At 39.5% G+C, this 215,417-nt stretch overlaps 2 protein-coding genes, 1 non-coding gene and 2 pseudogenes across 18 annotated transcripts; 2 read left to right on the top strand and 3 right to left on the bottom strand.

Moving 5' to 3' along the window:
- Positions 1 to 14,477: 14,477 nt before the first annotated feature.
- Positions 14,478 to 15,101, bottom strand: LOC103289382 (60S ribosomal protein L12-like; annotated as a pseudogene).
- A 5,600-nt stretch (positions 15,102 to 20,701) lies between these two features.
- On the bottom strand, positions 20,702 to 157,365 carry TRIP12 (thyroid hormone receptor interactor 12). 16 transcript variants are annotated; one of them, XM_054722829.1, is made up of 43 exons: positions 156,339 to 156,466; positions 117,618 to 117,764; positions 104,875 to 104,997; positions 103,210 to 103,865; positions 103,063 to 103,122; positions 83,607 to 83,712; positions 79,314 to 79,450; positions 74,728 to 74,811; positions 73,392 to 73,487; positions 67,190 to 67,338; positions 64,631 to 64,666; positions 64,425 to 64,520; positions 63,248 to 63,340; positions 62,803 to 62,964; positions 61,132 to 61,200; positions 60,867 to 61,032; positions 57,996 to 58,113; positions 57,722 to 57,881; positions 55,760 to 55,913; positions 54,482 to 54,710; positions 54,036 to 54,154; positions 51,896 to 52,103; positions 49,600 to 49,700; positions 48,496 to 48,667; positions 46,167 to 46,308; positions 45,126 to 45,317; positions 43,448 to 43,599; positions 41,545 to 41,717; positions 41,094 to 41,167; positions 40,813 to 41,012; positions 40,075 to 40,202; positions 38,260 to 38,411; positions 37,471 to 37,613; positions 36,024 to 36,180; positions 34,077 to 34,175; positions 30,922 to 31,036; positions 30,490 to 30,644; positions 29,404 to 29,568; positions 25,627 to 25,791; positions 24,346 to 24,459; positions 22,407 to 22,501; positions 21,930 to 22,033; positions 20,702 to 21,243 (listed from the first exon to the last, which is right to left on the bottom strand). In XM_054722829.1, exons 2-43 carry the CDS (start codon positions 117,713 to 117,715, stop codon positions 21,047 to 21,049), a joined length of 6,114 nt encoding a protein of 2,037 aa, XP_054578804.1. In that variant the 5' UTR covers positions 117,716 to 117,764; positions 156,339 to 156,466; the 3' UTR covers positions 20,702 to 21,046. The 16 variants fall into 16 exon arrangements, with proteins under 16 accessions (XP_054578804.1, XP_028006614.1, XP_054578801.1 ...); XM_028150813.2 differs by having other exon boundaries at positions 41,545 to 41,702; positions 57,725 to 57,881; positions 156,339 to 156,465; XM_054722826.1 differs by lacking the exon at positions 156,339 to 156,466 and adding an exon at positions 157,348 to 157,365 and having other exon boundaries at positions 103,063 to 103,865.
- LOC114232881 (U6 spliceosomal RNA) lies at positions 108,837 to 108,943 on the top strand. Its single transcript, XR_003618993.2, has one exon. It is a non-coding gene; the product is annotated as a U6 spliceosomal RNA (small nuclear RNA).
- On the top strand, positions 156,090 to 210,674 carry FBXO36 (F-box protein 36). The gene is made up of 6 exons (XM_008145072.3): positions 156,090 to 156,282; positions 156,952 to 157,068; positions 194,072 to 194,180; positions 202,911 to 203,083; positions 207,675 to 207,830; positions 207,919 to 210,674. Exons 2-6 carry the CDS (start codon positions 156,973 to 156,975, stop codon positions 207,946 to 207,948), a joined length of 564 nt encoding a protein of 187 aa, XP_008143294.2. The 5' UTR covers positions 156,090 to 156,282; positions 156,952 to 156,972; the 3' UTR covers positions 207,949 to 210,674.
- LOC129150782 (uncharacterized protein FAM241A-like) lies at positions 183,420 to 194,017 on the bottom strand (annotated as a pseudogene).
- Positions 210,675 to 215,417: the final 4,743 nt, after the last annotated feature.

Genomic DNA, 215,417 nt, shown 5'->3' with positions numbered 1-215,417 from the left:
CTCTAGTTAATATATAATAACCATGTGAGGTTTATTCCCAAAATAAAAGTATGATTAAATGTCAGAAAAGCTATTCGCCTATATTAATAGGTTTAGGAAGAAAAATCCTATGATCTTCTTTATAAATGCTGAAAAGGCATTTGATAAAATTAAATATGCATTCTTGATAAAATTCTCAATAAAATGAGAAAAGGTAGTATTTCCTTATTATCATATAATATACTCATCTCAGCCCAAAAGTCAGCATCATACTTAGGGAAGGATTACCAGAAGCAATCTCATTAGAATTGAAAATAAGACAGTGATGCACATCATTATCATTAATGTTGTTCTTGAGGTATTAGTCCAAGCAAGTATTTAAAAGGAAATTAATAGACATAAAATTGGAAAGGAACTAAAGTTTATATATGCAGATAATATGATTCCATACCTAGAAAACCCAACTAGAATTATATTGCAAACAATAAGAGAATTCCATCTATCTGGGTATGAAATAAATACACAGAATCAAAAAACTTCATATCTATAAACAGCAAGCAGATAATATATATGGACATGAGGAATACTTATTTATATTAGGAACAAAAAGAGAAAGCCTAGTAATAAATAATGTGAAATAGCTACTGAGGAAAACATTAAAATATTACTGACAAACACAAAATAAACTTGAACAAATAGAAAGGCATAACATGACCTTGGAGAGGAAGACTTAACATCATAAAATAGAAATGTCCTTATACTAATCCATAAATTTAACACAATAAATAAATTTACCAATAAGATTTCAGACAATGAGATTAGACAAGTTGATTCTAAACTTCATATAGAAAAATAAACAACCTAGGACCGTGGTCGGCAAACTGCGGCTCGCGAGCCACATGCGGCTCTTTGGCCCCTTGAGTGTGGCTCTTCCACAAAATACCATGGCCTGGGCGAGTCTATTTTGAAGAATTGGCATTAGAAGAAGTTTAAGTTTAAAAAATTTGGCTCTCAAAAGAAATTTCAATCGTTGTATTGTTGATATTTGGCTCTGTTGACTAATGAGTTTGCTGACCACTGACCTAGGAGAATCAGGGAACTTTGAAACAAGAAGGCAATGAGGTGGGACTAACTCTATGAGATATTAAAACCTAAGACAAAACTATAATAATTGCAACATTAAATGAACAGACAAATCTATGGAACAGACTAGGGAGTCTAGAGAAAGAACTAAATATCTGTGAAAATTTAGTACATGCTGAGAGCTGGATGAATTGCTCAATACATTGAAACAACTGCATCACCACCACATGAAAAAAAAAATGTGTAGAATCCATCCCTTACAACTTACACCTAAATAAACTCCAAATGGACCAAATGCAACCCAAAAAAAGAAGCCATAAAAGCACAGCAAGAAACCAATGCAGAATATTTTTACAATCTTAGAGTGTGGCACATGTTCATAAGCCACTGAAAAAAGATCAAAACATTTGTCAGCATAACATTCCAAAATTTCACATGGCAAAAATCACCATATGCAAAGTGAAAACACTGAGATAAACATTTGCAACTTTCATCAAAATCAAAGGACTAATTTCTATGTTTAAAGCAGCACTTCCCCAGAAAGCATTCTACAGGACACTGGATCCTTTGGATATTAGCAGACTGGCTGGATAAATACTCACAAGTGATAATTTTTATTCTTCACAGCAGGTATGTGCATTTATATATTTTTTAAATATATAGTATTATTGATTTCAGAGAGGAAGAGAGAGGGAGAGAGAGATAGAAACATCAATAATGAGAGAGAATCATTGATTGGCTGCCTCCTGCACGCCCCACACTGGAGATGGAGCCCACAACCTGGGCGTGTGCCCTGACCGGGAATTGAACTGTGACCTCCTGGTTCATGGGTCAATGCTCAACCACTGAGGCACACCAGCCTGGCTGTGCATTTATAATTTTAATAGCTATTGTCAGGTTGACCTTTTTAGAGATTCTACCAATTCACATTCCCACCAGGAATGTGTAGGACTCCCTGTTTTCCTTCTCATCATAAGGTTTTACTAAACTTTTTATCTTTGAAAATGTAATAGGTGGGAAAGATAGCTCAATGTAGTTTACTTTTTCTTTCTTTTTTTTTTTTTTTAATGGGCACAATGATGTTCTACCCAATCCTCAGTGTAGTTTTCAAGTATATGTCTCATCTAGAGTTAAAGTGAGCAGCTTTTCATGTACTTTGGAGACATTGGTATTTTATTTGTTTTGTTAATCCTCCCCAGAGGATTTTTTTTCCCATTGCTTTTCAGAGGGAGTAGAAGGGTGGGAAAGAGGGAGAGAAACATGATTGGTTGCCTACCTCACTCACCCAGACTATGGACGAGGAGCTAACTCGAAAACAAGGTATGTGCTCTTGATCGGAAATCGAACCCATGACCCTCCAGTGCACAGGCCGGTGCTCGAACCACTTAGCAACACTGGCCAGGGCTGTATTTTCTCTCTGTGTACTCACTGTTCCAGAACCAAAACCATCCACTTTCATACCCCCCACCTATGCACACAGCCTGCGGTCTACAGCCTAGACTCCACATTAACATGACTTTACTATTCCTCTGTCTTCCCTCGCATCGCAGGCTGCTTTTACCCAGGCGAATATTCACTATTATTCATTATTCATTACAGAAACTTCCCAAAGGACCCATCAACTCTTCAATAAAAACCACCAAGTGTTTACGCCCTACAACCCTTTGCCTCAAAATACTCACCTTGCTGCTCCCACCAATCCGAATCCTGGCAGACCGCGATTCTTACCCAAACCTCATCAAGACCCTGCATTCGAAGGTCTACCTTCAACTAAATGGATTCCCAGCAGACTCCAACTTCGCCTTCCCCTTCTGAGACCTTCTAGGCTCTGTGAGCAATAAACTCAGTCTTAGAGGAGCCACTGCCTGGGTTTCTATTGTTAATAGTTTCTTTCTTATTGATTTGTAGGAGCTGGTTCATGCAACTGAGATAAAACTGACCAGCTGCAGGAACATGAGCAAGAAGGAGCTAGAAAAAAGCAGGGTGGAGGGCCATGAAAGGGAGCTTAGATATTTTTTCCCCAGTGGGGAAGCAAGGGAATGATTCCAGTTGAATTCACAGTATGAGATAATCACTGTGGCTCACTGTGGATGCATGGGCTTCAGAGGGTAGAGGAGGAGAGTGATGACAGGCGGTTTGATCCAGGGTGGTGGGGCCGGAGGTGGAGAGAAGGGGTCAAATTTGGGATGTATCTGGGGCGGGGGTAGGAGCAACAACAGATACACTGTTCCTGGGGTATGATGGAGAGAGAGGAGTCAAAGAGGACCCTAGATTTGGGTCCTGAACAAATGGATAAATGGAGTTGCCATCCCCTGCAATGCTGAGGAAAGGAAGGGAGGGCAAGAGGGGTAGGGGGAAGGGCGTGGGTGTGGTGGAGGGAGAGAAGTGGTTACTTCAGTGGGGGGAGAGGGGTGGGTTTACAGGCAGGGGTGAGCAAAATAAGGGACCAGAGTGATTCAATAGAGCCGGGAGTTGCTGCTACAGAGTAACTTATATTTTAAACTCCGTTTATAAAGCGGTTTGTTAGCTACTTCCAATTATTTTATCAGTACAAATAAATTTGACACCCAAATTGTTATTTTCAACCCACAAAAGCCTTTTATGTTATGTGGTACATGTCGTACATTCCTATCACACATTTCCAAAAATAGTGCCACTGAAGAAATCCAGAAAATATTAGGCTTAACTGCTCTCCAAATAAAATCAGCAACTCAGAAAACAGTTGGTGCATATTCCATTTTTGCTGACCAGCCGCCAAAGAAAGCAGCTTTTTTTTTTTTAATGAAATCTAATTAAATCGCTAGGAAAAGCAAAAGACTTGGTACCAGGCAGAAGTTTTCCCCTGTAGGTACTGGGCTGCCGCATCACTCTGTCTTGTGATGAACTGAGGCATTGGGTCCGCGTCACCAGCAAAGGTCATCACAGCACCGTGTGACCTTCTGTGCGCCAAAGGGCAACATGCAGTCGGAGCATCCTTCAAAGAACAGGCTACGACAACTAAAGGACGTTCGTGTCCCTGAGCCAACCAACTGCAATCGTTTATCTCACCATTAAGCCAATTTATTTAGATGCAGATGGCACAGACTGATTAAAGACTACGCAGTAGCCAATATTCCATTGGCTGCTGAGATGGGAATTGATAGACACAAGCCAGACAACATTCATATACTCCCGACAGCTCATCAGGGGAACTGTGCCCAGCCATTTTTCTGATTGTACCAATTAGCCCAGGTGAGCCCGCCCCCTCTTCCACTGCAAACTGCTTAAATTGTGAATTTCATGTCTTTGACTACACTGCACTATAAAGCCGTCAGGATTTTAGATCATTGTCCTGGTTATCAACTATGGTGAATTTTAGAAATCAAAGATTTATGGGTGCTCACCACAGAATCCAGGGATCACAGGATATTTTTCCATTTCAGGAAGAAGAATAGATTTTTTTGATGCTGACTCATATTTACATTCTGGGAATAAGTCCCAAAGGACCATCGATGAAGCCAAACGCTTCAGAACTGTGTGGTCTGAGCGGGGCTTGGGGTAGTGGCAGTGTGGTCAGAGGAGACGTGAGTGGCCCACCAGCTGCAGAGCCTGGAGCTACAGGTGAGCCAACAGGCAGCATCCGAAGACAGACAATCCGACGAGAGAGTCAGCACAAAGGAGCTGGGCAAGAGGCAGAGTCCAGGTGCAGGGGATGGGAGGGAACCAGGGACACCAGTGGAAACAAGACACAGCCAGGTCTATCACACTTCCGAACATTCTACTAATGCACAGCGTTCGCATTCTCTCTAGCAGAGCCACACATGGATAAGGCAAACGGGGCTCTGGCCCAGCATGGGGCCTTTGCTGGGCAGGAAATTTTTTCTTTAAATGTACTTTTTTTCATATATTTTTATCAATTCATAAAAGAAGGGAGAGGGAGAGAGAGATAGAAACATCAATGATGATAGAGAATCACGGTTCGGCTACCTCGGACCCACAACCCGGGCATGTGCCCTTGAACAGAATCGAACCCGGGACCCTTCAGTCCGCAGGCCGACACTCTATCCACTGAGCCAAACTGGCTAGGGCTAAATGTAATTTTTTTTCTAAATGTAATTTTTAATAACACAACATAATGTGCGTGATGGACATTCCAAAAGAATGAGTTCTCCTTGAGGGTTGGGTACAGAGAAAATTCACTTCTAAATGCTCAGCTTTATCACAAAGAGATTAGCAACAAGTTCACCACAGGAGTCCTGAACTGATGGAAACCAGGATCTGATAACTTTTAGTAAGTACAACCAATAACATTTATTCACTAAAAATGAAAATTCCAATGGTAAGGCACAGTGTTGCAAAACTAGAGGAAGATTTAATAAAGAGGATATTCAAAGGGCCAATGAATACATGAAAAGATGTTCATCAGGGTAATTAAAATTAAAACTGAAATATTACACATCTACTAAAATGGCTAAAATTGAAAAGACTGACAATGAAAAGGTAGCAAAGACTCAGAGCAGTGGGGACTTGCAGACACTGCTGGTGGAGTATAAATTGCTACAACCACTTTGGACAATTCTGGTGCTATCTCCCGAAGTCAAACATAACATACCCTAGGAGTTGGCAATTTCACTCCAAGGTTTTACGCTCACGTAAGAAAAATGTGGGTCAAAAGCACCAACAGAGATGAACTAAGATGTTCTTAGCAGCACTATTGGTAACACCTCCAAAATGGAAACAGCCCAGATGTTTGCCAACAGGTGAACAGATGAACCAATTATGGTGATGGCATACACTGAAGTATGATACCTCAATAAAAACGAACAAATTACAATTCTGTGCAACAACATGGTTGAATGTCACCAAATACTGAAAAACAATTAATGGCTAATGTTATAAGGCAGAACAAGGGGTATCTCTGAGGGAAAAGAGGAGGAGGAGGCAATACCAGCACTCTGGGATGCTTGGTGATGCTCCATTTAAAAAACAAACAAACATTTTTTAATTGATTTCAGAGAGAGGAATGGAGAGGGAGAGAAATATCAATGATGAGAGTGAATCATCCATCGGCTGCCTCCCGCACGTCCCACACTGGGGATTGAGCCCACAACCTGGGCATATGCCATGACTGGGAATCGAACCCATGACCTCCTGGTTCAAACCACTGAGCACGCTGGCCATGTTGGGCTTTCTTTTTTTTAATCTAATTTTTACATGGATCATGGTTACATGGGTGTATGAAAATTCATGGAGCTACTCCCCCTTATGATTTCTACACTTCGCTATATGTTTCTTTTACTCCAATAATAGTTTTTAAGTTTTTTTAAAAAGGAGGCAATTCATAAAAGGTGACTTCAGAAGCTTGTAGGGAAGTCCCAGTGACCAGTGACCCCCCCCCCCCCACACACACACACACCTACACCCAATGCTTCCCTCTTTGTTGAGCAGAGTCTTCAAAACCAACCAGTAGATTCATTTCTCTGACCTGTTTTTATAGGCAGCATTCACTAATTCACAAATGATGGAGGGCCTGTTGTGGGCCAGGCACTGTGGGGAATGCAAAGATGAATGAGACAGGCTTGTGAATTCTCTGGGAGTTCAGAGCCTAGGGAAGCAGAACTGCTTGCTAATCCCATACCTGACTGAACACTCTAATCACATCTTCTCATCTAACTCACATCTTCTCATTTCCTTCTCTCAGAAACTCAGTCTATAGGTAGTGGAGGGCTCATCATCAAGCCCAATTCCTATGAACTGTGGAGCAGAGGTCTGCCCTGTGCACCAGGCCTGGCAAGGTATCATGTTACCATGGTAACTCCTGCTAATACACAGCAGGCATCACTAATCAATCACAACCCCTCCACCCCCCCCCCCCACCACCACCACCATAGCACCTTTGACCATTCTAATAAGACCAGGACAAGCCCATGGGGTGCCATTTATCCATTTATCTGCTATTCTTTTTAAAATATATATATATTTTTATTGACTTCAGAGAGGAAGGGCGAGGGATAGAGAGAAACATTGATGAGAGAGGACCATTGATGGGCTGCCTCCTGCATGCCCCCTACTGGGGATCGAGCCTGCAACCCAGGCTTGTGCCCTTGGCTGGAATCAAACCTGGGACCTTTCAGTCCACAGGCCACTGCTCTATCCACTGAGCCAAACCAGCTAGGGCTATCTGCTATTTTTTAGTCTATAGCAGATCCCTTTGGCCATTGTCCCTCTTCAACTGGGAAGAGTTGAAGGCTGTTACTAGTCATTTACCTCTGGCTGTGAATGAAGTTGAGGCTAAACTTGGAGACATGCACACAGCCAAAAGCATGCAATCAATGCAGATCTAGGGCATTAAGGAAAAATGGTTAAGCCCTACAGGAAACTTGCTTATAGCACTATTTTGCCTCAAGTAGAACTAGCCTTGGTGATAAAAGGTAAGCTGATAAATTAAGCCTCCTGGAAATTAGGGGCACTGGAAGAGACCCTGAGATCCCAGTGGCATTTCAGTTCACAAAATGTGCTTCCAACTCAACTCCTGGTCTCAGCAGAACTCCTCAAATGAGAGGATTTATCAGCACACTTTATTGGTGCCCAACCATCCTTCCTCCATTATTGGTGACAGTGACCCGACCCCACCTGTGTGTAATCTGTCCTTGTCTGGGCAAGTGGCTGCTTCCTTCCTCCAATGAGTCAAACAATTGCTCTGCTCCCAGAAAGAAAGGCCACGCTGGGGGCAGTTGCTAAATCAGAACACTTGGTCCATCGTTATCGGTAAAGAGGAAAGATGTCTCAGGTCAGTGTGGGACTCGGTAATTCTTTTGTTTCATTGTTATATAAAAGGGAAAAATACTTTTGAAAAATAATAAATTTTAAAAGCTTCAAGCTCTTACTACTTCACTTTAAGTGTGGTTTGCTATGTTTTGCAGGCTTCTAATTCACTCATAGAATTACAGAATTTCTAGCCAGAAGTACCTTAGGCTAGCAATTCAACATTGTTTTCACTGACACTAAAACTAAAGCAGAAAGAGGGACCCACCCAGAGAGACACACGACCTGGAAGACCAGCTTCATGCCTTCCAATCTTCAATCCAGGAGCAGCCCTGTCTATCTCCTGTCTATCTCCTGGCTTCTCCTGTGATTTTCTAACCATGAATAAAGACACATGTGCATGTACATGAATACACACACACACACACACAATCACCCATCATCCTTGACCCACAGGGAGGAACTTTTCAGGAAATTAGGGAAATAGAAGAGCTCTCTCTTTAGTGCCTCCATCGTTCTTGGCCCTCTGCTCTCTCACTAACCCCCATCACCACTATGATCAAGTTCTCATTCAGAGTTAAGAAAAGAAGTAATTTGATGAATTCCACCTATCTCTCTGATGGTTATGTGTATTTCTAGAAAGAAGTCAGGTAGGGTTATTTACACACACACACACACACACACACACACACACACATTTACACACACACACACTTACCCACCCACACACTTACACACACAAGTCTATTACCAAATTCCTGTAGAAACATTTCTGAAATGGTGGAGGAAGGACCTCTGAAAATCTACACCTTCACAAAACAAGTGAGAACACTGACTGCATACCTGTGGCACCTGAGGAACACCCGTTCAAAAAAACCTGCTGAATCTCGGTGAGAACACTGAGCTCTGTGCTTGAGCTTGCCTTAGTCCCCCCGGCTCCACAGGAGCCTTGAAAACAACAGGCCCCAAATATGGGAATTGTGAAAGTCATCAGCCTAGCAGCCCCTTGAGGGAGAAAAATGGGTCTGGAGCTCCCCCAAAGCCTATCCCCAAAGCACTGTCACTATGTGACCTGTTGGGCAGAATACCCAAAACTCTCTTCTTAAGTTTATTATTATACTAGTGGCCAGTGCACAAAATTCATGCACTGGGCGGGGGTCCCCCAGCCTGGCCTGTGCCCTGTCACAGTGCAGGAGCCCCGCGATCAATCCCCCCAAGGAAGTAGGCCCCGCCCACCCATCTGGGGCTCCTCGATGGATTGCCCCAAAGAGGTAGGCCGGAGCTGCGTACCCCCAGGCCTGGCCGCGTGCCACGCACAGCCAGCGTCAAGCCCAGCCCCGCCCACCTGCGTGTGCCCACTGTGCATGCAACCATCTTGTGACAGCATGAGGGCATCACAGCTGAGGACCACCTAGGCTTTTATTAGTAAGATAACCTTACTCAGTGCTCACTCCATTTAAACAACCCTCTTCCTAGAGCATTTGTAAACAAACAAACAATACATGCCAATTATTTGAAATTGCAGCTACCTGAGGTAGTAAAACAACTTGGGGCTGACCAAAAAACTTAAAAGCAAAAGCTGGGGAATGAGGTATCTACAGGAGGCTTGGAAAAGCTCTGACATATTCCTGGGAAGCAAGAAGACAGCGTACATTTGCAGGGCTGTGTACATGCCCAGGGAAGACCTGAAAAGGCCCTATCTTTCATTTCTGGCTGACTTTGAAGCTCTGCACAAGCCAAAAGCGAAGGCTAAGGCAGAGTTGTAAACCACCTGCCAACACACACACACACACACACACACACACACACACACACACACACACACACACACGGTCCCCCAGCAAAGACTCAGGCATTTACTGCTTCATGCATTTAAAGAAATCAATGTCTAATCATTAGCTGTCCATCAGACTAGTGAAGCAGAGACCAGTGGACACATGATTAAAAAATACAGACTGTACAAAATTAGCCCCCCCAAATCACTATATGAACAACAATAAACCCTGGGAGGGGAAATATGATTTCCAGAATTGCTGCATTCTATTATAAAAGACGAGAGGCCCAGCACATACAGTCCCTAGGCCTGGCCTGCAATCAGGGACATCTTCCCCGGCTGCCCACAGCCGGCCTCGCCCTCAGCTGCCACCCCCCCCCCCCCCCCCGGTTCCCCGTTTGCCATCAGGTGATCGGAGCCTGACAGCCAGGGAAAGGTACCAAGAGGTGATCAGTGTGCCTCATAGTGACTGGTCGAACGGTTGTTCTGGTTGTTCTGCTGTTGGGGTCAATTTGCATATGATCCTTTTATTATATAGGATACCCAATTTCCACCAGAAACATTATAAGATAGGCAAAGAAACAAACGTGTGTTTTATACACAGTGGGGGAAGTAGCCAAGAGGAACCTAGACAAAGATTTCTTTTGGACTTACTAAACAAAGATTTTTAAAAGAGCTCTAATAAACAGGTTCAAAGAATTAAAAGAAACTATCAAAAGTTAAAGGTATGATAAGAATGTTTCAACAACTAGAGGTTATCAGTAATGTGATATTAAATAATGAAGATCTCCTTTGAATAACTTAGCCTTCCACCTTAGGAAACTGGAAAAGAGCAGTCTAAATGCAAAGCTAGCAGAAGGAAGGAAATAGTAAAGCTTAGAATGGAAACAATAGTCGCTGTGTGTTATCTCTGGGAAAGTGAGCCCCTGAGAGGAGACAGCCTTCTTCACAGGCAACGTGAAAGGGTGTTGATAGCATGTTTCTGAGCCAAGAGTTTGAGGTGTTTGGTTTCTACAGAGTATCATTGTTGCAAAGGGCCTTGGGCAAGTGATGGGACAGACAGGTAATATGAGATAAACACCGACTGTCATTTCCTGTTCCCAGAGGCAAGGTCCAGACTCCAAGTTTTGACAGTTATAAGAGGGTTAAACCTCAAATTGTCCTGCCTGTGTCCTCCCCCCAAATCCCCAGTCACTTTCACCTCTGGTCACTATAAGAGACACTTTCCCATCCTTTGCAAAACCGTCCACAAGTGGCTGGATCAGCAGCGACAAGGAGAGAAAAGACCCTCGACAGAGAGAGCTCTGGACCTGCAGTGACCGTAGCAAAGGTTGAGAAGGATCCCAGGAACACATGGCAAGAAGGGAGAGGCATGTGGCTGGCAGTCTCCAGTCCTGAATACTAAGTGTGGAGCCCATTCTCCACACGCAGTCCCTGGGAGCGTGACCCCAAAACCTCTGAACCAAGAGAACACAAGTATTTGTATGACTCACTGCCCAAGGGAATGGACAGATGGAAACATCAAGCTGAAACAGACTGAGAGGTAACATCTATCACACGCTCAATATTAATTAAAACGATGACATGGCAGCTAAGAAAGTGAATACAATCTCAGGCTCCATGGACGTAAGTAAACTGTCTGCAATGAGAGAGCAACTCCCTGTGGTCTGACAGCCGGAGGGCACAGAACTCATTGCCCCAGTCTAAGCACCACCATGTGAAGAGGGCACACAAACAGATGACAAGATGTCAGGTACTTGAGGGAGACTGAGCAGCACTGGCATTGTCAAAGGAATAGGGTGGGATGGTCACTGGGAATTTAAGAAAAATGTAGGAAGTGTAGCTAGAGAAGAAAAATATTGGCACGGGGAAGTCAGAAGTAGAAATGAGATTGTATTCCAAATATTTTAAGAGCTACCATGTGGAAAGAGGAGTAGATGCTATTTAGGATGATTGATTACAAAAGGGTATACTAGAATGAGAGTCACCAGGGGAGTGGAGGCAGATTTCAACTCCACACCAAGATGAGCTTTTCTGCCTAGAAATGTCCTCTTCCTTTTGGCATAATTTAGTCTCAACATTAATTAAAAGCCACTTAGATAAGAAGCCAATATTTTCTATTTCCTTGGATAGTAGCTTCAAAAAGATTTCTGTGAAATTACTGATAATAATCTCAGGGAGAAATGGGAGAATAGAAAAAAAAATTCCCTAGGATGAGTCATATTCTACAAACCACCCATTTTTCAATGATTTAAAAAAAAGAGCAAAGACTTCTAATAAGTGTTTTTGTGACTAGATTCAAAGTCAGATGTGGAAATTAAACATAAATTCTTTTCCAGCAAAAGAAAATGGGGAGAAACTTTTAGTAATTTGAGCTTCCAAAGGATGGATTGAGAAACAGGAGGGTCCATGGGTGAAGAGCAGGATCCTGGCAGAGGACCCTGGAAAAGAGATTTTTGGGTTGAATGGGAGGGGCGAGGGATAACTCTAATGCCCTCTAACCTGAACTTTTCAGGTGTCCAGGGAGGAAAGCAAGCCCAGGCTGGGCTCAGAGTCTTGGCTCAGCCACTTACCAGCCACACTATCAGGTCCCTGAACTTTCTTGACTTCTTTCTCCACCTGAAACATGAGAAAGCTGGACCAGGTGATTGCTAAGAACTTTGCTAGCTCTGGACAGTAGGCTTCAGACAGAGTTCGAGATAGAGGCCTATTCCATACACTTTCTGCATTCGTTTATCAATTAAACTTGATTCCCGAGACAACTGCTGTACTAGCAATCATAGGAATATTTTTTAAGCGAGCAAATAAACCAGGATAAAATAAAATTTTGTATGAAAACTCTTACACACAAATTCAAAATTGATGTCACCAAAAAGGGAGTAAGACCCAGTCATCCAGTTAATGGCACCAACCTAAAACTACAAAGGTAAACCAAACCCTTTAATTGAACAACTTTTTAAAAAAGCTATATGTGCTTCACAGCAATTTTCATCACCTGCACAAGAAGAAAAGAAATGCCTCTGAATAATTAAGTATGCTGTTAAAATATTAAATACCTCCTACAGGCAGTGACGTGATCTATTTATCTGGTGTCAGTCTCTCTCCTGGTACCACCTGCATCTATTCATGCTCCACAAACACAAGGTCAACGACCTTTTAACAGAGGAGGATCACAGGTTGCATCTTCCTCTCACCTGCCTGGCTGCTGCCGGGATCTAGGTAGAAGTAGGCAGTGGATGGTTAGGAGACAAATTGACAAAGCTGGAGGCCTCCTGATTCCAATTCTGCAAGGACCTGAACAAAGTGATCGGAGAAGTGGCTCTGCCCTCTATTTTTTTTCTATTTAAGTTCAAAACATTTATTTTCCTTTTATAAGTTTTGCTTCTCTCTCTCTCTCTCTCCCTCCCTCTCCCTCTCCCCCCCCCCTCTCCCCCTTTCCCTCTCTCCCTCTCTCTTAGAGAGAAAACAGAGGAAACATCGATCAGTTGCCTCCCACAAGTGCCCGAAAATGTTTGTGCCCTGACTGGTAATTGAACCCACCACCTTTTGCTGCTCAGGTTGAAGCTCCAATCAACTGAGCCACCTGGCCAGGGCTTACAAGTTTCAATGAACCCTTAAGTCAGGCTATTTCCCTTTTTACTGGTAGGAAAAAATAATGTATTCAGTTTAAAACTCAAGAGATATAAAAAATATTAAGGTCAATGGCTCTGATGAATTTGGCAACACTTCAGTACCATTCAGGTAGTAGGGCCTGTCACTCTGTGATTTTGTGGCTGTGAATTTATTTTTCTCCTTATTGTTTTATATACACACATGCATATGCATACACACACGCACACACACAAAGTACCCGATACATACGGTTGCCTTTTCACCTCAGGATGCCTGATGCCACTTACTAGCTCAGGGACATGTCAAATCACCTTAAGTCTCCTAACCTCTTATATATAAAACAGGGATAGCCCTAACTGGTTTGGCTCAGTGGCTAGAGTGTTGGCCTGCGGACTGAAGGGTCCCAGGTTCAATTCCAGTCAAGGGCATGTACCTTGGTTGCAGGCACATCCCCAGTAGGAGGTGTGCAGGAGGCAGCTGATCGATGTTTCTCTCTCATCAATGTTTCTAACTCTCTATCCTTCTCCCTTCCTCTCTGTAAAAAATCAATAAAAAATATGTTCAAAAATAAATAAAACAGGGATAAAAATACACTGGCTAAATAAGTAATGTGTACTTATTTATCTCTTCTTATCTTGTGCCTGCCTGTTCATAAGTTCTATAAAGTTGTGATTTGTTATTAACTACAATGACTGGCTGAGTATAAAATCTGAATGCTTTCCAAAGCTGCAAACATGAACACTCAGCCAGGGGACAACACTGTAATATTTCAAAGTATGAGGAGGCATTCTGCATTGTCACCATCACTAGAGGAAGCTATTGCCATCAGAGCCAGGAGCCAGGAAAGCCCTGTGCTCTACAACAGCCAGGAACAATGCGCCAATCAAAATGCCCATATGCCTTTGTCAAGAAATACTGGAAGACATTTTGAAGAATCACACCCAAGACTGTAAAAATATTAATATTAAAACATATCCCTAGGACAGTGGTCGGCAAACTCATTAGTCAACAGAGCCAAATATCAACAGGACAACGATTGAAATTTCTCGTGAGAGCCAAATTTTTTAACTTAAACTTCTTCTAACGCCACTTCTTCAAAACAGACTCACCCAGGCCGTGGTATTTTGTGGAAGAGCCACACTCAAGGGGCCAAAGAGCCGCATGTGGCTCGTGAGCCGCAGTTTGCCAACCACGGCCCTAGGATGACAAATGCAGAGAATAAGAGTCATGACTAGCTGGGAAATGGCCAGGGCTCTTCCTGCTCCACGACCTTTTTTCTTGGTTGTCAATAATTTTTAATGGAAACATTTTCCTTTGTAGTTCTTGAACTTGCCGGACATTCCACTGCACCACTGCTGATATCATCTGTGATGTTGCAAGGGTGGCGGCCATCAACATTGCAACGCACAGACTGGGCAGTCTCCAGGATCTCTTTAATGGTTCCAGAGAGCTCTCTAGCTAACGATCGGTGCCTCATCTGTCCGGCAATGCTGACAATCTCATCAAAAGTGGTATTTCCACTTAATGTTTAATGTGTTGTTTTTTTTTGCTTCTTTCTGTCTCTTGGAAGGCTCTTTGAAGGGCTTTGATGATCAGGGCAGAGGCAAGAAGGCACCACCTCGGTCTGTGTTTGTCTGTTCTGAATGGTCAGTTTCATGTAATCCTCAGACCCTTCCAATCACTGGTTGCTTTGGCGATGTCATCACCAACCTTTTTCGGAGTCAGGCCCAGGGGGGCAACTGGGGCTCAGGGCAGACGTGGCACCCACTTCCCCACCAGTGCACCGCAGGTATACAACTTTGATTTTGTTGGGGTTGAACTTCAGCGGCATGGTGGAGTCGGCTGGTGTCAGATGAACCCGGATTGGGGACAACCAAAGAAAGGTGCACCTGAGCCTCCTGCAGGTCGAAAGCTGAAAACACCACATGTATTGACAGGGCTCTGCCCAAGTTCTCACCACGCCTGGATTCTGAGAGCTGGATACTCTGTTTCACTATAGTGACTGATCAGGACACACTTTGGGAATAGAACAGAACTGAATGGATGATAGGGTCTAACAGAGGCCCCAACCCCTCACTGAGAAGGGAACACCAAATGGAGCACATGGGGCTTTCCTCCCATCACTTTGTTTTAGACAATCATTTCAAACAACTTGCTTCTTTATGGCAACCACCCATGTAACAACCAGCCAATGCAAATAGACCTGTCCCTTAAGCAATCTCAAAAATACATTTTTATTGACTTCTAGAAAGGAAGGGAGAGGGAGGGATAGAAACGTCAATGATGAGATTCATTGATTGGGTGCCTCCTGCACCCCCTGCTGGGGATCCAGCCAACCTGGGGCATGTGCCCTGACTGGGAATCGAACTGTGACCTCCTGGTTTTTAGGTCAATGTTCAACCACTGTGCCACACCAGTAGGGCAATAATGCAAATTCTAGTAAATGCATCTTAGTCACATAGTGGACATTAAAAATCTCTCCCTGAAACCTGAATTGCCAGAATGCCATCACCCACGAGTGCTTGGGCCATGAAGCCACAACAGAGTATTTGAGATACAAACACCTTAGCTGTCTATCAAGGTTGCCCAACTCCTAAGGCCAATTCTTGGAGAACAAAATATGCATTTGGGGTTTCTGGGGGCTGCCTGCTCACTTGGGAGTTCCTTGAATAGGTAGGATGGCATCATTTCAGGGCGGGAACACAGGCCAGATGACACTGAGGTTACTAATCTGGCCGAGGACAAGAGACAGGAGTTTGTAGGTGCCACAGTAAGCATGTGAGTTACGATAGCTATAATTAAATGGCTACATATTCTCCTACCAAATGCAGTCTCAAGGGACACTGCTTTCTACTGGAATACTGGCCAGCAACTGCCACTAACATGTAAATTTCTGTATACCCCATTCACATGCCAGTATCGATTCATATCATTGTACCAACCAAAAATGAGCTTTTCAGCTCCCACACAAATTGGCAACATTGCAAGGATGACAACTTTTATGTACATGCCTATCTTGTATGGGCTTGGCTTTAGCAGTCCCTTTCATCTGTGACTTAAAGTCACTTTACAGACCAAGAGAAAAGTATGCTTTTATCCTTAGGCAGTTATACCAAGACAATATATAAGAATGTATGTGTGGCCCCAGCTGGTGTGACTTGATTGGTTGGGTGTCTTCCTGTGCAACAGGAGGTTGCCAGTACGATTTTCCTCAGGGCACATGCCGGGACTGTGGGCTTGATCCCCAAAAGGGGGTGTGCAGGAGGCAACTGATCGATCAATGTTGTGCTCTCACATTGATGTTTCTCTCTACCCCTTCCTCTAAAAATCAACAAATTATTCTTTATTTTAGAACATGTATGTATGCATGCATATACATGTATGGTGGGTATCTGTATACATATATGTGTATATTTCATTTGTTCTCTTAAAAAGAGTAACTCCATGCCCCAAAATAAACACCCCTAAATTTAATAACCACTCAAAAAAAAAAAAATTCACCTCCCTTGCTTTCCTAAGTTAATTCCACTCTGTTCCAGTGAAACAGACTGCTCTGGAGCAGCCGGTCATGAAAGCTAAGGCTCTACTACCTCTGCACATTGACAGGCATCTCCCAACCCCAAAGGCACCACTTCCCGGGACTATCTTACACCCAAGTATAAACCTCTCCACTAACAAGCAAGCGTTAGGGTCACCTCTCTGAATATATTTGTCTCCTACAACCTTTTCCATAATCTGCCTCCAAAAAATAAGGTTACTGGCACTTACCAAAACAGGAAGCTTTCCAAAAGCCACCCATGCAAGCATACCACTACTCAGAACCCTCTAGTTGTGCATGATTTAATAAAACTGACCATATAGGATAACGCTGTTTATTAAAAATATATCCAGGGAGAAGGAAGTCAGTGCATTTATGCAATTTTACATACACATCTGTAGTTTGAGGTTCCATTATTCCAACAGTTCATATAAATCACTGTTTCAGATCAGAGAGAAAAAAATGCTTTACACAGGAGATTAGCAATTGGTTATAGGTTTGGTCATGAGTAGGCTTGTTGTAAAAATAAAACCACCTCTTCCAGTATTAAAGAATGTTTCCTTTATGCAGGAAAGTCTTTAGAGTTAAGAACTTTTCCTTGCACCAGAATTTACTTCAAGTTCTTAGAAAACAGTCAACCCTCCATTTTCTAGAAATATAAATGCTATATTCTGTCTGGGATCTTTTTCTTTTGAGGTAACAAAGGAAGCATTTTCAGTGATCTGACACTAGTTACCCTTGAGCTGGCATGCCAGCTCCTGCCGTGGCAGACCTAAGACCCATATAAGAGCATTTCTCAGAGTTAGAAATACAGCATATGACATTTCCAAACAACATTCTTATTACAGTAGGGAAAAACGGGTCATAAAATCCAGACCAAGATAAATGGATGCAAAGTTTGATCATCTTTGCTAAAGGGGAATGGACACTAGCATCCAGAATACCCTCAAAGGGCGTGGTTTCTGAATGCACTAACATGTCTTTCCCCTGTAAGTCTCCTTTCTTAACTTTTTTTTTTCTTGGAATATCAGCAACATCGCCATTTCCTGAGTTTGTACTCACTGACAAAAATCGGGAGCACAGAGCACAGCCTCAAAACCTGATGAAGCAGAGGGAAGACAAACCTTCAATTCGCTGGCGAGAATCCTTCCTGTGGAAAACCAAGACTTGAACCTAATTTCCTAGATGCAGAAGTTGGGGCTTCGTCACTCAGCCTTAGGGACTTTATGCACAGGTGGCCCTAGGGAAGTTCAGGCTGTTCACAGCCTTCTGGAGTTCCATACTGAAGTGTTGTCCAATGCAGAGAAGAGGGACTTTGGGTACTACCTTCTTTATAAACTGTGAAGGTGAGAGGAAGTTTACCAATATAAACACAGGACACCAGAGCTGAGGAACAGGAAGAGAGAAATCTGTACCCTTATGCGTGGCTGTGTTTAAGGTTTCTGCTGAATTAGGCTAAGGCAGTGGTGGGCAAACTCATCAGTCAACAGAGCCAAATATCAACAGTACGATTAAAATTTCTTTTGAGAGCCGAAAACCGACTTCTGCGCATGGGCCACGAAGTTTCAATTGCACTGTACGTGTGCGGCCGCACGTGGTATTTTGTGGAAGAGCCATACTCAAGGGGCCAAAGAGCCACATGTGGCTCTTGAGCCACAGTTTGCCGACCACTGGGCTAAGGTATCTACAACTTTCTCCATGTCTGTCCCCAATTAGACTACCTAGACCTTACAATTCCCTTTGGGGAGGGAGGAGGGGGGATGGAATTACATGTAACTCCCTCTCCCTTCCTTCTTAAAAAGAAAGTTCCAATAAAAATATACAAAGCAGATTAAACCAGTCACTGTCGAACACACCACGACATACTTGGTGTTAGCTGCCCAACATCTGACTGACTTCATCTCAGCAAAATTAAAGGACAACAGAATATTAGGTCACTATCCAACTGTTTACGTGTATAAAGGATATCTAAAAATTAGTGCTTGTTGATAGGATTACTAAGCAAATAAATTTAAGGCATAACTGGAGTAATAGCAAATGAAACAATACATTTTCCCTACGATGCAATATTAAGGTCTCTGCCAAGGGAGATTGCTTTACAATGGGGAAGTCTTCCTGCTCCTAATTAACCAAGGGCTGCTGAGGAAAGTGTAGGGTAAAGACTGAGTGTTTAAACAGATAATTACCAACTCTTATTAAACACTCAAGCTCCAGAATTGGATTCAAAAACCATCATAGGTACTCATTAGACGGTGAATCAATGAGGGCAAATCTGTCAGGGCCACAACATGAATAAAATGTCAAATACAGATATTTTAATAGGAGACATTACTTTGTTTATACACAGGTCTAAATTTTAACAGAACCCTGATTAAAAAAAAGAACAAAATGCTATGTTCACATAAAAATCTTTGTGCTTAGTTTGTAAAAAGTATCAGAACAGTCGAAAACAAATCGGTTCTTTCGTTAACCTAGCTCTGCTTGATTAAACGGCTTAGTTCCTCTGCTGTATCAGAACTGCAGAAATGCCACCCCTTCCTCCATGTCAAGGTACAGCTGCTCTCACCTGTCAGAGCCTCTGCAGGGACCAGGGAGATAGGCCCCTGAGCAGCTCTTACAGCTCCTCACACTTCACAGAGGTCACTGCTCGAGTTTAGTGTGAAGGATGCGCCACGTGGGGATGAGCACCCACTGGGGGATGCGCCACATAAGGCCATTTAAGTGGAAAACGACAGTCATCAAAATAAAACAAGCCACTCAGTTTCTTTTCAGTGGTAAGATGGGGAACAAAGGGGTTTCTATATCAATTAAATAAAACTTTGGAACAGTCAGTAAAACAAAAGAAAATTGATTTCTCAAAGTTCAATTAGAAAAAAAAAAGACCTCATCTCTCATTTAAAAAAAATTCGAATTATGGAAATTCTCTCAAATTTATGCAACAGGCTTAATTTTAAACCTTAGGAAGAAGGAGTCTCCTCCCATTTTCTCTCCACATTTTACGTTCTTCAAGCTGCTATTATAAAATCTTTGAAAAGCAAAATCAGCCATGACGCGGAATCATGGAGATGTAACAATTTACTTCATAGAAATACATCTACACAAGTTATGCATACAGCACAGAACTATAAACAAAAAGGTGAAGCAAACATTATTTATTTTCAGGTAGAAACATTAGCCTGATGGATTATTGCAGATTTGAGAAATCAGCACATAGAACTACTGGACAGAGCATTGCTTACAGGTGCTTTTATCTGTGTGGAGACAAAGGCTGAACTGTTTGTCCCAAGTTATCGCTGGGAGGAGGGGGTGAGGAAAGTGGAAGAAAGACAGACTATGAACAAAAACTTAAAACAAAAACATGGAAGAAAAAAATTATTTTACTCCAACAGGGAAATAAAATTTGTTTTCTTTGAAACTTTACACCAATTCAAAATGCTCTGGCCATAGACTAATACATACTGGATGGCCCAAGCTGTACACTTTGTAACCTACACAAGAGAAATGAATGAATGAGCTTTCCTTGCCTCTGCTCCAGGGGCTGTGGCTGCTGGAATCACCATGTAAACATTCCTAGTGTGTCACTGGTAGAAAGCCAGCAAGTAATACCCTACAACTATATTAAAACTAAGCTCTAAGAAAAGTCCATCCAGTTACAAAGGCTGAATTATACTGACAGTATAGGTCAAGTTTTGACTTTTAAATTTTATCTTAAGGGAACATGAAACAACAAAAGCCCATGGCTAATGAAAAATGTAACAATTGAGTGTCATATACAAAAAAACTGTGTGAACTGCACAGACAATGCATGAATGGGGAGAGAAAATTAGACGGAAGTGAAAACCACACAGAGCTAACCTACTAAACTATCTGTCAAATAAGCGTGAGCTTTAATGTCTGTACTTATGTACAAGAGTTATCTTTGGAGGAAACAATACTGCAGACTTAGCTAGATGGATACACACAGCCCAGAATTAAACTGCACAGCGACATTTATTGTTTCAGCCTGGAAAAACATCCCCTTTTTCAAATTTCACACAGCAAAGCAAGTTAAAAACTTCACTCATCAAATAAATGATAATTTAAACAAGAACTTGCTAAAGAAACCTCATCACAACAATGGTTTAGGGCCTGATCACTTTAAGTCCATGGGGCCATTAATGAATATCAACCAAGTGTCTCTTTTATCATCTGCAAGCCGTTTTTCCTACAACAAGAAGGAGTAACATGTTTCCTTGACTCAGGTGATACATTTAGAAAAGAAATCATGATTTGTTTTCTTTTGCTGTAACAGGCAGACACTGCATTTCTCGGTGTAATCAGGAAAGATGGAATGACTGCTGCCCTTCTCTTGCTGCTATTAACAGTTTTTCCCGCATTATCTCAAGGCTTGAATAGTCCGGCAACTTAAGATAGTTCACACAAGTCATTACGGAGGGCAAGAAGTCATCTGGATTTTCTGTCGATTCGAATGTCTTCCGAACAATTGTCAAGGGTGGGTTCAAACTCCGGAAGCCTAATTTAGAGGGAAGGAAGAGAGACCAGGGACTCATTAAGTGTACAGGATGCCAACAGCCAGCTCAGAGAACACTTTCTTAGCCATGAGAGGAGTCAGGCTGGAATGACAGCCATACCTTGTTTATGCTACGACTATCAGAAAACATTACCACACACACGACTATCAGAAAACATTACCACACACTATTTCTTCCTTGGCAATTAAATGTACACATTCAATATACATTTAGTGCATGGAACCTGACATCTGCTTTATTTACTATAAAAAGTCATAGTATAACACAAAGGCAAATAGTTCCTTATATCTTCTAACTTTTAAAACAGAGTACCAACTCATACCTATGAGTATATTAGGACTCATCTTTGAACATTCACACTTTAGAATACCTTCTCACCTGATAATGTACAAATGTCAAAAGCAGCATTATAGTGTATAGTAATCCTACTTCAATGTGTTTAAGATAAATCTCTATGCGTTTTCCTGCCAGTTATATCTGTTAATGAATTACCCAACAAACCAAAATTGAGAAAAATTACCATACTGGAATAACTACGAGGCACTGTAAATCAAATAAATAAAGAATATCCTGCTTTTTCACACACACACACACACACACACACACACACACACACACACACACAGTTATAGCTAGACTCAATGTCAGGCATCAACAGTGTACCCACCTCCAACAGGCAATCTCGGGCTACCTGTCACAAACTGGAGAAATAACCTCTGTTGCTCATTATCAAAACTACTGAGAATCTCAAACAAAAACTTCACAGCCCGACTGTAACAGAAATAAATAATATTATTTCATCATATTAAAATACAGATTTGTATCCCAACACATTGCCAACTCTCACAATTAGCTAGAGACTGTCAAATTTAAGTATGACTACATATGAATTCACATTACAATGAACCCTGAAATCAAATTTGCTTCTATTGTTATAGCTAGAATTCAAGTGGAATGTTACCGTTATAACTAAGATTTGTGTGGGATTGTTCAGATATCCCTGTTTCACTATAAATATCAGAAAACCTCCTTTAATATGTAGACAAATTATATAATACCCCCTTTTATTGTTTACAATATATACATACACAGACTACCAAATTCTAAGCTATAAATTGAACCCCTGGCAGACCCCAGCGCTCACCTGTCATGAGTGTAACCGTGATCTGGCCTGCAGCATTCCATCAGTATTTTTGTATCCCAAGTGTCTGCTTTACTGCCACACAGGAGTTGATCCAGCTGTGCATTTAAATAAGGGTAATGAATTACTCAAGATAATAGCTGTATAAAGGATTGAAGTGCATACCATATATTGTTTCGTAGTATGCCAAAAAGGTCTGAATGTAGTAAGGAAGAGTATCATTTTCATACCAAAGACTTCTGTTAGGACCTCTTTAGATACTGTGCTCTTCTAATGCATTTACACATTCAATTTCCCCTTCTGTTGCACAATAAGAGGAATTCTGCCCATTTGTCGGACTTAGTTCTAGAGAAGCCTTTAATTTCAAACAAAACATCTGAAACAAACCCTTGATTTAAGTTTTCCTAACACTTATTGGTTCTTTAGAAGCTTTAACTTGATAACATACTTCTAACCAAGGAGATTTTTACAAATCTTTTCGTTTGGAATCACAAGGGTACTCAATAAGGGAAGCCAAGAGATAGACTACTGAGCTGGAGAGCAGTGGGAGAAGTTAAAATGAGACAGAGCAAATTGGTAGTTTTTATATTTTGTAAAGAGAGGCACACCTATGCCATACAGTTGTTTAGGTCTATATGGGGACCCACCTATCCATTACAGAATGATTGTTAGAAAGCAAAATATGCCTTTGTGTCCTTGGAAAAATCTAACATCAGTTTCAAATCAGAGCATCTTTTCTCTTGTTTAACTGCCCCTTTGCAGAATGACTATATACTTTTGAGAAAATCCAATTTAGAACATATGAAATTTAGTATCGACGACGTGTCACTCACTGTCAGGTACTTTGGGTATCCTGTTCAGTGTGACAGAGGTTATCTCAATTTTATAGACAAGGCAGTCAGATCAGGTACAACTACTTGGATTGGTCACAGCTAGGCAGTGAGGACCAGGATTCAATTAGAGCAACACTTGCTGTTTTCAATTCCAGGTGACATTTAGAGCCTTAACCCTTTGCACTCGCTTGCTTTTTTCTCGATTCCTTTATTCTAATGCTAACCGTGTCGAGTCACACTCGACATCCGAGTGCAAAAGGTTAAAGTGCTAGGGAAGCCACATACTTCAATAGTTACCAAACCCAAATGTACATAAAAATAATAAATGAGATTAAAATGCTGTTATTAAAAGATTTCCAGATTCAGCCAGCAATGAATGTGTATTCTAAAGCTAGTATTGAAAAAAAAATAAAATAAAAAGGTTTTCAAAGTGGGGAAACCTAACACCTTCTAGACTGGTTCTATGACATTTCATGTAGTTTCTTGAGATTCATGTTGCATTTTAAGATGGCTAGAAAAACTATGCATAAAGTCATATTTTCCATTCTCAAAAGTATTCTCTGAATTTGGCAATTAATAAATTTATAACACTTCCTTAAAATTTCAAGGACTAACTTGAATCTTGAAACCAAGTCTCATCTAATCCAGGAAGTTTAGTCAATAAAAAACAACTACAAATAAAGACAGTGTGCCCTCCTCAGTGTCAGTTTCATTACTCTGGACCCATGGCTCTCCCTGCTAACCGCAGTAGTACAGACACCTAAGTCCCATGCCCCACCAACCATCCAGGTCTCAGTTGACAACAATACTATGCTTACTCAATCACACATGGACACCACCACTCCCTTATATTTAATATTTATATTACATTGAATACTTATATAGTTCATATGTGTTATTTATACAGTATAAACTGTTATATTTGATATTTAATGTTTTTCCTTGCTCAGGAAATGGCCTTATCTTTCTCAAAGATCCACTCCTTGCTCCCAACCTTCTTTTTGTTTCCAACAGTGGAGTCTTTGACTAAATAGCACAGAAATACCCCACTAAGATAATTAAGGCACAGAACTAGAAATGAACATTTCTTTTAGATATAAGCTACTCACTTCTTCTGGGTAGAAGTACTGAAGATGACTGAGTGGGAAGACTGATTCAAATCCATCTCTGAATGAATCAAACTGCCTGGAAACGCCTTCATTTAGTGCCCAGAATATAACCAGCTACAAAAGAGAAAAATATTTTACAAACTGACAAAATTTCAAATTTTTTCCCATGACAAAGTACAGTGAAACATTACTCAAAATAAATTAAAAAAAGGACAAGTAACAATTACTGCTGTTTTAAATGTGAAATTTTTAGTTTTATATCCTGTTAAGTTCTTAGAACCCAACCCTTTGCTAAGTATGTGCACTTAGCAAAAGGCACACTCTAGAAAAGCAGTCACATAAAATTGAAGGGTAACAAAAAGCATCTGTAATTGGCCCAAACATTATCTAGTCATCAATCACTTTGACTAACCTATTTGGAAATAGATAAAAATAAAAACATTACTATAAATTATTTTCAGAGAACCTTAATCTGGATGTTAATGCTTCATTTAATAGTAAACTGAAAGAAAAGCAGCAGGTTAATAGTATCTAAGGTTCTCTACTATCATTTGTTCCTCTCTCTCTCAAACTGATGAAGAAACCAGAGCTAAAATTTTCAGAGGTTCTATCTAAAATCCTACAGTTAAGTTAGTGGAAGAGTTGGGTCTAGGTGGAGGGTAATATTTCATCTTGAACACAATGCTCTTTCCATTCAATGTCTGGAAAAAACCAAAAGAAACTTTTCAAAAAGTAGCAATAAAGACCTACATGCGTTGTAATTTAAAATGTAATTTGTATTCAATATAAAATTATTTTTCCTTAATTCAGCGTATATAGGTAAGGACCATGAATTGGTAATTTGAAAAGCCTCATCAAACCCACAAATGTGTGAGCGAGTGAGAGTGTGTGTGTGTGTGAAAGAGGCAATTCTTATCTGGCTTGATAGCAATTTAGTCACAAGGGATGACTCCTTTTCGGTGATTTCTTCTCAAACTGTGACAAAATGTGATCTTCTCAGATAGTATTTAAGCTTAAGAATAGCAAATTCAAGATTGTATAAGGCATTGTGAAATATCCAATATGTCCTCTCATAGAACAAACAAAGCTAAGGCTGAAAAAGTCAACTTCATGCAGTGATCCCACAGGTCAAAGGTCTCAAACCAGTCCGTGCAGGCAGCTGGCTGGTACCTCATGCTTTAGTGGACTGGTCCCTTCCCTCACCTTCAGAGCAGTAGCCATAGGCAAAGCTCTGCATCACCACAGATGGTCTTCACCCCAAAGGACGCTGCTATTACATACCCTTAGATACTCTTCTAGATTATAGATAGTGACTGGTATATCCTTTCCTCCTTTCTTCAGTTCGATGTTGGGAAACCCTGGCAGAGTGAAATCCAATCCCAGATCTTCAACTGAACAGCCATTCATAGTCAAGGTTTCTAATGCATATCGTAGACTCTCTTTGGTCTAAACAAAAGGGGAGGGGTTGTCAAGTACAGTCATTCACTCAATTATGTTTATAAAATACATGCTAACACATTTTATGGGTTCTTTTAGCTCTTAGACTATTTTTTCTTGTCATGATCTATACATGACCAAGTCACCGAGATCACAAAGAAAATAATCTTAAACACTTCAGATTCCAACTGTTTTTATATGAGAAACAAGATCTCGAGTGTTCCTTCATAATGAGATGTTTGCTATCAATTTAACCATATTCAAATCAGATTTCTCAAAAAGGCCAAGATACTATGCATAATGGTCTACTTAAGAGTGTGGAAACTTTTCATAAATTCTTGGCAAATCTTAATGAATTCAATATATGTATATAGCCAATACTGAGTAATACAATATAGTTAGGAAAATATAAACTCAAGTAAGTACAAACAATGTACTATCTAGTAATAAAAATATTTTTTCTCTGCAAAGTCCAAGTCTAGAGAATATCCTGTAGATTCTTAATCAGGACTAGAATAACAAATACATATTCATATAATAGCACTACAGTGAAAAAAGATTCCAACAAAAAAATCAAGTCACACTCTATAAACAAATATTAAAAGCAGATTGTATTATTCACTTTTTAAAAAAGTGCTTAAGATTAAGATTATATGGTTATGTTTTATAAAAATATAAATTTTTTTTTTTTTAATTAAGCATGAAAGACTAAAAGGCAAAACCACAAATTCTATCTGAAAATGAAGGTATCCATTACAGGAGAAAGAAGGCAAATGGGTTTCTGGATTGGAGATGCCTCCAAGTGCAGAAAATCAGTCATTTTAAACAGACTGATTATTAAATCATTTTTTAAGTCACTTGACACTGTGAGCTCCAAATCAAGCAGCCTGGGCTTGAATTCCAGCTCTCACATTCTGGGTATGTGAACTTGGGCAGCACGTTACTCAACCTATCTGCCTTGGGTTTCTCATGTGTAAAACTGGGATAACAGAAATACCTAAGTCTCAGAGGGTTGTTGTGGATTAAATAAATTAACGTTTGTAAGGCACCTGGAACATGCCATAATTTTACTTTATTTCCTTGCTCCTATCCCTGGGCCATTACTTACCTAAAAGATAATCGATCCTAAATAAGACTATAATAGTTTAAAACTTACAAAGTTGGTAAGCGTAAACCTAAGTGGTTCTAAAAATCTGAAAACAGATATTGTATGGAAAACATAGACTTGGCAAAGATCTGGCTATTTCCCTTAATAAGCTTATTCTCCAAAATCACCAACTACCAATTAATATGGGAGCTAAGATGAATTTCCTTACAAATCATGCTCCCTGACACAAAGGCATTCTAAAACCCCCACCTGCCTACTATAAGTTCCTCTCCATTTTATTAAGAGACTAGAAGCCTGGTGCACGAAATTCGTGCACGGCAGGGGGTTGTCCCTCAGCCCAGCCTGTATCCTCTCCAATCTGGGACTCCTGGAGGGCAGTCGGACATCCCTCTCACAATCCAGGACTGCTGTCTCCCAACTGCTTGCCTGCCTGCCTTCCTGATTGCCCCTAACCGCTTCTGCCTGCCAGCCTGATCACCCCCTAACCACTCCGCTGCCAGCCTGGTTGATGCTTAACTGCTCCCCTGCCAACCTATTTGCCCCCAACTTCCCTCCTCTGCCAGCCTGATCACAGAGGAAAGCTTAGCTTCCTCTGTTACCTGGGAAACCTTGCTCTCTGTGGCTGTAGCCATCTTGGATTGGGGTTAATTTGCATACTCACCCTGATTGGCTGGTGGGCGTGGCTCATGTAGCAGAGTGATGATTAATTTGCATATTACCATTTTATTAGAGAGGACTAGAGGCCCGGTGCACGAAATTCGTGCACGGAGGGGGGGTTGTCCCTCAGCCCAGCCTATACCCTCTCCAATATGGGATCCCTCTCACAATCCAGGACTGCTGGCTCCCAACTGCTTGCCTGCCTGCCTTCCTGATTGCCCCTAACCGTTTCTGCCTGCCAGCCTGATCACCCCTAACCACTCTGCTGCCAGCCTGTTTGCCCCCAACTTCCCTCCTCTGCCAGCCTGGTTACCCCTAACTGCCCTCTCCTGCAGGGCTGATCACCTCCAACTGCCCTCCCTTGCAGGCCTGGTCCTTCTCAACTGCCCTCCCTTGCAGGCCGGGTGCCTCCCAACTGCCCTCTCCTGCTGGCCATCTTGTGTCCACATGGGGGCAGGATCTTTGACCACATGGGGGCAGCTATACTGTGTGTTGCTGTGATGATCAATCTGCATATTACTCTTTTATTAGATAGGATAGAGGCCTGGTACAGGGGTGGGGGCCAGCTGGTTTGCCCTGAAGTGTGTCCCTGATCAGGGTGGGGTTCCCTTGGGGCATGGGGCGGCCTGAGTGAGGGGCCTGTGGTGGTTTGCAGGCTGGCCACGCCCCCTGGCAATGCAAGCAGAAGCCCTGGTATCTGGAATTTATTTTCCTTCTACAATTGAAACTTTGTAGCCTGGAGCAGAGCCAAGCCTGGGGCTCCCTCCGAGGCCTGCAGCCATTTGTGTTGGGGTTAAAATTGAAACTTTGTTGCCTTAAGCGGGTGGGCCCGGCCAGGGTGTGTGGAAAGCTTTGCTTCCCCTGTTGCCGGTGGCAACCCTGGCCTGCTCTCTCAAGCTCCATTCTGCCGCCATTTGTTTGAATTTGTTTACCTTCTATAATTGAAACTTTGTAGCTTGAGTGGAGGCTTAGGCCTGGCCAGGGCAGGCAGAAAGCTTGGCTTCCTCTGTTACCTAAGAAACCTTGCTCTCTGTGGCTGTAGCCATCTTGGTTTGGGTTAATTTGCATACTCGCTCTGATTGGATGGTGGGCGTGGCAGAGGTATGGTCAATTTGCATATTTGTCTATTATTAGATAGGATATGACAGTTTTCACTCTACAGAATCTCTTCTCTATTCTTAATGGGAGTTGATTTACCTGCCCAATATAAGTTATCCGAGTCTCTGCCATTTTAAAAAAAAAATACAACTTTGCCTTCTTCTAATGTCAGATACAGAACCACTACTAATCTCAGACTGAGTGAAATGACATTTTAGTAAAAAATATAAATGATATAAAACTCAAGATTACCCATGAATTCTAACAGAAACTTTAACATGTGTTAGCAAAAAATAGTGCACAGCCACTATGATCTTTAAAGATATCATCCTGAAATCTCTTTAGAAACAAATGGACTGTTCCTAAATTTAGCCACATTTCAGGAAAAAACACAAAAAACAACAAAAATCAATCTGTCCTAAGAACAGTTTTATTGATTCAAATGCTTACTAAAAGAATTCAGTCTGACATAATATCTGCCCAGATACACAACACCCATATAAAATTTAACAAATAAGAGCCTTTTATTTCAGTTAAGAGTGTATTGTATTTGCAAATTAAGCCTTTTACTCATCAACTGCTATTATTAAAGGCCATTTTACTCACTATAAAATCACATTTCAGTTGCGATAAAAAAAATTAAAGTCTTCTAAAATAACATTAATAACTGTGTCAAATACAAACTACTTAACGAAGACCTCATCTTTCTACAATAAGAAACTGATCCATTTGGAGGTTTCCTCATCTTGTAAGCCTACCTGGGATTTATCTTGTTCAAGTCTTTTCTTCTGTCTGACAACGTCTTCTAGGTGATACACTGATCTGGCTACCACTGGGTCAATGTCAAACAAATCGTGTGACGTCAGTGAAGTTTCTTGCCGTAGCATCCACTTATAAAAGGGTAAGCCAAGGGGAAGGTCCACCTGAAAGGGAATATGCAAAATATTTTAACAGTCACAGCTTTTAGAATTGTCTCAATTCTATAACTGACACGTCAAAAGGTCATTTAAATAGGTCAAATAATCCTCAGGGGAAAACCGTATTAAGGACTATTTCGCTCATTATATGAAACAGTCCCCATTTAAATTCAATCTGGGGCCCTGATATTATGAAATTTTAAAAATACTTAAGTACTCCATTTAAACAATGACCCTAATAAGATAATTTTTCAATGATGGACATATAGTCTCCATAAGGGCTCAACATCAAGCGATGTTTAGAGGAAAGAGTTAAAAGAACCAACTGATTATTAAAAGAAAATAAAATGGAACTTCTATAATAACTGGTGAACAGACCATTCTTCAGTTACAGTGAAATTGTAAGCTTGTGAATTTGACATCAGATGAAAATGTCTTCTCCATACAGAGAAAAGTATCTTATAAAATGTGAGAAGAGGAAATGGAGGAAAGTCTAGAAATATTCAAAACTCTGTGAATACTGATTTTCTTGGATTATCGTCATTCTAGCTCTCTAATGGCAAATTATTGTAAGTTTAATTACATACTTATGCTTTCCTACTGAACTAAAACTATGATATCAAATACTTGAGAAATATATCATTAAAACCATGCCTGATTCTAAGCCTCTGCTCCTAACAGAACATGGACCACAGACTGGCATTTATTTGGGCATCACCTAGGAGCTGGTATGAGAATGTAGAATCTTGGGCCTCAACCTTGAACTACTGAATCAGAATTGGCTTTTGTAACAAAATCCCCAAGTAATTCATATGCACATTAAAGTTTGTATAGCACTGTTTTCAAATACAGCATTAAGCACATGGGATTAGGCACTTTCATATAACACAGGCACACAGAAATTTATAGAAAAGCAAATAAACTTACCAATCTGAAATCCATGATAGCCTTGGCCATTAATTTTCCTAAGAAGCGAAACTTCATCTTAACCTTTGCAATATGAGCTGGCTTTGCTGTCCTACCAAAGGGAAGTGCAAACAGGCCCTGGAGGTTTTGAATATACTTGGTCCCTTCTTGGCTTCCTGTAAATGAGCAAGTGACCAAACTTTACATGCTCTCTCCCAAAACAGGACAAAACAAAAACTGGTAATCAGAACATTTAAGAAAGTCAATATTCACAAAATAAGATTAATTAAGTCCTCTAGAGCTGGAAGGGCCTCCCTTAATGGGTAAATAAGAAAAAGGCAAATTAAGTCAGAGAGCATGGTCCTCTGTTACAAGTTAAATATATTTAATGAATTGTAAGGACCCTTTACCTGATCTGAATAACACAAATTGACAGACTCAGATTAATATTACCTTTTGGATTACTAAGAGTAACTTCTTCACCTCTCCAAAGACCCAAGTCAGCTCTCTGTAGTTCCTGAGATACAAGTGCATAAAACTCCAGTGTAGGCCCAAGACCTGTACCAACCTACAGAAGAATAAAAGTAGAACAATTTCAAATTTTAGAATTTGCACTGCCCCTTTTTTTAACCTGTAAACCTCTTGGCAATGTGGATACTAACAGGCAATATCTATCAGGATGCAGTAGAGATTATTTCTCCAGCTGTCCTGACTTTATTTCTTTAGTCTTGATCATCTAGAATAAGAGCTAGCAACCCTTTCTAATTTCCTACTCCTATATATGGCCGCAACTTAGCCTCAGAGAGTACATTAGTGCTTGTTAAGCCTATGGTGCACTGGGATGTTCTGAGAGCTGTTTAACATGCACATGTGGGGGGTGGGCATGTCCTGAAGACTCTGATTTAATGGGTGGTCATTTCAAGCCTGGGCATTGGTATCTTGAAACAAGCTCCTAAGAACCTATATGGTCTGAGCTTACCCTCACGGACTAAGGCATGGTCTGCATATGGCTGTCTCCCATTCTCTCTTTGGTGAATGGTAACTCTGAAACCAGCTCAAATGTCACCTCCTCAGGAAAAGCCTCCTTATCTGCCCAGTTACTTTGCTCCTTTCCTTAGGACTTACATTTCAGCTACTAAGTACTTATCATATTACACTGTCAGCATTTCATTATATGCCTGTATATCCCACCCAAGGGTAACTTTAACCAGTTAACTGCCACGATGTTTTGATTAAAAAAGGTCCGCTGCTTGCGTCTATAGATGCTTATGGTGTACAAATGGTTAATTCACCTCTGTATCCGCTACAGTGCCCGAGCACACACTAGCCTTGAACAGAGGTTTGTTAAATAAACACAAATAAGGGGAGGTCTGATTCCATACCAGCACACACTGGGCTAACTTACCCTCAGGGAGTACACCAGTGCTTTTCAAGCCCATGGTGCACTGAGATCTCCTGAGAGCTGTTTAACATGCACATGGGGGTAGGCGCATGCTGAAGACACTGATTTAGTAGGTGGGTCTTGTTTTGATCCTGGACACTGGTATCTTAAGAGATAATTGTACAGCCAGCTGTGAATGAAAACGCCTCCTTCATGAGATACGTGAGCCTGAGGCAATGGTCAGCCTAGATGTTCCTTCATGTTCTATCAAGGTCCTACCAGCTCAGACAATAAGCTAGATATGCAACTAAGAACAAGTTAATACCAAAGTCTATAGGCTAAATCTAACCACTGTCCTGTCAAGAAGGCTGTATTTCATGTGTACAGTATTTGCAACTAATGGGCACTATTTTACCACAAGAGGCCCAGTGCACAAAATTCGTACATGGGTAGGGTCCCTAGGCCTGGCTGGCAATCAGGGCTGACCTGTGGGGTGACTGGCGTGGCGATCAGGGGCCCCTGCAGGCACCCGCTTTGCCTGGCCTTGCACTGCCCGCCCCACCTCCCTCTGCCACCGCCGGTCAGGGCCTGCTCCTGCATTGAGCGTCTGCCCCCCTGGTGGTCAGTGTGCGTTATAGTGACTGGTAGTTCTGCCACTTGGTCGATTTGCATATTAGGCTTTTATTATATAGAATTATCACAGTTACTTTTAAAAAGTATCCATACTAGCTTAAAAGATTAGGTACAGTCCACCAAAGGTTTAACTCAACTTTCCAAACAGTGATCTGTTGGAACCTGGTGACGTGTTCCTAATCCATCCCATCCCTTTGTTAGTTTTCCATAGCAGTGAAGGGCATCAGTATTCAGCCCACACTCCAACCCAAACCTGGGAGCCATCTGTGGCTCTTCTCAGTCTTACTCTCCACATTGCAACCAATCATTAAACACTAAGCCTGCCCCACCTTCACAACATATTCTAAACTATTATCACCAGTATCTCTTGTCTGGTCTCTGCACCAGCATTCTTGGCATCTCACAGCCTATCCTCACAGTGCTAAGAGAGAGCCTTAGAAAACATAGTTTTGTATCATTCTTCCACACCCTCTGAGGCTTCCCGTCTCACTCAAAGCAAAAGCTCAGGTTAAAAAAACTGCCCACATGTCCTATGATCCCTTCTCCCACCCTGCAGCCACAGTCATTTGCCACCAAAGGAACGTTGCCTCAGGGCTTTTGCATGTCTGTTCTTTTGCTAGAGAAATTCTTCTGCTCAAATGTCACCTTAGAACACCCTGTCCCCTCCCCATCATGCTCCATCTTCCTATTTTCCTTTCTTTTTCTTCATCTCATAGCCGTTAATATGTGTGTGTGTGTGTGTGTGTGTGTGTGTGTGTGTGTGTATGGACGCCCCCAAACTAAAAGAAAAGCCCCATGACGGTAGGGACTTTGTACATTTTGTTCTCCACTGGGCCTTGGAGGAAAGGAAAGAGGGGAAAGAGGGAGAGAAATGAATAAAACTGCAGTAATACCTGATACCCACAAGATGGTGCTTTAAAGTCAGTTCTTTCTCCCTTTAGCATACTACTCCTATGCTAAGTAGAAATCACAGATCAAAACAGTTTATTTCCTTCATCCAAATACTGTTATTTCCATAGGCAAAACAGACCACTTAAAACATTAAATGACATGAAACATTCAAATGTACATCAACTGGTGATGAAACATACTATGAATGGTCTACTACTATTACTCAGCAATAAAAGGAAACAATAGCATGGCTGACTCTCAAAAGCCTTATACTAAGTGAGAAAAGAGTAACAAAAATGGTTACACGCTGTATAATTTCATATATTATGATACTGTAAAAAAGGACAAAACTACAGGGGCAGAAAACAGATCAAAGGCTGCCAGGGACAGGGGATGGAGAGCAGGCAAAGACTGTAAAGCAGTCTAAGAGAATGTTTTGTGGTGGTGGTTGGATTTTTTTTTCTTTATCATGATGTGGTAGTGATTACAGACTGTTTACTTGTCAACTCTTACAACTGTACATCCTAAAAGTGTACATTTATTATTCACAAGTAATATCTTAGTAAATCAGTTTTTTAAAAAAATTTCCAGATGTCAGATAATTCCCAATTGTCTTTTAGAATTTCACAGGACCAAGAAACTCTAATGACACCTTATCAAGGACACAAATCATGCTCAAAACTGTCTCAACTCAAAAGCTCACCTCATTTTCATACTGAATTTCTAACATGGCCCGTGAGCTGCCAAGATCCTGCATCACAGACTCGGCTTGTTTCAGCAGCTCTTCTCTGTTCACAGTACGCTACAAAATAAAGTACAAAAGTGAAAAAAATAAGCACACATTACACTTTAATAAATAGGTGCTGTTTCTTGAAGTGCAAAAAAATTAACTCCAATTGCTAAAAAAATTTTTTTTTTGCAAAGCATCCCTCAGAAAAGGTTAAGAAGTAGCTGCATTACTATGAACATCGACAGCATTCCTGGCATACATACATGAAGTTAGATGTAAGTGTAATTTTTATCTTGAGGCCATGGCAAGTTCAGGAAATTCAAGTTGGAAAAGGATCTCTGAAACACTGCCAAACATCAAAGCAATTCAGGGCTGCAGTAACTTAACATATCCCTGGGTGCACTTATAGGCAGATGATGAATGAATAGGAATGGAAGTGATAGGTGAGCTGGAAACCCTACTACTGGTTCTGACCTGAAGAGATCTAACAAACTCTACTGCAAACATTTACTAATGAGATTCATGAGGACCAGGAAGGTCTTGGCAGATCTCCAAAATCTACCAGCACAATCCTAATGACACATATCAAGATATGAGTAGCGAGTGTTAAAAGGCAGTGTATTAGCATAAGTGTAGGACTGGGTCTCAGATGCAAATGGCTTAGAGCTGTGTGTTTTAGGGCTATGAGTATGGAGCTGGATTAGAAGCACAGGAAGATAAAGTCAGCAACACAGGGGGCTAACTGGTCTATGGACATGAAATGTATCAAGGATTTTGTTTCAGTCTCTTCTAATTGGAGTAATGTGCTAAGGGAATAAAGTAGAGCTGATTAATTCTACCTACTGAGTAAGGGATCAATCCTATATAATAAAAGGCCAATATGCAAACTGACTGAATGGCGGAATGACAGGTCACTATGATGTGCACTGACCACCAGGGGGCAGACGTTCACGGAGGAGCCGTCCCCGGTGGTCAGTGTGCTCCCACAGGGGGAGTGCTGCTCAGCCATAAGCCGGGGGCTCTTGGCTGGCGAGCGCAGCAGTGGTGGTGGCAGAAGCCTCTCCCGCCTTTGCGGCAATGCTAAGGATGTTGGACTACTGGCTTAGTCTGAGGGCTCCCGGACTGCGAGAGGGCGCAGGCTTGGGCTGAGAAACCCCCTCCCCCCGAGTGCACAAATTGCGTGCACCAGGCCTCTAGTTATAAAAATAAAAGCCTAATATGATAAGTGTCTGACCATTTAACCAGTCGCTATGACGTGCACTGATGGGGGTTGGGGGGAGGGCACACGCTCCGACAAGTAGGTTAGCTTGCTGCAGGAGTCCAGCTGATCAGGACTGGGCAAGACGGGCTTGACATGCCCTGCAGCCCTCCCATGGTCTCTCCCTGGCCCGAATTGATGGTGCACTAGTGGGGTCCCTCAGCCTGGCCTGTACCCTCTCGCAATCTGGGACCCTTCAGGGGATGTCGGAGAGCTGGTTTCAACCCGATCCCTGCAGGCCAGGCCGAGGATCCCACCGGTGCACAAATCCATGCACCAGGCCTCCAGTCAATTATAAAAGGGGGGCTAATTTGAGTTCCTAATTTAGAAAGGAAGAAAGACTCATTAAGAAAAGACAAGATATTTCCTTGGCACAAGGGTTATGAAGACTAAAAGATAAAAGAATTATAGAAATTATTTCAGAAACTGAGAAAAAGAACTCTAACTGGAGAATGAAAAAGAATCATAGATAGCACAGTTCCAAGAGACTTACAGGAAAATATGGCTAAACGATGATTATAAAAGATAAGCAAAGAGATGACTGTGACAAAGGCAGCCCTCTAAACCAATAGGCATAATTAGATGTACCGTATTTCTAATTTTCCCATTATTTTGAAAAGCTCAGTTTGATTTATCTTTAAAAATTTGGGGGACAAACTTACCTTTTTTCTATCCAATCTAGGTGCAACTCTGCTATCTTGAGAATCAGACTGGTTGATTTCTGGGTTGGTATCAAGTAATCTTTGCATTGCTCGGTCCCGATCAAATGCAGTCACATAAAAAAGCATTTGCCGGGTATCAAAAGGGAAGAAAAATGGGCTGTAAAAAGATGCGATATAAATTTATTATCTGAATTAGAATCAGAAACCATAAAAAATCCCTGTATTAGAAAGAAGTTTTAATATGATACAGAATAATTGTAAATATGACCAATAAAAATGGTCTAAGTAAACTAATTTTGAAGAATTTCCTTAGTTCTTTGAAATTTGTTGTGATCACATAATAATGCATTAAGTAGCCTTTCACTGTGAAATCTGAAATTCAACCATTAAAATTCTATGTCTGAAATCAAGTCTATTCAAGATTGTCTATAATATACCCAAAGACCTTTAGGAAGTATAACATGACTAGTGAAAGCTCAATTTTAAAATCTGATCACCACTTCACAAGGTTAATAACCTACTCCCCAGTGGTTGGCAAACCGCGGCTCGCGAGCCACACGCGGCTCTTTGGCCCCTTGTGTGGCTCTTCCACAAAATACCAAGTGCGGGCACGCACGTACAGTGCGATTGAAGCTTCGTGGCCCATGTGCAGAAGTCGGTTGTCGGCTCTCAAAAGAAATTTCAATCGTTGTACTGTTGATATTTGGCTCTGTTGACTAATGAGTTTGCCGACCACTGACCTACCCCATTCCACATATACACAAATACTGGCTTTACTAGTTCATGATTTTCTTCTTAGCTTTGGCATTTCTAAGTCACTCAAAGATGCAAAAGGCAGCTGCAGTAACAGAGGTTCTACTGCCTCCTGATGTATGATTTTGATAGCTCCTGACACAGAGCTACCAGAGCACTTCCTGTGATGACCTGAATGTTCAGTATTTGTTTCTGTCCAATACAGGTAGCCATGTGAGAATGTGGCTAGTGTGGCTAAAAACACTAATTTCTAATTTTATTTAATTTTAGTTAATCTAGATGTAAATAGCCACATGTGGTTAGTGGCTATTTACATCTAGATTAACTAAAATGCAGTTCTATAGTTTCTAAGAATATAGGTGTGGGCCCAAGCAGGATCAGAGAATCACTCAATTCCACCTTTGGAATCCGATTTTATTGTGCAGAGGATTTTTATCTCTTCAGTCAAATATCCTTGTGTACTTTCCTATTTCATATAGGCAGACATATACAATCAAGTAGACCTAGTACTAGTCCCAGCTTGCCTAGTCTGTCTAGATGCTAAAGCCACACTAGTAAGCAAGCTGTGATCAAATATGACAATGTTACTAAACACATTAAACAGGTTTACTAAACACTGTTTCTGTAACAAAATATAAAGACCAACACAATGATAACACTCCCAAGACCACTATTATAGAAGTGGTAGTCTTACCAGGTTTTTCCTAGTTCAGTAAGCCATGTTGGGATGTTTCCTGTCATGATTACTAGAGGATCTTGAAGCTGCCTGTTTGCTTTTGCTGTCAACTTACTGTTATTAAATTCACCAGTTGGAATAATCTCCTTGCACATTGCATTCTGCAAAATGTTTAAGAAAAAAGTCAATATGTAGTAAAACAGGACTATATTCACTATCTCTTCCTTTATCCCCAAATATGTATACAAAGTGCCCAGATTTCACTTGTTTCCAAAACACAATATACAGCTTCTCATTGTTGTTTCCTAACACAAATGGAGACTTTCTATAATGCATAGCTGAAACACCTCAACCCCCACATGCTATGAGTACTGGCTCAATCACTGATGTGGGAATTAATGCTTTATGCAAGGCCAACTCCTTCATTCTTCCCTACACTATATAAATATCAAAGGCCGCTTTCAACTTTCACCCAACTCTTTACTTAATATACATCTTAACTAAGATAAATGAACTTTGGTTTAAATGTACATAAAGAATTTTAACTATAATAAAAGTATGTTCAATTTTATGCTGTAGCTTAATTTAATAAATTTACAAGTCTGCCAAGAGAAGAAATCTAAAAACTAGGCCAGGAAATAAAAGGGGAGAAGTTCCCACTGATGAGTACATTGTACTTCACTGGGCCAGGATCATTTAGCTGAGTCACTGTTTCTAGTACAACAGGAAATTCATAAATCACTAGACAGAAACTATGAGATAACACGTAATGAATAACACATCATGGAAAACTTCAATAATACTCACATCATACAAGTAATACCAGTATCGACTGATGGCATGTAAAACTCTTAAAAGAAGAATCACATCTAATGATGGATCTTCAAAAGTTATATTTTCAGGTGGTGTAGGTATGAGGTAAACTTCTAAAGGATTTGATACTGATGGGCACACTCCATCTAGGGGGCAAAAGATCAAAGTTAAGTGTTATAGTTAGAAAGGCCAAGCCAATGGAGCCAGTGTCATCTTATCATGCCTAAAATAGTACTTGTAGGTTGTTAAGATTTAACGCTTGGATCTTATTGGTAGAGCATTGATAAGCTTGAACTTTTTTAAAAAATCTTATACATAAGTCATCCAGGTTTATGAAATTTACACTTTCCTTCCCATACCCAAATAAACATCATAAAGAAGAAAAACTAACTCGTTTGCATTTCTTTATACCAGAAATAATAATTAACGATAAAACAGCCAGAGAGGAGTAAAGACAAAATGTTTGAATTTAAATTCACTGTTATAGACACTGCCTGTATATTTCAGATTTGGTTATTTAATCCAAGGCTTAGGACAGGGTAGACTTTGATAGATTCCAAGCAGGAGTTGTGATTTCTCTGTTCTTAAATCTCACCAAGTAGCATGAAAATAAAAATAAATAAGTGAGGGATTGACACTGTTGCCATTTGCTTTAACTGAGCAAAAGAATTAAGAATCACAACACTATCATTGCATAAAAAAGGCAATCTTTATCACCATAAACAAAGAAACAAACATTTAAAAACAAAGACCTTTTTAAAAAGAACTTGGCTTTATGAAAAAAATAATTCCTACAATGCCCTTATTTATGTAAACCAGGAAAATTTCATCAACTGACACCAGTATTTGGAAATTCCTGATAAAGGGAGTCCCCATGGAATGAGAATGTGGACAAATGCTAAAGCATCCTATCTAATAAAAGAGTAATATACAAATTGACCGTCGCTCCAAGACACAAGATGGATGCCCCCATGTGGACACAAGATGGCTGCCACAAGATGGCTGGCAGGGGAGGGCAGTTAGGGGCAATCGGCCAGCAGTGGAGCAGTTAGGCGTCTATCAGGCTGGCAGGGGAGTGGTTAGGGGGTAATCAGGCTGGCAGGCAAGTGAGCGGTTGGGAGCCAGCAGTCCTGGATTGTGAGAGAGATGTCCGACTGCAGTGGGACATCCCTCAAGGGGTCCCAGATTGGAGAGGGTGCAGGCTGGGCTGAGGGACACACACACTCCCGTGCACGAATTTCGTGCACTGGGCCTCTAGTTACTATCATATAAAAGAGAGGGGAAGGAAACCAGCAAAATTAAATAAGAAAATACTGTAAAGGAAAAGAAGTCATTTGGGAGATGCTATGACATATTACACTCTATTGGCCATTATAATACCTGGCAAAATTTTTTATTCCTTTCTACATTAGTGGATTATACTATCATAATGAATGCCAATAAAAATTAAGGGCCCATCTGCCAATTATCAGTCTCTTCTTTAGTTAATGTGTTGTTACTGAATTTGTTCTAGCCTTCATGCAAACATGAGTTCTTCATGGAAAGAATATTTTGGAAAATATTTTTGGAAAAGTTTTTCCCAATTTTCTTACCAAATTTAATTTTGCAGATATTTACGTTTTCATGTTCTAGACTTTAAAGTCAAGGGTTCAATTAAAAGCCATCAAATGTTGGCAGTAACTTCATTTTTTTTTCTAAGTTATACTCAAAGATTTTACTACTACTGGATACAAATAAATTACTCCTTTAAAACCATGAAGACAGGAAGATACTGACCTATGGCAGTTTTCCCTTCATATTGCAACTTACCATGCCATAACTCATCGTGCTTTTTTGCATTTCTAGGGGAAGTTTTTGTTGGAGCTGTTTGGGCTCTTCCTCTTTTACCACCAACACAATCTTTATTACTTTCTTCATCCTCCCTCACGGGTTTGTACCTAAAGGGATGGGTATAGTTAAACCAAAAGCAGATATTAAAACTGCAAATTATTCCACAAGGCCAAAGTGCAAGCCACAGATACTAGAGTTACCAGAGAACTCTGTGAGATCTACCTTCTCTCTCTCCCTACTTACAGATTCAGAAAATTACCAATGGCACTGCTTCATAGAACACCAGCTTAGGAGTTCTGAGAAGAATAGCTCTCTTTAAATGTAAGTAGCAGACATTCACAAACAAGACAAAGTTGCATCTAATGTTTCTCAAGATTCAGAGATGCCCCAATTCTTAATAGCTAAAGGAACATCATCTTACAAAAATATGTTTTTTTTATTTAAATACCGGAAATAAATCTAGAAAAGTAGATATATAAACTATAATTATATCCAAGAATACATTTTGTATCTAGTTGACTTAATGAGGAAGATAAATATACACACTCATGCACCCACATGCACTCACACACAAGATATTTGAAGTGGCTTTTAATGATGAAATGTAGGATTTAGGGTCCCCTCTCCTTATGAAAGTCAGCCATCAATTCCAAAATACACGAATAGTGTCGAAGTAGGTAAAAACAAACAAACATACAAAATCATTTTGAGATTTACCATATTGTATGAGTCTTCGTCCAAATACCAGCTCTTCCTAGAGGATTGCTCTCATCATCAGTGGATTCCCTTTCATCTTCAGCCTGTATACTGAACTGCCGTACTGCCTGATACACAGTCATGTTATACGGTAGCAAATGTTCTCCAATGTAAAATTGTAGCCTGTGTCTTACATTTCCTGAATTTAAGAACTGAGCAGCCTGAATGAAGCAAAACAAAATCTATTTAACCTATAGGCCCTGAACATTATACATGACAACATGGTGGGAATAGTACCTTACCAGAGATTCATCTATTTCCTCATCAGAGCCATCATCATCACTGTCTTCATCGTCTTCTCTTACTCTTCCATAACCTAAAAACCCGAGAAGGTTGTTAAACTCCTAGCAAATTTTACATGACAAAGAAAAGCCTGTATTTATGTTTAAGCTAAGATAGTCTTAGAAAAACACTTTCATCTACAAAGCAGAAAGATCTAAGAAAAGTGTCAAATACAAAATGTCATTTCTACTATATTCCAACAAGAAAAATTAACTTATCACTCAAGTGAAGCAGTCAAACTCTACTACGCTGAACACATTTCTACATACTACACATAAAATAAATGATGGGAACACAGTTCTTGATGCTAGGTTTTAATAGAAAAAGCAATAAGAAGGGAAATAATTTATAAACTCCTTAATTTTATCCCAAATGTACATATAAACACACAACATACATTATGAAGAGTACCTCTAACTACAAGGTATCTCTCAATCGCTTGTACCAAAGCCAGGGGGTCAATCTTGACAGGTCCACCCTTCCACTGCTTCACATTTGCACAGTCTGGATGTCTCTGTAACTGGCATTTTAACTGGTGTGTGTTGAAAAATTTTAAAGCCTGTGATCCTCTGTTAAGAGAAAAACTCAAGATAATTTGTGAAAAAAAGTTATTCTATTATTTTCAAAATCAACAAAATTAATTCAAATAAAAGCAAGATAATACAAACTCTGCATTTTCTTAAGGCACAAAGTAAACACTTACCAGCAATTCAAGTAATTTATTATAAAATGACAAATAAAATAATGTCCACTATAAAATCACTTTTAAAACTTTACTGTTTCCCTAACTGGTTTGGCTCAGTGGATAGAGCATCGGCCTGCAGACTGAAAGGTCCCAGGTTCAATTCTGGTCAAGGGCATGTACCTTGGTTGCGGGCACATCCCCAGTAGGGGGTGTGCAGGAGGCAGCTGATCGACGTCTCTCTCACTGATGTTTCTAACTCTCTATCCCTCTCCCTTCCTCTCTGTAAAAAATTAATAAAATATATTTTTAAAAAACTTTACTGTTGGCACACAAACTTATGTTAGTTTCAGGTGTACAAACTTTGCTATATTCTTTTGAATGAAGTGGTTCAATAGCTACACCAGTCTAAATCTGCTCATTTCAGTAAAGGGCTGGCAGGATAAGATGACAGACAAGCTTAAAATATGGTTATCTACGAGGTTTCATAAATCATGTAAATAGCAGTTATGGGAAAGAATATTCTAGTATATTGATATATACATATGTACATACTTATTTATACAAATTTGGGTAAAAATGAAAAGCTTCATGGTTTTCTCAGCATATTGGAAAATGTCCCCTCATTTTACAAAATACTCCAATATAGCATAATGATCAAAACTGATTATCAGCCCTAGCCAGTTTGGCTTAGTGGATGGAGTGTGTGTCGGTCCGTGGAATGAAGGGTCCCGGGTTTGATTCTCGTCAGGGGCACGTGCCTGGGTTGTGGGTTCAATCCCCAGTGGGGGTCGAACGGGAGGCAGCCAATCCATGATTCTCTCTCATCATGGATGTTTCTATTTCTCTCCCTCTCCCTTCCTCTCTGAAATCAATAAAAAGTAAATAAATAAAAACCTGAATATTATACTCTACATTAAATTTCAAGGTAGAAAAAAAAACCTAGTTCACATTGATCAATTAATCTACTCAAGATGCATAGTTTTAATTCAATCAAAATTTTGAATGTTTTAAAAATACACTAGATTGTGTATTTTAAGGATTAAAAAAAAAAAACAACTAACTTATTTACCAGGCTTCTAGTTATAATATTCTAGGAAGCTTATAACTTCATATAAAAAAACAATTAACTCCTACAATAAATTCTTTCTACAGCATCTCATTGAGTCCTATAAAACTACTGTGTTATTGAAAACACAAGTTTTATTTAAAACAGCAAAACTTCAAAATAAACACTTACTTGTTAAAACCCACCACAATACAAAGTTATAAACACTTACAACACATATAAAAATCACACTACTGCACAGAAACGAAAATGTTTTATTTTCCATATCCACAAAATTCTTGAAGAAAAGCATTATAAAGTATGTCAATTTACGGAAAACAGATTGCAAATTGCCAATAGTGACTGGGTTATATATTTTTAAACCACTATGTTTAAGAAACAGTGTGATTTTAAAGATAAACAGTATTTTATTTACTTTTTAAGACTATTCAATTTATTCAGTAATGATAGCTAAATGTTCTTTAGGCAGATGAAGATGTTACCAGACCTCTTGCCACTTTACCTCAACAAGATTAATTTAGCACTGTCAAAGGAAAAGGGCACACTCAGGCAATGATCCTTACCTGCCTCCTGTCCCATTCCCACTGGGAAAGTCATGCACTTTGACTGGAAACTGTTCCATCTGGCTGAGGCAGTTGTTCATTTTGTGTACTAATGCCAGCAAAGGTGCATTACCAACTGGTTCTACTCTTCCAATGGGCTCTTCTCCAGGAAGCTAAAGTTACAAATCAACCAACAGGTTAAACAAGGCCTCTTGAACAGGGAACACTCCTCAACAAGAAACTTTAATAGGCAGTTTTACAAAAGGAAACCATTCATCTATTTTCTTTTATTGTTTCATTTGGTGGCAAAATCTGACTCAGACATAGTTTTTAGTAGAAGTATTGATGCTTTGCCACAAAAATATTTACTGCATCTGGAGTGATATTTAGAACCTACTGGGGACATCAAGTAATATATGGTTCATGTACTATATTGTAGAACTCTTGAAACCCAGAAAGCCCCAAGGAATTTCAGAAAAGAGATGACACTTGCATAAAATATTAAGTATGGGAGAAAAGTACATCCAATATTGCTACACATCTTATGCCTCTCTAATAAATAACTGTGCTTCAGGTAGTCCCACAAGTTAAAATAATATAAGCAATGCTCAAATCCCCACAAACTGGAAAGGCATAGGGTAAAGGAGTTTCGCTTACACACAGAAGAGCTATCCTTGGCTCTACTACACAGATGAGCCAGAGAAACTTCCTTAGAAATGCCTTGTCTTAAGCAGTTGTAAACTAGTTTCCAAGAATAGTTATTCTCTAGCTCTCAGCTACTGAGAGTAAAGAAAGGGGAGCTACTCTGAATTCTGACCTTATAATCCACATTGTAAATATGACTAAGCACTTTTGAATGGAATTTTTTAATACAGATGGTCCCCAACCTAAGACAGTTTGACAATTTTTCAACTTTACAATGGTGCGAGATTGACAAGAATTCAGTAGAAACTGTACTTTGAATTCTGATCTTTTTCCAGGGTAGTGACATGTGGTATGATACGCTTTCATGATGCTGGTCAATCATAGTGAGCTGCAGCTGCAGTCAGGCGCATGATCACGAGGATCAATAACTGATCCTCTACAATATACTGTGTTGCCAGTGTTTTGGGGATATTGCATTCTAAGCATGGTTAAGGTAGGCTAGGCTGAAGTATGACATTCGGGCAGGGTTGAAACTATGATGTATTAAATAAATTTTTGACTTAAGATATTTGCAACTTATAATGGGTTAATTGGAATGTGACCTCCATCCTAAGTAAAGAAGCATCTGCTATGTTTTACATACAAAGTGGAAATATGTATGTCTACCTTATGGTTATAGCTACACTATGTCTACTGTAGCTAGCTAGATCATCTATTTATCTCAAACTCCAATAAGTTTGGAAACAAATATTGAGAATAAAATGCATTCACACAGGAGAGCTACAGTTAATGGGTTGTCCTACAGAAAAACCAAAGACTCAAGATACACTGACCATGGAAACTTTGGCACTGGCTTCATTAAACCACCATTGTTGTTTTACTGCTTACTTCATATATAAAAGACCAAGGAATCCAACTGTGTACAAGCAAACTAGGAACTTTACCTGAATATCTTGACCAAAATCTACTAGAAATTACTACTGGGATGAAAAGATACATAAGTGAACAGTCATTCTTATAATAAGATTCACACAAACATTGTTAGATAACTTACTGGGGAAGAAAAAAACACATGAAGAAATCTCTTTAATCTGATCTCTCTGGTCACAGCATCCTTTTCACTTTTAGATGTTAAATATAGCAACAGCTGCTTCACAAATCCACTATGTTGGATTTCAAACGATGAAACATCTGACTCTGAGACTATGCTACGGATCTCTACAAGGCACTCAGCTCCACCATCCACCTGAAAGAGTTAGAAACAATATTTCTATATTAATTTCAATAGCCCTTACTGAATGCATAATTTACATTCCCCAATGAAACTGAATGCATTCTTAATACCATAACAAAAAAGGAAGGGGCCTGGTGCACTCTTGGTAGATCCTTGGAAAACATGCTATTACACTCACATTCACAAAAGGTTAAATATTTCAAAACAAAAAACTAGGATTCATACTACCATAAAAAGAAAAACCTTCACAATTCAAAAACAACAATAATAACAAAAGAGGATGAGAAGTCAAATTAATGAATAAAGAGCTATAATATAATGAAAAAATAAAAGAATACAAGGTAGGGCTTTAAACTAATACATTTAAAATATGAATAAAATGGTCAATTTCTTGAAAAACATGTACTACTCAAATTGTTCAAAGTACATTAAAAAAAGTGAAAAGATAAAGAATGAGATGAAATATAAAAGGTTAATAAACCTGAACCCTCTCCAACTACTATTAGAGAACCCAGGTGGAGGGGTTAAGGAGTGTCCTATCAACTCAAATACCTGTAAATTAAAGAGGTCTTAGAGATGTGTTTGAGAAATATTTCTAAAGTTTCTTCATTTGTCAATAAAGATGGAAAATCACAAAAAAAGTCAAAGATGAGATTTCTAGTACATTTAATGATGAAATAAGCATAAAAGCAAGAGATAAGTTAAAGAATGTCAATGCTACTAGCACATACCTGGCTAAAAAGTCTATCTATAAAGATTAAATCCGCGGAAAGCTAGAGTTAAAAACAAGAAAAAAACAGCAAGACAGAGAGTGCTGGAAGACACTGAAAAGGGGGCAATAGGATGCACTGGATACAATACCTGGAGGTTGAGTTGTTCAGTTGCAGCACAAAGTCTCTGAAGGACATTCAGTGCAGGGTTGCTACCATCCATGTTTTCAGAACTGAAATAACGCTCAACAAATTTGTGTGCCTGCTCCTTAATCCAACCTTTAATTTTCTCTCTGCAAGAAGGAAAAGGGGATATAGCTCAGTGTACACAGAAAGAATTTCGATTATAACTTCTGATCAAAGGCAAATAACTGCCACATATAAAACCTTTTTTGGCCCATGGTTTAGACTAATAAATTCAGACTTCACATTAACCAAATTAAGTTTCACTTTGAAAATGGCCTAAGATGTACTTAGAGAAATGCCCACATGCATGAAGAGCAAACAAAATTCTACTAGTAACTTCTAGGGACTCTACAAGGTAGCAGTTTCCTAGGCATTCTGCTGAAAGCGATTTTGCATGACTACTTTCTAAGGTACAGACATATCTGCACTCTCCTTTACTTGTGTTCTCTGGAGAGCTGAAGTAGAGAACTATAGACCAGAAACAAGTACCTGGTTAGGTACATGATTAACTATAACAACTGATACCTTGCTGTCTAAATTACAAATTCAAATGGCTTCAGAAATATATTTGCTCTATTATTTTTACTAACTGAAACTCTGAAAAACAACTACTACCAACCAAACAAACCAATCAACCAAACAAAAAGAGCCTGTTTGTTTTCCAATGACATTTCACATTTTTAAATTTCTTACTTGGAGAAAAAGTAATCCTTTGTTGGTACGCTACATCCAGAGCCAACAAAATAAAACAATTTTCAAGGATTTTAAAGACATAATTTTTAAAAGCCATAAACTGGTATAAACAGGTTAGCTGGTAGTTTTCTAAGTTCCTAAAAAACCCTCTACTCTAAAATCCTTAAGTTCCATTGTAAAGGGAAGAGGTGGGGTGTCATAAAAATACATGTTTGCACACTCCCTCAAAAAAGTCAATTTTCCAGTACCTCGAACAAAACTGAGAAACAGATTCCTTGGGGAACATAATTTGGTTTTGAACATACATGACTCCCAGCAGCTAGATCAAAGACAAGTATCACATGAGCTCACTTATATGTGGAATCTAATGAACAAAATAAACTAAAAAAATAGATCCAGAAACACGGAAGCATGCAACAGACTGAGGATCCTCAGAAGGAAGGGGTGTGTGTGTGGCGGGGGAAGGGGGAGAGAGAAGAGATCAACCAAATAACTTATATGTCTGGTGCATGAATTCATGCAGAACTGGGGACCTCGGCCTTCGGGGATAGGGCTGAAACCAGCTCTCCGACATCCCCCGAGGGCTCAGGGATTGCGAGAGGGCTCAGGCCAGGCCGAGGGATCCCACTGCTGCCCGATCGGGGCTGGGGAGGGATAACAGGAGGGCTCCAGGGCATGTCCGGCCTGTCTCGCCCAGTCCCGATTCGCAGACCCCAGCAGCAAGCTAACCTACCAGTTGGAGTGCCTGCCCTCTGGTAGTCAGTGCATGTCACAGCGACTGGTCAAACAGTTGAACGAACAGTCAGACACTTAGCATATTAAGCTTTTATTTGATAGGATTAGAGGCCCGGTGCATGAAATTAGTGCACTGGGGGGGAGGGGGTGTCCCTCAGCCCGGCCTGTGCCCTCTCACAGTCCGGAAGCCCTTGGGGGATGTCCGACTGATGGCTTAGGCCCACTCCCCACTGCCGAAGAGGCGGGTCAGACACCCTTACCGCTGCCAAAGAGGCGGGAGGCCCCAGCCATTGCTGCTGCGCTCACCAGCCATGAGCCCGGCTTCTGGCTGAGTGGCACACCCCCCATGGGAGCGCACTGACCACCAGGGGGCAGCTCCTGCATTGAGCGTCTGCCACCTGGTAGTCAGTGCATGTCAAAGCGATGGTCATTCTGCCGTTTAGTCGATTTGCATATTAGCCTTTTATTATATAGGATAGGCATAACCCATGGACACAGACAATAGTAGGGTGAAGGCCTGGGGAGGGGATGAGAGTGGGAGAGGGAGTCAATGGGGAAAAAGAAAGGAATATCTGTAACACTTTAAACAATAAAGATAAAATTTTAAAAATAGGAAAAAATAAAAGTATTAAAAATCCATTTGATCTAGTGTTGTTTAGGATTGCTGTTTCCTTGTTGATTTTTTTGTCTAGAAGATCTTTAAAATGTAACACTGGAACTCAAGACAAAGCCAGGCACAGGACTTAAAAACGGAGAAAATACTATATTCTTGAACTATGCCACTTCTGAGTCCAAGTTTCATCTCCATACAATAAATGTGCTGTTTTTCTAATCAAAGAATAGAATATAGATCTTCCCCACTTCACCTATTATTGGATATGGTGTCCTTTGAAGCAGCCCTGGCAAGACCACTGACTCCTGCAGTCCGTGCTGGTTCAATGTTGCTGTTGGACTGTGCACTTAACCTTCCCCATGTTTTTGGGTTCAAGCTTGCCAGGAAAGAAGATTTAGGTGACTGAGTAGTGGTGGGGCTTTTAGCTATGAAAAGAAGAGAGAATGATAGTTAAATCATTTTACAATAACTGATAAAAACCAACTGAATTTTTCCCTAACCGGTTTGGCTCAGGGGATAGAGCATCGGCCTGCAGACTCAAGGGTCCCAGGTTCGGTTCCAGTGAGGGGCATGTGCCTTGGCTGCGGGCACATCCCCAGTAGGAGGTGTGCAGGAGGCAGCTGATTGATGTTTCTCTCTCATCCTATGTTTCTAACTCTCTATCCCTCTCCCTTCTTCTCTGTAGAGAATCAATGAAGTATATTAAAAACAAAACAAACAAATAAAAAACCAACTGAATTTTAAGATTCCCATTCTTTAATTTTTCAATATTTTTTTATTTTAGAGGGAGGGAGAGAGGGGGAGGAAAAGAGAGAGAGGGAGGGAGAGCAATTGAATTTATTGTTCCACTTATTTATGCATTCATTGGTTGATTCTTAAATGTGCCCTGACAGATATCAAACCCACAATCTTGGTGTTTTGGGACTACATTCTAACCAACTCACCTACCCAGCCAGAGCAAGATGCTCATTCTTAATAGATTAGCCAAAAGAACTAAGAGAACTAGGTATTCAGGAGACTTCAAAACTATCAGCAGTTTTTTGTTTTGTGTTTTTTTAAAATATATGTTTACTGATTTGAGAGAGAAAGGGAGAGGAAGAGAGAAAGAAACATCAATGATGAGAGAGAATCATTGATCGGCTGCTTCCTGCACACCCCCTACTGGGGATCGAGTCCACAATCTGGGCATGTGCCATGATTGGGAATCGAACTGTGACCTCCTGGTTGATAGAGGTCAACACTCAAAAACTGAACCACACTGGCTGGGCTATCAGCAGTTTTAATAGGATATTTAAACTATATCTTTAACTACTATCATTTCCCTTTTACCTACCCATAGTTTAATCAAAGGAATTACCTTGATTGTCTACTTTGTCATCATCTCTTGGAGGTGAATACTTTGGCCTTCTTGGCCCTCGTTTTGGCAGTCGTTTTCTCTTTAGAACATCACTTAATCGACTATCACATGAAAAAACATGGGATAAGTTTAGCAATTACCATGATTTATTATCATCAGTCATTGAAAAGCAAGCTAAAATGGCAGAAATAGGGAGTTAATAAATATTGCCATAACAGGGTATCTTCCATTTATGATTATTTAATGCTGACTCTGCGCCTGGTCATGTTCTAGGGGTACACAACACAGAAAATAATTAGTTCAGAAAATAGCTAGCTGTTTAACTATATAAACTATTCAAAATAAAACCAAATAGAATACCTAATTCTGTGTTAAAATGTAGTGCATATAGAAAAGTACATAAAACAAGTATACAATGCAAAGAGCCAACATTAAAAAGAACTACGTAATCATAAACAAAAAAGAGTATGTTAAATCTGAGTATAATAATTCTTCCCTAACCTAAATGACAAGTATACAACTCTATTAATATTATAAAAATACTTTTCAATATTACCCAAAAAATTTCATGGTATGCAATGGCAAAAACATTCTAAATCAATGTATTTACAAATAGTTTAGTAATTTAAAAAATAACCACACAAAGTTACCTAAATAAGGCTAGCAAGTGATAGTACAAATAAATCTGTTTTGAATTAGAATGTATTAAACAGAATATACATAGCATTTGTGTGTTATTTTCACTATTCTTAACAACACTAGAAATAGTTTGAAATATCTCTTGGAATAACTAAGTTACATGCAACAGAAAAGATGAAAAAATATTCTGGTTCAGTTGGGTCTGTGATTCAAATAAAATTGGAAAAATTGAAAAAATTCTTCCAACATCTGCCATTGAAACATTAGTCCATAGTTTTCAACATTAGTCCATTGAAAACTAAACAGGACAAGTAAACTTTCAAAGAATAAACTTAATATGATTGAACAATTCCCCCTTTACAAATTGACATGAACTTTACATTTAAAACTATATTAGAAGGAAATGGCACCACTTAAAACTCTGAAAGAATTTTAAGAGTCTTTTCTCTTTCTTTAGAATTATCAACTGTTAGAACCAATAATAATCAAGTCTAATTCCTTAATTCAAATGGCTCAGAAATACTGTATTTGTCTGAAATTTATCACATTTCACCATGTACCTATGATATCTCAGGCGCTACGCCTGTGCTATAGAGTAAAACCCTGCATAACTTAAGGTTTAAATCAGCAGCTACAGGGAGAGAGTGGAGCTGGGGAGGAAGTAGGGAGGCAGGCAAGGATGTGAGGGGAAATGGAAGACAATTCCAACTTGAGAACAGGGAAGCGGGAGGGCCCCAGTATTCTCCAGATGCAATCTCCTTAAATTGGGCCCATAACATGGGTGCCACCCAAGCTCAGGGGCTTCCTAAAGTGACAGCAATTGTGCCAGAGGTCCCAATCTGTGCCCCCAAGTCCCAGATTTGCCAAAATTCATATTTAAACTAAAGTAGACAACTGCCACCAGGTGGCGCCAAAAGCAGCTGGAATCCTGAATGGGCTAGTTTATCACACTGGACAATGTTACCTTGCATTTTACAAGATTAAATTTTTAGAGCCCACTTGCTATATATTTTAGCAAGATCTACTTTTCATCGTAAAAAGGAGCATTACAGGAGGAAAAAGGAGCATTACACCATGAATACATCCTGAATTTCAGAATTGAGTTTGGTTCATCATGTACCACTCATACAGCAATAATAAATTTCTAACATCAAAGAAACAAAAACATTTTTAGACTGTGATTCATTTCAACACAACAAAATTAAAACCAATACGAGGATCTGGTAATGTCCTTAATAACACAGTACAAAAAAGGATCTAAAAACAGATAAAGAGGGAAAAACAGAGAATTTTCTTTATGTATGCTGTATGTAATACAGTAAATAATTCAAGATTATTGAATCAGAAATGAGGGCTCAATCCTACATCTGTAAAATAAGTATGTGACACTGTCATTTAATTTCTCTGAGTCTTAGTTCCCTTCTATATCAATGGAAATGGACCACGTATCTCTTGTGGTTCCCAAACAGGACTCAATATACAGCATTTGCAACAAATGTTCATTTTTCTTCTCATTCCCATTAAACATCTAACAAAATACAAATGAAAAAATATAGTGTGCATTCTCTCTAACAAATTATTCCCTGTGTGAGTCTCAGTCACCAGGGCAGAGTTAAAAGGCAAAGAGCACAGAAGTCACAACACGACTCCAACTTACCCTTGAGGGCTCAGATCTAAAGAATCATCTCTGCTGTGCTGCAAGCTGGGGGATCCCAAGTCAGCCACCGCGTTAGTGGCAGCCGTGGCTGTTCCACTGTTGACTGATGTTGTGGACCCCAAGGATCCTGACCCATTCGTACATGCCTTTGGTGGACTTGTCAGCAAAGACTCTGATTCTGCTAAGTGTTTTACTTGATGCATTACACCTACATAGTAATAGGGATTAAAACAAGTGAGTTTTCATCAAGATCGCATCCCTGCCATTACTAAACCCATTAATGCTAACACTGATTTATAGGGAATGAATAAAAAGTACCTGGCAAATGGGTAGGGGGGTCTAGGTGCCAGGATTTACAACTTGACTCCATTTAGAAAAGTAGTAGGCAAATTCAAAATTAAAGAAAAATATTTGTATTTAATGTCTTCTAATATTCAAAACCCGACCACAGGAAATTTAATAGGGTCACAAGTAAAGTCCCACTAGAAATTTAAAATAAGTAATAATCAATTAGAGAAACAAAGTGCACCTGTGGGGCTAGATCAGAAAGGGAGTAAAGAACTACAATCATTAGTTAAATTCAAATGCTACAATGAGAGAAACTCTCAGTAACACTGCTGCCAAAAGTAGAACACCAGCTATGGAAAGGTGAAGATTTTCACACACCCTTGGAAGTGTATAGGAAAGCTAAACAGTAACTTATATGGCAAGGGTTATATCCAGGCTAGGATCATGGGAAGATGTACATAGGGGATGGTCCAAGAACCACCAAAATTTTATGCAATGGTGTGTGTCTGAATGCATGTGAGTGCATGTTCCCATATTCACATTTTTCTGCGGAAAGAGTCCAGAGCTTTCCATCAGATTCTTAAAAAAAAAAATGTCCAAATTAATTTAAACTTCACGCATTCATTTCACAAATACTTGTGGCAGTCATATGCTAGACTCTGTGCTGGGTACTAAAGATATAGTATGGCACTTACTGACCAGTGGGAAAGACATAATTTGCAAGACATTACAAATAAAGAATAATGGGCTTAGAGGAAAAATATGGTGCTGTTGGAACACAAAGTAGGGGGATCTTACAGATATAAAGCAAGATCTTCATAAATAAGTGATATATAAGTGAAACCTCAAAGAATGGTGGACTTAGCCAGATGCAAAGCACTAGAAACAATCAAGATTCCCCAATAAACATGATGTATATGCTACTGGGGGAAGAAAAATCAATATAATGGCATAATTGATCATATCAAAGTAAAACAAAAATCACCCTGAAAAAAAAGAGTCTGATTCTGATATACTTCCAAATCAACTGAAAAGCAAACAACAACAAAAACATAGAAAACCAAAAACACAGTACAGATTGCAAAATACAGGATAACCTAAGGCTAAAAACAAAAACACATACCAAATGTTTATGTGAGCATAGAAAACATCAATTTGTATATATACCTGATTTGTTAACTATAGACATATCTCTGGAAAGTGAAGCGAGTCTACCTTCTATTTCATGTTAATATGTGGTGTTGGACTTTTTTGAAAACCTATCTTTATTTGAACAGAACTAAGTGGTGAAAACCTCTTCTGATTCAACACTATCACACTAGCATGTCTACTGCATTCTCAAGATGTGAATTAATATTAATCCAGCATAAGAAAAGGTGCTCAAAAAATGGGAAATAGATCATATGCTGCAAGAACCAGTATTGTTGGTAAGATAGAAGACAAAGCTAAAGATTACTTGAGGGGAAAATACCATTATTTTCTGTACCCTCACATAACACCAAAGTATCCTAAAAGACCAAAAAAGCCATCAAGAGATTTCTGTTGATGACAAAGAACTTCTTTGAATAACTTGCTAGGTTTTAAAAGGATAAAACCTGAATGAGTGACACAGCTTCATCTATGAGGTCTTCAAAAAGAAAATGGAAAAGTATCATGTCTCCTGGGCTGATTTCAACATTCAAATTCCTTTAAATTAGAGGACTGGACTAATTGCATTTGGAAGATTCCAATTGGAATATTGCCTTAAAATATTCCAGTAACTATACAATGAAGTATAAAATAACCCCTTTATAACTGTTCTGATCTGCTAAAATACTATTCAGACTAAAAAATTAATCATAAATGACATTACCTTCTCTTCTGAAGTAAACACTAAAAATATCAGGTAACTTCTGCATTAAGATTTCTGCCATCTGAAGGGCTCCAACTACTATCTTCAGGTCTTGACTTGATAGCATGGAAGCAATGTGGCTAAAAAAAAAAAAAAAAAAAAAAAAGAACGCATTTGTACATAAAACATGTCTGAATTTGGCAAGTATTTTTGGTCATACTACTTTAAATTGGGGACCAAAATATTTTAATTAGGAAACCAGCCTACTAAAACAAAAACTTTTCTTAAAAGCTCAATTTTTGTTATTATAGTGTGTAATAATATTAAAGTGTGTGTAATATAAAACAAAGGGCTCAAGATACTGCAAATACACATTTTTTTCTATATTACATATGCTTTAAAGATTTCAGAAATTACTTGCAGAAACTTCAATTTCTAAAATGTTTTCACTATTTTCATGAACACACCTTGAAACAGCATGATTTTTTAGGACGTCCTTTAGAAGTTCAGCATCAGCAAAATAAATTATCCTAAGAATTGCTCTAAGGCACTTATGTCTGACCGCAGGTCCTGCTGAGGAACTATACACTTCATAAAGAACACCAAATAACGTCTTAATAAAAGACTTAGCCAGTTCCGGATCCTCTTTCATAAGCTGTGCTCGAGCATCATCTTTCTTTAACTCTGAATATCCACCTGTTATAAAAAATGTTCAATCCTAGTTAGAGATTTCAGAAACAAACAATATTTAAAGCATTCAAGCCTATGTAACTATTTGAAATGCTAAAACATTTCTAATTATAAAACAAATCAACCTATCTAATGTCATGAACTGGGGTCTAGAAAGATACCAAAGGGATCATGAAGACAAAATTTAGCCAGCTAGAAAAATTATTCACCCTTCTGGCCAGCTGAAGAGAACAAGGCACCTATGCCTGTTATTTAACTAAGTATGTTCAACAAAATACTGTGATTATTTCAGCATAAAATAACTAAACCACCGAGGAGAAATAAATAGTGAAGATTTAGTTAGAAGATACAGAAAAACAAGATAATCTGTCACTTTGCTTAGAGGGAATAAGGTGTAGATAAAAGCTAACTGATGAAAAGTAAGCTCAAGATCAGGGGTTGGCAAAGAATGGTCCAAAGACCCAATCTTGCACATCACCTATTTTTGTAAATAAAATTTTACTAGAACACAAACATGTAGATTTGCTAATATAACTCTATATGCTGTTTTAGAGCTACAATAGCAGTGTTGAGTACAGGGACTATATAGTCTGCAAAGTTTAAAGTATTTACTATTTGGACATTTTTAAAAAAAGTTTGCTGACCCTCTGCACTCTAAGCTAGTGCTTTAAAAGCAATGGACTAAATCCCTGAGAGGAATAAATGTCAGAAATCTGGGGGGAGGGGAGGATCAGAGTTGTCTATTCTTCATTTGTTAAAAAGAGAATTTTGGTGGAAACGTAGAGAACCAAAGATTGGAAAAAACTAACCTGATGGGTGTGGGTGGATCAAAAGTTAGAACAGGGAAATAGAATCAGATAAAATCAAAACAACACACACACACACAAAAAAACCTACATAGGACAATTCTGATCAGAGCCTGAGATACTGCAAATCACATAAGTAAAAAGATCACAGGGACGATACTAGTTAAGAAATACTGGCTTATCTGTCAAGTAAAACACATGATAAAAACAACAACAAATTAATTACTTAAGTTTAATAAAGGCACTTACTAGTGTTAGTATTGGCTAAGGGGTTAGGTTTTCTCTGAATGGCACGTGCTGTTCCCGTGTCCTCATTGATTTGCTGCATAGAATTAAAATCAATAGTATAAACTCGTCCCAGAGTGGACAAGCTTATCTCATCCTCACCGACCTGATGGGCTGCCTGAGAGCAAAGAGAGAGAAACCTTGAATATAACCATGGAGAACTTTATTAACTTAAGCACAGTGGGGACCCTCCATAAATGCTAACTTACATTTTTATTTAATCAAGTTTTAGATGGTGAAGTAACAGAATATAGAAAATTTAATAGTGTGGATATGACAAAACTCATTAAAATCATTCTCAATTAAACATAGACATACACCACAGTCCTATCAGGTTCCCCAAGACATAAAAACAGATAAAAATCTTGATGAAAGATCCAGTCATGTAGAATCACTGACATGAAGACACCATTTATATTAAGAAGGCTCCTAAAACATTGCTGATAGAAAAAAAACGTGTTATTCATAAATCTTAGTATCTAATTCTTAGGTTATAAAGTTATTTACATCATAAATTCTTAACCCACTGAAATTCTACTTTAAACAAAATGATTCTATAAAATTATCCTTAGGTAAATAAGACTTTCCATTTAAATGATGCTCTAAGACACAACTCGAACTAACGGAGTAATCCTGATCCCTAGGAGTTGCAGGTATTATAGTACATTTGTAGAATAAGACAGTCTGATTCACACTGTCTGCTTGATTTTAGACAGCCTAATAAGTGACAAAACATTCATTCTTATAACAGTTCAAACTATGGAATTTCTATGTTAAATGGAAGGCAAGACACTTAGGAAATACAAGATAGAAAGTTAACAGTGAAAATGCAATTACTGGAAAAATGCTAAAAAGAAGAATGCTTAGAATTAGAGAACATGACCTCCTTATACACTAAGGCTAACAATGCATAAAAGAGCAGTCAGTCATACTTCCTCATAAAAGCTGACTCTGAATTTAGATATTTTTATAAGAACTTCTGATTTTGTAACATGTCATTGGTTTCAAAGTTTTTAAAAAATCATTTTTTTAGAAACTAACTGGTGGAAGACATCTTTAAAGAATGTTTAAGGGTAATGGTCTAAAAATTGAAATGTCAGTTTGAAATTAGAAATATATTGACACTTAAAGGAATCACATATTGACAATATGAGATGCATGGCATCTCAAATAATGCAGTTATCAACACTTCCTAAATGAGGGCAATTTTTTCCTGACCTGAGAAATTTTTAAAATATTTCAGTGCAAACATAATATGGCAGTATGAAAATAAGAATAAAATCTCACATAAAACCTCACAAAAAAAATCTTTAGAGTTTGTTTTTTTTTCTTTCCTATGTATATATTATTCTTTTGTCTTATTTTGCTGATTTCCCAAAAGAGTTACATAATTCTGAATTTTTTTTTCCATTTATATCCCATATTATGCCATAAAATTTATCCCATTTATGTATGGATTATATATGAACCTATGCATGTGTCAGAATTTATTAACCATTCACCACCTAGAAGTGGATATTTAAGTTTGTTTCCACATTTTTGCTCTTAAAATATTGAGAAACATCTATTTTTATGTAAATCTCTGCTTTTGAGAGATTTCTTTTGGATAGGAGATAAAATGGACTTTTCGAAATATATAGCCTAACTCCTCAAATGTTTCCTTTCAGAAATGAGGAAACTATGGAACAAAGAACTTAAATTACTTGCTCCAAGTCAATCAGGTAGTTAGCAGCAGAAGCAGGACTACAACATCATGTTTTCTGACCTGAACAGAAATGAGGACCTTGTTCTCAGGAGACAAAATGAGAAAATCTTGAGTTAATTCAAAATTGAGCATGTTTAAGCACACATATTCACCCTCCCCACTCCATCCCTACACCCTCTCTCCACCAAAATAGACACATTTAAACAGTACAATGAAACTACTACCTCAATGATCCGGCTGTCAATCCTGTTATAGGGATGCCAAAGGCCCCGGTCGTCACGCCACTGCCATATTGCACCATCTGTGTTCTGAGCATTTCCCTTCTTCAGCATGGTATCAACTGCAAAAATGCCTTCTTTTGGTAAACATGGCATAAGTTCACTGGGGGGAAAAAATGCAATTATTTTAATAGCTTCTCAAAATATTAGTAAAGGTCAGGCCTCTAAAGTAAAACACCCTCTTATAAAGCACTGTGATCATTAGCTCGATCTTTACCAAATCAGAGATGTCAGTTCATAGAGTTCTTGAGGACTGCGTGGAACAAGATCAATCTGCTCCTGACAACTTCCATTGGAGGCACCACACAGGAGGAAGTGAAGTGTTTCTGCGATGTCTGTAAAACCAACAACAAAAAACAAAAGCCTGTGAAACTAGTTATATTACCTACTTTATTTTTTATTGAATTTATTGAGGTTACTTACAAAGGTTAATAAAATTATATAGGTTTCAAGTGTACAATTCTATAATGCATCATCTGTATATTGCTTTGTGTGTTCACCATCCCAAGTCAAATCATCTTTTCGTCACCATTTATCACCCTTTTAAACCACTTTTACCTCCCCCACCCCCTTTTCCCTCTAGTAATCACCATTTTGTTGTCTGTGCCTATGATTTCCCCCACCTATTTCACCTAGTCCACTAAGCCCCCTCCCCTCTGACAGCTGTCAGTCTGTTCCCTGTGTCTATGAATCTGTTTCTATTTTGTTTATTTTGTTCATTAGATAATATTACCTACTTTAAAAGGCAATCATTCCCTAGAAGGGAAAAATTATTTTCTTCTTGAGCAATATACTACTGAAGTTAAAGTAAAAGATCCAAACGAGGTGCAATAAATACTTAAGAAAATTTTCTAAAAATTTTAACAATTTCTTTCTGAGGACTTCAGTTTGAGTTCTAATCTTCTAGCTGGCCACCTAATCACAAATCCACCCAGAAACTTTAGGAATCTTTTATTACTTTCTTTGAGGAACACAGTGCTTTGTACAAAAGTACACTCAATGTGTTTTAACCCTCAATTTAAGTATTTCGTACTTGTCTTCAATTCAAATAAACTGAAAATGTGTGGCCAAGAGGATAAAACAAAGCAATTATAAAGCATCTGAATCTTATCATATTTTGTGATCAGGAAAGACACATTAAGCATGCCACCAAAGGGCAAAATCATTAAAATTATTGTCTACCACAGATTTCCATTCCCAGAAGACACCATTTTATGGAAGAATTTGCATGAGCCAGTCTGATATACAGTGTGAGTGGAGAGTTCTCAGTTTCCACAGGGTTTAGTCACTCTAACAGCAACAACCTTAAAACAGGCTGGCTCTTTGTTGGTTGTATACATACTACATACAGGACAAAATATATATAAACACTTCAGTGAAATATTTCGCCAGTAATCAGTAAGATCTGTTGTCAAGGAAAAGTATTCACCACTGATTTGGGCAGAGAGGCAATCTCTGCCTCATAGAAATTTCACAAATTGTAATAACATTTCTTGAAAAAGTCGTTTTGCCAACTTCCCAAAGAAATCTGAATACATGGCAATGTCACACAAGGATTATTTACTTTTTTTTAATAAAAGACTAGATTCATGTTTTCATTGTATTATTGTAGTAGAAAGAACTCGAATCCCCTATATTATGAAGGTGTGGCAAACTTCCTGAAGTATGCAAAAGAGGTGAAAATATTCATCATACTAAAAAAAAAATCCATGTTTAAACAAACAAAAGTCAGGCAGCAATTTCCCAAACCAGTATTTAAGGAAATGCTGTGCCCCATAGTAACAAGAGATAAATGGTAACAAGAGATAATCTGTACTCAGAGCTTCAAAAAATGGTAGGCTAGGTAAAATTCAATAACTCCTAGGGATTTTAATAAGCACACACAAAAAAAGGGCTATTTAAACCTTTCCCAGACTTATCTAGGCAGAGAGCACTTTGTTCATGGCACAAGAAAAACAGTGTTCCTGGAATACCAAGCTTGGGGATGTCTCAATGATTTAATAGGAATATTATCAATAAATCACCCAGCAACACTACTTTCCTGAAAAACTATGTGCTGATGCACTAATTCACAAGTCATGAAACTAAAAATAAAACTGAGCTTCCCATCAAAAAGCAGTTTAAATTATATTAGTAAATTTTACAACTCAACAGTCTATCTGAGGCAGTGGAATCAAAGGCTCTATTAGTGAACTAGAGGCCCAGTGCACAAAATTCGGGACATCCCTCTCACAATCCGGAGACTGCTGGCTCATAGCCTGCCAGCCTGATCGCCCCCTAACCGCTCCCCTGCTGGCCTGATTGACGCCTAACTGCTCCCCTGCTAGCCTGATTGCCCCCAATTGCCCTCCTCTGCCAGCCTGATCTCTCACAACTGCCCTCCCGTCGGCCATCTTATGACGACGTTGCAGTGGCCGTCGCACGACACTACCTAGGCTTTTATTATATAGGATATCACCCCTATCTCTCAAGGTATAACACGCTCAGAGATTAGAACTACGAATATGAAGTTACCCACAACTATAGGTGTTTCATAGAAATGTGACCAATACTCTATGAGCAATAATCAAATATATTTTAAAAATTCTGTTGTCTCCACACATTAACTTGTAAAATCTAAGGGTTAAAAAAGTGAGAGCAAATTGCAATAGCAGTGCAATAAAACTTTATTTCCTACATACTGAGTGGGGCTGGGAAGAGCTCAAAAATACTCAAGTAACAAAGATCAGTGACATTCATCTGTATAACTCGCAATTTTTTCAGGGAGAAAAAAAGCGTTCTGTAATCAGATGAACTGCTAGAAAATCTAATTAATATTACATAATTGATATTGTACAGATCTTAAGCCCTGGGACCACAAGGAAAATTTTTCATTATATTATATACTTTAAAAATCATATATAGGAAGCATTGATACATTGTCTTAACATAATTTAATAGACATTCATATTTTTCTTCCTTTATTATACAGTCCCTATGACATTAGCAATCTTTTACTTGCTTGACTTATGTTGACTTTACTTATTAGATTTTTTAAAAAAAAAAGCCACTTCTCCTGTTTAAAGTAGAATAATAAAATACCACTTACTTTGCTTCATAAGTTGAACAGCTAAAGTTGGACAGTTGGAACACATCAGAGAAAACATGCGAACCACCATTATGAACATCCCAGAACTTAAAATTGGTGGAGTTACAACCAATAGCTGTTGAACATTTGTAAGCAGATCTTTGGAGGCAACCTGCTGGAGTAAATTCTTCAAACGTAAGAAAAAAAAAAAAAAAAAGAAATTGTTATATTGTGATTTAGCAATGCAATGACTTCATGAAAATAACACCAAGAACTAAATGCTCACCTCTTCATGTTGGAAATTGTCCACTAGACGTGCAAAACAAAGGCAAGTACTTTCTACTGACTTTTTGTCCTAATTTTTAATAAAGGAAAATAAAGTTTATTAATATAAAACATTTTCACTGTCATGCATCACTACCTTATCTTCTTCCTAACCCCAAACTCTTTAAAGCTGGCTGAATTAAATGTGAGCTTTGAAAATGCAATGAGCCTAAGCAAAATACAACCAATAATATGATTTCAAAGTAAAGAGAATCATACTGATAGAAACTCTCTCCTCCATTAAGGCTCCAATAGATAAAAGCAAATACAGAAAAGGAGGAACAACTTTTATACTTTTGGAATTTTATTTCATTTCTTTAACTCATTTGTGTTTTTATTTGTGGGAGGTTGAGGAAGAGGACAAGGGTCAGATCATCTGTGCATCACATATGGATAAACCTTTATTACCCAAAACTCCATAGTGTACTTCTGTAATTTTAATATCTAAACAATTATAATAAAAAATCCTATTATCCTAAAAAGCATTCCTAGTAGACATATTTAAAATATGCATACACAAGTTGAAAATAATTAAAAATGTGTGTGAACCAGAGGTTTATTGATAATGTGAAAAACTAGTTATAGATTTGTTATATTCATGTTAAAAACAATCGGGAAATACTATTAGAGTGGCTTTATTGAGAAAACATCTTAAATAAGTGACAAGAACAAAAGAAACAATTTAATGTCAAGTGTGAAAGAACTTGTTTTTCCTAATAAATGGGCTTCCAATGTGATAAGCTTACTTGTACAAAAATGAGAGAATTCTGGTATTACAAAAGCCCTACACCTACTTCACTGTCACTACTTCAGTCTAAAAAAAGTGCTGCAATAGTGGCCAACTTTTTAACTTCTCTGTCATGCCTACTTCCAAAATAAGACACTGAAATCACAGCTACCTAAAGAACATATTTCTAGCCCCCATAAAGGTTACCTTAGCCTAGTAAGCTTTTAAAAATAAAGAAATGAATGGTACTTCTTAAGTCTTGATCACCTTAGGAGAAAAGCACTCCAGAGTGATCTAATAATCATTATTATAGCAATTATACTTTAAAACATTTATATTAAAAGGAAATACAATTTCTCTACAACTTTGAGTTGAAAGTTAAGTCATGATCTTTCCTCCACTGCAGCCTCTATAAGCCTTGCTTCTCATACTCCATCATCAGGTCCATTGATTCTATCTGCTAAATAACTGCTCCTGCTCTTCTCCCCAGACAGTTTCAATCTACATTTTCCATTTCATTTCCTTTCAGGACATGTCTAGTCTCTATCCTAATTTTGTCCCCCCAGTCTTGTCTCCAATGCATTTCAGGAAAGAGTAATCTTTCCAAAAGGAAATTCTGATCATATCACATAGTAAACACTCAATTTTTGCTAAAATAACAAATTCATCCCTTAAAGTAAAATAGTTGAATATATCAAACATATCAAATACTGTTCATTTGTATAAATCTACCAACATTTATAAAATACTTAATATGGTAAGTGAAACTGGGTAACACAGGAAAAATCACAGATCAGACAACATTTCATATTTATACATCCAGTTGATAGACTTAAAACCCAGTTAAAATGACACTTAAAAAATGTAATAAAAAGTTTCTGACACATAAACTAGGTTCTATTTTACCTGGTGGGTTAGCCTTTGGGTAAGCAATGGGAGGGAATCTGCCACAAAATGAAATTCATCCGGTGTGATGCTCTGGCAGCAATTGGCTGCAATTGCTAGTGCATTTCTTTGGGCATTTATACTGAAGAACTCTAGATACAGCAAGCAGTCTGCCAAACCACCCTAAAATATAGAAAACTGTTAAAGTGAAGAAATACTCTTTATGAGCAATTTAACCCTTTGCACTCGCTTGCTTTTTTCTCGATTCCTTTATTCTAATGCTAACCGTGTCGAGTCACACTTGACATCCAAGTGCAAAAGGTTAAAAAGCCTACTAAATAAGTCTTGCACACCTTTTTAGAAACACCACGTGTATCTTACAGAGATTGTGATTTAGGAGCTGCTACAAATGTGACTGTAAAATCCAACATTAAATGAAATATAGTGTTTTGGTAACAACACTTACCGCTTGTAGAATGGCTTTACTGTGTCTACGTGATAACATCTCCAAGGCGGTCAAGGCCTGCTCTGCCACATCAATACACTGAATTACTTGCAGCTGGGAACATAAAAAAAAAAAAAAAAAAAATAGTTACCTAAGGTATCATTCAAATTATTTCTAGTCACTTAACCGCAGTATTTTCTCTAATTTCCATCAATCTATACTGCTTCTAATGTGAAACCCATCATAGGAAACCAGCTTAAGCTACAACGGACAGCCAAAACAGCTTCCAACAACTTTGCTGTCTTAAGAGACTGAAAAATGTTTTATCTTGACAATAAACTATATCCAATTACATAACTTTTAATTTTAAACTTTATTCATATTCCAAAGTTATCAGAATGTAATTTTATCATGCACTGAAAAGGAAAAGACCCTAACATGGACCAAAACCATAACCTACCACATAAGAAAAAATATTCCCTTTCTCCACTGACTCATTTTATGACCTTGAGCAAGGTAGTTTGTCTATTTCAGCTTTTTCATCAGCTGTAAAATGAGGGTATAAATAGCTATAACCTCACTGAGATGTTTTCTAGAAATAATAAAATTAGTTTTTATCATCTGCTTAAGTTCCTCCCTGAAAGATTTTAATGTGGTAATTGTCATTAAAACCTAGAGTCCCAGTGCATGACATTCATGCACTGGGGGGGTCCCTCAGCCCAGCCTGAACCCTATCACAGTCCGGGAGCCCTTGTGGGATTTCTGACTGACAGCTTGGGCTCCTGCCACTGCTGCTGCGCTTGCCAGCCCTGAGCCTGGCTTCTGGCTGAGCGGCAGTACCCCTGTGGGAGCACACTGACCACCAGGGGGCAGCTCCTGCATTGGTCTGCCCCCTGGTGGTCAGTGCACAACACAGCAACAGGTCATTCTGCAGTTTGGTCCATTTGCATATTACCCTTTTATTACATAAGATTATAAACCTTAGTTGATTTTATAACATTTTATCAATATCAACTTGAAAATACTGCTCTGAAATACTTTTCTGGAATCTTAGCTAAAAAAATATATTTTAGTTAGATAATGAATACAAAATGTGGCCTCACAATGTGATGTACTATCTTAAAATTCAGAAGTCATGAGTACTCAACTTGATTTCCCTATCCCTGCTTTTGAACAAATTGGGCAAAAGTAGGATTACCTTTTCTAAAAAGACAGGAATTGCATCTACGACAACAGCAGATGATCGAGGAAGGGCTTCCATCATGTATGTTAAGGCTCGACAAGCATGGTTCATCTTAAAAACAAGAAGGCATTTTTTACTAAATAAAACAAACAAACAAAAACAACCACCTCAAAATACAAAACTTGAAGTATTTATATTTTAAAAATTCAGGACATACTTACAATATCAAAATTATGCTCCATCTGCAATAATGTTATCTGTTAAAAGATTATGACAAAGTATTAGAAGCGATCTATATTCTTAGAGAAAAGTCCTAGAGGAAGTATCGCTTCCTCTACACTTCAACTGAAATGGAAAAGTATTACTCAAGACTTTTACCATATAAAAATAATACCAAGTTAAAAACTAGCATGCAGACCAGCTGGTGTTGCTCAGTGGTTGAGCATCAACCTATGAACCAGGAGGTCACGGTTTAATTCCTGGTCAGGGCACATGCCCCGGGTTGCTGGCTGATCCCCAGTGCAGGGCATGCAGGAGGCATCATGACATTTGTTAAATAAAAATTGTCAGGACAAATTCAGAACCATAGCTTAAACTCTAGGGTTTAAACACAATATTGATCATTATCAGAAACTATGCACTAATTAAAACATAAATTATTATATTTATTCTACAAATGCATGAAGGAGTCTAAATATCTGATTTTTATTTTAGTCTCTCTTATGGAAAAGACCTTAAGGAGATTTCAACCACATTTTTCAAAGGAGGGAATGCAAAACTGCTAGGGGCATATACTCTTATTCTCCTGAAGCAGCCAAAGCTACCAAAAAAAATTTCCTACTTGGGCAAACAGATCATTCACTGTCATCTAGTTCAATAGAAAGTCTTAAATGTACTAAATTTAAACTATAAAGTACCCTTCAAATACATGCATAGCTATAATAACAGACATCACATATTCTAATACAATAATCATTTAATAAGAGTGACTTTTCAGATCTGAATTATACTGGGCACAGAATATATATACACATACACCAGAGGTTCTGATAACTTTTTGTTAAAAAGCACACACTCCATTTCAGGGTTATCAGCACTTTATGTTTCAATTCACCTACAATCAATCAGTCACTTAAAACACTCTAAATTGAAAAAGGCTGTCACATTAAATTCTCCAATACTTAAGGTGCAATGACCATGTTTGGGGAGAATTACTATAGATTTATTCTCTTCCTCACAAGTGCATGATAATGTGTATGTACACACACACACACACACACACAAACACATATACACACACAATATTCAATCATGATAAAAGATAAATCTGGATAACTCATTAACAATAATCATTCTTAATAGCATGAGCTGACTCATGAAGGTCTAGTAAGAACTTAAATCTAATCAAGAGCTAACAAATTAAGTAAAGTTGACTGTGTCAACATTTCTGCCTAGATTTTATAGCTTCTTTATTTAACTAATAAAAACTGCATTTTTAACAGTAGACAGTAAAAGGTAAACCTAGTTCTTTGTTGCTATATATTTTTTAATGAACAACACCAACAAAACAAGAAAGTTAAATTTGGGAAATAGAAGCCAGCTACTGAAAAAATCTGTAATTTGAAAATGAAAATTAGCATAGGCCAAATGTCAAAAAAAGTACAAAGGCTAATAATACTGTTTTTTTTTAAATATTCAGGAATCAACATGTAAAGCTTTATTAGAGGGGAACTGGTAAGATCTAAATGTTAGCTTTCATTATCCAAAGATCTGATTGGCAACAGGAGAAAAAATTAATTTAATCTTTATCAGCATCGGCCAGAGCCCAGTCACCCAACAATTAAGAATAGGGAGAAAAAAAAAGACCATGTCACCTTAGATTTGACTGGTCTTCATTCAGCTCTCTCCTTAACACTCACCTTTACCCATAATTTGATAATGTAACCAAATGGAACAATCTGATATATCAATCATAATTTCATGTTTGTCAACGTTATTAGATATTTTTTAAAAAACTTACATATTTTTAACTTCCAATATGCTATGAATGTATTCATGATGTTCATTTTAGTCTGTTAGTTCTTTACTCAGATTTAAATTATAGGCAACGTCTTCAATCTCTTGACTATGAAAATTTACCAACCTACTATTTAAAAAACATTATGCTCAAGAGACTATTCCTTCCTGTTTCACATTAAAAGCTTAAGCAATTAGAAAATAAAAAAGCTTAAGCAATTAAGTTTAATAAAACTAAATATCAACTCATAATTGTGTTGAAAAATTATTAAAACCTTTTTAAAAATGTTTTTCTATAGTGGGTATTGTTTGGTTTTGGGTTTTTATTTTTATGTTGGTTTTGCTTAACAAAAAAACTTTTTAAGCTAGAAGGATCTATGTGGTGTTCTGGCTTGAGAGCTCTGCCATGCACACAATCATCAAACGTGAAACCTGTATGGTCCACAAAAACAATCCACAAGTGAGCTGCTTGTTATTGCCTCATGTATCACAGGAATATAAAAGAAAGCATGTAAATTTTGGCATAATAAGTCAAGAGGCCAACAATTTAAAGGTAGTCATTTAATTATCAAGAAAATTTACTAATCATCATTAGCAATCACTCACAATATCTGTAAGCATGAAATAAAAGCACTAAGCCACACTCTACTAACTCTTAATTCTGTTGTGTTTTAAAATTCATAATGACAATAATCATACTTTCAGTAAAATACAGGAAGCATAGAGGACAACTGAGGTAAAACAAGGGGAAAACTCTAGCTTACCAAAGCTGGAACGACACTCTTGACAGGAAACCCTCCCAGTGTCTCCTCATTTCCCATGACCAGTAATTGACACATTTCAATAACTGCCTGGAGTTGCTGGCTTTCATCACTTGCTTGCAGTCCTTGCAGAAGCTGCTGGGCCTTAGAACCTTCACAGAGAAAAAAAAAAAAAAAAGATTTTTAAACATTTAAGAAAATTATTACTAGGTAAAAGATGTGACTCTACATGGTTACTGGCTGCTTATCTTCTTTGCCTCCCAAATGAAGACTGGGTGTATATCAGGGTTAAGACAAGCTGCTGGTAATTCAAGACAATTAAAATGGTTGAATTTACTATGCCTTAAAGTGATTTCACAGTTTTGTATATATTTCTGCCTTAATATTTACCTATTTAAATGAGAAGCTGATTGTATTTTTAATGGCTAAAATAAAGAATATCCATATGACGAATATAAATTGTTACAGTTAACATATCTGCTTTTAACTACATATAGGGTGACCCAAAAAATGTATACACACACTCTGAATAATTAATTATAAAGGCGATATATATTAAAAATACATTTCATTTTCAAAGTTGAGCTATCAGCTGTTAAAGTTATGTATACATTTTTGGGGGGACATATATGTATATATGTATGAAATAGTGAGCAAACATTTTCTGCAATAATAAAAGCTTGCTAAATAACAATATCCAGGCTTCAAAGAAAATATCATATACCTCTAAATATTTGCATGAGAATGGAATCTAATTAACAGTGAAAGAGCAAGAAAATAAAGACAACAAAACAATGCATCTAACAAAAGAGAATGCAAAGAACAAGAAAGTATTTCCTAAAAACAAAAAAACAGCAAGTGAAGGACTTTTTTCACTTCCTCTCATTTCATTTGCAGATGCTATCAGAGTAGTTTAGAGAACTACTTTAAAGGCTCCATTCCACTGTCTAAACAATTGAAAAATGCTAAGACTCAAAGGGAGACGAGCTGTCAAAAAGCTGAACAAGAAACTCAAAAATAGTCTCCAAATATGTTTCAAATTTTTGTGGACACCCTTCTTCTTATAATTATGGTTAATTTAATCAATGATCACCAAATTTATACCTCATGTTACTTTCAAGCCCTTTCTCTTCTTATACCTTGTCAGCTTATTCTTTTTGTACGGGATTTTTTCACTCCCGTATCATTAAGTATTAAAATGAGTAGAAATATGTTTGGAAAATGTCAATGAATGTGAAATTCATATGAAAACCAAAGGTTTTTAGGGAGGCACAAACCTCTCAAAGAGACACAGATGATCCTTGCAAGGTTTGTTTTCTATACTATTTAAGACTGTGACTAATAAATATTACTGCCTTCCTACATTTACCATAATTAAGAGTCCATCTAAAAATATATTACAAGAAAGTCAACTTCAAAGGAATACCATCTTTAATATTTTCTAACTAAATAATATCAGTGCTAGTTAGAGCAGGCTAATTTTTGTGTTGAAATAATGTGGAAGGAAAAAAAATGAGGGAATGTAACTACTGAAAACAAAAAACCCTCAGTTGCACCTAGATTCATTTTTAAAGAATGAAATAGTTCATATAAAGTATGTCCTAATAAGCACAACTATCTGAAAAAAAAAATACACAAATCGACACGTATGCCATTGGATATCTTATAAACATTGAGGTTGGCAATTCTAAGGACATAGATCATTTTGGCATGATCAAAATCATCATCAATATCCCCCAGAGGATATTATGCTAAGTGAAATACGTCAGAGAAAGATGAATACAATGATTTCATTTTTATGTGGAATCCAAAAAACAAAATGAAGAAAGCAGAAATAAATCTTAGATACAGAGAACAAACTGATGGTTGCTAGGTGGTAGGGAAGTTGAAAGGCTGGGTAAAGAAGGTCAATAGATTAGGAAGTACAAATTGGCAATTACAAAATAGTTCCACATATATAAAGTACAGAACTTAGGGAATATAGTCGATAATATCATATTAACTACATATGATGTCAGGTGGATGCCAAGACTAATCAAGAGAATCATTTTGCAAGTTACATAAATGTATATAATCACTATGCTGTACACCTGAAACTAATATAATACTGAATGTCAACTGTAGCTGAAAATTACAAATAAATGTAAGAGTCTCAGGAACCACGCAGGAGTCTATGGACCACACTTTTGAACCATTATCACAGATCAAGAGTTGGTTGGCAAATCCTATATAATAAAGAGGTAATATGCAAATTGACCATCACTCCAACACACAAGATGGTCGGCAGGGGGGGACAGTTGGGGGGGAACCAGGCCTGCAGGTGAGGGCAGTTGGGGGTGACCAGGCCTACAGGGGAGTGCAGTTAGGGGTGATTGGGCTGGCAGAGGAGGGCAGTTGGGGGCGATTGGGCTGGCAGAGGAGGGCAGTTGGGGGCGACCAGGCCTGCAGGGGAGGGCAGTTGGGGGTAACCAGGCTGGCAGGGCAGGGAAGTTGGGGGCCATCAGACTAGGAGGGGAGGGAAGTTGGGGGCAATCGGGCCAGCAGGGGAGGGCAGTTGGGGGCGACAAGGCCAGCAAGGGAGGCAGTTGGGGGCGATTGGGCCAGAAGGGGAGCAGTTAGGTGTCAATCAGGCTGGCAGGGAGCAGTTAGGGGGCAATCAGGCAGGTAGGCAGGCAAGCGGTTAGGATCCAGCAGTCCCTGATTGTGAGAGGGATGTCTGACTACTGGTTTAGGCTCGATCCCGCAGGGTTCGGGCCTAAAGTGGCAGTCAGACATCCCCTGAGGGGTCCCAGATTGGAAAGGGTATAGGCCGGGCTGAGGGACACCCCTCCTGTGCACGAATTTCGTGCACTGGGCCTTTAGTATTTTCCATAAAGAGCCATATCCTACTTCCTGCTTGTTTTTGTAAAGCTTATGAACTAAAAATGATTTATGCATTTTGTGACATGTGAAATTAAATAAATATGAATTTCAGCATCCATAAATAAAGTTGTATTGGAATAGAGCAATGCAAATCTGTTTACATATTGTCTGTGTCTGCTTTCATGCCACAGTGCCAGAGCTGAAGAGTTGCAACAGAGATTCTATGGTCTACAAAGGCCAATGTATTTACTATCTGGCCTTTTACAGAAAATATAAGAAAAGACAGGTAATATGAGTAACATAATTAGAATCTATAATAAAAATCATTTAACTTTTTAAAACTGAAAAGCATAATATAAAAAATTTAAAACTCACTGATAGGTTTGACAGCAGAAAAAAAGAATTGGTGAATTTGAAAGCTGGCCAATAGATAGTTTCAAAATGGGTAAAAGAAAAAAATTCTCATAAAAACAAAAATAAAATGGAGTCAAGAGACATGTTGAGTGAGTCCAAGTTTGCATATATGTATGATTTTGATACTCCTGGAAGGAATGAAGGATAATATTTGAAGATAGTGAGATAGGAGAAATATTTGATGAGATGATGGCAAAGAATTTTCCAAAACTGATGAAAGATATCAACTCACAGTCTCAAAGGTTAAGTGAAATCCAAGCAAATGAAAATGAAAAACACTATCACATAGTCCTAATATAGTCAAACTACTAAAAATTAATTACATTTTGAAAAAGCAAATCTTAAAAGCCAGAGGAAAAAGAGATTGCCTTGGAAGGGCAACAGTAAGACTTTGAAACAGAAACCAGGGAAACCAGATGACATTACAAGTGCTGAGGTTTTTACAACTGGGGAAAATATCTTTGAGAAATCCAAACAAATGAAAAAAAAAAAATGCAGGAAGGAATTAAAATGGCATATATGTTAACAAACGTAAAAGAATATGGATGTTCTAAAATAACAATTACGTCTTATTGTGTTTATAAACCTGTATACGTAAAACAAGTTGAAACAATAACATTCATTAAGAAGTAAAGAGTTAAATTTTTGTAAGCTTCTTAAACTGTTTGTATATGATAGGTTATATATGGTAGGCTATATAATCCAAGAATATACATTATAATCTCTAGGGTAAGTACTAAAAGAAGTATATAAGGATATATAACTAACAAGTTAGGAAAAGAAAAAAAAATAACACCACATATTTTATACATGACAGGTAGGAATGCAAAAATAGTAAAACTCCAAAAGAGGGTGATTTACAACATCTGCCAAATGTTATATGCATTTACGTTTTTACACAGCAATCTCCCTTTCAGAAATCTACCCTACAGATAACACACAGAAAAATGGGAAATAACCCAAACTATTTAGCCAATTCAAAAGGAAACTGGCTAAGTAAACTGTAGCACCATGGTGCTTTACAAAAGGAAAAAAAAATTATTTCTCTTACAATCTAATATGCAACTATGGAGAGTGACATCAAAATATGTTGTTAAAAGCAAGGTAAGGTGTGCAAAGTTTATCACCTTTATCTAAGAAAGGCAGTATGTATGAAGTATCTAACAAGGATTTGTTTATTTCTCAAGTAAATAACAGAAGAATAAGCCATTAAATTAACAAAGGTTATTTGTGTGGGAGGAGGAAACAGGGTAAACGGACATCAAGCAAAGAAGTGACTATGTCATTATCATTAGGAACTGGAACTTTTCGCATGGGAGAAAGAAGATAATAATATAAAGTTAATTAAAACCCTGTAGGCCTGAATTTGAATTGGCAACATTAGTATGAACTCAATTTTCATTTATTATTTTTTTTAAAGTTTTTATTGACTTTTTAGAGAGAAAGAAAGGAAGAGGGAGAAAGAGATAGAAACATAGATGAGAGAGAAACATCAATCATTGCCTCCTGCACATCCCCTACTGGGGACTGAGTCCAAAACCCGGGCATGTGCCCTGACGGAGAATCAAACCAACGACCTCTTGGTGTATGGGATGATGTTCAACAAATTGAGCCACACTGGCTGGCCATAATTTTTAATTTAAAAGATACAATGCAACTACTTACTGGGTTTGTCCATTAAAAGTGTCTAGTAACAATGATCAAACCAGTAGCAATGAATGAATATGCCTCTCCAGACTGTGGGCTCCACATACGATTTCATATAAAAAAATCAGAGCTCTCTAAAGAAATGTTTTATTTCAGGTATGGGGGTGTGTGGTGGAGGTGGTGGAGGAGAGCTAAACTTCTCACATCAGAAAGCAAGGTAGTTATGAAAAATAGCCTTAGCCTAGTCAGCATGGCTTAGTGGTTGAGCAATAATCTATGAACTAGGAGGTCATGATTTGATTCTTGGTCAGGGAATATGCCCAGGTTTTGGGCTGGATCCCCAGTGTGGGGTATGTAGGAAGCAGCCGAGCAATGAGCAATGATTCTCTCTCATCACTGATGTTTCTATCTATCTCTCCCTCTCCCTTCCTCTCTGAAATCAATTAAAAACATATATTTAAAGAAAGCTAAAGATAGTATTCTATACCATAAAAAACTTAACTGGATTCTTAATTATGCGTAAGCTATTTTGAGTTACAAATTGAGACTTTAAAAATCACCATTGTCATACCATACATGACAAGATCTCTGGATTATAATACATTAATTTGATTAAATGAGAACAGTGACTGTGACTGGTAATTGTGCTGAGAAATCTTTCCTCCAAGGCTAATATTACAACTGTCTTATGGGTTAAGTTTATTATATTGTAAAAAAAAACCCCTCAAGATTTAAATAGATGCAAATCATGCCATCAAATTCTGTAATAATCAATGTAATCACCTGAGATTCTTTACTCTTCTATAACTCAAATAAAGAGTCAGCCTGGCTGGCGTAGCTCAGTAGTTGAGCATCAACCTAATGACCAGGAGGTCACAGTTCGATTCCCAGACAGGGCATAAGTCTGGGTTGCAAGCTGGGTCCCCAGTGTGGGGCGTGCAGGAGGCAGCCAATCAATGACTCTCATCATTGATGTTTCTATCTCTCTCTTTCCCTTCCTCTCTGAAATCAATAAAAATATATTAAAAAAACAAAGAGTCAATCTTGTTGTAAATTTTGGTTTTCTAATGATTCCAATTCAGTAATCAAAAGTATAGAAGAAAAAAATCTTAAGAGTTTCTATATTTAAAAAAAAAATGTACAAAAGCTCTATTTTTAAAACAAGTTAAAGTTCATAAAAACTTCCTTACATCAATAGGTAAGCAATAAAAACAGCACTCAACTAATTAGGACTGACGGGGGGGGGTGAGGAAGGAGAACAAATTTAAAAGTATTTACTTACTAGCTCCACTTCCAATTGTTCTGTGGAAAAGTTGTGACATCCGAGGACCAAGAGGGCCAAACAGGTGTGGAGGAAGACCCCTGGCCTCTAACAGAGCTAAAGAGAAAGAGGCAGGAGTAGTTGAGTTAATTGATGCAACTAATCCTATCTAAAAATTTGAAGCAACTGATTCACCTCACATAACTGATTTGGACAATGTTACCTTCCATGTTGAACTTTAAGAGAAGCTACATTAAACATTCAAGACCACTCTCATATTAATTATATTAATATTTGTTACTTCAAGGCATCTTAAGGTTTTATGGCGATATTAAATATCAGTATACCAGCAGGAACAGTGAGAGTGGCCAAGAAAAACTCAAAGTAAATATTTATTTTGAAGAAATTGTATGGTAAACACCCTTGCGCTGTTCTTCCTCTGATATTGGTCATGACAGCCTCTAATATAAAAACATGAAAAATTATTTTTATCAGTTCCAAAAAAATAAGAAACCTGTGTTCATGAGGGTTCCAGTCAAAGAGAGATTATTGTAAGTTCCTTCAGAAACTTAAAAGCAATCTGAAACTGATTTATGTTTCTTATAAGCCTCACACTGGAAATCAGCTATCTCAAGATGATAAAAACATATACTCATCCACCACTTTTAAAGAGCATATATAAAAAACTGCTTTTTAAAAAGCACTAACACCATTAAAATAGTTAGAGTTTATGTACACACTTTACATTTGTTTGGAAAGAGGTGACCAATAATACAAAAGATCATGGCAAAAAAGTAGCGTACTGAATGCGTTGTTACTAGGTACCAAAGAACAATATATTAAGCTAACCCCGCCCTAGACAATTTGGCTCGGTGGATAGAGCATTGGCCTACAGACTGAAGGATCCTGGGTTCAATTCTGGTCAAGGGCACATGCCTGGGATGTGGGCTCAATCCCCAGTAGGGGGTGTGCAGGAGGCAGCCGATCAATGATTCTCATTATTGATGTTTCTATCTCTCTCTCCCTCTCTGATATCAATAAAAATATATTTTAAAAAAACAGCTACCCCCTTTCATAATCTTAATTTATTTCCAGCTACATATACAAACATAATGAAGAAAAATTTAAAATACTCAAAATAAATACAAGATTTTCTCTAGTTAAACAGATAAAATGAGGAGCCAGGAAATCATTTTCGAATTCCAAATCATCAAATCACCACTAAATAGCTTTTTTTTTGAGGTACATGCATTGCTAGATTATGTTTAAAGAAACTTATCTCAATTAATTTCAACAAAGAACAGCAGTATAGACAGCCCATAATAATGGTTTCTGATAAGCTCAAGACTGTCTTTACCTTGTAATCGTCCCATCTCAGAGTCATCTGATTCACTCTCCCCAGAAGTGGTCATGCCCACAGCCCCTGCAACAGAACTAGAAGCTTCGAAGGGGAGAAAAAAAGGCAAGGGTTAAAAGAGGAATATTTAAACTCATTACGTGTGATTTATCTTAAAAAAAAATAAAAAGGAGTGCCCCGCAGGCGTGGCTCAGTGGTTGAGCTTCGATCTATATGAACCAGGAGTTCAAGGTTTGATTCCTGGTCAGGGCACATGCCCAGGTTGTGTGCTCGAACCCCAGTCTGAGCAATACAGAAAGCAGCCGATGGGTATCTCTCTCTCTCCCCTTACTCTCTTCTCAGCATGTCCTCAGGCGAGAATTAAAAATAAATGTTTCAAATGAAGGGAGTCTTGTACCAACTGTATTAAGAGCTGTCTGAGAATGGATACTTGCCGAAAGATGCTGAGTTAGAATCATTGATTTATACTCTACACTAACTTAGAGGGTTTTATACACTAAGAAACTAAAGCATATTACATGGTAGTACACCTGAAATTCAAAAATAAAAATTTTTTAAAAGCACATTACTCAGAACAACTCAATATTAAGCTAATAAGTAATTCACCTTTTTCTCCAGGACTACTGTAGTGTGCTGGCAGAATTCCTGTAGGATCCACCAGGGATCCAGCCTCTGAACTGTACTGACGCTAGTACTGTTCTAATACCAGTGAACATGCCACATGCATCTTTTACATAAACTTGGAAAAATACCTAAATGACACTGTGATTTCAAATATGAGGGACAATTAAAACACAGGCAAGTGTTTAAGAGGGAAGGCTTAAGAACCTAATCCCTTGAAGCTTTTATCCTCTTAGGTAAATATATCATGGAACAACAGTTTACAGCTTCTAGTTATATCCATGTGAATTGAACAACCTCTTATACCCTAAGGTGCAGAATGCCACAGACATTATAAATATGCACTTCTTTTCTAAGATCTGGATTTGAGAGTCACACATCCTAGTTTGTAACTCAGGGCAAGCTTAACCATTATATGCTTAAAGTTTGCCTCCTTTATAAAATGAGGGTAACAGCACTCACACCTCAGTAGGTTGTTTAGAATATTCAATGAAAATATATGTAAAGTGCTTAATACTGTGTCTGCAATAGAGTGTATACAACATAACTGTTAGCTATTATTACTGTAATGAGTCCACTTTAACAACACACTCAGCAGCTCCATTTCTGTCATCCATACGGGAATTGCCCCACTTCCATGTTCAGATTTGAAATAAACATTAAAATACTGGGAAGGATAGGCTGTGTATCATAAAAAGCTTAAATGAGTTGCATATGAAATGGATTATTATCCCTAAATCTACCATTTAATTCTTCACGAAAACTATTTGAGAAAAAGGTACAGGAAAAAGTGCCCTCCTAACAAAAGCGAGGCTGTCAGTTCACCCAGTAATTTATCATACATAACTAGGAAAGATCAGTGGTAAAAATGTTAAGCTGGACAGAAAGCTGAGAACAAAAGGCAAAAAACATGGATAAGTAGTGGGCAAACCAGAACCTTCCTGGCAAATGAGGACATGTGATTAACCCCAGGCATTAAAAAAAACAACAACCAACTAGTACATATTATAATATTAAACAACAAAACTCCTGCACCGGGGGGGGGGGGGGGGAGGTCCCTCAGCCCAGACTGCACCCTCTCTAATTGGACATCCCTCTCACAACCTGGGACCGTGGGCTCCTAACCGCTCACCTGCCTGCCTGTCTTTATCAACCTTAACTGCCCTCCCCTGCCAGCCTGATCTCGCTCCCAACTGCCCTCCCCTGCCAGCCTGATCTCGCTCCCAACTGCCCTCCCCTGCCGGCCTGATCACCCCTAACTGCCTCTGCCTCGGCCCCCACCACCATGGCTTTGTCCAGAAGGAAGTCAGACATCTGGAAGATGGCCGGTCAACCCGGTCTAATTAGCCTACTACCCTTTTATTAGTATATATTATACAGGATATGATTGCTTAAATGGGGTTGGGGAAGGCTTTTTCAGCAGGAGGAGATGCTCTTGGCAGACAAAAATACATAATCCCTATATCTGGACTGATAGCCAGCCATATGCACTATACTGCCAAACCGGTCATTAAAAAATTGAACTGCTTTCTTACACCTTATACCAAACAGCTGTTGTCCTTAAAACACCTCCTCAGCCCCCATCTTAGGTTCTGCCTTTGCAGTTCACCAAGATTAGGTTCTGATTGGTTGGTTTCTATGCCAGTCAGCGTCAAAAGCTCTGCCTCCTAGGCAGCCATTGGCTCCTCGCAGTTCACCCAGATTTGGTTCTGACTGGTCACTTTCTATGCCAGTCAGTGTTTCCGGGCCTATCTCCGGGCCTGATCAGAGAGGTGGGGCTGATCAGCAGCTACCACGGAAGCTACGGATCAGACCCTGCTTCTCTCTCCAGGCCTGATCTGTAGTCCCCTCGGCAATCAGAGCTGGGTCACCAGGCCTGCAGCGGTGGCAGTCAGTGCTGACTTCCGGTGTTTGGTCATCCATTTGGTCATTTTGGATGTTACGGACCCCGGCTCTTTGTGTATATAGACTAGTGGCCCGGTGCATGAAATTCATACACAAAGGAGGGATTCCCTCAGCCCAGCCAGCACCCTCTCCAATCGGGAACCCTTTGGGGGACATTCCTCTTGCAATCTGGAACTGCTGGCTCCTAACCACTCACCTGCTTGCCTGCCTGATCACCCCTAACTACCTCTGCCTGCCTGCCTGATTGCCACTAACTGCCCTCCCCTGCTGGCCTGATCTTGCCCCCAACTGCCCTCCTCTGTCAGCCAATTTGGTTCTGATTGGTTGGTTTCTATGCCACACAGCGTCAAAAGCTCCACCTCCTAGGCAGCCATTGGTTCCTCACACTTCACCCAGATTTGGTTCTGGTAGGTCGGTTTCTATGCCAGTCAGCATCTCTGGGCCTAGCAACAGGGCCTGATCAGAAAGGCGGGGCTGATCAGCAGCCCCAGTGGAGTCCTAGAGAGAAATAGAGGCGTGGCTGCTGGCCAGACTGGGAGAGAAAGAGAGAGGCAAGTCCTGATCAAAAGCTGCCAGAGGCCGAAACCGGTTTGGCTCAGTGGATAGAGTGTCGGCCTGTGGACTCAAGGGTCGCAGGTTCGATTCCGGTCAAGGGCATGTACCTTGGTTGCGGGCACATCCCCAGTAGGGGGTGTGCAGGAGGCAGCTGATTGATGTTTCTCTCTCATTGATGTTTCTAACTCTATCCCTCTCTCTTCCTCTCTGTAAAAAATCAATAAAATATATATATATATTAAAAAAAAAAGCTGCCAGAGGCAACGGATCAGTCCCTGCTTCTCTCTTCAGGCCTCTCTCTGGCCCTGATTCGAAGTCCCCTCAGTAGTCAGTTTTGGGGCATCATGGTTGATGGAGCCTCACTCATTACCCGATGTGACGACCCAGGGTTTTTATATAATAGGATAGTATATGAAAGGGCTTTGTTCAAAAGTAAGTATATGCTTAAACCAATGTGTTATCATCCTGATTTAATGGCCTCATATCCATACCTTTATAATGATGAATTGCCAACATTTTAAATTACATCTTAATGCTAGTGAAAAATATTAATGACAAGCAACATTTTAAAACATGTTAACACAATTAGCCAGGGAAGTATTAGCCTTCTTTTGGTATTGGTAAAGAATACATATTTAAAGCTGAAGGATGGGGGTGGCTTAACTTTTGCTATGCTAAGATATCAAGAATAAAAATAAGAAGCCCATAAAAAACAGGAGATATGTATAGTACTATCAACAATAAAAAATACATTTAAAAGTGAAAAAAAGCCCATAAAAATGTAAATAGTATTCTTGAAGTTGCTTAGATTCAAACTGAATACTTATTATTTTATAGGAGTTTCAACATTCTAAATTGAAATTGAAGCAAATTAAGCCATATCCTTACAGTTTTATAATTAATTTAAATTTTTTCAGACAATCAATGGGCAACTATTATATGTGGTCATTAATATAAGAAGAAGCTAAAGCAGAAAAAGACCTACTCCCTTCTGAATATAATTAGTACAAATTTGGATTTGGGAAAGAAATAAACAACAAAAACAAAATCCAACTTATCAAGAAACCAAACCTATAAAGTGAAACAAAACAGGACAAAAAGTTCATCTGTATATATAAAAGCATAAGTGAGCATTACGACCAGTTGGCCAAACGACTGGACAACCAGTCACTATGATACGCACTGACTACCAGGGTCAGATGCTCAACGCAGGAGCTAACTGCTGGAGATCAGTGTGCCCCTCAACCAACCTCCCACAGTCCCTCCCCCAGGCTGCCCAGACCCATAGGGACTGGGCGAGACAGTCCTGATTGACCCCGATCGCCAGCCAGGCCTAGAGACCCCATCCGTGCATGATTTCGTGCACCAGGCCTCTAGTTTGATAATAAACATCTAGTATACTTCTGTCCCCTCTCTTTCATTATATGTGGTATACCTAAAAAGTAATTTATCTCTAAATAAACCTATAAGATACATAAAAGCATTTTAGGGCTAAGTGCCACTACCTGCAGCTCCTTGAGGGGTTTCATCTGTCCGTGCAGCTGAAGAATTTACCGTCTCCTGGTTGCTCTCAGGATCTGCCATTTTCTCCTGTCGACGAGCTTCAGCTGCTCCTCTTTTGCCCAGGCCAGAGCCTCGCCGACTACAACAGAAAAATGCCATCAGAGGCAGTACTACCAGCAACCAAGAGCAATGAACACACAGCACAAAGTTCCAATGTATGGAGCACAAAGCCAGTTTCTTCTTTTTACATAAAAATTGTTGCAGAAAATCACTATGGGTAACAAGCAAGACATTATATATTTAAAAGTCTTCCAAATTAATATTACATTCATAATACAAACTTTTGTGTTGTCATTCTTACAGAAAGAAATGCTTTTTAAACACTTCCAAATAAATGAAAACGTGACTTCTTCTGTAGAAGGAATTCAATTAATTTACAATAGCTCCCTACTTCCAAGGTAAATAATGGATCAATATACAGACTGTCAGATTGATACCTGACAAAGGGGGGAGGGAAGGAGGGAATATGATGGGGAAAATTCCCATCACCTAAGTTTCAGATTTCATAAACCAAAAAATAACTATCCTAATAATGGACAATAGCTCCACCCTTTAAAATAAAGAATTAAATATTTAATATTTATAAGCAAAGATAAAATTTGGGAAGACACTTGTTTAGGATTAAAGCATAGAATAAGATAGTGAAAAAAGAATTATCAGCCCGGCCTTATGGCTCAATGGTTGAGCATTAACCAATGTACTAAGAGGTCACGCGTTTGATTTCCGGTCAGGGCACATGGCCGGGTTTTGGGCTGGATCCCCAGTATGGGGCTTGCAGGAGGAAGTCTATCGATCTTGATGTTTCTCTCTGCCTGTCCCTACCTCTCTTTCTGAAAATCAGTAAAAACATATTTTTTTAAAAAAGAATGCTCAGTGGGGGGATGAGGACAAATATGTGACACCTTAATAAAGAAAGAAAAAAAAAAAGAATGCTCAGTCATTTCTCATGAAGCGAAGTACATTTTATTAATGATGACTTTTTTTTCTATTTTAAAAGAAAATCAGGTAGAAGCAAAAGACTTTCCCAGCTTACTACACCTTGATATGGTTCAAACAGCAGTCAAACTACAGAGACATTAGATGCTGCCTAGTAAAGAACTGGAATGAAGCATACATGTAAATGAGGTTCTGAATTACCAAAAAATAGTAGAAGAGTTTATTCTTCCAATTAGTAAAGAAATGCATCCTAAACAGGAATTTATTTGGTTAATCTTTCCTTCACAGTAAAACTCAATTTGCCAAGCTACAAATTAGTGGGATTCAAATTAATTCATTTATTTGACATTTAATTTGCACCAACCATGTGATGCACACTGTGCTAAACACTATGGTTGCTGCCCTCCAGAAGTGTTAGTCTAAAAGAGTCAAAGACACCATTGTAAAAAAGCAATTAGCTGCAGAATCTCAACTAATTCTGAAAAAGTTTGAGGTGAAGAGCATTCCAGGCAAATGGCTAGAATGTGCAATAGCATGTTTAAAAAACAATGTACATAACCTTAATGTAAAAATACTTCATTTATTTTTTTAAAAAAAGCTATTATCTGAACCTTCAGTGAATTGTAATTTTTTTGCAACTGGGGGAGGGTCTTACCTTCAACTTGTAAAAAACACATTATCTACACAGTATAATATTAAAGTGAAGCACTAATAAAATAAGGGCTGCCTGTACTACCTAGAAACCTCAAAAGCAAATAGGTGTACTGATTCCAGGTATTTTAAACAATCCAGACATAACTAGAAAATAAATGGAAAGGCAGAGATTAAAGTGGTCAGGGTTCTTTTCTTATGACTTACAGGAAATAAGTCATACTGTTTCCTTATGTCATTATTGTATTCACTGCCAACAGCAAAGTCCACTGCTTTAGAGAAGAACTAAAGAAGTGCTAAAACCTTTCTAAACCTTTCTACCAACCTGCGTTAGTTAGAAAAGAGAAAAGACAAACTAAAATCAGTTGTTCCATCACTGGTTTTTGGCACATTTAGTAAAGAGAACAAAGTGAATGTAAATGAAAGAAAAAAGCCTATATGGCTGTGAATAGTGAGCTGTACAAGAGCACTTGACCAACTGACGACCAAGCCTGAAAATATGGGAATAAAATTGTCAGAAAAAGATTTTTAACTTTAATCTAAGATTCCCCATCAGTTAACAAAAGTATGTAAAAATAAATAAGTAAAAGTTATGTGAAATAAGTAATACACTTATCACATCAAAGGTAGGTGATCTTCTGAAAATGAGCTCCAAAACAGTAACTGTGAGAAATGGGAATTAAAGACATGAAAAAATACAAATAATACATTTTTCCTTGCCAGGTAGGGGTTGTATACAAAATTAAAATGAAGTACATCTCTCTCAATAACCAGCGCGAACACTTTTAGAAACTAATTAGGCAATATTACATCCATTAAAACAGGCATCCCTTTGATTCATTAATCACACTACTGGAAAATTCAGCTACCTCTAAAAAAATAACCGAAATCTGCATTAAGACACTCACTAGAGATTTATTTGGTTGACCAGAACTTCGAAAACAACCAAATGTCCGACTACTTGGCAATAACTGAAAACAATGTAGCAACGAAAGAAAAGGTAAAGGATAAAAGTGTTATCGTATAATGACAACAAAGACCCCATGTGTGTCCGATGCAGACACCACCCAGACCATCATGAAATGAAGCGAAAGCCAGTGGGGACCCCAAACGCCTGCAGCTGACACCTGCAGGACCAACTCCATGGGGGAAGGAGTACAGCTCAGAACAGGGACAATCAAGGCATGAGACTCAAGGCAGACCCAACCTCATGGGGGAAGGAGTACAACTCAGAACAGGGACAATCAAGGCATGAGACTCAAGGCAGACCCAACCACTAGGGGCTTCAACCTCTCAAGACCTCAACCAGGTTGCCCAGGGCCAGAAAGGGACAGCTGACTCACATTCACCTGCACTAGAGAAGCTCCCAGGAGGCCCAGGATAGACACACCAAATGACCAGATCCAACATCAGAGCAAAATCCAGCGAGCTCCACAAATAGCAGATACAAAGGTTTTTGAGTATGTGGTTTTGTTTTTTGGTGTGTGAGTGAATAAATTTTTTTGTTTTGTTGTTTGGGTATTTTTTCTCTTATGTATCTCTAATTTCTCTTTCCTTTGATTCTATTCTATGTCAGTCTATTCTTATGATTTTCTTATTTTCTTTCTCTTTTTTTCCGTTTTACTTTTCCTGTCTATATCTTAATATACCCACTATTACTATGTTTTAAATTCATCATTATTATTTCATTTATTTTGTTTTCTCTTCTCTTTTCCTCCTATACTAACTAGTTCTTTTAGTTTCCTCCTTGCTTCCATAAAGCCAATTTTTCATCTTCTTTTTTCTCCCTTTTTCTTTACATCCCCTCTAAGTCTTCGGTTGTGTGTCTTTTAGTATTCTTTTTTAAAAATCTCCCTTATTTGTGGAATCTAATGAATTGACCAACAAAGTAAGACCTGAAGTATGGAGGCATGGAACAGATTGACATACCTTGATGTGGGGATAGGGAGACAAGAAATAAACCAAAGAACTTATATGCATAGCCCATGGACACAGGCAATAGGGAGTAAAGACCAGGGATCTGGGTGGAGGGGCTGGGAAGAAGGGAGTAAAAGGATGGGGGGAGGAATGTGAGATATCTGTAATACTATCAACAATAAAAAATATATGACAATGAATATATATGCATTTTATTATATACAATAAAATAAACAGCACCTTAAAAAAATAGTATAATTAAAGCTTAGCAAAAACATGTAAACAAATATTGGGGTAGAATGCATGAAAACAGCCTGGCTGGTGTGCTCAGTGGTTGAGCATCGACCTATGAACCAGGAAGTCACGGTTCAATTCCTAGTCAGGGCACATGGCCAGGTTGCAGGCTGGATCCCCAGCATTGGGCGTGCAGGAGGCTGCCGGTCAATGATTATCTCTCATCATTGATGTTTCTGTCTCTCTCCCTCTCCCTTCCTCTCTAAAATCAATAAAAATACATTAAAAAAAAAAAAAAGAATTCATGAAAATAAAAATAGTGATAATAAATTTCTTTATTCAATATCCAAGTGAAACTTTTAATAATTTTATAAATCTTACAAAATTAATGATTTTGAGGAAAAATCACAGATCCATCTACCCTCCTTTATAGAGGTAACAAATTCTAAAACACAGATAATGAACTGATCATAAACTGGAAAAACCCAAGTTATTACCTGGCACTAGCACAGGAGCCCGTGGTCTTTTGGCGTGTGCTCCGCCTCAAACTGGGGAGCTCAGCAGGCGGGGATTCACTGCGCTTCTTGGTAGATTTTCTTAAACCTATATATATGAAATGCAAAAGTAAAATTTTAAAGGGAGAAGTTCTCTTAAAATAAAAATCTTTATCATCTTGGTTCAAAGTCCATAGAATCTTCCCATGGCCTCTCTAGCGTCTACTGTGGTACATGGCATTCCCTTCAGGATAAATCTTCGTACTTTGGCCCAACCTTGATCATGAATGATGGTTCTCTCAAACCATCCCCTTAAAAGTTCCTACCACATCTCTACTCGTCCACTACTTTTCTCCACTAAAGCCAACAGGTTTTGTTGTTTTTTTTTGTATATGCTATATATTCCAGAACTTTACTAAATACCATTTATCACTTGTTTTTTATCCTCACCCAAGGATATTTTTTCCATTTATTTGTGTGTTATATTTTTTTAGAGAGAGTGGAGGGAAGGGGGAAAGGGGAGAGAGAAACATCGATGTAAGAGACACACACATGGATCAGTTGTGTCCTCCTGTTGCCTACTCCGTGTGCCCTGGCCAGGGTGTGGGATGGAGCCTGCAACTGAACTACATGTCCCTGACCTGGAATCGAATCCTCCACTCTTGCATCCTTGGGCCGACGTTCTAACCACTTAGCAAACCAGCCAGGGCCCATTATCACTTTATTACATTGTCTTTACACTGTCCCATTTCACCTAGTTTAATACAGTTCATCAGTAAGGCTATGAGAGAACAAAACGCTTTCTTTTCTTTACAGCAGTGGTTGCCAACCGTTGGTCTGCTCAGAAAGGTTGGTGACCGCTGCTTTACACCATCCTATCAACAAGGAATATCAACTTGAACTAAAGTTATAGAATATCCAATTTACAGAATACTGTACAATTGGGGGGGGGGGGGAGGAATCAATCAAGTACACGTTATTTTGGATGCTAACTTATACATTCATAGAGGTAACAAATCCTAAAAAGGTATAACATTTAAGTATATTACCATTTTATGAACTAGAGGCCTGGTGCACAAATTCATGCACCAGTGGGGTACCTTGGACTAGCCTGCAGGTCAGGCCGAAACCAGCTTTCTGACATCCTGAGGGGTCCTGGATAGCGAGAGGGCACAGGCCAGGCCGAGGGACCCCACTGGTGCACGATAGGGGCTGGGGAGGGACACAGGAGGTTGGCGTGGAAGGGCTCCAGGGCGTGTCCGGCCTTCTCACTCATTCCAGATAGGCCAGACCCCAGCAGCAAGCTACCTACCAGTCAGAGCATCTGCCCCCTGGTGGTCAGTGCTCATCATAGAGACTGGTTGACTGTCTGCCCCCTGGTGGTCAGTGCATATCATAGTGAGCAGTAGAGCAGCATTAGCATATCATTAGCATATCATACTTTGATTGGTTGAGCAGACAACCAGACACTTAGTATATTAGGCTTTTATTATATGAGATGGTGTAGCCATTAGAGCATCCATCTACACTTCCCCAACGATGTTATCATAAAACATAGTGCAGTGTGCACAATTCAAACTAAGACCTCCAATACTGAATGGCCTCCAAAGTAAATAAGCATATTTCCATTAGAACTCTAGCATCATCTTAAACAGACGTTAACTTTTCAAACCAATTGTACAGTAACAATTCTCTAGATACCAGGAAGCTTTAATTAATTAATTATTATTATTATTATTATTTTACCATTTCACTGCTTTAAAGTGAAATTAAGAAATTCTTTACTCTTGATTTAGACTTCTAACTTACAACTTCAGTTTTCTCCCTGGGGGAAACGGGCCTAAGCTGGCAGCCCAGGAGTCCACGGGGAGCGGGCCTAAGCCATTAGTCAGACATCCTTAGTGCCGCTGCGGAGGCGGGAGAGGCTCCCACCACCACCGCTTGGCTGGTCAGTCATGAGATGGCTTCTGGCTGAGCTGCACTCTTCCTGTGGAAGCACACTGACCACCAGGGGGCAACCCCTGTGTTGAGCATCTGTCCCCTGGTGGTCAGTGCACATCATAGCGACTGATCATTCTTGGTCATTCCACTGTTAGGGTCAATTTGCATACTATCCTTTTATTATAAAGGATAACGGAAGTTGCCAAGTGAAAAGCAAGCTATTCAAGAATCTTTAATGACAGCCAGGCCAGTGTGGCTCAGTGGCTGAACATAGACCGATGCACCAAGAGATCACTGGTTCAATTCCTGGTCAGGGCACCTGCCTGGATGCAGGATCCATCCACAGTAGGGGGCGTAGGGAGGCAGCCCATCCATGTTTCTCTCTCATCGATGATTCTATCTTCCTCCCTTCCTTTCTTTCTAAAATACCCATGAAAACATAAATATTATTTAAAATACCTTTTTATTGATTTCAGAGAGGAAGGGAGAAGAATATAATATATTCAGGTATTTAGAATCACTATTTTTTAATGTTTAAAAAATTCAGAAATTATTTTTAATATTTCAGTAAATATTAAATTATACCTATCTGAATTGTGTGACTAAGTGGTAATAGAGCAAAAAATGTACAATTCAGAGGGAAAAACCATGAGTGCACATTACATTGAAACACTGAGAAAACAAAGTGCTATAAAGCAAGTTAAAAGCCCTTACATTACTGTCATTAACTTAGTTCATATAATACTAAAGCATTTTTACACATGGCATAATACTAGGTATATAGTTAACAACGCGGATTTTATAATCAAAGAAAACACGATAATTTCAAGAGAAATGTCAAAAGTGCTTTATTCAAAGTAATGCCCATCGCTAGCTACACATTTCCCCCATCTTTCAGGTAATTTGTGGATAATGTACCAATAGAACTTTTCTTGTTTTGAGGCAAACCATTCCGAAACCCAATTGACCACTTTTTCATACGTTTTGAAGTGCTGCTCAGAAAGTGCTGTGCCATCAATCAGAACAAGTGTTAATCTGAAAGAACAAGGTCTGCTGAATACAGTGGTGGATTAATACTTCCCAGGCAAGATCTTTTAACGTGTCTTTAACTGGTTTTGAAGTGTGTAATGGTGCGTTATCATGAAGCAAAATTATTTTGCCATGTCTTCTGGCACATTCTGGTCATTTTACAATCAAAACGTGGTTCAAACTGATTATTTGTTGTTGGTAGCGATCAGTATTAACGGTTTCACCTGGTTTTAGAAGCTCATAATACACTACACCTTCCTGATCCCACCAAACGCAGAGCATTGTCTTCTTTCCTAAGCGACTTGGCCTTGCAGTCAATGTTGATGGTTGACCTGAATCAACCCATGATTTTGTGCATTTGGGATTCTCAAAATAAATCCACTTTTCATTGCCAGTCACAATTGGATGCAAAAAAGAATTTCTTTTGTGCTGCTGAAGCAACAGATTGCTGATGACTTTTCACTTTTCCATTTGTCTTTCGTTCAGTTGATGTAGCACCCATTTTCCTTCCTTTAACATCTTTCCCATTGCTTGTAAATGATCGTAAATTGTTTGCTGAGCAACGTTTAATCTTTCTGCAAGTTGTTTTAAGTTTGACACGCATCTTCATCCAATAATGCTTGTAATTGTTGGTCTTCAAATTTTTTTCAGTTGACCTGGACGTTCTTTGTCTTTCACACTGAAATCATCACTTTTAAAGCGTTTAAACCAGCGTTCACAAGTACCTTGAGATGGAGGATGTTCACCATAAGCTTCCCGAAGTATAAGATAACTTTCAGCAGCAATTTTCTTCAAAATAATTAATTAAAACTTCCCACAAAAGCTTTTTGGCACGAAATTCGACATTTTTAAGTGTAAAAATATCTATAATGTTAACACCTTCACAAAATTTGACATATGAAGTTTTGAAGCTTGCGGTCACAATACAACAAAATAGCATACATATCAAATTGCATATATAGCAACATATGTGTAACTCAATCTATTGAAAAAAATCCGCACTATTAACTGGTACACCTAGTACGGTAATGGACACAAGCACAAAATTTTACATCTATTCAGTAGCATTCAAAATAAAATACTCAACTTAATACTCAACCGTGGGCTACTACTGCTCTAATGCTAATTTGATGTTGACAGTATACTTTTTTTAAAAAATATATATTTTAATGATTTTTTACAGAGAGGGAGAGAGGGATAGAGAGTTAGAAACATCGATCAGCTGCCTCTTGCTCACCCCCTACTGGGGATGTGCTCGCAACCAAGGTACATGCCCTTGACCAGAATCGAACCTGGGACCCTTGAGTCCCCAGGCCGACGCTCTATCCACTGAGCCAAACCAGTTTCGGCGACAGTATACTTTTTTTACATTTCACTACTCATCAACTATTTTATTTAATACTAAGGTAGGAGAAATAGCCCCAAACATTTTGTTGTCTGGAAGGCAATCCCATGGTAAAGGAGCTGCTACATACAGTGCTCTCTAGTGCAAAAGAGGTATCACTATTTGTAACATTACCTAAGCCTATGATGGGAAACAAAAGTAGCTTTTACATACTCTGCTCCAAAAACTACATCAGGGAAACATCTCAGATGTTGTGCAGACTGGTAATTAGAAACTTACTAGGATTCCTAAACAAATTAAGTCAATTCTTAGAAGAACTATATAAATTCTTAGAAAAAGGTAAGTTGAAGATAAAACAGTTTGGTAAATCAAGTACTTCGTAGAAATGTGAATACTGTTAACCACTGTGGGTGTTTTTGACCATTCAGCAAATTGATGCTGCTAGAATATACTATCTTATATCTTCACAGTTTTAGATCGGCTATGGAGTTTTTCATAAAAGCAATTTCATATAGGTATACAGTTATGATAATTCTTATTTTTCAAACACAAAAATATTAACTGATTTGCCTAGAGGTGCATAACTACACAATTCCCAAGTTTATTCTGAAGCAGAACAGTATACTATATTTTCCAATATACTTCTGGAAAATCATTACAATTTTGATTTGGGGTTCCTTTAGAAACCTTTAGGTAATATGTTTGTATAGCAAAAGAAAAACTATGAAACTCTCTATATAAAAATAAAGTATTTTTATATAATTAAAATATGTTTTCCTCATTCTATTGGTCAAGTAAGGAGTATTTTAATAGAAGAGAAAGCATGGTAAGTATAAAACTACAACTTACTGAAAACCAATTAAGATGCAGGTGCATGGGAATACATACAATTTCAATCCATCTATCTCTATTTCTCTTTCTCCTAGGCTCTGTAACTGTATTGGTCACTTATTTTTATGATGCCACACTGAAAAGCAACCAGAATATCACTGCGCATCCTATCTAATAAAATGGTAATATGCAAATTGACCATCACTCCGCAACAAAGATGGAAGCGCCGACAGCCAATAAGGAGGGAATATGAAAATTGACGCGACAAATATGGTGGCGGCCGGGCCTTTGGGCAGCGTAGGCGCAGAGCAGCTGGGGCGGGGCGGGACGCCTGCTATGGGAGGGAGGGGTGGGGGCTGAGGTGGGGAGGGAGCTACAGGAGGGTGGCAGGGCCTGAGCAAAGGCGAAAGGCGGCTCCGGCCAGAGCAAAGGCAGAAGGCGGCAGCCAGAGCAAAGGCCTGGGTCCTACAGGGAAGCTGGTACCAGCAGCCAAGGGAAGAAAGGCCTATTCTTGCACAAATCTTCATGCATCGGGCCTCTAGTAATAATATATTCTTATCCACAATGCCTTTGTGTAATGAAGTTAGGTATAAATGTAGACATATTACTTTTATCAAAGCTCCTTAACCCTATTATATTGGTATATGAATATATGAATTTGTTCCTACAAATATATTCCTATAATCTTTCTTTTTAATCCTCACTCAAGAATGTGCTTTCTAATTGATTTTTAGGGAGGGAGGAAAGAAGGGGGGGGAGGGAGGGAGGGAGGGAGGGAGGGAGGGAGGAGGGAGGGAGAGAGAGAGAGAGAGAGAAAGAGAGAGAGAGAGACTGAATACTGATTAGTTGCCTCCCACACTCGTCCCAACCGGGGATGGAATCCACCATCTAGGTATGTGCCTACAATGTGAATCAAACCCTCAACCTTTTGGTGTACAGGACAATGTTCCAACCAACTGAGCCACCCAGCCAGGACTATTCCTATGGTCATTATTCTTTCGGATAAAGGTGAAACTGGAAGTATTATTCTCTTAAAAGTCCTAATCGATATTTTCTACTACAATATAGGTATGTCTTAATTCTTTTTTCTTTTGAATAAGTATTCCTAGCCTCAAACTGATTTACTCAAAAACCAGGGCTTCATCTTTTTAAAAAATCAGTCCTTTTATAAAGTGTGATATTTGAAATGTAAAATAAGTAAGCCTCTCATGTATCCAATTGAAAACTTGGATTTTTAAATATAAAAATATTTTTAAAATAAACAGATGGAGGGCCTTGGAAATTTTATCTTCTGGACACTCATTAGTGTAAAAGTAGTTAAGATGTTCTTGGGTACCTTCTACTTGTAATTGATTTTTCTTTTCTACTGAAAAAATTTAAAAGTATTTCTAATTACAAAACTGAAATGATTCCAATTTTGTCATTTTTGCAGAAGAAATGAGCAACAGTAATATGATTACTACTTCACTACCAGAGTCACCAAAGGTGAAACTATTCCAATCCTTGGAAAGATAAGGTTTTCACTGTTAATTGCGTTAGGTTACTTTAAAAGTAGCAAAATGCAACTGGGTGATACCTATTCACTGTCATGCTTTTTTTTCTACTTTTAATTCTTACATTATTTGTTTAGGTATATACACATATAACAGAACTAAAAGAAAATCCAACAATAAAAATATAGCCTCCACAATAATAAAGTATTTCAGCAATGTAGTAATTAAGTAAACTTTCCAATTTCCTAAAGATTCCTTTTGTTTTGTGTAAGGAGTCAAAGTAAACATTAAATATCAGTCTATATATATATAAAAGCCTAAGCGACTGAACAACCAAAATGACCAGTCACTATGATGCGTACTGACCACCAGGAGAAGATGCTCAATGCAGGAGCTGCCCCCTGGTGGTCAGTACGCTCCCAAGCGGGAGTGCCGCTCAGCTGACCACCCATCCTGGTGGCCGGCCCACACTGCAGGTCCAATCTCTGGAGAACGGGCCAGGCACTGATGGACCAGCGCCACCAGCCTCCTGGAAGTCAGCCTTGGGGACCGCTGCTACTTCCCATCTCTAAACAGTCAACAAGGAAGAAACAATATGAAAGCAGCCTCCAGGTGGCTCCCAACAATTGGTGCGAATGTCAACAGGATGGATCTGGATCCTGGGCCAGCAAGGGCGTGCCACCGCCTGCCTGGAAGGCCGATCATGTCCTGGCCCTTCCACCTCCCTTGAGACCCCACCTGTGCACAGATTCGAGCAACGGGTCTCTAGTGTATTTAATAAAGTTGTTTGGAGGGGAAAATTGACCTAACACCTTTATTCAGTGTATGATAATTCTTTTCAAATACATGAATGTTTTTATTCTCCAACTTAATATTAATTTTAATGTGACATTAAAAGATGACCAAGTAGACATCTGTTATATAATGCCCAGGAACCCTATTTCTGAGCTCTCTGCCATCATTTTTTTTTTTTTTTTTTAATTCTCTGGGGAGCTATTTCCTTCCCCTTTTCCACATAGTACTGATGAAACTGTCATTCACAGTATACTCCTACTATATGAGGGACTCAAATTGGCCAGACTATTTCAATCATTTCCAATTACAATTTTACAACCACTGTCCCCTCTCCCCTCCACCTGTGATTCATTCAGGATAGGCATGTGACCCAGAGAGAAATAAGAAACTTCCTTTCAGGCTGATATATAAATGATTGGATTCTTTGGGGGAAGGCTTGGGATGAATAGGATTGTCTTCATTTGAGCACCTGGACCCAAACAAGCCTGAAGCTAGCCAATCTCTTGGCTTTACCAGTATTGTAAGCCGATTTCCATTAATGGTAAGTGAATATCCACCACATAAGCCCAACTCTTCTGACTAAAAGTCATTACTGCATTAAAATTTCTACTCTAGAGTGTCAACCAACTTTAGATTAGGAGTCAAATCCAGATGGCAGCCTGTTTATATATAGCCCACAAACTAAAAATGATTTTTACATTTTTAGAGAGTTAAAATGAAAGAAGACGTGACAAAGACGTATGTGGCCAGCAAAACCTAAAATATTTACTTCATGGACCTTTACAAAAAATGCTTACTGACCTGGACTATGAGTAGAAAAAGAACAGTATAAGCACTCACCTAAATTTTTAAAATCTGTCAAAAAATTTTTAAAAACTTCTCAAAAACAAAATAAAAACTAATCCCTTATGCTTTAAAAAGAGAAAAAAAATACCTGAGCTAAATAATACCTTAGTAATAAAAGTTTTAGCACTAATTTTTCTAGAATATTAAATATCTTGACTTTTTTCTTTACTGTTTTTGTCATATTCCTGCAGATAGTAAATACATCTCTATTTAAAAATGGAGTAGAAAAACCAATGTAAGGTCCATAAACCAATACCCTTAAACAAGAGTAAATGTCCAGAAAAATCACTACAATTCAATTACATATACAGCTGGTCAAGGTATGACTGTGATTGAGCTTTCCCATTTTTTTTTATAAATTAAAGAACACTAGCAATTACTTATGGTATATCCACTTATGTACATGTCAAATTTATTTCAAAGAGTTTTCAGAACCACTCCTTTTCTTTTATAAAAGGAAGGAAAAGAGCACCAAATAACATGACTACTAGCATGCCTGATTTTAGAATCATTTAATAGGGCCATTTTGCTACTAGAAAAATTGGACCCAATAAAAAGAATTAATTAACAATGGGTATAGTCTCAGTAACTAGTTCTTGATTATTCAGCCGGCACAGAATCCTAAGAACCTGGTATAACTTGGACTTGTGTATCTATTTTCAAGTTTATACATCTTTATTAATGGTTACTTTGCTAAAATAAATTCACAAAATAAAAAGTAACCTATTCTATAAAAAGGGTTCTTAGATTTTTATTTTAAAGTCACTTAGTAGCAATAAAAGAAAAATTTTGCAAATGACAATGAGCTAAATCCCAAATGAAATTTTCTAAGCCAAATTTTTATTTCCTAGTCAATGCACAGCAATTTCATGCACTGAGCTGGCAATATGAATTTAAAACATTAGAAATGCGCAAAGATATTCAACTAAGCATTGGTATTGTTTTGAAATGAGAAACTTGAAAAGAGCTAAATCTCCAATAAGAAATGATTAAATAAACATCAGAATAATAAAAACTGCAGGAACACAAAGTTAATGAAGTTGTGAGTAAATTGGCATTTTTTATAATGCTAGTGGGAATTTAAATTCATGTTTCTAGGGACAATTTAAAATATACAAAAATATTTTTAAAAATCGGATTGATGACCTAACAAGGAAATGATATAAATTACAAAGCTATTGTCAATTTTAAAATGTAGAAGAATATAAATTCCCATTAGTTGGGAATGGGCGAAATTAAGGTACATTAAAAATGATAGAATTTATAGTTTTTATATAGGAAAAAGTCTATTAGTAAGAGTTTAAGCAAATAAAGCACTTTGGTTTCTTTATATCTAAAACATGGATACTACTTCATTCTGCTATCATGAGGATGAAAGTTACCAGACCCACAGAAACCAATGCCTAGTGTCACCCAGAACAAGCTCGTACATTTAAAAAATTATATACATAGAAAAGTGCCTGCCTTCTGGGAAAAGACAGAAGATTGAACACAATTCACTTCTGTACTCTCATGAAATGCCACTAAAACAGTATTAAAAGAATCTGAAGTATGGGAAGAATGGAAGAAACTATTATCACAACACAATTTTAGAAGATGAAAAACAGAAATTCCAGATACGTGCAAAAAAAATGAAACTAGATCACCAACTTACGCCCTACACAAAAACAAACTCAAAATGGCTAAAGGTCTTAAATGTAAGACAGGAAACCATAAAAATACTACAAGACTCCATAGGCAGCAAAATAGCAGACACATGTCATAGCAATATCTTTACAGACACAGTTCCTAGGGCAATGGAGACTAAGGAGAAAATAAACAAATTGGACTACATCAAAATAAAAAGCTTCTGCACAGCAAAGGAAACCATCAACAAAACAATAAGAAAGCCCACTGCAAGGGAGAACATATTTGCCAATGATATTTCAGATAAGGGTTTAATCTCCAAAATTTACAAAGAACTCATACAACTTAACAAAAGATAAAAGATCCAATCAAAAAATGGGCAAAGGATCTAAATAGACACTTTTTGAAAAAGGACATACAGAAGACCCAGAGACATATGAAAACATACTCAAAGTCACTAATCATCCGAGAGATGCAAATCAATGAGATACCATCTCACACATGTCAGAATGGCTATCATCAACAAATCAACCAACTACAAGTACTGGCAAGGATGTGGAGAAAAAGGAACCCTCCTGCACTGCAGGTGGGAATGCAGACTGGTGCAGCCACTGTGGAAGACAGTATGGAGTTTCCTCAAAAAGTTAAAAATGGAGCTCCCATTTGACCCAGTAATCCCACTCCTAGGACTATATCCCAAGAAACCAGAAACACCAATCAGAAAGGATATATGCACCCCTATGTTCATAGCAGCACAATTCACCATAGCTAAGATTTGAAAATAGCCTAAGTGCCCATCAGCAGATGAGTGGATTAAAAAACTGTGGCACATCTACACAATGGAATACTATGCCGCTAAAAAAAAGAAGGAACTTTTACCATTTGCAACAGCATGGATGGAACTGGAGAGCATTATGCTAAGAGAAATAAGCCAGTCAGAAAAAGATAAATATCACATCATCTCACTCATATGTGGAATATAATGATCAACATAGTTTGATGAACAAGAACAGATCCAGAGACAAATGGGGGGGGGGGGGGCGGTTAGAGAGCAACCAAAGGACTTGTATGCATGCATATTAGCATAACCAATGGACACAGACACTGGGGCAGTGGGGGCTTGCCCGGGGTAGGAATGGCTGGGGGAGGGGAGGGTCAATTGGGGAAAAAGAAGACATATGGAAAAATTTAGACAATAATAAAAAATAAAAATAAATAAAAAGAGAAATTCTAGTGCTAAATCTCTGGGAAATCCAGAAATCTGAAGGTGGAAAACTAAGATAAACTACCAATTAGAATGATACTGAGAATCCCACAAACGTCAGGAATTGATGGACAAACTTCAAAGTTAAAACTGAAGGTTGGTTGATAGGCTGTTTTATGAAAGATTCCCCAGAATCCCTCCCCCACTTGCATAGCTGCATAACTGTCCCTCTCCTAAGGTAGCAAAACATAAGACCATTACTCCTTAGAAAGTAGAAAGTAAAAAAATTCTCAATTAAAGCACCACACCACCAACTGGGAAGGGGAGGGGTACATAAACAGACACAGTGGGTGACATTATGGAAAAATTCTCAATTAAAGCACCACACCACCAACTGGGAAGGGGAGGGGTACATAAACAGACACAGTGGAAGACATATGTATGGCCTTTTCCCAAGTCTCTTCTCCAGCTTAGCCCCCAGAACTCTAGCAGTTAGGCCTTCACCTCCAGGCAAGAGTCTGAAAGAATCTTTCCTGTGGAATTTTACCAAATAAAAAAGATCTAAAAATAATGATAGAGTCGATTTTAGATTTTTGGTCCCCCTGCACTGAGTATGAGGCAACAAAGAAATCTGAGGAAAATTCTAGTCAAAAACAAACCAAATTTCAAGTACCCCATAAAAAAAACTACATAAGAGGAGTGTACAAGAAAGGAATACTTTCTCATGTCCTCAAAGAAGAAAAGTATCCTATATAATAAAAGCCTAATATGCTAAGTGTCCGGTCATCTGGTCAACCAATCAAAGCGTAATATGCTAATGATATGCTAAGGACACTCAAACGCTTGCTATGACATGCACTGACCACCAGGGGGCAGATGCTCCGACCAGTAGGTTAGCTTGCTGCTGGGGTCCGGCCAATTAAGACTGAGCAAGACGGGCCAGACACACCCCAGAGCCCTCTCGTGGTCCCTCCCCGGCTGGCCAACCTAATGCATTCCTCCCTGACCCCAATCGTGCACTGGTGGGGTCCCTTGGAGAGCCGGTTTCAGCCCGATCCCACAGGCCAGGCTGAGGGACCCCACTGGTGCACAAGTTTGTGCACCAGGCCTCTAGTCCATAATAAAAAAGGAAATGAGAATAAAATAACCTCTTGAAAATTAAAGCAAAATAGCAAACATGAAAAAAAAAAAAAGTCAATAGAAAGTTTGGAAGCATTTGTTGAAATCTCTCAGAAAGTAGAACAAAAAAGGAAAGCAAGTTACGATCAGATCAGAACCTTCCAATAGGACAATCACCAAAAATAATAGATCCAAAGAGAAAAGAAACAATAAGGTGATCAGCCATCCTTGTTTGCCTAAGATTTAGTAGCAATTAAGGCTGAAAATACTGAGTCCAGACCCAAGGAAAAACAAAAATTCTTGTCACTCTAACAGAAATTAAAATAAACCCACAGTTATGACAATATCATGACATTTCTAAATAATGGAGATAAAGATGTGCAAGATTCCAGAAAAATGGGATTCTTCAAAGTTTTGAAAGAAAATTATTTCCAACCCAGAACTGTATATTCAATGGTCAAGCAAATATCAAGGTTATTTATTTTCAGACATTAAAAATCTTCAAAAATTAAAAAGCTTTTTAAATTCTCATAAACCCTTCTTCATAGAAAGCAAGTCAAAGGTATGTCACACCAAAACGAAACAGTAAACCAAGAATGATGTGGAAGCTGGAAAATGTAGAGTGTGAAGAAAATCCTGAGGCTAAAAGCAATGTAACTAGGCATAAAAGAGCAGTCATCCAGAGGCCTCACTTCTTTAGGAACTGAAACAGATACATGTAGACAGCTTGAGAAAAGATTTAGACAGTGGAATAGTTTGGAGGTGAGTTCATACAAAAAAGAAAAGAAAAACAAACTAATAATTAAATACAAGAAAAAAAACAAAAATGTACAAGAAAGGAAAAGTTCCTACATGGCTCTGTAAATAGCATTTATGTGAATCCATACAAACATTGAGCACCATTCATGACTGGGAAAATGAGATGTACAAGTATGAGTTTGGTGGATGAAGAGGTGGTGTAAATTTCCCATAAAGGACATGCAATAGTGCTCACACTGAAAGAAAACAACAACAAGTAGACCTCTTGAGCACATAATTTAGAGACTAAAATAAGAACCAAAATAATCAGCTACAGGGAAGGGCAATGTGGCAGAAAGACTGCTGTTTTTTAATAATAAATCTTATAGAATGACTTTAAAATGCATTTAAGCATTGAAAAAAATTTGAGCAGGATACACACATACAAAGAAAGAGGTAGTCCTAAGTGATCAAATTAAGTGACTATATGTTTTTCTTCATTGTACATTTTGGTATTGTCTGAATTAGTCTTAAATAACATTTTATGAATAGAAGTGTCAAAAACATTACAGAATATAGAAGCTGGAATATAAAAGAACAGTTTTCACTAACTTACATGTAAGTTTAGTAAAGTGTACTTTAGTTAAACTAATTCTTATTCTAATCTGACATACAAAAATACATAGTAGTCTTTTTTTTTTTTTTTTTTGGCAACTCATTTTCTAAAATTTAATATATTTTTAAGAAATCGATGTTGGTAATTTTTCAAAGCAGTTGCATATTAGAACTATTAAAGTTTTAAGTTTAAATTATTTTAACAGCTGCCTTCTAATAGAGAAAATTTTAATATTCAACCCTTTCCTTTTAAGGTTATTACCCAACACCTCGGGAGACTAAAAGATAATTCAACTTTGTAAAATCAGTAGGAATGACCCTACAAGACCCAATTGGGTAAAACCAAGGGTTTAACTTTTAAGTTCTTCTGTCTTGCTCAACTCATTCTTATTTACTCCCCTGATGCTAGAGGTGCAATGCACCATATGTCTCAGACTGTCGGAAAGAGTCCTAAACCAAGAAGAATTACCGTCCCAGAATTGGCATCTGCTTGGGTCTTGGCTAGCTCTAGTAACGGCCACAGACTGCATGCAAGTCACCAAGAGAGTTTGAAACTCAAGATGCAAATAAGCTGGTAACCACTGCTGACTATGTTATTAATAATGTGCACATGATGTCCATTTTAAATAATAGAAGGGAAACTAGTTCTATAAATAGACACACCAGAGTGGAAATATAATACCTTTATAAGTTTTTCTGTAAAAAAAAAAAACAAACTCCACAATTAACCGGATTTTGATCACAAACTATTTCCTATGGCATATTTCTATGCCATCCATCACTTTCTACTATTCAGACATACACACTTTAAAAGTCAATTTACTTCAAAATTAGCTTAATTTAAAAAGGTATATTAGCAAAATATATTTTGAAGCCAAATGAATTATGAAAATATTTTTAAATATTATATTGAAAACATTATAAAAGAGAAACATCATTTGTATCATTATACTGCCCCACTGGTTTTCCATTTATGCTAAATTTTTAAGAATGTCTGTTTGCTTAAGTTAAACACACATAGCAAGATTAATTCCCTAACGCACATTAAAAATTATCACATAAACACTATCCCTTCTAGAGTATTACCTCAACACTTCTATCAATTGATATAGGATGACCTTTGTCCCAGTTATTTTGATCAGCTACAGCTGGAAAGCCATAGGCTTCATGAAGCCCTGAAAGTAGCTGTTTCACTAGTTCCACCACCCCTGGGACAGCCCTAGTTCCTCCCCAGGAAAGCATTTATCAGCCTATAAATGTTGCTGAAACAGGAAAAGTCTCCCTACTTAACTGTTCTAAGTGTGTTCCATGGAACACTGCTATCTCCCAAGGTAATATACCGTATTTTCCGGCGTATAAGACTGGGCGTATAGAAGATTTTCCTGGGTTAAAAAGTCGTCTTATACGCCGGAAAATACGGTCGGTGGTCAGATAAATATATAAAATACTAAGTTAAGCAGAAGTTACTGTAAGATTTCTAACCTGAATCTCCTTTAGTGATATTTGGCCATGGGGAAATGGGTTTCACAAAGCATCATGTAAGTACTGTTATTCCTGCAATTTGGAAAAAATCTACTTTACCATGAAGCTTTACTGACCAATCCTATCTTAGAACTAGAGGCCCGGTGCACAAAATTCGTGCACGGGGGGGGGGGGGGGTGTCCCTCAGCCCAGCCTGCACTGTCTCTAATTTGGAACCCCTCAAGGGATGCCTGACTGCCCGGGCAGTCGGACATCCCTCTCACAATCCAGGACTGCTGGCTCCCAACCACTCGCCTGCCTGCCTGCCTGCCTGCCTGCCTGATTGCCCCTAACTGCTTCTGCCTGCCAGCCTGATCACCCTCTAACCACTCCCCTGCCAGCCTGATCGACGCCTAACTGCTCCCCTGCCGGCCCGATTGCCCCAACTGCCAGCCTGGTCGCCCCTAACTGTCCTCCCCTGCAGGCCTGGTCGCCCCCAACTGCCCTCGCCTGCTGGCCCGGTCACCCCTAACTACCCTCCCTTGCAGGCCTGGTCCCTCCCAAGTGCCCTCCACTGCTGGCCTGATCGCCCACAACTGCCCTCCGCTGCAGGCCATCTTGTGTGTTGGAGTGATGGTCAATTTGCATATTACCCTTTTATTAGATAGGATTATTAGATAGGATGAGACTTTACCTAGGAAATATCACATTCTAATTAACCCTTTGCACTCGCTTGCTTTTTTCTCGATTCCTTTATTCTAATGCTAACCGTGTCAAGTCACACTCGATATCCGAGTGCAAAAGGTTCACAGAGTCTTAAAAGAAGAAGAAAACAAATAATCTACCCAATTTGAAATGCTCTATATCGCACAAAGTGTAGGTCCAATCCACTTTTTAGGTAATTTACAGATTTTGTTTCCCTGGAAGTTACTAATCAGAAATCTCAACTTCTATCCATTGTATCTAATTCTGTCCCCTGGATTAATGTTTTAAGGGAAAAAAATCCGAATGCATACAAAAGCACTTCAAATATGTTGCAATACCTCTCATGCACCATTATTTGTTTATATGTTGCTTTAATTTTGTAAAACTCTTTTCAAATACATTCTATTATTTATGCTTCACAAAAATGAATATTACCACTTTTCAAGTAAGATTAGGGATTAGGTTGCCAATGATTTGTCCAGCCTCACAAAACTAGGAGATAACAGAACGTCAAATCGGGGTCTTCCAAATCTAAGGAGAGAGACATTTAAAACTGACAAATGATAAGTATTTATTAATCCTTCATTCTCAAAACACTACTCTGAATATGTTTTCTCTCTTAAGATTCTCAACTTCAGCTGTGCATCCTAAATTTAGTGATGCAATTTATGTACTAAGCACTATGTTCATATATTTATTCTTCAAATAGCTATGCTGCCTATTTTACAATGAGAAGGTTACAAACTCTGCATAGTCACCAGGTGATAAAATGGCAGAACTAGGTTTAAACTCAGGATTTTTAGCTCTATATTAAGAGCTCTCTGTCCCCAAAATACCATTACTTGAAACCCAGAGATTCCCCTAAGATACCACACATTGCCCCTATGGTCTTACATAAAATTACCATGTACTGCCAATTATCTTGCAGTACTGCTTCTTACATTAACTCTTTCCTAACTGACACATTCAATCGTGCCTAAAATTCACCCTGCCCATCTGACTTCAGGAAACCTCCCTAAGATTTAGCTCACCCAATTTCCTCAATCCTTTGAGTCCTATTCATATGGCCTGGGTTTAATCCTTTCCTCTATCACTTCTTAGTTCTGTGTCCATTGATTAGTAATTTGACAAATGACACTGAGTTGCCTTACCTATAAGAAGGGAATAATAGTACCTGCCACACAGGGAAGATGAGGAGTAAATGAGATGATTCATGTAAAGTATTTAAAAGTTGTCAGACACTTGTAATCACATTAAATATTTCCTATTATTTTTAGAATGTTTTTCACTTATTTGAAAAGAAGCAAATAAGTAGTAAATGGGATGATATGAATCCCTGGTTCACACGGTATTCATTCCTAAAGATTAATCAATACGAGTAAAGAAGAATCAGATAAAATCTTATCTCCTCTGAGATCTTAACATTTCTTAATGATCCAAAGATGCTGCAAACATGGAGAACTAACATGGGTGAAAAATAAATGGCACAGCAAGGAAAGTAACAGCTTCAAAGTCACACATTCTGCCTTCGAATCCTAACTCTGTCACTTAAAATATGTAACCCAGGCAAGTTATTTCATCTTCTTGGAATAAATTTTCATTAATAAGTATCACCAAGCATTACTTTTTAAAATTAATCATGACGGCATATGTAAAATACCTGGGACTTACTAGAAGCTAAACACATACTTGTTCCCTTCTCTTGTTTCAACAGGTTAGACTATTAATTAGAACTTAGAACTAGGACAGTGGCAGTGAAAATGTACAAGCTTTATTAGAGACCACAGAACACACAGATTTTTAATCTACCAAGTCAGTTTGTGACCATGTGTGGAGTTAAGACTATCTAGACTGGTTTTATTATGGCACACGGGCAGTGTCAAAACAGAGTGCTTCCTGACTGATAGCAACTTCACAATCAAGGAAATACAATGATCAGCCACTGGTAGGGTTGAGCTTCCTTTTAAAAATCATGTTAAGAAAGTTCTCCCTAAAACAAGAAAGCTGGTCACTGAGAAGAATCAACATGATACTCAACAACAATCTGCTCTCACCCAGGCCTGGACCCTTCTAGAAATAAAAGTTGAAAAAGATGAGCTCTTCAAGTGAAGCAGACTGGATGACAGGAAGGTGAGGAGTGAATCCCATGAAACTCACTGTAAACTCAGCCTGGCCCATTGTCTATTAAGATCACAGAGGCACTACAATGAGGACATGACCATACACAGACACACACGCAAACACAGATAGATGCACACATGCTTCTACTTAAAAGCAGAGAGGGAAGAGGTATAAAAGCCGAGATAACAGCAATTGTCAAGAAAACCTTGGTAGGCCCAATGGACAGTTGCCCGGGAGTCCCTTTTTAACTCAGCCCTTTATTTCCTTTTGACTTCAAGATACTAATCTTGATCTTAATCCAACGCTTGTACCTTCAAATTCAAAAGGTTTAATACAGATGAAAAACAAAATTCTACAATCTAAGAGAAAAAGATGTTACTTACCTTCACAATAACCCTATGATACAGGTTAAACATAAGATTTTATTTTGTACCTACTACTATTCATATCAAAGTTTAGGTAATAATGAATCAACTGAAAGTAGTCATAGATTGTAGGGTTAAACAGAGCTAACATTTAGTTCTAATTCAATATTAGATTAGGCCGATTCAGTGCTAGCTAAACTATGAGAAGAGTACTAGTAGACACTATATAAAATTTTCTAGTAACCAAGAAAAAAATCCAGCCCTATGAAAATGTGGATCTGAAATTTTCTGACAGCTCAAAAAAAGAAAAGATGGTCAAAACTAAGCTTCTGGTTAAATATTACAAAAATTAAATGCTTAAAAATTGTAGATAAGCACAGTATTATTCTCTGTGTGTTTTTTAGATTTCACAAAATACAAAAAACAAACAAACAAACAAACAAAAAAAGAAACACACACCACTGTAGCATTACAGCAAATGCATAACTGAAAAGGTTCATCAACAGTTCTAATGAAACGAACATCTGGCTTCCTGAAGACTTTTGGGAAAAAAAGAGAGGAAGAACATACCTCAAGATCCCTTTCTCCCATCTAGTTTGATCTTTACTTGAATATATTATTCTCAAACATTAGTTCTTTTTACTCCAATATAAGTTTCAAAAGAGCAATATTCTTTCCCATTTACTTAGGACCCAGAGCCTCAGTGCATGAAAATAATAAGTATTCACCTTTAGACTAAACTTATTCAAGGCCATAAAATATTACATGTGAATGAAGTTTAATTATATGGTGCATTTATTCTAATAACTTAACTCAATATTTCCATACATCAAGAATGTACAATACCAAAACAAAACAAAACAAAAAAAAAAACACATTTGATGCCTAATCCTGGTCAATAGCAACTCATAACTAGAATAATTTTGTGTTTGGTTATAGAAGAAAATGCAACTTGATGTCTCACCCTGATATTAGTAAATAAGTAGCAGATGCATAAAGATACAGACACTAAAACATGGTTAATAAGTCAGCATTCGTTATTTGTCTGGATAAAATTAAAAGTGGTATCAATTATTATGTACTGTTGTGTAGATACAGGTACAGTAATAAATGTAAGACTGCCTCAGACTAGAAAACAAAATACCTGGCTCTCTTGAAAGCATGATCACTTTGACAAACCAAGAGAAATTTTCTTAATTAAAAAAAGCTCTTTCCGTAAACTTACTTGCTAATTTGGCCTGTAATCCAGAAGGTCCAGGTTTTGATGTCTCTGACTTAGAAGACCCTGGAAGAGACAGTTTTGTTTTAGGAAGGCTAACTTTAGGGCTGAAACGCGCAGCCCAATCAAATTTTGAAGAGCCACCAGTTTTACTCTGTTCCTTTTCCCTGCTACTTCTTCTGGGACTGGGACTGGATGCTGAACGGGAACGCCTGGTCTTGTTCTGGTCTTTTCCTTGTTTCACCCTGGCACCTGGTGGTACAGTAGAGGAGGCCGAGGCTACAGCAGAAGATGAGGAGGAAGTAGAGGCAGCAGAAGAAGAATCAGTGATGGTGCTACACCCAGCTTTGGCTGAGGCGGCTGATTTTGAAGCCAGCTTGGTAGGTTTTGCAGATCTCTCTTCTGCACCAGTTGACTCAGACACAGAACCACTCTTTATACAAGAACTGTCTGTCCTCTTTCTTTTCTGACTCCGTGAACTACCAGTGGCCCCACTCTTTCTGGTATGAGCCTTGCTTGTTGATGGCAATTGTGCAGATTTCAGTTGTTGCTCCTGGTCTAAATGTCTCTTTTTTGACTTACTATGTGACTTATTTGTTTCTGAGAGCGATTCAGAATGCTGAAGTGCTTTTGGTTTTTTTGCAGAGCTAGGAGAATTGGTCCTGTTGTAGTCTGGACTAGCACTGCGTTTCACTCCTCGAGAATTGTCTTTCTTAGGCACCTGCCCCGTTTTTTGCCTTTCTGAAGTATTGGCTCTGTCTGGATCCTCTGGTTGTGGAACTATGACAGCAGATGATGAACTGCAGCTTCTAAGAGGTTAGATAAGAAGAGAGTTAATATCAGCCTGCCATCATTAAACCTGTCATATAATATTTATTAAATTCTCAAATCTGTGGAAACAAGTGCTAAAAAAAAAAAAAAAAAAAAAAATCACAAAATTTTTTCTAAGTCCAGTAATAAACATAGCTTTTCCAATGGTTCAAAATTGGGGGGAAAAAAATCGAGCTTAACTTGGGATTGTAAAAGTATTAAAAGATCAGGTTAATTCTCTAGCCCAAAGATTACTGACACTAACACTCCTAATCACAAAACAAGAACTGAGATTACAAGAAAAAGAATGCTTTTTCAGAACCAGTTGGAACTAGAATATTGATGCTCTATTTACAAAGAAAACTTTATTCAAGCTTAAAATAAGCAAGCATTAAATTACAAGTTGTTGTATTATAGAATCACCAAATCTTTATAGTTACATTTCATTGAAAGGTTCCTACCAATTAGCTCTTAAGAAATCATTGAACTATGCGTGGGGAGGGGTGTGGGATGGGAATGGGGGGATGAGGACAAATATGTGATACCTTAATCAATAAAGCAATTCAAAAAAAAGTCAATGTATAATTGAGTTTTAATTTTAATGTGGAAATGGGCATTATCTTTAAGTTTGTACCTTACAATAAATTTTACAATAAAATTTGCTATATCAAAACTAAAAAAAATAAAATAAAAAAATAAAAATAAATCATTGACCTATAGCTCTAACAATTAAAAACTAAGGTAACACAATGCATTTCAGAAGCTTATAATGGTTTGTTAAGAAAAAGGGGAACCTCCTCTCTCACTCTAAGCAAGAAAAAGTGCATTGTCTAGCATCGGCATCACTGCAAAGTTAATGAAAAAAACATTAATGCAAAAGTTATACCTAGAGAATAATGAAATATATATCATAACATTTTGGCATAACCTAGTAAGTTTTAATATTATGCAATGATTCATAGGCAAATAATTCTGCTTTGAAAATGTATAAGCCATGTGAAGATTTACCTTTTAGAAAGGTGTCCCCTTGACAGTTCAGTAGTATTAGACTGCACTTTGGGTGCCTTAGAATTAGATTTTCTACTCTCAGGAGGGCTATATCCCTTATGTTTTGCCTGCCCTAAATGTGACCTGTCAGCAGAAAATCAAAACAGAAATCTATCAGGAAAATGAGATGCAAATATAATAGTGAAAGTCAAATTATTTTTTCAAAAAAAATCCTCCCAATTTTTCATTATTGACCCTATCTCTTTCCCAAATATTTATACTATTAAATTATTATTCTATCAAATAATTTATCAAAAAAACTGCCTTTTAGTACCAACTCCCTGAATACTCAAAAGTTAAGATTTTTTATTACCAGCTGTCATAAATGCATAGCAATATTATAGTTGCTTAAGCCATAATCAATTTTTCAGCAATTTTACTGTAGACATTCAAATATGCTCAATTTTTAAAAAGCAAACCCAGATTTTAGATCTAAACACTACTTTTAATAGCCAATGTAACTTTAATAGCTTAAAGGTTTATAGAAATGGTAATCTGTGATCCCTACAATGTTACTGATATCCAATTTGTGGACTATAACATAGATTATCACATAACTGCATAAGATTAAATCAATTCTCAAGCTGATTTTACACAGAAAATTATTAGAAGCAACTAAAGAGTAAATAAACTTAGCAGATATCACTATTGATTTCATGTAAGAATTTAAAGCACTTACCAACAGAAAGTACACCCAAAACTAAATCTGAGTAAGAGATAAAGAATTTACAACAGCCCACCCACGGTGTGGCTCAGTGGTGGAATGTCAACCCATGAACCAGGTGGTCAGGGTTTGATTTCCCAGTCAGGGCACATGCCCAGGTTGCAGGTTTGATCCCCAGTAAGGGGTGTGCAGGAGGCAGCAGATCAATGATTCTCATAATTGATGTTTCTATCACTCTCTCTCCCTCTATTAAATAAAATAAAAATATTTTTTAATAAAAAACAGGGGGGGAAAAAGCATTTGTAACAAAATAATCCAAACGCATTCAAAATATTCCATCACTGATAAATGATTGAGTTATACAGGGTAGGACAAAAGAGGTTTACAGTTACGCACACAGGAAACAGAATGTATTAGTGTGTTATTGTTTCTTAATGATTGTATTATTTTCCACACAAAAAAACTCTAAATTTCCTTTTGCCCCACCCTGTATCCTATCTAATAAAAGAGTAATATGCAAATTGACTGCACCTCCACTACACCCACAGGCCACGCCCACAGCCAATCAGGAGTGAGTATGCAAATTAACCCAATCAAGATGGCTGCAGCCATGGAGAGAGCAGGAGGCTTGGGTTTCCCCAGCAATGAAGGAAGCCAAGCTTTCTACCTGCCCTGGCCGCCCTAGGCCTCCACTCAAGGCTACAAAGTTTCAATTATAGAAGATAAATAAATCCCAACAAAAATGACAGCAACCACAGAGTTGGAGAGAGCAGGAGGCTTGAGTTGCCCCCGGTGATGGAGGAAGCCACGCTCCCGCAGCCCTGGCCTGCCTTGGCCTCCGCTTAAGGCTACCAAGTTTCAATTATAGAAGATAAATAAATCCCAACAAAAATGGCTGCGGCCACAGAGCAAGCAGGAGGCTTGGCTCCGCTCAAGGCTACAAAGTTTCAATTATAGAAGATACATAAATCCCAGATACCAGGGCCTCCACTTGAGTCACTGGGGGGCGTGGCAAACCTGCAAACCACCACAGGCCCCTCACCCAGGACACCCCACGCCCCAAGGGAACCCCCACCCTGATCCAGGACACCCTTCAGGGCAAACCAGCCAGCCCCCACCCATGCACCAGGCCTCTATCCTATCTAATAAAAGAATAATATGCAAATTGACCATCACTCCAACACACAAGATGGCTGCCCCCATGTGGTCAAAGATGACTGCCCCCATGTGGACACAAGATGGCCAGCAGGGGAGGGCAGTTGGGAGGGACCAGGCCTGCAAGGGAGGGCAGTTAGGAGTGACCAGGCCAGCAGAGGAAGGAAGTTGGGGGTGACCGGGCCTGCAGGGAAGGGCAGTTGGGGGCAATAGGGCTGGCAGGGGAGCAGTTAGGCATCAATCAGGCTGGCAGGGGAGTGGTTAGGGGGTGATCAGGCTGGCAGGCAGAAGTGGTTAGGGGCAATCAGGCAGGCAGGCAGGCAGGCGAGCAGTTGGGAGCCAGCAGTCCTGGATTGTGAGAGGGATGTCCGACTGCCCATTTAGGCCCGATCCAACCGTGATCGGGCCTAAACAGGCAGTCAGACATCACTCGAGGGGTCCCAGATTGGAGAGGGTGCAGGCTAGGCTGAGGGACACACCCCCCATGCACGAATTTCGTGCACCGGGCCTTTAGTTTATAATAATAAACCAAAATCCTTATGTCAGCATTATTCTAAGAGCAAGTTTGAGGGACATAAAGAGTTTTCAGTTGTCAGTTTTTTAGACCCTGGCAATAGTTACATCAAACTTATTAAGCAAAGGAAGCATGCATTAATATATACCCAGAAAAGCTGGTGCTATAGAGGTGAAATATTAACATAGCAGATGCAATTTATGTAATTCACAACCAACATCCATGTAAATAATATAAATAACATAAAGAACATATTCTAATGAGAATAATAGTGTTTCATTAAACACTATTTACAGTGTTTAAAAAAAATTTTTTAAAGGCTTTCATTCTGAACATAATCTGAAAGGAGCTTAGACATAAGTCACTGAAAACCTCACACAAAAAATTCTAATTGAATCTGTAAGGGTGCCATACAGTTCTTAATATATCATACAAGTTCCACCATCTCTTCAAGAAGATTTAGATCTAAGGTTTCTCATCTCAGTATTTTTTTTTTTCTTTCATTTTTTCCAGAATTCAATACTGGATTCTTGAAAGAATATATGAAACTTAGCTTGTCAATGAAAGGAAGTATTTCTTGGATCCATAATATTATTTCATTCTTAAGGTTCTAATCTATGACAGAATATAGATCAACTTATTAAAAACTCTAGATTAGTTTTACAAGTGTCTTAGTCTTTACTTTAGGAATGAATTTTTTTTCAAAGTATATATTTTCCCTGTGTATAGCTAACTGAACCTTGTAAGACTTTGATAGACTGTGATTTACTCTTTATTTTTCCTAGATATTATTCCGAAATGTTGCTCTATCCCATGAGTTTCTTATTAGAGATTTAATATCTAGGAACTGCTTTTGTCTTTATTATATTTCTAGTAATATACCCAAGAGTTCTTTTTTTCTTTTTTTTTTTAAGAAAGAGATTGAGAAAATTTTCAAATAATTTCAGTTATTTTTTTAAAAGGAAGGTATAATGTTCCATTTTCAGGGTATACAATTTATTTATTTTTTATTTTTTTAAAATATATTTTATTGATTTTTTACAGAGAGGAAGGGAGAGGAATAGAGAGTCAGAAACATCGATGAGAGAGAAACATCGATCAGCTGCCTCCTGCACACCCCCTACTGGGGATGTGCCCGCAACCAAGGCACATGCCCTTGACCGGAATCGAACCTGGGACCCCTCAGTCCGCAGGCCAACGCTCTATCAACTGAGCCAAACCGGTTTCGGCAAGGGTATACAATTTAATATCCATGGGACAACATGTCATTCAGGTTAACCACACATCCTTATTTTCATAAAGTTTGTTAGGAGGTCAATTTAATTGAATCACAATTTCTACTTCAGTTATAAAATTTAAAATATTCCTTGATATATTTTTATTTTAAGTCATATTAATATAAAACAAAACATTATCACCCTTGCTGGCTGGAGCTCAGTTGGGCGTTTTCCCAATATACCAAGGTTGTAGGTTCGATCTCAGTCAGGACACATACAAGACTAAGCTAAAGAATACATAAATAAGTAGAATAACAAGTTGATGTTTCTCTCTCTCAAATCATTAAATACAAAATTAAAAAACAAAACAAAAGTGCTCGCTTCGGCAGCACATATACTAAAATTGGAACGATACAGAGAAGATTAGCATGGCCCCTGCGCAAGGATGACATGCAAATTCGTGAAGCGTTCCATATTTTAAAAAAAACAACAAAAAAAAACCCCAAAAACAAAAATGCTATCCATTCAAAGCTAGGCAATTTCATAATAATGTATAGACAGTTAAATATGCAAATGTCAATGCTAAAAAATAGTCATAGTATATCCCTAATATATCTCAAAAATAATATTCATTTTCTTTATCAACAGAAATTGACCAGCATCAACCTAACGCTGATTCTAATAGAGGCAGTAGTTCCCCTGTCTTTAACACAAATAAATTGTTCTCTGGTCTTAAAACACATCTAACTATATATTCATCCAAATCTCTTTCTGCATTTTTCATGTTCTTACTAACAAGCTATTTCAATGAACTAAAGAATTTAGCAGGTAAACCCTCAATATCAGAATACCAAAAAAAAAAAAAAAAAAAAGCTAGTGCAGGAGGCAACCAACTGATGTGTTTCTCTCACATCAATGTTTCTCTGTCTTTCCCTCTCTCTTTCACTCTCCCTAAAAATCAACGGGAAAATATCCTCGGGTGAAGATTAACAAAAAAAACAACAACAACAAAAAGTGAGACATTCTGAGGAGTCGTTAAAAATATATCTTACAATATTATAAAATACTGATCATTATTACTGTCCTGCCTATTGTTTAGCACAGTCTTAATACATTTTCTTTAAAGAAACAGTAAATACTTTCAGCTTTGTGGGAGATACTATGTACCAAAAAAAAAAGTATAAACAATACACAAGTAAATGGACATGGCACCTTCCTCTCAAATTCATTTATAAACAGACAGTAGGCTGGATTTGGCCCAGGAGTCATAGTTTCCCAACCCTTGGCTTACCACAAGAGGCAGAGGCAAGCAGATGGAACCTTAAAGTAACAATATGGAGCCTTCCAAAGTGGGGCTCTATTTTATTAAACCCATTTGTAAATTATTAATGCTCAAAATGCTGTAAAGTAAATCTCCATAAAATAATAATGCCCGATCTAGAATAGCCAATTACAATATCACAGTATTCAGCATTACATGAACTTCGATGCCTCCTTTTAGCTTATTTTACCAACTCTCATTTATCAAAACTTAATGCTAAACATTGTTATTTAAATGTATAATCTGTTTAAGATCCAGTAAAATTTACATCCACTATGAATCAAATTTGCCAGAACAGCACAGTACAATTCATGACAAACTCATTTAGTTGCACAAGAATGAGTCCATCTAGTAAATTATAGCCCAAGGTCAGGTGGGTGGACGGGTGTGTGTGGGGGGGGTGTGGTTCAGGAAATTCTATATGGTCATTGCATGGGGGTTCCTTAAAAAAACTCATGTTCTGAAAAGTCACCCACTAAAAATAACTAGGCTAAATGGTAAAAATAAGATTGGACACAGACTACTCAAACCTATGTTATTTTCATAAGTCCCAACAAAAACATCATCAATTTTAATAAAATGTTAAATCTCTACTAACATTTGCACCAATAATCACAGTTGGTCTACTCTTTGGAGTCTTATTTTTGTACTTTCTCCTGTAAGGGTAAACTTTCAAAGATGTTTTCTTTTAAAACCAGCTTCAACAAAATTAAAAATACATTTCTGGGGAGGCTTTCTTTTTTGACATTTTCTTTCTTTATAAATACAGGGATAAATGTTTTTGAGCTTTCTGAAAGTGTTTAAAATAGTGCAAAGTACAGTGGTTCTGCAAATCACTGACTAGCTTTTTCTTGCACTAAATGATTTCTTCAAAGCATTTCTGCAATATTTTCAGATTTTTCCTAAGATGTTTATAGATTACCAAATATTTTTCTTTAATTCAAAAGTCTACATACATTTCAGTTCATATATTCACACTGTAGGGAAAGCTGTCTGTGAACCAACAGTACCTCCATGTTATAGTGACATTTTCCTATTCACCAATTGTATGTGGGCTCACTCACATTAAAAAACCCCACATTACTACAGAACAGACTATAATAAATTCTGGGTTATTTGCTTTCAAGATTAACTTCAATTGAAAACAAGTTTCAAATGTCATTGGTTCACTTTTAGGCAAATCATAGTGAATGACCCTTTTCATATTTTAATTTACTTTTACAGGTATTTAGTAAAATCCTTGACAGTTCAAACTATTAAAAAACATTTCTAATTTAGAGGACATCTAAAAGAGGCCAGTTAGTTGATTAGAGCATCGTCCTATAGGCCAAAAGGCTGAGGGTTCAATTCCTGGTCCAGGCACATACAAGAGGCAACCAATTGATGTTAGTTTTTCTCTCTTTCTAGTCCTCAAAATATCAATATCCTTGGGTGAGAATAAAAAAAAAAAAAAAAAAGTGGGGGGGCATAGGGAAAATGAGAAAAGTGGCTAGTAACAAGTAGTTAATTCCTTATATTACAAGTCTTAAATTATATTTGAAATTAATTTCTATTCCAGATATATTCACAACTCAAGTACAACTACATATTACCAAATACAAATTATTTGGAGCTTAATTACATCTTCAAATTTGTCTTATAATCTAATGTGCTCAACTTCCAAATAGAGAAAAGCAATCACTATTCCTTCTTAGACCACCACAACCACATACTATTTAACACTACACTATAAATCTTGCCTCGCAGACCCAAGACTTGATGGGACAGAATAACCTTCTAAGCATTACCAAGGCAGCATTGAACACCAACAACTTATGATCCAAGCAAGAAGTGACACAGAAAATGAGTAATCAAATCTAAATTCTGGTAGTAACTAATGATTTCACACATTAAGTAGAGAAGAATATAACTGATGTACAATCTGCTTCACAACTGCTTCTTCAGCCTTCAGAGCCCAAATCAATGAGATCGTCTTCTAGAAATGTTTCTCACCCTACTCTAACAATCACCTACATGCCCATTTTCCCTACTGAGTTGAAACTGCTTGTAACAAAGGCTATTCTACTCTCATTTTTATAACTACCATCTAGCACAGTGCTTACTAGCATAGTGTTCAACAAATAGATAAATACAATCTTATACTGGGTCTGTATTACATTATGGTAAGACTCAACTCTAAAGCCAAAGGAGGCTTTATTAAAATAATGCAAAAAAATAAATAAATAAAATAATGCATGGATATATCTAGAATCAAAACAGCGAAATAAGCCTAACGAAGGCAAAAGTCAACACAGCTCTGAAGAACTAAGGAACTGAAATTTGTCAGAACTTTCATACTCCCTTAGATTTGCTTTTCTCTGCCTGTCCACCTTCTTCCATAAGACAGGAGATATGCAGTTGGCAATTTCAGATTCATATCTTCCCTTTGCTACCAGAATGGAAAAAGTTTCCAGTTTTTCCCAGCTTGGATCATGTGATCACCCTAGTCCCATCACTGAGCTTAGAAAGATGGGAGACAACAGATTCTTCCAGCTCTAGCCAAAGAGTAGGCAATGGGTAGCCAGGAACAGAGTAAAGTCATGTTGAAAAAGAATAACTGCCATTCGAAATGCATTCAATGAAGAATTGAGGGGGATCATTCCACAAAGAGGGTTACTATTATAAGAAGAGGGGCTACTATCTGCTAAACAAATTAAAAGTTCAGTTCACCTATATACTGGTACAAAGGGAGATTAACATTTGGAAACTTACTAGTACAAAGGCATCAAAAAGTATTCTCACTCAGATATCACTCCTTAAATCTGTTTTCCCTATGTTTAAAACCTCATTACTATAGAAGTAACATGCAATTTTTTAATGCAATTTTTCCTTATAAAATTAAATTAGCAGGAATATGCAAAATGAAGATAACATAAACAGAATAGTGAGAAAAAGCATTCTTTTTCCTGATGGTAGATTGAAGAAAAAAAATTGTATGTAAAACAAATTAACTATAAAAACTCCTTGACCAAAGAAATTTCATGTCAGGGAATCTACCTTCTTAAGAGATACCTGAAATACAAACATTTAAGCATAAGCAAAAACTTTTCCCACTGCAACCATCTACCTATCCAAAAACTGTAATCATGGAAAATATTTATACTGTGACAATTTGTAAACAATTAACTAAAAAATTCACAACATGAGAAAATGTTTATTAGAATATGGACTTTTTAAAAAAGCAATATCCAAAACTATGTTTAAAGTAATCACCTACATGCTAAATTGCATTTTCCAGAGATAAAAATCAAAATGTTAACATAGACTTATCTCTGGATAATATGTATTTTCTTTGTGCATTTTTCTGTATCTCATACACCTTTGAAGCAAAATATAAATCTGCTTCTTTCTATACAATTAATGCTGGCTAAAAGTTTCACTGTTCTGACATTAACAAAAAGCTGTAACTTACAAATCTCATAACTGAGTTTTTACTCAGTAATAATTTAAAATTACAGACAAATTTTTTAATGGGGGAGTGGAAATGTATTGTATCACATCATTAAAAAATTTGAGATTACAATAAAGCAAAAAAATGGAACCATAACAGAACTGAGAAGAAAATTTTACTTTTGGGATGGAGAAGGCAAAGGAAGATAAGAAACAAAGAGTTGACAGACTTGATTATCTAATTTTTAAAACTTCTATAAATTAAGCTATAATAAGTAATAAACTAGAAAAAGTATTTGCCCATGTCAATAAGTTGATACCCTTTCTATAAATGGCTCTAATAAAAGAACAAGCAGGATTAAAACAGACAAAGGACAGTAACAGACAACTCATGATATAAGTAAAAATGGCCAACATGTGGGAAGATCTTCAACTCTATAGTAACCAAGGAAATGGGAGCTTTAACCGAAATAATCCTTTTTGCCACAAACTTTATTAAAAATGGTATGCTGTTTTGATTAAGATATAGAGAAATAGGCACTCTCAAAAAGTGTAGAAGTATAAATTGGTTCACAATAAAAATAAAAGACTAAGCAGTCTGATCTTTGTGAAAGACAAGTTAGCTATTTGTTAAGCTTCAGAATATTCATATCCTTAGGTTCTGTAAACCCATTTACGTAATTTCACTTGATGAAATCAGAGCCATAGTCAAATGGGATAGGCACAGCAATGTATTTCACAGGAAAAAATTGGGGTGCGGAGAGGGCAGTGGGGGGGTGGGGGGAGAAAAAACCAGAAGCCCAAATTTAAATCATCGGCTTTCATATCACAGAAAATCATGGAGTAAAGATAGACACCCGAAACCTGCAGAATTGTGTTAACCAGTGTCACCCCAATAAATTCAATAAAAAGGAATAAACAAGTAAGAGTAGACATACTGAACACCATTATCTCTGGGTGGTCAAATTAAATTTATTTTCTTAATTTTCCTGAAGCTTCTCAATTTTCCGTTCTTAACATGCTATGTTTGTATAAAAAAAATATATCAAAGAAGAAACTTATCACTATAGCAATCTTAACCAAAGTTGCTATAAAATTGAATTCAATCCCACCACTGCCATTTGAGAAAAACAAGAAAAAGCACATGATACAATGAAAATGCTACTGCATGGCCAAGAGGGAGGAGGAACCTACAAATACCTGTACTAGAAGTGGAAAAGGCTAGAAGTATCCCTGAGAGCAAGCCAACAGAGAAGCAGTGGAAGGGAGTGATTTCCTAAAGAAAAAGAGAACAGAAAAGAGAGGAACAGATCAGCTATAGCCCAAAAAATTAAGGAAAAAAAGGAAAAGAAAAAATGATAGAAGAGGAGTAAGATGTCTAGTTCAATTACGGAAAGAAATGAGGGATGGGTGAAAAAGAGCAGAGGGAATAATCAGGAGATTAATATATCCCAAAGATCCAACTTTCTTTTATCTTAATGATGAAAAACTCTTCTACTAAAAAAAAGTAATTGACCTTGATTTGCAGGAAGGGCAGGTGAGGTCACAGGAAGAAAACTACAAAAAGAAGACACCTTAATGCAAGTTTGGAAGAAAACAGAGTGCATCAAAAATAAATGAATCAAAAAAATTCTACCAGGGAAAAACTGCAACTTAACTTTTAAACTGGATAAGTTAATACTCTTCAATTATAATTTCTTCATACCCTCCTCTAAGGCAGTGGTTCTCAACCTTTCTAATGCCGCGACCCTTTAATACAGTTCCTCATGTTGTGGTGACCCCCCAACCATAAAATTATTTTCGTTGCTACTTTATAACTGCAATTTTGCTACTGTTAATGAATCGTAATGTAAGTATCTGTGTTTTCCGATGGTCTTAGGTGACCATGCTAGCGGTTCTCAACCTGTGGGTCACGACTCAAGCAAAAGACTCAAGCTGTCCAAGAAGGCACAATGAATTCTAATTTGCATTCTTAGTCAACTGAAAAAATTTTTGGCTAAATATCTAAATTTCTATACCCTGATCATTATTTTATCAATTGAAAAATATGTATATTCAGTTATTACTAAACTAGAGGCCCATTGCAGGAAGATTCCTGCAAGAATAGGGCTTCCTGCAGCCTGAGCGAAGCAGAGAAGGGATCAAAGCCCGCCGAGGTAGGCTTCCCTCCCGTCTCCGCTGCCTCGCTCCCTCCCTTCTCCGCTGCTTAGCTCCCTTCTGCAGCGCTTGGCTTCCTTCTACGCTGTCTTCAGTCTTCGCTCCGTGCCTGCGTATGCAAATTAGCTGCCACCTTTGTTGGGTTCATTTGCACACTCGCTCCTGATTGGCTGGTGGGCGTAGCAGAGGGAAGGTCAATTTGCATGTTTCTCTTTTATTAGTGTAGATTATGGTATAGCCACACAACTGAACATAAAGACTTTAACAGTCATGTTTTTAAAAAATGTTTAAAGATATAGGAAATGATATATATATAACAGGTTTTTAAAAAGTGAATAGGCCCTCTTTTGTGTAGTATTTTTGTGGGGAAGTGTTTTTTGAAGACATATAAAGGTTGAAATTGTGAAAAACTGAAATGGTCTACATTATTGAAAGAGGGAATGCTAAAGCCATAAAAACCCTAAATTATACTCTGCTTTATATTCTTTGGCATGTTTTCTGACATTCCAAAGATTTCTCATGAAATGCCCAGGAATTCACAATTCAAAGAAAACGCATTTTAAAATGTATTCTTTTCCTTCACAATTGAGCTTATTGACTTAAAGCACGTCAACTATAGTGAAAGATGTCATTCTATAAATTTAATTGAGTTTCATTTTGATTACAATTTTGTTATGTAAACCAACATATCTTTAAACACTAGTATTAACCACTTCCATTTGTTTCAGGCTCCTATTTTTAAAATATAAAATACAATATTGAAATAATTTTATATAACAATGATGTGTAGAAAAGATAATGTGCCAAAACATCACTGTGGATTTTAGAAGCAATGTTCTGTGTGACAGCCTAAAATGTTTATCAGTCATGTGCAAGAGTCTAAATTGACCTGTGTATAAAAACTGAAGTTGTTCAAAAGATACAAGTTACTTATGAGCACATAGATGCACATATATACATACACACATACATACATGCAGTAAAAAAAAACTAAGGAGATATATTCCAGTAAAACAGTGGTTATAAGTGGATTGTGGAGCTATGTTTTTCTTTACACTGTTTTATATTTTCCAAATTCTCTAAAATAAATATGCACCATTTTTATAATGGGGCAGTGATATTATTTAATCAACATGACAAAATACATGTGGCTACTCCTGAATCTAAAAAAACAACAACAGAAACAAAACAAAAAATTTCAGAACAGAACTCTGTATTAAGCATTCTACTAAGAGCTTAACAAATTACAATACTAAAGGTAACCAATAACCCTGTTAAATAGGTGTCCCCATTGTGTGGACCAAAAAAATTGAGGTTTCCTAAAAGATTTAACAAAGAACACACAGCTATTTAATGGCAGAGGAAGAAATTGCATGCAAAGCTATACTAGTCCCAAATCCACATGCTCAATCACTAAAATAGGCTGACGTCTGAAATGTTTCCATTTATTCTTTGCATTTTAACATTTAAAAACATTTTTTTATAACTTACTAGACAATCTATACATGATAATGCCTAAAAATGTTGCATCAGGTAATCATATTAGAACTTAGCTATTATTTATTGCAAGCCAAACATGATTATTCCATGGACTGGAAAAGAAGGCCTTGCAAGAAGTTCTGAATCTTATCCATAAAATGACAGTCCCTGGCTCGATCGGAAAGGGAATTTTACATTTGAGAACACATCTGATTCTTCACACTACCTGCTATACAACCACCACTCCAACTAGAAGGATGAGCTGAACACCAGACCACTAAAAAAATGATGAGAACCAATGTGCTAACAAAATCAGACTGCTTCATCAGCCTGTCAGCATCCATGTTGTCAAGACAATGAGAAAGATTTCAAAAGCTAGATAACTCTACATATTAAAACAAATGAAAGTTCCATTCAATGAAGTCAATCAAGTCAAGACATACATAAAGGAACCACAAAGGGTTGAAAGATGTGTTGTAGCATGTGTTTAGGGAAGTGAAGAGCAAACAAAACATGACATTCCATATATTAACCACCCTTAAATTAGATTTTTAATAATGTCAATGATGAAGAACTCTATTTCGAGCCTGGCATATTTGGGGAATGATGAAAGAACTGCTTTGAATTCCAGTTTTGTGTTTCTTGGCTCAAAAATTAGAAAGAAATTACCCATTTGTAGTGAACCATTCAAGTTTTGGTCCTCAAAATGAGGTTTTAAAAATATTTTCTTTTATTCCCAATTCCTTTTAAATACCATTTAATACATACCTTCCTCCTATCGAATCGTCTTGTGGTTGGGCCCCGGCAGTGTTCCTCTGTGAACGTCGCAGTGACCCCCCTGGATTGTTATTAGGCCGGTTGGACATTGGCACCTCTCTCTTGAAGGGACATACCCTTTCTAGACACTACCATTCACTAAAAGGAAAAAAAATGAGAAAAAATATCAGTTATACATGGTATAACACTGAAGGAAAAATGGACACCAAAGATGAAGGGGAAATTTTATGTAAACAATTTGGTTGTGTAATCTTCACAAATGCTGCACTGTCTTATTAAACTAAGTCTGATTGACTAGTGTGGTATAAAATGTCAAAAATATAGCAAATTTGAGGCATGAGGTCTAAAACACAGCATATAAAATTAACCTAAGATTTCTCATGAAATGCCCAGGAATTCACAATTCAAAGAAAACAGAGTACAAGTAGAAATCTGTCTATTTCCACATTTTTAACACTGTGTAGAAAACGGCATTGCACCTAAAGTCAGGACACCTTGGCTCAAGTCCTGTGATAGAACAGGCATAAAAGGAGTCTACCTTTGTACAAGCCCCAACCTTTGGCCTCAGAGTCCTCAGCCACAAAATAAAAAACATGTCATGCCTACTTCACAGTATTGTGGTGAATAGCAAATCATAAATACAAAGGAAACCATAAAACTATCATATTTTAATGGAGAAATAAAGAGAAAACAGCTCAAGTACATTAAATTGAGAAATAGTTCCTCATTTCAAGATCAGCTGTGCTAGCTATGTACTTGGACAACAAACTTAATATCTAGATTTCGTTTGCCTATTCTGTAAAATCAATATATTACCTACTTCACAGTTTTTAGCATCAAGAAATTGTTGAACATAGTTCATAAGTTTAACAAGTTAGCTCAAAGCACAGCTGTTAATCAATTTGAATTTTCTTTCTGTAAGAAACTTAATTGTATAGAAAAAATGCTGATATTCCAAGAAAATCAGTTTAACTGAAAAAAACAAACAGGCTAATATTACAATCACAAAAAGAATTATGATTGTATAAGTCAAATGTCACAATTTTTCTTTAAGCCTTAAGTCAGACTCCAATTAGAGTTCTTAATTACTTCCGTTTACGGGGGAGGGAAGAGAAGACCATATGACATTAGAGAAACTAGTGCAAACAGAATGCAACGAAGAGAATGCAAACTAATCATAACTAAATCTATCATTGGATTTTTGTTTTTAGAGATTCCATGCACTGTAATGGAAAAGTGGATTTTCTTCTAAGTTACATGTTGACCCAATTCAGTAGAAAGACTTTTTTTCTGTCATATATGCCCGCATCATTGATGAATATACTAAATATGCTTGGGTCATAAAGTTCAAATTACTAGTATAATTACTGTCAATTTTTGAAAGAAAAAAAAGAAAGGAAATACTATGCAAACATTAAGAGGGAGAGGAAGATGATCAAATTTACATGTACTGATATAGGAAGACCTTCCCAAGATATGTTAGGGGGAAAACAGTATTACCGCCCCCCCCCATCTGTGTATATGTATATTAAAAAGGCTTACATACTTATCTTTATATGTTGTCTATACCTTGCAAATTGATGGAAGGATTCATAAAACAGACTTTGTTAATACTGACTGCCTTCAAGAAAGAAAACTGGGGGGGTCCAAAGTTTGAGATAAAAGGAGTCATTTTGCTATTAACCCTTTGTAAGCAATAAGGTAGATCACTTTAGCACAGTAGTTACAATGGTAGAGCTCTGGAGTCAAACTATCTCTGGCTGAGTTCAAATCCTGACTCTAACACCAATAACTTGTATGACCTTGTATACAGGGATGGGCAAATGTAGGTTTATGTAAAAGCTTATTCTTATATTTTATAGTTATAACATGCATGTCTTTATCCATACAACTATAAACCTATTTTTGCCCACCCCTGAATATACTTTTTTGTGCTTCATTCTAACTAATGGGGATAAAGAACTTAACCTCATAGAGCAAATGTGAGCATTAAATGAGAAAATCCATGCAAACCACTTAACACAGTGCCTAACATATAGCACAAGCTCAGTACGCATTAACTATTATCCTGTCTAATAAAGAGTAATATGCAAATTGACCATCACTCCAATACATAATATGGCTGCCCCATGTGGATACAAGATGGTCACCACAAGATGGCCAGCAGGGGAGGGCAGTTGGGAGGGACCAGGCCTGCAAGGGAGGGCAGTTGGGGGCAATCAAGCCTGCAGAGAGGGCAGTTAGGGGTGACCAGGCAGGCAGAGGAGGGATGTTGGAGGTGACCAGGCCTGCAGGGAAGGGCAGTTGGAAGGGACCCAGGCCTGAAGGGGAGAGCAGTTGGGGGGACCAGGTCTGCAGGGGAGGGCAGTTAGGGGAAAATAGGCTGACAGGGGAGCAGGTAGGCATCAATCAGGCTGGCAGGGGAGTGGTTAGGGGGTGATCAGGCTGGCAGGCAGAAGTGGTTAGGGGCAATCAGGAAGGCAGGCAGGCAAGCAGTTGGAAGCCAGCAGTCCTGGATTGTGAGAGGGATGTCTGACTGCCCATTTAGGCCCGATCCTACAGGGATCGGGCCTAAACGGGCAGTCAGACATCCCTCAAGGGGTCCCAGATTGGAGAGGGTGCAGGCTGGCCTGAGGGACACACACCCCCATGCACGAATTTTGTGCATCAGGCCTCTAGTTGTTATTATAAACAGTCATTCAGAAGAATAAAAAGAATACTTATGATAAAATAAAAATTGGGGGCAGGGGGAAATTCACCATAAAAAACAATGTCAACCTGAGTTTTATATTCTAGCAATATAGTTTAAAAAGTAAATTTTGTTCTAAATACATAGTGTTTCATCAAAATATAAATGCCTGGCCTCTGCCCTAAGATTCTGACTCTGTGGGTACAGAAACTGGAGACATATTTTAAAAGAGCTCCCTTAGTTGAGACATATTTTAAAAGAACTCACTAAAGAACAATTGCACCCAATTAAAGAATTAAATAAAATGCCAGTCTTACTACTTCAAACACCATCTCAGTGCTATATCACTTGGACCCTAAACATAATGGATACAAGAGAAGACCATTTTACTACTGCTTTCATTTTGAAAAGCAAAGAATACTGTTATTAAACAGGGTTGGTAGATCTCACCTGCCCACTTCCTGCCATTAAATGTCTACTGTATGTCCTGGGTGTTAAATTGTCATTCAAATGAATATAAGTCACACTGGTTAATTTGACCTGCAATTACCAAAGTCAACTTAATAATGCTCCCAACATCTTCAGAGCTTTTCAACCAGCACCATTATCAACCAACAGCCCATCCTATATAATAAAAAGGTAATATGCAAATCAATCAAACTGTGGAATGACCGGTTGCTATGATGTGCACTGACCACCAGGGGGCAGACACTCAACACAGGAGCTGTCCCCTGGTGGTGGTGAGTGCGCTCCCACAGGGGGAGTGCTGCTCAGCCACAAGCTGGGCTGACGGCTGGCGAGCACAGTGGCCCACCTCCATGGCAGCGCTAAGGATGTCCGACTGCAGCTTAGGCCTGTTCCCTGCGGGGAGCGGTTCTAAGGCATCAGTCAGACATCCCCTGAGGGCTCTTGGACTCTTAAAGGGCGCAGACTGGGCTGAGGGACACCCCCCCCCAAGTGCACAATGTCATGCACTGGGCCTCTAGTTAGGGAATAATTCTTGAGATTTAAGAAAATGTGGCAAGACAGTTATTCATCAAAGTGCTACCTGCTTTTAAAGCATAAGTTGATCTTTAAAGAAGGACGCCAGACTTGGTTAAACTTTGAAATTTGAATTCCCAAAAGTAAATATAAGATTAACATTATACATATAGGATCTCTCCCCTCTGCCAGGTATCAACAAATCCAGAGCTGCAAGGGACCCTTGAGGATAATCAAGTTCAACCCCTTACATAAGAGACAAATCCCAATAAAGCAAGTCATGTGTTGAAGAACCAGTCCTCTGAATCCTGACCTATCCTCTCCAGAGATCACAACTACCTCAACTTCAACCAAAATTTAACTTCCCTTTGGCTCCATATAAGAACCAAAAGTTTGCAACATACAATGATTTCATTCTTATTATATGAATACTAGTGGCCCAGTGCACGAATTCGTGCACGTTGAAAGGAAATTAATTAGAAGAAATATTTTAATATCGCTATTCGCCCTTTCTTTATAATAGAAGTGTCAACCAAATTCACGACCAACGACAGATCAAAACACATGCATGTGATTGGTGCCAGCAAGAGCATTTATGTATCGCATATGTGAGAGTCAACTTAGTCTTCTATATATATATAGAATAAACTTGCTTAATTAATCCTGCTGATTTAGCTAAACTTTCTGCAGCCCAGTGAAGCACCCCAACTTCTCTTTCAGGTAATTGTCAGCAATAAAGCAGCAAATACCAACATGAAGCAGATTATTATTGTAGATCACCCAAGAACAAAGAGTAAACTATTTAACTGCAGCGGTATTTGACTATACTCTGTGCAGTGAGAAAACCTAGTCATTTTCAAGGTCCACCATTTCTTACTTCTTTTCAGTTGGGTCAAATTTCTAAGCTTTCTAAATCTCCATTTTCCAGGCTAATGAAAAGAAAATAGGATTCTACCAAGTCTCCTATCTACCTACTCCAGGACTTCTGTGAGGATCAAATGAGATGAGGCAGAGAAAAACGCTTCACAGACATTTGGTTACAGTGTAAAATGTTTACATCTGGCTATAAAGCAAGTCGTGTTCCTGGGCTGAAGAAACTGCAAGGATGCTAGTCGATAGGGAGAGGAAGCCAGGCATTGCTTCATGATGTCATTACCCAGCGCCCACAGCCACTGTTTCCGGGCTGGGCTGTGAGCTGCATTTTGCGCCATGGGATCTTGGCAGTATCGGCTGCGATTTGGTGGGGTGTTGCTCTGGTGTGCTGGTGGGGCCTGTGTCTCACTTGGGAGAAGTTGAGTGTTGCTTTGTGGGCGCCAGGTCCGCGGTGCCGTTTCTCTGTAAATGACCAGTGCACATCACAGCAGTTCCTTTGTTGAGCATCTGCCCCTGGTGGTCAGTGCACATTATAGCAACCGGTCAGACGGACACTTAGCATATTACCATTTTATATATATACTAGGAGCCCAGTGCATGAATTCACGCAGCGCTGCCCACCCACCTGCAGCCCTGCCTTGACACCTGAACCTGTCCATGCAGAGCTCCAGCATGCCTGGCCCAGCCCCCAAACCCTCTGGCCTTCTCTGGCCGCTTCAAACCCCACCCTCAGTCCCTCGAGTCGCCATGGGCTGATCCCACCTTCTCCGGGTGCCTCCTCGCTTCTGCCCTGTCTCTGGAGCAACGTTGTGGCACCACCCTGTCATGGCGCTGGAGGAGAGCATGGAAGCCTCCTGCGTGCTGCGCTGGGCTCCTTCCCCTGGCAGGTGGGCCACGGGGCACTCAGAGTGCGAGTGGTGGGTGGCGAAGGACTGGTGAGGGGGGGCACTATGGGCTCTCATCCCTGCCCTCTCCACTTCCACCCTGTCTCCGAAGCAACACCCCAGATAATATGCTAATGACCTGGTTGTTACCCGTTACGGTGTTCCAACCATTAGCATATTAGCTCTTTATTAGTATAGACTAGAGGCCTTGTGCACAAAATTCGTGCACGCGGGGAGGGGGCAGTCCCTCCGCCCGGCCCGCACCCTCCCCTCTCCAATCTGGGACCCCTTAGGGGGTGACCGACTGCGTCACACAATCCATGATGGCTGACTCCTAAACGCTCACCTGCCTGCCTGCCTGATCGCCCCTAACTGCTCCCCTGATGGCCTGATCGCCCTTAACTGCCTCTGCCTCGCCCAGCACCCAGGACCCAGGATTCCCTTCTCTGGCCAGTTGCAGGCACCCAGGACTCGGGCCGGCCGCAGCCAGAGGGGACCATGGGCAGGCAGCTTCGCCCGGGCCACAGGCGCTGGTGCCCGGGACTGCGGGGCGGGCAGTTTGTCCCTTCCCGAATCGCTGGCGCCTGGGACCACAGGGCGGGCGGCTTGTCCCTCTCACAGGCTGCAGCCTGGCTGGCCCCCAATCCTCTCTCCCCAGTGTTGAATGTTGGAGCTGTTATGGCGTGATGACCATTTGCATATTAACTCTTTATTATATAGGATAGATTCTGTACTGACCAATTACTTATGCCTACCATATTTTATTAATTTTTAAAACACATGCACAGTAATATAAAAACTATACTGCTAGAATTTGTGCTTTAATAACCTGAAACAAATAGGAACTAAAGACTCCATCTTAATAGACCAGTGGTCGGCAAACTCATTAGTCAACAGAGCCAAATATCAATAGTGCAACGACTGAAATTTCTTTTGAGAGCCGAAAACCGACTTCTGCACATAGGCCATGAAGTTTCAATCGCACTGTACGTGCGCGCCCGCATGTGGTATTTTGTGGAAGAGCCACACTCAAGGGGCCAAAGTGCCACATGTGGCTCGCGAGCCGCAGTTTGCTGACCACTGTAATAGACTATCTTCTAATGCTGATACTAGAAGTTTTAAGTCTAGTTGTTAATAATCCTGACCATAAAGTCCTGAAATATATTACTCTTCTAATCACAGATACACATTCATTTCTGTGAAAACAATCACCAAGATTTTCACATAAAAGCTTGATATTAAGTCCTAAGTCACTGGGGAAAAAAAAAAAAAAAAGACAAGGATGACTGCCCACGGCACGAAGAACTTACATGAGAGAAGAATTCATAAACTAAAGTGCCAAATCCACACCTGCTGTGATTACCTTATTTCTGTAAGAGGAAATTCTCATCCAGAGTGAATTGCTCCATAGCACACATCTATTTAGGGACATACCTTTCAGCTGAATCCAGCTTTCCAGAATGCCAGTGCATACTATACTTGCCATTCTGCTCCAAAACATGAATTTAAATCACTTTCTCTTTACTGATCTGTTGACATCTAACCATTTAATGGTGGAAAAAGAATACAAATGACCCACCAGAGTCTAAACGCTGAGTAACTTTTACACTATACATTCATTTACACAGTGCATATGAAAAACTAAAGTGCCTACAGCAAACACTTAATCTTTCAAGTGTCACCCGACACTTAACTAAATTCAACAATGGACACACAAATTGATGCCAACGACCACATTTTATAATTGTAATATGCCTTGAGAATCTTAGATGCCATCTGGCAAGAGTCAATGAGATTAATTTTGGCATTATTTTCACAAAGTGTATTATTCTTTTGAGTAGTAAGCCCAGCAATTAACTCGACACAATTTGTGCTGTTAACTCTCTTAGAAACGTCCTTTTTTCTGGTTCAATAGAACTTGAGTTTCACAGTTGTCTAGTTAACACATTAACTAAGCACATAATAGGTTCTCCAATATCTCTTGAATATAAGCACTTTATTCAAAACATTTCTTTTATATATTTTATTGATTTTTTACAGAGAGGAAGGGAGAGGGACAGAGAGCCAGAAACATCGATGAGAGAGAAACATCAATCAGCTGCCTCCTGCACACCCCCCACTGGGGATGTACCCGCAACCAAGGTACATGCCCCTGACCGGAATCGAACCCGGGACCCTTCAGTCCGCAGGCCGACACTCTATCCACTGAGCCAAACCGGCTTCGGCTCAAAACATTTTTTTATTTAACCCAAATACTTATTGCAAACCTAAAATAAGGAGACAACAGGGTAAAGGCTCTTTTTCCCCCTCCTCCCTGAAATCAAGGAAAATGAATAAACACTTAAAAATTCAAAATAGCCTGGCCCAGGTGGCTCAGTGGTTGAGTGTCCATCCATGAGCCAAGAGGTCATGGGATCGATTTCCAGGCAGGATCCATCAGGTTTCAGGCTCGATCCCCAACAGGGGGCCTACAGGAGGCAGCCGATCAATGTTTTTCTGTCATCAATGTTTCTATATCTCTATCCCTCTCTCTTCCTTTCTAAAATTCAATAAAAACATTTAAAATTTTTCAAAATAAAACTTCACTTATCATCAAACTAGAGAAAAGCTGGCAATACCCTAAATCTTAAAAGAAAATTTGCCAGATGCAAATTTGGTCTTTGAAAAGAGGCAAAGACCAAGGAATGTTTTTTAGAAAGAAAACAGTAAGAAGATAATCTTGAAGGTTCCTATCAATGACCCGTTCCTTGAAAAAATTCAGAACTGTGGAGTGAAGGCAACAAAAGGTCAAAGTACCTACGGAATGAAAGGAAGAGAAGCAGTAAGAGAAACAGCAACTCCAAAATTAAGACCAGCTAGACAAACAATTCCTAAAGCACAAGCAAAAGATATCACAATGGCTTTCCGAGATGATCTTTTGTGCTCAAAGGAAAAAAAATAACCAAAAGCAAAATTAAAAATTTAACTACAAGGCAGAGGAAGTTATTAAAACTGAATAGATGTCTTAAACAACTAAGTGAAGAAAACAGGGAGAACGTGTTTAATAAAAGAAACAGAAGAAAAATTACTACTGCACAATTTTCAAAACAAGTTATAAAACTGGAAAAAGACAACCTTGAGTTTTATTTAACTCTGCAATGAGAAGAAAAATGCTATATACACTAAAAATGAAACTATTTGTCAATATTTTTGTTAAGCAAAATGCTGGGCACAGAATGATGTATCTACATATTCTATATGTGTAAATAATCACTGGTTTCAATAATGTCAATAGAGAATACATCATAAAATATTTAAATAAGCTACCTTGGAAGAACAGGATCCTTTGAGGCCTTTTACACTTTGTATCATGTACATATTTCCATATTCAAAAATATCTTTACACAATTATGTATATTGTAATTTTAACACTAGAAGATGACAGTGGATAAAAACAACCAGAAAAAAAATCAATTATTAGCAGATTGTTATCTCATTTTCATTTTTTAAATCTTATAGTCTAATTACTAAAAACTGGAGAAAAACTTAAAAACTGTTTACTTTGCAAAGGTTTCTATATCTCAGATACATGTTCATTAAAAAAAAAAAAAGCAATTCTCGTAATCCAAATTCTGTCTGTAAGAAATGAAGTTCTTACTGCCTAAAACATAAGACTACAGAGAATGATATACTTGGATATACTGAATTTGCCAGAGATCTTGTGTCCATGACTGGCACCTAACGTCTATTTTGTAGAACACTGTAATATAATGATCAATCAGTTGATCACATATTGCCTGCCTAGACTAACCACTTCTAAAACACAGATCAACTCATCCCCAGATATAAATTGTCTTATAGCTTATATAATACTTCAGGATACTAATTGTACTTCATAGAGTTTTTTGGTTTTTTTTCTCTCTTAAGATCGTAAGGATAGACTAGAGTGAGTAACATTTTAGCCCAGGTGCCAAAGATGGCTCATAGACTTAACAGGTCTCAATCTTGCTGGCTACCATAATTAGCCAGTCAGTGAGGACAGAAGTCAGCTTATCACTAGCATTTTTAGTACATCTTCTTAAAAATGTTCTTTTCTAACTAACCAGGAATGAAAAGATAGGAGGGAACAGTTATGAAATAGGTAAGGGATTTTCAACATTTTTCATCTCATGGCACACATTAATTACTAAAATTCTGGGGCACACCAAAAAATATACTTCTGGCCTATCTGACAAAAAAATAAAAAATAAAAAAAATAAAGGTATAATTATGATTCATTCACACAGGACGGCTACTGTTGTGTTGGCTATTGTCATTTTTTTATCTGACAATCTAAGAGAAAAAGTCAGTGTCCCTGACTAAGTAGTCAGGTATTGCCTGTTTTAAAAATTCTTGCAGAACACCGGTTGAAAAAAATCACTGGACTAGATGGTCTCTAAAAACACAATTCAGCTTTAAAGTTTATAATACTGTAACCTAATACTTATGCCTCCTGCAATCCCCCTATCAGGGATCAAGCTCACAACTTAGGCATGTGCCCTGACTGGGAATCCAACCAACCCTTTGGTGCTTGGGAGGATGCCCAACCAACTGAGCCACACCAGCCAGGGCTTACATGGAATGCTTTTAAAATTCTTCCTTATTAAGATCTCGTAACACCACTATTAGACATAGGGATTATCAAGAGGGAAGAGCTATTGAGAGGAAAGAATGATTTTTAAATGCCTCTCCTGTACCAATGGACAGAGAGATTCCTGCTGGGTAAGAAATCAGTTATTGAAAGTCAAATTACAAAATATCCTGTAGAAGACAGAAAGGTGCTACCTACAAAAAGGAAAAGTTTCTACCTGTAGACAAAAACAATTTTATGTTTCGTAAATGACCTTTAGAGCATAGGAATACACATAGGCATTGTTTTCAGAATATTTTCTTCAATGCACTGTTCTTGTCACTGCTATGAACTCCATCATAATAAAATCAAAGGGGTTAATTTCTTTAACCTAGCTCATACAAGAAAGTCTACGCCTGCCTTGGCACAATAAAAAATATTTCAACATTGTGATAATCATAGATTGGTACAAACTTCTTGAAGCATCAGATAGGCAGCCTTTCATCAGGTGTTAGAACCTGTAAAATCTTTAGAACAAACATTACTGTTTGCAGCTGGTTCCGGGGAAAGAATGCCATAAAATTTAACTCCAAGTTGGGGAGAAAAGATACAGAGTGTAACTTTAACACAAGATAAACAATGCACAGTGCCAAATTTTTATTTAAGATCATGTTAAGACACAGGAATTGTACCTGAATTCAGTAGAGTTGACTCTTAAACAACACTGGGGTTAGGATGTACATTCAAAAATCCACATATAATTTAAGTTGGTGTTCGTATACACATATTCCCAAAATACTAGTCTTGGAAAATATTTCTCAAAGGTTAAAAAAAACACACCCACATTTAGAATGCCATACACTCTAAAGTGCCCTACATGTTACAAATAGTATGATTTTTACCTCAAGAGAAATATTAAAGCCGCTGTTCACAAACCTAAGTTTTTTTAAATACTGATTCCTGTGCCCCATCAGAATGGGGTTAAGGGAAAGAAACTTATTTTTTTTTAAGCCCCTTAGTTTGAGAACTAACACAGGTTTATACCTTTTCTTTTCTTTCTTTTTTCTTTTGGCTCTCATTACAAATCACTTGATCCTTTGCAATCTTTACCTGACTCTCATACATATCATAATTAATAACTGGCACTCATGTCCTTAGAATCTAGCAATACCATTTGTAAGAATCTTCTAGGAATTTAACCCAAAGAAATACTTGTACAAGTTTGCAAAGATACATATAATCAAGAGGCTCACTGCAGTTATGTCAGAGTGGAAAACCTAGAGAAGATCCAAACGTTCTCAGGAGAGGTTAAATGGTTAAATAGGCACATTGCAGCAACTCCTATGGCACATTTAGGTTGTTAAAAACAAAAGTAGATTTGTATATATCGTACTGATATAGAAGGGCAGAACATCCTTAATTCCTGCATCAACAGGCATAATATTTGCCTCGATGGGAGTTTACATTCAATTGGGAAGAAAGAAAATAATAAGGTTATTTTCTTTGTATCTTTCAGAGATGAAGATATAAAACAATCCCTGTCTACATTGTGGTAAAAGCCATGCAGGATAGAGTAGGAGAAAAATACCAAGCAGAAAATAACAGGAAGGAGTAAGCAAAAAACTACTTATCCTATCTAATAAAGAGGGAATATGCTAATTGACCACTCCAGTGTCCCAGTAACGACCAATTTGCATACTGACAGACCAGCAGGAGGCTGCGCCTGCAAGCAGGGAGCAGGTGGACAGAGCCAAGTTCTCGGGGTTCTGAGAAGAGTGCCTGCCCTTCAGGAGACTGGACTGCAAAGAAGCGGCCATGGGGAGCTCTTCCAATCCCCTTGCATGGACACCCTACCCCAGCCCCCGCACCCTCGGGGGGACGGGGAGGCTAAACGGACAGGGAGAAGACCCAGCCTCAGGGGTAGCTGCAGCCTGCACCTCCGACAACTGATCTCTTCTCCCTCCCGATCTCTTCTCCCACCACACCCGCCAAGGGCACTCATAACAATAGCACGCCAATGACCACCCGTCAGTGCCCCCGAGGCCCCCCGGCCCGCCGCCCGCCACTGCCAGCCCCCTCCGCAGGGGCCAGCCATGCCTCTCCTCCCTACAACTCCAGACCTGGGTGGAGGCAGGCCTGAGTGGTCCCCCAGGGTCAGATCCTTCCCTCCAACAGCAGCAGCACCGTCTCCGCAGCAGAAGAGCTCTGAACCCTCCTAGCCCACCTGGCTCCTCCCTGGCCCGGCCCCCACCCCGCTCTAGGAGATTGGAGCCCCGCCCTGAGCAGGTACAGCTGCGAAACAGCCATGTACAATTTGAAGAATGGCGCCAAGCGGGAAGGTTTGACAGTTACTCCCCCTTCGGCCTTGCCATTTCCCTAGCGCCCCCCTAACGTCCTGCACCCCCCCACACCCCCGCCAGTGCCTCCAGGGACGATCACTGCTACTGGGCTGCTGGCCAGAGCCCGCCCCTCCGAGGCCTGCTGAACCCTCTGCAAAGCTTCCATAGCTACAGTCCCAGGAAACAATCATGCCCTCTTCCCCTAATCAGCACCTGCAACCTGTGAGGGTACCCGTGAGCTTAAAAATAACAATCCCTTCCCATTTAGACATCACTTACTGGATGAAACATTTCTAGGTTTATTAGCTCAGAACCTCCTCATGACAACCCAGTGAGGTAGGCAGAGAAGAGATTACAATTCCCATGGTATATGCTTATGTATTCAGAAATGAAGCTCAGAGAGAAAAAGTGTCAAACCCAGTGGTGCCCAAGGTGCAGCACATGCCCCACGGGGGGGTGGCGGGATTTAATTTTAAGTGGGGACAATTCAAGAATGAGTTAATAATGAATTTTTTGCATTTCTTATGGTTCTAGGGGGCCTCATCTACAGCGTATCCTACATAATAAAAGGCTAATATGCAAATGACCGAATGGTGGAATGACGGGTCACTATGATGCGCACTGACCACCAGGAGGCAGACACTCAATGCAGGAGCTGCTCCCTGGTGGTCAGTGTGCTCCCACAGGGGGAGCGCCGCTCAGCCAGAAGCCAGGCTCACAGCTGGTGAGCCTCTCCTGCCTCCGTGGCAATGCTAAGGATGTCTGACTGACGGCTTAGGCCCACTAAGCCATCAGTTGGACATCCCCCCAGGGTTCCCGGACTGCAAGAGGGCGCAGGCCAGGCTGAGGGACCCCCCGCCCAAGTGTACGAATTTCGTGCACCAGGCCTCTAGTGGTTAAATAAGCAGGTAATATCTCTCTGAAGTGGTACTTTTAAGCTGAGTCCTGAAGAATATGAAAAAAGCTTGGGGGGGGGGGGAGGGGATGCATATTTGTCTATATATACGTAGAAGAAGAAAAAAAAGTCCAGAAAAAATCGCCTCAATGTTAACAGTAGAGAAGAGAGGGGCATGGTAAAGAGCACCTATTTCAATCAAATCCTGGCTCCACTATAAACCACGTAACCTTGAACAAAATTTTTGTCTATCAAAGCCTTAGCTTTCCTCATCTATAAAATGGAAAAAAATATATTTCATTAAGTTATGAAAGTCAACTGAAAAACACTTAGAAAACATAGTAAGATGATTGCAAGGGAAAAGGAGAAAGAACCTACATATTCAATTTTAAGAGACACATCAACCAAAATGCAAGTATAGAAAATATGAGCACTAACTGGGTATTCATAGATATTAAGGAACTATTTTTTTAAATCATATCAGTTTTTAATGAGTTCTCTTTTAGAGAAGCAGAGTAAAATATTTACAGAAATTTGCTTCAAAATAACTGGGGGTGTGGGTGGTAAGGGTAGGTTTAGGTCAGTGATGGCGAACCTATGACACACGTGTCAGCACTGAAAGGTCCCAGGTTCAATTCTGAGGCGGCCACATGCCGAGGATGAAACATTTGCTGCTCCTGAGGATGAAACATTTGCGAAATAATGTTGTTTCCTCAAAGTGACACACTACCCGAGTTATGCTCAGATTTTTGGTGAAGTTTGATACACCAAGCTCAAAAGGTTGCCCATCACTGGTCTAGGTACACTGAGGTTCATTATATGATTTGATTTTTGTATATGTTTGACATCCTCCCTAATAGTCTTTTATAAAAAGAGTAAGCACTCAAATGTATTATTTTTGAAACCATGAAGACGACTGTTGCTTTTGATTGTTTTCAAAGAGTCATCACCGCGTGCTTTTTAAACACTCTGTCCATGTAGATACCACTTTTATCAGAACTGAGAAACACTAAGCTTCTGGACATAGAATAAATCATCCTTGACCTAAATGTGTCAAACTACGTTTCATTGATTCATTCTTTAAGGCATCTGCCAATTCTAACTTGGTGTGAGATTATAAAAAAAAAATTGTATCTTTCCAAGATGAAGATATAAAACAAACCCTGTCTCCCACCCATTTGAGAAGTGGCCACAGTAACTCTATACTAGTATATCCTCCATGATTCTGCTTTTAGATTTACAGAATGGAGAATTCCTTTCTCAAACATTGTAAGAAGTTGGGCACAAGTCTTACAATAATAGGAGATGCAACCACCTAACAATGAACTTCAGAGGATGCAGAATCAATTTAACACGTCACCCAACAATTTGCAGTGGAACAACATAGCTATTATACCACTCCATTCTGGCAAAAGACAAAACTTTAGCGTTATGCTTTAGGCCTTTTGCTAAAACTTATGCACTAACAGAGCCGTAAACATTGCTAAGATATAGCATAAACATGCAAATACATTGAAAACGAAGTCAAATACCTTAGATGGACCAACAGATTGAAGTATAGTATTAACAAAAATCTTTCTCCTAAACTGAGCATTGGATCTTTTACTTATCCTTCCTATATAATAAAAGGGTAATATGCAAATAGACCAAACGACAGAACAACTGAACAACCAAAGTGTAATATGCTAATGTTATGCTAAGGCCGCTCAACCACTTGCTATGATGTCCACTGACCACCAGGAGGCAGTCAACTGGTCAACCAGTCACTATGACATGCACTGACCACCAGGGGGCAGATGCTCCCACCGGTAGGTTGCTTGCTGCTGGGGTCCGGCCAATCGGGACTGAGCAAGATGGGCCGGACATGTCCTGGAGCCCTCCCACAGTCCCTTCCAGGCCCAATCATGCACCAGTGGGGTCCCTCAGCCTAGCCTGCACCCTCTCATAGTCCAGGACCGCTCGGGGGATGTTGGAGAGCTGGTTTCAGCCCAATCCCACAGGCCACTCCCCTTGGGAGGGTGCCACACGCAGGGCTCATGGCTGGCGAGCACTGCTGTGGCAGAGCAAGCCTCTCCTGATCAGGACTGATTGGGCGCTAGCCTGTGGCAGGCACAGTAGAACCGGGATGAGCGGGAGCGGCAGGTAGGAGATGCAGGCAGCATTGGACTGTGGGTTTCAGCCCAATCCCTGAAGGCCACCCAGAGGGATCCCACCTATGCACAAATTCGTACACCAGGCCTCTAGTGTATATATAAATGGATAAACACAGTAATGAGAATGAACTACAAAAGGTCTTTGACACACTAAGTAAGGACCAGTGGTTCTCAAAGCCTTTTAACCTTGAAAATTTTCTCAGCTCAATAATGACAAATACAAATAATACATGTCATAATAATAATAGCCATATCCAAGTCAACAAGATTGCAATTACCATTCTTTTTAAAATGGTCACAAATATATATATTTAAATATATTTTTATCGATTTCAGACAGGAAGGGAGAGGAAGAGAGATAGAAACATCAATGATGAGAACCACCAATTGGCTGCTTCCTGCACACCCCCTACTGGGGATCAAGCCTGCAATTGGGCATGTGCCCTAAACAGAAATGGAACCCTGACATCCTGGTTCGTATGTCAATGCTCAACCACTGAGCCACACCAGCTAGGCCAAATATAATTTGGACAAAAGTTGTAAAATAGGCTACTTGAACAAATCCAATTTCCTTCATTTTAATTCTTTTTCTTTTCTCACAGTACCTTCCCCAACAGTTTATTAGGAAAATTTTCAAAAAAACCTTGAGAATTGTTCAATACCCATAATCCCATCACCTGTAACTTTTACAACTAAGAAGTGTGTTACATTTCCTTTACCACACATGTTCCTGTATCTACTCATGTATGCATCCCTCTGTCCATCCTATTTTGATGCATTTCAAAGTAAGTTGCAGACTTCATTACACTTTGTGTGTATTATCAACTAGTGTTCAAACTGTTTCATGTTTTCAGTTAAATTTACATACAGTGAAATATAAAAATCGTAAGTATAAAACTCAATGAGTTTTGACAAATACACAGTACCTGTGTAACCTAAATCCTTATCAAGATACGAGAGGCCCGGTGCACGAATTGGTGCACCAATGGAGTCCCTCGACCTGGCCTGCGGGATAGGGCCGAAACCGGATCTCCAACATCCCCCGAGGAGTCCCAGATTGTGAAAGGGCACAGTCCAGGCCAAGGGACCCCATGAGTGCATGATCGGAGCCAGGTAGCAACACGGTAGGTTGACCAGTCGAAGAGGAATCACAGGAAGGCTCCAGGGCATGTCCGGCCCATCTCGCTCAGTCCCGACTGGCCGGACTCCAGCAGCAAGCTAACCTACCAGAGAGTCTGCCCCCTGGTGGTCAGTGCACGTAATAGCAAGTGGTTGAGCGGCCTTAGCATATCATTAAGCATAGTACACTTTGATTGGTTGAATGGACTGGACACTTAGCATATTAGGCTTTTATTATATAGGACTGAATATCACCCAAAAAGTTTCCTTGTGCTCTTCCCAATTCTAAAACCACTGTTCTAATGTTTCTCACCAGAGATTAGTTTTACTTATTCCACCATTTCATATGAATTGAGCTACAGAGTATACACTCCTTTGTATAAAGCATCTTTGACTCAGTATGATACCATGAGATTCATTCATGTGGATGAGTGTATACTTTCTTACTGGTGAGTAGTATTCCACTGTATGAATATCACATTTCAAAATGACATTGACTTGGAAAAGAATCAAACAGAACTTTTAGCAAAGCATTAAGAAGAAATTATGAAGAATGCAGCACAGAAAGGCCAAGAGATTAAAAATAAAGAAGATACACAGGGAATAATGTAAGAAGATCAAACATATGTTTAATCAGAATTTAGGAAGTGTAAGAGTAAAGACACGGCAAAAGCATAGCTAAACATTGAATAGCTGGAAATTTTCTAGAGTTGGTGAAAGAAATAAACCCAAAAACGTAAGAAGGAAGAGAATCAAGATAGTGGCATAGGTAAACGCCTGTACTTGCTGCCTCCCACAACTTTATCAAAGTTACAACTAAAATACAGAACAACTATCATCCAGAACCATGGGAAAGCTGGCTGAGTGGAAGTACTACAACTAGAGAGGTAAAGAAGAAAGCACATTGAGACTGGCAGGACGTGCAGCAGCAAGGAACGGGCTGGTCTGGCACCCAATTGTGCCCCTCTTTTAATCGGAAGGGAGATCACCTCTGCGGAGGCTGCCTGGAGGAGCCAAGTATCCCAAGCCCCACACCAGACCCCCAGCCCATGGTCCCAGAGGGGGGGGAAAGAAGTTCCTACGGGCCGTAAGAACTACAGACTGTAAAAACCAGTGTGGATTAGGGCTGAGTGACAAACAGCCTGCCGGAGACACAGTTTCTCCTCTTAAAAGGCTAGCAACACGAACTGAATTTACCAGCTCCCACTTCCTCTGAGCTCCAGTGCCGGGCAATGCTCTAGGGTACCCAGACACATACTGGGAGAGGCTGGACTGTCTGGCATCAGGGCATGAATGCTGGCGCGGCTTTCTTCCAGACAGAGATGCTCGCATCGGTCATTGTTCCCATGCTGGGACCTCCCTGGTGCAGGGCTGACAGGCAGCCATTTCAGTTTGCTCCGCCCTGGTTATTCCCTGAGACCCCGCCCTACCCAATTTACAACCCCACCCAAGCTGTTCGAAACGGCTTTTGCATATGAATGCTCTGTCCTTTCTCAGGCTAAAACTCTGTTAAACAAGCTGCAGCAGGGTCAGGGAGCCCCAAACCTAATAATAAAAGGCCCCAAAACCAGCACCAGCACCAACCTGCCTTGCTTCACAGCTAGGCCTTGTCTGGGCACTTCCAAAATCGATACAAAGAGGAGGAATCTCCAGATCTCTCTGTAGCTCCTGCTGGATGGCCCTAGCAGTGGCTGACTTTGTACCTCACTGGAGACCCACAATCAGTGTACCGAGTGGTCAGTGAGAGACCATACCAGATTATAACTCTTCACATCCATAAGCAACACACACAAGGGGCAGACTCAGTGAGCACCAAAGCTCCACTGAAGCAATTCCTGCTCCATAAGGGTGTCTCCTGCACAACAGCTCTCCCACTATAGTCGCAGCTGGTCCCCACAACCAATTGGCCTTAGAGGTCAATTCTTCCCAGTGAAACCACAGCAATCAAGGCTCAACTACAACAAAACTGAGCACACAACCCACAAAGAGGTGCACCAAGAGTGTCCACCTCAGGTGATTGGGGAGCCTGAGCCACTGGGCACTATAGGACACCTACTACACAAGGCCACTCTATCAACTCAAGGAGACTCAGGAGCTACCCAACACATAGAAACAAACACAGGGAAGCAGCCAAAATGCGGAGATAAAGAAACATCACAAATGAAAGAAATGGGGAAGAAAGCAAACTACTGGATATAGAATTCAAAACCATGGTTAGAAGGTTACTCAAGAATCTTCTAGAAACCTCTGAGGAACTTAGTGAGACTTTCAAGGATCTTAGTGAGAATGCCAAAAAATTGGAAAAGGACCAGTCAGAAATTAAGCATACACTGACTGAAATAAAGAATAATATACAGGGATTCAATAGTAGATTAGAAAATCCCAGAATAAAATCAATGATTTGAAATACGAGGAAGCAAAAAACACCCAACCAGAAGGGCAAAAAGAATCCATAAATATGAAGATAGTGTAAGGAGCCTCTGGGACAACTTCAAGCATACCAACACCCAAATTATGGGGGGTGCCAGAAGAAGAGAGCAAGATACTGAAAATCTATTTGAAGAAATAATGACAGAAAACTTCTCCTACCTGGTGAAAGAAATAGACTTACAAGTCCAGGAAGTAGAGAGAACCTCAAACAAGAGGAATCCAAAGAGGACCACACCAAGACACATCATAATTAAAATGCCAAGGGCAAAAGACAAAGAGAGAATCTTAAAAGCAGCAAGAGAAAAACAGTTAGTTACCTACAAGGGAGTGCCCATACGACTGTCGGCTGATTTCTCAACACAAACTATGCAGGCCAGAAGGTAGTGACAAGAAATATTCAAAGTGATGAATAGTAAGAACCTACAACCAAGAATACTCTACCCAGCAAAGCTCTCATTTAGAATTGAAGGTCAGATAAAGAGTTTCACAGGCAAAAAAAAGCTAAAGGAGTTCACACCACCAAACCAGTATTATATGCAATGATGAAGGGTATTCTTTAGGAAGAGGAAGAAGAGGGAAAAGGTAAAGATAAAAAATATGAACAACAAAGTGACAACAAATACATATCTATCAACAAGTGAATCTAAAAATCAAATGAATAAAAAATCTTATGAACAAAATAAACTGGTGAATGTGATAAAAATCAGGGGCATGGAAATGGAACAGACTGATGATTCTCAGAGGGAAGGGAGTGTGTGGGGGGGTGCGGGAAGAGATTAGACAAAGATCTTATATGCATGTATGCATTACCTGTGGACACAGACAACAGGGTGGCAAGTGCTGGGGGTGGGGTGGGAACTGGGTGGAGAGGAGCTGTGGGAGGAAAAAAGGGACATCTGTAATATCCTCAACATTAAAGATTGTTTTTTTAAAAAAAAGCTAGTAAGGCAATAAAGCAATTTTACTACTTAAATAAAAGTGTGCTTTCAATAGGCCATAAAAAAAAAAAACACAAACCACCTTAAGGGGTCCAAATGATCCTAAACAAGATAAACAAAAAGCCATTTATACCTACAAATCTACATCCTATATAATAAAAGGGTAATATGCAAATACAAAGAATGGCAGAACAACTGAACCAATTCAAGCATAATATGCTAATGATATGCAAAGGCTACTCAACCGCTTACTATGACATGCACTGACTACCAGGAGGCAGACAGTTGACTGGTCGACAAGTCGCTATGACGTGCACTGACTACCAGGGGGCAGATGCTCCGACGGGTAGGTTAGCTTGCTGCTGGGGTCTGGCGGATCAGGACTGAGGAGATGGGCCGGACACACCCTGGAACCCTCCCGCTGTCCCTCCCCAGCCTCATCGTGCACCAGTGGGGTCCCGCACCCTGGCCTGCACCCTATCGCAATCCAGGACCCCTCGGGGGATGTCAGAGAGCTGGTTTCAGCCCAATCCCACAGGCCACTCCCCTTGGGAGAGCGCCATACGCAGGGCTCATGGCTGGCAAGCCCTGCTGCAGCAGGCAGCGCTGGACTGAGGGTTTCGGCCTGATCCCTGTAGGCCACCCAGAGGGACCCCACCCATGCCCAAATTCATGCACCGGGCCTCTAGCACGCATGCATATGTATATGTGGCTACGTGACTGACCATCCGTCCAACCATCCGACCAACCACCAGCCGGTACATATGACGCACACTGGCAATTGAAAAATAAACATTGACCCGCGCATGCATGATACATATAAAGCTCTCACAGGCACCAATCGCACGCCTGCATTTCGATCTGTCATTGTCGACAGTGAATTTAGTTGTTTTTTGTTGACATTCTGAAGCTGAAAGCAGAGTCGCGGTCGACAGAATATGTCTGAAGACCAACTACTGGCTTAACGTATTTCTGAAGCCAAAAGAAGCCAGTGTCGTAATCAACACAATGTACGTGAAGACCAGCTATTGGCACAACATACCTCTGAAGCTGAAATGATTTGTAAAGGATCTATTTATTGAAGCTACCTTTGGAAATCATCTATCTATAGATAATATTAAAAATATATCTAAACATGCAATTCTTTGTCCAAAAAAGGAGCACATTCATAAATTAAATGAAGAAATTTTGGATATACTTGATGGAGATTTTCACACCTGAGTGATGATTCCATGGATTCACCGGATGCTGAAAAGGAAAAATTTCCCATAGAATTTTTTAATAGTATTACTCCTTCAGGAATGCTGTGTCATAAATTAAAATTGAAAGTAGGTGCAATCATCATGCTACTGAGAAATCTTCATAGTAAATGGGGTCTTTGTAATGGTACTACATTTGTTATCAAAAGATTTCGACCTAAGATAATTGAAGCTGAAGTATTAACAGGATCTGTGGAAGGGGAGTTTGTTCTGATTCCAAGAATTGAATTGTCCCCGACTGACACTAGCCTCCCATTTAAATTAATTTGAAGACAGTTTCCTGTGATGCCAACATTTGCAATGACTATTAATAAATCACAAGGACAAACTCTAGACAGAGTAGGAATATTCCTATCTGAACCCGTTTTTGGACATGGTCAGTTATATGTTGCTTTCTCTCAATTTGAAGAGCGTGTCACGTTCAAGTTGTAAATCCTTCATCACAAGGGAAATTAGTCAAGCACTCTGAAAGTGTTTTTACTCTTAATGTGGGATACAGGGAGATATTAGAATAAGTTTAATCAATTTATCAGTCATTGTTTGTATCAATGTTGTTTTTATATGTTTTTTTGTTTTTATGTTTTTGTTGTTTTTATATAATTTCTTTGTTGTTGTTATATCATGTTATTATCAATTTATATATCATTTTCATATACATTTTACTAACTTTCTTTCATCTCTGACACTTCTATTACAGAGAAAGGGCAAATAGCAATATTAAAATATTTCTTCTAATTAATTTCCTTTCAATGTGCACGAATCCGTGCATTGGGTCACTAGTGTCATAATAAAACTACAAATACCAAAGCTAGAGACAATTTTAATGTGCAAAGAGAGGGAGATCATTATTGTTTGCCAGGTTATAAGCAGCAACAATGGAAGCCAGAAGACAGTGGAATTATGAGTGCCAATTAAAAATTTCACACCAAATAAAAGTTATCTCCTAAGAATAAAGTTTTTGTCAGATAAAATCTGATAGTTTACAGATTGATAATATAAAAAATAAAGATGTGTAAATAAACGTTAACTATAAAATTATACTATCTAGTAAGATTTTAAAAGCTGATTAAAGTAAAATGACATAAATGTCTTAAGGTCAAGGAGCTTGGTAAACAGAGTTACAATTCTTGTATTTTCCACAAGTAAAGGTAGCAATGAATGATAGACCTTGTTAGATATACTGTTCTAGTTTATAAGAGAACCATTCAAAGACTAGAATCATACCTCTATTAAAAATAATAAATTCAAATGAAAGCGACAAATTAGAAAATGGTAAATTTCAATCTCTAAGATTATCAAACCAGATTTTTAAAACACTTCAACTACAAGAGACAGATCTGAAACACAAAAACACCGAAAGAAAAATGTAAAAAAAAAATAGCATGTAAACACTAGACAAAAGAAAGCGAAGGGGTTCTGCCATACCTCCAAAACAGGACAGTTAAGTTTCTTCTGCGTGGGGGAGGAGGGAGGAGATCACAAAAACCAGCAAGAATAAATTACAAGTAAGGAAGATTCCATCTTGTGCTGTGCAGAGATACCAGCTAGCCCTGACCCTCTTTTAAAGACAACTCAGAGGTGAGCAGATAGTGGTGATGTTAGACTGGTTAAGATGCATGTAAGATTTAAAGGAACTCTGGGAGGCTCAGACCAATGGAAGAGCAAACTATAAACAAACAGAGTGAAAGGTAATAAATTACTACTTTAAGTACTATTATAGAAGAGCAACTCAAGCCCTGAGCAAGGCAATATACCTCCCAGAAGTGGAAAAATGACTTTGCCCAGGAGAAAAGGGAGCCCTTAGGAATGGGAGGCAAAGGGGGCATTTCACAGAAAACAGCTTCAGAAAGGCCTAGGGACATGAAGGAACAAATGAACAGGAAATAATTGGATATGTCTGAGAAGAAAGCCTGAAAACACCTTAATCAAAATGACAAGACACCCCAAATATATAATTCACACCTCTTTCAGCCAAATTGCATACCAAACATAATAATGAAGTGCTAATAGGTCTTTGAAAATTAGCATGCCATATAGACTTGTAATAAAAAAATAGATAGAAGTTTGTAAGAGCCAATCACAAATTTAATTTTTACCTGTTAGTTGGACTTCTACAACCTTGGAATATCAAAAAGCACTGGTAATGAGCTCCCTGACAAGTAGAACCACCACTCTGAGTTTGGTTCTGAAGTGAATTTGGCATCTTCCAAAAATTTCCTATCCAACCTTTTTCAAGTGACACTGTCAAAGCCAACAAATAAGTGTATTTTGTAGTTAACAGGATGGTTAAATTCAAATAATTTTAAGGAGAAACAGTAAGTCAAAATGACAATGTATGAACTCTCGTAGGAGAAATACAAATAGTTTCCTTTTGTAGTCCCATTAGACACAACAGGCAAGATTTTTATTTTATTTTTTTTGGATTGGTAAGATTTTAACTAATGGTAAACAGCACATCAAAATGTAATTTTCAATTCTAAAACTTAACCTAAAAGTTTATAGAATCCACCTAGAACGGGGTTTCTTTCTGGAGTGCTGAAAATGTTCTGAAATGCAAAACTCTGAATATACTAAAAACACTGTACAATTTAAATGCCAACAAACAATGTGTGATATGCCAGACTCTTCCTCCCAATAGGCATTGAGATACCATAAGTGACATTTTAAAGACAAATAATCATCTGTTAAGAATAACTCCTAAATAGAGTGCATTTTTTAATGTAGTTACTAAACCTCAGTGATAATCTAATTTCTTTAGTACTAACACCACATCTTACTCTTCTCTAGAATATTCTAAAGTAATGACAGCCTCACCCTAGCTGGTTTGGCTTAGTGGATAGAGCGTCTGCCTGGGGACTGAAGGGTCCTGGGTTCAATTCTGGCCAAGGGCACATGCCTGGGTTGTGGGCTCAATCCCCACTAGGGTGCGTGCAGGAGGCAGCCAATCAATGATTCTCATCATGGATGTTCTCCCTCTCCCTTCCTCTCTGAAATCAATAAAAATATATTAAAAAAAATAAAAAAATAATGACAGCTTCTTCACAAACCTTACACTGGTTAGAAAGTCAATAGCTTTCTGCTTATCAACACTGCCATTCAATATAAAAATAAAAACCACAAGTATTTACATCGGAACTAACAGACATTTACTGTTATATTCCACATACCTAATGTTGGATGAAGCTAAGCACTATAGCTTTTTCTAAAGCACACAAAATAACACTAATTAAGTCTAACATGGATATTGTCACTCATCTGTTCCAAAACACCTCCTTCTAGGACTCAAAATGCTGGGATCCAAAAGTACTAGTTTACCTTCCAACCTCCCTCCCACCTCTGGCAACCACCAGTCTGTTCTCTGTGTCTAGGAATCTGTTTTAATTCTGATTTTTCATCTATTTTCTTCTTTAGATTCCACATATAAGTGAAATATAATATTTCTTTCTCTAATTTATTTCAGAGCATAATACCCTCTAGGTCCATCCATACTATCGCAAATGGTAAGATTTCATTCTTTTTTATGCTCGAGTAGTATTCCATTGGGTATATGTACCACTGCTTTTTTTATTTACTTATCTATTGATGGGCACTTGGTTTTCTTCCATATCTTGGCTATTGTAAATAATGCTGCAGTGAACACATTGGTGCATACACTCTTTTGAATTAGTATTTGGGGTTTCTTCAGGTAAATACCCACTAGTGAAATGGCTGGGTCATAAAGCAGATCCATTTTTAATTTTTTGTGGAACCTCCATATTGTTTTCCATAGTGGCTGCACCAATCTGCATTCCCACCAAAATGCACAAGGATTCCCTTTTCTCCACATCCTAGCCAACACTTGTCATTTGTAGGTTACATAGACCAGAAAAAAATGTATTCAATCAACATGTTTGCATTCCAACTGGGCAAAGGGGACGGATGCATTTTATAAATCAAAAATATTGCTTTAAGAAAACTTTGAAATGTGTTTATTAGCAAGTTAAAATAAAAAATCAAGTTAACGATAGTAAGCAATTCACATTTTCCGTCTCTCCCTTTGCAGAATTTATATTTTACTGGGGAGACAGACAAGCAGCAAATCCTATTCGATAGTACTATGAGGAAAATTAAGCAATATGGAGGGAGTGTAAAGAAGGGGGAGAAGGTAGAAGATACTGTTCTCTACCCAAATTCCATCTACCCCACCTCTCTTCCCTGTTAAAAGAATCCTGCCTTAAAGGGGATACAAATCCCATCACCACTGAGGAAGCTGGCTACTCCTAGCCCTAGGAGATGAATCATGATGGGACTAAAGCCAGTATTTTTCTCAAAACTACAAACTTAGAGCCTTGAAATCAATTTGGATCAGGGGTTCATAATCAGGCATTCATGAACTTGGATTTAAAAAAATAATAATTTTACTAACCTCTAGTTAAATTTAGCATTCCCTTCTATTATGAATAAACAACAAACAACATTATTGCCAGTACCTTTGACACTGCACCAAGAAAAATCACAGATATCATATCACAATGCAAGTGTTGAAGATACCTCAAAATATCATTTACACCATCACTACTTTGAACAGCTGCAAAATCATGTTATTAAGTACTAACAAAGAAACGCATTGCTATATTACAACAAACTAGTGTAGTTTAACAGTTTGAAAGCTAGATTTCAACATTATGATATATTTGGGATGTTGACTTACGCATTTATTTTATGAATTTAAAAATACTATTTTGAGGATCCAGAGCTTCAGACTACTAAAGGGTCCACAACACACACACACAAAAAAAGGGTAATAAGGTCATAACCACAAGTTTCAAATGAAATAGAGAACGGAAAATAGCAGCAAACATCATGATTAAGCATTGTTTGTGAAATGAGTTACATACATATATCTACTCATAAACGGTGATACAAAATAGGGCATCTCTTATGGACTGCAGATCAAAATAATTTAAAAGGCAGTGTCTAAACCTATCTTTGTACAAACATACCATTACACTTTTATTTTTGCCAGAAGTATGACCTACTTCTCCCTAATAAGAGGTATGGTAAGGTAAGGTATTCTAGACATCCTGTAGAAATACTTTTGCATTTAGCATTTAAGAAGACCTCATTTTCTCCTCCTTCCTGCCTCAAATAATGAGCACACCAACTTCAAGCCAGTTAGATGGTTTCCAAGAGAAGCACTTGTTAAGAAAGGCAGAGGTAAAACAGACACAGAGCTCGGTCCTCACTGGGATCATCCTGCAGCTGAACCACACTATGAGGAAAAATAACCCTCAATTTGTTGAAGGCCCTGTTAGTCAAGTTTTCTATTACTTACAGGTGAAATGTTCCTATCAGATGAAGGAACTACTATGGAGAGAGCGATCAATTAAGACCTCTTTGAGAGGTAATACCTGAGCCTCATACAAGAGGAGATAGCCATATAAGATCTAGAAGAGCATTCCAGGCAGCAAGAGCCAGTAAAAGAATAAAGTAGATGACATCAGAGAGGTGGTTAAGAGCCAGACCAGATAGGACCTAAGTCATAAGGAGCTTCCGACACTTCCCATGGACTGCCACAAGCAGGTGACTATCCCTCTCATAATACAACATTCCCCAAGTTAGTACAAAAGATAAAGAAGGGAGACACCTCATTAAAAACCTTGGCTTTAACAAGAGTTAGGAACAAAGCATTACAGTGTATTCACATCACTCTGACAAGTCAACAAGTGTACAATGATTGGTAAAGAGACATAGGGGAAAAAATGTGTTTGCTATATTGACCCTTTTCCAGATTTTTACCACATATATTTCTTTTTAAAAAAATAAAGCTTTTGTTGACTTAAAACAGAAAACAAATTTAACAGTCTAACAATTTAAAAAATGACCTTGAAAGTGGGCGAAGAGAATATAGGATATTCCTTACAATACGTTTATAACATTTTTATAAGTCTGAAATTCTATTTAAGAAGATACTAAAAAACATAAGCCAAAATACACCTTACACTGACCTTACTTATTTGAAACTATTAGTAGTATGCTGACCCACTTCTCATTTGGAGTTATCTTCAATAAACCCCATTTTGCTTTACTTAAAAAGATAAATGCAGCAAGCAGTTGCTGAAACCAAGATAATTTCTTCCCTTGCAACATGATTATACTAGCCCTTAAAACAGAAACTGCAGAATTTTTAGAACTACTGCTTTAGTAAATTCTTGCCTTTCCACTCCTTAGAACTACAGATTAAGCCATTCCTAACGTTAAAACACTCTTAATATAGAAACTTCCCAAATTCTTTACTACTGAATTAAACATTTAAATAAACTCAGCAGGCATCCTGAAAAAGCTTATGGTTCTCTAAATATGGTAAACTTTCAAAAGTTAATTGTGCAATTATGAATTAAATTTTTAGTAACAAGAAACAAAGCATTAATAAGCTAAATGTAAATAAACACAGGAATGAAGTAGAAGCCCACCCCACAAGAGCGAAATGCTGCTATGATGGCAAACATTAAGCAATATAAATTATCATTTAAAACATCTGCTAAAACGAAGATCCCAAGTGATGGTCTATTATCTCTTCAGTAATTCCTCTCAGTAGAACTTAAGTTTGTGTAATGAGAAGATACTAGGGGGAAGGGAGGGGAAGAAGTGGCAGGGCCTTATATACAGGCAGCTGAAAAGTAATACTAGATGGTTAGAAGAGGCAGAAGCAGATTATCTTACAGTGCACTACACCAAAGGCTGAAATTCCCCAACTCTTACTTCATAGCAGCAACTGGAATAGCAAAACTTTTCAAAAGAAAGGGTGAAGAATAGAGTAAAAAAGATGAATTCAGCAATTAACAGAAGAATATTTTGAGCCCAAAATGTGGAAACCAACACTAAGTTCCGAATGACAGTTGAGAAATATTCAGCAAACATCTCTGATCTCCAAGTTAAGAACTACTGAGTTTTTTCAAAATTCAGATTACTTGTTGCCATCTACTGGGAGAAGGGCACAAATGCTTTTGGATCTGGGAAGGAGGGGCAGAGATAGGTCAAATTTTCTCTGGAGACTAAGCAAGTTTTCTCTACGTAGGTAGAAGAAATGAAAATATCTGCTTCATAAAGACAAAAAAAGGAAGCTGCCTAACTGTCTTGTAGAAAAACAGGCACTCTTGCCTACTATAGCAGTAAAATGCACACTTCACAAATATGGCCTATACAAATAGCCTTCACAGGTATTAAACCATAACCTTGCACTAATAGCATCTCTGCTATCTCCACATAAGGAAGAATCAAATTAATTCAGACTGCAGTCAGCAAATCTACAGGAACACACTAGAAACAAAAGCTACTGAAGAAAGGTAAATATGGTTACCAGACCCCTGAATATTATTCTTTATTTTCCCTTCAACCACCATCTAGCCTCACTTGCTATTTTTAAAGTCCTGTTGTGCATGCTTTCATAAAAATGGAAGGGATAATAAACAGTCTACTATGACATCAACCAGAATTAAAATATTTAACTTGATTAAACTGGGTAATATTAATTTGCATTTTTAAAAGTGCGTACTTAGATCACAATTCAATTTTGTTTTAAACATTTTTTTACAAATACACTAGATGCTAAGCAAAAAGTTGTTCCCATAAATAAGACTGAGAAATTACTGTGTGACTCACAAAAAATCATGTATTAATTATCAAACAATACTCAAAATTTAAAAAATAAATTTCTGAATAAACAGTTGAATGTGTTAAGGTGAAATGATTGTCAGCTTCCTCTAAAGCAAGCATGTCAAACTCAAAGGCTAACACGGGTCAAATAAACAAGGTTTAAGTTTATGTGGGCCGAAAAAAAAAACCCAAAAGCTTCAATTTTCATAGAAACGTACGTTTAGTTAGAGACATGCTGAATACAAAGGGCTGAAATAAATGAGTAATCCTTAACATAAAATAGAACATTTTAAGAAAAATAATATTCTTGAACATTAATTTACCAGACACTGAATAACTGCACAAATTAATAAGCATAAAGCAAGTAAACCTATTTTTCTTGTTCTCTGAAAGTGAATTATTTCCTATTTCTCACACCAAACAAGTCAGTACAAGACTAATGACATGGCAATCAGCTGCTAAAATATTCGCTGCTAGTATTAGTGGAGAGAAATGGTGCACCTGTGTGTAAGGCGCGTAAGGGAAATGAATGCAACACGATTATAGTAATCAGTCATTAGCAAAAGTTGTAGTTTGTTATTAATAACTATGTATAACAGGATATTGTAAAAATTAAGTTATGAAATTTTTATTAAATACCACGTGCGGGCGCGCACGTACAGTGCGATTGAAACTTCATGGCCCATGCACAGAAGTCGGTTTTCGGCTCTCAAAAGAAATTTCAATCATTGTACTGTTGATACTTGGCTCTTTTGACTAATGAGTTTGCCGACCACTGCCCTAGCTGGTTTGGCTCTGTGGATAGAGCATCAGCCTTTCCAGGATCCCAGGTTCGATTCCAGTGCACATATAGGTTGTGGCTTGATCCCCAGCCCTGGTCAGGGCACATGCGGAAGGCAACCAATCCATGTATCTCTCTCACACTGATGTTTCTCTCCGTCTCTCCCCCTCCTTTCCACTCTCTCTAAAAAAATCAATGGAAAAATATTATCTGGGGAGGATTAACAACAAAAAACGAAAAACAGAAAAAATTTCTGTGACTAACCTGAGGAGCAATAGGATTCATTAGACACTTAACCAACTCCTGCTTACTGAGCAAAACTACTTTAACTATTACACAGGAAAAGTGAATAAGAAGTTTAACCTCCACTGCTCATATGGCCCCAAAACTTACAAAAAACCTTATCTGCAGTCCAAAAAGGGAAGCAGTGCATGAAAAGATAAATAAGATCTAAAAGCACTTTTTTTTCAGTTCATTTACAAATTAAATATATTTATACCTTTTTTCATGTCTTTGCTTATTCAGGAATCAACAATAAATTTAACCTGTCTGTTAAATCTAATTTCTTAATCTCTCATTTAAGGAACTCAATAATCTCAGCCCACATATCTTATTACTTCATCAATATGGACCTTTACTCCAGAGAGCCTGTGTATCTTACCATTATACCCTCAACACAATTACATCTTTAAGCTCCCATTCTTCTATAGCTACCCAAACAATCAGGACCAGTTCAAGTCCCTCCTCTCCCCATGAAGCATTCCTCAGAAACTTCAACCCAGGATTGAATCTCTCTCTAAACTTCTGAGTAGCCACTGTGTAAAACTCAACTTTGTACTTCTGTTATATGTTGTGTTCTACTGTCATTAATTTGAATTCATCTTCAATAAAGTACATTTTAATATAACAGATCTCATTTTATGTCTCTTATTTCTTCTCAGGGTAGACCTTTTATAGAACCAGAAATACACACAAGTTGCTGATGAAATCTCTGTATAGTGAAGGCGCTTCCAACAATTCAGTAAAGCCAAACAAAACTCATACCCTAATTCATCTGTTTTTTAATTTAAATTCTCATTATCAGGTTTTCTAAATGCAGAAAGCTTGCATTTAGAATACCTACAGAATACTTCTCTATATATAGTTATCAAGTAAGTACATGATTATGAAGTAAATGAAACATTAACAGAACTCAAGAGGACAAGAACTAGGTCGTAAGTCCCCTTTGTTTTCCTCCCAACACAGTCATGGTGCACAGTAAGCACTTAATATGTATTTAATCTACTAATAAACTAAGTCCCAAAAGCTAAATCTGGGGTAACCAAGTTACTAAAATAGTCTAGTGCAGTGGTCGGCAAACTCATTAGTCAACAGAGCCAAATATCAACAGTACAATGATTGAAATTTCTTTTCAGAGCCAAATTTTTTAAACTTATTCTTCTAACGCCACTTCTTCAAAATAGGCTTGCCCAGGTCGTGGTATTTTGTGAAAGAGCCACACTCAAGGGGCCAAAGAGTCGCATGTGGCTCGAGAGCCGCAGTTTGCCGACCACAGGTCTAGTGCTTTAACAATCCCGAAGTAGCTGATTTTAATGAGCCTAATTCTGACAGATTTAGATGCTAGGATCCAACCTTGGCTACCAAACCTTGAAAACCTAAAATAACAAAGTTGACAGTAAACTAAGGCAAATGATGCTAATATTATATCCCAATATAGTTTCTCAATGTGTCACCAAAACAAAGTCTGCCACTTATCACATACAATGAGCTTATGTTAGGAGCCCTGTGCCAGCCACCGTGGGGATAGATAGAAGAATGAAACCTCTACCCCAAGAAGCCAAAGATCTAGTAGAGAAAATGTAAACAATTATTAATAAGACAAACTGTGGATGACCTAAGTGGAACAAATAAAATGTCATTGAAGGGAGAAGAGTGAGGAGTAAAAATTTTACAGAAGCTACTGGAAAAAATGTGTATCATGTAGCAATTAGAGATATAAGATGGTGGAGGGGTTTTAATCCAGACAATCAATCAAAACCAGGTGTGCTGCAGTTCAGCGAGGAACAAGCAGCTCAATCTGACTGCATGCAGCCAAGGTGCAAACCAGACAGAATTACCAAATACTGGGGCCATAACAGAAGTTGCAGCATTTTCATATATTTACTATTTACTATATAAGGCAACTACAAGCACTTGATTTTCAATAAATTTTTTTAAAGGAGGTGGGGGGAGGCCCTCCATATGATCTCCATGAACCTGCTCTCTAAGGACACAAGCATCTTAAATTACAACTCAACAGTGAATTTTAGATGGGCTATCTGTAAAAACTCACTTTGGGTTTCTTCCAAGTCATCACACATGTTTACCAGTAGAAGGACTTCAAAATGAGTTAATTTGACCTAAAGAAGATGACAAAGGTGGATCTATTTATTCAGAATGCCGCCCACATGTGGCATGAGTAATAGTTTTGAAGTCAGGGTAGAAAATTCAGTGGTTATGACAGCCAACAAGTTGATAACATACAAATTGAAATGTTGTTAATTTCAAGTCTTGAAGACTTGTTGATAGACCATTCAGCTTATAAATAGCCTTCAAAATCCTGTATGGGTAATGACATCATATTTATAAAAATAAATATGGAACAAAGAAAATAAACTGAAATGCTGTATAAAACTCAATTTTATATTTAATAAATATTCACATTGCATCAAAATAAATTTAGGTCCCCAATGTCAAATTTAAATGATCAGCTATTATATGTAAAAAATAGACAATATAAAATGGCTTGCCCTAATTTTTTTAATATGTATGATTTAAAGCAACTTGCATTCTCTAAAATATATACCAATAGATTAAAAATAAAACTCCCGAAGACTTTTTAGCATGAACAATAATCCAAAGTATTTATCAAAACAAATAGGACATTAAGTCATTACAATATATTTTCACTTACACTATCATTTTATTCTCACAATGATTACTCCTTCAATAAACATTTAAGGAATTTGTATTATGAGTCAGGCACTGAAAGGAATTCATAATTGGCTATGGAATACTTTTGTATACTCAAATATTTTTAATGTATGTTTGATGATGATGGTCAATATTGCAATTGAACCAGTGGAGGAAGGGCCGTGTATTCCAATCCATCTTTGTAACCTAATTTTCTAAATATAGTGTTTAGCACATAAATGACAATAATTCTAGGTTAGGTGGCAATAAACCACATTTTTCAGATTAGGCACTTGAAACTCACAAATGTTAATTATTTGCCCAAGGACACAAAGATAAAAAAGACACAATCAGGTCTGGAACCCACTCCCTTGAACAGTGCTGTTCAGTAAAGAAAGAACCGAGTAGCAGCTTGTTTACTCTAGGCTACGAAAATGGCTTTTTAAATCAAGCATACTAGTAACCATAAAATTGTCTATGTCCAAAAGCTTGTGCACATTCAAGGCAAAACAGGTAAGTCTGAATAACAGACAAGTTCCTTTTTCACTTACACTATCATTTTATTCTCACAATGATTACTCCTTCAATAAACATTTAAAGAATTTTTCTTCTGTCCAATCCAACTTAATGAAACTATAAAACCCACAACTAAAATCTAAAAGGCCTGAGATAAACTATTAAGCATCTGAGACATGTATCAGTTTAGGTTGCCAACCTTTCGGACCTCACAGACCACCGGTTGGTGACCGCTGAGAAACAACTTCTTTTCCCCATAACCTGAAACTATCAATAAATTAGGATATTAGACTTAATTAAAGAACTGCATTTAAAAAAATTAATTTAATGGGATAACATTGGTTAATAACATTATATAAGTTTCAGGTGTACTAGAGAACTGCATTTTAAAATCATAAAATCTAGGACATTAGCCAAATTAAATTTTACTTAAATCAAAATCAAGAGACTGGTTCAGCAGCAAGCCCCCAATATGTACAGAGTAAACTAGTAGACCAGGTAGAGATTATAAAGAATAATGGCTAAGGTTTTATGCTTTTGAAAAATCTATAACAACTATTTGAACTATACATAAGCACTATAAAAAATACACAAACATGAAGCTATTACATGTTAATGTTAAGAACTACAAACACCAAAATTATATAACATCCTATAAATTGTATTTATTGTATATTATCCACCAAATTCTTATTCCAGCACTCTATCTAGGCACTCTGATGTCACAGTAGTCAGGAATATGTGAAGAGGCTGTGATCACTAAACCAAACAGCACCCTGAGGAATCTGTTAGGACCAAGATCCTTTCTAAGCAGGAAGACTGACTACCTAGTAGGCAAGGCCAGGCTAACATTATTAGTTTGGAGTGGAAAGGAAAATAGGTATTATTTTCAATTGGGTTTATGAGTGCCCCTTCCTGAAGAACATGGTAACATTTTACCCTCAGGAAGCCTATAATCCAGGCATGGAAACAAAAGCAACATGCTTAGAAACCCACACCTGAAACCTATTATGTTCATGTTGACCAATGTCACCCCAATTACTTTAATTAAAAAACAAAAACTAGAAAAAGCAACACACCAACAAATTTAGCACTATGGTTACAGAAAACCGGAGAACCAAGCAACGCTTAGAGAGATGGAGTTACATTTATTATTATTATTATTATTATTATTATTATTATGCGAGGGCCCAGGGGAAAATGTCTCTCAAATTCTAGACCCCAACATGGGGGAACTTTCCCTATTTATATGTTTTTACCTTGTCTCCCAAATATGGGGTGTGTCCAGCCCCCTTTCCAAGTTCTTAAAGAGCCCCTATGTGCTGGGGCCTTGAGACCTCAACCAAAGGCCTGGCCTGGTGCCAGCACTGATAACTTCATCCCAGGAAGGTTTAATGGCCTCTCTGAAGTGGGAGTAGTCTTAGTATTTTCCTTATTATTTAAGCAAGCAAGCATTTACAGAAGCCAAATAGCAGGGTTAAAATTCAAACAGCAGTTTTTATATAAGATGGATGCTTCACTATAATCCCAAAATAAAGCATACCTAGACAACCAAGAAATAAAACAAAAAGTTTTAAGAAAGGGATTTGAAGGGTGAGTTGAAATGAACCTGAAATAATTTAAATGAGGGAAAAGTGCAGGTCAGGCTGGCAGTAGCAAGAGCTTGAGCGAAGGTGAGAAGCAACAAGCTGGTCACATTTTAAACTTGAGTCCATCTAATTACATCAGCAAACAGAAGAAAAAATAAAAGCAATTGTTATCACATTTGCTCAAAAAGATTCCCACCCATCCATTTAAAATTAAAACAAAAATACAAAACCTCCCTAGACACTCTATAAAAAAAAAAGATTGAGATTTAGAAATGTTCCTTAATTGTAGTCTCTATTAGAAAGTTTCAGAAGAGCCACAAACCAAGAGTAGGTACATATTTTGTCAATAATTAAAATGTAAAAAATGACAAGTGCTGGTGAGGATGTGGAGAACATGGAACTCTAGTGCAGTTGGTGGTAATGCAGACTGGTGTAACCACTGTGGAAAGCAGCATGGAGTTACCTCAAAAACTTAAAAACTGCCTTATGACCCAGCAATTCCACTTCTGAGAGTGTATCCAGAGAAACCCAAACCACTAATTCAAAATACATAGACATTGCAGCATTACAATAACCAAGATTTGGAAGCAGCCCAAGTACCCCTCAGTAGAAAGATGAGTAAATAAAAAAAGCTGTGGTACATTTACACAATGGACTACTACTCTGCCAGAAAAAAGGGAAATCTTACCTTTTCTGACACCATGGATTGCCCTGGAGAGTACTATGCTAAGTAAAATATACCAGTCAGAGAAAGACAAGTACCATATGATTTCACTTATATGTGAATCTAATGAACAAAATAAACTAACAAACAAAACAGAAACTGACAGCTGTCAGAGGGGGGATTTGGGGAGCAGGTTGAAAATGATGAAGGGATTAAGAAAGAAAAATAAAAATTCCGACACAAAAAAATAACAACAAAAATGTAAAGAAATTTGTCTGAAATTTTTCTAAATAGAGTTAACAAATTTATATGGTAGGCTGTATGGTGATAAATTACCTAGCATGTTGATGCAAAATGAAAATTATTTTGATAGAAACTGGGTACAAGTTCCACCATCAATTTAGCAGCAATTTAAAATTATAAAGTGCTGTAACTTCTTATCTTCAAACTACCATCAACCTCCCCCAAGAAACCCAACCACTGATAAGAAACTTTTACTCTTTTCATTTTCTATTGATTTTGTAGACAAGGAGAGGCAGGGGAAAGAGGGGGCTCCTGAATGGGGGTTGACCCTGACACCTTTTGGTGTACAGGAGGATATGCCAAACAACTGAACCACACTGGCCAGGGCAGAAACTATTGTTTTTCTTAATGACCTCAAAATAGCTAATGTAATTTTCTTAAAATAATATCTTACACTTATTTAACTGTTTGTCGTTTTTCACAGCCATTATATTCACTGAGTCTCACAACCACCCAGCAAGGTACCCTGTTTTACAGATAAAGTACTGTAGACCAGATAAGGTAAGTGAATAGCTCAAGGTCACACAAGTACCTACTGTTAAGGTATGAATTCCTAAACCAGTATGTGTCTCTGTTAGGATGATGTCTTTAAAATAGGGTAATAAAACCTTATGGAGATAACATAAATCCAGTAATCTAAAAATTAGAAGGGAATGGTAAACATTACTTCAAATTTACTTTGGGAGAAAACATTGATTTTACCCTGGCCTAGCATCCCATTAAAAAATATAATTATTTTAATTTAGCACCTTCTAGAACTCTGTCAAAAGTATTTTAAAACTTTTAGAAAGTAAATGAAAAACTAAAATAAAAAGTCTGTTTATGGACACAAACTAAATAGTAAATGTCAGCTGAGCAGATTAGCCACTCAAACTCCTGAAAAACTGGGGAGCAAATGGAAAAAATGATAATCTTAATTACAGTTATTTAATTCTTATAGATACTGGCACATTCATAGAAAGGCAGCTATGGAAAAAGCCCACAAACCCCAATCATGTCAATATGCTCTCTTAAGCATAAAATAAAATAAAAAAACTCCCTAAACAATCTCACAGATATAAAAGCCACATTAATTCAATATTCCTGGGGCTGCATACAGAGCAGGGGGTTTCAAAAAAAATTAGAAACTGTTTATTTCAACATTCACACTTAAAATTAATCTCCTTGCATGATATAAATATTAAAATAAATAAGATTCACTAACACCCTTTGTAATTTATTGTCTCTAAACCTCTGATAATTCCACTCCTCAACCCTGTGTCCCTTCTCCAAGCCCCTATCCCCGGTGTACATGCGACACACAGGCCTCATATATAGGCCTCTTGCCTTTTTCTCTAACAACTAGGACCTTTGTTCCAAGACTCGGTTTTTCACCCCAGTCAATAGCTCTTTCAACTTTCTATCCCGTATACATTTTTTGTTTTTCTTTTTAGAGAGGAGATTCTGTGCCTCAACAGGTCTTTAAAAAATGAAATGTGAAAAATATCTAAAGAGACTGGAAAGGACTTGAAAGTTACAGGCACCACTAAAGGGCCTACAAAACAGAGTAAAGCCCGGGGATCGGGTGATTTGGCAGCCCAGGCGGAATCAGGAACGCCAACTAGGGAGACAGACACCAGGGGCGCAACTGGAAGTCCACTCAGGACGATTCACTGCTTATTAAACGTCCCCCCCCCCCCCCCCACCACCACCAAGCACACACGGATGTTTACACACTGATACAGTCCCTCCTCCAATTAACTAACGAGGCAATTAAACTGCACCCACCGCCAGGCACGCTGCTTAAGCTAAACCTCCGCCAGACAAAACGGCCTTATCGCAAACAAATCTGGGAAGGTTTAGGAGCAGCCCCTTCCGTCCCCCCTCACCACACAGGGGTACCCGACTCCCTCCCGCCCCTCCGCAGGGGTTTCAATGTCTACCTCATCTTCCCCCGATTGGCGTGCGTTTTTAAATCGTCATTAGTTTCTCCAAGAAATTTAGGTTTTCCCTTATTCAGAGGAAGGGAGCGACCCGGAGGCCAGATTTGGGGTTTTACAACCTTCGTTACTTGAACTCCCCTCTAACTTGTTTCTGAGCTAGAAACCCTCTCGCTGTAGAGAGGGGCGGAGGAGAAAGAGGTGAACTGAATGGACAAACGTTATAATACGTTTTATGTAACCCATATATAAATAAATTAATCGCCTGAGTCGCTCTGAATGCTAATACGAATAGTGACAATTGGTCCCTCTCCCCGCCCCCCCCCCCCAAACCCTGGACCCCCTCCCCTCAATTCCCATACTGGTCTTTTTACAAGGATGCTCCACTCCTCTCAGGCAAGTTTCGGGGCCTCTTTTCATGCCCGCCCCCCCTCCCCCCCACCTCCCCCCCCCGCATGCCCAGGCCCGTCTCGTCGTCAACCTCCCTCAGCTTCAACTTCCCACGACTAAACTGCCCAGCGCAGACCCCGTCTACGTCCTCGCCCGCCCTCAACCGTCCCCCTTGGCAGCAACCCCCTTACTGCGGTCTAAAGTCACTCGGGCCTTTCCCTCCTCTGACCCTCGCTTGCCACAACTGTTGTCACTCGAGCTGCTCCCTAGTTTCCATTTCCGGGACGTCCCTGGCCCTGGAGCCTCCTCTCTCCCGGTTTCCGGGCCCCCATCCCATTTCCGGGGAACCCTCACGGTCTTCACACCCCCCACCTGCACTTCCGGCCCCCCACTTTCTCTCTTCCTAGACGCCCTCCAAGCTCCAAAGCCCACTTCCGGCCCCCCGACCCCCTCCGGGCTCCAACAACCGCACGCCTCACCCCGGTTCCGTCAAGGGCCCTCGTCATTGCGGGGTACTGGAGGGGGGAACCCAGCGACCGCCGCCGCCCCCCCCCCCCAGCTCCCGCCCAGTCCAGGTTCCTCCGGCCGCGGTCTCCCTCGAGCGCCTCGCCAGTCAACCCCCCCAGCCCGGTCCTTCCGCGGCCCTGCCGCCGCCAGGAGCAGGCCGAGCGGGGGCCGATTCGCGGCGATGACACAACCGGGCTTCCTGGGACTTTCTGTTCCAGCTCCTCCCCACCGTCACCTCCCCCCAGCCCCTCGGTACATCCCCCTCCCCCCAGGCCTGACCCCACCGCTCGCAACTGCGCCCCAGTTACCTAGTTGGGCCCCAAAGTCTCCGGTCCGGACTCGGTGGCGCGGCAGTAACTTCCACTCGCTCCCCCACCCCCCCAGACAGCGGCAGCGGCGGTGGCGGCTCCTCGGGTCCCTTCAATTATCAGCTGAGCCGCAGCACCGCGGCGGCGTGCGCCTCCGCCTGCGCCGCCTCCCTCCCCGCCCGTTCCAACACCCTCAGGGAACTACTTTGCCCTCCGACTGCGCTGACGGGCTGGTCCGCGGGACCGGCCCCGCTCCCTACTCGCGGCCCATCACATCGCCCCTCCCTACCCTAACGCCCGGATCAACTTCCCAGCGGCCTGCGGTCTCCTCCCGATCCCTTCGAGGGACCAGGAAGGGAAATGTGAAGCTTCACTCGATATCCCTCCGCCGGGGTCACCCCCGCCCCTCCGTGGTAGCAGGAACTAATTCCCTTTCGGGTCACCGGAGGCCCGAGGTGGAAAGTTCACCGGTCAGAGTGCCTGGAGACCCTTGGAAAAGGGAACATCACCTCAAGTTACAAACCCCCTGCCAGCTCAAAAGAAGATTTCGATTTAAAGTAGGGCTTTGGCCTCATGACCCCAACTAAACCCCGCCTCTTCCTGGTTGTCCTAGCGACGACGGTGGCGTCCCAAGATGGCGTCGTGGCTGCCGGAGACTCTGTTCGAAATTGTAGGACAAGGCCCAGCGCCGAGCAAAGACTACTACCAGATGTTGATCACCCGATCCCAGGCAAGTGCGAACCGCGGTTTACCCTCTCGACTGACTAACTACCTGCCCGCGCCGGTGGAGGCCGGAACGCCCGCCGCGCTGGGCCGAGAGTGGCTGGGGCCCGCCGGAAGCGCCCGGTCCCAGCTCCCAGCCGGCAGATTTCCCTCGTCACCTCGGCCTCCTCTGTCGGCCCGGCGGCCCGCCGGTCCCTTCCCAATCCCGGCCCAGCTCGTCCCAGGCGAGCTTTCTTTGCCTCCCCACAGCGCCGCCCTCTCCCTTCCTGCGACCGAGGGTTCCTACCCGTAGAGTTCTCTCCGCGCGAAGAGAAAAACAGGCGTCCCGGGCTTTGCGTGCCGCCTCACCTCAGCGTGGGAAGGAGGGAAAGAAAGACTCATCCAAGTGTCCCAAGGAGGAGCCGGCAGGGGAGGGGGAAAGGGGACGATCTCTTTCCCCGGGTAGCACTTAATCCTGGGGGATTTTTTAAAAATCTCCTTGTGGTCTTTACGTGTACCACGGTCCCATCGTAACTTCCTTATTTCTGGTAGGAACTGATCCTGACGAGCGCTGCCCTTACCTTTTGGGAGCCTTACTATTCCATTGAACGTGCAGGGGGTGGTACAAAAATGTTTCCGCGGCTCCGCGCGTCAGCCCCACCCATAATGACATCTGCTCCACAACAATAAGACCCAGGATTATATTATCGCTGTAGTAAAGTAACCCTCGGCCTGTTTTTATGTCTCCTTGAGCTACTGAAGGTGGCTTCTGGGTGACTGATTATGCCCATGAAATGAAGGACTTGAACTGGGCCTCCCCACTCCACACGTTTCTGATTCCTGGCTGAGCTTACGCCTGTCCCCGAGATAGATATTCCCGCACCTTGCACTATAATAGATGGTATTCCTATAAAATGAAATTTAGAACTCTGTATTTGTTTGGGTGTAGATAGTGAGTATTTCATCAGTTTTTCCATGAGCCCTTAAATAAATTAGGCAGAGAATGTGTTTTTTTTTTATAGCTTCAAAAGTACCTTTTAAAATATTAGTAATACATATTTTGCTTTTTTAATCTAGAATTTATAAATATTTCAGGCATAATATTAATATTCCCACGTGATGACAGCCTGCCAAAGTTAAATTTTTAGTTAAATCTTTTTTAGGAATTTTTACACATGTAATTGGAATTTCTTAATTTTTGAAATTTACTTTTTTGTGCAGTTTTTAAGAATGACTATTTTCCATTCGCTTTAAGATATATGATCCTAACAGTTCTTATCTTTCTAACATGAGTGATTGGAACCAATAATATCTTCTTACCCTATTCCTACTTCATTTTTTATTTTAATCTGCCTTAAGAATGTTCTAATTTTTATTTTATTGTCTTTCCCATAATATGTCCTCTTAAAATTTTTTTTTGAGTAATTCTTTTCCTCAGTGGTCTGGTATTACAAGTGTACTATACTCTAACATTGTAAGCCTCAGCAAGTTGAATACTTGTCTACCGTTTTGTTTTAGGAAATGAACCATAGGAGTGGTCCTGACATTAGTTTTCCCTAAGAATGCTTCTGTTGTTGATGTTCTTCAGACTTTGCTTTCTCCTCTAATTTGGGCCCATTTCTTCCTTTACTCTGTTTTATGAAATCTGTCCCTCCCCACCCCAGTATTCTTAAACTTTTTTCTTTCTCATTTATTTTAGGCCCTATTCTTTCTGTGAGTGCTTATATATAAAATTCTTTTCAGGGATGATCCATTTTCTTTTTTAAGCAAATTGAATATATTTACTACAGTTCTACCAGTGAGAGTTAACCTCAAATCTGATTAATTCACTGTCTTTATAAAGTAAAATTCGTTGTAAAAAATAGTAAGCCAAAACAAGTTTTTTTAGACAACTGTCTTGAGAATATGCTATTTTCTAACCGCAAAGTAATTTTTCTAAGTCTCGACACAGGAAACCAAACATCCACTAAGAGGTAGTCTGACATAAATAAATTCTAAAAGACTAGAATTAAAATGTGTTTTATAAGATGGACTATTTTCTGGTGTAAATTTCTAAAACTTACTCTTGTACATTTTTCATCCCCCTTTTTTTCTGCCTTTATTCCCCCAAATGTTGTGTTTTATCCAAAATATGCACTAGGTGTAGATGGATACTTCTTTCACTTAGATTCCCTTTTTCATACATCTTTTACTGCTTCTATTTTTATTGGCTTTAAATCCAAATAGTTGCACATATGACATGGATTTGAAGGCATACCACCATTGGCAAAGTGTAGAATATAAACTGTACACAAATATTTCCTTTGCCTTCTTGCTTACACAGTAACATTTAAAACTTTTTTAAGGCTTACAGAGGCATTCCCAGTTAACAACTTGATGCCATGTTTTTGTTTGGGTTCTGTTTTGTTTTGTTTTTAACAAGGGACTTTATAGAATGCAACTTGAGGTCAAATCTGATCTTTATAATGATGATCTGAAGGTTTAAAAAAATCAGTGCACTGCTTTCTAAATCAAAGATCCAATTATTCTTACTCTAGTTTATATATATATATATATATATATATATATGTATGTGTATGTATATATATGTATGTGTGTGTATATATATGTATGTGTATATATATATATATATATATATATATATATAAAACCAGATATATATTTGGATTTTTTTTTTAAACTAGTACTTCATAAAAGTTAAGGCTGGGAAGAATCTTGAATTTCATTTAGGCCAGGGATATTACACACTTAGCTTCTTAAGAAATTCTTAAGTTGTGTTCCTGGATGAAGAGTCTTTCCTTAATTTTTATCAGCAACTTGGCATTTACTATGGGGGATGCAAAAATATAAGAAGATTCCTGCCTTCCAAGAATTTATTAATCATTCAACACATATGTATTAAACACCTTTTATATATAGGCTAGGTACTGTTCTAGATACTGAGAAACATCAGTGAACTAAACAAAGGACCTCCTCTCATGAAGGTTATAATACAGTGGGGATAATATAGTTAGTCATTTGATTTATATAAACACTTAAACAGATTAACTTTTGTATCTTTTTTTTTTTTTAAGTCCAAAGGAAAATTGCCAAGTTCGTGAATAGCACAGCCATTTTAAAATCTGTGAGTCCAGAGGAAGCAAAAATCATTTTAGAGTGGGTGGTCCAGGAGGTTCCTATTATAAGTTTTTTGCTCTTGAAAGTCTGTCTTCTTTGTGCTCTCAAAATGGAAGTGTAATCAGAGTTAGTGGCTTAGGTTTTAATGTGACAAATACTGAAAACTGCTAGAAATAGTACCCATACCCTAAGTAGATGAGAATTGTCAGATGTGGCCTCCTGCAGCTAGTAACCCAGGTGGTTGTCCCAAGAGCAACATCATGTTCTCTGCAGCAGCTAAAAGAAGAAAGAATTGGATAGTAGATTAGTCTTATTTTATCTATCTTTCTAAAGCCTACTCAAAACTTTAAAAACATACCTGAAGCTAATGTCATCTGAAAAAAAATCCAAAAGCTCACTCCCCCAAAATATTTTTGGCATGCTTTAGAGTTGTAACACTGACAAACTGAGGTTGAATGTGAGCCTGTGACAACAAACTGTTATCTCAGTGACTCCTGAAAAGGGAATTAAAGAAAACTGGACTTGGTGACTGTTGTTTGAGAGACTTTGCAACAAAGTCATTTGCCATTTCAAGCCACTGACCAATTTTAAAGATTTAAAATTTAAGAACAGTCTAATGAAAATGTTATTACCTGGACATGTTGACCCAGAAAATCCATTTCTAGGATTTTATATCCAAAAATGCTTTCATATGTGTACAAGGATATGTGAGCAAGAATGTTCACCAAAGTAAAATAATTGTAAAAACATCTTTTCTACAGAAAAATATGCAACCTTTTAAAGTGATGTGATGGATCTCTGATTATTCAGTCAAACAAGTAAAATTATAACCAAGAAAAGCAAGTTGCTGGATTAAACATCATATGATCCTGTTTAAAAAACAACTACAGTTTTATTTTGTTTAAAATAAATGTTAGAGGGAAAAGCTGGAGTGATTCACTCTTAGGGATTGCTTTCACTTTCTTCATTGCATATTTCTGAAAGATCTGAATTTTTCCACAGTGAGCATTTATTTTTATAATCAGAGAAAAGCAATAAAAAGTTAAAATGGTTAACTTTTACTCAGACAGGTTGCCCTACTTTGTGCAAAAGTTTCACCAGCACCACCTCCCACATTAAATGATGGGTAGCATTAATAATTTGTCACCAGATATCCTGCTGTGGTTTTGTTTTGGGGGGGAGGGTAGTTGGGGTGTAAATAATTCTAATTCTACAAATTTAGAGGGGGTGCAAAATGAGTTATTGGTTACTTGGGAAATTTTAAGGAGATGTTAGTGTCTAGAAACTTCTGACCTTTCATTTTTGCTTTTTTCATTTTTAATGTAGGTAATAATTATTTTTGAGAAACTAAAGGATCGCCTTCTCTTGCCTTGTTGGTTGTAAGATAATACTAATGAGCTACGAAAAGATGTGGAGTGTAAAACAAGGCAAAGGTAGTATACTGAATAGATTTATTTGCCCTCCAATAAAGCTTAGAGAACAGAATGTCTCAAGTAAATTGAAATCATACTAAGTAGACACCAGACTGCAGATTTTGAGAGCTGGGTGGGATGCAGTCAATTTGTTAATGTGATGGTGTTTTCCCAGGGAACCCAGGAAACCCTAAATTATGCTCTGTTGTGGGCCTGTCCCCCACATAAGGTCCTCAGAGTCAAATACATGGAGAAAATAAAACTTACTCTTTCCTTGTCTCTAATGGAACCCTCCCTCTGTTGGAAATGAATGTTTCTGCAGACTTAAGAGCTACCTCAGACTTTAAAGCTACCTCACCCATTCTGCCCAATGGCCACCAGCCATAGCACACCTGCTTCTTTTAAAGCCCCAAGTCACCAGAATACTATACTTGCTTTCATGTATTTTACCCTTCCATTTTTTATGGCTTGACTTACCCTACGCTTTTTCACCTGTCTTTCTCCCCCAGCCCCTTGTTTTTCCCTCTATCATTAAAAGATAGGGTTTCCCCTTCTTCACTGCATTTTAGAACTTTCAACCCCCCCCTGCTCAAGGAAGGTTTTGGTTTTCCCTGCTGCTCTTTCTGACAGCAGCACCTGCTGTAAACACCCTTCCCTGCCCTACAGGTTTGGCCAGGTGTTTATCCCTCTTCATTACTCTTCTATTCCTCATACCTGACACACTTCAGAAAAATAATTCCCAATCTGTGACTCTCCAGGATGTGCCCCATTAGAGTTGTTAAAAAAATTTTTTTTAATCCAAAATTTCAATTCCTTTTAAATTTTTCAAGTGGCATGTGGCACTTTTTGGAGGAGAGGGGTAAAATACAAATAATGTGATTAAACTCTTAAAAGTAACAATAGTCTGTACTTTACCATTTTATCAACTAGTCATCAAGTGGCTCTTAAGTCCCATTTCAAAATTACACGACGACTCCACATAGCTCTAGTATCATCTATTTCCAGGTAAACCATTCATTCAGCACCCATTCAATCTAGGCAGTTAATTTGGGTTCACCCTGCATTGACACAGATTTACCTCCTAATTATATGGGGCAGTAGAGCACTTAATTGGGAGTCACTGAGTCATGGATCCTTTTAGTCCTCCTGCTAGTCTGCAAGCTCTTGACCTGGGGCAAGGCACTTAATTTGTCTGGGCCCAGTTGCCTCATCAACATAATAAGGTTACTAGTCCAAGAGATCACTAAGGTATATTCCATCTCTAAAATGCTATTTCACATGAAAGGAGTGTTTTACCTGGGAGAAAGCCCTGGATTTTTTTTTTTTTTTTGATTTTTTTTTTAAAGAAAATTTCATTTGCATTAAAGATTCTGAATTACCAGCTAGATGCATGGCCTGGTGTAAATCTCCACCTGCCAGAGGTTCTATTTCTTCATCTCTAAAATGAACAGTTCAACCCTTGGCCACTTCACAGATTTGGTGAAAACCAAATGTATATAAAAAAGCACTCTAGCCCTGGCCAGGTGGCTCAACTCATTGAAGTATCATCCCTTACACCAAAAGGGTTGCAGGTTCAATCCCCAGTCTGGGCACATGAGTGCTCGCTCGCTCACTCTCATCAATAAACATACTTTTAAAATATTTTAAAAAACACTCTAAACCAATGTTTCTCTAAGAGATGTTTCATGATCAAATAAGTTTAGAAAATCCAAGATTAAACACAATTCTATTTGCTTCTTCCAGAATTTTTCAGAGCCTTTAAAATCCTATTGCGCAATATGAAATCTCCAAGAGGAGATTGTAGCATGGGGTTTTTCACAGGCATGTGACTACAGAACCCATTTTTCTCTGAGCGTCTCAGAAACAGATTCTGTGCAGTGCTCTTTGCAAAATACCCAGTAGTGTGCCTGGTATATGGCAGCAAATACTGAGAAATGTTTAAGGCAGGGGTCCTCATACTTTTTAAACAGGGGGCCAGTTCACTGTCCCTCAGACCGTTGGAGGGCCAGACTATAGTTAAAAAAAAAAAAAACTATGAAAAAATTCCTATGCACACTGCACATATCTTATTTTGAAGTAAAAAAACAAAACGGCAAAAACACCCGCATGTGGCCCGCGCGCCGTAGTTTGAGGACGCCTGGTTTAAGGATTTATATTGCATTGTCTTCTTCCAATGACAAATTAGTCAAACTTCACATTTCAATGAAAATGTTTGTAGTAGCTGTTAGTCATCTCACAACAATGTTATTTTATTTATTTTTACAGTCAGCTTATATTTCCACAAGAATACCTAGTGATGTTTTGATTGGGATTGTAATGAAAGGTGTAGATCCATTTGTGGTCAAATAACATCTTTATTATCAAGTTTCTAATCCACAAATATAGTATATACTTACTTTTAGAATTTTTTAGTTATTCTTTAATTTTGCTCAATGATTTCTCATAGTGTAGAAATCTTACATATATTTGTTAGATTTCTAGGTGTTTGACCTCTTTGTTCTATTTTAAATTAAATTCCTTTTTAAAGTTTTATTTTCTGTTTGTAACTAATAACAAAAACAGTTGATTTTTGTTTCTGGTAAATATCCTTTTATCTAGAACTTTTATCAAGATCTAGTGATCTTGCCAAAAGTCAGTTGCTAATTCTAATAATTATAATTCTTTTATATTTTTGGATATATTCATGTCACCTCTGAATAATGACACATATTTCTTCCTTCCTAATCCTCATGTCTTCTTTACCCTTGCCTTTTTTCATTGGCTAAGATTATCACTAAAATATTGAAAAGAAATGATGCAAGGCATTCTTTTCTTATTCCTGGACTTATGAGGAAGGCTTTTCACATTTTGCCATAAAGTATAATATTTGCTGTATGTTTATAAAAATCACATTTAACAACATTTCCTTTTACTTCAAGTTTGCTAAAAGTTTCTATTATGGATGGATAGTGAAGTTGATTTAAAAAACAAAAACAAAAAATGATCATTTAGTTAAATATTAAAATTTAAATTTGTAATTTTTCTCTGAATACTTATTCAGATCAAATATCTTGACTCCAGGACCACTACCATGCTCATCATACCTTAAATAATGCCCACCACTTTCCCATTCTGTCACTGTACACTTGGGCCCAATCATCTGGGTCACTTATTATTAGTCTCCCTATATCCAAATCCTCTCCCTCCTTTGAGTCTTATCTAAAATGCCCGTTTGACATTTCAAGTCAATGAGGAAATATAGATCCACTCAATAATTATGGTGATAGTTCACAATCAAAATTGTCACAAAATTTTAAAAATTACCTAAATCTCTCTCTCTCTCATACTATATATTGAAAAGTTTCGTATGGATTGAATAACTAAGTGCTGTATACACAGAAGGAAGTGCCATAAGAAATAAAGAATATTGTTTTAATCTGGAGGTAGATTCTATGCAAGACTCTGAATCTGGAACCCATGTACATTTAAATAAAATTTTGTTTCATAAATTATACTTAAAACACATTTAATAAATTACCTGAGAGAAAATGTTAACCACATATTTACTAGGCAAAGCATTATATACTCTGTATTAAAAAGTTATCTATATATATAAAACCCTAATATGCAAATAGAACGAACAGCAGAACAACCGAACAACCAGTCGCTATGACATGCACTGACCACCAGGGGGCATGCGCGGAACATGGCAGGTGTCGGCCATGGCAGGATGGTGGAGCAGGTGAGAGGGGCGCCAGACCAAGGTGGGGTGCCGTTCACTGTCATCAGGGTGTGCCTCTTTGCTTCCGTGCACCATAGTCCCACCCGGCACTCGCACCTACTACCGGCACTAGCCCCGCTTGCACCTGCTGCTGGTGCTGGAGCCACCACTCGCACCCACTGCCAGGGCCATCAGTGCGTGGAAGCAGTGGCAGCGGCGGGAGCGGGGCTGCCAGCAGACAGAGGACTGGGGGCTGCGGCAGGAGGGGCCAAGTGGAGGCATGGAGGATGGGCCGAGACCCGCCCCTGTGCTCACTGCAGCCTAGCGGCCCACAATTCCTTTCAAAGTGCACGAATTCATACAGTGGGCCCCTAGTTAATATATAAAGTAATAAGGTAAATAGCCTCATAGAAAAATAAGCAAAGACTATGAATAGTTACTGAAGAAATACATATGACAGCCCTGGCGGGTGTGGCTCAGTGATAGAGCATCAGCTGGCACACCAAAGGGTCGCAGATTCGATTCCTGGTCAAGGGCAGGTACCTACTTTGCAGGTTTGTTCCCCGGCCTTGGTCAAGGCACGTGCAGTATGCAACTAATCAATGTGTCGCTCTCACCTCTCTCTCTCCCTCTCTCTCTCCCTCTCCCTCCCTCCTCTCTCTCTCTCTCTTTCTCTGTCCCCCCCTCATCCCTCACTTCAACTGTCTCTTAAAAAAAAAAAAGTCAATGGAAAAAATATCCTCAGGTGAGGCTTAACCAAAAAAAAAAAAAGAAAGAAATACACATGACTAATAAGCATATGAAAAGATGATTCACCTTACTAGTGATCAAGGAAATATAGTTTAAGCCACAAGATGCACATTTTTTTTCCACTGGCAAAAACTGAAACCATCCAGGTTGACAATGCTGAGAGAGAAAGGGCTTCCTGAAGTGTTTGCTCACCAAGTCCTGGACCATGCCGACAACAAAGACTGCAGCAAGGGGATTGGACAGTGGAGCTCTGAGCCATCGGTGAGAGCATCGGAAGGTATCCTGCTCAGGTCCAAGAAGACTTCATGAGGCCTAGATGTGAGCTGAGATGAAGACGAAGAGCTAAGGACAGTCATGTGAGCCAAGGATGTGTGAGCCCAGCGCTTGTTCTGGGGGTGAGTGATAAATCATATACTACTGCAGGATGTACTAGTAAAGCTTGGTGTCTGTACACCTGAGGAGCAGCCAGGAGCAGATCAGGAAGTGTAAATCAAGAATTAAGACTTGATCCAGTCAGTCAGTGGTTTTCAAATTACCCTTTGGTTTTACAAATAAATGGAACAGTGAGGTTCCACAAGCATTTTATTCAAATCTTCTCTTTGGGAATATTTTTCGCTAACTTAGAAGTTGTAACACAAAGGAAATACCTACACCTTCACAAATTTTAACGTCTTAACTTGTGCTTCTAAAATCTAGATGAACATGTTTTGGTGCAGGCCACAGAGGAAAGCATCTGTCATCACTGTGAATATAGTAGACTTTCTCACAAATGTGTCATTGTTTGGGAAGGCTGAGCTATGATCAACCCTGTTTGGATTCGTGTCTGTACAAGGCAGGTACAGTCAGATAGAGAAAGCCTGAAGATCAGGAGAAGCTCAGATGCACCATCTCAGCACAGATCATGGCACCTGAGAGTTCCCCCCAAAACACATTGACCACCTTGTGATGATAACATCAAGCTAGAGGGTTAACACACAGTAAGCAATTTTAAGTGTTTTTTTGTCTGAACTTGGTATTTGTGATAAGAACACAGAATTTGGTAGATATTGGTAATTCAACTCTAAAATTAAAGTCTTAATTAACTACTCTCACATGTTTGGATCTCCTGGATCCTCTGAATTGAAGAGTATCCTAAAATTGGCAACAAAATGATTTTAATTTACTCAACAAATGTTTGAGTGCTTTCTACTAATGGATGCTACTGAGTGCTGTGCCCAACACTAAGGATACAGAAGGGAGCAAAAGCACATGTTCTCTGCCCTCATGGAGCTGGATGCTGAGCAAATAAGCACTTAAGCTGAACTAAGATGTGAACCAAAGGAGACGTCAACCATGTTAAGTGCTGTCAAGGAGAAACACACAAGTGCTCGAGGATGTGGCCTGGTCGGGGAGGTCGAGGAAGGCTCTCCAGAGGAACTGAGGCTTGATCTGCCATCTGGAAGATTGGGCGACTGGAAAGAAGGCCTGTGCATCTGGAGTGCAGAGATCAGGGTAGTGAGGCCAAGCAGGCTTCTTAGAACATAATTGGGAGCTTTGTCCTGATACTGAGAGAACCAGAGCCATTGATTTTTAAGAGGATGAAGTGGCTGGAATACTAAATTCCAACGATTGTGAGGTACACTTTTTTTACATCTTATCCCCAGAATCAAATTTAACTAGCATTTTTTTTCTTTCTGTGCTATTCATAAAATAACTTACAGTTGATGGCACTTTAGAGTTAATGAAATGTGGTAATCAGGTTTGCATTTTTAAAGGATAAGTCTGGATAAAATGTCAACAGATTTATGACTATCTGCATGGATCAGGGTTTTCTTTTTATTATAATAAAATGCAGATATTGACTACTAATGTTGAATAACACTAATATTCATTTTCATCTATATTTCACTGCCTAATTTCAAAGGTCTCTATTAGAATAGTTTCTTTGCTCTGGTCAACTTGATAATAATTAAATATTATTATTCTGAACTTATAAAAAGTCTGTCTTCAAAAAAATAGATAAATATAAATTGATACAGATACACATAAATAGATACAGATAAAATCTATACAGATTTCCCTTCATAAAAGGATTCTGCAATGAAAAACTAAAAGTTTGAAAACTACTGTTCAAGGTAATAGGGATCCACAGCAGACTTTTGGGGAGAATGACATAATTGGAGCTGTGGGACAGAACAGACTCTGGGTATAGCAATGTGGAAGACACGAGGGAGTGGAAGAAGTTTCTGTGGAGAGGAGATGCACAAGTGAAATGATCTTGTTTCTTATTTAAAGAATGTCCATAATACTTTTTACCTCCTAATAATGTTTTAAGGATTTTATAAAGTAAATATACAAATTATTGACAATTCTTCCCTACCTTACATTTTTATTCTGGTAAGTTCCAAAATGAGTCTCCTCTCTAAAACTATTAAAAGGTCTCTGGCATTTCTTTTTAAGGGAGAGTTTGGCATTCAACAGGACAAAACTTGTTTATGCATTCCCTTTGGGCCAAACCGTCTCGGTGACTGCCTCCAGCTCCTCCACAGCTCTCTTCCTCATGGTCATTACTTCCTGCAGTTACTCAAGATTCTCTCTTCCTTAAAGACATGGCCATCGGAGCCTTCCCAAACCGCCACACAAGACACTCTTAAAGCAGCTAAGTGTCAAACATATGGTGACAGAGAAGGTTTGACTTTGGGTGGTGGACACACAATGCAATATACAGATGATGTATCATAGAATTGTATACTTGAAACCTGTATAATTTTATTAACCAATGTCACCCCAATAAATTCAATAAAAATAAATAAATAAAATTAAAAAGACTAAGTCTTACCTCTGTCTAAAATGCTTTTCCCCTTTTTAAAAAAGGAGCTAAGAGACCGTTATAGTGCTGGATGTATTTTTAGTGCTTTTGTATTTTGCTTACTGTATCAGTTTTATTTTTCCCAAGTAGTAGACCTTATTAAAGCAGCAACTAAAAAATATTTTAAAATAAATGAAATAAAAATTATTCCTCAATATTACCTTTAAATACTGATTTTTTTTTACTTTTTTTTTTTTTTACTTTTTGAAGTTAGTAACCCAAAGACTGCTTTATGAATAACATAACTAAGAATATTTCATAAACACAGGGAACATGTCTTCATCATAGGTACTTACTGCAGTGTCACGTGCCTTTTGTGTAAGGTTTGTGCATTTGGAGTAATTCTGCCATAATGGTTAGGAGTGTATCTGATTTGTGAAGAAATTGTCTATACAACTCATGTAGGTATGTGTTACGAGTTGAACTATGCCTTCCCCCAAAAATGTTGTTTAAGTTCTAACCCCCAGTAGCTCAGATTGTGGCCTTATTTAGAAACAGGGTTACTGCAGATATTATTAAGATGATAGCATACTGGAGTAAGTGGGCCCCCTAATCCAGTTACTGGAATCTTTATAAGAAGATGGAAATGTGAATACATACACAGGCCATGTGATGACCAATGGCCACTGTGATTTGAAGAACCCAATCCAAACCAATTAGATGCTGAAACTGTTGAGAATGGAGCATTCCCTTTACCCCAGACTTACAGTGATGTAAACTATAAGCAGCCATCTTGTCTCTACCAGGGAGCTGTAAGCTTGTCACCACCAGGGACAACCTGCCAACACAGAGGTAAAGAGAGATCAGATCTTTGTGGCATAGTGTGCTGCTGCTGGGGCCAACTGGGCCTACGGCTATGCATGCCAATAAGGTTCTTTTCTTTCACTCCAACCAGGTTGACAGGGTTTTCCATCACCTAAAACTGGAAACACCCTAATTGGTGCAAGTCAGAGGGCCACCCTGGTAGAATCAGCAGTGGCTGGGATGGCAGGCCAGATGTCAAATGCAGAACAAAATGGGTTCAAGGAAGGTCAGGCCCAGTGAAGGGAGCTGTGGGTCATACAGGCAGTTTGAAGTTCAGCCTCCAATATAAATAAGGGTGTGAAAGACAAGGTTAAAAGTGTTTAAAAGTGTTTGAGTTCATAAATCATGGTGGCTAATATTATAAGACAAAACAAGCAAACAGGAGTAGATATGTGATGCGTTCAAGAGCCATGGCCCATTGGCAACTTTGCTGGCTACCATGGCTGTATGTTTAGACCTGGACAAACTGTGGATGTGACCATCTCCCCAGATCTGCTTGTAAAGACTGCATGAGGTTATGTGTGTGGAAAAAAGGCACACCTAGCCCGGCCAGCATGGCTCAGTGGTTTAGCGTAGATCTGTGAACCAGAAGGTCACGGTTCGATTCCTGGTCAGGGCATATGCCTGGGTTGCAGCTCTATCCGTTCCAGAGGCAGCTAATCAATGATTCTCTATCATCATTAATGTTTCTATCTCTTTCTCCCTCTCCCTTCCTCTGAAATCAATAAAAATAAGTTAGAAAAAGAAAAAAGGCACCTAATACAAAAAATGTGTTCACTAAATTAAAATGTTCCCACCTTTCTTAAAGACTGCCTGCCTCTCCCATATTCTCCACACTAGAAGAAACCAGTCATGTTTGAGGAATCAAAGAAAAACAAAAATATAGTTCTCAAACAAAGAAGAATTCATGTAAATGTTCTAGGCAAGTTTACATGTCACATTAAAATACTTGCATTTATTTAACAGTTTTATTTATGACTTTCCAGTTGTTTTATAGATATTTATTACAGTATCCAAACTAGAAAGATAGTATCACTTCTTTAAACATGAGGTTATTAAATGAGTTGTTTAAGGCAAAAAGAATTATTTTATTAGTACCTAAAACTCTAGACCATGTTAACTATCCTATATAATAAAGAGGTAATATGCAAATTGACCATCACTCCAACACACAAGATGGCCGCCCCCATATGGACACAAGATGGCCAGCAGGGGAGGGCATTTGGGGGCGATCAGGCCAGCAGGGGAGGGCAGTTAGGGGTGACCGGGCCAGCAGAGGAGGGCAGTTGGGGGCGACCAGGCCTGCAGGGGAGGGCAGTTAGGGGTGACCAGGTCGGCAGGGGAGGGCAGTTAGGGGCAATTGGGCCGGCAGGGGAGCGTTAGGTGTCGATCAGGCTGGCAGGGGAGTGGTTAGGGGGTGATCAGCCTGGCAGGCAGAAGCGGTTACAGGCAATCAGGCAGGCAGGCAGGCGAGCAGTTGGGAGCCAGCAGTCCTGGATTGTGAGAGGGCAGTTGGACATCTCTCGAGGGGTCCCAGATTGGAGAGGGTGCAGGCTGGGCTGAGGGACACCTCCCCCCAGCCCCGTGCACAAATTTTGTGCACCAGGCCTCTAATTTTAAATATAAAAGAAGAAAACTAAATTTCTGATAGCAGTAAAACTGGTGTGTGTGTTTTTTAAGTATAAGAAAATTATGAGTTTTATTCAGAAAAGAAACTAAAGATTTAAGGATTTGTGAACTATTACTTATAACAAGGTTTCGCTAAAGATCATTGATTTTTTTTTTTTTTAGGAGAAATATAATTGAAATAAATGAGGATGAATATGGTTTATTACTGTTCTATTTTAGATGAGAAAAAGTCAGCAATATTGGCAAAGCCACAAATTGTATGGAGGGGGCAGAGAGGAGGCAGGAAGATAGCAGTGTGGTAAAAAGAGAGTTTGTAAATAGGTCATAACCAATACTACCAGTAACATGGTAATTAATTAAATGCATGGATTCTATTAGCAGACCCCACTATTTACTGGTTGTTGGACCACATAGGCAAGTTATTCCTCTGCCTTAGTTTTCCCATCTTAAAAAAATGGGTCTAATAATGATACCTCACAGGTTGTCAGAAATAAATGAGCTAATAAATATAAGCAACCTAGAACAATGCCTGGTGTATAGTAAGTGCTATGTGTGTTTATTGTTATTGATGAGGTTGGTTGACTGATTGGGATTGGACAGATTTACTACTAGAATAGTACTTATTTTTAAGTCGGTTAAAATGTATTCCTTTAAAAAAAAAATATCGGAGTGAAGAACACACAGCATCTGACAGGACAAAAGACTTACCTCAGAATCCATCATCTTACTCCTTAAACTTAAAGGCTTAAAGTCAGATTCCCTTTCAAACTCGGTTCTTCACTTTTCTGGGCTCAAGCTGCTGACTCCTCCGTCTCTTTGACTTTGCCCTTTTCCTCCCTTCATGTCCAGTTGGAAATCAAGTCTTGTCCCCCCTTCCTTTAAAGTCATGTTCATCCTTCTCTCCCTCCCCTTTGCTCCCTCATTGCCCCTTACCTGTGGTCTTGCCGTGTCTCCCAGTTGGTCTTCACATCTTGAGTCCTCCTTCCTGCCCACCACTGCCTATAGGTGAATCTTCCAAAATTCTGAGGGGAGACAATACAATCGATCCTAATTACCCACAGATTCCATGCCTGTAAATTTGCCTGCTCACTAAAATTTATTTGGAACCCCAAAATCAATATACTCCTGGTGTTTTCCCAGTCATTCCTGGACATCTGCAGAGCAGAAAAAAGATTAAGTCCACCCCCTGGAATGTCCCCAGCTGATGTGGAACAAGGCCACCATTTGCCTTCTTAGTTTAGCTCTCATCTGAAAACAAGTGTCCTTTTTGTGGTCTATTTAGAGCCATATTTTCTCATTTTTGTGCTTTTTGTTGGTGGTTTCGCTGTTTAAAATGGCCTCCACGCATAGTGCTAAAGTGCTGTCTACAGTCCTAAGTACAAGAAGGCTGCTATGTGCCTTATGGAGAAAATACATGTGTTAGCTTAATTCAGGCTTGAGTCATACTGCTGTTGGCTATGAGTTCAATGTTAATGAATCAATATATACTGAATGATGAAGTATCTTTAAAATGAAACATATAAAGCAAGGTTATGTATTGGTCAGTTGATGAAAATGTGACCAGAGGCTGGCAGGAACCTACCTCTGTGTTTCCCCGAAGGCAGTGATTGGGTATTGGATAATTCAGCATTGGCGGAGACTTTTTTTAGAACCTAATCACATGAATAATGAGAATCAGCTGTACACATATACATACATAGACTCAGGATATTTGGTGCTCCATTTCACTGGGATATTAATCAACACAATCTGGCCCCTTTTCCCTCTCCTAACTTGTCTCCTAATACTGTCACACAAAGTCTCTGTTACAACCAAATTGACAATCTTTTTTCTGCCCAGAATTCATTTCAACCTTTGCCCCCCCCCCCCCCCCCCCCCACTCCTTTCACCTGCACGCCACTGGGGAGCAGTCACAAGGATGAGCATGTGAGCCAGGTCTGTCCAATCATGAATCCCCCTGCCTCCAGGCCAGGATATGTGTGGGTAGTTGACACACTAGACCAATACAATCATTACCTGGGATTTTTCACCCTCAAAGAGAGTTTCTCATTTTTTGGTGGGCCCTCAAGCTGGGTGATTAGGCCTAGAATTTCCAGCTGCCAGTTCCCACTGCAAAAGGAACATACATCTGCAATAGAAGATAATGAGGCCAAGGGCAGAAGAGTGGAAACAGGAGGAAAGACTAAGAGCTGATAATCTGGTGCTGTCCCTTTGCACCCCTGTTATGCCTGAGGCCACCTACAACAGTCTTTCCAAATTATACACCCAACACTACTGCTTTCTTAATAAAATACTCGGGATGAGTCTGTCTCTTGAGACCAGGAGCTCTGAATAATACACTCAAGACATTTTGATCGATCTTGAATTCACTCTTGCTCTAAATCACGAGTTTCTCCCTAATGTGGATTTCTTTTGGTCCAAAATGCAGTGTACCTGGATTTTCTTCTATCTTCTCTTTCCTTAAGACTATTCCTGGGATAGAGAGTGAAACAGCAAACTGGGAATTGGGAATATGAACAGGAAGTAAAACAAGAGTAGAACTTTTGCAGTGCAGCCCCAGGAGGGAGAAGGGAAGTACAGGCAGGTAACAGAGGCCTTAAAATTGTACTTCCATGGACCGTGTATGATCCAGCGGGTTCAGTCAGGTCTCAGTGCTCTGCTGCATTTAAGGTATGCTGTGAGCTAAGCCTCTGCAACCTTGATTATGTGGGGCCTATCCTCACACAGGCATCCTCTCTTGAACTTGAATAATGTCACCTCTGTCCTTCAGTCTACTTATTCTACCCCTCCACCTGGAACACTCTTTCCCCAGTCTTGGCTTAGTCATTCATCCTGTTCTCAGATCTACCTTCATTGGCCAGAATTCCCTTAACCTGACCTTTTTCAGGGGTAAGTTTGAGAAGAAAAAAAAAGCTTGAGAAATAATAGGTCAAATAAAGGTTACCCCAGATTGTTTCATTGTAAACATTCAAATGATTCTGGATAGTGACAGCCATAAGTATGGCATCACACAAGCAAAATTTAAATGAACATTTGAATAAGTGACAAGACATCAAAGAGAATATTTCTTGGCATGAACACCAACAAAGCAACATTAGTTTCTTAGCATCTCATTGATATTGATGGGGAAGAGAGCATTTCTTATCTAGCAAACAAGATGGTAGGTGGAAATTAGCCTTTACTAATGTAAGATGTATAGACTAAAGGCTACAAAAACTTAAGGTCTATGTTCAGCTCATACATGTTTGTGAATACACCTCTTAGCACAATGCTTAGCATGCAGTGAGAATTAAGGAAATATTTATGGGATTAATAAATATTAATTCTAACTGCTATATTATTTTAAAAGTAAGCGCTAAAAATGACACCCAGTAAGGAAGTGGCCCACAGAGGGAGTGACTCATGTCTCAGAATGAGTTTTCTTTAGGATGTGACTATAGGATCTGAATCTTTAAAAAATAGAGTAAGTAATTTCTAGGAAGTGAAGTGGATAGTAGGAAGAATTCTAGGCAGTGGGCATCCATTTTAGCAAAGTCACTGAATTATTATACTACAGTTGTGAAATCAGAAATGATATGTTAAAATGTGAGATGTAGTAATGGGCCTGGCATGAGGATGCTGAAGAAGAGGTGAATGAGGGCCACTGTCTGGAGGTCTTTGTATGCCACCCCAAGGATTTCGGCCATGGAGAACTTTAATGGACTTTAAGTCGGGGGGAAAGATCACATTCATAGTAACATTTTGTTAAGAGGCCGTTGACTGCCATTTTGAAGATAGAGTGGAGATAGAGAGCCTCTTATAAGATTTTATCATGATCTTCAAGAGCACAGTGGCAAGGAAGACAATGTCAAGAGTTGTTGAGAAAGTAAATTTAATTAGAATTTGGTCACCAAGCCAATGTTTTGTAATGAAAGAGAGGTAAGAGTCTAGAATGACTCAACTAGTGCCACCAAGATAAGGAATGTAGGCAGAGGAAGAGGTAAGTTTGTGAGAGATGATGATGAAATCAACTTTTTGTAGTTGAATTTAAGGTCCTGGTAAATTACCCAGTTAGGTGTGCATAGTCTGCTGGATAATTTACTAGGACTCTGGAGATCAGAAGTGAAAAATAAAGATTTTTACTCACTTGGCAGCATTTAAAGCTATGGATAAGATTACCTAGGGAGACAAGAGACATCAGCAAAGAACTGAGTTTTAACACTGAAGCACAAGTGAAAGCAGAGGAACACTTGTGTCTCCATGTTTGCATCTTCTTTTTACTTTTGGGGGAGAAAAGTATATATCACTGATATTAGTGCCATAAACGACACAGATTATTTGAGGATGGGTTAAATATTTTTCCTTGTCAGTAATGAAAAGCATGTGCAGTGGGAATAATCTGATGGAACAATGTTGGTAAAGGTATGGAAAATGGCTCCTCTTGTGTGATGTTGACAAGAGTGTAAATTAGTGCATCCTTCATAGAAACATTAATTGCCCCCAATATTGATTTCCCTTTATCTTTAGTGAAAGGTTACCTGACTTTTAGCTGAACATATATATGGGCATCCCAGAAAAACACACAAAACAAACAAAAAAAGACCTACATTTCTCAGTCTCCCCTGTAGCTAGGTGTAGCCACATGACCAAATTCTGTCCAATCCTAACCAGTATGCTTCCCAAAGACAGTTCAGCAACACCATCAAGTAATATGGTCATCCTTTACCCTGGCATCCCAAGTCAGGAATTTTACCCCAGGAGATAATTACACAAATTTGAAAAGACACATAAATAATATTCGTCACAGCTTTGTTTATATAACCAAAAAGGAGGGTGGAGAAACTAAAAGTCCTTCAATAGAATGTGGTTAGGTAAATTATGTATACCTCTGTATAAAGGAGCACTGTGAAGCCACCAAAATGATGATGCTATATTTAGACATCACAGGAATAGATGTCTATGACATAGAATGAAAGAAGAGATTACAAATGAGCATGTTTATTATCCCATTCATGTAAAACTAGAAAGTGTACACACATATGTACAGACACATAAATCAATTTATAAATATATAGAGAGACTGAGAAATGTTTGAAGAACATCTGTAAAAATACTCTTTAATGACTAAAAATGAAATTTTAGATTTGGTGTGTTTTTGTTTGTTTATTTTTTTTACTTTCTCCCCAGGCTCTTTTATCATTATTTGAACTGTTTACTATCAACTTTATCATTGTTATTAAAAACTGTAAAGCCTTTCTAACATTTTAAATATTCTCTTTAAAAAATTAACAGGATTAAGAAAGTAATGTGAGGAATTTTGCCTGCTTACTGTTCAGGAAAAGGTGTGGCCATTGTTGTTGAAAGTCAAATACATGAAACACACTCAGGAAAACTGACTCACCTTTCAGTGGTAGTCCACAGTAGGTGGAGACATCCTACTTGGCAGATTTTTTAACTTTTTGTTTTGTTAATCCTAACCCAAGGATATTTTTTCCATTGATTTTTAGAGAGTGGAATTGAGGGGGAGAGAGCAAGAGAGTGAACAGGTGATGTGAGAGACACATGGATTGGTTGCCTCCCGCACACACCTGGACCAAACTGGGTATCGAACCTGCAACCCAGGTACGTACCCTTTACAAGGAATCGAATAGAGACCCTTCAGTCCATGGGCTGATGCACTAACCACTGAGCACCAGCCATAGTTAAACTTTTTTGAATGGAAAAATAATTGGAACTTAAATGATCACCTTAGTGGGTGATATATTTCAATTTTTTCATTTTACTTTTATTGACCTGAGGAGTTGGGGTGGGCAAAGGAAATATATGGTTTCAGAGTAAACCAGTAATTTAGGACTCCTGGTTTCTATTTTTTATTTAGAAACTAGAGGCCTGGCACATGAAATTCGTGCATGGGTATGGTCCCTAGGCCTGGCCTGTGATCAGGGACATCTTCCCCAGCTGGCTGCAGCTGGCCGCCCCCCCGCCACCACCCACCCCCAGTTCCCCGTTCACCATTGGGTGATGGGTGCCTGACGGTCAGGCAAAGGGACAGAGAGGTTGTTGGGCCCGCTCCCATCACGGATGGCCATCCATCAGGCAATCGGAGCCTGCCGGCCGGGGAAAAGACCCAAGGGGTGGTCAGTGCACCTCATAGTGACTGGTCCAGCAGTCATTCTGGTCGTTCTGCGGTTAGGGTCAATTTGCATATTACCCTTTTATTATATAGGATATATTCACAGTAATTATTAAGAGATCTAGCAAGATATTTATTTATGTACCTAGTATACGAACTGGTTAATGTCACTGATATTTTAAGTTTTTAAAGATGGGCTGCTACCCCAGGGTAACTCCTTGCAGTCTATGTCCCCACCCCAATCTCAGGTCATGTATTATTACTTTGTTTTATTTTAATATTTTTGTTGCAAAAAGCTCAATTTATTTACAAAGAAATTGCATTTATACAATTCATAGCAGCAAAATGGAAATAAAATTGTGGAGTACCTTGAAGAGGTAAGGCTAATTATAATCTATTTATTTATAGACCTGTGTACTATAGTATTTCCCAATTTTAACATTCCAAAATATTTAACTTATCCCCACCCCTTTTTTTCTCATTTGAAGGATTGCCTGCCAGTTTGACTGGAAATAGCCTGAAGCCTGCAATGTTTTCAGCCTTTTGAGGAGTTTAGTATTTTTTCTCTTTTATGGCCATCTTCATAACACTGCATGAGAATCCCTTCATTTTTATCACATAGATTTCCCCAGCATCTGCCCCTACTTAGTATTTCAAAAAAGAAAAGCATCAGGCAGCCATTATTTAGCCCCCTTTTTAGCCCCTTGTCTGCTGTAAAATCAGAGGATGTGGCTGAATTGAAGTTTTAATTTTTAAATGTATTTAATATGATTATTAAAATACTAAATTTCACTTAATAGAAAATAGTCTGTTCATTCACAGAAAAGTGCTTTTGTGGTATCCTATATAATAAAAGGCTAATATGCAAGCAGACCAAATGGTTGAACAACCAGAACAAATGAACAACCAGTCACTGACCAATGGGGCGTGCGCAGAACATGGCGGGCATTGGCCGCCACGGGATGGTGAAGCAGGTGAGCAGAGGTACCAAACCAAGGTGGGGCGCCAGTTGCTGTCATCAGGGCGAGCCTCTGGTGTTTACTGAAAATTGTTTGCTCCTGCATGCCGCGGTCCTGCCTGGCAGTCGCACCCACTGCTGTGCCAGAGCTGCCGCTCGCACCTGCCGCTTGCACCTGCTGCCAGCACCCAGCGCCGGTCTCAATCGCTCGGCGCCATCAGCGGGTGCGAGCAGAGGCTGCTGGCCCCAATCGCCCCTGAGGGCTTCTCCACCTCCCCCCTGCTCTTGAGGGGTGATTGGGGCAGCAGCCACCACTCGCACCCCCTGATGGCACTGAGCGACTGGGACCAGAACCAGGTGCTGGCAGCGGGTGTGAGCAGTGGCTCCAGCACCAGCTGCGGGTACGAGTGGGGCTGGCGCCAGCAGTGGGTGCGAGCAGTGGGTGCGAGCGGGGCTGGCGCTATCAGTGCATGGGAGCGGCAGCAGCAGGAGTGGGGCAGTCGGCAGAGAGGGGACCAGGGGCCACGGCATGAGGGGCCAGGCGGGGACACAGAGGATGGGCCAAGACCTACCCCTGTGCCCACCACAGCCTCGCAGCCCACAGTTCTTTCAAGGTGCACGAATTCGTGCACTGGGCCCCTAGTCTTCTATACTAATAAAAGTGTAATATGCTAATTAGACCAGACAGCCAAATGACCTTCTGGATGTCCTTCCGGACAAAGCCGCAGGGGCCGAGGCAGAGGAGATTATGGGCAATCAGGCAGGCAGGGGAGCAGTTAGGGGGTGATCAGGCCAGCAGGGGAGGGCAGTTAGAGGGTGATAGGGCCAGCAGGGAAGCATTTAGAGGCAATCAGGTCAGCAGGCAGAGGCGGTTAGGGGTGATCAGGCTGGCAAGGGAGCAGTTAGGAGCATCAGGCTAGTAGGCAGAGGTGGTTAGGGGTGATCAGGCAGGCTGGCAGACAAGCAGTTAGGAGCCAGCAGTCCCGGATTGGGAAAGGGATGTCTGACTGCTGGTTTAGGCCCGATCCACAGGGATCGGGCCCAAACCAGCATACCTCGAGGGGTCCTGGATTGGAGATGGTGTAGGCTGGGCTGAGGGACTCCTTTCCCCTCCCCTGTGCATGAATTTTGTGCACCAGGCCTCTAGTCTATAATAATAAAAGGTTAATATGCTAATTAGACCGGATGTCTTCCAGACGTCCTTCCTGACGAAGCTGGGGCCCGAGGGAAGCCAGCCTGGGTCCTGGGTGCCGGGGGGGGAAACCAGTACCGGCAGCTAGGGGAAGGAAGGCCTACTCTTGCATGAATTTTCATGCATTGGGCCTCTAGTTTTCATAATAATAAGGATTTCTCAGCTATTTAGATTGCTTCCTATCTTTAGTTTACTTTTGTTTATTTTTAAATTAAAATAAATACATAAATGCATAATGACTATACATACAAATACATTTAAATAGAAATAAATGAATGTAAATCTATATAAATCTATAAATATAAATTAAAATATAAGTATTATTTACATAAATAAATTTTTCTATCTTCCAAAGTGTAGATTTGTATAGTTTTTATCCCACATGTTGATGAGTTCTAATATCTGGAACACTTGCTGTCATTTTCAACAGTATAGTCTACTGGAAAAGAATCTCTGAACTTTTTTTAAATTATTTTCTTTATTGATTAAAGTATTACATATGTGTCCTTATCTCCCCATTGCTCCCCCTCCTCCCGCTTATGCCCTCACCCCCCTGGTGTCTGTGTCCATTGGTTAGGCTTATATGCATGCATACAAGTCCTTTGGTTGATCTCTCCTCCTTACCCCCATCCTCCCCTACCTTCCCTCTGAGGTTTAATGGTCTGATCAATGCTTCTCTGTCTCTGGATCTGTTTTTATTCATCAGTTTATGTTGTTCATTATATTCCACAAATGAGTGAGATCATGTGATATTTATTTTTCTCTGACTGACTTATTTCGCTTAGCATAATGCTCTCCAGGTCCATCCATGCTGTTCCAAATGGTAGGAGTTCCTTCCTTCCTTCCTATTTATTTATTTATTTATTTATTTTTAAAGTCTTAGTATAATTTTAATAAAAGAACTATAAAATACAAATTTTGAAAAAACCAAAACACTGCAAATGTCTCTCTCTAGGAAAAACTATGCAACTTGTTAGATACAAGAAAGTATAGCATTACTATGGGATACAACTAAATTTGGATCTGGCTTATGAGACTTTAAAAACTCACAAAAAGTAATTAGCACCAAAATTATCTAAATCTTCAAATGATATACTGAAGTGATTCCAGGCCCACATGTTTCATTATTAAAAAGTTATATTTAACTTGGGAAGTTTCCCAAGCAATAATAAATATATTATTGTCAATCTGTAGAAGATGTGCTAACTTTACTGATTTTCATCAAAACGTTAAGGTAGTGTATAGTAATTATCATATACAATGGTTTGGGCTGAGCAGGGACAATAGAAGTCCAAATTATTTCCCCAATAATATGGGGTTATTTGGTGGGAGTGGGTGGGGAGAAATTCCCCAAGTACAACTTATTTTTAGCTTATTGTTTCATCATTTTTCTTCTAAAATATTTTACTAGAGCTCTTTATAAGACCTATATTGCCCAATTTGAACTGCATATCCTGTTATTTTTCCTGCTTACTTGGTGGTGTTATTTAAGATTTGGCATGGGAATAGGGATATTTAAAAATGGGCACAGATTATAGTATTAAAACAAGGATTTTGAATAAGCTACAAGATGTATATTGAACCCTGTTATAATCAAGAGTTGAGTTTTATTTTAAACAATATCCACTTATAATTATATTATAAAACAGCACACAATTTGAAACAAGGCAGACTTTTTGGCTTTCATGTAGTGAAATATATAACTTCACTAATTATATATATACTAGCTTTCCCGTTGCAGGAAAAATTCCTGCAATGGGATTTCCTGCTGCACTCTACCCTGCCTCCGTTCCTCCCTTGTTCACCCGCCTCACCTTCTCCTCCAGCCCGCCCGCGTTTCCCTTCGCCCCCGGCCCTGCCTCCGCCCCCCCCGCCCCGCCTTCTCTTCCAGCCCTCCCTTGTTTTCCTTCACCCCCGGCCCCGCCTCCGCCCCGCCCGCCCCGCCTTCTCTTCCAGCCCTCCCTTGTTTTCCTTCACCCCCGGCCCTGCCTCCGCCCCGCCCGCCCTGCCTTCTCTTCCAGCCCTCCCTTGTTTTCCTTCACCCCCGGCCCCGCCTTCTCTTCCAGCCCTCCCTTGTTTTCCTTCACCCCTGGCCCTGCCTCCGCCCCGCCCGCCCCGCCTTCTCTTCCAGCCCTCCCTTGTTTTTCTTCACCCCCGGCCCCGCCACCGCCCCGCCCGCCCCGCCTTCTCTTCCAGCCCTCCCTTGTTTTCCTTCACCCCTGGCCCCGCCTCCACCCCGCCTTTGTCACCCGCCCTGCCTTCTCCTCCAGCCCACCCACGTTTCCCTTCCCCCCCGGCCCCGCCTCCACCCCGCCCTTCTCCTTCCCCCGGCCCTGCCTCCGCCCCGCCCTTCTCCCCCCGGCCCCGCCTCTGCCCCGCCCTTCTCCCCCGGCCCCGCCTCTGCCCCGCCCTTCTCCCCGGCCCCGCCTCCGCCCCCGCCCCCCCCCCTTGCTTGCTTCTTCGAAGCTTTACTCCCTTCTGCAGCTGTTGGCTTCTTTGGACACTGTCTTGATATGCAAATTAGCCGCCATCTTTGTTGGGGCAATTTGCATACTCATCCTGATTGGTTGGTGGGCGTGGCTTGGTTGGTGGGCGTGGCTTATGTGTAGCAAAGGTGCGGTCAATTTGCATATTTGTCTATTATTAGATTAGACTAGAGGCCCGGTGCACGAAATTCGTGCACGGAGGGGGGTTCTCCCTCAGCCCAGCCTGTACCCTCTCCAATATGAGACCCCTTGAGGGATGTTCGACTGCCCTCTCACAATCCAGGACTGCTGGCTCCCAACTGCTTGCCTGCCTGCCTTCCTGATTGGCCCTACCCGCTTCTGCCTGCCAGCCTGATCACCCCCTAACCACTCCGCTGCCAGCCTGATTGATGCCTAACAGCTCCCCTGCCAGCCTGTTTGCCCCCAACTTCCCTCCTCTGCCGGCCTGGTCACTCCTAACTGCCCTCTCCTGGAGGGTTGATCACCTCCAACTGCCCTTTCTTGCAGGCCTGGTCCCTCACAACTGCCCTCCCTTGCAGGCCGGGTGCCTCCCAACTGCCCTCTCCTGCTGGCCATCTTGTGGTGGCCATCTTGTGTCCACATGGGGGCAGGATCTTTGACCACATGGGGGCAGCTATATTGTGTGTTGCAGTGATGATCAATCTGCATAGTACTCTTTTATTAGATAGGATAGAGGCCTGGTACAGGGGTGGGGGCCAGCTGGTTTGCCCTGAAGGGCGTCCCAGATCAGGTGGGGTTTCCCTTGGGGTGTGGGACGGCCTGAGCGAGGGGCCTGTGGTGGTTTGCAGGCTGGCCACGCCCCCTGGTAACCCAAGCGGAGGCCCTGGTATCTGGAATTTATTTTCCTTCTACAATTGAAACTTTGTGGCCTGGAGCGGAGCCAAGCCAAGCCTGGGGCTCCCTCCGAGGCCGCAGCCATTGTGTTGGGGTTATAATTGAAACTTTGTTGCCTTAAGCAGGTGGGCCCGGCCAGGGTGTGTGGAAAGCTTTGCTTCCCCTGTTGCCGGCGGCAACCCTGGCCTGCTCTCTCAAGCTCCATTCTGCCGCCATTTGTTTGAATTTGTTTACCTTCTATAATTGAAACTTTGTAGCTTGAGTGGAGGCTTAGGCCTGGAAATGGCAGGCGGAAAGCTTGGCTTCTTCTGTTACCTAGGAAACCTTGCTCTCTGTGGCTGTAGCCATCTTGGTTTGGGTTAATTTGCATACTCACTCTGATTGGATGGTGGGCGTGGCTTGTGGGCGTGGCTTGTGGGCGTGTCGGAGGTATGGTCAATTTGCATATTTGTCTATTATTAGATTAGATAGAGAGAGAGCTACCAAATGTCAACCAACAGCTCATTCGGCCATATTTCAGTGTTGTACATAAATAATGACAATGCAAAGAACAGCAACTAGTCCAAAGGCTTGTAGGCCAAGGAACCACAGCATAACCGAAAAGAAAATGACGATCACTGGTTCCACAATCCAATCTCCAAGGTACATCCTCGTAAAGCCCATGTTGATGAGGATTTTGTTCAGCTCACCAAAAAGTGTTTCCATCTTTTTGTAGTCATCTCCAACAGGATCGCCAGCGTGGTTCTGTGATTCTTTACAATCCTGCCCGCTCTGCGGGGGGCTCGCCCCGGGCTCCCCTTTGGTACCCGCCGCAGGCCAGCGGGTCCCAGTCCTTGTCACGCGCCCCGCAGTCACCGCCGTTCCGAAGGAAGGGCCAGGCAGCGAATCGCGAGGCTGCGCCACCACCGGAGGGGACCCACCGGCACCCAAAGCGCTTGCTGCTGACAGCGGTGGTCTCCCCACTGCGGCTGCCGGCCCTACCCGGGGATCAGGAGTTCCTTTTTACAGCAGCGTAGTATTCCATTGTGTAGATGTATCACAGTTTTTTAATCCACTCATCTGCTTAGGCTGTTTCCAAATCTTAGCTATGGTGAATTGTGCTGCTATGAACATGGGGTGCTTATATCCTTTTTGATTGGTGTTTCTAGTTTCTTGGGATATATTCCTAGAAGTGGGATCACTGGGTCAAATGCGAGTTCCATTTTTAGTTTTTTGAGGAAACTCCATACTGTTCTCCACAGTGGCTGCACCAGTCTGCATTCCCACCAGCAGTGCAGGAGGGTTTCTTTTTCTCCGCATCCTCGCCAGCACTTGTCATTTGTTGATTTGTTGATAGCTATTCTGACAGGTGTGAGATGGTACTGCATTGTCGTTTTGATTTGCATCTCTCGATGATTAGTGACTTTGAGCATGCTTTCATATGTCTCTTGGCTTTTTGAATGTCCTCTTTCAAAAAGTATCTATTTAGATCCATTGCCCATTTTTTGATTGGGTTGTTTATCTTCCTTTTGTTAAGTTGTATGAGTTCCCTATAAATATTGGAGATTAAACCCTTATCAGAGATAACATTGACAAATATGTTCTCCCATGCAGTGGGCTTTCTTTTTGTTTTGTTGATGGTTTCTTTTGCTGTGCAGAAGCTTTTTATTTTGATGTAGTCCCATTTGTTTATTTTTTCCTTAGTCTCCATTGTCCTAGGAGCTGTATCAGTAAAGATATTGCTACGACATATGTCTGAGATTTTGCTGTCTGTGGATTCCTCTAAGATTTTTATGGTTTCCTGTCTTACGTTTAAGTCCTTTATCCATTTTGAGTTTATTTTTGTGTATGGTGTAAGTTGGTGGTCTAGTTTCATTTTTTTGCATGTATCTGTCCAATTTTCCCAACACCATTTATTGAAGAGCCTGTCTTGACTCCATAGTATGTTCTTGCCTCCTTTGTCAAATATTAATTAAGCATAGTGGTTTGGGTTGATTTCTGGGTTTTCTACTCTATTCCATTGGTCTATATGTCAGTTCTTGTGCCAGTACCAGGCAGTTTTGAGAACTGTGGCTTTGTAATACAGCTTGATATCTGGTATTGAGATCCCTCCTACATTGTTCTTCTTTCTCAGGATTGCTGCAGCTATTCGGGGTCTTTTTTTATTCCAGATGAATTTTTGGAGAGTTCGTTCTTCTCTGACCTTTCTTGATTTCATTTCAGCCATTTACTGGCTGTGTGCCCTTGGATAAGTCAGTGTATTAATTTATTCAGCAAGCACTTATTGATTTCAACTCTGTGCCTTTCACTGTGGGCATTCTGCAGGTTTTTTTGGCAAAAGCCTCTAAGTCTTAAGATTGCTAAAAAGTTAACAAGTACTTATAGTTTAGTGGGCTACCTTCCCCGCTGAATAAAATTCTCCAGATACCCTGAAGCTCAGTGGGATGTGGGCCATAGAAGGCCCTACTGGATGTGAAGAAGGGCTTCTGGGCCATCCTGTGCAAACACAGGGAGATGTTACGAGGCAAGGAATCTTTGGAGGGCTTCAGCCTTGGGAATCTGGGAATATTCTGGAAAGAAGATGAAGCCAGGGAAGGTGTCAAATGCTGCAGAGAAGTATAGTGAAACAAAGATGGGTGTGCCCTTAGGTATGGAAGTTTGGAGGATCCTGGTAACATCTGCAAGATGGATTCAATAACATGATGAGTGTGAAGAAATGAGGAAATAAAAGCAAGGAAAATTGATGATTTTTCCAAGAGACTTGTTTATAAAGGGAAAGATTAGAACAGGCTCAAGTTGTGGGGAAAGCATGGTCAAAGAATTGTTATTGTTAGAAAGGAGAGGTTTAAGCATGTTTAAAGCTACAAGGAGGAGCTAATGGAAAGGGAGAAGATGACATAGAATTTTGCTTGGAAGGGCTACATGGGGCATACTGAGTGAGCAGCAAAGCAGTTTACTAGCTCCTGTATCTCACCATCTGATTCTGAAGGGCTCAAATGACACCTGCCAGGACCACCCTACTTAAAATGGAATCCCACCCCCAATGCAGGACTCCCTATCTTATCTTCCTAGTTTATTTTTCTTCACATTTATGAGGTTCTAACACACTGAAATAAATTTATTTGTTTTGTTTATTGTTCATCTTCCTCCCCATAGAATGTAATTTCCATGGGGGCAGGGATTTGTCTGTTTACCTAAATTAGAACAATGCAATACTCTGTGTGCTTCTGGAATGTGGAATGAATGAAATGCTATCACTTCTCAGTACATCAATCACACCCCCATCAAATGGAAGTAAACAACCCATCCAATGCCAAATATTATGATTTGTGGATTAGCAGCCTTTGGATTATAAACACCACTGCTCCCCTACATTATGGACATTGAAAAGTTAAAGCTTTTTGTCATTCCAGAAAGGCAACATGTTGAACATGCGTAACAGATTTAGAGGCTTTGGGGTCAGATAGACCTGGATCAAACCCCACTGAGTAATGAATGAGTTAAGGCAAGTTTTTCTAAACTTCCTCGAGTCTTAATTTATTCCTCTGTAAATAAACAATGACAGGGTTGCTGTAAAGAATAAAGTCTAAAGCAGAGTGCCTGGTAGGCATTCAATAAGATCTGTTATTATTTTACCATGATCATTTTGGGAGCTGTATCAGTGTGCTGCGGCTGCCATAACAAAATACCACAGCCACAGCCAGGGGTGGGGGTGGGGGGGCTTAAACAATAGAAATTTATGGTCTCACAGTTTTGAAAATTAAAAGTCCAACATTAGGTGGTGGCAGATTTGGTTTCTTCTCCTGAGGTCTCTCCTTGGCTTGCAGATGGCCACCCTCTTGCTGTGTCTTCCCAGGGTCTTTCCTCTGTGCATGTGCATCTTATAAGGACACCATTCATATTGGATTAGGGCTCCACCTTTATGACTTCATTGAACCTTAATTATCTATTCAAAGGCCCTATATCCAAATATAGTCTCATTGTGAGTTAAGCTTCAGTGTAGAATTTGGGCATGGGGAGAACACAATTCAGTCCATAACAGAAGCTGAAGAAGGTTTCAAAAAAGTATATCCAACTTTGATATATTTAATCATTAAGAAATATTTAATTCCCAGCAACAAAAGTGCTTTACTGTTGTTCTTTTGACTAGCAGATAAGCTCTGAAAAGGGCATAGATTAACTATTTGGTAGCAGGTGTTCATTTTACAAACAAGAAGAAAAGAAACCCTAAGGAAAAGGGAAACATTCCTGAGAGAAGGCACAGAAATAAAACTATGACGTGGCCCCTTACTAACTGGTAAGGCTCTTCCTGAGGCTGCATTTGAAGAGGGCAGTGATAGGGAATGGGTAAATAATCAGGTGGGATATTACCAGCTCCCACCAAGAAACTTGGGGGAAATTTTTAAAATAAATTTTGTACCAGAGTGAAAGCACATACACCTTTTTGTTGTAAATAGTAATTTTATGAAGAAGCAGTTTACAGGACTAGAGGCAGATGTGCTCTGTGAAGTAAAAGCATAGATGCTTGGGCCTTCCTACCTGCTTAGTCACTTTCTTGCCCATATCCAGGAAGGTTTTGGAGAGAGGGTTCTAGGTTGTTTGATTAATTTTTTGTTTGTGGTTTTTTTCTGGGCATTGTTCCAGAAGATATACAAATGCAAAAAAAAAAAAAAAAAAAAAAAGCTCCTCTTGTATCTGTATTCAGAGCTGCTTGTTTTTCTTCCTTCCTTTTCCTTTATTATTTCTTTTCTTTTTTTTTTTTAATCTTATTGTTTATAGAGTACTTTGAATTTCCTTGAGATTTTTTAGTATGCCCATCTGGCAGACACACTTAGTGTTTTGGGGTCAGGCCTCTGCAGAGCATGTGTTAGAACTGACTGGCATAGCCCTGTCTCCACTGACCTTCTGCACTTGGGAATGGTCTCACCATCTGCAGACTTAGAAGTAAGTGTCTTCAAGTTCTTCAATTGGAGCTGCAAGAGTGGATCTGTGCTTCTTCCAAATCAATGGAGCTACATCTGTGTTCTTGACCTGTTATGTTATCAAATTCCAGTAATGATTTTATAGGAAAGGAAAATAAAGATGTATCTAGTATTCCACTAAGCACATTTCATTCCATTATAATCATCCCAGAAGCTATGAGTATATGAGCAGGCAAGCAGAGATTATGAGACCTGCCCAAGGTCACCCTGCTAGGTCCCTGCAGGCCCAAAACACCTGCTTGGTTGCTCTGAAGCCACATTTGTGTCTTCACACTGTAGGACCACAGTCAGTGACATCCCATCCACTTATATGTGATATGCTAGTATGTTTTCTCACTGCTATGTGACTTCCTACCACTCCCTTAGTCAGTATTTATGTAGGATTTTGTCCTCATTTTCTTTTGAAAGCATTTTTTTTTAATTTCACATTTGTTTATTCATGAACCTTTACTTCATCAACAAATCTTGAACATACCCTTAGTCCATAATACTGTATATTGTATTCATTATTTGCTTTAAATCTAACATTTAATTTTGCAAAACATACTTTTGTTTTTGAAATTTCCACATAATATAAAATTACTTATATTGATCAGGTCTCTCAAAATATATTATTTTTATTTAATTTTATTATTTTTAAAAAATTAAGTATAGTTGGCATACAGTATTCTTTTGGAAATATTTTTATCACCAGGATATATAGTTTTCTTATTCTCCTTCCTTGGTGCAAAATCTTATGCAAATTTGTCTTTCAGGAAGCCTGCCTAATGTGAAATTGTTTCTGAGATAGTAGCCAAGACTTTATCCTATCTAATAAAAGAGTAATATGGTAGCCGAAACTGGTTTGGCTCAGTGGATAGAGCGTCGGCCTGGGGACTCAAGGGTCCCAGGTTCGATTCGGTCAAGGGCATGTACCTTGGTTGTGGGCACATCCCCAGTAGGGGGTGTGCAAGAGGCAGCTGATTGATGTTTCTCTCTCATCGATGTTTCTAACTCTCTATCCCTCTCTCTTCCTCTCTGTAAAAAAAAAAAAAAAAATCAATAAAATATATTTTTAAAAAAAGAAAAGAAAGAGTAATATGGTAATTGACCATCACTCTGCGATGCCCACAACCAATCAGGAGGGAATATGCAAATTAGTGGGACAAAGATGGCAGTGGCCATGGAGCCAGCCGGAGCGGGCACGAGGCTTGGGTCACCCCCGGCGAGGGAGGAAGCCAAGCTTCCTGCCCACCTGGGTCAGCCGCCGAATGAGGGGCCTGTGGGCAGTGGCCACAGAGCAGGCTGGAGCCAGCAGTCCCCAATTGTGAGAGGGATGTCCGACTGCCGGTTTAGGCCTGATCCCCCGAGGGGTCCCAGATTGGAGAGCGTGCAGGCCGGGTTGAGGGACACCCCCCTCACGTGCACAAATTTCATGCACCGGGTCTCTAGTATACATATCTATGAATTAAAATAAGCTAATACCATAATAGCACTCAATTGACAAATATTTGGGGGATACATCTAAACTCAACTTCCTTCAAGGTCCATATCCTGTGAGACAGTAGCATGGATTGCCAAGCTGATGCCCCTCCTCCCTGCATATGTAAACAGTTTTCTTCCTATCTTTGGATTAGTGGTGTGTGTATATTTTAGTTTTTAAGCAAATGATTATTCATGTTATTCTATGTTATTTTTTTTACAAATTATTTTGTTGGGTGCAGAGTATTCCAACATCTAAATGTGCTATAATTACAGAACTAGTCCCAACTATTGGACCCTTAGTTTGGTTCTGATTTGTCATTACCATAATTAACCTATGACAAACATTCTTACGTAAAAAACATTGTACACATCTCTGATAAATTCCTTAGGATAAACTCTTACAAGTAGATTGTCTGGGTCAAAGGGCATGGATGACCTTAAAAATTTTGATTTGCCAAATTAACTCACATTCCTCTCAAAGATTATTAAGGCCCCCCATTTTCCTTCTCTTCACCAACAATGAGTTTTGCCACTTAAAAAAAAAAAATCTTTACCAGTCTTAAACAATAAGTGGTAGAAAACACCTGTCTCCTACATTGTTCTGGTAAGTAAGTACAGTATGGGGAAGGTAATCAAGTCTTGACAAGGCTAAGTTGTGATTCTGAATATGAGGTTTCTGTGGACTGCTCTAGAGTTAAGAGTATGAAGGTTATATACAAAGAAAGCTTCTTGCCTCAGAACAGACTCTGCGTGTGTGAATCATCAGTGAGGAGGCTTGGATTCTGGTTCTAGCCAGTCAGGTTTCCTCAGGCTAGTTCTATATTCTTGCAGATTACCTTAAATACCTCAGAGGAGCCAGCAGGATGCTTATCTATGTGGGTAAATCAGCTTGAATCTGTGCTTCGGGATCCACCCTCCAGAGGCCATAATGCGGGCACTTCAGATATGGCCTTCTAAGTAAAACAGTACCAGAGGAAATTAATTAATTAGTATAAGGAATGTCAGAAATAATTTTTCATTGATGAGATGAATGGTGTGTGAGATATGAAGCTGACAAGTAAGATTGTACAAGTGTCTCTCTGCCTTTTTTTGAGCAATGTAAGTGAGTTTGATAACTTAATGTTTCTGGAGTAGCGCCCTGTCTAGAACTCCATTTGTCCCCGACTCCTCCACTTAATCAGGCATTTAGTTGCTTGATCTGGCTAGAAGGGTAGCTGATAACGTTATTACTAGTGACCCAGTGCACGAAATTCGTGCACATTAAAAGGGGATTAATTAGATGAAATAATTTAATATTACTATTTGCCCTTTCTCTGTAATAGAAGTGTCAGAAATGAAAGAAAATTAGTAAAATGTGTATGAAAACCTTCCTCCTGTCAGAGTCTGGGCACACCATGGGACCCAGAGTTAAGTCCCTGCCCACCCACATGCACCTCAAAATCACGTGAGACCCAGACCCAGCTGGCCCCCCATCCACATTGGGTTAGATCCAGACCTGGCCAGTCCCACCCTTATCAAGCCCTGCCAGGTCCCCTGGCCTGGCACTAGGATGGGGGGCATGGCCTGAGGTCCCCCAGCCCAGACCAGGGAGGGGGGCATGCCTTGAGGTCCTCCATCAAGCCCCACCAGGTGGGGTACAAGGCCTGAGATCCCCTGTCAAGCCCCCCTGGGTGGGGGGCACGGCCTGAGGTCCCCTGTCAAGCTTCGCCAGGTGAGGGGTGCGGTCTGAGGTCCCCAAGCCTGATGCCAGGGTGGAGGAAACGGCCCGAAGTCCCCTGTCAAGCCCTGCTGGGTGGGGGTCGCAGCCTGAGGTCCCCTGTCAAGCCCTGCTGGGTTGGGGGCACAGCCTGAGGTCCCCTCTCAAGCCCCATGGGGGCAGGGAAGGGCGTAGCCTCAGGTCCCTGCGATTGCTCATTAAGGCTCCTTATGGGAACTTGGCCTCAGCTGTGGGTGCAGCCATCTTTGTGATGGAGTGATGGTCAATTAGCATATTCCCTCTTTATTAGATAGGATAATACAGGTGCACTTGCCCCAGAGAGAAACTTTCCTGGTAAGGTTCCCACGGAGTGCAAAATAAGACAGCGAGGGGGGACTCCACTGAGCTTCCGGAAACATGTTTTGGACTCTAATGGTGCCTGCCTGGTGATAAATATCTTTCCTGTGGCAGAATTCAACCCCAGATTTGCTTTCATTGTAACATAACACCTGGGAGTAATGTTGTGGGGAAGAAGACCTATAATTTCTAACTTCACTTCTGAAACTTTTTGCTCATCTCTGTGTGTTGCAGAAGGAATAAATTATTTGACTTCCCATTTAGTTCTAAAAGTTCTAGATGATGTGGTAAAAGAACTTAGCATTTGATTCAGGTTGCCTGACATCATCATTCAATAGAAAGGAAATGTTATTTATAATATTTAATATTAATTTTAATGATGCTTAATAGAAAGTGAATGAAAAGAAAATTGAAGTGCAGAGAGAATAAATAAGTTTGAGAGGCCTTTCTTACTCCAAAATTCACGTTCTTTCTACTGTAATACTTGATACCCCTCTGATATGAAGTGAATTGTGTCCTCCAAAAATTTCTAAGTTGAAGCCTTAATCCCCAATGCAACTGTATTTGGGTATAGGACCTTTGAATATATAATTAAGGTTCAATAAAGTCGTAAAGGTGGAGCCCTAATCCAATATGAATGGTGTCCTTATAAGAAGAGACACCAGGGATGCACATGCACAGAGGGAAGGCCTTGGGAGGACACAGCAAGAGGGTGGTTGGCTATCTGCAAGCCAAGGAGAGAGGCCTCAGGAGAAGAAACCAAACCTGCCACAACTTTGATGTTGGACTTCTAACCTCCAGAACTATGAGAACATAAATTTCTGCTGTTTAAGTCCCCCATTCTGTGGTATTTTGTAATGGCAGCCCTATGGACTGATACACCCTCATCTTTGTGAGATCAGAAAGATGCTTGAGGGCAATTGTGCTGAGGTTCCTGCTCAAGAAAATAAAAAGCCGCATGCGACTCTTTGGCCCCTTGAGTGTGGCTCTTCCACAAAATACCACGGCCTGGGCGAGTCTATTTTGAAGAAGTGGCGTTAGAAGAAGTTTACATTTAAAAAATTTGGCTCTCAAAAGAAATTTCAATTGTTGTACTGTTGATATTTGGCTTTGTTGACTAATGAGTTTGCCGACCACTGGGCTAAGAGATTTTCTGAAAAGAATCAGCCACCACAATTTTGTGAGATTATGGAGTTTTGTAACTTACACATGTGGGTTTTTTTTGTTTCATCTTTTTTAGTAAATAGAACCAAATCTAAATGAAAATCACCCTTTAATTCATTCAGCAAGTATTTATTGAGGACCTACTTTCTATCAGGCAAGGTACTAGGTAAGATGGTATCAAAGGTCTCCACCCTCGGGAGAGTTCAGTTATCTTTCAGACATCAGGTAAGTGGAGGGCATAGGCTAATAGGGCAGAGGGAGACGGCCCCAGGAGAGGAAAGCTAGAGAGCCTGGGCCCACAGACAAGGGAGTGGGGAGAAAGTAAGAGGTTGGGCAGTTCAAAGCCTGGGGGACAGTGGTAGAAAACGAATAGAGACCAAGGTGGTGGCTCAAGAGGGTTCACTCAGGACCAGGGAGGACCCCTGGGAGTGCTGGATGAGTGAGGATGGGGAAGAGGAAACTGTAAATAAAAAGAGGTCCATGCCAAGGCTGGTGTGACTTAGTGATTGAGCACTGACCTATGAACCAGGAGCACACGATTCAGTTCCCAGTCAGGGCACAATGCCTGTGTTGCAGCCTGATCCACAGTAGGGGACGTGCAGGAGGCAACCAATCAATGATTCTCTCTCATCATTGATGTCTCTCTCTCTCTCCCCCTCCCTTCCTCTCTGAAATAAAAAAAAAAAATTTTCAAGAGGCCCCATAGCAAGTTTTCACCTGCTTAACAATTTTGCCTGAAGCCAAGCAATTTATCTGTATTGTCTCCTGAATCATCTTCCCTGGTAGCCCTAGTACAGAAATAGTTTGACTTGTTGCTCAAGTTGATGGAAGTTTTGTCATCTTAATTAACTACACCGTTCCATTACAGGTTGGAAAATGTGAGGTAAGTTGGAAAAGTTCCAGGGGCTTCTCAATAAGCCTGGTAGTTGACACTGCCATGAAGTCAACATAGAGCTTCAGTGCAGTCCATAACCATGAAAATGAAGTTTGCTTCAGATAAATCAAAATGCTTATAGAAGTCAAATGGACTATCAGCAGATCCATTACCAAGAAGTGTCCTGTGCAATGACCCTTTCATGCATCAAACAATGCATAGTGGTGCTTTCCTGGCCCTGTTCCTGTAACTGTCCCTCTCTATGGGAACAGTATTCCCTCACCTGGTCTGTCCTGTAGACAGAAAGGGAGCAGAGGGAGAAACAATGACTTTGGAATTGGCTCCCCAGGTTAGAGAATCTGTGCTCTCAGAGATCTTTAAGAAACAGTCATTTGGCTCTGGGTGATTTTAACATTGATTGACTTGATAGATTTTTAAGATTCCCTCCAGCACTTTGACTCTGTGACCCTGATGACTAGGAAAATGTTCACTGATGCACAGACCTCACTTCTCATTTCATGTGATGCCATATTGCCAAGTTATAGCTGATGTTGGACCCAGGCTTTTGTGCCCACCAGAGTGATTGTTACCAGACCATAGCTGTGGGTATTTACATCAGTTTTAATTCAGATCACCTTCTATTCAATCACAGGTCATCTTTAGATGGTGGAAGATTTCTCTAAGGAGTGGGTATCAATCAACAAAACCTGGAGAAGTAAAAGAATCTCATGAAGACTTCCTAGAGAATTCACATCTTCAGAGTAAGGAAGGGAGCATGCTATGCACTTATTGCTGTTAAGTTCCCTTTAGTGATTAATTTGGCAGAGAAGGATCAAAGACATCATTTGAAATATCGATGTCATTCTGTACTTAATTCAATACAGTAGATATAGTAGAACATTGGATTCTTACAGCAAATATTTATAAAATTCATTATTGGCTTAAAAAGAACCATGTTGGGAAAAGACTGTCCACGTTTCATGAATAAAAATCAGTCCAGGCCATCCTTCCTTATTTAATACAAAGGTATGTGGTTACAAAATAAATTAGGAAACACTTTTCTTTTTCAAGTTTAGATCCATTTTATTTTCTAAGCCCTGTGGTACCTAACCCAGAACTAGATGTTTAGAGGTGCTGAATATTCATCAGCAGACCATGTGATTTTCAGACTGACTTCCGCAAAACCCGGAGATGGGGGTTGGGCAGGACAAATTGGAGGTGATTGTCTTCTAAGTAGAGGCTTAAGGGCCAAGTCCTTCACCTGCCTCTTGCTTGCCCCAGGCACCTCCAGCACCCCTATCTGCCCACCCCCCCCATAGGATACTGGGGGAGGGTGACATCAGGTTCAGGATAACCACTTGTGGGTTTCCTGATCCTGAAGGAATGGGCAATAAAGTGGGAATTTAAGGGTCAGACTGAAGCCTGGACCTCCCCCCCCCCTCCTTTCTGGAGAGGAGAGTGGAGGGATTCAGTCAAGGAGTGCACCCACACTGGCTTTTAAAACTGCAGTTTGGAGAGTGGCTCATTTCAGGGCTACCTGGGGGCCTTTCTCCAGGAGTGGGGCTGAGATACCAAATTAAATTGGCCTGGTGAGTTCCAAAGCTCAGTTCAAAAGCTTCCGTTTCTCACTTTTTAGACCTACAGCATCCCAGCGGAGGGGAGACCTCCAAACCACACTGCTATTCATCCCCCTCCTCCCCTTGGTTCTCAGGGAACCCCTCAGAAAGGCCTCTCTGCAGCAGAAGGAAGGGTGCACTGTGGCACAGCAGGATCAGTGCCTCCATCCAGCATGGTGTGTAAACTGCTGTTAATCATTGGTTGCTGCTGTTGTTAAGAAAACGATGTTTGCCTAGTTTCCATCCCATCTTTTGTCATAGTTCCAAGATCTCCCCACCAAAATATTTCTCATCCAAAGTAATTCTGCTTAAATCCTACACATTGGTGACGTGTCTGGAAATCTGGGTTAGTCTTGGTGGCATCCTTGGCAAAGGACCTGACCTGTGTCACTCTTGCTTCCTTGGCTTCTCAGTAGCACTTAGCTCAAGCTGACATTTTCTTCCCTGACTTCCAGGGCATCTCTCTTGATTCTCCTCCTGCTTCATTGGCCCCATCTCAGTCTCCTTGTTGGTCTTCCTCATCTCTCCAAATCTAAATCCTGGAGCCCAGGTTCAGTTCTTGTGTCTCTTCCCTTGTCTGTCTATACTCCCTGAGAGATTGGATCAAGGCTCTGGCTTTAAATGCCACCCGTAAACAGACAAGCCCCTCATCTCCAGCCTGTACCTCTCCCAGAACTCCATACTCAGAAATGTATCTAGCTGCCTTCTCAACATCTTACTTAAATATGTAGTAGCCTCTCAAATATAACATGTCCAAAAATAGCTCCTGATGGTCCCCTAAACCCCTCCCAGAAAATGTCAGCCAAGGATTCTACAGTTACCCTTGATTCCATTCTTCTCTTACATGCTAGATTGAATCCATCGATATAACTAGAATCCAAACTGTGGTGACCCCCAATGATGCCCACCAACCAATATTCACACTTTTGTGTAATCCTCTCCCACACTGTATCTAGGTCAGCTGTGCGACCAACAGAACTTGGCAGAAGTGATGGTATGTCACGCCTGAGATTAAGTTTTAAATGCAAAATTGGCCTTTTCTCTCTTTTCTCCCTTTCTCTCTCCCTTTCATTACTTGCTCTGGGGCAAGCCAGCTACCATGTCTGAGGCAGCTCTGTGGGGTAGGCCCATTCGGTGAAGAATGGAGGCCTTCACTCAACAGCCATGCGCATGAGTTTTTTTTTAGAAGAGAGTCTTCCAGCCTTAGGCTTCAGATGATGCAACCCATGACGTCTTGACTGTAACCTCATGAGAGGCAAACCCCAAACCAGAACCATCCAATTAAGCCACTTCTAGATTCCTGAACCTCAGAAACTGAGATAATAAGTGTCTGTTGTGTTAAGCCAGTAAACTTTGGGGTAATTTATTAACAACAATAGATAATACACAAATGAATGCTTCTAACCATCTCCACTTCTAGTCCAACCAAGGACAACCTCTCTCCCAGATCATTGTACCAGCCTTCCATCTGTTCTCACTCTTTCCACCCTGGCCCCACAGTACTTTGTTCTTAGTTATAAAGTGAGACTTTGTTAATATATTGGTGTCACAATATTTCAATTTTGAGTCATTTAAAATCCTTGCAGGATTTTTGGTCCTGTCCAAAATGTCCACACTTAGAAACTGTCCCTGGCTTCACATAGCCTATAATGCTTTTTTCTACTTTTGGTTTATGGGATTAATACCTTAAAAATACTATCATATTTCATTGGCCCAATAATTGTGTTGTGGCTGTATTGCCAATAATAACCCTTCTTGCCTGGGTAGCGTGGCTGGTAATGGCCCGTGGGATTAGGCAGGTGGGTTGGAGTTTGAATCTTTCAGGAGAACTGGACTTATATAAACTATGAACCAAATGTCTGCTGACATTTTGGACAGGATCGAATGTCCACTAATCATTCAAAATTTATATAAATCTAGAGGCCCGGTACACGAAAATTGTGCACTGGGTGGGGGGGAGGTGGCTGTCCCTCAGCTCAGCCTGCACCCTCCAATCTGGGACATCCCTCTCACAATCTGGGACGCCTAGCTCCTAACCACTAGCCTGCCTGGCTGCCCGATTGCCCCTAACCACTCTGCATGCCAACCTGATAGCCCCCTAACTGCCCCTCTGCCGGCCTAATTGACAACCACTCCCCTGCCAGCATGGTTGACACCTAACTGCTCCCCTGCTGACCCAGTCACCCCCAACTGCCCTCCCCTGCAGGCCTGGTCACCCCCAATTGCCTTCCCCTGCAGGCTATCTTGTGACAATGTGGGGGCGGCTATCTTGTGATGACGTGGGGTGGCCATCTTGTGGAAGCCATCTTGTGATGATGTGGGGCAGCCATCTTGTGACAACATTGGGGTGGCCATCTTGTGATGATGTGGGGGCGGCCATCTTGTAATGTGAGGGCCAATTTGCATATCACCTCTTTATTATATAGGATGCCTGTTACTTCACTATATTCACAAATTGCCCCCCCCCCCCCCGTAAAGCTGCTGTATTAATTATACTCTATCCACCAGGATACAGGAGTTTTCTTATGCCTTTGCCATCACTAATTAGATATTGCTATATTTTTTCATCCTTTCCAGTCAAATAGTGAAATCAATATCTTGTCTAATTAGCATTATCCTGATAATGAGTAAGTTGAGCCTCCTGTCATGTTTAATTGCCATTTATATTCTTTCTGTCATTTGCCTGTTTGTATTCTTTGTCCATTTGTCTGTGAATTTTGAAGTTTTTTTTTCTTTCTGAGACCTTTAACAATCTGAGGAAATGTCTATAGATTTTCCTCCCAAATTAAATAAATAAGAACAATCAGGAAATTAGCTATTGGAAACTTTAAAAAATGTTTAGTTTAAGGTAAAAATGTGCCAATATAAACTCAATTGAAAGTTCTGATTTATGGGTTAAGATTGAATCCAACTTAAAAATAAGTTGTTTTCCAACTTATGTTCATTTTAAAGTTGGTTGTCCATTTTAAAGTCAGTTGCTTAGACCTTTGAATGAGTTCTAAGTGGTGGTTAAGTATTTAGGGTAATCCACAAAAATCCCTGTGATAAAACCAAATGACAACTATACTTTCTGAACCAAATGATGAAGGTTTCTTATTTTGGGTATTGCATGTGAAAGGAAATGTGGGAGATAACGTTTTGATGTCAAAGTTTTTTAATTCCCTTGGACATTTAAATGATTGTGGGGAGAATGCGACTGAATGTTTGAAATGAGAACTATAATGAAAAATTGGTAATACTAATAAACACGAATATCATGAAATACTGAGTTCTAGATCCTAGGGGTATGGGAATAGAAAGTGGGAAAGAATAGTCCTTACCTTCTTTTCAGCCTGGGTCAATCCCATGTATGGATCCATAACCCATTTTCTCCAGGTCCTTTCTCCAGCCTTACATCTCAGCCTTGGACCTGCATTTTCTCATGCCTAACTACCACCTCTGACTGCTCCTCTGATCAGCCACTCCCTGTCTTCAGCCTGGATTCTTAGAATTTCTGCAGACCTGGGGTCAGTCTGTAAGTGGAGGGTGGGATGGGAGAGTGTTAGGGGCAGAAGCACTGCAAGGCAGCATGGGGCCAGTTTCCTGTATATCCTCCCAGAAATTGTCTGTGCATATATATAACACATGTTAACAGAAAAAGAAGAATCTTATACCTTGTGTTCTATACTTTGACCTTTCAAAGTTTTTAAATTTAGAAATATCTTACACCTACAAAACAGAACAGAAAGTAATACCCAACACCACTAACCGAAAATGTTAACATTAGACACATTTACTTCATTTTAGCCAGATTACCAAATATGTTGGTGAAGTTGCTCAGAATATCCTTTCTTTTCTATGTCTATAGTATCTGTAGTGATGTTTTCTTTTTAATTCCTTAATCATGGTAATTTGTGCACCCCCCCCCCCCTTTTTGTCTTGATGAATCTTGTTGAAAAGTTACTCATTTGATTAATTTTTTCAAAGAACTAACTTTTAGCTCTACTGATTTTCTCCATTTTAGTTATTGATTTCTGCTCTTACCTTTATTATTATTTCCTTCCTACCACTTTCTTTAGGTCTGATTTGTTGTTCTCTTTCTAGTTTCCTGAGATGGAAGCTTAATCATTGTTTTTAGCCATCTCCCCCCACTAAATGTTCTTTAATTGCTTCTGTATCTGTATTAGGTAAGTTTTGTTAAATTGTATCTTTAGTCTCATTCACATTAAAATATTTTCTAAATTTCATTTTTTTTTTATTAATTTTATTACAGAGTGAAAGAGAGAGGGATAGAGAGTTAGAAACATCGATGAGAGAGAAACATCGATCAACTGCCTCTTGCACACCCCCTACTGGGGATGTGCCCGCAACCAAGGTACATGCCCTTGACCGGAAGCGAACCTGGGACCTTTCAGTCCGCAGGCCGACGCTCTATCCACTGAGCCAAACCGGTTTCGGCCTAAATTTCATTTTGATTTATTCTTTGACTCATAAATTATTTTAAAACATTCTGTTTAATTTCCAGGTAGTTGGGATTTTTTTGTTACTTTCCCTTCCCCCAACTTCTGGCTTAATTGCATGGGATCAGAGAATCTACTCTGAAGAGTTTTAATTTTGTGTCATACTTTCTTGGGGCCATATTAATCTTCTCTTTATCATCCCAGTTCTATTATACATGCTGCTGAAGTGAGCACCATATTTATTAATATCTTTTGAAAATCATTAAAAAGTTACATATACAGTCAAATTCCTACCTCTTACCTATTTATTTCCCCTTTATTCTCTCCCCTTTATTCACACCTCATTTCTCCTAGTAACTAAAGTTCTAAAGTTGGTATCATTTCTAAACATATTATAGATAGTTACAACTATATGTAAATAATACATACTATTTTTTATACTTAAAATTTAACATAAATGATATCATACTATATAGTTTTTTTTTAACTTTGTTTTATCAATCAACACTGTTTTTGAGATTTATCCATGTTGATATATGTGGATCTAATTCATTCATTTTAATGGTCAATGATATTCTATTCCATTATAAACCATAGTTTATTCAATCATTTCCCCTACTGAGGGTAGTTGGGTATACTAGTTTAGAAGTATTAAATCTGCCTGGTGAATTATTTATTTTACCAATAAGTAATGGTCTTTCTTATCTCCAATACTGAATTTTACTTTAAAGTATATCTTGTCTGCTAGTAATATGTTTTTCTTTTGGTTTGAATTGGTCTTTTTCTATACTGTTACTTGCACTTTTCCATATCATTGTTTTAGCATGTCTCTTATAAATAACATATAGGCAGAAATACTTGTGTGTATGCATGTTTTATTTATCTGAGAGTCTTTTACCTTGCCTGATTAGTTCATTTACATTGATAATGATTACCACTGTGCCAGTAATTTCTATCATCTTATTTTGTGTTCTTATCTTTTAAAAAAAAATATGTTTATTGATTTCAGAGAGAAGGGAGAAGGATAGAAAGATAGAAATATCAGTGATGAGAGAGAATCATCAATGGACTGCCTTCTGCATGCCCTCCACTGGGGATTGAGCCCGAAATCTGGGCATGTGCCCTTGACTGGAATCAAACCTGGGACCCTTCAGTCCACAGGCCGATGCTTTATCCACTGAGCTAAACAGGCTAGGGATATGCTTTTATCTTATCATACTTTTTCTTTGCTTTTTTTGTTTGGCTCCCATTTTCTTCTTTCTTTTTGTTTTCTTTATTCTATTTTTTCCCCTTAAGACAGAGTTGGCATTTGCCCCTACCTTGCACATGTAGCTGTGTGACCTACTTTTGCTCAGTAAGATGTGAGCTCAAGTTCTTTCATAGAGCTCCCCAGAAGGGCCCTTCAGACAGGGACAGACCCAGCTTCCATGGACATTTTTGTTCATTGCCCTGCCCCTTTTACCTGCTGCACCCTGGTTAATGTCTTGGTACAGGAACCATCTTAGCATGACCCCAAGGATGAGAGCAACATCCTAGAATGTGAAACAGAGAGATAAAAGGACCCTGGGACATTAATAACTTAATAGAGCTCTGGCAGCAGTCTGTGCAGCCTAACTGTGTGAGGGAAAAAGAAAAATCCTAGTTGTTAAACAAATTTAAACTGAGTTTTCAGTTTTGTTCAGCTGTGAAACAATCTCCAACTGACTACAGAGCAACTATTTTGTAAGTTTGTTTTTTTTTTCTCCCTTCATCCCTCCTTCTTTTCTAGATTTTAAAAAATTACACTGGTAATGTGGGTTTATTATACTGGTAAACAAAAGCCTTCACAGCTGAAAGCTTTTCTAAAAGAAAGGGTTTGTTGAGCCTTATGCCAGCCAGAAAAAGGACCAGGTCCTGGGGCGTGCAGCCTAACCCACAGACAGATGGAGAAGACTACAAGTCTGCCATCTTGGAATTGACTGGCTCTTTTCTACATTAAGTTTGGGGAAGAAAGATGAAAGTTGTTTTGAAAGAATTTACATTGGCTGTAGATAAAGGGGTAGGCGAAGGTGAAGCAGGCAAGTTCTGGGACAGGTGCAGAGCCCGGGAGGTTGGTTACGGGCAACAGTCTGGAAAAGTTAATGCGTAAGCAAGATGCTGTGGCGCTGATGGTCTGCTATGCTCTCTGGATAATCTCTGGAATAGCCGCCTGGAAGTTAGCTCAAAGTTTCAGCGTACACTCGGGAATGGAAGCAGTCTTTTGTTGGTTTTGCTGTGTAGTTGTTAACTGATTAACCTTTCTTGTCTCTTCCTACCACCCTCTGTTCTGCTGTAATTTAACTTAGGACATCGCAGAATTTTTTTCTTGTCAGTAGAAAGATTAGAAAATACAGACAAACAAAAAAGTAAAAGTCTCCCTCCAGATTTAACCACTGTTAAAATTTGAATATGTATCCTTCCAAACATGTTTTCCTACTTATTAGCTATTTTCTGGTTATTCAGGGAGCTTGGGTTAAAAAAAAACACAACACCTCATTTTCCCTTATATTGAACATGTGAGGTAGATGATGGTATTGGTTGATTCTTTGTGAACTGTTTCATAATTTGGAAATCACAAAAACAGCATGAAAAATATTGGGCAAAAGTTAATACAATTTTCATGAAATATTCATCTTTTTTTCTCTTTGCCTCTATTTTTTTCCTACTCTGTAAAGATAAGGGTAAAAAGAAGGTAAAGAGGGCCCTGGCTGGTGTGGCTCAATTGGGTGAGCGTCATCCCAGGCACCAAAAGGTTACTGGTTCGATTTCTGGTCAGGGCACATTCCGGGTTACAGGCTTGGTCCCAGGTAGGGGACGTGTAGGAAGCAGCCTATCAATGCTGTGCTCTCACATCGATGGATGTTTCTTCTCCCTTCCTCTCTCTCTAAAAATCAGTAAACTATTTTTTTTTTAAAGAAGGTAAAGAGGAAGGAAGAAACTTTGTTGGAGAAGCTACATATAACAAGAGAATAATAATTAAACAAAATTAAGAGATATATATTTTGGACCCATCTGGGGAGAGAAGAGATGGCAGAAAAACTACATGAACCAGCATCTGTGCCCAATCGGGAGGTTGTGAGGGTGGGGATGGTGATGTTGCTGAGACTGGTTAAGTCAGATGTCTGGACTGGAATTTATGCCGATGAGATCAAGGGGATGCAGTTCATCACTGTGTTACACACTGAGTGTCCCTAAAAGGTTCTGACCCTCGGGCACGGGTAGCAATGGGAAACAGTTGCCTCCAAATGCAGCCCACTGGGCCCACAGGCAGCTTGGTGAAAGTAGGAATGACTCAGCATAATCTAATGGCACTCTCAGAGGAAAAGTGCCCCACAGCCTGCATCTTACTGATAATGATCAAGTTTTATGTGACTGCACAGGATAATCATCTTGGTTTGTTGTTTTCTTTGAATTACAGTTCAAATTGCCTTGGTATTTGGTGCAAGAATATTGGACTATGTCTTCAATTTGTGTGAAGGTAGAATTGACTTCCTTGAGCGGCTCTCAGACAATTTGCTCATGGTTATCATTTCTTATCTGGACATTGAAGATATTGCCAGCCTTTCTCTCACATCACACAGATTTTCAAAGGTAATGGTCAAATATTTTGTGTCCATAGAGAATTTTTCTTGTGCTTTGTTAAAGTTCTTTTTCTATATTTTTAAAAATATCGCAGTGATTTATTACTTGCATTTATTTCAGCAAGCATGTGTTAAATATTTACTTCAAAAGTTTTGTAAAAATATGTTTTCATTGATTTCAGAGAGAGGAAGGGAGAGAGAGAGAGAGAGATAGAAACATCAATGATGAGAGAAAATCGATTGGCTATCTCCTGAACGCCCCCCCTATCGGGCCTGAAACCTGGGCATGTGTCCTGACCTAGAATCTAACCAATGCATGCGATGATGCTCAACCAACTGAGCCACACTGGCCAGATCTCTTAAGTTCTTTATTTTATTTCATTCTGAAAAAAACTGTATGATATAGCTCCTATTTTTATTCTTACTTTAGGGATAAGGAAGCTAAGAATCAGCAAGATTAACTTGTCCAGGGTCCTACAGCCAGTGAAGGGCAGAATTAAGATCCCCAGGCATTCTGTCAGCTAGTCGGTGGGCTAGTGTCATAAATTTTCTACTAAGGGACATGTGCAGGCAGCAAGTGGTCACCGAGTTCCTGCTGTGGGCCAGGCACTATGCTGGGTGCTAGGGACTTGAAGGTGGCAAGATTGACATGGTCCCTGCATTCAAGGAGCTTACACCTGAATGAGGGACAGAGGCAGTACACAATGAACTGTCTGGACAGTGACGGCTGTGATGAGTGCTCAGGGGACTGGCGTGGGGTACTGTGAGACATAATTGACTTGGAGCTTCCCTGAAGAAGGGACATTTACCTGACCAGTGGGGGTTAGCCAGGCTGAGTGGGAAGCAGCCTAGTTAGGCAGAGGGAGCTGTGTGCCAGAGACCCTGAAGAGTGAAAAACAGAATAAGGCAGTGCTGCTAGAGCAAAATGAAGCTGGAGAGGCTGTTGTGAGGGAGGGAAGGGGTGCTGAGAGAGGATGGGGCAGGTGACAGGGATGTGGTCAGATGCTGTTTTAATGGATCCTGTTGAAAAAGAGAGCTGCAAGGTCACCTTTATGAGGCAGAAAGGTTTCTAGGCCAGACCTGACTCCGCAGCAATGGGTCTGTCTTGGAAGCATAACTATAAACGTGGAGACACAGTGTGTGGATTCAGAGGCGGAAGGGGACCCTAGCCCAGGAGAGCCTGTGGTGCCATCCCATGGTCAAGATAGGAAGTTTCCACTTATCAAACTTCATGCCACCAGCGATCAGGACCTTCCAGCTGCCAGTCCTTGATCTGACTATGTCGACCAAGTCACAGAGCCTCCATGGACAAGTTCCCGTAGGTCTGGTGGGCTGGCTGTTTATATTTCTCAGGGCAAACCACTCCTCTAGGAGCCTGGCTAATAGAAGCAAACCCTTGAAAGGCGAACTGTGGTAAGCTCACTAAGCTAATGCTGCCCGTGGGAACCTGCCGGGGGGCCTGCTGGCTGGCTCCGGTGGCACTAGGCATTGATACTCTGCTGTTTTTGCAAACTGCAGCAGAGTAGTCTTGAGGAAACCCCCTACAGCTAGATGAGAAGGCCAAGGCACAGACAGGGAAGGGACAGTCATGACTAGTACATACACATGTTCATCTTGATCATGACTCAGGAACACTGAGGAAAAAAACCTCTCCTCCATCACATTTTGGCTATGGAGAAACAGACTTCCCTCGTGCCCTTTGACCTTGATTCCCAAATGTGGCCACATGGAAGAAACACCCAGGGAGCGGTAGAACTGGCGATGTCAGGCCCAGTCTCCGTAGGGCTGAGGTGGACCCAGCATCTGTGCTCTTAACATCTTTTCTTGTGTTTACAGTAACCCGAATCTGAGAGTCCAGCCCAAGAATTTGACCCATCGATATTAAAGTTGTCCAGATAAAATATCTCAAGAGATTCTAAAAGGCTGGAAGCTTGGAGTGGGAGAGGGATTTTCCTATCTTTACTGTGTACTGTGTGTGTTTTAAGTCCACAGGAGGCCAGAGAGCTAGGTTCTGTTCTTAGCTCAACCACTTCCCATCATGAGCCTTATCCTCTCTGAGCTTTAATTTCCCCATTTGTAAAAGGAGAGGTTTTAAGGAGATAAGCCCTAGGATTCCTTTCAAATTTATGTAGTATATTAAGTTTATAGCTTATATATGTTAAATTCATGCACCACCACAAGGGGGCGCTAAGCCCACAGTTTGCTGTGCTTGGAATCAAAGTAACTGGAACCATAGTCAGGGTGGACACCTCGTGTTTTGCAACCTGGCATCTACCAAGTAAAAAAGCCCCAGGGTTTGGTAGTCTTAGATGGGGGTATTTTATGACCAACTTATAATACAAAACAAACTGTAAATATTTTCAGTATAAAATGAGTCAAATGAAATTACACTGGTGGAAATTTCAGCTCTCTTGAGAATTCTTTATCTTCTCCCCAAACGTCATAGTTTTCTCCCATGAAATGTATTTATTGGAAACAGGATAGTCATCTATACTACTATTAAAATTTAAACCTTTTAAAGGAACAGATCTGTTTTGTTTTTAATATTTTGACACTTTCTAACTTTTTCCTTTGCTGTTTATATTTAGAATATGTTGTAATCTGAGTAGAGAAACTAGACCTTGAATGACTGTTGAAGATGGGTTAAGATAATGCACAACCTGCCTAACATCGAAATGTTTGTGGGCCGTCACTATCCTATATTCAGTGTTGCTGTTAAACATTATGTGAATATAACAGTTTTTACTCTGATATTTATGCAGAAAGAATCTTAAGTGATTTTTACTCTGATATTTATGCAGAAAGAATCTTAAGTGAATCTATAATGCTTTATTATACTATTCATTTCTGTTTGTCAATCATAATTTTCTTTTATTATAGTACTGTTACAGTAGCATGAAATCTGAAAGTTAAGAACACTGGCTGCTTTCTCCTCAGAAATGAGTGTAATTTAAGTCAGCATGGAGGGACCTGGAGATTATTATGCTAAGTGAAATAAGCCAGTCAGAGAAAGACAAGTATTACATGATCTCACTCATACGTGGAATCTAATATACAAAATAAACTGTTGAACAAAATATATCCAGAGACAGAAGCATGGAACAGACAGTGGAATCTCAGAGGGAAGGTAGAGGTAGGTTGGGGGGAAGAGATCAACCATACAAGAGAACGTGTATGAATATATACATAAGCTATGGACACAGAAAATATAAGGAGTAATCAGGATGGTGATTAACTGCCTGAGTGCATTATTGGAACAGGAAGTGTCTGTTGCTGAGGCCCATTCGGAACCCTCCTTAAAGCACACTGGGTATTGCTCGAGTTACTGCTCTGCAACACCAAAAGTGCAAGGGCCTTTAAAGGTTCCTATTCTTGCATGTACCACAAAACCATGGCTATCACCCAGGTTGGGGCTGCTAAATTAGTATAAAGGGAACTCTGCCTTCAGGAAGGATTTGGGTGTGTGGTAGCTAAGGCATCAGGAAACCTCCATATTAATAGTGTGTTAGTAGCAGGGGACTGATGAGAGGTATTGCCGTAACTAATGGTGCCACCTGAAAAAGCCCTGCTATTAGGAAATCTTGGGTAAATGGAAGCTGAATTGTGGCAACTTGAACTTGGAAGAAGGGAAAAATGGACTTGTGCAGCTATTGGGCCAGAGGGGTCTTGTCTATCTTTAACCTTATTGCCCCTGGTTAAAGCCCAAGGCTACAGAAGAGTGTCTCAGAGAAAGTTGTTCCCAGAGAACGGCTCACTTTGCCAGGTGCATGGGGCAATGACATGTGTGCAGAGGACTTGGAGTAAAACTTGTGGTACCAGGAAGGACTGGGTTTTCCATGTGCCTGCTGGCAATCTATGAGGGCTGCTTGGTCATTTTGATGAAGTTCAACACTGAGTAGCCTGCAGGGGACTGAGCTGTCAGCTGTGCAAGCCCAGGGGAGAGATGGCTTGAGCAAGGGCTTAAAATAGATGCAGCCTGGCCAGCATGGCTTAGAGGTTAAGCATTGACCTATGAACCAGAAGGTCAAGGTTTGATTCCTGGTCAGGGCATATCCCTGGTTGTGGGCTCAAACCCCAGTAGGGGACATGCAGGAGGCAGCCAATCAATGATTCTCTCTCATCTCTGATGTTTCTATCTCTCTCTCCGTCTTTCTTCCTCTCTGAAATCAATAAAAAAAAAAAAAAAGGATGCAAATTTAGCAGGAATTAGCTGCTCCCTATTCATTCTAATGCAGCGCTGGGTGGCAGATCAGTTGACTATACCATTATTAGCCTCTGTTATGTGGCTAATTAGAAATTAGCTAATTAATATTGTATGTGAACTATATAGAACTCTTGTATTCTGCATCTTAAATAACATCAGGATTTATTCAGTTAATCAAATATTGCTTTGTCCTTTAGATCTTTGTGCACTTGCCTCTTTCCTCAAATAGGAAGTTTCCGGAGGCAGGAACTGTGTCTGGCAACTCTTCATGCACACGCAGTGTTTCCTCCCATGTCTCACAGGCAGCAGGACGCGGGTAGTCACCTCATGAGTGAGTGTATGACTTGCACCAAACCCACATGTGACGTGACCCTCTTCTGACTGTTTCCTCCCACAGCTGTGCACGTCTGACAAACTGTGGGAGCCAATAGTTGAGGCCACCCGTGAAATCACCCCTGCCATGAAGGCTCTGGCCCAGGACCAGGGTTGGAGACAGACGTTCTTCACCAAAAAGTTGCAGCTCCGCAAGAAGAAGCGAAATCCAGAAAACCAGGCAGGCAATCAATGATAGGGAAGTTGAGGCATGGCTGCATTTTTCTGCTGTGTCCAAATCTCTTCTGTTTCCTTTCATTGAAAACTAGGAGACATTGCTGGTTCAAGGAGTCATCTGAAAAACACAAAGTACTTACAGATGCAGCAAACCCAACTCTGCAGGGCCTTGCCTGAACCACAGTCCTTCTGGTGAAGGTAAAGGTCAAATCATGGCCCGAAGAAGGGCTACAAGACAGGAAACGCACCAGCGATGTCTTCCCCATCCCTAACACGGGAGGTTTCCTGATGCCTTAGCTACCACATACCCAATAAATGGCTACCAGTGGATTTTTTATTACATATATATTTCATCTAGGCATTGGAAAAGGGAATCAGGCTTTTGAATTCTTTGTGATGGTGTGTCATCTGAGTCCATCCCTGGAGCAGGGGGCCATGTGGCCTGTGTGTGTTCTTATTGATTCCTGTTGAATCTACATTATGCACACCCAGAGGAGCAGTGGCCTGAGAGGCACTCTCATGAGTGCCACTGTCTTCCCAACTCTGTTCCTTGTAGTTTGCATTCAGGACCTGGTCCTGTGGGCCCGGGATGCTGGGCATCATATCGGAATGCTGGGCATCATCTCGCCATGCAGACAACCCCTGCCCTGGCCCAGGTGTATGGCTGGTGACCAGGCCAGGCATGCTCCTTACAGATCTTGTCTAGAGCTCAGCCTCCCAGGACTTCACATTGCCAAATAAACTATAAATATTTCCTAGAAGGATGTGGACAGTTACCACTCTTATAACTGCGATTTTTAAGAACACAAGCTGTGGGTAACTAGGTAAAAACCTGTAGTTTGTATTCTTTTAACTTGTCAGAGGAGTAAAACCACTACAGTTTTAGGGGAGGAAATGCTACCTTACTGAGATGGGTTATTTAAAAATAGTTTTCTTCCTGCACTCTCGTGAGGGTTAAGTCCTCCAATGAACTCATAGCAGTGGATAATCTAATGACTCCTTTCAGGTTATAGACAAAGTAGCTTTCAACCTCCGATCACCTTTTAACCTCATTTCTTCATTCCTGCAGCCTCCACTTTGCTACCTAGAAAACAATGACACATGAAGCCCTCCACCACATGCCCTCCATGTCAGAAGGACTCCCATGATGCAGTGGGACCTCCCCAGTAGTGCAGAAGAGGTGAACTGTTGGCTGTCCTCCTCTTTGATTCTTCTAGCATGGTTCCATAGCCATGGCTTAGTGACAGGTATTTTTTTCTTTTTTTTTTAAATCCTCACCTGAGGATATTTTTCCACTGATTTTTAGGGAGAGTGGAAAAGAAAGGGAAAGACAGAAAGAAACATTGATGTGAGAGAAACACCTTGATTGGTTGCCTCCTGCATGTACCCCGAGCAGGGCCCGGGCTGGGGAGGAGCCTGCAACCAAGGTATGTGCCCTTGACTGGAATCGAACCCAGGACCCTTTGGTCTGCAGGCCCATGCTCTATCCACTGAGCAAACTGGCTAAACTTTTTTTTTTCTTTTTAACTAAACCTGTGTTAATATCAAATCAGATTTTAACCCCCATTCACATACACCCTTACCACTTGGTCACAGATTTCCAGGGACATCTGTGAAATCAAATGTCAGCTGCTCCCTTGCAGGTGAGGAGCCTGTCAAAGTCATGTCTGGATTTAGTCCAAGCACAGAGCAAAGATTTAATTGGCGAGAGACCCAGCCCTCGTTCTCTGCTCATGAGCAGTCCTGCCAGGTGCAGGGTGACTGGCAGGCGGGCAGAGGACACCTGCTTCTGCACAGCTCCTGCTGCCTATTTTTCCCTGAAATTCCAGACTTCACTCTCAGCCAGGTTTTCAGTGACAGAACACAGGTCAATACCATGTGTGTGCAGCATTTGTGTGGACGCACAATTTGGTATATCAACATAACTGTATGAATATAAAATTACAACTCATTTGTTGCATTGGTGCAAAATGTCAACAGCTCAAAAATGTCATGGATCGTGTTTTATCAACCAACAGATTCTGAAAGCTTATGGGTGTGCATAATGTAGATTCAACAGGAATCAGTAAGAACACACATGTGACCATTGGAAAACTTTTAGTATCTGTATATAATACTGTAATATAAAAATAGATGCTAAAGGTAAATAATTAAAATGTTATCAATGTGTTAATCATTGTTAAAGAATAACTTTAAAACATAGATTACTAGCCCTACCCGTTTTGGCTCAGTGGATAGAACATCAGCCTGCGGACTAAGGAGTCCCAGGTTCGATTCCGATCAAGGGTATGTACCTTGGTTGCGGGCACATCAGAAGGGGGTGTGTGGGAAGCAGCTGATCGATGTTTCTAACTCTATCCCTCTCCCTTCCTCTCTGTAAAAAATCAATAAAATATATTTTTAAAAATGTTTTTAAAACATAGATTACTAGATTATTAAATTATAATTATTTGCCTTAATTTGGGTGCCTTATTACCTGGCAATCATTATTTTTGCCGAAACATGAACTGTATCATCGACCTAAAATCCTGCATCCTCTATAGTGGAAACATTTTGCCCTCCCCCCTCCTCCTTTCCTTGTTAGATCCTCATGGCAATCCATCAAGTGAAAATATGGGAATACTTTGCCTCTCTGCCTCTATTGACAGCTTTCGTGGGAATGGATAAATCTGCTTTGTTTATGTCACACCACTTCAGAGTGAAATGCCACAGCATTTTATAATCTTGCTCTTTCTCATCTTTCCAGTGAAAATTGTTTCTGCTGTTATCATTTACCATTGTAACTATCAAAGTAAAATATTGATTTTTTTATGTTTTATATGTCTTAAAGTTAGAGCAATTTATTAAAAACGTGAATATTTAATTTATATACTAAAAAAATAAATATATTTTACCTAATATCAATTTCTATTACTGCTTTTTTGGCATATTATGTGCATTAAACCTTGGTTACCTGGGATGCAAAATATTTTATTTTACCGAGTAGGCCCACGAATTTGGGAGAGATTATGATTTGGGGTAGGGGTAGGGACAAATCACAAGTCACCACTTGTCATTGTTTTCCAAGCTCCTTTTACTTGGTGATCCTCAGCCCTCATTTATTCCCCCAAATAAACTTCCAAGATGCTGAAGAATAATGTAAACATAAATACACTTGTGCAGCATAGTTTCTTGGTCTGAGTTTTAAGGTAACGACCTTTATCTCCAGTTTGTGTTAAGATAATATTATGAGAGAGTGTCTAGGTTTTTCAACTCTGAACAGTTGGTTTCAACTTGAAATGTGTGTCTTTGACTGGATACAAAACATTATATAGACAAGGTACCACCACACTAAAGAAAAATGTGCATCCGCAGTTAAAAACATTGTCATTTTACAAAGTATAATTATTGTCTTAGCTTTCCTGTTATTGTTCTCAAGTGAGATCATCTACACAAAGGGTATCACAAGTTTGCCCTTCAGACATGGGACCCCTAAGGCTGGGAGCTACAGAGGAGGACTCCCAGTTTCCTGCTTCTCATGTTCCCTCAAAGGCAGATCTCCATTCGGAAAAGTTGTTTTCAGCTGGGAAATCTGTCCATCCAGAAACTGTTAGGATCACAGATCCATGGTCAAGACTAAGTTGGAACACCCTTAGAAATAATAGCAGTTTCCATTTGAGTGTATACTGCGTACCAAGGAATAAACAGGTAGTAATCAATTTAATTCTTATAGAAAGCCTTAAAGGTAAGTGCTATTATTTCTGTCTTATAGATGGCGATAAACTATGGCATAGGTCAAATTTGACCAGCTGCCTATTTCTGCATATAAAGTTTTATTGGGCCACAGTTCATGTTTATGTTTACAGATCATGTTCAGACAATGACAGAGGGAGTCACGATATAGACGGTACAGCCTGCAAAGCTTAAATTATTCTGAGAGGACAAGTTAACTTTCCCAAGGTCTCATAACCAACAAGTGGCAAAGCTGAGATTCAGATCAATAGCTACCATCTCTATGTTCTTAACCACAAAAGCACCATGTCTCCTTTCAGAGCCAACACCACTTTTGATCAGTGGGACTTGAAAGGGTGATGGGATTTGTCCAAGGTCACATTTGAAATAACACGGGAGAGGGCCTAGGACATAATTTAAAAGACCATTCTAATTTAGTTGTCCAGAGAATATTCCAAGCATTTTTCTTTTCCTTTTTTTAAATTTATTTATATTAATTTCAGAGAGGAAAGGAGAGGGAGAGATAGAGCCCAGTCGATGTGGCTCAGTGATTGAACATTGACCTATGAGCCAGGAGGTATGGATTCCCAGTCAGGGCACATGCCCAGATTTCGGGCTCGATCCCCAGTAGGGGGCATGGGGCGTGCAGGAGGCAGGATTCTCTCTCATCATTGATGTTTCTATCTCTCCCTCCCTCTCTCTTCCTCTATGAAATCAACAAAACATCAATGATGAGAGAGAATCGTGTGCCCTGACCAGGAATTCAACTGTGACCTCCTGGTTCATAGGTCGACGCTCAACCTCTGAGCCACACTGGCTGGGCAGAATATTACAAGCTTTTGATGAACTAAATTAGTGCCCATTTTTCAATAAAGTATCTTAAATTCATTTAAATAATAAGGAGCATCTTCAAGATGCTCATATGCTCTTAGAAAAATCTAAGTAAAGGACTGAGTAAAGTAATTGAATATTGTTCGCTGGTTCTTGACCAGACTCAGTCCTCTCTTCTTCCTGCCACTGTCCTCCCCTACCTTGTCTGACAATGGAAGAGGCTCTCAGTGCCACTCAAACCCTCCCTGCTTCTGATTGTTGGACCGCACATTTCATTTGTAATACCTTTAGTGCACTGCCAGTGGTCTCTGCTCCCCCGCCATGGCTCAGCTCCCCGTTCCTTGACGACAAATGCTGCTGCTTCTCAGTCTTTGCAATTCAGCATCAGCATTCTCCTCCCACCTCACTGCTCTCTGAACATTTTGACGTTGGAGACCTCCAGGTCACATAAGCCACACCATTATTATATTTAAGGATGGGTCATGAGCTTTTAAAAGGGAGATTAGAAATCTTGCTTTCTTAGCCATAACTGCACCATCTGAGCCTAAAGATACTGAAAAAGTTGGCATTGAAATCTCCTTAAAAGTATAAATCTGAAACAAAACATGACTCAAAAGGTTATCTTTTCCTTGACTTTATGAAGTCAAAATTGTACCTTTTTGGTGCCTCTTAAAGTGTGGCATCATTTTGAGAGCAATCATTCAGAGTTTACAGAAAAAAGGAATTGAATATTTTAAATGTGGATGTGATGAGTTCATTAAATGCCAAAAATTGATCATTAAAGCTTTTCAGACCAGCAATGCAAAAGCACTGAAGTACCCAGCAGGGTAAGAGACTGCACTGGATGGCCTGCAGAAAGGCAGGCAGGCCACAGCTGACACTGCTAAATGAGTGTGTGCTGGGTGGAGCGTCCGCAGAAGACATCACAGAGATACCACTTTCTAATGATTCAGATCTTGTCAAAGTAAAGATTTAGCTGAAGACACGAGGCTGAGTTAATATCTGCAGATCTTTACTTTTGTCTTTCAAACAGATAAATCAGTAGATGTGTTTGGATTCATCGTTTGCTTGTTCATTATCACACCACACAATCAAAACTCTCACGTGAATGCTTGGAACAGTCCACATACTGAATATCGTTATTCATTCTCATGGTTGCAAAAGCAACCTTGGGTCAAACCCTTGGTGCATTAGTGTGCGTCAAAGCAGTGACAACATGTGCTGGAGGTCATTACGGTTTTCATTGCCATGTGCTTGCAGTCAAATAATGGCAAGATCTACTTAAGGATGTCCTGGTGAAACAGTAAAAATCACTGCATTCTATTCAGTCTTTACCTGAATTCACATCTTCTTTTTAATATTCCTTGTGGCAAACAGGGAGTACATATGCACATAGCTCATCTGCTTCCAATCCAAGCCCAATGGTCTTGATAACAAGCACTCGTGTACCTGAGGTGCAGCCTGAACTACTGCTTTTTTTATGAAATGCCATGTTTGTTTGTTTGGCAGACATGTTACTGAAAAGGAGGCTGTCACTTCAAGAAAAATAACGGCAGTACTTGTTGCCAATGATAATATTTAAGCTTTCAAAAGGAAATTAGAATTTTGGAAAATGTATATCACCCTCCTTGAGAAATAATTCACATACCATACAATTTACCCCTTTGAAGTGGTTTAGATATATTCACAAATTGGTGCAATCATCACCATTATCTAGTTCCAGAACATTTTCATCACCCCCAAAAGATACCCAATGCCCATTAGCAATCACTCCCTGTTCCTGTCTCCTCTTTTTTTTTTTTTTAATATATATATTTTATTGATTTTTTACAGAGAGAAAGGGAGAGGGATAGAGAGCCAGAAACATCGATGAGAGAGAAACATCGATCAGCTGCCTCCTGCACACCCCCTACTGGGGATGTGCCCGCAACCAAGGTACATGCCCTTGACCGGAATCGAACCCGGGACCCTTGAGTCTGCAGGCCGACGCTCTATCCACTGAGCCAAACCGGCCAGGGCTTCCCGTCTCCTCTTGGCCTCTGACAACCATGAATATACTTTCTCTATGAATTTGTCTATTCTGAACATCTATAATAATAAAAGCATAATATGCTAATTAGACTGGATAGCCGAATGACCTTCCAGACGTCATTCCAGACATCCTTCCGGACGAAGCCAGGTGGCCGGGGCCGAGGCAGAGGTGGTTAGGGGCAATGAGGCAGGCAGGTGAGCAGTTAGGGGCAATGAGGCAGGCAAGTGGTTAGGGTGATCAAGCAGGCAGGCAAGCTGTTAGGGGTGATCAGGCAGGCAGGCAAGCTGTTAGGGGTGATCAGGCAGGCAGGCGAGTGGTTAGGGGTGATCAGGCAGGCAGGTAGAGTGGTTAGGGGTGATCAGGCATCAGGCAGGCAGGCAAGCAATTAGGGTGATCAGGCAGAGTAGTTAGGGGCAATGAGGCAGGCAGGCAGAGGTGTTTAGGGGCAATGAGGCAGGCAGGCAGGTGAGTGGTTAGGAGCCAGCAGCCCCGGATTGTGAGAGGGATGTCTGACTGCCAGTTTAGGCCCGATCCCGCCCTGGGATTGAGCCTAAATCGGCAGTCAGACATCCCAGAGGTCCCAGATTGTGAGAAGGCACAGGCCAGGCTGAGGGACCCTCCCCACCCCCGTGTATGAATTTCGTGCACCAGGCCTCTAGTTTCATATAAATGGAATCACACAAAAATCAAGTGATGTTTTAAAATATTGTACTAGTATGAAATACGAAAACTATTTGGAAGATCTATAGAACTAAGTGGACCAATATTTTCCAAACGACTTAAGCATTATTTTACAAAATCATAAAGAGGTAAAAGATCCATTCAAAGTGTGAGACAATCAATAGATATTAATATAACATTTTACAAAAAGTTCACTGATATATTGGATTCCACACTGTAAGTAACCTTTAAGAAATACTACCTGTGGCTGAAACCGGTTTGGCTCAGTGGATAGAGCGTCGGCCTGCGGACTGAAGGGTCCCGGGTTCGATTCCGGTCAAGGGCATGTACCTTGGT

Source organism: Eptesicus fuscus, chromosome 11 (genome assembly GCF_027574615.1).
Source record: "Eptesicus fuscus isolate TK198812 chromosome 11, DD_ASM_mEF_20220401, whole genome shotgun sequence".
Classification (NCBI taxonomy): Eukaryota; Metazoa; Chordata; class Mammalia; order Chiroptera; family Vespertilionidae; genus Eptesicus; species Eptesicus fuscus.
Note: the sequence above shows the minus strand (reverse complement) of the source record. Positions and strands in the feature narration are given on the sequence as shown.

What these genes read in the sequence shown, in the direction of transcription:
- TRIP12 (XM_054722826.1), bottom strand. Translation starts at nt 117,715, where the DNA reads ATGTCCAACCGGCCTAATAACAATCCAGGGGGGTCACTGCGACGTTCA. An exon ending in TGACAAAGTAGACAATCAAG is followed by an intron (nt 48,668 to 49,599) that starts GTAATTCCTTTG and finishes TTCTTTTCATAG; the next exon opens with CTAAAAGCCCCACCACTACT. An exon ending in GGGAATGGGACAGGAGGCAG is followed by an intron (nt 41,718 to 43,447) that starts GTAAGGATCATT and finishes AATTATCTTGAG; the next exon opens with TTTTTCTCTTAACAGAGGAT.
- FBXO36 (XM_008145072.3), top strand. Translation starts at nt 156,973, where the DNA reads ATGGCGTCGTGGCTGCCGGAGACTCTGTTCGAAATTGTAGGACAAGGC. An exon ending in AGAGAATTCACATCTTCAGA is followed by an intron (nt 194,181 to 202,910) that starts GTAAGGAAGGGA and finishes TTTGAATTACAG; the next exon opens with TTCAAATTGCCTTGGTATTT. An exon ending in CATCACACAGATTTTCAAAG is followed by an intron (nt 203,084 to 207,674) that starts GTAATGGTCAAA and finishes TTCCTCCCACAG; the next exon opens with CTGTGCACGTCTGACAAACT.